Source organism: Rhamphochromis sp. 'chilingali', assembly GCF_963969265.1.
Source record: "Rhamphochromis sp. 'chilingali' genome assembly, chromosome: 8".
Classification (NCBI taxonomy): Eukaryota; Metazoa; Chordata; class Actinopteri; order Cichliformes; family Cichlidae; genus Rhamphochromis; species Rhamphochromis sp. 'chilingali'.
In genome coordinates, this window is record NC_137935.1 from 24,213,810 (window position 1) to 24,502,167 (window position 288,358).

At 41.7% G+C, this 288,358-nt stretch overlaps 1 protein-coding gene across 13 annotated transcripts; it reads left to right on the plus strand.

The window, feature by feature from the left end:
* The first annotated feature begins 4,825 nt into the window (after positions 1-4,825).
* Positions 4,826-172,316, plus strand: kirrel3b (kirre like nephrin family adhesion molecule 3b). 13 transcript variants are annotated; one of them, XM_080888182.1, is made up of 17 exons: positions 4,826-5,202; positions 5,347-5,418; positions 103,751-103,900; positions 109,405-109,554; positions 124,174-124,343; positions 130,116-130,266; positions 139,348-139,453; positions 146,257-146,405; positions 146,563-146,690; positions 147,165-147,291; positions 156,298-156,398; positions 159,127-159,337; positions 160,615-160,722; positions 161,237-161,320; positions 161,633-161,748; positions 162,508-162,594; positions 167,449-172,316. In XM_080888182.1, the coding sequence occupies exons 1-17, from the start codon at positions 4,953-4,955 to the stop codon at positions 167,908-167,910; spliced, it is 2,622 nt and encodes an 873-aa protein (XP_080744308.1). In that variant the 5' UTR covers positions 4,826-4,952; the 3' UTR covers positions 167,911-172,316. The 13 variants fall into 13 exon arrangements, with proteins under 13 accessions (XP_080744308.1, XP_080744313.1, XP_080744315.1 ...); XM_080888187.1 differs by having other exon boundaries at positions 161,633-161,742; XM_080888189.1 differs by having other exon boundaries at positions 159,127-159,325.
* The last annotated feature ends 116,042 nt before the right edge of the window (positions 172,317-288,358 follow it).

Genomic DNA, 288,358 nt, shown 5'->3' on the forward strand with positions numbered 1-288,358 from the left:
TACCACAGTTGTAAAATGGCATCTACATAGCTGCATTGATTCCTGTTTTACAGGTTATCAAAGAGACCATGACATGTAAAAGAAAAAACATCCACCCATTTTGAATATCAGAATAGTGGGAGTTGGGTAGCCTAACTCAGTATGTAAACATTTTGAAGTCCTTGAAGCTTTTAAACTGCTTTGTGGCACTGTTGACATCTGTGTAAAATCTGCTAAACTGAGACAAAGACTAAATTTGAAAGAAGAAAAGAAAAATGCAGGAGCAGTATTACAAATAAGTGAGTTTGACAGAGTTTTGTATGGTCTGCTCATCGTCTCTGCCGTACACTAAAAGCTTGAGGCATTATCTACTGCTAGAATGAGCTATATGGATTTTCATATTTTCTCTGAACTGCCTTTTGCGACTCCAAGAGTGTACCGGTAATAGAGGTGCGGAACTCCTTTAATTACAAATATTTTTAGCGCAGAGATCCAAATGCCATTAAACAGTTACTAGAGGACAAACTATCCTCCTGAATCTAAGGTTATTTGAAGTTATCGCCAATGTGTTACCCTGCTGGAGCTCAGCAGAGCAAAGTAAAAGCGGTTCAGCGTGTTTCTCCATTTGTTGTTCAGCGGGAATGACTCTGTGTGCTGAAAACAAGTGAGCGCCGGCAATTTAAAATATCAATGTGGCAGCACACCACTTGACAATCGTTTACAACAGCACGACAATGGCCTTAGTCCCCGCCCATGGGCCTGATGGGCTAATGGTAAGTCCTCCTGTGGCACTCATTGGACAGATCGTTCTCCAACGGAGAAAAGCCTGTTTGATGTCAGTCAGCTCAATCAAGTGGACACAAATGTTTGGGCCCAGACTGGATTTTTAACACGTGCAGTGACTGCTCCAGCTGAAGGAAGCAATACCCTTTAATAGATTGCCCACATGACACCCATCAGTCACACAGATTATTTCCTCATGACTACATATGACCCACACATAAACTGCATTATTACCTGAGAACAGAATGACCTTGACTGCTATGATGAAGATGACCTGAAATTAAGAATGTGGGTGATTTACAGGCAGCAACATGCGATTAATGTTATACTTTGTTTCAGCTCACTTTCAGTTCCTTTCAAGCTTGTCCTTTTGACGGGGGATTATGGTCATAGCTGATATAAAGAGACTCTTAAATCCGGAGAAAAAAAGACTTCCCTCTCTCCAGAGTCTTTTAAGATTATGCCCCCTGTGGGTGCACTGTGGGTTTAAGAGCGTAAGAGCCCTTCACTAGACATCACATCTCCGCATGCATCAGCTCTGTGCAGGGACGTCACAAAACAAAGCATGTTGATTTTTGTTTTGTTTTGTCTGTAAGAGGGTAGGGGGGCTTTTCTGGTCTGCTTTTAACTACTTGAGAATTTTGGATGTGAATGACACAAGCTGTAAGACTTGGCTAAATAAAAATTAAAGAATGGAAATGTTCCTGCCTCAAAATGAAGTCATAGTCATAATCTCATTTACAGTCTTTGTAATTTGTTTAGATATATTACGTCTGCCCTCCATCATCCTATACAAAAATAATCCAGGTTAAGTTTTGTCCTACAAAATGGAGGATTGTGAGCACTGGAAGTACAAATTTATTTGCCTGTTTACCTCCTTTACCCCCATTGCTCCATTGTTATTCTTTGCCCCTACTCATCATGTTCTTAGGCGGAATGCAAATCTGTTATCCTCTGATTCGGGCCGCAGAGGGGTTGTTTTTATGTGTAGCTGTTAGTTGCACTGATGAAAAGACCACCTGTCATCTGCTGGCCCTTTGATTAGATTAGGAGGTCAGAAGGATGGATTAAATTGATATAAAATAGACTAGGCCCTCATACAGTGCTTACTGTGTCATTACAAGAGCTCTGATCCAGATGTATTAAGCATTTCTCGTACTCATGTGGAGTCCATCCCCGTAGTACGGATTTTAATATCAGTCATTACTAATAAGAAAAAAATATAGGATATACAATTTATAAAGTGCCAACTTGATTCATATAAATTGTGTTTTCAATAAATCATCCAGGGTCCTAATAGTTAAACACAGGATTCATAAAACCTACATCACCTCAATGATAGAATCACAGGCTGAGATGATAAAGACGTGGGCTGATGGTTTTCTATTCTATTCAATTCAATTCAGTTTTATTTATATAGCACTAAATCACATTAACAGTCACCTGTCAGGTCCTTAATATTGTAAGGTAAAGACCCTATAACAATACAAAGAAAACCCTAACAATCAGATCACCCCTACATGAGCAAACACTTGGCCACTGTGGGGAGGAAAAGCTCAGTTTTAACAGGAAGAAACCTTCGGCATAGCCAACTTTATGCTTCATTTTAAGTCTAATCTTAATGGTAGAGAGGGTATCTGTGTCCCAAATCCAAACTGGGAGAGTTGGAAGTTCCATATACGAGGGACTTGAAAGCTGAAAGATCTGCCTTCTATTCTACTTTTAAATACCACTTCTTTCTACCTCAAACAGTTATCTCTAACAAACAAAGGCAGCCTGTCAGTCTCTCAATATGCAATAAAAAATTCTAAAAAGCAATATAGTTTATCCAGTATGTATGTGAATTATTTACAGATCTTGCTTACCTGCAGATGACACTGGAGAAATGGTATTTAAATCCATATCAGCTTTACAGGATTATAAGAAAGAAGGAAAGGAAGAAAAGTTTTTGTCTTTTAAAACTGATCATTTTCCTTTATTAGTTTCATGTTTCTTTTCCGGCAATTATCCATTTTTTCCTCTCTCCTCCTTTCCCACCATTATTCATTATCTGGACATATATAAAGGTTCTGTTTTAAATATCAGACACCGAGCAGTACTCAGACTTGTACAGCGTTAATTACAGTAGCTGTGGATTAACAACTTACTGTGCTGGGAATTTAAACTGAATTAAAAGCAGGAACAAGGCTGATAAATTGACTAGATGGTTCATAACTAACTAACTGCTTTGACAGGTTACTATTTTTGATAAAGACCTGACCCGGTCCCAGACAAAGGGTTTGTTTTCCTTAATTTTAGTTGGTAAGCTGACAGTCGTGCCAAGTTTATACAAATGCGGTGGTGCTCACATGGGGTTGCAATGCTGTAAACAAAAAAAGCGATTCAATAATTTGAGTCATGACTCATTTCATATATTTGTTCCTAACATTTTCTCAAGATTACCAGTGTTATGCAAGAATTAGTCACATACAAAATTGCAAACACCAGAGTCATTTGGATTGCACATGAAACAGTTTTTCATTTTTATTCTATCTTTATTGCACTAAGTCAATTTAATATCCATATGTAAGTGTTGGCTATGGTTGAGTGAAATCATTGCCAACAAGTTGGTGTCATGTATGCTGCTGTTAGTCTGTCAGCTCTCTCCCTTTAAAGAGGTCATGAGCCACGTGTGAGAAAGGCCAGCAGCCGGACAATGTCCTGAAATGACTCTCTGGCATTTTCGAGTTTCAAGAGTTCCCATGTGAAAACATCTCTGGAGTAATGGAGATGTTCATGACGCTGAAAACTATTTACCTTAAAATGTTTAAATGAAAAAATAATGTGTACACTTTCTGATGAAAATTGTAGAGCTGTACTATATACTCCATTGTCACACGAAGAGAGAACACAACCGACTAAGACATTTTATATCTATAGACACTCTTGTCCCCTGTTAACTCCATGTTAAATGTTAAATGGTAAAAGGCCTGTATTTGTATAGCACTTTACTTAGTCCCTAGGGACCCCAAAGCGCTTTACACTACATTCAGTCATCCACCCATTCACACACACTGGTGATGGCAAGCTACATGTTAAGTAAAAACATTTGCAGAAACTGGTATATCCCACCTTTCATTTCAGTTTAATTTATATAGTGCCAAATCACAACAACAGGTGCCTCAAGGTGCTTTATATTGTAAGGTAAAAACCCAACAATAATACAGAGAAAACCCAGACAATCAAACCAATGAGTAAGCACTTGGCGAGAGTGGGAAAGAAAAACTCCCTTTTAACAAGAAGAAAACTCCAACAGAACAAGGCTCAGAGCGGGCAGACATCTGATGTGACTGGCTGGGAGGGTCCCAGCTATTATAAGGTGAGAGACGGGGTACACCCTGGACTGGTTGCAGGGCTAACACAGAGACACACAACCGTTCACATCGCATTCACATCTATAGGCAATTTAGAAACACAATTTAGAAGCCAGAGTACTCGGAGGAGACCCGGTGGATATTAAAATGGTTTTTTGAACAGCAACAAAGTCAAGTACAAGATGTGGAATACTGTTACACATGAACCTTGCTTGCCCTGTATGAAAAAAATTCCCCTGTATTAAATATTTAACATGCATAACTAGGAGAACTTGTCAGTAAGCATGCAGTGCATTTGACTATTTTATGGTGCCTTGCATCATATCTCCTTGAATGAGTGACTATGAATCTAATTCCCCCTTAATAAAAACTGGATACTAATGAATCATACGGCTTTGGTGGTGAATGTTAATCTGGTCTTCATTCATTCACAGAGAAAAAGCTACAGATTCCAAAATCCACTTCTAAAGAATCCAAAAAAGGGATGTACAAAAGGACAAAGGTCTTAACGGGGAGGAGGGGCTGAAACTGCAGTTTTTGTTTGTGAATGTCTGCATAATTTGTAGCTACAGAGGTCTCCTCCTATTCTCATTCTAATTGGAGCTGCACCCTCTCCCATGGCAGCTCTGGTTCCCAGAGTGAAGACCCAAGCCTCCCAGACTCTCACTCAGGCACACAGCCACCCAGACAGCCAGGCTGAGAGAGAGCGATGGAGGGAGGAGTCTAGTAGTGGAGCTCTATCCCCTGACAGGGTCTGCTGTGGTAAAGCAACAGAGAGAGAGCGAGAGAGAGAGAGAGAGAGAGCGGGCAAGTGAGGGCTGAAGGCACTCAGAATGGATGGGCAAAGAGAAACCGTGCGAGCGACAGAGGCAGAGTGAGCGAGTGTGTATTCTCAGAGTCAGCGGCGAAGACACAGAAAGTCTACAAGCTCACACCACAAAGAGAGCGCGCAAAGGCAGAGCTGACAACCGGCTACACTCAAGAGTGACACACAGAGGGAAAAGACACAGAGAGACAGGAGAGGGAGAGAGAAGAAGAAGGACCAGAAGAAGAGGAGGACAGAAGACAGACAACCAGCTTTCCTCTGGTAAAACAAGACTCCACTGAGGGACTGTAGCATCCCCCCCACACCACCACCACCCCCCAGCAGCACAGAGGAGCACTGTCTCATCTCGTGCATGTGTTTCTGCCTGCCAACTTCAATTTCACACTCGCCTACTGTTTTTCGTAGGTTTTGCCCCTCTCCACTCCGCAGTCATGATCCTCTGGGTCCTTCTGCTGCTCCCGTGGATCTACGGACATGGTAAGTTTTTTTTTTTCACGTTAAAGTTGCTAATTCATCACATCTCTCGTTCTCATGATTGCTATGTGTGTGTCTGTGTGTGACTGGCTGGCTGAGAACTGTTTCTTTATACCCATGTCTTGCTGCTGCGACGTCTTTCTTGCGCTTGTTGCTGTGCCATCTGCGTGCTTTTCTTTCTTCCTTTTTAAAAAACAAAAAACTGTTTCTGATATAGCGCTCCCGTGTGCGCTGTGATGTCTGATGCAGAATGAGAAAGGAGAGAATTAAGAGCGAGAGAGAGAAAAAAGAAGAAGGGGAAAAAAAACAAAGTCTGTATGACTGTAGTGGAGGTTAAATAGTGCAGTTTGCACTTTTCTCCGTCAGTTGCTCATAGCTGTTCAGGCAAGACAAGTTAAATACTTCCTATGTGGGCTTGTTATTCCTGTCACACACGCAGACACACACAAACAAAGCCCCCTAAACCCAGTCCAGTTCAGTCGAGCGTTCACTCCTGAGTCACATTGTTTTGAACTGACAGCCCTTTCCACATTGACTTCAGCTAAAGGGAGGAGGGGGTCTTGGTGAAAAGAATGTAGAGAGAGAGAGGAAAGTTAACGGTAAAGTGCTTCAGAAGGCAGACCCATGTGGATAGCTTGGCAACCCCAGCCCTTTGGACAGTATCTGCTGTTGTTATTTTTATTCCTAGACAGTCTGTTTGTGGACAGAATGAGGATGGATTAGTTGTTTCCCCTGCTTGCCACCAGGTGGTTGTCTTTGGAAAACAATAGAAGTGAGTAAAGTAGTGCACAAGTCTGACTCTGTGTAACACCTCTGTGGCGCTGGGAGACGCAGAGACACACAGAGCTGAATCAGACTGTCAGAGTTCCTGCTGGAAGGTTTGCAGCATCATGCCCCCCCCGTTAATGAGTGTGCTGGTTTATACTACAGGGAGCAAGAGCCAATAACTCACCACCTCTTTACAGCGGTTTGACCCCCGTCACATTGGGCTGTATTCTAAAGAGGCAGTGGCTGAACAAATGCCTGTCTGTGTGCCTTTAGTTGTTTCCCACGGGGAGTTGTAATTGTGACCTTTTTATTTTTTTATTTTATTTTCTGTTTTAAACCACAGCTCAGAAACTGCAAAAAACCCCAATACAAAAAAAAAAACCAAAAAAACCCCTGAGATCTCAGTTTGTTGACACATTGTTCGGAAACTGACAGCTCAAAGTTGGTAACATGCTGATAAAACAGCAGCTGTAAATGAAACTTGGTAAACAACATCATTTTCTTCTGCACTGAATTCAGCTGTTTCACATTATGATTTATAGTCTATAGCATAGGGGGGCAAAAAAAATGCACTGCTCGTCAAACGCAGCAATTTGCTGTGATTATATTTCTTTTCAGCTGACTTATTTTTCATGTAGAGGCAAATAGAAAATAATGATATCATAACAGACCTATTTGAAACTGACTGATGGAGCAATTAAGCCCCCTCTCGGCTTCTCTCATGCTTTAACAGGGGGTAGAGCTTTTGCAGATGAAGCGTCTTTATGGTTTGTGCTCTTCACGACAGCATATGTCTCGGGATACGGTAGCGCTAGTTGTGTAAATTGAAACAACGGGCAGTTGGAGCAGTGGAAGCGCTCTCTCTCTCTGTCTTTCTCTCTCTTGGCTTTGGGAATGGAAAGTTGTGGTCCATCAAACACCGTAGACGATGCTATTCCTGATTGTGCTGCTTTGCTGTATTCTTTTCCCCTGATTCCATAAGTGTTTCTGTGCCATCTGTGCTTATTGTGATGCAGAAATACATGATCGTTCATTAGTATCTCCCACTTTGTTATGCATCTGCTAAGTATTTTATCTGCAGTTGACTTAAGCAGTATATTCTGACTGTACTTGATTTCCATGTCTGGTGTAGATAAAACTAAAGCTGTGGAAGACATTCAACACTGAACATTAGAAGATCTCATTTTGTTTTGTTCCTAAATCTCAACATTTTCATTCCCATCATCGCAGGTTTAGCCCCAGTTGTGGGGAACAACTAGCACCAAATCTCATATATACCAATTGGAATGAGACGATTGCTACAACTGGAATGAGATGGGATTGTGCATTTCAGCACAGTTGGTTATTACCATAATATAAAATACCACTTTCCCTGCCAGGTAAACGGGGGATAACAGCCTACCTTCTCTATTCATGCCTCTTGGGAGAAAAAAGTGCTTCCCTGAAGCTTACTGTTGTTGTACAAATTACGGCTCTGTTTATGTGTCGAGCCGGTGTCAGCAGAAAGCTGCGAAAAACAATCTTGTTTTTATGAACATGGGGGACAGTGGGGAGTTGTGGCCATTGCAGGCATACACTTTGACGCAGCTATCCTGTGAGACAGCGAGAAAGAGAGCAAGAGAGAGAGAGGAGTCAGTCCAAAACGAGTGGCGCTGAGCAGTTTTTCCTTTTCTCTCTCTCGCTCTCTCTCTCTCTCTCTGTCTCTCTCTCTCTCTCAACTTTGAGAAGTAAATGGTCCAAAGCGAACAAGACGGAGAGGGGGAGAATAAGGAGAGAGGGAAAGCTGTTGTGAGCTGCTCTCATTCCTGACTGCACTGTTATCGCATCTAGGGCACCTTTTCTTTCGCTGTCACCTCTTCAGCCAGTGACAGATGACACAGCTCCAGTCAGAAATCTGGGAGACAGTCTCCAGGAACACATTCACCTCAGGCCAAACTCTTCCAGGCCCTAGTCCATCCCTTCATACCACCTCCCCGCTCCTCATTTCTCCTGCCGTCTAATCCACCGTATAGCAACTCTCATATTCTTCAGCCTGTTTGCGATTTCACTCCTCACCTTGCAGTGGCACATTTCCCTGTCATGTACTCACTGAGTGTCCTTCTTTGACTCTTTGTGTTTATTTGAATTTTTTCCCTCTTACTTTGGGTGATTGATTGTCTGTGTAGGGCAAAAGCTGAATATGTTGGAAAGGGGCAGTTCCTCCTATTGAATGTGCTAGACTCCGAAGAAAATGACCAAAAGAAAAACTAAACATTGCTAAGTGTACAGCCTTTTTTATATCCCTCTCATTGCCTGTATTTCCCTGCCCTTTTTCATGTAATTTCCTTTCTCTTCACAATGTGACATCAACATACAAAGTGTCTAATCTTTTGTCTTCTGTTAGGGTATCTTTAATGTGGGTTTTAGCCACTAGGGGTGTTGCTGCTGCACAGGAATGAAAATCCCAATCTTAAAATCTCCTTAAATCTGCTGCCCACCCCCGTCACCTTCATTATCTCCCACCACTTAAATATATCTGGTGTCGGAACTCCTGATTTTGCCACCAAGCCAGACTAAGCTGTTTCTTAGTCCTGGAAAGCACGTCTTAGTACCCCCCCAACAGCCCCCTTTTTCATTTACTACTGTCTATTAACTGCTGTCTGACGACTCTAAATCCGCTTTTCATGGGCGGCAGGCTTTGATACATATTTCTCCACCAAAGTATAATTAAATGTCTTTTCTATGTCATGTTTGGATATGTGGATTTTTTATAGATGGGAAATCACTCTTGCTTCTTCAGAGAGGGGAGGGAAAGAGGGGAAGAAATACAGCTCATGACTCTGCACAACACTACTCAAACAGAAATACCAATTTTCAGCCTCATTATTATGAATAGTTATTTGTAAGCAACACACTCTGCTGTCTAATGCATGGATTATGACTATAATAACTCAGAGGTAATTAATTATTTTACCCCAGTTCTATTGGAATGCTAAAAACGGTGTAAATTTTCCAACATGCTGTTCTAGAAGTCATATGTTCAAGAGCCTCCTGTACTGGTCGTGAGCATTGTCTGTATTTTGAAACGGTACAGGATTACTAAAATGCATGGTATGAGTCGCAAGCACGTCCTTGCCTTGTCCAGGTCATATGACTTTTCCACTAACCGTGACAGTCATGTAGTGAGTGACGGATGATGTCACCAGTTCATGATGGAGCCCAGTGGCATGCAGTCTGTTGCCTTGTTTGTGTTGCATGTCCCATTAAGGCTAGCCAGCTTAAGTCACCTCATCCACTGTGACTCCTGCTCATTTCTATGCCACGATAGATTAAGCCCACTGTAATCCCTCTGAGCCGAATGCCCTGTTGGATATTTATGGTAATAAGTAAACATATGAATAAATAATCTAAGAGGCTGCTGCTGGACAGCTGGAACTTGTAATGCTTCAATGTTAGGAATTACTTTTGGCATTAAAGAGAGATGCTATTTCTAAGAAAGAAAGAAGGAAAAAAGATTAAAAACAGAGTTTTGTTGATTGTTGTTCGAATAGAGAAATGAAGAAAAATATATTAAGATAATATTATATTGACATACATGTTTACAAATATTAAAATGTGAAACCTAAGTGTCGTTTATCCAGTGACTATGGTCTGGATGAAAACCTCATTTCGAGTCTGCCAGGATTCAGGTCAGCCAGGGAAGGGAAAATGATTAGTTCAGAGCCTTCTTGGAAAACCAGGCAATGATCTGCTCCTCTCATGCCGTCAGTCAGTCTGTCAACAAAATCAAGCTGTTTACTGTTGGGCCTCATTATCTATCTAGACGCTCTTCCCAGTTTTCTTTAGTACCAACCAATCAAAACCCCAAGGCCCTCATCTCCTCTCTTTCCGAGTCTCCGCTGCTGGATCCCATTCCTCTGGGATGAATTTATCCAGATTGGAGCACTCAGCAAAAGGGCATTATCCCGGATTACATGTCTGTTGGGTGGCAGTGTTAAGTAATTCAACCAGATGCTGTTGTGATCGCTGGGTCACCTGTGAAGTCAGGGTTAGCAGCTGCACTTCTTCACTCTGCTCTTTCTTGTCATGTCTCCGTCCCTCTGAGACTTTATCCTCGGAGAACAGAGAAGTTTTTTAAATAGACCAGCGCAATAATACCACAATATCGATACTTCACTAATGCTGAAGAAGCATGTGGAAGCCCTCTCTAACCCCAGTCAGGATTTTATTTGGTGACAGATTATGGGTAGGATTACCGGCTTCTAAATTGCAGTTTAATGCACAGGAAACAACAAGGCAGCTCTACAGGACTGTGTGTTCAGATGTGGGGGTGCTGTATATAGAGCACTGCTGGATCATACTGTGTTATCTTTCCTTGGAGAGGGTAAACATTGGCATAACTGGGCCTCAAGAAATATATTGATGGGTTTAACGTGACTGTATCCTTCCTCCTTTAATCCGGGTCTTTCCCAGCTGTGGTTTTGATATATTTTTAACTTGCTGCTAGCATCTGTAATTGCTTGCGGAACATAGCTGTTGATAGCTAGACGGGTTCAGACAATGTAGGGATTAGCAGTTTGTTCCTAACTTGTCAGCATACTGCTTTGCAGACCTGAGGCATGAATAAGTCTTTTGTTTAAAACATTCCCACAGAGCGACTGCCTGTGATTAGTGTTTATTTTGGCCTACATTTAACCTTAATATATAATTCACAGTCAATTATGTTTTCTTCCCATCATGGTTCTGCAGATTTACTCTACAAATTTCATTTGAGAAAAAAAATCGATCATCTCACTCATAATGTGAGCACAAAGAATATATGTATGCATGGATTTTAAAATTCTCAACATTAGCATGCCTGGGATTAAACCACTGAGCATGACTTAATAGATAAGAAAAGACCACAAGGCTTTGAGATTATTGTTTAGTCATTTTCCAGATCATCCCTTTGTTCTCACAGACATTTGATCGAATAACACATTGAGTTAAACCTGCGTCCAGTACATTAGTAATAGGAAATTATTAGCTCAATCTTGTCATTTTGTTACTGGCAACTGAGCAGTTTAGTTAGTTCACAGTTAGTTTGCAACATCAACAAAGTGCATGCATGTTGTCTCTGTTGCAGTTTGAATCTGAAGAAAATGACAGATTGCTGCTTTGATATTATGATCAGGTGGGCACAGGATTGGATTTTGCTAAAAATCCAAGCATTCCTCATTTTGAGTGTTAGTCACACAAGATTATTTTTTATTTTAAATAGTTGACTGTCTTTGCCTAACATTTCTGGCCCATTTTTCCTTAGGGTGGTGCTATCTCTGCAAATCTTCACCTCCAAGTTTAATTAAATTGCATGCAAGCATGATGCAGCACCGTACCTGTGTTGTTTTACTGCTCAGGGAATTTGTTAGCAAACCAGCCTAGCAATACATCGATTTTATGGTGAAAGGCTGTGCTTGGAAGGGGCCCCTAAGATGCATGTGACGCTTCAGCACAGCAGTCACTTGAGGAATTGGGTTGCTGATCCGATAACAACTTCCTAGTGTTTGGCTGGAAGTTTCTGGGACAGCCCAATATTACACTCTGGTGAACTCGCTCTCCTCCCCTCTCTCCCGTTTGTTCCCTATCTCTTTCTCCTTGTAGTCGTTCCGACATTCTCATGCCAAAGATTCATAACAATGGACGCAAGGAAAAGGTTTTCATACCGGACACTTCACATGCATTCTGTGTCCGCCTGTGTATACATGTGAGTACATCAGCGCACTTTTACTGTGCTCCTGCAATTACAGCTGCAAGCCCTGAATGGCAATATAAATGCAAATCAGCCTTTTAACGTGTAAAGGCTCTATCTAAGGAAGAAAGAAGCTTCTCACCTGTGGGTGAATGTTGATGTTGATGTGTCTGCCTGGCATTACAACTGCTGCGCATGTTTTAAAAACTGGCAATGGATAGTAATGTATAGTACTTTAATTTGTAAGTAAACCTTGAGGCTGTTGTAGGTGTCTGGACCCCAATATAATAAAGAACACTCACGGGAACTGCTGTAAAGCATCATTGTGTGGGACAGCCTCCGTAGTGAGATGCCTCCTCTGCTTGTGTGCTTCCATTTTCGTAGATACATCTAAATTGTGCTTAACGTTGCTAAATGGATGAGCACAGTGGCTTCTATTTATTAAACGGGGTTGGAAAACAGTTCTCTCTGTGGTACCAGGCACCAGTGGTGAGAGGCATGGCTTTTTGAAAAGCTATTTGATCTGCCACTGATACCAAAAGATGTTTTATTCAGCAAAGCACATCTCACACAATAGCAGCACAAACTTGCTCTTGAGCCAAGCCAAACTTTTGAAATCTACTAGTGGGTGTTGGGGCCTAGGAGTGGGGTGGGGTGGGTGCATGTTTAATGCTGGCACCCACCCCAATACTTTCATACATGATGTAGATGAGCTTTTTTTCCCTTTTCTTTTCTTTTTTTTTTTTTACCAGATGCCAAATGGGGCTTTGAGCCACCTGCCTGTCCCACTAAAACTATTAAGCAATTGGGAAGAAAGGACTGTTCGGTAGTGGGGATCTCAGTGTTAGCATACCCTCCCTTTTCCCAAACTCTTTTAGAACCCCTCGGTGTTGGCACTGTGCCATCTTCTTTCATTTCTATTTATCTTTTGGTTTCTGTGAAAGCAAGAGCAGTTGACGACAGCCTGTGTGTGTGTGAGAGAGTTTTTGAGATGGTAAAACACCATCCCTCTATTGGCATTTATAAAGCAAATATGTCAAATTTAAATATAGCCCCCATCCATTTGGGGGCTATATTTGACCCTGTGACCCTATGCAGCAATACGTTGCTTCAGGTTCTCCTCCCATGCTAATACATGGGAAAGGTTTGCGTGTAAAGGCACCGTGCAACGCTGTGTTACGGTGGTGACCCTTAAACTTGAATTTGTATTTGAGATCATGGGGTTCAGTGTAGTGCTACTCCTCTGTAATGAAAATCACAAATGTGCTGAAGTGGTCAAAAAAAAATATGCAACATTATGTGGAATCCCAATGAGACCTTTTGATTGCACCTTAAACAGTGGTTTACACAGCAAAGCTTCATCTGTCATAATACTCATATGCAAACACACTAAAGCATATATTTCATTACCTCATTTGCATTATCTGGCTGGCTGAGCACAATAATAGTTAAGAAAACCTTGAGTGTTAAGGAATGACCAGTATTTGTAGATTTCATTACATGCTACTTTATAAATAAAGGTTTGTATTGATCCTTAAATATTAATATATCCTAATATAAAGAAAACTAGCAAAAAACGCCTCTATTGATTTTAGCCTGTGCTTTTGTTGTTTTCTTTTTACATGGCACTGCTAGGATTCACTCTGCCCACTTTAATACTAGTCCTATTTTTATACGCGGCAATAATTTGGTGTTACAGACAGGATCAGCTAAAGGCAATCCTTATATATTTTCCACTGCTGTGGGTCTCTGCGACCGCACACCTCTTAAGGCCGTTGCTCCTCTTTTGTCTTAAGTCCTTTCTCTTTCTGCTGGGTTCTTTGAGTGGATGACAGAAACCTGATAGAGTAAACAAAGTGAATTAAAGTATAATTAATTTTTAGTGGCCACTCCAATATTCACTTTGCTGATTTGGAGGTTGAAGAGCTCTTGTCGCACTCTCTGATTTTTATTTTATTTTATCAAGTGCAATTTAATATTGTGGAGGCTGGCCTGGGCAATGAAAAAAAAATGCTAATGCACATTGGGGAGTTTAAATGATTTGCTATCCTTTCAAATCTGTTGGCAGGGGTTTCAATCTGGCTGGCGTCCTGGGGGAATTCACAGTGGTCATTGCTCAATCCCTGGGGGACATTAGCGCAAATCACAAAGGAGCACAGAAGTCATTTCAGTTTTCCACTTTCCTTTGGCCAATGCCCAACGCTAAATGGCAGAGGACTGGCTCACAGTACTGGGAACGGCAAATGCTTTCCCTCTCTCTATATCTAACCTTTTAAACCTGATTTAATCAAATCAAAATACCACAGTGCAGATCCATTTAAGACAACCTGAAGACAAACAGTTGAAAAGGTACCATAAGGCCTTGGCGTGAACCAAGGGCAAGGCCATCCATTATTTCTTGTGCAACCAAGAGCACAGGGACACGGGAAATGCCTTGCGGTGCATGATGATGGACAGACTCCACATCATAGATTGGATTAGAGTGGCAAGAGAGAGAGCCCTAAAAGCTGTGGCAGTTTATTGAAGCCTTATCTAAAGCGATAATGTTACTACAGAAAGGCCCATGTAATGACGGATGAGTGGACAGCACCCTGTAAAGAACTGACATCAGGCAAGATAGTTATGGCGAATAGGCAAGTCCACTATGGTCAACTCATCTTCCTTTAAGAGCAGGAAATAGGACTAGCGGATAGTCACTATAAAATGGACTGTCAGTTGCTGGCACCCTGGTTACCCTACAGTGTCATCATCACAGGTGTATCCAGTTTAGAGAGGTACAGTGCTCAGTGCAATTTAGATCCCATTACATCACTGATAACCACGAGGCATCTGGGGGGAAAAGTGTTATTGCAGAGATTTGTAGAATCCCTGAAGGCAGTGTTTGGTTTCATGATATATGAAATCTACATTTCAAAATTCCTTGTCTTTACCCGTAACAGTACTTTTCGAACATGCTGTGGAGTGTTGGTGAAGTGGTAAAGTTGTACTTAGGTGAAATTCCTGTTCTTCTTCGTAGCAGTATTGTTCTGGGATGACTAGAGGACATTCTCTCTGCTTTAAGGCAACATTATCCATCTAATAGCAGCCAGATGATAGTAATGACAACACAATGCCTTCCAAGGTAAACAGAGATATCTAGTTCTTAGGAAAGGAAACGAGAGGAGACGACAGAACAACAAAGCCATAAAAAATGGAAATAAAACCATCTCTAAAGGAATGGCCTTCTTGTCAGAAATTAAAACATATCTGTGTCTTGCAGCCCTAATCCCTAATGCCAGCGCATTTGTTGTCTAAGTAGAGTATTTGTGCATATGTGCGAACAAGCACAAATGTGATTATTTTTCACTTTGGCTGTATGCTAATTCTATTACTTTGCATTGTTTGCCTATCTTAGTCTCAACAGCTTTGGTTCAGACTACTTCCAAATGTTTGTTTTCAAAGGATACCGTACTGTTTGCGCTGTGCAAAGTAGCACAGTCATTTAAGTGATTATTCTTTTTCTGAATACCCTTATGTGACTTTTTAGCTCATGTCCCACTATGATCTGGTTGAGAGGAGTCATTGCCCCTGTCCCAAGCCTGTGTGACAGTGGCACAGCAGGACATTAAAAATGCAGCAGGGCAACTAAGGATGATCGTGGCAGCACACAGTTGGATGTTCAGAGTTCTCAACCAAACCCCCCTCCCCATCACCTCCAGTGCGTGGCCCCAAAACTTTCCCCAGGTTACTAGTATGCATTATTAATGCAGCTTTCATTTAAAAAGATGCAATTTGCTCAGACCAGCTGCACAACTGCAACACAGCCTCATTTGAAACATGGAGAAGCCTTCTCATAAATATATGTTGGATCTCCTGCAGCCCAAAGACTCTCTTCCAGATGGGTGTGCTCCACACTGAGGGAAGAGTTAATGGTTTGGATTTGCTGTCAGTCTTCATGAGCAGACTCCTAATGATTTTACATTCCTCCACTAAATGAGATGAGATGTTTAGTATCGGTGCGGCAGGCTGCTTAATAAACGCATTTATTTATTTCAAAACAATCAGTTCCTCTCACTCTTGTTCCTTATTAAATCTTTTTTTTCCCATAACAGGTTTCTTTCAAATACAGAAATAGTAATACTTGTGTCTGGCATTAGCTAAAGGACAGTACTTAAACCAGAGCCCCATGTGGGTCTGGGGATTGATATGGCTGTTGTTTACTCCAAAGCAGACATCTTTTAGCTTCTCCCTCAGCTCAGATCCTTTTGATCATCACCTCCATATTGGATATAAAAAGGAGAATGAACAGCGCTGCTGCACAAGTGACTTTTAGAGTTCTGTGACTCTTTGAAGACTGCCAAACAGTCTTTCATCTCAAAAAACAGCAGCTGCCTCGTACAAAAGAAGTACAGGACGAAATAAGAGAGAAAGGCAGTATCCCGGGCTTGAAAATGAAACAGTAAAGATTGTGGGGTCTCGTTGTGATCGCATTTCCTCTAAGGCCTCCTGTGAGGAAAATGACATGTACTTCACGCAGCATTGATAGCCGGGCATCTGTCAAACAACCGGGGCTTAAGGAAGTGTGTGTGTGGGTATATGTGTGTATGGGGTGGTGGTAGGGGTGGTTGTAAATAAATAAATAAATGAAACAATCTTGACTCAATTTAAAAGGCACAGCAAATGACTGCTTTTGTGAAAGGATCATTTCTTTCGGCTTAAACTGGGCTCAATAGGTAATGCAGAATTTTCAGGCCAAGAGGTCCTGAAGTTTTCCTTCGCGAGAATTTGCAAGTGACTTTCAGTATTATGTTATCGAGCCGATTTGAAGAATGCCAGCAACATAAAAAGAAAAGAAAACAGAGACTACAACTTAAATGAGTTATTCTTGAATTAATGAAGGAACAGGATCTGTAGAGTTCCCCCACTGAGACATGAACCAGATTTCAACCCAGAGCTCCCTCGAGGTGACGGCCAGCATTTCTCTGACAGGACATCTGGTCCCAGAGCATGGTCACCAGTGGGTCGATGTCACCATCTTAATTGTAATGTTTCTCTCTTCCTCTATGAAAGAAAAAAAAAAACAAGGAAAAAAGGGGAAAAACTAGGGCGGCTTTCCATAAAAGGAGAAAAGGAAAGGGGGAGCCACTATTTGCTGGGCCGTGTCGGCATGCCACATCATTTAAGCTGACAGCTCTAATAAATTACAGCAACAGATCGCTGTGAACAAACAAAGCTTAATGGAAATAAAGTGAGAATTATCAGCCAAGAAATAAAAGGAAAAAAGAATAAAATTAGTGCAAAGAGAGAGGATTAAGGGATGTCAGGCCTACATAGCACAGGCATTAAATGGGCAAATTGCCACTTTGAAAGATAGGAAATGTTTTGTTCTCATTATTGCTTCCTTTCAAAATGGAGAATAATGAGAGAATCCTGAGCAGACCTAAAATGTCCCTTATCAGACTCCTCAAAATCTGCCTCTCTGCATTGCATTTCTCGTCCCTTTTGTCTTGTTTTGCTGCTGATTTTTCTGCTCTGTAGGACCCTTGCTCCACCAATTCAGCCAAGCCGGAGAAAGCCTGGAAGCCTTTGTCATTAAAAAGCTTAGGCATGTGGAAGAGAACGACAAGAGATGGGAGGTATGTCAGGGGAAACGTTTGTCAGGTACCATCAGTATGAAAGCTGTTGCACATAGAGACCTTTGAAAGAAAGGCAGGTCAGAGAGGGTCCACTTTCAAGACCACTCCATTCTGTCTGAAAAAAATAAATAAAGAGGCAAATTGCACAAATAAGTAAAATGAACCAAACTAAAAATTGCTAAAGGGCTCCAAAATTTTCAGTAACCCCATGAGGATATGATCTGTCAGGTGCACAATTAGTGTTATTACACTTATTTTGACAGGATGAAAGCTCCTGCTTTGGCAAGATGGAGATGTTAACTGGAACAAAGCACAGGAATTAGAGTCAGATAAGCTTGATAGAATAAAGGTAATTGAAGCAGACCTTAATAATTTGCCCCATGAAGAGTTTAGGTCAATCACACAGGTTTGACTCAAGCCTTTGCAAATACCTGTTTTGTTCTTTCATTGTAATTGAGTGGTTTATATTCCCCTGCAGCACTAGATTAAATCCTCTTAAAGACACCCTTTATTTTTTGTATTATTTTCATTTGCTATGACAAAGGTGTGTATAGGGATGGGTATCGTTTAGGTTTTATCCGATACTGGTGCCAAATCGGTACTTTTGAAACGGTGCCGGTGCTCAAACGGTGCTCAAACCGGTGCTTAAAGAATGGAGAACACAACATTGGTCCAAAAACCTCTCATGTTCAGCTGGTTTTTTGTAAAAAGATAACAATGTTAGCCTTTTCTGCAGCTATGGGGCATATATGGTATCACTCTTGGCTGGAAGCAGTGCTTAAACAATGGAAAAAACACAAGCTTTGTCCAAAAACCTCTCATGTTTAGCTGTTTCCCTCTTTTTCTTTGGTCATTTTAGCCTTTTTGGCCAGGGTGAAGAGAGTATCTGCCATCAAACAAGAAGACAGCCGCATGTAGCTATGATGATGTTTGCTAGTTTACCTTACATGCATTAATGTAATAACGTGGTTAGCCTACTCAACGTAAATTACACTCGAACAACATGAAGCTACTCACGCAGAGAAGAACGGCTGCTGCTGCCATCATCATCATCCGTCATCATTTCTGCTACACTGGCAGGGCTAGGGGCCAGGACTCTACTCTTCGGGTTTTTGGGGGATGTTGCTAAATCCGGGTCCAATAACAGGCACCACACCCGCAGTAGATGTGTGAGGTCTTGCAGCAAGCTATCAAATACGGCGCATTTCTCGGCTTTTAAAAAAAAAAAGCTATGCGTCGCCTGGTGTTTCATCGGATTCGAGGTGTTACCTCCTTTGACAGTATCACAGTATCAGCTTAAAGCACTTGTTGCAGGCTGCTGAGTTTGCATATTTTGCTGTGAAGTACAGCCAGACTTTTGACCGCTTCGCCTTGGGCATTTTTGATCTGTAGCTCTGCTCTAAAAGAACGCACGTACCTGGACCCGCCTACTATCCTCGGAAACGTAAAATGATTGGCTAGAAGTGTATCACAGCTCAGGAAAAAAAAGCACCGAAATGTGCGCTGCTTTTCGGTCTGGTTACTACCGTTTATGTCAGAACCGGTGCCATCATGGCACCGGACACCGGTACCCATCCCTAGGTGTGTATACATTTTTCTTTCTTTCAGGTGCTCACCTTCAGCAGTCACCTGCCACCATCTCATCCTATCCCTAATATCCTGTTCTGTCACTCCGACAGAATGCACGTCCTCCTTCGTTACATCCATGTATCTTCTCTGTCATCTTCCTCTTTTCCTCCTGCCTGGAAACTCCATCTTTAACATCTTATGTCCTATATCCACTATCCCTCCTCTGCCCATGTCCATACCATCTCAACCTTGCCTCCCTAACTTAATCTCCAAACAGCACAGCCTGAGCTGTCCATCTGATACACTTGTTTCAAATCCTGTCCATCCTGGTCGCTCCCAAAGAAAATCCTAGCATGTTCAGCTCTGGCACCACCAGCTCGGGCTCCTGTCTCTTTGTCAGCACCACTGTCTCCAAACCATATATCATAGCAGGTCTCACTATCATCATGTAAATCTTCCCTTTCACTCTTGCTACTATCGTTCTGTCACAAATCCCCCCTGACACTTGTCTCCAGCCGCTCCACCCTGCCTGCACCCTCTTCTTTACTTTCATAGCTTAGGTTATGATTTTTGAAAAGCCATCGCAAGCTTTGTCAACAGTGGTTTTTGTAGAAGTAGAGAAAATACGTGCTGTCAAAGTTTAAAGAGGTCCCAAAAGATAAGAGGTGGAGGAAGATCATTTAGCGTTTCCCGAAAATAATAATTTTTTTTCTTCTTTTCTCTTTTCTTCTTCTTCTTCGAGTAGAGCGTTGATGCTATGGGGTGTTGTTATGATGCTGAATTAAACAGTAAAGCATTCGAGCCCTGCAGGGACATCCTTAACCACGAGCTAAGGTTTTTGTATTTTGTTTTTTTTCCCCTACTCCACTTTGTTAGCCAGCCAGGCTGGACTTCAGCCAAGGTTTGCCTACATGGTGGACATAGAATCCCATTGCTTTTAAAAAAATACATGAGAGGTCAAACACCATGAGACTCTCATTAAAACTAATTAAGAATGTCATTCAATAACAGTAAAACAGTAATAGGAACTGCTACCTCTCTATGCAAGCTAGCGGCTTTCAGAAGCACTTACGTAGGAATGAGGAGGGCTTTTATGGGAGAGGGGTGTGAGACGTAATATGAGTGCCTTGGGAATAATGTACGTCCCACTTCTTAGCTACATTCTTTGTGTATTTATGTGTTTGTACGGCCTTGTGTTTGTGTGTTCCCCCTTGTACCTGTGTGCATCTATGAATGCTTTGTGTATGGCGTGTACTCTAGAGGTTTTGCACTTAGGCTTAGTGTGTGTGTGTGTGTGTGTGTGTGTGTGTGTGTGTGTGTGTGTGTGTGTGTGTGTGTGTGTGTGTGTGAAGAGACCATGGAGGGCCATCCAACAGAGAGCACTGCATTTCGAAAGGTGCCAGAATGAGTTTGTCACAGAGCGCGTAAACTTGAGGAGAAAGGGGACTGCAGAGAGAGAGAGACTTTCCCCAGGCACCCAGAGTCTGTCAGACTGATTAAGTCACACGGTTGGAGTGAGAGTTGGGAAACTGAACCAGAGCATGCTAGGGAAGCACAGGATGACAACAGAGAAATAAAGAAATAAATAGAAACATGCAAGTATTAACATGACTGCATATCACGTGTGCACTTACTTATACCTGGCCCCAGAGACTCATGCTGGGACACTGCACACCAGCCCACATCCCATCATGCCATCCTGCAGCTTCCTCACCCCGCGGCGACATAAAGCAGGTCAGGTCCATCTTAAAGTTCACAAAATGCAACATGACAGGACAACTCTAACATATGCCTGTGTGACAGTGAAGCAAATAGATGACTGATGGCAGAGTACTATGTCTTAAGGGGGAAGTGAGAACAGTATAAGGAAAACTGACTTTACATTTGTCTCCCTCTCTGCATTCGGTTTGCTTTCAGACAAGCAGTAGAAAACTGGGGCATGAGCTGCAAGTTTCAGCTTCGAATGCATGGATCTATGGGAACTTTTTGTAACATGAACATAACATACATCAGCCCATGTGCAGGCTCGGCTTGTTTGTTACTGCTGCAGAAATGCCAAGGACTTTTGAACCATCTAAAAGAACGGGCAGAGTACCATACCACATCACCCTGTCATCCACCAGACTAAAAGATGAACTTGTTTTTTTGTTCAGAGGACCCTGGCTGCTCTGAGGTGGCCTATATTTTCTTTCTATCTCATTCAATCAGTCTCTTTCTCCCACACTAACCACAGACCTGTCGGTATTTCGCAGAAGGGCAGCATCCGCAACAATACCAAAGGCTTAAAGTGAAATATTTTCTATTGGACTTTTATTTCTATAAGGTGAAAATGAGTTATGGCATAGAGTATTCTTCTACTATAACTAGATATGTGATAGACACCTAGCTATAGAGGTATTCTACCTCTATAACTAGTTATGTGGTAGGTACTTCTCACTAAATGCTATGCATCTCAACTTCATCCTCCCACGATTCGCCACCCCTGTACTGAAATTAATATTAATCGTCCTTTCTTCCAGAAGCTCTACAGTCTACAGTGCTATACCAAAGCACAATCTATGGCACCTCTAGCATTGAATGCTAATTGCTCGGTATTCAAAGCGAGAAAAAGGCCTCTCTGAATTAAGAGTCATTTAGTGAGAAACTGAGTTCAGCCTAGCACTGCGATGCCTACAAGCTAATTTCTCTGCTATTTTGCATAGAACTCTGGAAGTGTAGTTCTGAGTGCGCTTTTGCTACATTGTAATGCAAATTTAAACCCGGGCTTAGCTTTGCGAGTAATTACAAAGGTAGAGCAAAACAACACAGTTAATAGGTTCAAAGTATTCCATCAAACAAGAAACAAGAAAACTACCTTTGTGAGAAAATATGGCTTTTGACTGTGGACCCCATAATCAATGAGCACAAAGCAACACTTTGGTCTGTGCACAGATTTTAATTTGTCAGACAAGAACTTGATTCAGCTGTGTTTCTTTCAAAGGGAATTGAAACAAATAGATTTCTCTGTATTCAGGAGCACTGCAGGAAGTATTTTTCTTCCTCCTGCATCTGCGGTTCAAACAATGGGGGCAGTGTGTGTCTTTGATCAAGGAGCATGTCGATGTTTATGACAATAAGAAATCTGCAGTCTGTCCCAAAAGTGTTGTAACCCTACCTTCAAAGTGCACTTGCTTTTTTTTCCCTTTTTTTTTTTTTTTTACAGCATCTTCTTCTCTGCAACTTTCTTTACTGTCTTGACATTTTTTAAAGGTTATCAACAACACATCGCTGTGGAATCGAAACTCTGGCATAAAAATAGAAGAAATATACACGTCTTTCATTCATTCATTTTCATCTTTATTTCTATCTATGGATATTTGACTTATTAATTAAGTATGGCTTCATTTGTAAAATGTAGCAACCTGATGAAAACGGTGTCACAGTGAATGTGTGGGTGTGTTTCTGATGGCTGTGTGAGAGGCCAGTTCATCTCTGTTGATTTGTCCCCAGTTTTCTTGGGGCCATGCACTGACACTTCATTGTACCGTCTGTCTGTGCGCTGTATCAGCAAGACAGGCATAAAGAGCAATCCTCTATGACTGGAGCTGACCCCAGTGCTGTGGCCGGGTCAAGGTCTGAGCTAGTAGTAGTAGTACCAGCTGAGGTCCTCTGCCACTTGCAATACATATTTGGATAGGATCATACAAGCGCAGACAGGATTTCAGGGTCACTGTGACAAAAACTTGAACTTCGTTTCTAAGATGAGGATTATGCCTAATCTTGGATCAAAAACTTTTTTTCTGGTGGAGATATTTTAACTCTTCTTCCATTCAAAGACTAAGGGAGGGTTGCCAAACGCAAGGCCTGGGAGCCAGAATCAGCCTAGCAAAGACTTCAATCCGGCCCTATGAAGGAGGGCATACGTTTTTGGATTAACTGCATTTTTTATAAGTTTTACAGCTTTTCCTGCTAATAATGGCCTCCTCCATAGCCGTGCTTCTTTAATTTATGCTGTTAAACGTCTTTACACTGACAGAAAGCGAGTTTCACTTGTCCAGCACGCTTAAGATCAAAGTGGATATTTTGAGTGGGTTTGACATCCCTGGACAAGGGTTTAATTTAAGTCCAGGAAGCTGGATGGTAAGGACCCCTGTTTATTTGTTTTTGACTTTGTGTTTATCGTGACGTAACCTCGATCTAATCGACAAAGGTTGATTACTTCAGTCAAGCAGATAATGTGTATGTGTATTTGCCCATATGGAAAAGATATATATAAATCTTATAAAGTTTGTATCTGTCTTGTGTGAAACTTGTATGAAAAGCATATAAGAGTGAAAACGGATACAAGATCCCTTGAAAAATTATATAATGAAACATGTATGTTTTGGATACTTACTAAAACAATGTATGAAAGTAATGAGAAAATGGCCACTTTCATGAGTAATCACATATAAGTTTTTACTATTTCTTTTCCATATGGGTGTCTCACAACTGTGACTTGTTTTATACAAACTTAATTAGGAGCCTTTCAATGTGCTGGCCTTAAAAAGGCTTTAATTAAGACTTTCATTACACTTCAAGAGCGTTCAAATTAGTAGCTCTTTAAATAGGTTTTTGTTTGTTTGTTTGTTTGCTTGTTTGTATTTTTCTTGATTTTTGCAGGCTTCACTTATTTGTTAGTTAGTCATTGTGTTAAATGTATATATAATGTGTATGGTTGCCTTATAAAGAAACTAATAAAATAAAATAAAAATGTAGTAATAAAACATATTTAACGGTATCTGCAGAAATGAAAAGAAGTGACCATTTAAACAGTGTGTTTTGCTTTTTAGAAATTGTAATTTTGGCCTGTAGAGACTTTAATATCTAGAGGTGGGAAGTTTGTTACTGTACTTAAGTGCCATTTTCAGGAATCTTTACCTTCCTTTTTTCGTGAATACTGAATACTTTTACCCCCTACATTTAAACAAATATCCTTACTTTGTACTTCTTAATTTTCAAAACAGGCTTGTTACTTTAGCTTTAAAGTACGATCACTGCGAGCCTCCAAACACCAAACATCAAAATTTGAGCCTAAACCGAAACACATGAAAGGCGGTGGTGTTCCGTTTAATATTCACCGGGGGATGTCGCATAAAAAGAAATGATGTGTGCAAAAGCCAGGGGTTAAAAGTGGAAACTGCGTTTGTTTGTTTTTGCCTTTTTGACACAACGACGGAACAACTGCAGGTGTCTAAAAGTATTTCAGCATCTAGCCATCTAGCTAGCCCTACTGAAGAGGAGCTAGCATAGACGGATTAACATTTTTTTAAGTGTCTCACAGCATGTTGCTAGCTAAAAGTCCAGCTGCTGTACTTCACAGGGAGAGAAAAAAAAGAGCTAACTTCACTCACAGATGGAGAAAGATAAGAAAGGGGTCAGGAGAGGAATATGAGAGGTTGTATTTAAAGGTAATGACTGCTCATTTAAAACTTACATGTAAGCCGTCATGTTTGGAAGTTAGATCATGGGTCTGTACATGTGACATTATGTTTTTTCATATTTTGAAACATGCAAGTCAAACTGAGGTAGACTAATTGTGTTATTTAAAGGCTGCAGGAAAATGGTCTGCAGGTTAGTGCAGGATAAACGGGTTAGCTGGTGTGATGGATTTACAGTAAAGAACAGTGTGTGACTGGTGCACAGTGGCTGTGGTTTCATGGTCAGACTAAGGATACAAAAAGGGTTGCAGAGATTCACATGACTTTTAGTTGATGATTCTGAGATCCATCGACTGTCAGTGCAGAGGATGGAAATCAGCCAGGACGACTAATGAAACATCTGCTGACATCATGTTGAGTTCAGCTGTGTCCATCCCAAAGAGCAGCAGGTCAGCTGATCACAGCCTGTACACTAAGAAAATCTACTGGAGCTCTCACTATAAATTATTGTGAGTTGTGTTTCCCCACACTGAGCTATTACAACCAGTTTTAGGGCTCCTCCACCTCCAATGCAACTTTAACCCCTGACTGTACTGATTTTCCTGTTTAGATGTAAAGTTGTCCTCAACAATGGCAACACAAAATTTTTATTTTCTTTTTCTTCAGATTCAAGCTGAGTAGAATTATAATAAAACAGTAGAGTTAAAGTTTATATTCCAATCTACTGATATTATTTTGTCATTATTTTAATAAAACACAAGGTTCAGTTAGCTTTGCACAAAAACAGAAACATCCTCCAAAGAGCTGCGTTCTTACTTTGAGTACATTTCAGAACCTGCACTTTTTTACTTATTTGAGTAATGAAGTTGAATCAACTTTTCAACTTTTATTTTGTAATGGTAGTATTTGTACAGAATGTCTGTACTTTTGCCAACTCTGGTAATATCACACAGTATAGTATGGACCACAGAGTATGTAGACCCCCATATCAATGTTCTGATCATATCTGATTCTTTTTCACTGTTGGATTATGCCGTCTGTTGTCTTTCTGTGTTACACTTTTGGCCTGAGGTTGAAAAAGTATCCAGGGGACACCAAAAACACAAGTTTTGCCAGTGGCTGTTGATCTTCACAGTGTTCTTTCGATTGAAGACACAGGACTCTGCAGAAAAATCACACTGTTGTTTCATCTGAGGCAAAAAGGTGTTAATATCCATCTGTATAGCAGGGCTGCGGCATATCATATTGTCCGTGATAATACCGGTATCATTTTTTATGTGATATAAAAATTTCACGGCAGGATGATATTGCTATTTATTTTCTCTAGTACATGGAACAATAAGGCTACGATGAAGGAGATGCTAGCAGCTGGTGATGTGCAAACTAAACCAGTGGAGCACTTGCTAGCTGCACTCCAATTAATTGGAAATGACTAAAATGAAATAGTGGGGAAACAAGAGTTTTAAGCAGTAAGCTCCACCCAAGATAAAGCGTCCCAGGTATCAAATATTTTTTTTAAATTTTTGTTAGTTGACAGTATTGTGCAGGCTGCTGAAGAGCCAGTTTGTTTTTTGTTGAGCTACAGTGTTAAGCTGTGATTTTGTGCTCGTACATTTCCAAGGAGAACACTACCTTTGCTACTTTTGTGCTTACATTTAAATTACACTGTGTTACTGGATATACTGCCATGTCACTACTATTGCACTATAATACTGGCACTGCTGCTGGCAGCTTTTGAGTCCCTGTTCAAATTAGGCAGTCTGTCATTAATGACAGCCTGCAAGCTGCAAGCATCAATAAAATGTTCAATATTTTTTATTCTGTATAGCCAGAAATATCATTATTGCAAATTTTCTTAAAATGCTGTGATAGAATTCAAACTGTTCACTATATAGACAGTAGAACATTTTTGCTGGTCCATTTACCACATTAGACTGATCGCTGCCTGCGTCCTCCATAATAACAAAAGAGGTCGAAACTAACTTACTTACTTACATTTTTGCATATTTATAATAAATTCACAGTTATGCTAATGTGACAAGCCAAAATGCGTTTTTTAAAAGACCTTTGCCAAGCACTTTAATGTATATTCACATGTTCAGTCTCACTGTCAGCCGGTCAATAAAACAATAAAACATAACGGTGCAATGAAAAGAGTATACCCACTGAGCCAGACACAGAGCCACGGAGCCAGCTCAGACTCTTTAATCCAGGCACCACTTTTTCTTTTGCTTCTTCTTGCAGAGTGCTCTGAACCTGCTGCGAAATTGAATTTTCCACCCCTGTGTGTACATGAACCAGCCAAGCACTGCATTGTCAGAGTACTCAATTAGCTCCCAAGGCGGAAGCCAAAATGTTTTCCAACAGCAAATGTATTCTTCACAGGGCAAGCTCTCATTAGCATAATGCTTCTATTCCTATAGCACGGAGTTAGAAACCTTCCCAAGGTTGAAAACAAAAACAGTCTAAAGCTTTAATATCAGTGTCCCTCCATGCCATTCCCCATCATACTTAGGAGTAGAGTAGCCTTCAGTGAAAAGGAATGTTAACCTCTGCTTAAAATGTCTCATTAGCATTAGTAAACACTCTTCTAGTGTGTGGCGCACATAGCAAAGGCAGTCTGTTCTTCTTTCCTTTTTTTTCTTCTTATGCCCAGGTTTTTAAAAAAATCTGAATTTCAATAATACAAGAGAAGTCTCTGACTTTCTTATAACTCATTAAAACAGATGCTTCAGTACTCTTGTTCTATTTTCTCACCAGAAAATCTAAACATACACTATGTGGGTCCACTTAATCTAAAGAACAAAAAAGATTTGAGATTTAAGACCTTATAATGCTTTCTGAAAATTGTATATTTGCAGAAAATGATTCATGTTGTTTACTGAATGTGCTGACATTGAAACAGTTGGCTGAAGCATTAGAGATAATCTGCGGCGACAAGTAGCTAAACAATTCTCTGACAAAGTGACATTGAAGTCAACACAACTATACAAACTTTTTTCTTTTTCCCCCAGCTGAATGGCTGAAAGGAGGCAATAGAAAAGAGAAAAAAAAAAACACGAAGACAAAAGCAAGCTTCAACAACTGGAGACAGTTGGTAGCAATGGCACAACTCTTACTCTGAACCCACGCACTCAATTTTTGTGTGACTGAAGTGACAAAGTGGCAGTAATGCACTGAATGGAGAGAAGAAGAAGAGGTCAGGGGGTTGTTGTCTTGCCCCATAGTGTCTCCTCACTCTCCTTACTGATGGTGCCGCAGACTCCAGATTTAGTGCTCCTATGTTTGTTATACGCCCTGGGTCTTGTATGTCGGCCCCAACACCCACACATACACATACATGACAGCTTCCATCACACAGGAAAAGCACGGATATCAACGTGAGGATTCGTTAATAGGTTGTTGTAGTGGGATTCACACTCACACCCTGTTCTGGTGTAAATTATGCCACCAGTCTTATTCGCAGAGCGCCCTACCACAAAAAATTGGGAAAGAATCAAAAGTCAGATGAGGTGTCACAAACAAAGGTGGCATGGTTTATTATTGTGTCTGTATTTTATTTTGATATATATTTGTTGGTTGACAAAGTTACCTTTGATCCCTACCATTACAAAAACAAAAAAGATTAGCATGAATGGAAGCGGCTGTTTTCTTTTTGCCCTGTGGAAGTTTGACTTGCAATAACACTCAATGCCTTTGAGATGTTGACCGTAAAGAATGAAAGTCAAAAGTCAACAATGTTTGTTTCCCGGAAGGCTGAAACATTGACAGGTTATAAGCACAGGTGTAAGCAGGAGGGGCTTGAGTGTATGGTTGAGCGCATGTTTAGAAAAAAGCGTTATTCTCAATCATCGGGCTTCAAAGCCAACGTTCCTGGGGCTTTTTAATGGAGCGCACAGATTAGTGCACCCTCAATAAGGCAGAGACAGCACCAGGATTAACCTTGTTTTAAATATGCCATGTGAGAAAGATTGGTTGACCTTAGTGCGGCCTATGCTTTGGACATACCATCACACTTGATAGAAACTGGCTGTTAATGGACTTCGCAGTGCCAAGAAACACCCTGATGACATATGCTCATGTTTGAGATTAATATTGTTTGCCTTCCAGCACTCACTACTTGCTATAGCTTCAAATTAATTTCCTTCTTTGGCAAGCCGCTTTGGCCTCTGTTCCATTCTCTGAAGCAGAATGCCTTTTTCTCTGAATGCCTATGATCTAATTCTGTGATCTGCTCTGGTTTCACCTACCTCAGTGAGTCAAAATCTTTACAGCTTCAGCGGTTTCACTGCAACACATGTGTCAATGCCTCTATTTTGAAGGAGGTATTAAAAATATATATATCTTACTTTAATCCAATTCAGAAACTTGCAGATCAGATGTTACATAATGTTTGTACAAGCGGTGATCGTGAGCCAAGGTTAGACTTCATCAGGTCGGGAGAGGAAACAGAGGCATTGCAAATAGCGAGGTACCTTTAATCCTCCCCATTAACAGAGTCCATTGACTGGGATTGGGGCAGTTGGAATCTCTGTTTGAGATGAGCTGTATTTCACGAGAAAATGAAACGGGATGATGGAGATCAGTGACAATATCGGTTGGATAATCATGCCCAAATCACAGCCATCTGCTCTCAATCTCCATCCCGATCTACATGCACTACCATCAATCCCTCCCCAGCAAATCCCTAAATCCTGACAATCTGTAGCACTCAGCTTAGGACCTATTTTAATCCACCTAGCAAGCCCACATTACTGGACAGGAAGGTACAACATCTCTTGGACCCTGTGTCCATCTAGAAACCAAATTTCTTCCTTCATATCCTAATATGTACTCTTTTTTTAATATATTCACGTCACTGTTTTCTTGTAAGCTTTTGTCTCTTAGATGAAAGAGGTGTAAACTCATTTTTATGTGGTCAAATCTAAACTTAACTGCTGTAAGTCAAGGCAAGTGCGGTTTCATGTTGTCTTCATCATCTGCTTATTTAACAACAACAGGAATAATAATTTGAATATCAGCAATGCAGGGGAAAATGCAAAACGAGAAGTCTTACCGATTACAAGGAGATGCCTCGACAGCAAGCCTGTGGAATATGTTATGTCTTTTTGCATATGTGTGTGTGTGTGGTTAGGGGGTGGGTGTACGTGTGTGTGTGTGTGTGTGTGTGTGTGTGTGTGTGTGTGTGTGTGTGTGTGTGTGCGGTTAGGGGGTGGGTGTACGTGTGTGTGTGTGTGTGTGTGTGTGTGTGTGTGTGTGTGTGTGTGTGTGTGCGGTTAGGGGGTGGGTGTATGTGTTTGTGTGTGTGGGTGAGTGGGGGTGGGGGTTCAAATACATACGAAACTGATGGAAAGTGGATGTCAAGAAATATTACAACACAATTTAGTTTTCCTTTATTAACAGTAAGAGAGGATAAAAAGTGCATCCACCAATACCGCACCAAAGAGAGTATGTGTTACTCTGTCTGCACCATTGGAAAGAAAGGGTCCTGGCCTTGTGGCTAAAGGCCAATTTCAGGGACCTGAAATACCAATTGGCTAGCTGTTGAGTTTGATAGGATGAAGAATCCTGATAAATGAAATGCACCTTGACTTTTACTGATGAATCCACTTGGCTGCAAACCTCTACCCCACTACCTATTATTATCTGGAATCTGTGTGTGATTGGTGTGACCGCCATAGAGGTCAGCAACTAATATTTCACCTATAGAGAAAATGTAAGAATGCAAATAATGGACTTTATACTCAATGAAATAACGTAAGTATATATATATATATATATATATATATATATATATATATATATATATATATATATATATATATATATATATATATATATATATATATGTATGTATGTATATGTGTGTGTGTGTGTGTGTGTGTGTGTGTGTGTGTGTGTGTGTGTGTGTAGCGCTATTCTTTTTATAATTGAAATCTCCTGGAGGCTTATTGCAGCTGTATATTTCCTGTCAGTATATGTCTATTCAAAGGACATGGCACAGGACCTCTTCCCACATATTTTATCCTCCTACTTTCAGAATGAAAGAACTAATCAATACTAGCAAACTTTTTCTGCTTTGTTTACAGTTAGTTTAACTTTTTGGATTTTGAAAAAGCAATTGCTGATTTCAAAGCCTTACTTTGAAATGCTTATTTCTTTGAAAACTAAATAGTTCTGACATTGGGAGTTTTTTGATCAGCATCTACATCTTCTTCATCTTTATGTCTATTGTCATGGAGCATCCCAGTGTGCTAAAGTTGTAGTACATAGCTCGTGTCCTTGCTTAACAAAATAAGTGACTGTCTCATTTAGAGGAGCTTAGATTCTTCACATCTTGTTTTGAGACAATGTAGTCTCAAAGAAACTGGCAAGTACCTATGGCTACCTTTCCAACAATAATACTCCATGAGCAATTGAACTTAAGTAGGATTAGACTGCTGAGAGCAGTCACATTTGTTTATGTAATTCCCGTTAATGGAAGTGTGCTTTCTCAATATGAGTCAGGAGCTGTTGTCATACATGAACAGCAGCTGTGAACTTTTACAGACAATCCTTTCCAGAGAATGCAAATGTCCAAATCAGTGAGACATTAAAAAGCCTTTTTTCCTGCCCTCAATTTAACAGTTTGTGATGGCCTGTTGAGCTCATATGATGAAAGACTATGTTATTGTATAGTGACATTAAATAATTTAGCTAGTAAGGACGTGTCCAGTACATTGTGCATGACTTGAGAAAGGTGTGACTGACAAAATAGTGAGCTGTACATTATAGAACTGAACTGATTGAGGTACAGGCGCTGACTTATGCTATGTTTAAAACAGCCTTTGATTAAGTAACAGATTACATATTGAAAAGCCAATCTGCTACTTATGGTTTGCATAATTGCCTAACAAGCGAAAGCCCCCAAGGTTGATCCCATGACTCAAAATCCCTTGGGGTGGCATCAGGAAGGGCATCTGATGTTAAAAAATATGTCAAATCAAATATGTGACACTGATATGTGTATCAATAAAAATACTTTTAAAATGTCATGTTTATCCTGAATCTTTACTTTTGAGACACCAGCTCTTCACTGTGAGTTGGGAGTAGTTAGAGTAATTTGCTATGGCAATAAGTGAAGTAGCAATGTTGTTGGGAGAATTCATTGTGCAGCTCAATATGGATGACTAACGTGCTTTGCTCAACTAGCTATATAGATGCAGTGATCATATCTTTATGCAAGATTGCGGCTTCCTTCATTTAGCATGAGCAGGATTAGATGGAAACGCATACAGAGCCCTCCCCATTTCATGGTACTTGTGGGATGTTGTGGTGAACACATGGAAACAGAGGCTGACGGCATAAATATCTCATTTCTGTCTCAGTATAAATGAGTTCTTTCACAAACTCTCGTAAGCACGATTGAAATTTTAAGTCGACGTCCCTAGGCTGATGCATGCAGCATTTCTTTATTGTCATGCCAAAAGTGTAATCCTCACACACAGTCACACTGAAGTAAGTAAACTGTTACATCATAGGGTCATGGTATGTGTCTTGAATTGTTTATAGGCGTACCGACTGTCATTATGGCTTTTTAGTGGATTTTTACAGGAAACATTCCTGGCATTTTAAAGACAGCAGAATGGTTAAAGCTTTGAACATGTATCTGAAAATGGGTATGAAGACAAAAATGCAGTATAAATGCACCTGAGTTTAGTAAGTAAAGTAAATTTGTATTGCAATGCTACCTACTGACTTACAGGGATTTTGAACATTATCATGTTGGCTGGTTATCAATGTAACAGTTTTATTGCCATCAAGAAATGATTAGTTCTGAATCATAATTTAAAAAGAATAACATCATAGAGCTGCAGCTTTGGCAAAAGATGGATTTTATCATGTTTTCATTAAGAACTTGTCTTCAGGAGACAAGTGTTGGTGTACAGAAATTGTTGCTTAACAAATTGACTGTTTTGCCCATCATACATTACAGCATGGCTACACAGTCATAGGTGAGCATTTGCAACAACAACTGTTCTTCAGAGAAGATTATCTACAGTTAGCCAAAGAGCCATCCATTTAAGTGACTTTATCGTAACGATGCACACAGTACGGATCTTCAGAGCGAAATGGGAAGAGCTGGGAAATTAATAGCACTCGACAGATACAGGTGTTAGATAGAATCCTAATCTTTGTATTATGTGAAGAGAAGGCATTTTCCCAGATCATAATGTGTGGTGGTATGTGCGGGTAGTTGTGGTAGGCGTTATGGTGGGGGAGGTAGGAATAGAGGGTGGTTGGGAGAAAGATATACCAAAGTGGAACAACCCACTTTGTCACTTTCAAACCAGTAATTTGTAATGGTCGGTTAAATGTTACTTGCTGTTCACTCTGAAGCTTCTCTTCTGAGAACAAAAATAGCAGAAAAATTACAATAAACCATTTATACTCTATGCCTGTTTTACTTGAAAGCAATCAATCCTCAGCTACAGTATGTGTGTGTTTATCTCTCTCTATCTCTCTCTCTTTCTATATATATCTATATCTATATATATCTATATATGTATATATCTATATCTATATATAAATAGTACAAACCACAGGAGAATGTGAGACTCCCTTACAACTATGGTTCCAACTCTAAATGTTAATTAGAGTTAGTTATAATTAAATTACACAAGGTAAACGACTAAATCAATCTAAAAGTCATACTCTGTCTCAAGCTACTGACTGAGGCATAGACCTGTAATTATATTATTTAATCTATCTGTCTATCTATCTATCTATCTGGAGAGACAGAGAGAGAGAGAGCAAAGGAGTCTTTCAACATCGTTCAACATCACCTTGTGAGGTAGCTGCTTTGCCATGAATGATGGACCAGAGGAGGAGGAGGGGGGTGTGCCTTCTTTTTTTTCTCTTTCCGATCTGAGACTTGAGTGAGCAGCACCGGAGATTGCATTACCTCCCCATTGGCTGTTTACAAAGCCTAAGTGATAAGAGAAATGAGTTAGTAAATAACTAAGACGTCCCTTTAAGCTCTCTTCCACTGTGCTGGTGTGTGTGTTTGTATGCGTTTGATACACTCATCCACTAAACAGTTCTCAATTAACTGAGTGATTGTTTTCACCAGATTGGCCCCAGTGATTAGCAAGTGCATCCCGAGCCCAAATGTATTTGTGTGTATGCATGCTGTGCTCTTAACAGTTTGATGTCAGAGCACTGATCAAGGTCACATCAGAGGACAGCCTCATTAGAAGTGTATTGTACATCGTACGTTGCATACCGGTATATTTTACGTCTAATGCTTTCAGTGTTGCCTACCGAGCAGTATCTGTTCATTTTGATTCAATAAACCGTTCACTGGGGCTTACTGATCTGACTTGGATATTGCTGATTATACACTAAAAAAGATCATACATCTTGTATCAGCCTATGAGATTAGGTCACTTAACTGAATAGCTGAAGATACTGTGAAACATCCCCATGGAAAAGCATTTTCAGGCTTTCAATGTCTCCATGCATCATGCAGTTTTCCACTGCTACTGCAACCACATATTATTGGCTCTCTAATTTAAAGCTACCAAGACTGATGGTGGGTTCCAGAAAACATTTTTTTAATTTAGCCTGACAGAGTGCTTTTATATCATCTGCAGTAATTGGCATCCATTAGTGGTCTCCTTGCTATCATTGCAATGGTTTTCAGTATCATAACTCTTTCAGCCATATGGTTGGTCTTTTGCGTGCCCTTGAATGGCACAGAGAAATCCCACCCATCATTATCCACTTCCACGTGCTTTGTTTCTTTTTGCATTGAAAAAGCGGTGTAACACAGCTGAAAATCAAAGCGCACCCTTTTCTCCTTGCTGCACAGATAAATCTGAGGCACTCAGCATGAAATTAAGAATTGATTATTGTAAGATGATTCTGCTTGGTTAACTCGATTCAGTGGCATTCGCTCTTACAGACTGACACGTCATCCTGTCCCCCGGGCCGTGGCATTAATTCTTTTAAATCTGTGCAGGTGACCTCACTGTTTAAAGATTTACACTGGCGAGATTTTGCTCCTAATGTCCTTGCCAATAAGAGCCTGGAGCTCACTAGTGGCAGCCACAGCTCTTATTGCCTTAACAGATGAAGAAGAAAGGAATCGGCCAGGCAGGCTCTCATACATCTCTTCTACAATTATGGGTTGCTCCCCCATCGTAAACTCTGTTTTTTGTCCTTCTTCATTTTGTTAAAGCTTTGCTTGAGGCATGGGTAATATGAGGAGAATAAACAACTTGTTTTCTGAGATGCACTGCATTGTGGTGGCAGACAGTCTGTGACAGGTATGACAGCAATGTTCTCATGAGTAAAATTTTAAGGACAAAGCTATTGTATCTTTGATGAGTTGTTGTTCCACCCTCACTGTTATGGACTGAGCTTGGAATTTCTTAACAAAGAAGATGCCTCTGTTGTGATGAATGACTGCAATCAATGTAAAGCCCCCCCCCCCCCCCCCCCCAAAAAAAAAAAAAAAAAAAAAAAAAAATTAAAATTAACAATCAAAGTTTGTGGTACGAGCATCCAATGCCATGAGCGTTTTAACATTTTCTGACACAGCGGACTAAAAAACGTCCTCACAAAATTATTTCTAAATACATGCACAGTAAACTCACTCAACTATTTCATATGTGTCAGGCTGTGCATGTTTGTTGTCTGCCTGACTCTTAATTTCATATGTCTTCTGGAAACAGATCAGCTCACACCTTGGTCATAATCCTCCACAATGTGTGGTCCAGACAGGAGCTAAAATCTTGAGATAAGGCTCTTGGGGTTACGGACACACACACACACACAGAGGCAATCGTGGAGCCTAACTGGTATCCCACCTCTGCCTCTGTCCCCGTTTCCTTCTTCGACATATCCCCTCGTTAAAGAACCATCTTTAAACTAATCTGAAGAAAATCAGATAATCAGGTTCCACTCTTTAATAAGGCAAAGCAGATAAAAGCTGCCATGCTGACAAGCAATGGGGGATCGGGTAAAGGGGGGACAAAAAGAGCTGCATTGATTAAGATTGTTATTATTTTACCTAGCAGTGATGGCTAGAAACAATTTCCATTTAAGAGAACTGGGATGTGTATAACTCGATGACAATGACGATTTAACCTCATGCATTGTTTTCCCCAGGTGCACTCATTTTTCACATTTCCCAGGCCTACGTGCTTTCAACAAAGATCCAGCAGAAATAAAAGAAAGGGAGACTGTCACTCGAGGACTAAAACGGATTCAGTCTTCGATTTTCTTTTGTTCCTTATATGTTTTTTTTCTTTCTTTTTAAGTTAAATACTGGGTGGAGTTTAGGGGGTCTCCCACAGAGGCCACAGACAATCAATAGGAGCTGGCTACAAGTGGGTACTTAATTTATTTTCTGCTTTTTTACTGTCTTCTCTTCCCCATAGTGGATATACTTTGAATCACCGTTCTGATTTGTACTGTATTCATTCTTGTGTTTGCGATGTCTGTTGTCCACTACGTCACCTCCCCTGCCTTCTTTCTGTATATTATCGTTTTCCTTTCCTGCAGCTCCACACCTCAGTGCTCCCCAAATTCAGGTTCTGGTTCGCCTGTGGCCAAATGACCACCCATTCGCTATGCTCCCTGATACAACAATTCCACCCCATGCATTGCCCTGATATTTGTCTGCTCAAGGGCTATGGAGGGGCTCTGTCTGTCATTTAGTTTGACAGCAGTGCATACTTATTTGCCATTCTATTTTGAGGCTTGATTGACGGGCCGACAGCCTTGACATTCTTGCAGGCGTTGCGGAGCCTGTTATTATGCATACATTAACATTCTGATAAACACATGGTCGGCCATTGAGGAAATAATTACATGCCATCACTCTACTGTCTGGGAAGAGTATGCTTTGTTGTGTGTGTATGCACTCACACACGTTCATCTGCGTGTTTCATCTCGTAAATATGATCTCTGTTCCTCTTGTTCCTCCCCATCCATTAATGAGTTCGACAGCAGGCCCTCTGATCTGGAAAGCTCATTGCGTGCTGCAACACACACATATATACAATAAGGAGATGAGTGAGTTTAACCACCAAATTTTAATGGTTTGGTTAAAGTCTAATCTATTGAAACAACAGTGACTACTGCTAGTAATCCCATGATAGTAATATGAAAAACTAGATATTTATAAATTCATTAACATTTAACATTCAGAAACACAGCAGTGCTAAAGCTGACAGTTGACTCACAATGTTACCTTACCTCACCACAAAGGAGCCACTGGATAATCATAGATTGGCAAGGGACATACTGTTCAACTTCCCAAAGGCTCCAAGTAGCCACCTAAATCAAATTCACAGCTCAGTGACACAAAGTATCAATCAAGCAGCTTGTATCTGCTGACACCTCTGATCTGACTGATGGGTTGTGGCAGTGAATGATCATCGGAGTCTTAGTGGGTTGTCCTAATCTGCAGAGCTCTGACATTAACTTTGGATATGTTGTTTATGTTTTGGAAAATATAAGCAACTCACCTTTTAGAAAGAAGAGAAACAAGGTAATATTTTGCTGTGCATTTAGTGTTAATGCTAACACCATGTGTCACAGTCATTAGAGCCCCCTAGGCCACCCTGGTAGTGTCACGGTCCGCTGTGACGGACCGAGTGGAGAGTGCGTGGAGGACTCAGGTGCAGACACGAGTGATAAGGAAGTGAACTTAAACAAAAGCGAGCCTTTTATTGTGGCTGATGACCAGGAATACAAACACAGCAGGGATAGCGTGGCTAAACTTATAACTAAACTGGGAAAACTAATACTGTGACAAACTAAGAGAACTCTGAGACGAAGATGATCACAAAAGACTGATCGTGAAAACATGGGGGTGAGAACACAGACGACGCGACACAGACTACATGAAACACAGAGACTAAATACACAAGAGGGATGATCAGGGGAAGTGGCCACACATGGGAACACAGCTGACACAGATAAACATAAGACATGGCAGGAGTAAACAACACTGACGGGAGACTGTCAAAGTAAAACAGGAAGTACACAGAGGTGCAAACAGGAGGAGAGAGAGAGCACGGGCATAGTGGGCTGGGGAAACATGGAAATGAAACACGAGGGGAGATGAGGGCTCACAGATACATAGAGGGGCACACAGGGGATAAGAGTCACAAGGGGAAGTCAAATAAGGAACAACATAACAGGACAACTTAGGAAACATGACCTAAATAAGGAACGAAATACAAAAATACAAGGAACTGAGAATACTGGGCCCACATGGCCCAGGACCATGACAGGTAGTTGCTTGAATCTTGACACTTTTTGAAACAATCATGTCAGCAAATGCAGCATATCCAGCAATTGTAGCCCTCTCAACACACCTTTACAAAACTGTGAAGTAAACAATAAAAAAAGGCGAAGAGTGCAACTCTGGCAGTTGGTGTCAGATTTTGCTCAAGTCAGCTAAGCTAATTTAGCGATAACTCTTGAATTTTTTTTAATGTACTTGCACCTGCTACCACGTATGTGTGTGTGCGAGTCTTTGCACATCGATTCATTTATGTGTGTGGTTTGCTGTGCTCGAGAGATTAGGATTTGGCTAGTTGGATTCAGATGAACCGTTCACATGAACCACCGCTTCTATAAGAGACCTGCGACTGCCATGAATTTTGATTTTATTGTCGTGCTGAATATTTCTAAGAAGAAAGTCTTCCATAGTCCCCATAGGGAGGCAAAACCTCCTTGGTAAAAGTGCAAATGGCAATACGTAGCATGTCAAGCTGACAAGTAGGACTCACAGGTCCTAAGGGAGCCTTGTTGGTTAACTGCTGTCTACTAAGCACAGTATTTGGAGCAGTTTGACTCCCAAGCTCCTTTTATCTTATGGGCCCCCCATCAGTAAATCAAAGACTGCAAACACTATCTCCCCTTTGTACCCTGAATAAAGCTCAAGCACTCGTGGGAGAAACAGAGCTTACGTGAAAGAATACCTAATGCCCGTGTGCCGACAGGAGCTGCCCAGCACTAGAGCAGAAAGAAAATGAAAAAGCGAAAGCAACGCGATGTGATCGTCAGGCTCTTTTAACACATAGTTCTAGTGAGAGTGGGGCTTTCAATTATTCAACCCTTTTCTTTGCCCTTGAAGTGTACATTCGTCTTGTTTCATTCTCCGTGTGTTAACAAGCAGTGTCTGGCTTGCTCCGGCAAGGATGTGGCTGTCACCACCATTGCACTTCAGTGCTTTTTTTTGGGGTGTGGTGGATAAAAGGCCAAAGTAGAGTGTTGTCGCCAGCTAAAAGCAGCTATGGTGACAAATAAATGGATCTGTTGTTTTTAAAAAATAGTCCTCCAAAACATAATAACAGACCTGAGTATCCAGGCTCTTGAGGTTTGAGACAATGGCTGTGTGTTGTGATAATGGATCTAGCGGGTGGAGTGGGTACACAGATGTAAATCTCAGCGAATGCACGCAAATCGGGCTGTTGAGGTTGGGTAAACATGTGTATTTTATATTTGTTGTGACCATTATTGCTTCATTCTCAAAAAAAAAATGTAGATTTCACGTTTTGTAACAAAGGTGAACAACAGGTACTGTTGCTAGGTCAGTGAGTACTATTTCAGTGACTTACCAGGAACATAATCTGAGGAATTCTGCATATAGCCAAACCTCCGTCTGTGTTTTCAAGTATTAAATCTGACCGTTTTTAGCTAGTATCTCTATATAGTAAATTTTAACGTAAATGTCAATCACACTAAAGCAGTCAGTGTTAACTACTGTGTATAGCAGAGTATAGAACAGCTTATAGCTTAAAGCAAAGCTTTTTTTTTCTCTTCTGACCTGGTTTTCAACATTGTCTCAAGGCTGGGTCTTGAACATGTGCCAGCCAGCACAGCTTGAGAGCTTATATTTAGACAAGACTGCCGTCTGCCCCAAAATTACTCATGCTGTGGCTCCCCTGGGATTCCTGTTAGCTCATCCAAGGCTCCTTTCTTCAAAAAGGCAAAGGGGCTGTGACCTTTCCTCACTGCCTGTGGTGTTTGTCCTTTGCATGGTGCCATACCTTGACCTTTTCAGTCTTTTTAGATTTCAGCAGGTAATCAATTAGCTGCTACTTAGATTAACAGTCAAAGGTGAATAAGACTGTGTTGTTATGCCTTTTATGAAATATTGTTTTTAATGATTTCTGTGTCTCTCCTCCCTTGGGTATATGAAATGAACTGAGGTATGACGTCTCTGTCTAGAACTTTCTCCTTGTTTACGAAGAGAATGAAGTATGTTGCGATTGGGTTTGTCCTTGAAACATTAGAAAGATGAGAAAATGCCTAGAGTAATCTTTAGATTCTTAGCAGACAGAGCGAATTGTGTTTTTCTGCACAGCTGAAAGAATTGGGTGAAAATAAGTAAAAGCAGTCTAAGAAAATGATGGGGATTTCTTCAACTCTGCTGCATTAATTAACCAACTACACTAAGAAAGTTGGAGAAGTCAATGTGGCAAGACTTCTCTAATGAGATTTTCTTTTCAACCTTTCGTACAAACACTCAGGGTTTTGAGATTTTTGTAAACACTCAATTAGGTTGTCAGCTTTTCTGCAGGATTAAAACATGCCCTCTGGTTCAGGAAGTGGACCTCCCTGATGACCAAAAAGCCTGTTTGATGGAGCGTCGACCTTCAGCCTGTAAAGGAGTCTAGCACTGTGTTGGGATGATGAAGCATGATGCTTAAGGCTGCCTCCTCTTGGGTGGCTAGGGCGGCTTGAGCGTTTGCCAGTGATAGTCAAGAATGAAAGTTATTTAGCATGAATAATAGTATGTGGAGGAGGAGGAAGCTCTGGGTGAGTCATAAAGATTCAGGTTTGGCAGGAGGTAAAACAAAGGCACTGCTAGAGTTGATGGGAGATGACAGGTAGGGGGAGACATTAAGGAGGAACCAGCCTGTTGCTGTCAGAAATCACAGGGATAAAATGGAAGCTTCTTCAGTTGAAGCCTGTTAAGAGCTGTGACAAGAGCAAGTGGAGAATAATGGCTTGGACCATCATGTCTTGTTTTCCTAATCAATATATGATGTTGATTGAAATTGATGAAATGTACATCTTCACTAGAGTTAATAGTGAACATCTAAACTTGGCATGTGTATATATATATATATATATATATATATATATATATATATATATATATATATATATATATATATATATATATATGTTATTGTTTTCATGTTTGTCCATTTTTTGTGCCACTGAGGACAAAATCTGGTGATAAGTCTGCTATATTAGTTTTTATTCATAATCATTTATTTCAACAGGAACTAGAAAAACAATCAAAATAATGGAATAGCCATCCACCTGAATTGTATTTTGTTTTTTATATTAATAAGCAAGTAGGAATGCACCGACTGAATGGCCAGTTATCGCAATCAGTCCATTTCCAGTCTTCCCAGATATCTCACATATGTCAATTACAAGCTGGTCTGTTTTATGCATATGCCACAGGCACGGGCAACTAACCGTGATCACACTTATAGCCACATGCTAACGTGTAGTTAGCATGGCAGCTCTTCACTATGAGTGAAAACACAAAAGTTTGTCATAGTAAATTGAGAGGGGAACACCATGCAAAAACTCGTAACAACAGCCCTAATCACACACTTAAATCACTTCCACCACTGGACATTTTAAGGAAGCTAACAAAGGCTGAAGCTAAAGCTAATCAGTAGTCAGAGCCAACCACAAGCCAGCAACCTTGAAATAATCATTAAAACAGGTACAGGGAAAAGTATGGAAATGATTGAAGAAAAGAAAAAAGGTCCAACTAAAAGTTAATAGCAGCCTCTTTCTCATGCTCCATTCATGCTGGTTGCTGCATTATCTGATAAGATTATCTTACATAAAACTGCTAATATATAACGTTGCAAATCATATCTATATCTATATATAAATATATATGTAGTGAGATGAGCCCCCTTCCTCACTAACTGATAGTTAAGTTTTCTTTTACCACTCTCAGTGCTTCTGTATCTGTCCCTCCTCCCAGTTTCCCAAGGCTTCCTCTAAGGAGTGCACACATCACTTTATCACACTGATGAATCTGGTGGGCTTTTCAAGGAGAGATTGTCTGCCTATAATGCAAAGACAAATGCCCCCTGTCCTTCCTAAGCTGCTTCTTATGTTTAAGGTGATGCAGAGAGACAGGTTGATTAAAAGAAGGTTAAGAGATGCGCTGGGGCCGTCACTCAGCTGTCATGATGGATTGGTGACAAGCAGGTCAAGGGTGTTGCAGCCCAGAGATGGCGGTAGAAGAATGGAAATAGTCCCCCAAGAACACCCACTCACCTACAAACACACATATACACACACACACTGACACACACACACACACACGCATATATTGCACACCAACCTTCCTCTCCCACTTTCCTCTCACTCTGACAGCGTCTCCACAGTTCAGCTGAATTTACGATCGTACAGGTGTTCACAGAGAGACATCTCAGCCATATTTTAATTAAGGCAGGCATTTACTCAGGAACAGTGGCAAAGTCACATAGAGGGGAGCGGGACCTGAAGGGATAAGGATGTTGACCTTTTCTCAGATTGTCTTGTCGGATGATTCCAATTCGCTGTGTTCAGTCAGGTTGAGGTTCACTGTACATGTGTGAGGAGAAAGAAAGCTATGCTTTTGTTTCATATGAGGTTGGGCTTTCAGTAAACTGAAAACAGAAAAAAAACCATTTATTTAAAAAAATGATATGCTAGCAAACAGATGTCTCGTTATCATACAGAAGAGCACAGTGAAGAATTTTTTGCACATATTTTGTTTGACCTTGAACATAGCAGTCATAAAAATAGCCCCAGTAAGCAAGAAAGGGAGATCAAGCACTTTCCCCTGTAGCCATTTAACCATGTCTTGACCAGAGATACACACTGTGTGATCACAGTAAAAATTGCAGGTATGCTGAGAACTGCATATGCTGAAAATTTGTTGAAATGCTAGTAAGCATTCTGACAGATTGATTAAATATTAATTTTCATGTAAGTAAAAATACATGCCAAGTGGAATTATTTGATTAACCTAATTAAAAGCAAATAATGTAAAGAAATGATGATACTTTTTGAGTAGTGTCGAGATGAAATATTATTTTACATTCATAATCTATGTTACTATTCATAATCCTTATTATTACTGTTTCATCATTTATGATTTATCATTGTTGTCATTTCATTGACACATTTATTGAAACTGGTGAGGTTATATTAAAGTCTGTATTTCAGGTGTTAGCATAAGCACATAATCTTTCATTGCAGGTGCAACTGTAATCATGTTATACACATATTGCATAATTAAAGGGTTGAAGCTCGGTCAAGTTAATTAATGGTTTGAAGCTACGGGCAGCGCGATGTCTGGCCGATCAATGGAGCAAAGTTCAGCTATTGAAAGGTTGCCTACATGTTTACAGTATAATTTATTACATGTTGCCTGTGTGCATTTAGCAGCCTGCTGCACTGGAGTTTGCCTGGTAACAGATGACGTAGAGGGGGGTCATGTACTGAGGTTAACAACACAGACACATAGCCTGTCTGGGTAAACTGATTGCAACTGTTGTGTAAGTCTAGAAAAGTGTAATAACAGGAAGCATCTGGAGGAACAGAGGAAGTAGCGGTTCCTTTTTAGAATATGTCCTCGCTGGAGTTACTGGTCATCATAAGTATAAATATTACACCCATCTATTGTCAGGCGGGAGATGGAGCCTGATGTTTTGCAGAGCCCATTTTCACCACATATATGTGCTTTAATAAAATAATTTGTGCTGACCCACTATGGACTTTCAGTCATATGTCTCTTCCTCAAAAATTCGAACCGCGACAGTAGTCAAGCAAAGGGTAACTTTAGCAAGATGTTGTTGTTAGGAAGCTCATAACCATAGTCAGCATTGGAGAGCCAAACTGTTTGGACTAGAAAACCTGGATGGCACATTGGTGGCCTATGGTCGATCCATTCAGTTCAGTTGTATGTTGTTTTCATCAATTATGAAAGAGCTGAAGTAGCAGTGAGAAAGCTGACAGCAAAGCCATGGTTGCTTGGAGGTCTTTTACTTGATCTACATCAACAGATTTTATTTTCATGCAGTAGTTTTTAATTGAACTTCAACCTCACATTAATAATTTTAGAAATTATTTATTTTGATTCTGTTTTTATTTATGACTTTACGTATGAATAGCAGTTTAAGACGTTAGTTTTTTGTATGTATTAGTCACATTGTTTTTATATGAGAGAATGATCCCCAGTGTTTTCCCTACAGTGAGCACAACACCATATAAAGTTAACACTGGTATCGGCTCTGTGCTCAATATCAACACATACCTTAAGCCAAGCATCCCTTTTCTTTTTCGTAGTACTCTATCACATAGACATGTACTCAGCTGGACTGGTGCTTGCTGGCTGTGAGTTTCAAAGAAGAAAAGTGGAAAATCTTTAGCATGCTAAGTTAAACACTAAGCCAAGGCTACTGTCACTGAGTTGTTTTTCTTTCCAGAGCTAATGTTATTATTGTTGCTGATGTTCTGCAGTTCTGCTGTTTCCTTCCTGTCTTCATAATGCATGAGACTGACTGTGTGCCTGTTATTATTTTGAAAGTGTTGGCCTTGCAACATCAAACACAGTGACTTAAGGGAGAAAGCAGGCAGCACATCCAGCTAGTATAATCTCAGCAGCCATCTGTCTGTCACAGGGCCTCGGGAGGAAAGAGTCAAACCAGACAAAGATGGATTCTTACTTTTTCTCGATTCTAATTCAGATATGTGAGAGTATGCACTGTCAAATCCTTGATTAGCACCTGAGAATTACACAGCAAAGTCAGTCTATTGACTGGTGAGAGTTTATCTAAGATTTCCATCTTTTCTTTGTCTAATAGTATTTACTATACAGAATTTTTCTCGGCTAGGTTAAATTCAAAGGGAACCTGTGACTGTGTTTAAGAGCTAAGTTTTACATGCGTGAGGGCATAAGAACCGGTCCCCCTCTGTTCACAGCATCTCAAGCGGCCACAACAATGTCACATTGGCCTGGCTATAACACTAGCAACATGAGGCTGAACATCTGTGAATTTCCATGTTTTACTGTGGGCAAAGTTCTATTTCCATTTCATTCTGAAATAGGAAAGGTGAGAAAAAAGATTCATCTTTCCATTTCTTTTTTTCGCCTCTCCCAGTGGCATCTTAGGTATGCTTATCTGAAGCAGCAGATGCACAGAGCTCATGGGACCTCATCAGAAACATTCTGTGAAGGCATACCCACTGCCAGTGAACTGTTGCCTCCTTTCCTGCTCTATTCTTTCGAGCCCTCTAACCTCTAGCCTTCTGGGCCAAGAGACAGGAACACCAATATCCTAAACTCAGGATGAAGCTAATGTCACATGTAGTGAAGTGACAACTTTCCTCATGTGGGAAAGTTCCCATCTCCACTCAATATCCCCCCCCCCCCGCCCCCTCAAGAGTAAATGCATAGCAATTGGTACCTCAAGAGATCTTGTCTTTTTCAATGTGTGAGCCTTGCAACATAACATATTGGCAAGCTTAAAAAGTCACAGCAGTGTGTATCATGAGTTGGAGGGGTAGTAGAGTTTTAACTCTCATAACTTCCATTCAAAAGACTGGAGTTTACATCCCCTGTAGAAGCTCTATTTACTTTGTATACGGCTTGGTTAGGTTTACATAACCAAATTACAGGAAAATTTTCTTAAGCATGGGTTTGTAGGGAGTTTTATCGCATTTGCAACATGCTTGCTCTCCACTTTATTCGTTATGACAGTGATAACTCCTGATACTGTGACATCAGCAGAGAACATCTGGTTTATGTTTTATCTTTTTCAGATGCTATAGGACTTCTTTAAAACTCTTCCAGACTACCCTGCTTATTGAAAAATGACACTAAAAATGGCATGCTAAGATCATATGCACAAGGGTGTGTTTTAATACATTACACTACAGTTGCTTGACAAATGTGTCTTCAAAGAAAAAACTGTATATATATTCCATCGTACTGCATTAGGTTTAAACTAAACCCACAAAATGTGTTAAATAGGGTTTGGAGTAGGCTTGTTGCCGCATGCTGCTGATTTTTCGTGCCAGGAAGGTCGAAGCTAAATTAGAGCACCAATCTGCTCAGCTACAGCCTTTATTTTTTTTTTACACTATGAGATATCTTATCTTATTTTATCCTATCGTGGCAGCCTCTGGAAACTATCTTTAGAGTGCTTTGCTCCTAAAACTCATATTAATAATATTATTTTGTTTATTTAATATGTTTGGGCACTGCTATAGCGATAGGACAGATCTTGTGTGTAAACTCTGTAGTCACCAGTGGCCATAAAGAATAAAAGGGAACAAGCAAGTTTAATTCTGGTCTGCCTGGATACAGGATAAGGTATATGCAAATCCACCAACATCTTCTAAAACTTCCCATACAACTAAACAAGTGAAGTCTGATAAAGGAGACAAGTTAGATAGACTTTCACTGACTCTTCTGTAGAATATTTTCACTTCTTTCTATTCTTATACCTGCTCTCATATCTTCACTAGGTTTTATATTTTGGGCATTGCACTGAAATTTTGTTTACATTTGTTGTTCTCCCTGATTCTTTTGTGAGGTTCTGGCACAAAGGGTTAGGTGTTTTTTTCAACACCTGACACTACTTGATTTGGTTCAGGGCAAACACTTGTGTTTTTGGTATAAAAGGAAAAAAAAATAGACTCTTTACTAACAAAGAATCTGCTCTTCCATTGTCTGGTTAGCCTTGGCGCAAACGTTGCCTCGCCTAATATATAATTGACTGCCTGAAAGGGAGAGACATTAAGAAAGCAAGAAGGTAAATGTAGAAGACAGAAAGTGATTTCGGTCACAAATGCTAAAAGTGTCATTAAAGACAGTTTAGTTATATGGAAACATACAATTTAGGATGTTTTACCCCCAAATTTAGCTCATTGGCTTGGGAGAAATGGTTTTTGTGTTTAACTGACTATGTATTCATGTATATGTTTGCTTTATGTTTAATAAATTTATTCTGTCTCATCTACAGCATTAAGGATGAACTTAAAAAAAGAACTCCAAATGAACTCGCCAAATGTTTCCAACAGATGAAAATGCATTGCCAGATTTCAGATGAGTTCAACTGCTGCTTATTATCTGCGCTTCCTCTTTGGATTTGCATTTTTAATTATCAAATCAAACAAGATCTCCAGATTATGAAACTGCACATATTATTCCAAAAGCTTTAGTTGTGATAGGGAAACATTTTTTATCTCACTGTGAGCCATTGTGTTCAGTAAATCTCTGAACTCTCTCTTCCCTTTATCAGAAAACTGCAGGTATACAGTTCATACTGTATGTCAGTGCAGGCCAGAGAGTATTTAAATGCTCAGGGGTGAGAACATTGTTTGCCGCAATTACGCAGCGCTTCAGCGGGACTTGTCCGATCTCAGCCTACCGGCACAGCGTGGCGGTAATTGTTTAATCGAAAGGCCATTTACTTTTCCATTTCCTTTAACAATGTTGTCTTAAATAAAAAAGAAAGAACCGTGACAACAACCTGAAAACATTTTCACGATCAGGTGCAGAACATAACCACTGGAATAATTTTACCAACGAAGCAAATATTCAGTCAAAAATTCATCACGAACATTATCAAGGTCATCTGAGCATCCACTTTTTTTCTGCAAAATGTCACAGTCATACCTGATTTAAGTGTTTTGCTCTTCTTTTTCTGAATATGTTTGTGTTTCCAGTGACCTTAATGATCTAAACTCACCCTTTAGCCTTTAAGGAGAGAACTGAACCAAAAATTAAGATTTGTACCTGTGATGTGTGTGTTTGCGGTTTAATAAGAAAAACAAAGAAAACTACAAAACCTTGGAATTGGAACCAGGGGGAAAACAAAAGGATGCCAAGGCTGATTTCCAACCTTTAGACACTTGATTACAATTGATCCCAGTGAGGTCTACAGTTGAAACATCTGCAACAGTAATTGTTTACCCACTGTGCGTGTGTGTGCGTGTGTGTGCGTGTGTGTGTATCTGCAAAAGCGTTCCCTAAAGAGCCTTTCCCACTTAGAACAAGCAAGAGTCTTAATTGCTGAAAATGTTGTGCCGCGCTGCACAGGACTTGTTTAGACATTCTGCTTCTCTGGCAGGTGCTAATTGATCCACCTCTGAAAGGTTTCTGACTTAATAAAAAGGAGGAAAGAAAGAAAGCAAAAACTTGTTACTGTTGGAGGCACAAACTTCTTTTAATTAAAATGTGACTTTTCTGGAGTTCTGCCATTACTAAAAACAAATGGTGTTAAATTCTAAGTACTAAATGATGACATTCAGCTCCTTTGATGTTTTTCACCCCTCTGAAACAGGCAGCTCTACTTGCATGCTTTTAAAGCTTTTCCAATACGCACAGGTGGATGTAAAGGCTATAGAAAACAGACCTATTTAATGCAGTTCCACACAATTATCACCTCAGGACTCTTCTGTGTTAAATACATCAAGTTGTCACTCAGGGACATTGTGCAAAACCGAATGTTTAATCTACATGGTATTTGTTGTTTTTTGCAGTTTAACAAGCTCCATTTATATCCCATTCCACTTTCCAATAAGCTTAGAAATTTGTCATTGTGGGTTTTCCATATAATATGTTCCTTTGTATTTCTTATAATTAGATTATTTCTAAATTGCAGATTACATGACTCAACAATCCATTCATCCCAAACTTAACCCTGTTAGACTGCCCGGCGACTTCCACATCCACTGCTTAATCCAGTATCAAGTTCATATTTTCAGAAACAACTGGAGGATCAACAAATCCAGTCCACACAAAGCCCTTGGAAGGTGGGCAGCTGTAGAGCTTGTATTTGCAGAAGGTGAAGCTTAATGGAAGCTGGGGAAGGGGAAGTAGGAAAGCTGTACTTGAGATAGGGCCAAGGAGGAGTTGTCAGCTTTGATTTATTAAGTGCAGCTCCTGCTCTGACTGCTGGTAACTTGTCAGTCCCCACATAATGGATGGGGCTCACAGCTCACTGCTCCATGATTGGCTTTTTTTTCCCTTTTTTTCCCTCCTTTCCCTGGACCCTGTCCGTCGGGCCTCTCATCCATCGCTATCTTGCTCCCATTTCTAATTAATTTGTTATTCACAATCTCCGCTACTTTTCCCGTTTGCTCGGGTGCAGAGGACCCAGCAGGCCACTCTTTTTCTCACTGTCTCACTCCACTCTGCATCGCTCATTCAGTATTCTCATTCGTGTTTGACAATGCCTCCCTGCAGTGTCAGAGTTGGCAAATGACTACTTTCCTTCCAATACCATTCTTCTAACACGGTGTCGGTCCACAGCAATACAACTGTGCTCATCATTCACTCACCGGAGATGCCTGGAAGTTTTTGTCTCCATCCTTCAAAAGCCAGTCAGTAAAAGAGCTTTACAGAGCCTGCTCGCTAAACTTATCCCGCGTGGGTTCGGTAGTCTGCAAATACGTGACGGGCCTCTTTAGCTCTTTTGTGTGCTAAATGTACCTAGAGTGAATCATTTTTGGTCATTATGCTAAGAGCTCTCTATAATTTCATACATGGATCTGAGGAATAAAGAACATATTGATGCTGAAGTAGAAAAAAAACACAGTGACAGAAAAAGTGCTTTTGAAATAGATTTTTTTTTTCAGTTCTACAACCCTACAATTCAAGAGAACACACTCTTGGGGAAGCTTAAGTTTAGCCTATCATGCAAAATGCAGCGCGCAGCGTTGGCATGCTCGGCCTCACAATTCTTGTCAACTCACGTACCGGATGCGCGTAAACAAATACGAGACATATAAAAATAGATGAGACAATGTAGTCCACTTTATTTGGAATAACATTAAACCAAAGCGATAGCAGCAACTGTCGAGGATGACTAATGTTGTTTGTCTTGTAAACAGTCAGCCACAAAAAATAGGAAGAAAGTATCTTTTTTATGCTCTGCGAAGCAATCACAGCTTGGGGTGGTCTTAGTTTTTAAGACAAAGCTTTCAAATGCATGTGCATAACGCATCCGCGACAAACAAAAGAAGGATGGGGGGGAAAAAGCCACATGCACAAGATGTAGAGTTTGAGGTAAACCTCTGTGATGTTTATGCTATGACCCTTGCATTGAGCTCATGATCAACGTGGCACACACACACGTTGTGCACACACAAACATCACACCCAGCATGAGCCGTGCTGCCCTGCGGTGGACCCGTCCACCGCAATCCCTCACATCGCCGTCTTGTGCGATTAGCTTTGTCTTTGGCCAGATGCAGTGCAGCGGGCCTGGAGGATCTAACACTGTGTGGAGCTATTACTCAAAAACAATCAGTCACAACCCACTCTGATTTCATGTTTTCTCTCTCGTTTGTACTTCAACCGCTTCGCTAGATCTGAGCACAGCGGGATGGCTTCTTCTGAATTTACAAGTGTTTTTTTAAGGATTTTTTTTACGTAATATATATTATATTATACACACAAAGACAAATTCATTACTCTGAATGCTAAATGTCATGCTATGCTTTCGCCCATTTATCAATCTGCCTCCAAGAGTGTGACAGAATTTATTTAAGAAAGTAAGCCTCTTGCAGTGGTAAGCATCTTGGCCTCTCGTGCCTGTTTCCTCTGTGTTTTGGGTTCAGATCACCATTCTGCTCTACCAGTGTAGTGACTGCTTTGCCTGGCTCAGTTCTTTTATTGCGTTGCCATGAGCGACAAAGTAAGACAGACAAACATGTCTTACTTTGTGATTGATAGAAGTCATCTCATATTTCAAACTTTAATTTTAACATTTAATTTTAAGCCAGCCTCTTATCAGTCAACTTAAAATCAAGGGTCCTGGATTTATGTTAAAAATAAATAAATAAAAATAACTGGAGCCAAACAGCTGAGCCAATAAATAAATAAATAATAATGTGATGCTCCATTTAAGTCACTATACTCTGAGGGACTCTTGAGGGACAGTGGGTACAGAACAGCATGAAATGCTTTCATTAAAGTGGTGTGCTACCATTTGAAAAGTTGCGTTTTATGCTCTTTATGCTAAGATTAAATGTTGCACTGGTGTGTCAGCTGAGCTCTCTCCTGGAGTGGGGGGAACAAAATGCTTGGAAAGAACTTAGTTTTGTAGAAGGAAAAATTAAGTTGGGAAAATCCAAGAAATTCGCTTGTTTACGCTTAATGTCTAAGAGTGAAGGATAGAGGTGTAGGGGCATAAACAACAAACAGTGAAAAGCAGCCTCAAAAGACTGCTTGATGGGTCACAGCATAATATGTTGTGCAGGGTTTATTGCAGAAATGTAAAGTGTGTGTGCGGGCGTGCGCGTGTGAGGGGCGGGACAATGTGACGGCGTAAACAAATAGAGGTGTCATTATCTGACAGGTCTGGACCTCAAAGGAAGCGGGTGATTTTATTTATTTCTTTTTTTTTTGTAACAAGACAGAGGTATTGATTTAAATAGCTCTACCCTGCACCTAATGGCTTGTGTCATTTGATGCCACCTCTGCTGCATCCTCAATCTGTCTATTACCTGTCAAGCATGGCGTGAGGGTGCATGCCGTTATTTGTGTGATTTATAAAGAATTTCATTAAAAGGACAGTTTGTCATTCACGAGCACCCGGGAACTACGCTGATGTGTTAAGTTAAAAAAGAAGAGAATGGCGAGGAGGAAATGGAGGAGGGGGAAACGAAACAAGTGATGGGATGGAAATGGTCTAGCATTTATATAGCACTTTTCTGTTCTTACCGACCACTTAAAGTGCTTCAGACTACAAGCCACATTTAACCATACATTCATAGGGTACTTTATTCTGTACACTTTAAGTACTTTATCTACATCTGATCTGAATGTAAAATAACTGACTAACCTAAAATTCGTGCATTCGGGCTGTGGGAGGAATCCAGTGTACCTGGATTCACCTCCACTGACACAGGGAGAGCATGCAAACTCCACAGAGAAAGGTCCTAGCTGGGATTTAAAACAGGAGGTGATCTTCAAACCACTGTGCCACCATGATGCACACAGAGAAGTTCATTGATGAAACAAGGAACAAGGAATTAGGAATGTTTTTTTTTATGTTACTGAAGATGAAGGGTTTAAAAAAAAAAAAGTCAGGTATCAGGTACTCATCCCATTCATGTTACTATTAGAACACTCATAGTTCACACAGTATCAACATCCTCTCTCTACAATAACAAAAACTATTATTTCCTCCTCTCACTCTGAATAGACTGCATTTGTTAGTGTATGTTTAATAGTCAATGGCAGCTCCAACCTTAAAACACACACACACAAGACCACACATTCTCACAACCACACACTGACACAAACACAAAGTATGAGCGGTGCAATGCCATTCCCTCTGATGTAGGCCTTTTCTGACTTGTGAAGGTCAGTGTACGAATTGCAAAACACATATTGCTTAGTAGCTTTTTGAGGGCTGCCAGTAACTTATTTGTTTGCTTTCTTTTATCCTCTACAAAAAAAAATAATAATCAGTGTGAATACGCACATCCACACAAACTCACTTTCCGCACCAGATGTGGCAAAAACACTGCCGGTGTGGGTAGGTGTTAGAAATAAGCCGGTTGAACCAAATTGCACCACTTGAAACATTCACCTTAGCTGACACACACGGCCTCTGGGGCTTTTTGTTCAATTAGCACCAGTTGCCAATTTGGGAAGACTTTGTTGACTTCCATAATCTTCTTTATTCATTAAATGCAGATGCAGATCTTCCACTGGCTTCTGAAAGATGACTTTTTTAGCCATTATGCTGACTTTTCTAGAGACAGACAGAATTTACCCAGCTCTCTACCTCAAAGTATGTGATATCTGATTGAGCCAATCTGGGAATAACACAAGTAATTGCCCAGAGAAGCAGTAGTGAGCGGTACCCTCCACCCATGCCACACAACATGCACAAACAAACCAACCAGAATAATTTCAAATAGTGAGAATGAGCCTGATGCTTACTATCACCTGCTGTGTGCCACGTCTTAGAAATGGCAGCTTTAGGCAATAAATCTCACAAAACTGTCAAGATTTCATCTACGTATTTAGAGTTTTACTGAACTCCTTTGGACAGTATGCATTCCACATATGCATCATACTGCTAACAGCTGCACATCATGCCAGCCTACGCTAGACCATCATCACTGCTTGTAGCCCATTTCCCCAGTCAACCTGTTAGCCAGAACGGCAGCAGCAGTTACAGCCCATGTGGTTTGAACATCCAATATGTTAGAGCCTCAGCTGATAAAAGGGAAATGCAGCGGGGACATCTGCAGAAAAGAGGCAAAGCTGGATTACTTTCAAGATCTGAGCAAAACTCCAACTTGATTAAGTGGGAGAGGTAGGTGCATGCGGAATGGCAGGATGTCTCTTCAAAATCACTGAGATTGGTCAAGTAAAAAAAAAAAAGAACAGAAAAAAGTCAATATATACTTGACGTATAGCCTGCATGGCAAACACTTCCCAGAATATAATATAGTTTCTTTGCGCATTGTGCGCTTTCCTTTGCTTGAGATACATATTAAACATATTACAGTGTGAGGTCACAGATCATTTATCATCAGCGGGATGGCCAGATGAAATTGGTGGGCTAAACCTTTGCTTTTCATAAGTCATTGTAAGTTTTACTGGCTTACTGCCAAAAACGGCTCATACAGCATGCTAACTGATGATGCGCCATGCCTTAATGCATTTTAGAGAGACAGTTCCAAAAAACGGAAGCAACAATTTCTTCAGTAAAACTCCAGTGTGCTGCCATCTATCTCATTAAGTTATCGTCCGACCAGTAACTGGTCTAATAAAAAAAAAAATGAGCCAGAGTTCCAGGTAATTTCTTTTGCTTTCAGTTGCCTCTTCATGCGTTCAGGGGCCTTATATTTTGATCAGCACTTTCTACTCAAATGATTTCACAGCATATGACATATTTACTTTCTGTTAGTAAGATCTACTGATTGACCTTTTTAAAATAAACTAAAACAGTTCCTTTTCTTAGGATACTGTTTTTTTATAGCTTTTGTTGTATTTCTCCTCCTGCTGCTAGCTTATAGCATATGCAATATCTGTAGCAGGATGTTGGATGACAGCAAACAAATGCCTTTCATGGCCAAGAGGTTAATCTTGGTACACTAACAGCTCTCTATGGGCTAGATTCCTGCAGCCCTGGTGAAACTTCCAATAACATAGAGGTTGCTGATGACACTGTATTCAGTTTACAATACAGAGGTACTGGAATTAATCAGAGGGGGATAAAAGATGTCCCATGTCCTATTGCTCGCCGCTTGTCCTTGACTAGACTTTCTGTTCTCCGTGATTGCCTAGTGTTTTCATCAGGCCACTTTCTATTTATCACAATAATTCGGTGGCATTTTCCTTGTACGGTCACCAACTATCAGCACCTTGGTGTTGCAAAGCAAATTATCTCCAAGTCCTCTGGAGTTGGGATTTTGCTGCTTTGGTGTTATCTCCAGCATTCAATCTTACGTATTTATGAGGAAATTTATGGGAAAGGGCATTCTGTTGTGTGCTTATTAAACAGTAATGTAGGAGTGGGAAAGTAGAGTTACTTTCTTTTGTTTCTTCATTATTTTATATTAGTATTATATCAGATTTGTTTGTAGTTGTTAGTCAGAAGGCTACATGTGAATCGGATTGATTTCACCATGGTACATCTTAAAAGAAACATCGATTATACTTTCATTTCCTTTTTTATTTCTTTATTATAATTATTTCTTTTTGTCATGACCAAACTCAATGAGTCACACTGACTACCAGCATTTCTATGCTTTTCCCCTCTGTATGCTTTCTGTCTTGGATCCCTTCTCATCTTTCTTCTTCTCTTGCTCACTTGTTTGCCAGCCCTCGTTTATCTCGACAATCCAATAATTTATACTTAGAAGCGACTGGGCCAAGGGAAGCAGCAGAGGGTGAGCCAAAAGAGCTAGCGATAGTGGCTAATTAGCTACAGCTGCTGATGGGACTGCTCCTCGCCACCTGCCAGAGGAGCCTTGATAAAATTGTTATCAAATGCAATCAGAAAAGTCGAAGCCATTTTTCACCACTGCATTAGGATCTCGGGCAAATTGGAGACAGTGGGTGGTGAGAAGGATGGGATATGAAAGGGAAGTTCTATATGAATGTTTTCTGTATAGGTATGTGGGAGGGTGGGTGTACCAGGAAAGCAGGTATGCTTCATCACAATGTGCAGCATGTAGGGAGAGGGAGACACATGGGACCCGTGTGTGTGTGTGGTGTGAGAGCGCTTATATATATGTTCCTAGTTTCACTGCACAGGTGAACCATTTCTAACTAAATGAGGCGACAGAGTAGGGCAGCGACAAGCACCCAGGAGAACACTTTTCATCTTACCATCTCTGCACTGAGCTTGCTTTTACATTCACCATTGTGTACCTCATCACTGTGTCTAAGTGTTACTACAGCAGATGGAGCATCACTCTATCTGCAGCATGTGTGGGTCGAGTGTATGCTGCACATTATGTCTGTAATGTGTTATTTTATTGTAATCTTTAAACCTATACAGTTAATGTCCATAAAGCTGCAATTCTCTAATAGTTAGGAAAAGTTAGTTGTATATATCGCAGCAGGGCTTCTTTCTCTTCAGACACAGCTATAAATAGAGTCACTGCACAGGGAGACACAGGCAGTGAGTGTTGTATCATAGATAGCAGCACGAACAGCATGTTGTTGGTGTATGTTGTGCTCTGAGGTATAACAAGGCAACGCTGCATGTGACAAACTGTATCAGGTAATTTATGCACCTACAGTCGGTAGGCGTGCGCCACTCGTTTGTGGCTTTTGTGCTTTCATTTTGTGTTAACTCTGGTCAAATGGATTCGCTTTGCCGCCGCCTCCGCATTAATGTCTGCATCCTCACTTGTTTTGAAATCAGACTCTGGCTTTTTGGTATAGTTGCAGATTGTTCCAATTCTTGAAGAATATGCGCATGTTTGTATCTATATGCCTGAAAGTGTGTGTATGTCTGTAGGATCTTTCCCAGGTGTTTACCCTGGCTTTAGGTCTTGGTCTAGGGAGGGTTGCAAAGGCCAGCTTGCTGGCAGCAGCTGGAGAGTGTCAGCAGATGTGAATTGTCAAGCGTTCTGTTTGGTTCATTAGCTGCTCTTCCACTTGCACCAAACACAGCTGTTGCCTGGCCCACAGAGCAAAGGGGAATGTTTCTGTGTGTGTGTGTGTGTGTTTGTGTGTGCATAGATATGTGGGGCTGTGAGTAAAAAAGGGTGGATTAAAAAAAAGGAGACGTAATCAGGTTGAATTTATTTGTATGTAGATGTACATGTGCATTTCGAATCAGTATTGATAGAAAAAGTTTGTTTTTCCATCTCTCAGTCACCTCGGTATATTACAGCATGTCATATTTCCCTCTCTATATTGCTTCAATGTTTTCTCTGCCAACTGTTCCGTCAGCTAACGAGCCAAACTATAGTTTTATAGTTTATCCCCCCACCCCATCTGTCAAGGAAAAAGTTTTGCAGCACAGCAGTATGTTGCTGTGTGTGATCTCTTTCAGTATGATTTGTAATGCAGGAAATTCAATGCACATTATTATTATCTGCAAATGAGAATCTATAGTTTTTTATACAGTAAATTCAGAAAAAATATGGAGTTGATGAGTACTAGAGGGTTATATCCACATTGATTCTTCATATTCTTGTCTGCTCAAGGTATATGAGTGTAAACCCATTAAAGGTGGATTACAAAGAGATGTATATATGTCTGGATTTGGCCATAGGCACTGCAATTTTATGTGTTTTTCTTGATTGGTTTTGCAAAGCTTGCATCTGACAGATAAATTAGTACAAACTGTCCCGTAATTCTTCTGTACCTCTGAGATCAGAAAGAAGCCCTAGCATATTAGCAATTAAAAAAAAGCCTTGATCTGTTCGAGGTTTCTTCCTGTTAAAAGGGACTTTTTCCTTCCCACTTCCACCAGGTGCTTTCTCATAGGGGGTCGTCTTTTCTCTTTATTATTGGAGAGTCTTTATCTTACAATGTAAAACACCAACTGTTGTTGGTGACTTTTTTTTCAATAAAGTCTGTACCTATTACAGATTTAGTCTAACATTTTTCTCGAAAAGGTATTTACATGCTCATAATAACAGCAATAATAAATGTTGGTGCATCTATTTTAACCTTTTTTTTCTTGGTGGTAATTAAAAACAGCATAATGCTAGACCCACACGTCTCTACTTATACAACTATTATTACTCTCATCATTTATTTCTGATATTGTTTAGCTGCAGCACCATTGTCCTGCCTGGCCCAAGCCTGGTCGTGTACAATATGCATGCAGCTTGCTGTATGCTCTGAATAAATATTTATTCAGAGCCAAGGTCTGCTGTAATTAACAGGAAGGCAGCTGGAGAAATTCTATTATGCTTTTCCCTGGAGTCACCAGCAGCTCTGTAAGTCTCAGGTCAGCTGGTCTGGTTATGGAGATGTCTCATTCACACATTTCAACACTGCGTGTGTGATACACGGCCATGAATATGTATGCATCTGAATGCATGTGTGTGCAAATGTTGGCAGAAATCTGATACAGTGCAAGCGGGTTAACAAATGTTATAACTGCATTAGACGGGTATTGTCTCTGCTGCAGTCTAATTGGGAACAGTGCCGTGTTTAGTAGACAATGCTTGAGATATAAAATCAATTATAAACTTAAAGTCTGCCAAAAATATGTAAATAAGAGAGAAAAAAGGTGTGCATGGCACTGGTGAAATAAAACAGGAAGAAATTAGAGCTGAAAATAAAGCAATGATTGTTTTTAAAGAAACATATTTTTAGCACTGTCGACCTTTAAAAATGAAAGGAAAAAAAAGATGTGGCAGTGTTAAGTTGAAAAAGTACAGAGCAGGGGAGGATGGATGAAGTAAGAGCACTAGGTTAGTATCCGGAAAGAGGTACACAGAGGGTCTTCAGTACTGGCGATGCAAAGCTCCCACCTACCCGCCCCACCTTGCCCCTGTTTTAATGAAATCCCTCCAGCTTAATTAGGTGAAAAAGCACAAGATGTTTATGAAGCATTCTAGGCAGCCAGTGACAGCCACTAAGGAGCCATTGACTGCAAAAGCGGTGACAGGGTGGATCGACATGCTCACAGAAGAATACGCCATGAGGGTATTTATCCTGAACCTGCAGAGCTTGCATAGATGACATCTTAATAAGCTGAGCACTATGATACATTTTTAACAGAGCCAGTCAGGCTCTCTGGAGGACTGTGCACCAGTGCCCACATCTAATTGGGTTTTCACCTCCTCCAGCATCATTGTAGCGTTACGTTATTGTTGTATGAAGTTATATGCATATCCCCAACCACTTTACTGAGGATTGTCCAGCCATGAAACCTTACTTTGTTTTTGTTTTTTGCTCTTTACGTCATGCACTTCATTTGACTTGCTTTCACTCAAGTTTCAATGACATCACCTACCAAGAGAAAACTCGAAAAAGGAAAAAATGAAAACTTGCAAGAGCTTCTTTTTGGTGTTTTGTGAAAGTGCATTATAAGAATCTGAAATGAACACTAAATGAAATGAAATCTAATTAAATTGTTTATCTGTTAATTGCTTTGGTGTAGTATGAATGGCAGTTGCGGCAGTCTGTGAAAAAGCTAGAAAACTAATGAAAATACAGTTAAAGTCGATGTAAGCCTTCATATTTTCTGAAGCTGTTTAGTGGAGTCTTTGCCGGGCCGATCCCAGCCCTCAGTACTTATGTTTGACATCCCTGATTTCGATTGTGATTTTCTTTTAGAAGCAAGCGCTATCCAACTGCAGGTAAAGAAGCAATATATCATGAATCTGAATATATGGTTTGAACTTTAAACTTTATACATTTTCTCACCACCTTTACTCTTTCAAAACAAGAAGTGGTTCTGAAAACGACGTATTGGTGCGGCTCAGCGGCATTCTCAAATGTGCCGGACTTGTGCCAGAGCTGGCACTGCTGTCAGTGTCTCTCCCCCCAGCGAGCCACAATGACGAGGAGCACAGCTTTGATGTTTTCATTCACACAGCTTTTGTTTACATGTTTACTATTTCTGGCCGTGCACATCACGTCAAGAGACACTGCTGCGGCAGTGTGCATAAAAACAACAACAACAAAAACCCAGGACAGTGGAACAGAGTCAAGCAAAATAAATAAATAAATAAAAATCAAATAAATAGCTATCATTATTTTATATATTTATCTCCTTCGGGGCTAAACAGCACAATTGTGCTCTCCGTGCTTCCCCAAATTGTACCGTCCTTATGAGAGAGGAGTGTGGGAGTTGGATCTCTGGAGACCTGGTGGTTGAGGCACGAGGGGGAACTATGTTCAGCCTGCATGAGCTGCCAGTGAATCTGTTAATTAAGCATGCTAATGGTTGTAATTGTAGCTGGTGGTGAACCCAGCTGTTGAGGTAAATGCTAGGTTTAGCCCACTGGTTGTCAAGATTCAACTTTATGTGTGCGCGTGCGCGTGTGCGTGCATTAAGTACAGGCACACATATATTTTATGCATGAGCGAAGGAAGGGATAAGGTAGAGAGCGAGAGTAAAAGCAAGAAGGACTGAGCCAGAGGGAGAATGGCCTGGCCGCAGAGCGGGGAGGAGGTGAGAAGTGAGCGAGAGGCACAAAGTCTGTGACGTGATAGAAAGTCAAAGGAGAAAGAAGGGCTTTCTAACCTCTTGGCTTCTCGTGTTCCACTCGGCACTGGATGTCGTTTTTGCAGCTGCTCCCTGCAAAATATCCAATAGGTGCTTGCTCTCTGCCCGTGGTTTAGGGTGCCGAGGTTGTGGCTAATGTCAGGCTAATGCTGATCTAACCCCAGCTGGCAGCAGGTGTGCACTGGCAGCTCAGACAGGTGTAGAGCCAGTCTTTACCCCCGCTCATCTTGTCAAATGTTCATTCCAAGTGCCTGTCTGTGTCCATTTTTTTCTTCTACTTTTTTTGGGGGGGCACATATTGGTGCATCAATTAGGTCGAACATTAAGAAAGCACTTAATGTAATTCATTAGCGATGTGTGCTCAGCTTTCTCTTTGAAATTGCGTAGAATATCAGGAGATTTTTTGGTCTCTGTTGAAAAAACGTGTATACAAAAAAGAAAGATGATAATGGCGCCAAATGCAGAGACATCTCTTGACAGAAGAGTCCTCTCAAGGGTAAAAAAAAAAGGGCCATTTAGCAGGGTGACAGAGCTGAAGTATATAATACTCAAAGTACAAATTAGAGTGAAAACAGCAAAAAACAAAAAAACAGTTCCAATTCGAGATATTCCTTATGTTATTAGTGGACTGGATCTAATCAAGGTGCTGTTGTGGAAAACCTAGTTAAGACTTTGTAATCATTGCATGTCAGCTGATCATGTTTTGTTCAATATTATGACCACAGTGGTATTGTCAACCCATAACTCGGGACGTCTTGAAGGTTTCGTCTGACCAAGTGTCGTCCTTGCAGATAGTCATTCAAATCCATCAACTATTCAGGCTCTTGTGTATTCTTTGTATTCTGTGTATATTTTATCATCAGGACCATTAAGAACGTCTGATGAGGCAGTTATGTAATCTGTATAGGCATTTAGCTACATCGGTAATCCGGGCAACAGTAGGTGAACTCTTTGGTGCTCAGAGGATTTACACATATGGCATTTGACATTTTTCAGCTCTCAGTCCTTAACAGAATAGCCAGAAATCTTTCATCCTGAAGCCAAAAGTGAAGAAAAATAGCCGTTTGTGTTGAACTTTAATTAATCATTAATTGGAAGGCACATTCTCGCCCTTTTTGAACATTGGTCTAAAAGTGAACCTGCCCCACGCTGCATAAAGAAGCATGTTTCATTTATACCCAGTGGTGAGAGGGGTAATCAGTGTGAGCCCAGCTGTCTGGGCTCCAATGTTCACGCTTTGATCGACGAGTTAGTAGATCTATGATAATTTGCCATGGTTATATCAAATGAATGCCGAGTGCGTGGGGTTCGTGGGGACATGCAACTTTTTTTGCAAGCCTGTGATCGCAGTAAGGAGCCGAGTTTAATAGTGTCTGTCAGAAATGTTTCTCGTCATTAATCAGAACTGCAAAGCATTTGCAAGCAGTTCACAAGCAAAGTTCAAGGACAATAATGTTCCTTTAACTTCCTTATAACATCTTGGCAAATGAAGCGTACAGAAGGTGTTTTGCTTTCGGGCAATAAATTTCGGATCAGACGCGAACGACATCAGATTTATCGCTGTTGTGTTTACCCTTGCACTGGTCTCATCTAGAAACTGCATTACTGAGGCATTTTCAGATCCTTAGCTTCTTGCACTTGGATTCTTAAAATTGAAATGGCTTGCACCTTGTTGCATTCAATTCCACAAAAGATGCTCGCTTCTATTGCTGCGCCACTGTGTGCATGCATGCTGTGCATATGCAAAACAGGACGTAATGAAACCTGGCATGTGGTAGCCGATGTTTTTGTTGAAAAACCCCATCCATTGGCTGAAGCATAAAGCTGCCACTCTGCCGTTTCATGTGGAGACCCAAGGAGAGCTAGACAATGATATTAGAAATAACCTTTGTTCAAGTCAATAAGCAATTTTGCATTACTCGTTAATCACAACGCGCTGGCCATAGCAGAGATGTGGGTTTCACATGGGTAGGTGGAACTGTGTGTTCAGGTTTGTGTACGCAAGGTAAGAGAGACAGACATAATCTAGCGTGCAGAGAACGAGAGAGGGCTTTGGTTGAGTTATACATGCACACACATAACACACGCACACAGCATGTCCTTCCGTCGTCCTGTTGTCTGCTGGCCTGTTAGACCCTAATCCTTTTTATCTGTCTGCGCTGTGTCTGTGGGTCTCTGTATTTGTTCGGGCACGTTCGTGTGTGTCTGTTGGTGTGCAGCTGAGCAGCAGTGTGTGCTGGTCGTGATGAAGATGTCAGAGGGAGCTGATTAGCTGCCTGTTACCTTCTCTCTCAGGAGATGGGGTCTTGCCATGGGCAGAAGGTGACAGATGTGGACCCATGTCATTACTGTAGGAAAGAACACTGAGTGAAATTCCTTTTTTCTGAAGTTTTGTTTTTTAGAGATATGAGATTTGTTTAAATTGCTGTTCTTGTTATTGTGTTTGGCTTTTTACTTAGGTACTTCTCTGATGTGGATGCACGCAAGGATTGTTATTTTAGAAGAAAAACATTGAAAACACTGGGCAAGTGTGTAGAAAGAGAAGCGGGCAATCACCAAATGAACTCCTGACCTTCGTGGTGCTATAAACCGAAGGTGGTTTATGAGTCTCAAAGGTACTTAGACGGCTACAGAGAGCCAGAGGACACAGCAACAGTATGAGATCAGAATCTGTTTTCTTGGCTTCAGGATAGCTTCTGATATTGAGCTTGGAATTACTTTCATGTAATCCATTCATTCTCATAGCTGATTCCTGGAGGAACCGCATTCTGATGATTACTCCGGTAATCTCTTCCAAAGGCTTTGGTTTATGGAACAGCAAGCAGCGTGCGGCGATGTGGACGTTCCTCTGCGCTGCAAGGAAACAGATGACGTCAGCGCTCGAAGAAAGTCAACGTTTGTCTCACCGTTATACCCACCTGCATGTTTTTACTATCTCTCTCCAGAAATTCTGCCTTTGTTCAAAATTGCTGGGAAAGAGCATCGTTTACTTCCAGTGTTTATCTGAAATCAGCAATTAAAACAATTTCACATCAAAGGTACTTTCTCTGACAGCAGAGAAATACGTATGCATTTTATCCCCCAGTTTAAAATCACACTAAATAAGATTCTGTCGACAGGCTGTGACTGCAAATCGTCAAAACCTAGCTGCCGCCCAAACTGCCCATTTTTTTATTTATTATAAATATGTTCTGGCTGCAGGCGTGTGAGACAGGCACATAAAGACAAAGAAAAAAAATGTTTGCGTGTTGCCCTTCTGACCCCACAGCACACAAACATATGCAAAATCCCCTCACAGCTCCCCAGCTGTGTGTTTTAAATCAGTGTGGAGGACAAAATGCAGGGGAAAGGATGCTTCCCCATCGCTAGAGCATCCTTTGACATCGATTTGTGCTATTACTCCTTTTGACACCTGGTTCCATGTGACTAGATGGCCTACAGGCTGGACAACAAAGACAAGGAACAGGGGCAGCAGATACAAATGACCCCCCTCAGGCCAGTCCTTTCATCCTGTAGGAATGTGTGTGCATGCATCAGTGTGGGGTGCTGCGGAGGGGAGTGGGTGGACGGGCAGAGCGGTCAGTTAGAGGGAGGTGCAGTAGAATTATACTTTTGCACCTACACACCATATAAAGCCAATCCGGCAGAGGTGGGCACTGAGTGTCAATAATGACACTAAGATGCTGCTCTCTACATGATAATGATAGATCTGGGGTGGTTAGGGAATGGTGGTTAAACTAAGGGCTCTACCCACACAGGAATCCAATGATTATAGGAATGCATCCAGCTGTTGGTCCTTTGTCGGGACTTCTTAGCAGCCTGTTCGCCTCTCTCGGTTTAGTAGCTCAATAATAGGACTATCACATACACAGTATGCAGCACAGTGATAATATAAAACGGTTGCTTATTGTCTTGCTGTCATCCTTTTGACTCGGGCTACCATTTGGAAGAAAACTGTGAGATACCAGGTTGAGTGAAGGACATTAATGGAAGAAACTTTGCCACAGGGAAGATTTTTTTCTCATTTCTTTCCTTCTTAAGGTTATTTGCAGTGACATTCTATAGTGGGTAAGAGGCATTATTGATTAGGTTAAGATACAAAGAGTCTTTCATGGAGATCTGGGTTTTCTCACTGCAAGTCTAGCAAACATCATTAGCAAGCTGCAGAGAAAGTAACCAGCCCTGAAAGCCTGAGTGCAGACAAGCCTGTGCAACAAACACAGGTGGCAGCAATAAGAGTAGCGGGCTTTCAAGTGCCAGCGATGGCTGGGCTATCACCATGTCACCTCTGTCCCTAAAAAAAGGAATGGATGGCCAATTTGCTTCTTCTCTCCACCCATGAAAGGTCATTTGTGGAGAGGCAATGCTTTTAAACAAAACGCGACAGGCTTTTTAGTGGCCTTGGTGGAAGTGCACACAGACTTCTGCATAGGTAAAATATTTATGCTGCAATTTAAATTCTCGAGTTATTTTCCATTTTCATTAGACAAAAAACAAAGCAAAAAAAAATCCCTTGCCAGCTTGTATAACTTTTTTTTTTTTAATAACAACGTTTGAAATATGTGTTTGTATCGCAGGTGTTCTTGTGCTGAAAACACTCCATCTAGCTCTACAGTGCAGCGAGGGAGGATGAGGACACTGTGCGAGTGGGAGTGAGGAGAACTTGTGTTTTTGCTCTGTGCAATCATGAATGTGGCGACTGGGGCAGGGTACCCTTTAAATGAATAAACAAAACAAAAAAATTAAGGTTATGCAGTGCAAAAGGAGCCAAAATTTCCCTCTGTGCAGTTGCAGTCACACAAAATTATCTCTTTATTCATGCGCTAGAAAGCCCGTGCAGTCCATTATATAAAGATGTTCTGTTAACCCAAAGTTTACAGGCATTATGTTGACACAAAAGCTTTTCATTGAATGGAGTCGTTAGTTTGCTTTATGATGTATACGATGACAATTAGTTGATAAACCAATTAAGCATTTATTAAAGGGTTCTGATCCCTTTCGAGTCTGCTTATACGTGACAAACCTGATGGTAATGTTCTCCTACTGTCTGCTTATGGGTATTCTAATGCCGCATTCAAGTGCCACAGAGAGTCACAAACAGATGCACTGCGGTGGGATGACTAATTACTAATCAACTCATTATGTTGACCTTTGTGTGAGCAACGTACATTTTTTGCTAGTCGTTCCTTCATCTGGTGTTATTCTGCCGAGTGCTCGCTAGTCAAGCAGCTGTAGGAAAATGAAGGAACGTCAGCACGTGTTTTGGTAGCAAAGCAAAGCATAGGCCACTTTACACTTTACACGAGGCCCAAATGTCTTAAAAAATACAAGAGGATGATGAGAGAAGAGGATTTTCGTGGATAGCAAGGATGAGTGATTCAGAGAAAGACGGGGGTGTTTTTAATCCGGTATGTCGCCACTTAAATCCCAGTCACTTAATTTAACCTCCTTTTGTTTAATTAACCTCAGATTTCAGAGCTAATTAGGTTCAGGTATTAAAGACAGATTATTTTTTTCCCAGTCTAGCTGCTGGCAAAAGTACGGATGTGTTCTCGCGCCGCATCAGATGAGATCTCATCCGGGGTAACGCTGAACCTTCGGGGGTGACAGAATCCGGTAACGAGAAGCGAGCTCGCCTGAGAGCGATGCCGAAGGTTCAGCCGTCATGAAAATTCCGTATCGCCATTGTTTTTCCAGTGGACATCCAAAACATTTGTTACACCTTGAGATCTGCTACACAAAGAAGGCTATCAAAGGCTTATTTTCTACGTACGGGGGAAAAAAAAAAACTAATTAAGAACACCAAAAAAGGATCAAGGATTTTTATTCCGTTTTCTTTTCTTCCCCATGTTCTTTCTTTGTCAAAATGAATTGAAAACTGTCTTTTCAAGCATGTGCCTCCACTAAGTGTATTTTCTTTCATGTGACCACACACACAAACCCCCTCAGTCTCCTCAGATTCTCTACCGAAACAGTCCCGCTTTCTTGCGAGTGTACAAATAATATACCATGCCGGTGGCAATCTGTGATTTTAACTAGAACGTCAAAATGCGCCTTAAGAACTGCTGAACATATTGACCCCTCTGTTTTTAATAAGTCCCTATAGTAGAACGACAGCACTGTACTGAAGGGGACTGGCATCAGTATGTACTGCTCAGTGACAGAACACGCCGCGAGCAGCGTCCTCCGTTCACCCAATCACCAAAGCTGTCACGCCGTGCCTCATTAGCCTGATGGGAGATCCGTGGCAAGTGGCCCCACAGTAACCTTCCGTGGCCCACAAATCAATGTGATCACAACAGGATGTGTGAGGGAGGGACAACAAGAGCATCTGTCCTGTCTGTCGGACAACAATACTTGGGGTTAATTATTGAGGCGGCGATCGCAAATGGCGGAGCCACTTGTGCGAATGAAGCGTAAACAAAGCAAATTGGAACAGGTATTACGCGGTGTCCATATTAGGCTTCCCTGAGGCCTTTGTCTGATTACAGCAATCACCACATGCCTCTGGGCTACATAAGTGAGGCACATGAAGTGGTTTTAAAGCACAGGCTCGCACATCTATCTTTCCATCCATCTACCCATCCATCGCTCCTGCTTGATCCTCTACCGCCTCTTAGCCATATTTGAAATTACAAAAGCCTCTCTTATGGGTGGCTTATCACCCATGTAATGACAAAGTTCAAATGTGAATCCATCTGCACATCTCAAAAAGCCATTGAAATCCTCTCCCAAAGGTGCTGATGGCCACAGCAACTACTGTCAATTTAGAAAGTATCTGGAGTCTATAAAAAGGATTAAAAATTATGTGGCTCTAGACTAAAAACAAGTTTAGCACTCTTGTGGGCACAGGATCTAAATCCGCTTCAGAACAAGCCTTGTTGAGAGGAGGGATTGATATTTATTTTTCGAGTTTCTGAGAATTTTTAAGCACATTCAGCGGGGTGTTGCCACGTTTCAGCAGCATTAATCTATAGTCCAGACATTTGAACATTTAAAAGAACAGACAAGCTTTCAAAAGATGCACGGTCTGAACGCTACACTTCTTTGGTTCCAGCTCAAAATGGTAAGCATGATACATTTATGAGTCCTCCGAGCTTAGGGAAAATGCCAAAGCATGTGAATCATTTAGCATGCAGCCGGATTCAGGTGACTTTTTATATAAAAGAGTCTTTTGATTTCTCTCGCTTTGCCTTCGCTCATCACAGCAGCACTGTCATTTCCCACGTGCACACAGGGGTCCCAAAAGCTCCTGCAAGCGTGCACGCAGAAAGGTGCTGGAGAATAATTGTGATCGAAGGCTTTTATTTTTTCATGTAGTTTACTTTCATACCAAAGGAAGAAAAGCTTCCGCGCACGCAAACGCACATCTTCCCTTAGAGCTCGGATAAATCACTGGAATTGTAAAAGTGTTGCACTTATCTTACCTATACTGGAGAATATTTAGTATTATGTGAGTCTCGGTGTAGGATAGCGATGTGATATTGATGTTTCCTTTTAGCCAGACTTTATTTTTTCTCAGTAAAAACCACCAAGGCAAACAGGCACACATGCACAACCAACAAACTTAACACAGCACAACAACAACGGGAACACAATGAAGGGCCTCTCATCCAGGGCCTCGGTATAATTAACTGGAGCAGCTGAGTTTAGGGATTACTCCAGGAGGGGCGGTGAATTAAAGCTCTGCTAATGAGTTGAAGTTTCTTAATTTGTTCTCCCCCGTAATTCCAGAATGGATTAGCAGTAGCTTTAGTCACCTCTTTCCACCGATTAGCATGGCTCGCCCGGTTTCAGCATTTAACTGCAGCGTGGAGCGAGGCGATGGAAGCAGCAGGGATGGTTACACAGCTTATGAGTCAACTTGTTCAGCGGTAAATGCTCGGCCGTGTTTAGCAGATAAAGGTATTCACCTACTCGGGAGTAAGAGACAATGAAATAGGAGGCATTGTCTCAATTAAATGATAAGAGCCGAGAGAATTTTTTCATTATTTAACCAAAACGACTAAATAAAAAAATAGAAAACATGGAATCATACATTGTGTGTTTGGTTTAATATGCTGATTTGTTGCAAAACACAAAAAAAGCTGTCGCACGTTAGTCCTGTGAAGGTGAAGTATCTTAATTTGATTTGGTTTCACAGAAAATATTTCAGAGTTTCTTCTGCTGTTTTGTTTTTTGAATCTCTGTTTTTCCACTCGCTCATCCTACCTCTCTCCCTTCCCGTGTGTCTGACTCCTCAGCAGCACCAGGATAGTGGACTTAAGACTGTCAATTAGGGTTAAAAGGCTCTGAGGATGGTGGAGAGCAGTCAAGCATGATGACTGGACCTGGCAAAACACCTGATGCCTAATAATGAAAATTGGCAGGGCTTGTTTTTAATTCTCCTGCTACTTGGGGCCATGTTGCTCAGGAGCACAATAATGCCGGAGGGTGGAAAGCCACACCTTCAGGCAGGTTTTTCCATTAGCCCTATGCTCTCTGGCATGCATGCTGGAGTGCAAGTGTGTCGATAATACACACGTTCCGACTACCAGTCAAAGCCCGCGGATGGAAACCCCCCATGCTTTGGACTAAATATGAGCAACAGCAGTGTAGCGTTGTGCTGATTTGTCTTCTTTTTAAATTGAAAAAGAAAAAACAAATGGAAAAAAAAATACATACGAGAATTCAATAAGACAGTGCAGTCATCTTTTATGTGCTTCTCCCTTTCAAATTATGCAGTATCCCCTTTCTGAAACACCTAATCAAAGCTTTATGAGATCAACAATGGTTATGCGGGAAAGCCAAGGAGTATGGCTTTCATATTGCATTTGATGTGTGCAATTCACTTTGCATTGACAACGGCATCCGAGAGACCAACAACAAAAGCTGGAAGAGACAAAATGTGTATACTGAATGATACGGGGGGGTTTAATCGAAGGAATGTCATCAAAAATGATGCATTCAAATGTGCTTTTTTCCTCTCTTAAAGGGCAGTGACCACCACAATCAATGAGAGCTAATATTATCTAATTTTTCTATTACATGGCTTTTATATTATTGATATTAGAGGACGGTCAAAAACTTCCTCCTATAGAATGACAAGGTCATCAAACAAAACATCTGACTGATTACACAGTTAAAATGCGTAAGCTATGTCTCGTACCGTTTGTGACCAAAAGGTGAAATAGTGATAAAAAGAAGAAAAAGAAAACACTTTGCAAGGCTGCTGGCAGTATTTGGGCTCTTACACTGTCAAAACATCCAATAAAGTAGGTGAGAAGGTCCTGTAGCCAATTAGGGAGCAGTAAAAGACTGAGGCTCAGGAGAGGTTTTATTGTGAAACTGCATCACTACAACATCCTCAGATTATTTTTAGATTCAAGCCCCAGAGCAGAGGCTTGCGAAAGGTGTGTGAATATGCCCTTGCCTGGGAAATGTCACACCCGCACAGCAACATCAAGTGTTGAATTCAGTCCTAGCTTAAGGTATAAAGTCAGAACCACTCTCAGTCTAGAGCCAAACACGTGCGCTCTCATTAGGCTCTCTTGTAAGTATAGAAGGCGGGGAAGAAAGGAAATATGCAGTTTCTAAAGCCTACGGCTGACAAATTAGTGGGAAGATTTATTGCTGTAAGCAGGATCAGGCTGCCTGACCGATTAGAGTGACGTATGCATCTCATTGGTGGACAGCTTTCATCAGGCAACTGAATTGCCATGGCGACAGCCAAGTGACTCAGGATGGGAACAGTGGGTGGGCTTGTTACATACTGTGCCATATTTGCAGGCACTTAAATTACTTATGCAGCCACTTAAACTGATATTGCTTTTGTTTATGATAGCTTGATGTTGTTTCATCATGGATGTCTGAGTGAACAGTAGTGAAGTGGAGGGTGGTCATTCAGTAAAATTTGTGAGGCTTTTAGGCATCAGTGCTTCATTAATGGACAATTTCGGACTTTTATCATGTACGTGTTGCCAGACTTTAGAGTCCAGCAAATCTACTTCACTCTTGGTGTGTGTGTGAGAGTATTATGAGTTTGTCCATGCATCTATTAAAGATAGAGGTGGAAAAATTAGTGTAAACCATTGTACGCATCTAAGTCAGCACGGTCGGGATCGTTATTCAGAAGGGAGGATGGAAAGTGAGAGTGATACAGAGACCTTTAATTGAGGAGAACCCATTCCTTAGCCAGAGGGTTCAAGCACTGCTGACCTCTGCTGTGACCACAGTCATGTTGACAGCAGCTGCACTTCACACATACTCCCCCAGGCATGATGTGTCCACTATCCTTAAGTGATGAGACCAGGTTATAGGAAGATTTATAGGGATCAAGCTGGGCTCTAAAATCATGCCATGGAGTGATGTATCACTCACTAACAAACAGCCGAAGTGGCACAGCCTGCTTTTGACATAAACTTACTCATCCCTGCTGGTTAACTCATGTGAGTGAAGGTTAAAAGCATTTCTGTTGATTCTAACAGGTTTATGTTTGTTGTTGGTTTGTGGGCTTTGGTAGTAAAACAGGTTAGGTAAATGTACATGGAGACTCGTGATGATTTAGTTATATATATAGTGTTATTTTCTACCGAAATGATAAATGTAAAGTAACAAAGAGTTGATTTCCCCATAGTCGGCTTGCCTTTTTCGCCGCATTTCATGAGCAGTTTTGTCATAATTGATCTTTTTTCTGCATGTGTTGCCTAGGTTTTTAGTATTTGACTAGTTTTAGTTCCCATGCATGTATTCCTTATGGTCCAGAGTGAAGTACTACACATTTTACCCACAACGTGTTATTAAGCATTCTGTAAGGCAGTAGATTTTATGGTAATCAAAGCCCCATTTTCCCAAGGTTGCTGTGAAAGTCATGCCTTTGTACTTTTTTTTGGGCTTTACACTGAGTTGAAGTTGTTATCAGGGATATTTCAGGTAATTGCCATAATTCAGTACAGTAAAACTGGCCACAGGTGGGCTGCTAATAGGAACAAAAGGCTGTGTTCATTATGTCCTCAAGTCAGCTCTTTTATGGAGTGAGTGAGGATATCGCGCGGCACATTTGACCACGGGCCTCTATTAGAAGAAAGGTCTTCCACAACTTCCATTATACTGTTCCATAATTCATCAAACATGCTGAATTTTTCAAGAGGGATTCGTCATCAGCTCAGATTTTTATCAACAATGGGCTTCCTTGTAGTTCACTGATTGGTTTCAGACAGGCTGAGCAGCAGATGAGAAATGAACATAAAAAGCTGCGTTAGGATACCTGTCAAATCTGTCAGTTCCCCAAACCTTGTGTTCATGGCCCCTTATAATGAATTAATGATTAATCAGGATTTTGTGAAAAGTCTCGGTGAATGATGGAAGAATAATGAGATTGTCTTTGATCACTTTATGTTAGCTCATGTCAGTAATTTGCGGTAAGTCATCTGAATTCAGCTATTGAACTTCTCTGTACGCCGCGAGCCCATTAAACCAAGTTGTTCCTAGAAATCTTCCACATCAACAAAACCAACAGTGAATCCTGATATCCAGGAAGATTTGAGTTACAGCACTCCCGATTCTGCAGCGGTCTCTCAGGCCGGCTCAGGCTTCCGATCCTCGCTGTGGACAAACCATTATTATGTTCATGATTGGACTCCCTGTGTGGAAATACCGAGTGCTCTCCTCTCTGACTGTATGAGCTTAATACTGTGTGGCAGGTCCGGCACTCCACTGCCTAAACACATCTGTCATGTTTTGTCATTGTGATACAGCAACCAGCTGACTCCCACCTCTGCGGCAGGGCGCGCTCTGTCACCGTGCAGATAGATATGTATATAAGAAAACAGACAAAAGAGAGAGGTTAAGTGTCTGTGGTAATGAGGCTTACCAGTACTTACATTACATAAATAGCAGAGGTTGCGCAAAGGAACAGAAAAGTGAGAAACTGAGCTGAAAAAAAAACTTTACACACAAACTCACGGTTTGCATACCTATATCCACACATTACATCATTACATTTCAGACCCAGCCGTCTGATTCATACCAACTTGCTGTACAAGTTTCTAGATTGGAGTCTGAGCAGGATGCTTTATTTGCTCTTAGTTTCTCAGGCCCTCTGCACTATGTTGTCTTATGATCATAAAAAAAAAATACCCAAAACAAGTCTGGCTTGACCTTAATCTCCAATTTGCACCCGCATGACTGCATTACCAAGACTCCAGAGACAGATACTGTACATTGAACCATCTCACCTAGAGCTGCTCTTATACAATACTCTGTGCAAAACTATTCTCTTTGATTCACTTTTCTCTCAAGTTTGCTCAACCAAGTATTGATTGTCAACATGAATTGATTAGATCTAACCTAGAAAAAGTGAAGTGAATCTCTAAGATGTCTGCTGGCTAGCACAGTGTGGTGTGTTCATCTGGGCTTCTGTTTACTCTTTAGCATCCAAGTCTGAAATTGACTTATGGCATTAAGCGATAAACAAGCGCCTAAGGAAAAGTTTAAAGTTTTATGTGTGGGTTCTTTTTCTGAGATCGGTTCCCTTTTTTGTTTTTTCTAGTGCCTTGGAACGATGTATATTACACAACACTCATAATAATATTTGAAATGCAATGGAAATGCGCAATCGATAACTTATGAGAAGCAAATAAACTGGAAAATAACACAAATACAGACAAACTCAGACTGTTAGTGAAATATGGCTCACTTTAATGAATGCAGCTTGACATACAGGGCTACTTTATCACGGTTAACTGGGGGGCTTGGGATTTTGGCTGATAGTATTCTCATGGATTATCTAAGGAGCGGTACTATTAGTGCTGTATCATCTGCAAAGTAAAAAACATTATTAGTGACATGACCAACTCACATACACACATACACAGTGTCAGAAAACACTGCATATGTGTCCACATGCTCTAATTAATCCATCATAATGTAGAGAACAGAGATTCTAATGAGCCAGGATGTAGGATTGGACAGCACAGATGCAGTGCACAGGGGTTCACACTGAAAAACCGAGGGCTAAAATCTGAATACGTTCTTAAATTAAGTTGTTTGTGTCCGCGTGGTGCGGTGTCATTTTCAGTTTTGGTTATGTAGTAATTGTCTTTGTTTTGTTTTGTTTAATGAAAATATTTGTTATTTGGTTTTCTCTTATGTCCTTGGACTTTTCATGTTTTGATTGATTGAAATGCCATTTTCTAATAAAACTATTCTAGAAAATATCTTTTGGAAAAAACGTATCAAGAACTAAAATATATAGTAAACAAGACTGACCCCTGAAACTGTTGCCACGAGTAGCATTTCGGAGAGATTGAGCTCTTGTTGGCACAGTGTGGCAGTAAGAAAACACATCAAAGTGCCACAGGTGCTGTGGCCTCTGTGTTTTGATCGAGGACTTAAAATAACACATTTCAGAGGAGAACAGTAGTCATTTCAGTGGCACTGTTTGGACCACGGGACTTTGCCCTGAAGCTGAAAGAAAACCTGCTGGAAAAAACAAGAACAATCTTTTGTGATCATTGTGTCGTGCGTGAGATTGTTTACTTACTGCTACAGCGGTTTGCAGACTTTTTCCCTTTAATCTCAACATCAGCCAACGGGTCTCTGAGAAATGCACATGAGAAGACATAATTTCTTACTGTCAGTGCCCTGCATTTACAGTACAGACACAACAAGCAAGGTTGAAACTTGTTCCCAGTGGCCAGAATGAGTGACGGGGATGAAGAAATGAAAGCCGCTGTCACTCAAGAATTTCTTGCCTGTCATTAGATATGTGGTGCCTGTCATCACAGTGAGCTGGCGACGAAGCGCAGGTGGAACTAAAAGTGGGAACGGCTATGAAGAGAGTTAACTGTGACTGACAGGAAGAACAGAGCAATTACAGTGCCTGCCAAGGGCTTTGAGTTCACTAGAGGTGAGGATAATTGAGGAGGCAATATGTAACTTATGTTAGATATTGTTCCTTCAAATCTTTTTAATCGCCACTTTTTTGTCAGACATGATTTTTTAATGGCTCTTAGCCCTGATGTTAAGGGTTTTATTTACCTGGAAATTTCAGAATCTTTTTTTAGTTGGAGCACCGCCCATCTAAAGCGTATATTGCTTTCCAGGCAGAATAGGTGAGCAATGTTTAATAGTACAGCGTCTAATACCTCATGTTGGTCCCTATATGTATATAATATTGCCCATACTTCCTACTTTGCTACTCATTTGACAAAAAAAAAAAAAACAGTTGAGTTGAGAGCAACGGCATCTCCAAGTATAAAAGCTCTCTAACCAGCCAGAGACAAACATGGCCTCTCTCCAGAATCACAAGATGGCAGGGGCAGATGGCCAATTACATCCCATAATGTCTAATTGTAAATGATGAGGCAGGTGTCAAATTAGGCCTACCTACAAATGGAGGGGAATTCATAACACATCACCTGAGACACATACAGTCTGTAGTTTGAAAGAGAAACATTAGATATAAGGGGTTACTCTGGAAATGTATAGACAGTGTTTTACGTGACCTGTTATATAGAAAGATTTGACATTTCAAATACTAGATGTGAGAATCACCAGGCACCCCACGATATTATCCTAATACTTTATGCACGATAAAATGTTATTAAAATTTTGAACATTTTGCAATATGTTGAGTATTTTAATAACGTATATTGCCATTTATTGCCTTTTCAACTGCAGATTATGTCCTTTAAGTCAAACTTTGCCAGTATTGGTTTTAGCTAATAAGGTAAAGTTATCTCACTGCAGTCATTTTATTTTATTTTTTTTGCTGCAAAATTAGGTTTTTAACCATAACAGCACTGTCACTAAAACCTGCTGTAAATGTTGCCATAAGATGAGTCAGTCTGCTGTCAGTCTGTGATGGAATAGGGTCAAGTTGTTGATTACATGCAATCTGTTTCTGATAATACAGCAATTAACTGTAAAAGATTGTCAAAAGTTGCATATCTGTTGTTATTTACATAGGCAGAAATAAACATTTAACAGAATTTTATGTTTAATATTACATCTGTGTTCAGCAGCCTTTGTGTTTTATAGGAAAATAATCACAGTACAACCAGCTGGCGACCAAGTTGGGTCGAGTCCCCTCCAGTTGAGTTCATTGATAAAGGCTCATTCAGACTGATGGCAACATGTTGGCAATCTGTCTGCATTTATAAATTAGACAGCAGTTATTTACAAACCTTTAATGATCTCTCTGAGAGTGACTGCAGTCGATCCAAGTCAGACTGCAACCGTTTGCAGAAAGGATGCTTCCTATCTGGCAACCTGTGCAACCACCTTGCGATTAAAAGTCACTACAATATGCAATTGGTTGCAAAATGTAAAGAAAAAAAAATAGTAGAATCACCAGGTAGCTACTGATTTTTTAAAAATAGGACATGCTATCTTATTTTTCTTCATATGACTGAGCCATTAACTTAATATTAACTCTGAATTAGGAGGCGGCTTTGATAAGCTAAGTGTGTCCAGTATTTCATTTTTTCACTTGAGCTGTATTGATCTAAGTTTTCTCAGCTAATGATATCTTAGGATGGTGGTGAATGAGATGGGCCCTCTTGTTCTTAGTATTCCTAGAATATTTGATCAACATTTTGTCTCTCAGCATCTCCATGCAAAATATAATACTACCCTGTATTGATTTCCCCTCACTCCAATAAAAAAAGATTAGCATTTCCCGATTAATCCAACTATGTGTGCAAATAGTGCAGACCTCTGAACGAAGACAGACGAGGTTATAGCAGAACTGTAACTAACCCGCAATGAGATCTTCTATGAAGTCATCAGAAAGTAAGTGATCTCTGTCACAAACAAACCACGGAATGCTTTCACTGGAAACTTAACCAGCTCAATTTGACAATACGTCTCGTATCGCATTACTAAAAAGTGAGTGGGCTTGGTTGAAAATCAATACATTTCTAACATACTTACAAAATGAATTTACTTCTATATATTTCAATGCTTTATATTATGTATTATGTTCGATGTTCAACAGAAGCGTTTGCCTTGTTTACAGTGCCTGACATTCACCCGTTTTCTCTTTTTATATTTCCACATTGTAAATGATTTGAGTGATTTATCACCGAGTCTCTTAAATTCTCGGACCACCAATGCAAAGTTAAATTTAGTCATCCAGAAAGCGCCTTATTTGGCTGGGTGAGCTTTCTAAAGTTTGAGTAAACAAATGAAAATGTCATCAGCGTCAGTATATGCTCAGGGACGTAACAGAAGACCTGAGCTACAAAGCAAAGAGCATGAAAAATTACATTGGGGAAATGCAATGCAATACCTTTTAAGTTTTCAATATTTAAAGTCTGACAACAAGTTAGGATATCTCACACACTGTTGGCTTGGGTTTGATCGTTTTTAAAAAATGTTTTTTATCATGCAGCCCCCACGCTTTTTGGATTTGTGCAAGTGAGATTGCTTACATACTATGTTAAATGCTTCTCTTTGTAGAAACAGTACATAACTGTGTTTCGAATGAGGTGCAGTGCTGTTACTGTGCAACTATCTCAGACATCCATTTCACTCTCTGAGTAAACAGACCTGTGTGGCTCTGCACTCAAGGTGTTTAGACACCAGAGAGTCACTACAAGGACGTACATTTCTGCAGCCAGTTAACCAAGCCTGCACTGCTCTCTCCTCGTCGCTCTGTTTGCTCATCTCTCCCCCCCCTTAAGAGGTCACTGCGTCCCCATTCTCCTTCTCGTCTTTCCAAACCTGATTATTGGCTCTCCATCCAGACACAGTCACTTCTGTTAATTAGAACAAACCTTTTAGTCATTGAACATACATCTTCTCTTCTAAGACCGGCCAAGACCGGAGCGGGCTTGCCACGGACCATCATTCATGTGAAGTGTCTGTCCTCTCTGTCTTTTCCCAGCCCCTGCCTCCTCTCTGTGGTGGCAGCACAGCTCCCGTCCAGAAGCCCTGAGCTGCTAAATAGCCACAACCAACCGTCCGGAACGACCCAGCAATGAATATTAAAAATCCATCAGGCTGCAAATCAACAAGCCAGTACATGGCAAACACCATTCTTTTCATTTGGTGTTACTGTCACCCTTGCCCCCCCCCCCCCCCCCCCCCCATTAACGCCGAGCGGTTATAAAGAAAGTGAATCAGCGCTATTATGGCATGTAAGAACCAACAACCTATTAGAGACTTTTGACCTTCTGCTTCAACATTTTGTCACGGCCATGTGACAGGAAAATTCAACAAACTTCAGAGGGACACCGAGAGCGAAGCAAAAATAAAGTACAAATAAGAAAAAAAAAAAGGAATTCTTGAGAGCCTAGGACAAAGAAAAGATGCTGATTGTTGATTGCTTGCACTTGTAGCCAAAGGTTGTCCCTGTAAAAGCTTGCCCTTTCCTGAGCAGCCTGGCCTCTCTCTCTTATGAGTATGCTCATATGCTTTTAACGATGCTCTCTAGCATCTCTGCGCTCAGCCATCGCCTCAGGAAGATGCTATTCCATTACCCTCACCCTCAGAGGAAAGCACAAACACATTTGGCGAATCATGTACAGCACGTGGAGATCTGCCGGAGGTTCCTTGCTCAGGCAGGCCTTAGGTGCTGGGTGGGGTCAGTCAGGTGGAGTTCTGGAAATTTAAGTAGCGCAGCGCACAGAAAGAGGATGAAAAAAGTGAAACTGAAATAGAAGCAAAGCTGACCGTTTGAGGACCTCAGTGTCAGAATACACTATGAAGCTGCAGAGAGGGAAAGAATGATAGGGATGGATCAAAATGATATCTAAACACATGTTATTGTAGGTTTCTGCTGTGTAACACTACATGCTTGCTGACCGAGTGGGAGAGGTGAGAAGCAAAGTTAGGCTGATTTCAATCTCCAGTGTGACATTGTGTCCGCTCTAACTGATTCCTATGGAGGGGGATGATTCGATTTTTACTAGAGATCAGTGTAATTGCCTGAATCTTACATCACTTTTTGTCAACACCCTGTTATCATGGCAGTTTGTTGTTTTTTGTTTTATCCCTGCATAATAGTGGCACAAGCAAAGCAGAAACAGTTTAGCATCTTTCTGTATTTGTAGCTTGGCAGCCATCCCTTGTGGATGCTGAAAAAAGTAATGGGATCCATCCTTATTCATTTCCTGTGAGCTAATTTGATCAATAAGTGTTTAACTAAAGTGATAAAACAGCTCCTATTTGAGCCACATAAAGAGATTCATATTCATTTGCTTGTACGTATCGCTGGTGTCACTGAACATTTGTTGCATGGCAAGGTCGTCTTCTGTGGGAACTTATTGAATCATAGCAGCAGCTCTAAAAATAAAATAAAAGGAAATGTAAAAGAAGAGGGACTAATATGATGTGTGAATTTCAAAATAGAAGCTTTATTTTATACCCGTGTGGGATATTTTCACATTAGGGTCTAGTCGGGCAACTCTAGCCGCCACATTAGTGATGATTTGTGTCTTTCTAGTATCTCTGTCCACTGTTTGACTAACGTGAGCTCCCATGTTATCAGCATCATCCCAGACCCACGCAGAACAAACACACAAAGACACAGCAAATCCCTAGACAGCCTTGGGCAAAGGACCCTGTCCCCCTGACCCACTCCGCATGGCCAGCTGAGTGTCCCACATTGCCTGCCCACTTCACAGCATATGGAAGCAAAGTGCTGCCAATGCTGCAAATGGTGGTTTAGATCCATCTGAGCCCAACTGTCACACGGTGGCACCTGGGGCGTGAGTCTTCTCGAACTAAACTCTGCTACAATCAGGCCACGGGCGCTTTGAAGAAAAACTGCTGCAATATAAGATGTCTTCTCCCTCCAGCCAGCTTGATAAGTATTTCATCTCTTCCAATCTCTAAAACCATTTGAGCAGACATCTATAAAATGAAAAAAAAAAAACTTGAAATGATAACACTGAATTGCGTGTAAATTCTGGTGTATTGTTGATATATACTTCCAAGTCTCATAAAGGGGCTAAATTGGATTTTGAAATTATTACTGCATATGTGTTTTGACAAAGCGCTCTTTTTTTCTCTCCCTCATGCAAATAAATGAACAGCGGCCGCTGCCTCTAATGCCCCTTCTCTTCCTGCCACAGGGCAGACATTAGTGTCACACTCTCTTCAATAGAGGTCTGTCATAAAAGACACATCAATAACCAGAGACGTCTCAATGTTCTCCATTATTATTATTCTTTAATGCTACCACAGAAACGATTTAATGCCTTGCACATTTTTCTCCTTCCTGCCATTGCTGATCTGCAGAGTTTCATTAGCATACAAAGCCCTGTTTTAGTTGTGGGGGGTTTGTGGTAGATAGCAGCCAGCCAGTTAGCTCATCTTTACTAACCCCCTTTGTGTGTGTTTCTTGCTGCCAGAGCTAAAGATGATGGTTTTGTGGCACATTGGGGAGGCTCTGTCACATTAATCCTTCCCACACACCGCTGTAAACCCAGCAGTGCATAATTCTACTGCAGGGTTGCTCAGATGGCCCCAGATACCATAAGCATGAGGTTTGAAGACAAACAGCATCTGGCAAGAGGAATAAAAAAAAAAAAAGAAGTTGGGCAAAGGTAAAAAGTCGTTCAGGCATCTGTGCTTACTCAGCTGAGTTTGTGCGTATGTGAGCGGAGATGTAGCAAGAATATAAACTCTGCTTAGATGGACGGTTTTATTTTTGGGGGGAAAAAATCATTCCATGGCTTTCATAACAGGACTCACATGGCATGTTCTTGTATTCCATCTGGGAAATGGTTCTTGCTTTTTTTTATGTCACGTCTGTCATGCATTTTGGGGGGGGGGGGGTCTGCAGTGCAAACTTGCTGCCAGGCTTGGCCTGAAAAATGCATCTCTGTGCAGAGAGCTTTTGCCTTCAGCAGCATGATTGCTGTCTGCCCCGTCTTTCCAAGTATCTTCAGCATCTTTAAACCCCTCCAGCTTTCTGCTACTTATAAAGCATCTGGAATTTTAGCGGGAGACAGGTGCTGCAGACAGACAGTCAACAAGTTTTTCACTTTCCCCTCATAACTTCTTTTACGTTGTTGTAACAGAAGCTAGACTTCATGTACGCACACAGATTATGAGGTATCACACAGTACGCCCTGTAAAATGCTAACACACATTGAATTAATCACAAATTAGTGTGCATCATTATCTTACACTTTCTGTCTACTCAATAAGCCTCATGCTCATCCCTCTTGGGATGTTACTTTTTTACGTAACTAATGTTTTAACTTAACACTTTTTCTCCCCAGACAAACGCATGGTGACCTAGGGTTACAGGAGCAAATTGGTGTCACTTTAATTTGCCCGTATAGCGCCTCTGGTATCACACTACTCTGAACCTAAAATGTCAGTGTGGACCAGGTGCTAGTATGGCAAGAGGAGTGTGTGTGTGCGTTGTGTCGTGAAGGTGGACATTGTAGATAATGGTTGAATGGGAATAAAAAATGTTATTCATTATAATGTGTTACATAGCTCAGAGGAAGAAGCTACTGTATATGAGGTGTATAATGACATTTAGCGCTCGTGCAGAACACTGGGAATATATCTAATTACCAAGCAAATCACCAAGGAGGCTATTGGGGGGAGGGGTTAAAAAGCTTAGGTAAATGCAGCAAAACACAGAGGTCAGTGAAACTCAGAATGCTCGGTTGTGTGCAGTGCAAATGCTGAATGTTTATGTCACCGCTGTACTTCTCGGATACGAAGAATACGGAGAGCATCAACTCACACAAAAGGTTCCCTTTGGCTAATGTAGATGTTTGCTTTAATAACTTGGAGTAAGCAGATTCCCAGAGGGTACTGCATCTGCAAGATGAGCGCTCCCATCACCCTGCCGTTCACACTGGCAAACAAACACCCAGACATGGAATAATCTACTGTCCCGCATCTTTATGGCCGATCTTATCGCAACAGCGTAAATGTCTTTGACTTTGAAGGCGTGAGGTGAGGGTGCAGGGCCAGAATGCACGTGCGTCTGTGCTGTGTGCAGGCGTGCGTGCACGGAGTAGGGATGGGGTTAGTGGTGGAGGGAGATGGGGGATGGTGGAGTGGTATTTGGTATTTGCAGGATATCTGATAGGCCAGCGTGCCTTTGGATTAGAGATGGCTCCGTTATGGTAGCTGCATAATTAGAACAACCGTGTTGAAGGTGCTGCAAAATGGTCTGATTTCACAATATTGCACCCCCACCCCCCTTCAGAAATTATAAAAATGTGATGAAAGAAAGGATAATAACAATAATAAACACCTCCATGAACAGAGAGCCTTAGCTTCTGCAAATTAATGAGCCCTTATCGCTGTGTAATTTTCATGTACAGTATGTTTAGTTTTCGTTCACTATTCTAATAATGAAGGAAATCACCACTGCCTCTCTGGCTCGCTAAACATTTTACTTGACTGAGATTTGTAGTTCTGCAGAAATGAGAAAACATTTTGTCTCTTCCAGAGTGAACGGTTGTCATTCTTACCATAAAATAAAACAAGTTGTCTAATTGAGCCACATAGCTCAGTGTCATCCCGATGCCAGAACCAGTCAGGAATTGCTCAGCTAAACAGTGAGTGGCAGCCCACGTGGGTGCGTGTGCACGTGGGACACGCTTGGAGAATGTGTGTGTGTGTGTGTGTGTGTGCACATACCTCTGTGGGTGGTTGACTGGCTGTAAGACAAGGGATCCTGGCTGTGCTGGAATGCACCATGGCAAGGTCTGCTGGCCTGTTGTGCTCCAGGTAATTGCTGACATTTCTTCATTTGTGCACCTAATTGCTGATTTACACTGCTTCTAATAGCATGTGAAGTCAGATCCAGACGGCGTAATGGGCGAGGGGGAGTCTAGCCAGAGGTGTCCAAATGGTTCACTATCCCTCCCTGTCTTTTTCCCCCCATTCTCTTTCCCTTTCTGTCTATTCCACTCTTCTGTGCCTGCCTGACATCTTTGCTGCATCCTTTATTTATGCACTCTTTCATCAGTACGGCGTTCTCCTGGCAAAATGCCTAGTCAAATTGTCACTTAAGATCAGAGATGAGTTTATCTCTCCCTCACTCACTTGTTTTTCTTCCTTGCTGTCTTCCCATCTTCCCAATCCCTTCATGGGATGACTTGTGCAGTCCCTGCATGGAGAGGCTAACAAACGGTTTAGAGATCAGTTGACTGGAAAGAATGGAAAGCAGGCTGGCAGAAAGCGAGACAGTGGCTCAGCTTAAACTGACACTGAGCAAAATCACATTGTACACCATCGCTGCGTTTTCCCAATGCATTTAGCGAAGATTATGATTTTTTTGCGCCAAGATGTTTTGTTTATCATTAGGGGAAACAAAACAAAAGGAAGTGATTATTTCCCAACATGATAAAGTTGCAGCAAGACCGCCTGCTACCGTCTTCCCATATTTTTCATATTTATGAGGTGGAGAAAAGGAGATGGAGGAAGTGTTCAACCATTTATTACAGCATAGGGGCCGAGTCATTTCCTAGAAATGAACACACACTGGGGTGTGATATATGGGATCCCCTCTTGCATGTAACGGCAATTTAAGTGTCCTTTATGATTTCATCAAAATCCCCTGTCCTTGTGTGGTGCAACTAAACACATTAAGGCAGAATGACGGATGGCCTCTGTGCGTTTAAGAAACACGGGTGGAGGATACAATATGTATCGGGGATGGAAGGTTTTCTAATTAATTATAATGAAAGAAATTTGCCCCGCTGCATATTGTTCAGGTCCACTGGATGAGAACTGCCATGACTGCATCCATGTGCATGTGTGTCTGTGTGTGTGATGGCTCAAGTGCCCCACTGTGGCATGCCAGTGTTGGACTACATGATGCTGACTTTAATGGCTGCCTTAATGAAAAGCCCAGACCCTAATTAAGCCCTCTCCACATTGGTGGGGACATGCTAGATTTAGTTTTCCTCTCTCTCTCTCTAAGTTCCCTTGAGACCTGTTCTATCACTTCCTGTAGGACATGTTGCCTTGACATCTAAAAGCTTCCTTCTAATGGGTAAATTGTGTCTGGCAACTATGTTTGTCTGTGCCAACATATGCTCGAGCAGTGGAACTTTGATAACATAAAAATCTACTGTCAGCTCCTTTATTTTTCTTGAGGCACATAAGCTCTGAACCAGTACACATCTCAGAATTTCTGATCATCGGGGACCTTTACTAATGGAGACTTTCATTGACAAGAAAAATCTTTGGGTTGGTATTTTCTAATTATCTGGTGTAACTGGCTCAGATATGCCTTCTTTGTAAAAAGAAAAAAATGTCCCCAGTAGGCTGGGGGATCTTGTTTTTTGCGACTCTTTAGAAGGTGTGCGTCGCTGATTCATGGGTGCCACTGTTTGATAAGGGTAATGACTTTCCTAAACACTCATCATCGCCAGTATGGAACGCGTGTCGAGTGAGCTGACCGGAATGTTCTTGAGCAAAGTGACACAGAGCGGTGACGGACAAAGTGACTTCTTGGAGACGTTAGAGGTGTGGGAGATGTGCGAACCCAGCAGTGATGGATAGAGCCGCAGACCCAGCTTAGTCATCCTTCCAGTCGTCCTCAGAGACCCACTGGAAAATATTTGTTGCCCGTGTGCTCGTATACACAGCACACCTATAGCGTCAAAGCAAGAACACCTTAATTAAAGTTTTCCAGTACCCAGCTTGTGTAAATCTTCAGCACATATAAAATAGTGTAATAAACAGCTTTTTCTTTGTGAGCAATTGGCAGCTGTGACCTTTAGCTGTGTTCCACCGCCAAGCAAATGCTTGATAAAAATCGGTTCACATATCTAAATGGTCCCGTTTCTTCCTTTCTACCCTCTTTTTCATTTGACTTGCTTTAATCATGTTTCCCTGCTAGCTGCCACAAGTAAATAATGAGTAGACTGAAGATGTCTTTGATTTGCAAGGCCTTAGCTGGGTCACAGCTCAATTGGCACAGACAAGGAAAAAATCAGCCCGTTTGCTGAGGGCTCATTAGGAGCCTTGCCGCGTGAAGCCAGGGTCACTGGATGATATAGAGTCTTTTTATTGAAAACCCCTTGATCCTCAAGATCACGGAAATATGCTCCGCCATGATGGCAAGAGAGAGGGGAACAATTTCTCCAGATGACAAATTATATGCTTTGGGCTCGGAGGAAAAAAGAGAGAGAAAGCGTGAATACAGACAGACAGAAGAAAGAGAAAGAGAAAGAGGGAGAGGACCTGATCTATACCTATGTGACTCCGAAGCCTGCAGATGAAAAGTTGCATCATGTCAGACCCGGTTTTGATGCATGCTGCCCGGAGATGAGACAGCTGGCAGATATACTGCGGGTAAGAAGGCTATTCGATCAACATTTCTGCAGGGTTATCAGCATCAATTTTTAATAGTCTTCCATTAGAAAAAAATGGAAATAAATCATTTCTATTTCTTTGAGCCAACTGTGAGAATAAATGTAAACAGCCATTAGCATCTGTCCTTCGCTCTAGATAAAATTGGTAAAACAACCATCTGCTTGAGCTCAGTTTTAGACTGTAGATGCTATTCTGTGCTATATTTGATATTTCATAGTAAATACATTGATTAAGTTTGGGTGTTTGCTTCCATAATCAATAGCTTCCATCAGTAACTTTAACATTATTTTGGAACTTTTCAATCTGTTGTAGTCCACATGACAACTCAAATAGTTTCTGCTTGAAGAAAAGAAGGGTTTTTTGTGTGTGTGCGTGCATGCATGCGCAACTAAAGCGCAAACTAACAGGATTAATACTTATCAATTAGTACATCTGCAACAGGCTTAATGGTGGTAACATTTGGTATATCATTAGGCATATCATCCAACAGCTGGGTAATAAATCCTGCTGTGCTGACCCAAAACACGCACATATTCACAGAAAAAGTTGCCGTTTTTCCTTTTTTCTCAGTTGCTTTTAGTATTCCACATTACTACTGCGTGTGCTTCGATAGTCAAGAGTATGGGGTTTCTTTTTTCTAAAACATTTTCTGAGATTAGGAGGTATTTTTCAGTTGGAGTGGAACTTAGTTGGCGTTGACTTCTATAACTAATTCTTCCTTTAAGGAGGTTTTCAGTGGCCTCAGCCCCCATTATTCTTGCACATCTCATTCCTCTGATACTTCTCCCTGCTTGTTCTCCCACGTGACGATATCATTACTGCGGAGATGCCGTGATACCAGCAATAATTATTCATAAAAAATACGAACCTGCAAATTAATGGGGAGACATTATGCATACTGGTCTCGCGTGGTAATGCATTTGAGGGTATTTTTAACACAGGGTAACGCCGGCGCACAGGTTATCACCTGCAGCCCGTTATTCATATTCAGCACTATTTGAGCCAAGGTTAAACGTGGGTATTAAAGAACGGCAGCCGTAATGGTGTCACTACAGGGATGCATGTTAATGCACTCTGCTTATGTCCTTTATTTCCATCAGAACAGTCGATATTTGGTTTATTATTCCCTTCTGTTACTTATGAGAACATTGGCAGAAACCTTTTTGCTATTTAGTGTCAAACTGTCCCATGCTAAAGCTAAAACTAAACATTAATGGTTTGGGCAACTATGTATGTGAACAGCCATTAATCTTTAGTAATGGATATGAATTTTTTTCTATTGTATTATACTACATATTTATGGTTTTACAGTCCAAGGTTGTCCACGGGTCTGTTCTTTTAATTGGGAACAGTTATGGCACTTGTTATCAACCTCTGCAGAATTAGCCGTGGTTATTCAGTCCCCTCTGGGGCTGCATACAGTATGGCAGCAGCGGTAAGAAACTGTGAAAACTAAGGTCCAGATAGAGAGAAGGATAGAAATGGACACCCAGGGAGCTAGACAGAGCCAGAGGAAGCTCGGGACAGAAGGCTCAGGTTGTGACATGTTAATTGCTCCTCTGCAGCCAGGTGCAGCAGAGAGTTGGCATCTTGTAAGGTCTAAAACTGCCTGGGAGTAGTTGTTTCTCTATTTTTCATTCACACCTGACAGGTAGCACTGACACTCACTGTGCGCACACGCTTACTGCCTGCAAAAGCATAACAGAATCAGATGTTTATCATCCCAAAGGGCATCACGTCACACTGCCAGTCCAACTCACTCCAGCTGATTGCAAACAAACTCACTGACATGTGCTTCTACAGTACTTGGATCCAAACCTCTCCATGCAACTGTCCGTTTATAGCTCCTTTTGAATTGCAGGGAAGGTATTTTCGGTGGTGTGTGTAGGATTAATACAAGCAGATTTTTCCCTCTCAAAAAGAAGGTTTTGCTCCCACACGATGATATTGTTTTTTCACTGTTTCATAAATTTAAGTGTGGGGGAATTCTTATATGTTTGCTGATTTTTTTTTTTAAAGCTTCATGTTTCAAATGATTATGGCACAGTACAAGCCTCTGTAAGTAAGGCATTGACACACAGTTCTGCAGGGCAACAGGAGAGAAGTCACACAGAGAGGACTAGCTTACTAAAGGTCAGACTGTCACTATGTGGCAGCCATTCTAATCTCGCTTAACCCGAACTTTAATAGTGCAACATGATCTCCATTAGTGACTACAGAAAGCGACACTCCATTTGTATAGGCGGTCATCTCTGTGTTTTTCTGAGATCATATATGATTGGGTGCACATCTCATACTGCATCTATGCCTTGTAGAATTTTTCTAGCTTGCGACTGGCTTCTTGCCTAACAGTGGCACAAAAGCTCCGACTACCTAGGCAACGGGAGCCAAGGGGTAAGAGCCGAGGGTAGCTCCTCTTGTGCTGGAGTCATAGAGGCAGTTTGGTGACCGGGCAAAAAGCAAGAGCAGAAGAGCCTATAAGTGGCCCGGTAAAACCTGCAGAAGACCGTGACCACCGCTTGTTAAGAGGGTATCTAATTGGTTTACAACCCATGTCATCACCACTTACAGTAGTTTAAGATACGCCTCCATAACCCAGTAGTCGTGGGCACTAAATGGAGAGATGGAGAGGACCTTACCCTGAATCATGAACAGGTTTAAATGGGAGCTCGTTTGATATAATGACTTATAGCTGGTCTCTGGAGAGAACTCTATGGTAGATGGCCCAGTTTTTATGACTGCTTTTAATGCTTGGCATTCTGGCTGTAACAGTCTACATTCCCAATGAGCTCTCATTAAGTGGAGGCAGTTCAGCATGTTTCCCCACTCTAAAACCCATTCTGGTCATCCAGTTTTGTTTTGTTTTTTTCTCCCACTCTTTCTACCAGCTTATGAGTAACTCTTCCATTTGGAACAGCATAATTATAAACTATTTATCTGTAAATATTTGGTAAATTATAGTGCATTGTTGGCTATATCACACTTATAATAAGTAGATAATAAGTAGGTAACAGCTAGAATAATTTCCACAGTGACCCATCAGCTCAACTAAGTATCGTGTAGTTGCGACTGTTTTAGGTAATGAGATAATAACTCAGATTTAATTACATAGTTGCTAGGAAATTTGGCAGCCTCATAGGAACACCTCCTCTGTAACTCACTGATTCATGTTATGATAGTAGTTATCCAAAGTTTATATTGGTAATCAACACTGTACAATGGAAGCCAAAACTTTTTTAATTCTATATCATCCACAAATTAAGAAACAGCAAATATGTCACGGTCTGGCTGGGGCAGACCGTATGTGTTGCAGAGGAGGACTCAAACGCAGACCAAAACGTGGTGTGGATTAACAAAACAAGCCGTTTATTGAGGTTAGCAACGAGGGTACAAAATAATAGGGCATCGGTGAAAACTAAACAATAACCTAAACTGGGTGAACTAATAACAAAACATGAAAAACCTTAACCATAGTGAACTGACATGGGTACCTGGAGATGAGCAGACGACCTGACAATGGCATGAAGAAAACAAAAGGCTTAAATACAGACATGAGGTGATCAGGGGAAGTGGCGACACATGGGGGAAAACAGCTGACAGACATAAACCTAATGACAGGACCAGGAGAGGAAAGCTAAATACAATAAACAAAGAACACATGACATTGTCAGAATAAAACAGGAAATACTAAAACATGACAACACAACTTAACAGACCTAATATGTGATGAATAAATACAAAACCCCAAAACATAGAAAACCCAGGAACAATAACTGCCTAAACTAAAGGCAGATAGGAAATAACACAAACTAAATCACATAACAAAATGAGACAAATACAAACATGAACTCAGAGCGCTGGGTCAGAGACCCAGCCTGTGACAAAATATACCATAGTGTAAGGGTGTTTCTCTGTGCTTACAGTGTGGTAGATCTTCTCCCTGAGCTATAATTTCACTACATACCACTGCAGTTTGGATTTATGGGTAATAGAGGAGGATTTTTTAAGAGACTGGCTACCTACCTCTTCTGTGCAGAATTTATTTAGGCCCATCTGAGTTCTTATAAACCTAAACCAGTCAGGTAATACTGAGGTTTTGCATGTTATTTTAGCTGTGCTTTACTACTGTTGTATAGCTTATTAAAACTTAAAATACATTGATCTGGTAAATCCTTTGTAAATACTTGACTGTTTGAGAGAAACAGTCTGAGTGCTGCATCTTTTCCTACTAGAGCTAAATGTGAGTAAGAGTCACTGGCAGTAACCTGCCTCTTTCCTCTGGTGTTAATGAGACATAAAGTGTGAAAGGAACTATTCAGTCACTCACTTCATCATTGATTGTGGAGCCAGTCTGACTAATTTGGTGAAGTGACACATACAAAAAAAGGGACTTAATCATTTCTGGCCTACACTAAACAGATTGACTACCTCTGTAAAGTCCTTGTCGCACACAGAATCATTAGTCAAATCAAATCAACACCCAGCTAAAAGTTAAAAGTGTGGAAGAGGCAGTGTTTATTCTTTTTTTAAAAAGCTACACTTCTTAACGCCTTTAACTGCGCAGAAGGATGAAAACTGGCAAGTGTTAAAGCGGGCATCAAATTAGAAGAACGAGAAAGAGCAAAAGACAGACACAATGCTGGGTGGGGGGGTTGCAGGTAGTGATGAGAGGATCGTGGGGGTTCAAAGCTGTCCTACCACTGGGAGCAGAATTATGCCTCCAGGCAATGCTGTTGGCAAGAAAGTTCAAGAGGTGTGGAAAAAAAATGGGGGGTGGGGGGGTGTAGTTTTAAAAAAAAAAAAAGCTTTCTTGAGACTTCACAGTCTAGTAACCAGGATGCTGAGTTGGATGTGGCAAAGTGCCCCAGGGGAGGCCAGGAGCGCTAAGAGACAGTAACCCGAGATGAGAGGTACCGAGCTTCAGTATCAAACCATTCCTGTGATACAGTGGAGACTACGCTTTCTGGTCACTTGATTTCTCTGTAACAGTGCGAAGGAGCAGTTCTCTTGGCCGGGCTTGCTGTTTGTGGTTAAAATGAGGAGAGAGAGTTTAAAGTTTTTCGGTGTTGTTTTGTACTTCTTCAGTAGAAATGCTTTTTCAGTTGCTGCCCTTGGTAACCATGGTTTGGTTTATGTATTAGAGAACATTTATAGCATGTGTTAAAGCCAGATGGTTTATATATATATATAATATTTAGAGGTGCTAAGTAGAGGTACATAATTTGTTCAGCTGAGTGGTTCTTGCTCTATTGTCTGCAATATTCAGTAACCAGAGTGTTTTGTGAAATCTGGGAACTGGGAATCTATAGTCTAATATAAAGTGGTGCTTGAACATTTGTGAGCCAGTTCGATTTTTATGACCTCAAATGTTTTCAGATTGTCACACAAGCAGTAAAAGTAGATAGAGTGAACCCAATTAAACCAATAGGGAAAAAATAATAAACTTGCTCACTTATTTAAAAGTAACAGCAATAACTACAACAGCCAGAGTTATTTTGGTCCATATGGAAACTTTCAAATATCTGAAAGAAAACCCCTTCAGAAAATCCAGTAAAGGTTAGAGTCTGTTGCTATGACGAAGGGTCTGTTGAAATAAATGGGAGTACAGAGTTTTAACTTCCGTTTAAGTGTTTTCATCATCAGCCCTTTAAAGACGTTGAATTGCTTATAATGTTACAATAAAAGTGAAAGTAAAAGAAACTGTTTCCGATGTTTTTTTTCCGCCACAGTTTCCGGTAAACCTCTTTTTCTCTCATCGCCATCACATTTATATTGCTGCCTTAAGTCTCCTAAATTGTTGGACTACTGCATTCTGCACAGCTGTGCAATTTTATGGCATTTGCTAATGTACTGTAAATGACATGAAATACGACTAACTTAGTTTTCTGCCAGCTCTGGCTTTTATATCATTTTTTATACCATTTTGAATTCCCATTTATTTATTTGAAGGCAGATGTGATTTTATGTCCTCACCATAGCTGTAAAGTGCTACTTTGAAATGCAAATTAAGCTTTGATTGAGGGATTTTCATGAAAATGGCGTTGTGTACAAAGTGGCAGTGTGAAAGCAAGTCCAAAGGGAGACGTTTTGTGGTCCCATTTGGGGCTTTGTGACGAAACGGTTGGTTAGGGGACGCTGTAGGACACGAAGTTGAGGCCCCAGTGTGATGAAAGACCTTGCGAACGGTCTTCGTCTTGTCTTCTCACTGCAAATCACCCCTCCTGTAAAAGTGAAATTCCAGTTCAAAACACCCAACAGCTTTCCAGCCACTTTAAAAATGATGCGTCCAGCATGCTGGAAATGAGATTTTTTGTCCATTTAAGGGCAGATTTCAAAGAAAGGCTTTGGGAATCCAAATGAAATTACAGGATAGAGTGTCTGCTTAATGCCTTATATGCACTTAAAGGTAGAGTGTATACTTGAAAGGTAATGGCTTTCTGCAGTTAAGTATTATGGTGGCTCCCACACTGAAATGGATCTCTTTACTCGTGTCTTGACAGAGTTCTCTTAGTGAAGGTGTGGCATAATGTAGTTCCTACTCAGGTCTCTTATCTCGTGTCAGTGTTATCCTGCACACCTTGATAAAGCTTCCTTTCCTCCCTTGTCTTGTAACAACATTCCACTCTGTCTGACAGGTACTGTAGCTAGCTGGATCCTGCCTCTCATCTCTCTGTCTCTCACTACACACAACACACACAAAAGGCAAGGCTTTTTTCACTTTTCCCCAATTTTTTATTTTTTGCTTTTCCTTCCCATTAACGTAGCACACAGTGCTGCAGTATCAGAAATACGTTTGGTTTAACTGATCCCACTCATCCCAATCGCCCTCTTTAATGGTTAGAGCTGCTGACACCATACATTCTGCTAACAAGATCGGAATTAAGTTGTACACTGTGCAATGGAAAAACTGAGTACGCCAAACAAGCCGGCAGTAGTTGTCCATTCGAAAATCAAACCCACCGAGTTGTTTTCAAATTTGCACAAGGTAGGCACGATGGATAAGAGGGAATATGGATGTTACGAAACATCGGATCCCTCCTTTTCAAACACCTCCTCCTGAAAGTGACACAACAGATCAGCATTCCTCACTTGAACTCTTACCTCACTAAGCTTTGTTACGTGGCGTTGGGGCATTAATGACATGCAGCCTGCTTTGTTAAATAAGTGTCTAAATGTGGTATATCTGTTTTTTAAGCCATAGCCTTTCACTGCCTGCAGTATAAAGACAGACATCCTGCAACTCAGCATTTACCTAAATTAAGATAAAAAAAGATATTGAAAACGTACGACAACCTAATGATAATTAGCATTTATGGGGAAATCATAAACACACAAATTCTGCTATAATAGAATCTCATTTCCATGTACTATAATAATATGATTACAGCTCACTTTAGAACAGACAAGGCAGGGATCATTATTGTAACATTTCCAAGCATTTATGGTAAAGGTAGAATGCCTGTGCTGCCTGTAATGGCCATGGCTGAGCCACTGACGCTGTGATTTAACCTGGCACTTTGGCGGCGGCGAGCCGCTCCTCCAAATCAAGGCTAAGTGGTGGATTCATCAGTGCCCTGTCGAGATGAAACACTCGCCCGGCGGTGACACAGAGATGAGGCCCTGATTGGGACAAATACGTCTCCCTCTGGTGTCAGCTCTCATTCACCGGTCTGAGCGCAGGCTGAAAGAAAGACAAATGTTTTGATTAGGAGTCTCTTTCAATGTCACAGCAGCCAGGGAAGAAGAATGAGATGAGGCTGTCTCCAAGGGAAGCAAATAGTTGAAGACGATGAGAGGAAAATGGATGTCTCCACTGTCTAGAGGGTGTCGAATGGGGATTCTGAGTCAGAGAAAGCTCAGTAAAATTGCCTCTTTTAATGTGACTGCATATTTTTTTCAGAATACCCTTTCAATTCCAGATTGGTGATTGTTAAAATTCAAGTGAAAATAAATACAATCTTTCAGAAAAGTAACAGTGACATCGGCAGTTGTTTATGGCTCTGTCTGCATTCCCTTTAAAAGAGTTTTTCAAAGCCAAGACAACAAAGTTTGTGAAAATCAGTTACCACTAAGCACTGTGACTTACTGCTGCTTATTCCCTCATCCTCAGAGTATTTCTATTATCATCACAGAATTGGGTTGTGGGAGTAGCCACATCTGCCCGCCTGTCTTTACAGGCATCTTTTGTAGATGAAAGATGCGGTTAAAGCACACTTGCTGATCCCATGTTTCCCCATGTTCTTCACATATCACACTCAACCTTTTGCTAATCCTGCGAGCTACCTAACACAGCACCTCGTGTAGCCCGACGTTTCCTCACAAAAAGAACAAAATGTTGGTGCCTGTGTTCCAAAGTTGAGAGGGAACAGTGTGAGTGAAAATATACAACGCAGCATTGCGAGACTTACCTTGACAGATATGGCGTGCATTTCAGTGGGATGCTGAAATGAGTAAACAGCTCAAAGTGCCCTCGCTGTTGTTCTGTGAGAGCTTTATCATGGATGGGAAAAAAAACCCAGAGTATGGTTTATTTATGGTGCATCTTACCATTTGAAACTCCTCTTCTCAATGCACCTGTTCTGTAAAGATGTCTTTTTTGCTTTGTTTTTTTTTTTCTAAACTAGAATAGATGTAAACTAAAAGAAAAAAAAATACATATATATATATATATATAGAGAGAGAGCATCATCTACCAATCTGAGGGTCTGTGGATCCATTCCCTGTCTACTGCAGTCTGCATGTCAAAGTACCCTTGGGCAAGATAATCAAACCCCAACTTTCCCCTGATGCATCCTTCAGAGATGCTAGCTAAGGCGCTTAGGTATGCAAAAAGGTGCTTGTATGAATGTGTGTGAATGAGTGTTGTTGTAAAACGTGCTTTGAGTGCTCATTTAGAGTAGCAGTGCATATTTATTTGTTACTGAAGTTGTGCAATTAAAGGTTCTAGCCCTAAATCCTAACGCCTAATCCTTGTTACTAGGGGTTAGGGCCTTGAAGTGGAATGTGTTAACCAACTATAATTTTACAGTTGCTGTTATAAAGTTAAATCTATTTCCCAATTGGCAAGAAATCTGAACTGAATAAATACCATTTTAGGTTTTTGTTTTCATGGATAACATAAATTAAATTAATTGGAAACCTTTCCTATACACCTCCGAGACACACTGTTCCATGCACTTTGGTTATATTTTGAAAGCAATTTGATCCTATCTCTTTATTTAATCACACTCAAAGAAATAAAAATACTAAAATAAGTCTTGAAAGTCTAGGTACACTTTTATCTTGTCAGCCCGACAAAATATGAGTTATGGCTGGACAAAAGACAACTTAATGCAGCTTTCTGTTCCTTTGACATATCGTATAATAGAAAAATGTGGCTCTGCCTCAAAATATAGTGTATGCCCTATTGGACTAAGACCTTCTCTACACCGCATCCATCAAATCAGCCACCTGAGTCTGTTTCAAATACTCATCATTCCTTAATGAATGTGATCAATCCCAATGTACACCTGCTCTGAACACCCTCCACGGTCCCTTCTCTGGAGTATCCTTTATGAATCATCAAGTGTGTCGATATCCATATTCCGACATCTTTATGTCAGCAACAAGACAATAACAGGGCTGGCCCTGAGCTCTTAAAGCAAACATTTTAACAAAGACTCTAGTAACAGGAGGGTAGTGAAGAGGCTGGAAGCCATGAAGTGAGGAAAGTGGACACAGAAAGGATATAATGGAGCAGAGAAACAGAAGGGACCCTTCCTGTTCAATCAGGCCCCATCTGAACTCACAAACTCCCTCTCTTCTCCATCTTCCTCACTAATTTGCATCTCTTTTATGTCCCTGCTTTCTATTATGCAAAAGTGCACGCTAAAAAAAGTAGTCCAGTTCACAAAGTGAGTCGCTCCATTTCCCCACACTTTTTAATCAATACCAGTCAGGGTAGGGAGGGTTCAGTTGCATTTATGCTAACTGGAATATTTGAACTGTTCTCTTTGAACTGTAGTTACCTTGGAAACTAGCCCACAGGACTTGTTTTATAACAGTAATTACAATTAGTGGTCAGACGAGGTCTTGAGTTTACAGAACATATAAATACAGAATCTCATATACATCTTACAGGTATAGCACCCTGCTTTGTGAGCTATGCGGCATTTCAGAATGCTCACTGGCTGCTTGGAAGCAGCCTTGACGACCTTTACGACCCCCGGCTTGCTTTACATGGATGACTTTTCTAGCTTATTGTATGCAGACTGCCAGGAAAGATGAAGCCTTGAGAAATTTAACAAGCGGTTTGTCGGCTCTGATACTCCACTTTCTGATGCCCATGAAATCTTACTTCTTCTGGCCATGTAGCTGATGATAAAGCGGGCTCCTGCAAGGCCTTCCCGCTGTTGCCATTTGTAATTTTTAGAAGTCATCACTGGGGGCGATACATCTTGATTGTGCCTTGGCAACTGTCATGCTCCACTAATGCACAGTGTGAGAGGGGGCATAAATGCAGAGTCTTCCGGCAGCACTGATGTTTATCTTCCCTGCTTCATGAATTTGCATTCCCATAGACACAATTTACTCATAATGGCAGGCATCACAGTGTAGATAGGCCCAGTGTATTATCAGTCTGTATACAGTGTTTGTTTTACAAGTGGACAGGCAGGAAAGGGGGATTTGAACATTTTGATGAGGAAGACAGATTGATAGTAATATATGCCTCCTCTAATGGGCTTGATAGAGCTTTATGAAATATTCATCATTGGCTACTATTGTTGTAACGTTGCCAGCTGCGTCTGAGGGATCGCATTTTTATATTAGTAAAGTAGCCCGTGTAGGACAAGCCTAATGACTCTGAGAAATACTGCGTTATTTCATATCATAGTTCGTATAAAAAGGGGGGTTTTCAAAGTTTTCACTACGACACGCCAGTTTACGAGCAGGGGTATGATTGATGGCATTCCACGAACACGTTTAGCTCGTGTTTGTGAAACGTGTGGTTGGAGAATGGTGGTTTGCACTGGCTTTTTTTTTTTCACTAGAGTTGTTCGTTAATGGTGGCATCCTATTACAGTACTACACTTTAATTCAGCCAGCTTTTTAAATTGACCCATTTTTCACTCGAGACGGATCGATCAAGCAAGGTTCTTGATTTTAGTCACTTGTGGCGGTGAATTCAAAGATTATGAAGTTTGGCGCAATGCTGTTGTCCATATAGTGGACATAAGGCATAGCATGAAGTGTGGATGCTTCATCTTTCCTTCTTGTGCTTGTGAGTCACACAGAATGTCGCGAAGGCTAACCACTGGCCTACAGGTTGCATTTTGTGTAAACCCTGGGTGTAAAACCTTGAAAGAAAGTTGAATTTCAGTTTTCATCTAACAGGGATGAAAAAAAAATCCCATTATTACAGTGAATATCATGTCCCACCCAGAGCAGGCTTATGATAGATACTCAGGCAAATATTTGAGGCCTTGTCATTCCTGCTGCTCCCCTCCTCTCTGAAAGTAGATGTTTGTTCACAGTGTCCTTTCTGCCTTTCAGAACGCAAGGAATGCAATTTCTTTTAGAATGCAGCGAGTTTTAAAAAATTATTGGTGTTGCACTTCTCTTGTTCATTGACTGTAGATGTGACCCTTTTCATTGTATCTGCATACTGTACCTTTCTCGCTACTTTCACAGATTTATTTGGAGGGAACTAAAACTATGCATTCTCAGTAACTTTCATCTGCAGAATTAGCACTAAAATTAACGCTAATGTTATACAATGTGGTTTGAGGTAGTTTGCACAGGGTGCATTCTGACTGCCAAAATCTATAATGACTTCGTAATTGCCTAATTAAACTCCTACAAAGCCACTGATCATTTGCAACAAATCAAAAATCACTGGGCAACTTCAGGAATTGTATTGTGAATAAATTTGATTAGAAGCGATTGAACAGTTGATTGACGTGCAACTTTGGTTGGTTATGTTTGATAATTAGCTGGCACTTTCCTGCCAAGTTTCTGTCACACATTTGCAGCGACATTGCTTTAACACCTCCAAAATTGGGGTGTGTTTTTCTTTTCACAAATGTCAGAATGCTTTCTCAGCCATCATACGGGACTCACTTTTCACCAATCGAACAGTGATTTTCACAAACGTGGAATGGACTCTTGTAGATGCGGGCAAGACGGATGTCATACTACATCAGAATCAGAATCAGAATGGGGTTTATTGCCAAATGTTGAGCAGGTTTACAACATTAGGAAATTGCTGCGGTGCTTCAGTGCAAACATGCTGTCATAAATAGCACTTAAATAGACATGGAAAAAAATAAAAGTAGGGATAAGAATTAAAAGTGCTACGTGGAAAGATATGTGCATGAGATATACATGAGATATATACATGAGAATAAGAATTAAGAGTGCTACGTTGAAAGATATATACATGAGTGCAGGTGGTGATCAGTGCCAAACATAGAATGATGCAGTGACACAGCGTAGGGTCATGTGTTAGTGGCGGGTACAGTCATATGGTTATTGTTCATGTGTCCAACAGCAGAGGGGAAGAAACTGTTCTTATGGCGAGAGGTTCTGGTGCGAATGGACCGGAGCCTCCTGCCTGAGGGGAGCAGGTCAAACAGACTGTGTCCAGGGTGAGAAGGGTCAGCTGAGATCCGAGCTGCACGCCGCAATGTCCTGGAGGTGTACAGGTCCTGCAAAGATGGGAGTCTGCAGCCAATCACCTTCTCAGCAGAGCGCACAACAGTGTAGAACTGCATCATCGTCCGTGTTGGCAGGTTGAATTTCTTCAGCTGCCTCAGGAAGTACATCCTCTGCTGGGCTTTCTTGATGACGGAGGTGATGGTGGGCTCCCACTTCAGGTCCTGGGTGATGGTGGTACCCAGGAAGCGGAATGAGTCCACAGAGGTGATGGGGGTGTCAGTCAGGATGATGGGGGGGAGTGGGGCTGTGTGCTTCCTGAAGTCCACAATAATCTCCACTGTCTTCTGGGCATTCAGCACCAGGTTGTTGTGGCTGCACCAGGACACCAGACGTTCAACCTCCCTCCTGTAGGCAGACTCGTCCCCGTCAGAGATGAGTCCAATAACGGTGGTGTCATCTGCAAACTTGATTAGCTTGACAGACTGGTGGGTGGAGGTGCAGCAGTTGGTGTACAGGGAGAAGAGCAGAGGAGAAAGAACACAGCCCTGAGGGGAGCCGGTGCTGATGGTCCGGGAGTCCGAGACATTCTTTCCCAGCCTCACATGCTGCTTCCTGTCCGTCAGGAAGTCAGTGATCCACCGGCAGATGGGATCAGGCACATTCATCTGGGAAAGCTTGTCTCGGAGATGGTCTGGAAGGATGGTGTTGAAGGCAGAGCTGAAGTCCACAAACAGGATCCTGGCGTAGGTTCCTGGGGAGTCCAGATGCTGCAGGATGAAGTGTAGGGCCATGTTGATGGCGTCGTCTACAGACCTGTTGGCTCTATATGCAAACTGCAGGGGGTCCAGGAGGGGGGCCGTGAGGGTCCTGAGATGGGAGAGAACTAGGCGCTCAAAAGACTTCATGACCACAGATGTCAGAGCCACGGGTCTGTAGTCATTTAGTCCAGTGATCCTAGGTTTCTTGGGGACAGGGATTATGGTGGAGGACTTGAAGCAGGCAGGCACATGACATGCCTGCAGTGAGGAGTTGAAAATGCCAGAAAACACTGGGGCCAGCTCGTTTGCACAGTGTCTGAGGGTGGCAGGAGACACGCCGTCTGGGCCGGGAGCTTTCCGAGCATTCAGGTTCTTAAACTGCTTCCTCACATCTGCTTCATGAATATGAAGATTTGTGGTGGGAGGAGGTGGTGTGAAATCCTCTTTTGTGTGGGGTGAGGAGGGGGGTGTTGTAGGTGAACGGTTTGAAGGTGGTGATGGCTCTATGTAGGGGGGAGAGGTGGGGGAATTAGTGTCCAAAGTGTCTCTATTGTTGGGGCCGTTGGAGGTGTGAAGGCTGCCTGATGGCTCATCAAAACGACAGTAGAAGTCGTTAAGGGTGTTGGCTAAGAGCAAGTCATCAGTGGAGTGGGGGGTTTTAGGCTTGTAGTTTGTGATATTCCTAAAACCTTTCCACACAGAGGCCGAGTCATTCTCTGAGATCTGCTGCTGCATTTTCTCAGAGTGCTGATGTTTAGCAATGTCCACTTCTTTAGTCAACCTGTACTTGGCCTCTCTGTAGCAGTCCCTGTCTCCGCTTCTGAACGCCTTTCTCTTTTCCAGCCACAGCTTTTTGATCAGCACATATCAGCACTGTTGAAATAATATTCAAGCTGTAGATAATTATAGTGCAGATACCACTGCCATTAGATTTATGTGGAAAGTGAGAGGAATGGAGCCCAGTTGTGGGTTTATGACTAATCAGTGTCTGATGAAGGAGGACATGGAAGTACATTGTATTTGAATATTTAGGTTTGTTTTTTAAATTCAGTTGCTAGAGCTAAAGATTTCGATAATCAGCATTAATACTGCAGTGGATTTGTGACTCACAACTGCAGCTACAAAGTCTTTTGAAGTGTTCAGCAATAATTCACAGAGCTTTGCGAAAACAGCAAAATGGAAATCCAGTCATGTGCTTAGAAAATGTACTTCTTTTTTGTGGTCACGGGAATACACTCGATAAGAATCGTTTAATTTAGTCCCGTTTTCGTCACCCTTCTAACAAACAACCTGACTGTAATGGCAGCTACAGCACATGAGAAGAAGATAAAACATATCCTTCAGATGCTCACTCAAACCTTTTCCTCCTTCCAGTGCTCTTCCACTTCCATGCCACCAGAAACTACCAGCAGAATCTGTGGTCAGTGGCGACCAAATAACAACACATATGAGTAACTCACACACTCCCCCATATTCTGAATCTCTCCTGTGCTTCTAAATTGCTAGTATAAAATGCCCAGGCCAGAGGGGTAATAGTTTTTGATAATGATCCTGGGCTAAGCTTTGGTGCTGTGTGGCCACATGCCGCACAGACAGCATGCTGATTATTTCTCTGAAGTGTGTGTGTGTGTGTGTGTGTTTGTGTGCGTGCGTGTGTACACGGATGTGTGTCCGTAATGGTAATTTCCAGGCCTGATTGGCAAAGAGCGATAAAATTGGGGGCAGTTAGCACTGAGGGGAAAATAGTGCTGGAGTGTGTGGAAATGCAGCAGCCGTCCAATGGTAAACAAATTATCTGAAGTGAAATGACAACATTAGGCGATGCAAAGTGCCGGTCCACATTATGAATATGGCTCCATGCTATGTTTTTGACTACCTGTGTTTTTTTTACACCATTTGAAGCAACTGAGCAGTCCTTATAAAAGATCTCTGGCCGCCTCACATTCTTAGGCAAGGTATTCAATCACAAGCATGAATCATAATCATTTCATGCGAGTAAACATACACTGTAATTTACTTTGCATCGAATGTATAAAAGATGAATAACAATATGAGGATATGAAAATGCTGAAAACGTCTTTATGTTTCGCCACATGCGTTAAATGCGGATAAATATTGATGAGCTGAGAGGGAATGCTTTGCTTTCTCTGAAACAATCTCAGTTTTTGTTGACAGAGCTGGCTTAGCGAAAGGCGGATGTGAGATAATAGGCGGATAGCTCATGTGAATGATTTGAGCAAACTGCTCAATTTGCCAAAACTAAAGAGCTGTAAAACACTTCTTTATGTGACTTATTGTTTCAGACATTATATGAAAACCAAATAAGTACTTGACTTTTTTTATTCATTTTCTTAAGCTCTATTCATAGTACAGGCTCACCGTTGCTGAGTGAGAAAAACCCATAGGGCCGTCTGTTGTCTCTAGCGACAGACAAAAGGTGTCTGTGTCTGCTCTATGTGCCCACACATTTACAGAACCTAACCCCTGAAGTCAAGACCCATTTGACTCACAGCAAATTGGCATGTCTAGACTCTTTTCCATTTGATTGTATTTAGTTATTTATTTATTCGAGCAAGCTCTCGACTAAACTGTTTTTTTTTTCTTCTATTAATGTGGATCTCTGGCTCTGTGGGCACCCGAGCCCGGTCCCCCTCCTCCTTTTTTTTCCTGTCAGGAATGAAGAGTTAAGTGAGGGGATTAATTACTAATTGCACTTTTTAGCTATGAAAGCATTCTTCATGAACAAGTGAGGAGAGAAGTTGTTGCTCTGACACGCACATGCCAGGCAAATAAAGACAAAGTAGATTTTGGTGGCTCGGTTTTTTGCCACCACTGTGATTCCCCGGTGATGGATACCTCTGGGAAATGTGACAAAGAGTGTTTTTGGTGCAAAGTGGATGGATGAATGATAAGATGCAGCCACATCAGCCTACCCACACACATCATCCCATGTCACTATTGCTGCTGCTCCCTTATGAAGACACATTAGCTGCAAAACCCAGCCAGGCTTTAAATTGAATGAAGGAGGTCACTTTTTTTTAACTGCTTAAGTGATAGGTACAGGCTGGTGCTGGTTAAGTCCTACGTTCTCTTGATCGCTGGCTTGATGGTCCTCTGAGGACACTAGTTTTGCAGTGGCAGCATTTAAAAGAAAATGTTTTGAAAGAATACCTTCTGAATAAAGACGGATGAAGTCTCGAGTGTCAAGTCCTAATTTAAAATGAGCAAAGCTGAAATTGCATTCAAGTTCCCACGGGTTTGTGGGTTGTTGTTTTTTTTTTTTTAGAATAAAACCATCTGTTCTTCAGTCTTTGCTGGAGAACAGTTTTGTTGTTTAAGGTGTGCTCAAGCTAAAGCCAAGAATAATCACATTCAGGTTAAGGGTTATTTTAGCAATTTAGTATTCCAATGTCAAAGTGTTGTAGATTCATTTTAAGTTAAGACCAAGATCCAAAAGTGGTGCATGTGCTACGTCATGTGTTAGGCCCAGACTGCTAGATAGTATGCATGTTTGCAGCATTGTCCTTTTGAACGGTCTTTACATTGTCATGCAACACATGACACTTCCAGCTTAACTCGACACAGATGAGCCCTGGTTGACACTTTTTAATGTACTGGGTATGCACAGTGATGTTATCCTAGTGCTCCAATTTGTTTTATGTCAGACATTTGCTTTTGAAATGAACTTAAGTTTTTAACTTAAGTTACATTAAATGAAATTCAAATGAACTTTCTGTCACTCTTGGGTCAGGTTATGTCATGGCTATGGTTCAGAAGGCTACTAAACAGAAGGTTGGTGTTTCGTTCCCTGGCTGCTCCAGTCTGCATGTCAAAGTATCCTCGGACAAGATACTGAACCTTCATCAGGGTGTGAATGTGTCCGAATGTTAGATAGAACTAATGTGTGTGCAGTAGAGACATGTTGTACTTTGAGTGCTCAAGGTGAGTACACAAGAACTCATCCAATCACAGTGACCGAAGGTGCTCAGTGCTCGATAGTTTAAGAAACAGTTTTAATCAACTGATAAAGTCTCACAGCGTGCATGCTTTTTATAAAGGGCCTCGTGATCCAGAGAGAAAATGTTGAGTTGAAAGATGATGAAGAACCTATTCTGTTTTTTAAGAAAGAACTCATTAATTATTATTTTTAATCAATCTTCAAATACACAGAGGCAAACAGACAAATATTAAATGCAGAAACACACTGTGAATGTGTCCCCTGGGAAAGTTTCTGGATATTCTAAGTTTCTAAATGTCCCTTTGTAATGTTTTAGGGAATGTCTGGACTTAGAACTCATTTTTCAACACCACTGATGAGTGGTTAGCAACTTCAAAAGTCACCGGCTGGGCCATAACTTATTTGTGTCACCTGGAAACATTTCTGTTAGAAGACAAATTTGTTGCCTAACTGAGAAGTTAGAATTCAACTATGGAGATTTCTCCAATATGCAAGATGATTTTCAGTTTTCTGGGTTATGACTTCTACAACACCGGCAGAGACATTTGATTACAGACTCATGGTGGGAGTCCTCCTGAAGTCTATCTGCATAGATCTTTGACATACCCACATATTCTAAATGAATGGATTACACAGTGTGTTAAAATGTGATGCCGGGAGGCAGACTCTATCAAACAGCCACAGGAGCACATTTAACAACGCATTCTGTTTGTGGAAATTTTCCCAATTAAGCAACACACTAGTACAGTGAGCATATTTTCCGCTACAGCTGATGTTAACACTCAAAATGTGTGGTGTGCTTCAGTGAAGACACAACTTCAAGTAAGTCTACCGGTAATGGGTGGCATATCATACATACCTCATGTGTGGGAGAGAGGTGCGCAGTCACACCTTTGATGACACCTTTAAAGAGACTGTTTTCAGATACAGATGTTTGCATGTAGCAGTTCTAGGAAAACTAGTCCTTAGATTTAAATTCTTTGTACAAAACAAACTGACATGGCTAATCTTTAATCCACATTCTTACATCCACAGATGTGAGACACGAGTGATTATACGGGACGTGTAGAAAGAGTGACTTTATGTGTGCTTCCAGCCTTCCAAAGGTAAATTGATTGACTTGAGTTTGTCGGTTTAACAGTAATGCCATAGCTCATCAGATTCAGTGATGTCCTTTGTTAACAATGGTTTTTCTGAACAAGACAGTAGATCTGTTCAGTTGTGGTCTATATGTTAGAGTCCTTCATCTGTGTGTTCAATGGGTAGCAAAATAACACTAAGATAAGTTCCACACATGGAAACACAGCAAAGGCTGAATGAAGATGTCTTGATCTGAAGGGCAATGCATATGGCTCACATGGCTCACATGGCTTACATGCTTTTTTCAAAGGGCCTCATGATCCAGAGAGAAAATGTTGAGTCGAAAGATGATGAAAAACCCATTCCGTGTTTTGAGAAAGAATACATTAATTATTATTTTCATTTCTTTTCCGGTTATGGCGCTAGTGATAGATGGATATCGAAAGGCAACCCTGTACTGCATTGTGTATTCCTTGACAGGGTACATAGGCGAGAGCAAGAATGAATATGAAAAAGTACAATTTCAACGAGTTATCCATCATAGAAATTCAGCTCTAAAGTGAAAAGAAAGATTGCAGGATTCCTCAGTTGAATTCAAAATCTGTTTCTTGTACGACAGCAGTCCTCCCTTTGTTTGTGGTTTGAAATCTTGAAGGATAAATAATTCTTTTTGAATATAAAAGCGAGCATAAGAAAGCAGCGCGATGCAGAGATGCGAGATGAAAACGCTCTTTAACGTCCCACACAGTCTTTGCTCTGTTTATCATCGTAATTGACTACATGCTACTCTTCTGTCAGCTTTTTTTATTTGTATGTGACTAACATGTCCATGTGTGAGTGTGCGTGAGCCCCTTTCGGCGTTAAAACCCCCCAAAAAGCAGCAGTCTGTAAAATATGCCGGCTTTTTGCCAGCACATTCGAAAACCAGGACACTAATGGAGAAAAGGGCTAGAAAAATCAAATCCAAACAATTGAACTCAGAAGTCTGAAAATAAGACAGCGCTGTGAACAAAACTGAGTAAAGCGAGAGAGCAAGTAACACTTTTCAAACCTTTGCTGCGGTTTGTGCTCCCAAAACAGTCTGAGGGCGTCTGTATGAATGTGTGTCAGTGTGTGTAGGCTTAAGTTGATCGGCAGCCTGCCAGTGTTTTGAACTACACATCAGTACCACTTTGTACCCTCCATTCTGACCCCCCCTTTCTACCCCCGTGCGACATACACACACACACACAACAGCCTCCCCATTAACACACTCTGCCTCTAATGGAGTTCACTACTCACTACTTTCCGCTTGAACGTGCAGTAGAGGAGTGCATCTAATAGTAGTCGCACACAGTTGGACTACATGGGTGTGAGCTTCAGTTAATATATGCCACTAGAGCCTGTGTTGGCAGACAAGATTGTGTTATCTGCTGTGGTGTGTACGGGCCCAGCCCATCTGTACGGTGACATCCTTCATAAATGAACCAAGCCGAACTGTGACGGCTGTCTCTTAGCCTGTGCTTCAGTCCTGTTGCTGCACTGACACCTCTGATGCATGCGCGGTATCTTGCCTCAGTATCATGAATACTGAAAGGATGTGCCACATTTGTATATCACCCTTTAGGCTTCTTTCAACGTGATTCCGCACGCCTTCCTCTCTCTTCACTCGGTATTTTGCGCGCTGAAAGCAGGTGCTTATAAAAACATCTCTCTTTCCTTCTTTTTTTTGATGTAAACATTTTCTTGCCCTCTTCACTTTACTAGCTTACATTAAAAATAGCGCAGTGATTTAATCTGCTTACGGTTAAACCATCCCCCTTCTTTTTTGCCTTTCTTTCTTTTGCTTTTTAAGGGACAGTGGCCATGTTTTCCCAGCAGCCACAGGACCTGGTGGTGGTGGCAGGCCAACCTGTGACATTACCGTGCAGTATCCCCGGCTATCACGGCGTCGTCCTGTGGATCAAAAACGGCTTGGCGCTGGGTGTGGGCAGAGACCTCTCTGGTAAGCATCTACCTCCCTTGAGCATGTTACCCTGGATTTCTGTGTTGCCCTCTGTTTCATCTATTAATTATACCCTCTAATATAACTGTCATATTCAAATGGCTGCTTTTTGTCATCTCAAGTCCACACGTGTCAACAAGTTACCCTTTGCCAAATACATGAATCCACAGAGAGATAAAGCAGGGCCCCTAATAGTGTGTTTCATCAATCAAGAATTGCAAGTGCACTAATTGTATCACTCAACATGAATGAGCAAAAAGAACTCATTTATGTCACTCTGTTACATGCAAAGTTGAATCTTTCATAGTTTCAAACCAACTGCAGCACGAAATGAGTTGTTGCCCTGGTCTTTGTTGGTGCTTCAGGCTTCTAAATGGCTTTTTGAAGAGTACCTGGTGTCCTCTAATTACACTGCACCTCGTGCATAATTGTCTTAATTGTTTAATTTAGTGCAAAAGTGACTACTGCACTGTCACTTAGTAGCCTGTTGTCAAACCAATCAAAGCTTTGTGTGCTGGCGACCTTGATGAATTTCAAGGAAACGCATCGCTCCTTTCAATAAACCTGAACAACCTTTTGAAGCACAAAAGCTGCTGGATAAGAAAACCCTGCAACACCATGTCGCTGTTGCATTATTTATTGAAAGGTTCATAAAATTCTCACGAAACATTCATTTGAATGTTTACGCAGGGCTCCGTACGCAGCGGGATGCATTACTCTTTAAATCAAATCAAATCAAATCAAATCAAATCGCTTTTTATTGTCACATCACATGTGCAGGCACACTGGCACAGCACATGCGAGTGAAATTCTTGTGTGCGAGCCCCACAAGCAACAGAGATGTGCAAACACAACAACACAAACGAGCAAAATACAAGAATGGCCAACCTGAAACTAATAAATATATGTACAATATATAATAGTGTATTCATTTCTGGATGTGTATACTAAATATTTTCCTACGTGTGTGTGTGTGTGTGTGTGTGTATACACATTTTTACAAATTAAATAGTAAAAAAATAAAATAAAATAATAATAATAATAATAATAATAATAATAATAATAATAATAAAATATATAAAATATACAGAGTTGAATATGTGCAAAACAAGTGGCATTTATATACAGTGTGGAGTGCATAATGTTGAAGTTCCAGTAGTGAAGCTGAGGTGTCTATGACGTGTTCAGCAGTCTGATGGCCTGATGGAAAAAGCTGTCTCTCAGTCTGCTGGTTCGGGACCGGATGCTGCAGAACCTCCTTCCTGATGGAAGCAGTCTGAACAGTTTATGGCTGGGGTGACTGGAGTCCTTGATGATCCTCCCCGCTTTCCTCAGGCACCGCTTCCTGTAGATGTCTTGGAGGGAGGGAAGCTCACCTCCAATTATCCGTTCAGAGGGCACATTCTTTATTTTAGAGCTGTCTAATTTACCTCGTGCACGTCTGCTCTGTGACCACTGAGAAATCGGAGTTAATTGCGATTCGCGGCACAGTGTCACAATATCCAACTGTGGCCATTTTCAAAACACAAATGTCTCTCGTGATCACCGGCGATTAAATATGTATTGCTCTACAGATTTGAGGTCCTCTACCCTCTGACCTTTAGCAAATGCTCTTTAAAGGCCTTTTCCTGTCACCAGCGCGGTTTGTAATTAAACCTCAGTGGCTGACAGAGCCCCAGTAAAGCCATCTTATTCTCTCTTCAGGTCCTTATCAGGCACAGGGGAGGCTGAGAGGTAGCTGTAAACAATAGTCCCACAGTCTTCTTTGGAGGAAAAGGAGGCAGACAGGGAAAGTACTTATGATTGCTGGAGATAGAATGGAAGAGAGAGGGAGTAAGAGGGAGCACAATTTTATTTAGGGTCAGAGTGGAGCAGAGATGTTTATCCTCTTCTATTTTATTGATTTAACAAGACAAGACGATCAAGATGAAATCTCATTTCAAGAATGGGCAAAGTCGGAGTAAGGTGGAGAAAAGAGGAAAGAGAGAACGTCGGGTCGTCACACCGAGGAGAACTGCAGCAGATCACTCTTTAACAACGCATCTGTAAATAATTTCCCAGCCACGGGCAGGATGTAGAAACTCTGACCTTCTCCATCAGCTCTCTTCTTCCTGTTGTTTGGGTGAATGATCAGGCCCGATGTGTGGAGTTTGAGAGTTTAAAAATGTGCACAGTTTCATATAAAGGAGGAATAGATTCCTGTCGGGGGAGGAAAGGTTGCTGAAATCAACCCAGCGATACGGACAGGAGCTGAGTGCCTCCTATTGAAGCAGATGACACTTTTTCAAAATAAAGTACTCCACAGCTGTCCCTTTTTTATTCTTTTTCTCTTTTTTTTGCTGCTCCTGCCTACCTAAACAAGTAACGCATGCAGACGTAAACGAGTGATGGTACATCATTGCAAGATGTACACAAAGAAAGGAAATTGGCAGCTGTATACATAAAAAGTGCGACGAATCAAATGTTGCATGGAGCATTTCAATAATATAGGTCTGCTTGGGTATTCATAGAAAGAAGCTGCGTTGGCAGCGTGCTCCGCCTGGGACCTGTTTCCATTCACAGAAGCAGTGATTAAACTGAGAGAACTCTTTCACCATTCAGTGCGAGAAATCATAGCACAAAAGCCAATGATTCCTATCTGTCCCTGAATTTCCTCTTCATTCCCTTTTGTGCCATGCTTTTCCACTCTAATTAAAGAAAAGTGAAGTAGCCCCACAGCAGCTCCACACGCCAGTCAATGCCATGAATATGTAACTGCTGCACAATTTGACGGCGACAATGGGCAGAGCGGCTATAAGTGAATTCTCCCGGTGTGCACGCAGAGCGAGATGGACGGGGAAGTGTTTATATACGTTTTGCCATGCACTTGTGGATATACTCCAGGAGGACGCTTTCTTGAGAAGAGACTGATGGCAGACCTTTAGATGCGAGCAGGTGCTACTCCTGCCTCTCATGAGATCAAATTGAACACTCCGGTCATCTGTTCACAGATGCAGCAAAACCTTTCTCTATCCCCCAGTGCTTACACTGTGTGAAATGTGCTCTAGGTAAACGCCATAAATCACTAGGCCACGCCTCAAGTCTCTGTATAGTTACACGCACACACGCACGCGCATGGTCACCATTGATTCGGCCCGAAGACAAATCCATTCTCCTCTGATGGATTCATTACTCCTTAATGGGCCTATTTTACATTGTTTGCTTTGGGTAACGCGCGGTGTCTTTGAAATTCCCCGAGATCTAAGATCAATGACCCGCGTCACATGTGCCGAGGTGATCAGTCTTCATGTGTGTCAGTATAACTTCAGTCACATTGGCAAAATACATGATCAAGGTGCTTATGAGATGACAAAAACACATTTCAGCATGTTTATACTGTTTGGAAATTAGACACATTCTTGTCATTTACTATCCACGGCAAATGCAAATTGTATTCCTTTCGGATTCGGCTGATGCATGGAGATGAAACTGGAACGGAGCCATGTCCTCACATAGCGAAATTATTCTTAGTTTGCCAGAGGCACAGATGAGGTAATTGGCAAGATCATCTGTTTGCGTAACAGAAATTTGCATGCCTCGTACCTTGCCACAATTAAGACCAGCAAAGCGAAGTTGTGAAGTGCATCTTGTTTCCCGGGTGCAGTTAAGGCTCGGCTGTGTAGTCTGCAGTCAACTCAAGGTCACATAATTCAGATTTGCGCAATGATCATTACCCTTGTGATCCAAAATGGCACTATTGCTTTGAATCTCATCAGTGAACATAAAACTGAAGCAAAATGGGTCTCTGGGTGACCTTGTGAACATAATGGTGCATCCTTTCATTTAAGCTTCTGTTTTTTTTACAATTTTTTTCCTGAGTGTGGAAAAGTAGAAAGCGCCTTTTCAGGCAGTGGTTATTAATACTATTCACGGGAGCTTTTACTTGTGATTGGGCCTGTGTTAACTGTATGTACAGCATTTTTTTTTACTGCCATTCCTCCATATGAAACTGAAAGAAAAAAGACATTTATCAACTGCATTCTAAGTATTCCCTCAGAACAGTAGCTGGTGGCATTTTGGTCATCTTGGTTAGCGTGCCACGTCTTTAAACTTCTCCTGTGTCCTCTGCCTGGTTGTACTGCTTATACTTAGGCATTTTTTTGTCCTTTGTTCTTCCCAGTGTATAGGCCCACAAGATTAAAAGCTACATGTTGGAAGATGAAATGCAGAGAGTAGTTTAATCGGCTGTAACTCACCCCACCAGCATATAATGAGGCCCACTTCATGCTCTATTAAAGGCTACTGGATTCAATGAAGCAACCATCAGTAATTGGACTTTGAGCATACGATGGGCTTTTGCACTAGACAAATTCAAGGACTTAAAAGCTGTTATAAGGCTGCCCAGTCTGTTATGTTCCCTGTGGTTAGTAAAACATATAATCAGAGAGCAAACCCTTTATAGTGATTCTGAGGGATCGCTGAAGTGAACTTAACTTATAAGGTGGTTGTTATCGGAAAATCCATATTTTGTTCCCAAAAATCTTTTGGTAAGAAACCAAAACTTATTTTTTTTGGAACAAAAATTCTGAGTATGTGAGCAGAAAGTGTGAAGTTTCCTGTTGCAATACACAATGTTTGGAGTGCCGTTGTTCCCCTGTAAAACTCTCCAATTCACTCCTCAAGGTTCATCAATGATATTTCTATAAGCGCTACTGGAGGAAAAAGCAGTTCTCAGCTGGAAGTTACTCGCATTTGTGGGAGTTTAATTTGTATAAACACACATTCCCCGTGTTTTCCAAGCACTGTATCCACAGTAATTAAAAATATGGAGCATGAAAAATAAAGAGAATCTATCTTGGGAAACGAGCAAATCCAAAAGCATGCGGAATACCCCACAGAGCCGCCCAGTTAAACTCATTATTCTTCTTGCTCATCTAACCCCATCGAGGGACGCGTGCCGCTAAAAACTCGCAGTGCACATTTCGATAATAGTTGAGGGCGATTTCTTTGAAACCATCTCTCTTGACTTGTGCAAAATGTCCATGTCTCTTGGATGTTGTTCTCCATTCTTCCCTTATTAAGCTGTAAATCATTTCAGAAAGCTTTGCTGGAACAAGTCAAACTAATTCCTGTTTATAGCTGAAGTAAAAAAAAAAGAAAAATCATTATCCTGAATGCTACAGCTACTCCTTAAAATTGGCAGGAGTGCTGTAAAAACATGGACATGTATGAAAATGCATTGTGAGTAAAGTAACAAATTAATATTCAAGCTAAGTTCACCTATAAAGTCATTGTAAAATCAGTTTCTCTGTTATCTAAATTACATGCTTTTGCAGCTCAGTTAAAGTTAATATGTAAATGGCTGAACTGTGAAAGGTAACGAAGCAGCATTTTCTTTTTTCTTCCTTTTTTTTACAAAATGATTTTGTTATTAAAAGCTTTAAAAAATAATCATTTTATCATCTTGCTTTTGGCGAGTGCACAGTATTTTCATTTTCAAATGGACAAATGTGTTTGCACTGCAGGCTACCCTCGTTACACAGTGATTGGCGACCATGGTTCAGGGGAGCATCATTTGCGAATCCAGCGTATTGAACTGACGGATGATGCAGTGTTTGAGTGCCAGGCAGTTCAGGCTGCCATGAGGTCCCGTCCTGCCCGCCTCACTGTTCTGGGTAAGTCAACACTGAGCACACGGCAACTCCAAACAAACCCACTGTACCAGTGCCAGCAGGCTCCAATCACCGGATTGCAAATGGCTTGTGGAAAAAAAGCAAAAAAAAGCACTGGCTTCTCTCTTTTTAATCTGTCAACTATCAGTTCTTAACTTAGGGAAATGTGTAGAACAAAGTAAACACCTTTGTTCCAATTATTTGATACAATAGTGTAATAACAGTATACATGTATTAAATCCCAGTATTCTTGAGCACTGGATAGAAACACCACCAGAGCTCAAAGCAACACTAACAAATTCAATGCTTAAAAAGGTTTTAGGGTTGTTTTTTTTCTTCCCACTTTCCAGCAACAACTCAAAACTGATATTTCATGTGATGTTTTCCAAAACATGATAAAAAATGATGTTGCAAATCTTGAACAGAAAAGATCCTTTATTTAAGCTTTTGAAAGGGAATCAGGAATCCGTGATAACTTTTTCCCATTTGGCAGACGGTGTCAATATGACGAAACTTTTACAGAACCTTATTTCCACTTTAATTTCCTTCCTCAGCATGCAGCCTTCATTTCCATTATTACCATAAGCTTGAGAGGTGACAGGCTCTTAATTAAACTTTATTGGGTTATCATTCAGTGTTTTCATTTCTGCCTTATTGGGTAGCTCTAGTCCAACCTCTGGCTCACGTCTCTTACCTGGGTCTTTCAAGCGTTCTTCCCTTAACCTTCCTCAGTAGGTGAGTGCTGAATAGATAACTCAAGTCGGTGGCAGAGCAAGAGAGCGAAGGAAGGAATGAGTGAAAAGAGTGGGGAATTTGTGGGATGTCTGATGCCCGCTCCTCACCACTAGCAACTCATCCGCCATATTGATCCAGCCTAATGAAAAGTGAAACTAACGATTTTGTAGGGGAGAAAACAGAAAGAGAAAATGAGAGAGGGGGAGACAAATTGCAGCATAATGTTTCTCTGGCAGCACAAGCCCCCTCCCTGCAAATGGATATAAGTGAATAATTATGGATACTTCTTCAGAGTTTAAAATGTCTGGTGTGACTGCACTTTTCCCATCATCTACTGCTTTCCTTTTTAGGGTGCATGCTTACATCTTTGAAAGTTCAGATGCTCTAACATCGAGACTTTCTTAGAAACTTTGCAATCAGACCTCACACTCAGGGGACATTAGGGGAAAAAGAAAAAAAGCCCGACAGGCAATTCAAGATGTTATTGCTGGACGCAAAACCCATTTTAATGCATGATTCTCCTACATTAAACTTCCACTTTGGCTTTTCAAGCAACTTTATTGAATCATAACACTGGCCTCCCACTGAAAGGTTCTACAGTCTAGAGCAGGAATCTCAAACTCGTGGCCCGGGGGCCACTTGCGGCCCACATCACAACTAGTGCGGGCCGTATATTGACGTGAAGAAATATAATGCGATTTGGCCCTTGAAGTTACTTTTTTGTTAGGGTAGACGTGTTTGTTGTCGAGTGCAGTGTTAAAATAAGTTCTTTAAAAAGCAACAAATGATTTAATATGAGCAGAGAGTGCAAACATGTTGAGGGATTGGTTGTGTTAGTTAGCTAATGTGTACACTTATGTCTGCATTTTTATTTTGTTAAATACGAACAAAATGATAGCAGAGGTGCTGCCACGTGTCCGGCCAGAAAGAGAGTAACAACTTGTTTATTTGGTAGTTCAATGAAAGGCTTCAGTTAAGAGTGAGAAAAAAAATTGCGTTCACGTTTGTAGTTTTGTGTTGTTAAACAATAATTGAAATGTAAAAACACAAACAAAACACTACATTTTCAGATATATTTGTGGTTGTTTGTTTGTTTGTTTGTTTGTTTGTTTGTTTGTTTTTTTGGTACTACTTGAACACTAAAGAGGGCCTCCAATGAGATGACAGTGCCAGCAGTGGCCCACAGCTCATTTAAGTTTGAGACCCCTGGTCTAGAGTATGGAGAAAAAGGTCTATATTAACTCAGTCACAGTTTTAATCACTCACTCATTAATATATAATAACAATTGGTAATGTTTTGATGCATGCTCAATCATCTAGGTAAGAAAATCCCCAAAAGGTTGATTCAACTTTTTGGAACAATTAGTAATCCACGGCTCTTTTCAACACATTACTGGAACACAGTATTCGGTTGAGGCATAAATTAGTCCAAAAACTAATAAATCCCTATTTGTAAAAATGGCACCACTGAAGACCATGCTGGGTAATGCTAGCTAGCTGGCTTGTTAACATCTGGCATGGGCTCTGCTGCACTCAACAACTGGAAAGAAGTAAAAATGCTCCAAAATAACTTGTGACCAATAGAGGAGCTCCATCTGCTGTTTGGCAATTTTTCAGTTGTTTAAATAAAACAAAACAAAAAGAAAAAAAAAACAGATTTTGCTGTGTTTTATGGTTGTGCTGTTTTGGGCAGTATTTTCACTGTGTGCATGGTTCAGGCAGACGTTCAGCGACGGAGAACCAAGTGAGCCAGGGATAGCATGCTACTCAAGGCTAAAAGTTTTTTTCCCCTCATCATTTTTTCCACAAGCAGGCTTTTAAGGACCGACTCTCTAGCTCTGTGGATTTGTGTTTACAGAGACAAAGTAAAGATGTTTTGGGTGTTTTGGTTTTTCTTGGATTTTTTTGTTTTTTTTTGGGAAGTTGTGTTTTATATTTTATTTCTTTTTTTAGTGGCACCTGTGGAGCAGGGAAATTATTTTACTGCTATTGTTAAATAATTGTCATCATTACCATTGCATTAATAATATAATCTGGAGTTTATATTGCATTCAGGGGTTAAACAGTGTCTCTTTCAGAAAGACTGAGTTGCAGGCTGACAGGAAGTTGTATGCAGAAGTGAAAGCAGGAAGTTATTTTGAGCAGCAGGCTAAGACGAGGCTTTAACAATGTAACAGATAGCTTTAAGAAGGCTTTAAGGTTTTATGCATACAGGTATTAAATTAACTTTGTATTCCAGGTGCAGTTATAACTATTTTATACATATTGCATATCTGTGCTTATTTGAGTTGATGTTCAGGTTCTTTAAAGGTCTTAAGCTTCATCTAGTGAGAGTGTCTAGATGATCCATGCTGAGGGAAAACTAGAACATAGAAGGAATTGCAATACATGCTTACAAAACACTTATATATCAGATCATTTTATATTAAGGTTTTAGTAGAGGTTCTTGGTTAAAACATTTATTTAGTAGAAGACATACACATAGTCTCAGTGAGCCTCCGTTCTGGTGAAAGGTCAGAAGTGCAACAGGTGACACAGAGAGCATGTGAGGTCAACACACACACACACACACACACACACACACACACACACACACACACACACACACACACATTAGTTAGAGAAGAGGTTACTCATGTCTGGTTGTAACTACAAAAGTGTCTCGGTAAAAGAGGAACCGTTCCTTGTTGTCTCGGCAAGAAAGAGGAACAAGACAAGAACTGAAAGGTAGACAGGAAGGGCCAGCCATGAAAATAGAAGATGATCTTCTGGGGTAAAAGCCAGAAGATCATCTTGTATAAATCTATGTATAAAATGTATCTGTGACGCATGAAGGGGCGTCAGTAAATCAAACCCTGATGCTATAAAATATCTGTTCATGCTTTGATTAAGTCGAGGACTACTGGCTGTCTGCGTACAGAGTGTCTTCCCACACGTGTGTTCATTAAAATCATTGTTTGACCAAAGAGCTTCTGGACCAAGAGTGGTTTGTACTCTCCCTCCTCAATTGTGAATCTTAACACACCATATGTTAAAATGATCACTGACTTATTCAAAAATAATAATGATAATATCTTAATTACTAATAATTATTAATTATATAAATACAATGCTATAAGTTGAATGTATAAAAAATAATCTCTGACAAATTTCAGCCAAATCACTTTATGTTCACACAAGGCTGGGACCCATGTCTAAACTTCCCTTTCTTCCCTGTGTTTGAAAAAGGTTGTTGCTCTACAATCAAATTGTAACCAAATGAAATCTAGAGGCAGTTATACATGCTAATATTACAATTAAACTATAATACATTTTTATACATGTCTGAATCAACATTGTCAAGCTTGTCCATGTGCAGCAGTCAGACACAAAACTAAAATAAATAAATAAATAGTTTTATTGGTTACCTATTAATATTAACTGATCTTAAGATTTTAATAATGTTTTTCAAGGCCAGCTCTGGGCTCACACCAAAGTATGTCTCAGATCTTCTGACGCTGTGTGCGCCCGGTCGTAACCTGAGGTTCTCAGCCAAGGCTGCGCTGGCCATCCCACAATCTCGGCTGAGGACCAAGGGTGACTGAGCCTTTTCTATCAGGGCATCCACTCTTTGGAACAACCTCAGTGAGGAGATCAGATTGGCGAGCTCTTTATCGCCTTTTAAATCCCTCTAAAGACATATTTTTATACGCTGGCTTTCTCTTTGCTTCCACTTTGAGTTATTTGTTTGGTGTCTTTTATAGTGTTTTATCATTTCTTCCTTCTCTTCCTTTATAATCTTTATTAATTTGTATTTGTTTTTAATTTACCATTTTTTTCTCTTTTTTCTTTTAAAAAAAATGCATTACTTTTAATATTCTTGTGCTGCCAGCTTTTCTTTATGATTATGTCTTATTTCTTTAATATGATTCTAAACACCACTTTGTTTAGCCTTAGTGGCCTTGGAAATTTTCTAGGTAAAAGCTGCCTTCAGTGAAAGGATGCTCATATGGGAGCACACAATTGCCATAAGCAGTGGATGCAAATATTTTTCTACTTTCAGTTTTATTTCACCCCCCACTGTACTCCATGTGGTCAAATCTTGGCATATTCCAAGTAAATTAAAGCAATAAAGCACTATTTACTAACCCTGAAATTTCAACCGTAAGCATCACACGGCAACAAGGAAGTGCAGCATTTGGGTGAACTGTATTATCTTAGCTAATAAGCTACGAGAAAGGGAACACCTTTATTCGTATTTGATTTATTGAGAGCGAGAGAGTTTATCATACCTCCCCATGAGCCTGAATGGTAGGTGTTTGTTTAATCCCCTGCCAAGCTCAATGACTCCACAATGCGCTGCCAGGGAGAACTCCAGGCTGATCTACACACAAGGTAATGGAGGAAATATATGCAAGGCCTGTGTCACTGCAAACTCCTAGCTGTCAATTACTTGCCAGCGGTGACAGAGTGTGTCTATCAACTTGGAAAGCAGCTACGGCCACACACATGCCTATATGCGCGCACACAGACACAAATACGGCACATAGGCATATATGCATTATGCTTAAATGCATCCTCACACCCACCAGTGCACACACACACACACGCACACACAAAGTCTTCCATTTCCAAATTGACAGCAGAATAAATCTAAAGCTCTCCTCTCCATCTTTTATAATTCAGTTTCAGCCCATATACATCCATGTGCCATGTCAGAGTAACTTCTCAACACTTAACTTTGATATCTTTGGAAACACAGAACACGAATATTCATGCTGCTAAAGAATAAAGTTGCATGTTTCAAATTTTCTGTCTTTTTTTCTCTTTTCTTTTCACTGAGTTTGGCCTTGTAAAAAATACACGTGTAAACAACCCACCCATTCACTAGAAAACGGAGCGAAAGCCTTTACTTCACTCTTATTCATTTCAGCCAATAATTAAATGGGGAAGAGTAAGGAAGAGTTAGGAAGTTAAAAAAGACTGACTACATCAACATTTATAAACGGTAATGAAGTCCCTTCATCGAAAAGCTTTGGCAACTAAATGGATAAGAGTTTGCATGGCTTGCAGGCTTACTCTCAGATGCCAAAGGAGAATCAAGGTCTTGTGAATTAGTCATGAAGGAAGAGAATGGAGGGTTTCAGGTCCAAAAAAGACCCCTGAGGCTAATTATATCCCTTGCAGCTAGTTGGCACCTCTCCAGACCTTTGCTCTAATCTTTCTACCTTTGGTTGGAGACCGGTGGAATGAAAGGAAGTGGGATCACTGTTGTTTGATTAAGGTCTTTGGCTGAAAAACTTATCTAAGGTGTTTGGTTGATTTTAAATTAACTGGATTGTGGTAATTCTTTACACAAAAGAAATATGCTTTTAATGAATTGTAGTGCCATTTATTGACAGACATTTTAGTCTTTATTTTAAGTGGGATTTTTTGTCACCATCTGCATTTACTCACTCCTTTTTTCCCCAGTCACTTAATGAATCCTTCCTACTTAATGGACAGCCTTGAATTCCTTTAATTAGTTAGTTCTCTTAATTTTGAATCCTGTCTTAAAAGGACACAGTTAATTTGTAAACTCAAACAGAGAGCTTTTGGTACACTGTTCACTGTTGGCTGTTAATTAAAATTTACTAAAGATAAACTCAAAAGATTTAAAAAAAAAAATGCCTGGCCATTAGGCCCAATATTTTTCATTTATCATCACCGGCTATTCTCAAGTATTTTTTTTGATCATCCATTAACCTTGATGAGATTATTTTTTGGCTTGAAGCATGAATATAAAAACAGGAGATTTTTTTAAGATGTCGACGTTATCTGGAGGAAATAAAAAAGAGTTACAAAGCTTTTTGTGTAGTAGACAATAATCCCCCCCATTCAGAAATGTTGCATCACTTGTTGTGTAACACCGGTGTCTCTGGATATCACAGTTCTTAACTTTTGTTTATTATGTATCATATGTACCGAATAATGTCAAAAAATTGGTACTCAGATGCTAAACGGATACTGAAAAGAACTATGGGATCACATACTCATTTGTAACCGTATTGATACCAGTGCTGCTGCCGTCGCCTCCTCCAGCTGACACACAGCTTCACACAGCAGTGGTGCAGACAGGCAGGCACAGAGCCCCTCCTCTCACTATCAGCTGAGCACTCAAACAGTAGCGCAACAGACTCAGCGAAGCAGCTTCAAGACTGGCACCCCGACCTTTATGAAGAAAGACTGGGGTGCTGTGTTTCTTTTAATGTAACAGATTGAAGCAGAGAATAGTCTACCAGCAGCTAGACAGAAAATGCAACAGCCTACCTTAACAGCTCTATTTGATCGGCAACAAAAACATGGTGGCAAGCCACCAAAAGCACAGGAAATTAACATGGCTATAGAGCCGTGCAAGGATTGGTATTCTTCACATCTGTTTTGCCTTTTCTGTTTTTTGCATGTGTTGATAATAGTACTGAATATCTTTCCAAGTGCTGGTATCAAGTTTGAAATGTGAGTATTGTGGCAACCCTTTATTGTACGGTTTATCTAGTTACACTTAAATAGTTGTCTGATTGTGCAATAAGATACATTTTTGACCTTTTTTCTCCTAATATAAGCTCTGTTATTAATCTTGCATATTTGCGCATCAGCATTTCAACATTTACATTTACAATTAAACCATATGTGGTTGATTGACTTCTGGAAGAACCAATGTGCAGTTGGTGCAGCGGTTGAAATTCAAAGCCCCCGCAGAAGATCTTTGGAAATGAAAAGCATTCATAAATACAATATTACGCTGGTCGTCTGACAAACATAATTGATAGCACGCCATTTGAATGAACCATTGTGTGCAAGATATTTGTTTTCCCTTTCCTGCATTGTTAATGTTTTGGGCGCATGCTTCAGCAACAATATTCATGTACACAAAAGCCCAAGGGTATCTTTTGTTATTGTTGTTTTCAACTGCCAAAGCTGAATCAGCCATTTCTGTGGATAAGTCTGAATTCATTATTTCTCAAGGATCACACTGCCATCTTTTTAGTAATGGAAATGAACTTTGAGGGCAGGGCTAAAAAAAAAGAAAAGAAAAGACAAGAAAGCTACTATAGAATTAGAAGTTTTCGTCCTAAAAAAACACAAATTATCACAAATAGTTTATTAATGTGCATTTTAGCTTCAAGTGCTGCCTTTGAAGTATGTTTCAGTAAGTCCAAGGGCAAGTGAAAGCTTATATAGAAGACCTGTATTTTCTGTATTAGTTGCACGTGATCTTTCTTTTATTAAGATTTTGATTCTTCGTTTTTTCATTAAAGGTTAAAGTTACAGTCACCGAAGTCAGCCATATCAGTATCCTTTTTACCGGATACTGCTGTTTGAGCCACATTTTGAGGAACCCTTATTAAATTCTTTGCAGATTTCCTTGTAAGTAACCAATTTGTCTTTTACAAAAGGTAATTTAAGCCTAGCCAAGCATCTCAGTAGTATAATGAGAGATAAGGTGTCCTAAACGGCAGTCATTCTGGGAGAAAACTTGACTGTAACATTCACATTACACTGCCTTTTCTGCAACATGAGATGGGACAATAACTACATCTATGGTATCAGAGGCAGTGAGCAGGTGTGCGATTATGGCAGACAGGCTGCATGTAGGATGTTTGGTTTTTTTGTTGGGTTTTTTTTTTTCCTTCTCAGCATTTGAACAGAAGGAGAAGAAATGACATGAATTCGTGTGCCGCGAAACAACAGCACCGACTGTGTACAGGTGCTGAGCTAATTTGAATGCACCGCACTACTCAGTGAGTCAGTTTTCTTCAGTTGACTGTAATTCTTGTCAGCAAACTAATGATTGGCTTAAGAAAATATAACAACAAGGGCTGATAACTGCCAGAAATTTTGAATGAAAAGTTTTTACTTTTAACTGTGAGTTGGAACTTGGATTTTGACCTTGCCTAAACCCCCCCCCCCCCCCCCCCCCACACACACACACACACACACCACACTCCTTAAATTCAAACATACATGCATAATACACACGTAATTATAGAGCACAACTCAGCTGGGTGGTGAGAAGCAATGTCAGCACCCTCCCAATCTGTGGAGAGCAGCTTAGGGCTGCACATGGCTGCGCTGTGACGGAGCAAGCAGTGCACATCTCTGACAGCTCTGGCATCTACCCATTCCTCATCTCATCTTCATCCTTCCTTCCCTCCATTTTATTTGGCAGTGTTCGCAGAGATCATGATGCCGACTCGTGCTGTGTTTCTACACTGTACATATTAAAATTTAGCAAAAATTTTGCACCTTTTGATCATCTCCCCTTACTGTCCCATTGGCGTCCAGCTGCTTTCTTCCTCTACCTCTCTCTTTACTCTCTTTACTCTTCTTTTTCTTTTCTAGCAACTTATTATTTCATATTTCCACCATGGCGCCACGGATTTTCTACAAATCAGTGCTGTGCTGTTGTTTTTGCAACTGCAATCTGCCATTTTGTTTGTTTCTCTTATTTTCCTTTCCATTTCATTTTTATTCACTCTTACTTGTTCTCCTGTCTCATGCATGTGCACAGTCATGGCTGAAGATCTTCTGCTTCCAAACAGATGTACTATGACAGCACTTGAAGAGGGCCGGTGATTTGGGCCAGTGAGCCACACATGTCTCTTGTATCCACCCTGCGCTGGGTATTCCTCCCTTCTACTCTTCTGTTTTTCCTGATCTTTCTTTCACAAACTCTGCAAGCTGTCGCAGCAGGGTGACAGGCAGCCTGTGCAAGTATTCTTCTGGAATAGACAGGAAAGTCAGGAATCACATTGATGTTCAGGACACGTCCGCCGAAGCACAGCTGACACGTTGCCAGCCTTCCCCTCCCCTACATCGTCCAGCCACCTTATGTGGAGCTCTCTCATTCATTTGCCTCCAAATTGCTTTTCCTCCTTGCTCGCACTCCTGGAAAGCTGGGGTGCTCACAAGATTTCATTGGCTGCTTTGGAGGACTTCTCCCAGTGCTGGTTTCCTAAAAACTCAGCAGGATCATCACGAGCTAACTCTAGTGCATGCTATCACATAAATTCAAGCTTTATGTCCAGTGTTTGGATAATTCATATGTTTCATGAGACAAAAGGCAGCTTTATGATCCCCTGGGTTTATTCAAGCCCCTGTTGGAGCTGACAGACTTACTGCTTTTCACTGTTAATTACACATCAATATGCTGTGGTCTAATTGATTATACACTACCAGTAAATGATCTCACTGAATTCTATGTTTTTCTGACATCGTTGTCTGTTTTCACTCACTCTGATAGAAGGTAGGGCATGTAGTCAGACATTTATAGCGACGCGAAGCACATAAATGAATCCTGAGACTTATGAAGCATCAGATGAGGTAAATGAATGTGAGTTTTGACAGAGCAATTTGGATTTATCCCAGAAATAAATAAAAGGCTCCTTAGAACCCACTATGACATTTATGATCTGAAGCCACCGGATCAAAACACACACTCAAATCAGGCCCAAAGAAAGCTTTCAAATGATGAAAGTAATGAACTGGCTATATCTTACAGTTAGTCTTTACCTAAATCTTGAGCTGCAGCCACTGCCAATGCTGCATGTTTGATTAATACATGAGTAAGACAAACCGCTTCGTGGCAATTCAGCAATCAGTCGTCTGCTTATTTGTATTAAACGTGTAATCACCGAAATACCTGCAAAAGTTGATGTCCATGTGAATTCACGCCAGCAAATTTGCACAGACGAATGCAAATTTGAGAAAGCCTTGAAAGGGATTAAATTATTATCCGAGAGAAGAAAAAAGCGGACAGAGTGGAGCAGAGTTTGCAATGAGTCAGCCCTGTAATTAAAGAGGAGTGATCAATCTGTACCACTGACCACACTTATGCCAAGTCCATCGAATGGCTGCAGTAAAGAGCTAATTTAGAACCATTAGGGACTGCCGAGTTTGCAAACAGCCCAGTAATGATGATGGCTGATTCAAGTTCAAGGTTTGGCCTCTGTATAACTGTCAGACCTGGCAGTCATAAGGCGATATCAGTGAAAGATCTTAGATGAAGAGAAAGATCTATTTTAATCCTATTTTTTGGTCATTTATATATTCAATGAATGCTAGGTTATTGGTCAGATGTTCCCAATTCCTCTGCGCCAAGTTTAACTGCATTTCTGTTTTGAATAGAACATTCTTCGTGCTCCTTTAGTGGCGATGATCACAAGTTGTGGCTTTTTTTCATTAACACAACCAACAATTTCAGCCCAGGCTGTCACAAACTGTCTTCATATTGACACACTCTGCATAAGACCTCAAACACTGTGAAGGATAGAAAGATACAAAGGTATGCTGGATGGAGGCAGCCAGGCATGTCCTTCATCTCCTTGTTATATTCCCCATTTACCCTTTGTGTTTTCCTGGCAAGCATCCCTCCAGAGAGACATGACCTGAAACCGTACCCAGAGTGCCGTTTTCGCTGCGACTCCCTCTTCCATGTAACGGCACTATGCATGAAATCATAAACTCCTCTTGCACGGTCCACTTTGCACCTCTCAGAGGAATACGTAAAGCTGAATAATAAACAACTGGGACTATAAAAAGGTCAAAAGGGTCCATACAGTTACTTACTAAAACAACCTGGGAGAGTATAACAACACTCATTACTAGAATCACCCTACGACCCTAGCTGAGCACCTATTTACAGAAAACTGATTTGTTAGAACGTATGCAAGAGAGGAAAGTTTCCTTGAACATTCCTTGAACAAGACTTTTTATGTGAGATTTCAGTCAGTTTAAGCTTTATATCACCTTACATGAATGTGTGGTATTCAAGCCCGAGTCCATGACTTGCAAGAAAGTCCAGATAATGACTTGATCACAGCTTTATGCGAAAACGTAGAGATGTACATCCCCGGGAAAAAAGAACTACATAAATATTTCTAAAGGACCCAAGAGTAATGGAACAGCACATGTTCACAACAAGGAAAACTCTGAATAGGTGTACTAAGAGAAACACACCACAACTTCAACTAGGCCTTGGTAGCATGTTTTAAACAAACAGCAAAGTCTCTCTGATCGAACTGAAGGAAAGAGGGGCTTTCCTTCATGGGCTCGCTGAAAAAAATGTTTTGACCTGAAGTTTAGGAAAGGTTTGAATGGTGCAACGGTACAATGGCCGAAAACACAAAAATAAGCCAGCAACAGAATGATTGAATGAGAAGAGAGCCCATTACCAAGTGAGCAGTTTGAACTCAATATAGCCGATTGTTGTGCCATGATTCAAAACATTAAAAAAAAAAAAAAAAGTCAAGGTATCCCTGATATAATCTTGAACTGGGACTATTTTGTATGGGAGAGCGGACCAAAATTTTCCCTCTCATTTTTAAATCAGCTAACATCCTGTCCTGATCGAGGTTGTTACTGCTGCTGTTGTGATGATTAGCGAAAGAATCTTGGCAATTCCTAATAGCTCTTATATCCCCCCTCCATATAAAACCTTCTTGCCTGTCATTTAATTAATGTTTCAGTCATATGTGCAAAGGAACGCTGCCAGCAAACCAGTAGGTTTGTATTTTTGCAATCAACAGTCAAAGTGTCATTACTGAGCCTCACTTTTTTTTTTTTATTGACAGATGGCAGAGCTTTCTGGACTAGTCCAGGCTCATAATGCTGCCTTTTTTTCAGTCTCTTACTCTCTCTCGCATTTGCATGCCATGCTGAATTTCTATTCTTAGCAAAAGAATAACATGAAGTGATCTTTTTGACCTTGCTCCAATTGCTGATAAAGAACCAGGTGGTGACCACATTCTCACAAAGATTCTTTCTTACTTGCCTAGATCAGCACACTGTCTTGTCTTATCTGCTTGTGCTGACCTGAGATTCCTCTACCTCTCCCGATCCTCCGCATATTAACGAAGTACAGATGAAAGGGAGCCAGCCAGAATTAACACTGCCTTTCACACTCAAGTACATAATAGGAATCAGTGAGTCTGAACTGTCTGTGAAATAGCAGTTTTCCTGGTCTGATTGGTCAGAGTTAGGTCTAGCCAGAGTACAGACTTCATTGTTCCCACGCTGGTCTGAATAAGCCTTTATTTACTCAAAAAAAGTGGTAGTGATGGTGATGCTTGCAGATTATTTGATTAATAAAGATTTTTCCCATTTCCACATTTTAATCAATAATGTTATGTAATACAATGATATTAGTCACAGTAGCATAAATCTACCCTTACACTAATCAACCACAGCATGAAGACCAAGATCTGCACGTCTTTGTCACAGGAGTGCTGTGTTACCCTTATGACCAGGCTCTATATGTGTATTCAAACTACAAAGATAGGTGACCATTTTACCAATACAACATCTTAAAATGCAGCAAACACAGCTTGAAGAACTTTTTGTCAACATAGGAATTGGTCTTTGTTTAGTGCAATTTAAAACTCTAAAACTGCATCTGCTCAGTGAATACATGTTTCCAAGCCACAGTACAAGACGAGCGCCGCCTCTTCTTGTTCGATTATTTCCTGCTGTATCTAAAAGGGATCTGCAGACAAAAATCCCAAAATAGTCACCTTATTATTGTGCGCAGTACATTTCTGATAAACAGTATTTACCACTAACCTCAATGAGAACCTGTTTCCTGTAACTGCTTCAAAATGAACAACTGAATACTGAATGTAGTAAGCTCAGTCGGAAGGGTTTGTTTTGCATTATGTCTAATTTAATAGAGTGTTGAGTGGGAAACAAAAGTGAGTCTAAAATGTGGCGCTGGAAATAAACAGAAATATATGCAGGGAATACAATGTTCTTCTCACTGTAAATGCAGCTCTCTGGGTCTGAGATTTAACTAGCGGTGTTGTTAAAAACACATTTAGCAACGTTGAACTAAAACTAAGTTAAGTTATAACATTTTTTTCAGTTATTTAAAGAGTGAGCAACAGAGCAGCATAGCTGAGTGCATGCCATCCAGCCCTAATGTTGCCATTAAAGAGTGCTTTTATACATATTGTCATTCAATGTCCAGAAAGAACCCAAATTGCATTTTCTCTGGTTTCATTCTTCTCACATCTGTTTGACAGCATAAATCTAACCCATAACAACCTTTCTTCCAATCATGATGCTATTGCACGGGAATATGGCAGCTGCCTGCAGCCTTTGATTTCATCTTGCCCCAGATCTGCATTGTAATGAGCACTCAGGTCAATCAATAATTCACTGCAGTTTCACTTATTTAAAAAAAGAGTGAGAAAACAGATCAGCTCATGGGTAAAATGGGAATATGACTTTGATCAGTGCCATTAGAGACACATACAACACTGTAGCACTGCTTTTGTCCTTCTGCTGTATTTGTCAACACAATAAGAAATAAAGAGAGGAAATGTACATCTGTGTGTCTGAATTATGTTTAATGCTGACACATATGTGCTGAGTCTGCAATGAGTGATGATAGAGTTTATTGTTGTTTAGAGAGTCATGCTGGGACTTCAGTCTGCAAAGCTTTCCTTGCTTTGAAACCACACCATTCACTGAGTTTTCCATTAGGTATGTGGTAAATACATTTTTCTCTGCAGTCATTACCTTTAATGAACACCTAACACTAGTTGCAGGTTTTGTTTTCTGAAGAAACCTAATTTGATACAATGAACTAGCATTTTGTCCCCTGTTGGCATCATAAGTGCACCCATTAAAATGAAACTAACTCTGATATATAGTTAGGGTTTTGCTGTGAATTCGTAGCAGGCATTACTTTTCGGCAGTTTTGTGTTATTTGGGTCATCTGAACTTTTTGGATCATAATGCTATACGGGTGTCAATATGCCCGACTTTGCTATCAACATAAATATATCACACATTAAACAATAGCTTGATCTCACGTCTACACATTTTACTAACGGCCTGTCTTTCTTTGCCTCTGTCTCTGATCAATAGTTCCTCCAGAAGACCCAGTCATCAGCGGAGGGCCAGTTGTAAGCCTAAGGGCCGGTGACCCACTCAATCTGACCTGCCATGCTGACAATGCCAAACCTGCGGCCTCAATTATCTGGATCCGCAATGGAGAGGTCCTTAATGGGGCCATGTACTCCAAGGTAAGCATAGAGGTGTGTGTCATTCCAGGTATGCAGACCAGCTGGAAAAGGGCTGTTGATGACGTGATGACGCAAGAGTGGAATTTTTTTTTATATTACTTGATTTGCTATTATTTTTTACAATTATTAACATTTTCTTTCCCTAAATTATACTCTACTCCAATTTTACCCTTCCGCCGAGTGACCGATGGATGGATTGCTTTTAAAAATGCAGTCCCTTGAAAATTCAGATTGCATTTGAATTACTAAAATACGGCTTTTTTTCCTTTCTTTTTTTCCCCTCCAGTATCCGAAGCAACTCAAATAGTGGTGAGATCACAGAGCTATCCATGGCTTTGAGTTTGTCTTCGGTGTTTAGATATTTTCCTTCAGTGGCATTTATCCCACCACCCTAAAAAACTTGACGATGTCCCTTTCGCTGCTGGAATCTGTCTGAACCTTTTCATGCCACAGTATGAGTCTCAATGACAGATCACGCTTTTGATGCTGCGGTACACAACAGTGCCCATTCACACCAGCCCAATGTTTGGATCACCTGATCCCCATAGACTCTTGACTGACATTAGCCCTTAAGGCTAATCGTCCATTCAGCACTGTCATGTTCTAGTTCTATTTAAACAAAGGACATAGAGAGACTCGGCACTTTAGAGCACTAACACCTCCCCCGCCTTCCCTCGCTCCCTGTACTGCCTCATCCCATTATCGGCTTTTTTCAAAGAGCATATAAATGCCATTGATTGGACTGTGGTACAGCACCAGGCCGTTTTGAATAAAGTGATTGCTGGAGGTGCTGTTTGCTAATACTGGGCGGGGAGTGCGCTTCCTGCCTTCACTTCCTCTCAGAGCGAAGGCAGATATGGGGACATTCTGTGCTGGTAGCTGATGGATGCTCACATGTCTGTGTTGAGGCGAATGATGTGTGTCTCTCCTCTTTTATCTCTATTGCCTAACATTGTGAAGTGAGCTTGGGGGGGTCAATTAAAAGAACATGACTCCTTTGTGGATCCAAAGAGCAGTGTGGGAGACTACATCATCGTCATCCGATCTGATGGTCTTCTCATTTCCCACAGATGTAGAGGACTAATGTGAGCAGATGTGGTGGAGGATTCACAGAAATAGCTTTCCTGATGATGTCAAAAGTAATGATGGTTCTGACCCGAAGATAATTTTCCACTAAAGGCCTCAAAACCTCATTTCCACAAGCTCTTAGCAAACTATTTACTGGACCAGTGGTTAAAGAGAAAATGTATGATTAACGCCATTGCTTGGCAAAAAATGCGCGTCAGTTCTCACATGGAAGAGAGCAACTTAAATGATGCATTGCTTATCATTAGTGAGGGTAGCTTTCAGTAAATATAAACTGTGGTGTATTACGGAGGAGGCACCCCAAATAATTAGAGAGAAAAGTAAGGTGAGTGGTTCAAATGTCAAGACTTGCTTGGGCTTGAGTAAATTATTGAACAATGCTCAATTCTCAGCTCCCATCTGCTCCAGTGGAGCTGCTCAGCAGAAAACTGCAAAGGGCTGTTTGTAACACGCAGCCTCATCATGTTCTTTTGAAGAACATGATGCACTTCCTTACCATAAAGTCATTCTTCACTATGTGCTTTGGTAGCAACCTGAGAGTGGGAGATAGAGGATTATCTCAGTGGTAGAAGGGTGAAAAAGAACAAAAAAGGAAGGAATTATATTTTTATGAGCCATTCTTGTTCAGCATTTTGTATACAGTCTCTGCTTTGTCACCTTTTAATGCCAGGTAAAGGTGCTAAAGGTCATATGAAGTTGATAATATCAGTGTTAGCAGGAAACATTTTTTTTTTAGTTTTTGTCTGTTTTTTTTTTCAACCCTCAGAAATATTTAACACAGCTGCTTTTTTTACTGTCCCTTTATTCCATTATGAGTTTTTTTCTCATAAAGCCATGGGAGGTTTGTGTAATTAGAGCACTTTATTGTATTTTAATCATCACACTCACTGCATAGTGGGAAGGGAAATACTTACAAATAAAGTAACTAATTAAAATTCGGTCGAGCATTATTGTGTCGCATTTGTTTTTGTTTTGAGACAGGTGAAATGATGTAAGTCAAAGGGCTCCTTAGTTTCAACTGTACACGTAATCACTGGTTCCATTTTAAAAAGATCTCAAAAGATTTTGACAATCCAATTAACCTCATTTATTAAATATTAAAAGTAAAGGTGAAATATAGATCACTTCGATTAATTGCATTCAACAACTTTTGAAAACCATGAGTTGAGTTAAGTAAAAGAAACCTGTTTAACCTCAGTTACCATGTGAAAAAACAAAAGAAATAAAAGTATATATTTCATGTATATATATCGTGCCAAGTTGTGTGCAATTAACTCCAGAGAAGAGGAACATTTTGTGGTGTAGATTAAAAATGGAAAACTGTTTGAATGTAAATAATTTGATCAGGTCAAAGTAATTTTGGAAGAATTATTAGAAAAATAACAATTATATATATTTTTTTTTACACGGTACATTTACTATTTAAAATTGGTTCTTTGCTAAGTTTCATATCTAGACACAACACTGGTTCATTCCTTGAGTACAGAAGAAGAAAAAACAATTTATGCTTGAATGATTCATTCATTATTAACAACCAAACAAAGGTCTGAAAAAGGTCAGGCACAAGAACTGGACTGAAAATGAGTGGAAAAAGTATCCAATGTCCAAAGAGAAACTGTGAAAGACCGTCAGAATGTCTGGAGAACTATTGCTCATAACTTCATTAAAAAAATTAGAGGTGGCTATAAACCTTTGCACTTAAATTAACTGTATATTAAATGACATTAAATGACAAAAACATTTTGCTTTTGGCTACATGTATTACAATTTGAGAAAAATACAAATAGAAGAGAGCTTCAGAGTAATCACAGTATTTCGGACTAACAGTAGATGAACTTTTCTGGTATGTATGTCAAGTTTTATTTAACAAATTATTAATTAGGTTCATGTATTTTAATGACTAGTTAACTAAATGGATATTCTTTTTGAAACCACTCACTAAAGAAAAGCTCATAGTTCATTCTTTCTCTTTCTCTCCATTACCCATTTCTTTTTTACATGCAGCCACTTAGGGGAAGATTAGCTTCCAGAATTTTTTATGCTTTATGCTGAGGTGATCTGTCTTCAGTATGGACTGTTACTTTCTTTCCTAGATACATTTGGCTGCTCAGAGTTATGTTTCACTTGGGATATGCATTACTTATAACACTCGTGATTTTGACATGTGTCTGAATTCATTCTAAGTCAGGGTTCTCCCTTGTTATTAATACTGTTTCTGAATAATTTGGTCGACGCACTTTATCCAGACCTTAAAACCTGGTCTCAGTACTGGGGTTGTGCTATTCTATGTTAATGAAGCACCGTAAACCACTGGCATATGATTTTCTTTTATTTGTTTGTTAGTTTGGGTTTTTTACTTCTCCATCAAACAAACATGCTCAGAGCTGTAATCATCAACTTAACACCTCTAGATGAGCCATTATTGGACATCGTTCAGTTCTCAGGCAACCTACTTTAGTAGATTTCTTTTGTTTGCTTGCATGCTTGTTTTCCAAGTCACCTTCATGTTAAGTTAAAGCTTTGATTGGCAGTCACAGCTTTACATTTAGCTTTATGTAGGTATTGCTATATTAGCTGGCCAGGGGCCTATCTAGCTGTGATGCTGTTTTTCTGTGAAAGAAGGCTGTCTGTCTCTTAAATGAAAGCCACAGAAAGCACGGTATACCCCTACTTAAGCCAGACCAAATTAGTCTACAAAGCAAGGAAATATTAGACCCCAGTAAAATGAGAGAAAAAAAGACATACTGAGATGCCCATCTTGAAACTCCAGCTAACATTTATTAATAACCAATTTTTACCTTTTTTGTAACCCTTTGGAGGTCAGAAATTACCTAGTACCTAGTAACTATGGCTTTAAAAAAGCCGACTCATTCCCTCTCAGTCCAGTTATTTTGTCATTCATCTCCTGCCATGGTAAAAATATTCTTCACATGGCTTTAGGAGATGAATATAAAAATTTATCAAATTATAATGTGGCATGGTGTTGAATTCAATGCTGCAGCCAGCTAACCCCTTTTCTAAGATTAATGACTTCAGACAGGTCCAAAGCGACGAGGGAAACAATCCTGATTGTGTCAGAAAGGATATTACATTGACATATCCCGCGTCTGACAGCCAATGTGTTCTGCTTTAGAAGTGACTCATGCACAGTTATGAATTTCATCACATGGTTCTTCACATACAAATGGGCTTCCCACAAGTATGCAAGGGATCTAATATCCCATTACAAGAGAATACTTTTTTTTCTCCGCATCAGTAATACAGAGTTTCTAATCTCAAACACGTTTAGTAGATACTCTTCCCTGACGTATTTTAATTTGATCAGAGTCTTTTCCTGGAAATGCCTAGCCATGAGGTTTTACAACTTCCATGACATTTTAATCATGCTATTTACAATATAGTATGCTTAAGTGAGAAAGACAGCATAAATGTGGATAATTAAAATGTTCACATTAAGTGCAGAAATGAATGGATAATTACCACTGGTTTGTACTTTGGCAATGAATCTCAGTTTGACTCAGGAAAATGATTAATGGGTACTGGTAATGGTAGATGGAATCTATATGTTGCATTTTAGTACAGAGTACTAAAAACTTGCAAAGTTTTAGTTATGTCATTTAAACAGCATACGTTATAAATCTAAATATACTCAACAGCCTGCAGTAGTTAACTAACGGCTGAGTAGATGTAGGATCTGATCATCAGTATTTTTCTTATTGAATGGTTGGCTACAAAATTATACAAAGTTAAGGGCAAGTACTGGATGTATTTTTGGGAGGTAAAACCAAAGTTACCAGTGCAGTAAAGCAAGTCAACTGAGCTTCTTCTGGTCAACGTAGGAGTAAAATCTTTTGGTGTTCTTCAATAGGAAGGTCTTTTTTGTGTCTTCAAGAAATGCAGAGCAACAGTGAGCCTGCTTTAAAAAGATGGCAGGGAAATGCATCCTGACTTTGTGGTTGACCACACTGTGCCCTGTTGCCCAAGCAATTTGTTCTAGTCAGTGACTTTGTTTTGTCCCGCACTGGTTAACATAGACTCCCAGAGCCCTCCCCTGAGTGTTTGAGGGAGCGTGAGAGCTACTGAGCGCTACCAACTGATTCCAGATGGCTTCCACAATGTAGGGCTCAGAGGATGAACGCTGAAAAGAAGATTGATTTCCTTTGTGGAGTATGACAAGCCATGCACTAGAGCGCAGCTCTCCAGACACACAAAAGCAAACTCAAGAAATATATTTCTACTTTTTTTTTTATATCAATCTGCTTTGCAGTAAAACTACAGGCTAGAGTGTTCTGAGGGTTTGTCTCTGGATCCCCAAGGGAGTAGATTTGTGTATACATAAATTTTCTGCCTTTTTGCAACAATTTTATACCTTTTCCATCAAAGCTTATCCAGCAAAGCGTTTCTTCCGCCTCTTTTCTCTGTTTGTGCGTCACTTAAACAATTTATAATCCCAGGTTGAATTGGGACTATTGAAGATACAATCCAATATCCCTCGGATTCTGCAGCATTTGGAGTTCAGTACTCTGCTCAGCATAAAAATAGCTCAGGTTCTATTTATTGATTATGATAAAGCCAATCCAAGGTCCCACTATGGTAATCCATTAGAACAACAAAACAAACTTGGCATAGATTTAGAGGCTTAAGCATTCATCCACAGAACTGTCTTAACTTTGCTCTGTATTTCTTCCCTCTTTTCAGACCTTGCTCCGGGATGGCAAGAGGGAAAGCACCGTAAGCACACTCTACCTATCGCCTTCCAACATTGAGACAGGTCAGCAGATCATCTGTAAGGCCTCCAACAAGGCAGTCCCCTTCGGCAAGGAGACCAGTGTCACAATTGACATTCAGCGTAAGCATACCACTTCTTCTTCTCTCTGTTATTCTCATCTGTGAAGAATATCAGTGGGCAAAGGGTCAGCTTAAAACATGCATTTCTAAATACTGTATATGAGGTATTTCTCACATGTAGAGTCAAGACACTGTCAAATACCTACGTGGCTAACAGTGTGAAAATCAAGCATTCATTTTCGGCTCTGGTGAATATTTATAATTGGTTTCCATTTTTACTTACATATAGTAATCCAGCGTATGGATTGGTGCTGTATTACTGTTTTTCTTTTTTTTCCATTTGTTTGTTCTGATGCAATATCAAAGGCGCCGTCTATCTAAAATGAATGGAGCCTCCTTTTTTTGGTCCATCTACCTACCTGCTGTGGCACTGCCTGTTATGGTACTGTGCAAACTGTATCCACCTCTTTTATTTCCATGCTCATGCCATCAATCTTTTTGATGAGAACATCTACAGTTCCCCTCTAAAATAGGCAAAGTAAGCCCAGCGTGTAAAACACATTGAGCCTCAATTGTCAGGGAATCTTTTTTCGATCAAGAAGCATTCACAGTAAGAGAAGGGCTCTGAACAAAGGGATTTTGCATCACTCACAACCCCTTCAACACCATTAAGTATGACTAATAAAGCAGAAAATGCTATTTAGAGAGCCATTATGACTGACGGCTCCATTCTTTTCATTATGCACACCACAAGAGGCAAGCATGGCAAGAGCGGGCACGACACGATCAGGCCAACTCAGGCGTGGGGGTAAAAAATGATTAACAATTGTTAGTGTTTGCAACTCTTTCAGTTTGCCCTCTTCATTTTTGTCATGCAGTCAGAGAGGGAAGTCATCCCACATGTAAACTGATTTGTCACCATGTATAATGATGCGTCTGTGATAAATGCTTGCCATCATAGCATCATCCTCGCTTCTGAATGTATGATTTAACCCTGAAAAATGAGTGGAGCAGGTTTCTAATTAGCATTCCAAAATGTGCTCTTTACACAATTAAAGCTCCTGAAAACATTTTTCACAGTGTGAGATCAAACCAAGCGACAGCAGAGACTAATTGTCAAGATTCAAATTGTCTCCCACAAGGCTCTTGTCTCCCTCGTTCTCACCTCCCCCGCCCTCTCCCAGATTTGACAGGTAATGTTCAGCACAGTTCAGCAGAACCTACAGTTTGTGCTGAGATCCGCTTCTAAATTAAGTTGCCACTGAAATAAAACTTGCTTCAGTTGAACTTTGATTCATTTGTGCTCGATATCAATCTGTTTAATTTCAGTGCAGCCTTATTTGGTTGCAAGGGTTCTGGCTTAGCAACAACATCTGTAACACAAGTGCAAAAAGATTATGCTTTAAAGACCTGACTATTCACCAAACATGCTGTAAATATAACGTCTTCAGAAAAGTGTTAAAGACAGGAATGGAACATTATAAGGTGGTGCCGTCACACTAAAGTTCTTTCCTTATACAAGAGGAAATAAACACAAGCTGTGCTCTAATTCAAGAGCTTGATCTTCCTCAAAGCCTAGTCCATAAAGGACAAGTTAATTACCAAGACACTGTCCTCACATGACAAAGTTTCAACAGCAGGAACTGCCAGAATGATAAACATTAATTAGCATCATACAAGTACAGTTGTTGTTTTTATCAGTAACTCATAACCACCTTAGCTGGGTCGATGACTTCACTGTATGATAATTCCTCTATTCCTTTTAATTGTCTCTCGACCTCATGAGTTTCTACTCAGAAACTGCACACATTTGCTCTCTCTCTCTTGCACAGACACACAAATACACCTTCAGCAGTGTATGTGCAGACACGGTAGCGCTATCTTTTGTTACTTTGTTTCTTGAGGGCAAAAAGTCTGCTGGAATGTCATAATGCAGAAAATTGCAGAAGACTTCACTAGTTATGTTCTCCATATGGGTTTCTCGGACACATTTTGCGGGGATTTTAAAATGGATCTGGGATTTGTGTGTTTGTTATTGCTTTGCTGTTTTGTGTAGAAGTACATACTTTGCATGGAGTCCACACCACAAATGAGCAAATAGCAGTTTGTAGTGGGAAGAAAGGTACAGTCGGGCGATGGGTTACAAAGGAAAGACTGAAACGTCTGCCTTCAGTAAGTGTACAGGACTGCTGTACATCGCATCGCATGAAACAAAGCGCAGTGTAGTGGCAGCAAATAAGGAAAAAGTGACAAACAAGAGAGCTAACACCCAATCCTGAACAAATCTTATGTTTCAGATGTAACCAAATATCCCATGCCCGTGATACCTGAACACAGCAGCCATACAGATATACGATGATCCTTTTGTATTTGCGTGCATGCTTTTTATTTTTATTTTGTTATACTAACAATAGTAACTTGGTTTAATGAATCATAATGATGATATGTTCAAACAAGAGAGCATGTTACATCTTATTCAGAGCAAGAGTGATATTAGAAGGCGAACCTATTTCTTTATTCCACGGTAATATTTTTTTAGTGAGACTTTTCTCAGAGAAGCTGAAAGCCATCACCCTACCTATCAAGGCAAGGGTTCCTTCAGGAGCTTCCTGTCACCTTATGAGTTATATGTAACTCTCTGCAGTTTCTGCTTTACAGTTGTTCTTGGGTGTTCTATTTTAGAGGAAAAACCAGGCAAGCGTAAGAATGTAACAATACATGTTCATAATTGTTTCAGAGTTAAGTGTTTGTAGAAAAAATGCAAGGCAGACACTGATGATTCAGAACTGCACCTCTTTAAGCTGAGTATGATCAAGTGTTGCTGCATTTCCTTTGACTTCCATAACTTTGAACTGTATCTGGATTCTACTTTTAAACCAGGGTCATTTGAATGTCACTCAAAATGTAAACAATTAAGCCTATGTGATGTTCTTAAATAATATAAAATTACAATTATTTTTTTGAACTCTGATTACATTGTTACCATTATGCTTTTTTGTACTGATATGCTGTCACTGTTGCTGTATTTTTTTAGGTCCTTTGTGAAATTTGTGTCCAGCATTCGCCCTCTTGAAATTGCTGTGGTTGGGCCGTGTGGAGAGTTAAAGAAGCAGAATAGCAAATTAAGCTACCAATGTGAAGCTCATAACATTTTATTTTCACATAGCATAGTAAGCATTAAGCCTTTGAGTATTAGCACATAAGCTGCTGTTTGTTAAGATGGCCATGACTGCAATGCTAATGTTCTTAGAAAGACAATACAAGTTTTCATTAGCTGGTAACAACCATCTAATGGACTAATATTTGCTGCATATTATGAGAACTTACATTGAGGGGGGGTTGCATGTAAACTCCAGAGCCCCCCTAGTTCATGCCCAGGACCCTGTTGGTGTAAGGCAACAGCACTATCACTGAGCTTCTGTGTTCAAAATAAATAAACAGCCTCAACCTGGAAGCCTGGCTCTCATAGAGAGACCTGTTTACCCAGCTGCCAAGCCAAATAATAGTTCTGCAAGTCCACAAAGAAAACTGTCCCACTGCCTATTGCCTTTAATAAGGTATTTAAAAGTCATTTAAAAATGTAGCAACACTTAATGACATTTTAATGACTTGTCCAAATTGGACCAATTTACTCTCAGGTCAGGGAAACTGTGATTAATAATAGTTTCATAACAGCTTCATGACAGCCAACGTTAGAAGCAACCACATAAGACAAAGTTATGCCAGGTTATGTTGTCTTGGTTGATATCATGTTTCTATAACTGATATGTGAAACAATGCCAGCTTTGCAATGCAAATGAGGTAACTGAATGATATTAATGACAAACCTAATGACAAATATTCATATTTGCTTTACTGTAACTTTATTTTTCTGATCGAAAATAAAAAAAAATAGGAGTGGAATTAAAATAGTCTGGTCTGAAAAAATCTATGATGGGTAAAAAACCCAAAACAAACAGAGGATGGAGTCCAGTTCCCTCTAACTGGAACTGCTGAAAGGTTATTATGGATCTTTTTGTCAAGCGATGCCAAAAAGCCAGAGATATAATGTTTTTCAATTATTTATCTGACACTTCATGCGATCGCTGTTTATTGAAAGCAGTGAGATAAAACTGATATTGATGCTCTCGACTCGTTGTCAGTAAGACAGCGAATTAACAAATATCCTCAATTAGCAGTGTATTCACCAAAAATGTAGATGTCTCTGTATATACGCTGGTAACCCCTGTTGGATGTCTAGTTGTGAGTAAATACCACAATTAATTAATGAACAGTCTCACTTCTTTTCCCTAATCTAATTGGCCACATTAGTGAGATGATACGAATGACAACAAAAGTAATTAAAGCGTTCTCATTCCCTCTGCCACTCTCAACATTTGCCATTCTGCCGGCTTCTACGCTCAGGTACCCTTTTTCACTAATAGCGTAATCGAAACACGACCCAGCGCACTGCTCTACAGCCTAAACCCGTCTAAAACCCAATGCATTTACCAACCTTTCTTTTCTTTTATCATTACTGAAATGATTTACACCCACTTCAGCATTTTTTTTTTATTCCCTTCAACGTCCATGTGTTATCTGACCCAGGTTTGGACAAATTTGCATCTAAATACAGTGCGCGCTGGTGATGTTGCCAAAATGAGAGGGATTTAGAGCCAACAGAGGCGATTCACAATCCTGGATAGACTGCTGACTACAGTTGTCCATATGAGTCCATTAGCTGACTTTAATTATTTGATAGCAGAAGGGTGGCTACCCCCTGATGCTGTTTTCTACAGCAGCATGACTGAACTTGCAATACAGTCTTTGGACTTAGATCAGTAAACTCCCCTACCCTTCAATCATATCACTGCAGTGAAATACGATTCTGGTGCCACAGTTTCATGTCCCGCTGGTTCCCACTCATCAAACTATTTAAAATATTCCTCAAACATTTTCTAGTCCAGTTGCATACTTTGCAAAGCAGTGCCCCACATAGAAATATGCTTTGAAACACATAGGCTAGTGGGAAATTAATGCACAAGGGACGGGTAAAACCAAGGTTTTCCATGTGTTTGCATTGCAAACAAGCTGAGCCATGTGGGGGAAAAATGAATGCCATTTGTTGAGACTAATTAATAAAGAACATGCAGATGTGCAATTGGGGAGGATTTGTTTTGGTAGCTTGCTCTGCTACATGCTCTCCGTGCTTAATTAAGCAGGTAATGGCAAATTTATCTGAGTTAGAATTTGTAAGTGAGAAGGACTGAGTAAAAAGGTAAAGGGGCACAAAAATCTCTGAATTATGATGCATCCGCACAGAATTATCTTCCTTATATGTTAAGCTGTGTGAAGATATCGTTTCTAAATGTTACATTTTCATTACCCCAAACACATCACAGATGCTATAAAGGATCTCTGGCTCGTACCCTTGCATCAGCAACAAAACTGAGATGGTCAGGAATGTAATTGGCTACAGATGTGCTAGAGGAAGCACACATTTAAGCGCCTGTATGAATTGAATAATAACATCTGCCTTCATTAAACTCACTAAATTCTCAATGAATTTACTCATGTGAACAGCAGATGATCAATGTTAGACCTCAGGTTGTCAGTCAGTCTGTTCCTCTCTGCAGTATGCCACTCAGCCAGCCACATGACAGTGTGCCCATATCGTTAAGGCTAGAAGCCACGAGCGGGCGGCCCACAAACAGCTTTCCCAGCCTTCATAGGCATCTGACGCTACTGGAGTTTGAGGCCGGTCCTACTGGAGAACAGCTGTCTGCAATGACCCAGAGAGACTGGAAATTGAGCTTTAAGAAAGGGAAAAAAAGCATTTATTTGCTGGCACGATCTCCAGGAAACAGAGAAGTTGGAAGATTGTTCCAAAAACACCATCTGGTCTCCACTTTGAACTAACCGATCAAAAGCTGTCGGCCAACTATAACACCACCCTCCCCAATTCATCCTGTTGTTTTCACAGAAGCTCCGATCAGTCCTACGATTCCCCTTTTCCTCTTTTCATCCGTTCCTCCCCCTTTCTCTCTCTCTCTGTCTCTCTCTCTCCCTTGCTACTACTCTCTTGACAAATGTTGGGAATTAACAGTCTTGCATATTGATGTGCTGTCGCATCATGCCTCAAATGCCCTCGCTCAGCAACTCATGCATTTATACATCATGGACTTTATTAAGTAGATGTCTGTCATATCTAAAAGGTCAGTGGTTAGACAAGCTACAGTCCCTTATCCACACCCAGGGCACTGCTGATAGACTTTTGACGGCTGTTGCTCCCATGACTGTCTTTGCTTCCGGCTTGGGGGATATGGAGCTATCCAGGAAGTTACTGGTGTAACTTATAGATGTAAAATCCTCATGACATTACCACTTGCTGAGAGAAAGTGGGGGGATTTTTTAAGGGAGGGTCAGTTCAATCATTTGAAAAGAACATTAATTTGTAGCCGGGGAGACAGTAATGAGCATTTGTGTCCTTAGAAGTCTCTTGGCGGCCAGAAAGAGGTTGGCATAGTTAAAAAGGACAGTTCAGGAATATTTTTAGTGAAAACGGTTTCTGAATTAGCTTCTACATTACTGTGTCTATCAGCATAGACACATCCGTCAGATCTCTCTTGCTTTCTTTTTATGTATGCCTCTCTCTGTACTCTTGCACATTCTTGCTGAATTTTATTACCATCTCCACCACTGCCACGTCTGTCATTTTACCCCTGAGGTCCCCTCTGCCCACAGTTAAGTCCACGCAATTAACAGCTTGCAACGTTAAGAAAAAAAATGTACTGGGCAGCTAACACTATTGCTCGAGGCATGGATGGCTTTCCTGTTTTATTAGGACATACACCCATGTGCACTTTCATATGCACACAAAACCCCTTGAATGTCTGCCTTCGCTCACAAACACGTGGATGCACACAGTTCGCCGCTCGGTGCCTGGTTGACTGTGGCCTTCGGTTGTTCCATCCGCAGTATTGTTGTTTTCTCTATTGGCCCAGGGAGAGCTGGCACAGGTGGAGCTCGTGGATTTGAAGAGCTCATGGTAGAGTAGTTGGTGGGAGGTGGTTGGAGGTGGGGTAGGGGTGGGAGGGGGGGAGGACTGTTCTGGAGGGAAATGAGTCTGCTGATGGGGAATATGGTGTGCGAGTAGGAAGGAATATGACACCTGGACCACCCCCCTCTCTGGGTTTTTGTGGCAGCTGAGCCAGCCTAGAGCATCTGCACAGCCACAGGGTAAAAAGCAGTTTTCCTGCACTTCATACCCACACACACACACACACACACACACACACACACACACACACACACACACACACACACACACACACACACACAGTCGTACAGAATCACACTTCATAACTATACACAAAGTTGTTTGGCTTCATTTCAGTGGCGTTTGGGTGTTTCTTTAATTCTATGTGGAATCTCTTTGCCGACCACACTGCTCTTCATCCACATCCAAACACAGTTCCTTCTTCTTTTTTTTTTACTGAACATAGAGCAGCTATACCTTTGAAACAGATGGCTACACCAGCAACAAACTCAGATCCAGCGCTTTCCCCTGGTGGCTGCTGCCTTACCAGTATTCCACTAGTATCCCAGAAAAAAGTGCTTCCACATAACACCATGTCTTAGATTACATTTGGTTTTACTAACTTACAGTCAAGGGATAAAAATAGTTGTAATTCAAAACACTTTGTTCACCTGATTTTCCAATAATAATACTAATACACTTGAACAACTACTGGTTATTTATATATTAAATGATAATTTTCTCAACACTGAACAAAATGTGCCCAGCATAATTACAGAAACCCTGCTGAATGAATCTCCGTCTGTGAAACGGTGAGGTAAATAGCTGCTTGTTTCACACGGGACGGGTTTGATATGGAAATGAATGCACATCTTCAAAAAGAATCCCACCTTTGTCAATTAGGACAAATTAAGTTGTTTATTAATTTTGCATAATGTGAATATTTTTAATTGTAACACCCGTTTTAATTGTACCTTATAACATTATTTTAATTGCAGCGTATTGCACTGTGGACTATTCACTGTGTGCAAATTGCCGTTAGCCGAAACTCATTATCAAGTCAAGTTTTCCTTTGATTTGCTCCTTAGAAATAATATTTGAGAATAAAAATAGCATGTTATCCTCCACACCTGTGAAGCACACTACAGCGTTACTTAACAACAGCGCCCAGTCTTCTCATGAGCGGTATGAATATTTCTGAATATTATGTCTTTGGGGACAACACCAACCCCAGCATTAACCCTGCTAATTCTGCACAATGAGAATATGTCATTTGTGTTTTTAACACACTCTTCTGCAAGTCTTGGCAGCGAGGTAATTAAAAATCATTCTATTTGACACACATCAAAGTCTATTTACTTTTTTCCCTAAAAATACAGGGTTAGGGTAAAGTTGGGGTTAGTGTTAGCACTTGTGATGAACTACACCTCACAGGGTTACAATATGGCTTGAAAAACTTAGGAGAACAAACTATGCTAACTTGTCACAACTGCTCTAACTACCACTGTAATCTATTTTAACCTTCCTGCCTTCTTGGGACCTTTTTGTGCCACTGCTATGTGTTAAATGGCTGCCATTTCCACTGTGTTCAGTGGAATATAACCAAACTTGCCACAGGATAGTTTTTACCTGTCAATGTTAATTGACAGGTGAAATGGTGTATGCAGTGTATGCAGTGATGAAATGGTGTATGCAGTGTTGCATGCTAGTGCAAGAAAGCAAACCATAATCCAAAACGGTGCCTTGGGGAGCCACATAGCAGCTACACTCTAAGGATATCTGCAGAGCACCGGTCCAGTGAGACCAGGTATTGCCAGCCTTGATGATTGGAAAACAAGCCACACCCCCTCTCCAGCACCTGCCACACCAACAAGCTTAAAGGAAAGCAGGGTGGAGCGGGTCGTCTTGTATTTTGAGGCTGCATGTTTCCCCCCACTATTTATAAGGGTATTTTGTCTCCTTTGCAAAATTAGACATAATTTTCACTTTTCTTGCTGAGTCTTTTTCAGCCACAAACAGTGTTGACAACAAAGTGTTTGTCTCAGGTTTACAGTTCACTGCAGCATGTTTGAGGAGGCTGCCAGTTCGGTAATTGGTTGTCTTTGTGTCTCTATGTTTTTATAGATCTCCCACTTGTAAATCTCTCGGTGGAGCCTCAGCCTGTTCTGGAGGGCAACCTCGTAAAATTCCACTGCTCCGCAAAGGCCAACCCTCCTGTCACACACTACAGGTGAGATCATTAAAGAGTATGAAAACAAGTCATGAATGCTCAAACCATGATAATATAGTGTACAAGAACAACGCACCACGGTAAACTTTAAATGACGTCTTTTCTAATTGACGTTGCCAGCGGATGATACATTTTCACACAGAGTCAGAATTAACGCTTCATTATTGATCACATTCATCATTGTCAGCCAGCTCCTTATGATGTCATGACACCATTATATATGCCCACACTTTAAAATGAAGAGACGAAAAGGGACGTTTCGCCAAAAAATACACCTTAGAAACCTTCATGTTTTACTGAGCTGCAATAAACCAGTGCAGGGCTTTGTTGTAGAGCTGTTCACCTCCCTTGAACTTGAAATGTCCCGTAGTGTTTTCGTGCAGGGCTCGTACATAATTTTTATTTTCGTTGTATTTTTAAATGAGTCACATGTTTGAAAGATTGGATATTATTATCGCGCTTGGATTCAGTGTTTTATTGTGAGGGTCACAGCAAGATGTGTCACAAGATGTAGCAATTTTACTGACTCACTCGGTTAAATCATCACATTAGAACAGAATAAAGAGCGAAGTTAACAGATCAGAATGAGCAAACTCTTCATCACGAGGCAGACATTAGTCTAATTAAAAAAGAAACGCAAGTTCTTGTAGACAGATCCCAGCTTATCTTATGTTGTCACCACTGTGAAGCATTGTGACGGGTGCTTCTGAGTGGTGCGGGGCAGAGACATATTTGTGTATTTGGATGCCTTTAAAAGGGACAAAGACTGCAGATTGGGGAAATCTGTGTGTCTGTGCAAGAATGCAAAGGTTCTTCAGCAGCCCGGTGCAGCAAAAGGGACAGATTAGGGTGCCACTGAAAACCACTTGAATGGCTTGAAGACTGATAACATCGCCGGGGCCCGTATATGCTTTCTTTCATCTTCGGGAAGTTTCCTGACAGTTTTCAGAACATGTTTTCAGTTTCAGCTGTTATGTCAAGGTTGTTGACAAAAATCCCTTTCAGTTCATTTTATCTAAAGTACCAAGAGCCAAAAAATGCCCAAAATGTCATGGGATTTCACCGTTTTTGAAGCCGCTGTTCAAATAAGAAGCGTTTGGAGGTTTTTATTTTCCCCTCCCGTTTTTTTTTATTGTACTGCAACTATACAAGCTTAGAAGGCTGTATACTGTGTGTTTACTTCAAATCTGTTCTGTGTATTTGTCAGACATACACATCTCGTGCTTCAGCTAAACAAACAAATCTTTTCTTTTTTCTGTTTTTTAAGTAGACTGCCAGACAGAGTATTGATAAAATATCATCAAGCCGCTAGATTACATTAGAGTGCATTAAAATAATGGTAAAGTTCATTCAAGTATCTATTTTAACCGATATGTTGGTGGACACACAACCACTCAACTAACCTGGCAGGTTTAATATCAAAGTAAAAACAGAAACAATTAATTTCTAATGCACTGCTTTTCCTCAGCAGTTGCCCTCTTTGTCTGTTAAATCTTGGCTCGTTCTCAGTTGTACATGTTAGCCTGTGTTTATTTTTTTTTTCTTACATCAGTAATTGTAATGGCACAAGGAAGTGGACATTAATTATTCTCATAAAGCCTTCGCACAGCCTTCCAGAAGTGTAATACTGAAGTGATTTGTCAAGAGATGGTTTTCTGTGTGGGAGGTTTTTAAAACCCGGCAAAAAATAAATGGAGTGAAATCGATAGCAAAGGGAATTGGCTGGCTCAGAATCTTGTAATGGTACTGGGAAATGAAATGGATGTACAACATACTCACAGGTGGCAAAACAGAGATGTTGCCTTTTGATGGATCCTGCCCTTTTGAAAAAGAAAAGGGGAGGAAGGGCAGTGATATTGTGGAAAACAAGGTTTGTATTTGATTGTCTAGGTGCACAGCAGAGACAGAACGTCTATCTTACCTGCAAAAGGGATTTCACCTCTATTGTTATAAGACTGGATCAATGCGAGAGCCAGACTTCTCCCCGGGGTATCGAGAGCTAAAATTCAATGGCAGTTGAGATAACTTTTTCTTCTAGTTTGACAAACTAAAAAAGGAAAAATGGTTCGGAAGCTATGCTTAAAGCTTGAGAGAAAAGAGACTAAAAGTGCCATATCCCCTCTTTTAAATCTTATTATTTCTTTTCCTTTCTCTCTCCTCGCCCCACTGTTATTGGCACAATCCACAGTGGGATTTAGAAACCATAATCAGACTAATAATTGCCATTATTTAAAATTTTACTCTTTTTGACAGTTACACAGTTTCATAGTCCCTCATTCAGATTTATCTGCAATTTGTACAAGCACTTTAGGACTTCCATGGACCGTTGCCGTTCAGGTCACGGTAGACTGAGAAAATTTGGGAATCATATCGCTTTCCTGATAGGCTTTGACTAGGGAGAGACCCTCACAAATTTCCCCTCTAGAGAACAATATCACAGAGGAGAGCAGGAAGCTGGTCAAGCAGTGTGGGGCCATTATTCAGTACTAATACACTCTGTCTACCCCAGATCAGATATAGTACAAGGACACAAGAGTTCTTAGACGGATGGTTTCTTTTCCATTCCCGGGAGTGCCATCCATTCCCAGTGTGCACTGCACCACTTTGCCATCCTCCAGTTCAATAGACTCCTGAGACACAGACCCAAGATAGTGGGGGCACTAGTCAAAGGAATGGTGCCTTCTGCTGTTCATAACCTCTCGTGCTTAAACATAGCAACGGTAATAAGACATATTTCCATACCTGAAATGCATGAACTTGTGCCAGATCACAGTTCAAGAGCAAAGAGGAAAGAAGGAGACTGTTGGAAGTGAAGATAAATGCAATGCTCAAAAGAGTGAAATAAGAGTAACTGGCATGTGTTTCCGCTGGCAGTCAGGGAATCAACATACTCCAGGAGGGGAAGACGAGTGGGTTGGAACATCTTCATTACTGTTTATAATGGTTGGGAGAGATAACTGGCAAACATCAGAATCACGCAGCTAGCACACAAGGTTTTCTCGGATCCAAACAAGAAGCCACCAGAGAGAAGAGAAAGAATAACAAACAAAGCAAATCAGGTCCCTCATCTGCCGATACAGCATAGCTGTGCACAGAGCAACTGCAAAACCCATTCCTTTGCATGACACTGTAACAAATAACATCCCAGTCCTCCCAACACTTAAGCGCTGTTGTTGTTGCTACTGCTGGATGGATCGCTTGCATGGCTTACGCTGCTGTGACCATACCCAAAATCAATACAAGCTTGGGACATGGCTAATTTTTACATTCATCATAATCCTCATTGAAATAAGAGAAAAGAAAAAATGTTATGTACAAAAATGCCAAAAAGAATTGTCTCTGTAATTCAGAGCATATTTGCAAACGCACCATCGTGCACCATTTCTGCAAATATACAAGTCAAGGTGAGGGAAGTAAAAAAGCTCAGACTAAACTAAACTGTTTTAATAGTCCCCACCTAAAGCTTGGCATAAATCTAAATGAGTAAACTGCTAGACAAATAAAGATTGTGTGGGGAAAAAAGTCCCTGACTGCACCTTGGAAAGGTTGGTTGGTCTAAAATATTCCTAACTTTTTTGAGGTTATCCTAAACTTTTAAGGACCCACAAAACACTTTTATTATTTGTCAAATCGATATCTGTAGAACCTGCTTCGGTTTCTCCGTAGATCAAAAAATAGCTCTATAATTTATGTCCATGTCAAAATGGCTCTACGCTATTACTAAACCTGCATATTTATTTTACGTTCTTCTGAGAGTAGTCATCACTTTCAATATGCATGGAAGGCAGAATAGAACGGCGCTGTGCCGTGCTTAACCATGCTGATAATAACTGTAGGGCCTGATTTACTGTGAGTCTCAATGCTGATGGCACAGATACCTGCCTAATTTAATTGTTATTGTTTTATTGCCTTAATCACATTCAGCAAATACACCCCCCTCCCCCAACTCCACGTCACTTTCACCCTCAGCTTCCATTAACGGCAGACCTTTTATCTGTATAACACTATTAACTTACACACCCATGAACATTACAAACACACGCACACATTGTACAAACCTGCGCGTTCACACGTAGACACATGCCCATGCACAGAGACACTCAGGCACACAGGATTCACACCCTTTGTCTGAATCAAATCCCTGACTAGAACACAGCAGTGTAAAGTGAGTCAGCTACTGAGTAAGCTCGCACTGGCCCTTCTAACCTCCCAAAGGGAATGCAGGTGTTTGTGTTAGCCTGCTCCAGCTATGTTTAGACATGAGCCTTGGACAAGGCCCAGCACACCAACAGAGCTTCCATGCTCCCCGCGGACGACGGCGTTCTGTCTCTGCTCCCTCTAACACTGTCAAAGGCTCCCAAACCTGGCAGCCGCAGCCTCCACTCGGGAGCAGCCGGCTGCCTGAACATCTGTGCTTACCCCATTACGACTCCTACAGTATGCCCTGGTAAAGTGAAACGGTGGCATAGTGTTATGTAAATGCAGATGTCATAGCATCACTGTTTGTGTTGTTTTTGCTCTTTATCTTCAGTCATGAACCATCTACTGAGTCACTTTACTTGTTTCAAAGCTTTCGGATCAAATAATCTTCGTGGTTTATAACTTGTGAAATTTACTTAAACTGTTGCACTTTATCCTCTTATGCTCTTTTTTGCTCTTGAATTTCATGCTTTCTTCTGAATTTCAAGAACACATTAAAGAAAATTAGTTTTATTAATTTATTTAATGACCTCAACCCTTGAAAATTTGGCGACTATGTTGAAAAGCAGGGTGTGTGCCAAATAACCAACTAAGTTAAATGAACTCGACCAATTCTGCCAAGAGGGGCGATGAAATATCCAGCCAGAATTATGCCAGAAGCTTGCTGATGGCTACTAAAAGCTTCTGGTCGAGGTGCAACTTGCTAACGGACATTAACCAAGGGTCAAACCATACTTTTTACCCTGTGTGGATTAGAGAAAATAAATCATTTAATAAATGAAATAAATAATGCACCCAATCCTAGCTTTGAAAATCTTTAAAGGTATATGCTGTTAATATTATTATTACAACCTGATAAGAGAAAAGTTTAAAGCAATCATTAAAAGGCCAAAGTTACCATGAAATTCATCCACATGATGAGTGTAGGCAAACTGTTTTTAGAAAGCCTGGCTTACCGCCTTAGTTACTTATTTCTTTCTGCTGTTTAAAATGAAGTTCTATGGGGATTTACTCAATCGTGGAGCAAACATCAAGTGGCCAGCCACTTGACCCACTTTAGTTTCATTTTTCTTCAGTGCTGGAAGTTGCTGCTTGGTTTTGTCAGTAGCTGCTTCCAAGAGCAAGAGTAAACTGGGAACCGTTTGCCAGTCTAATTCCTGTACTTCATCCTCCTTCATCGTGCTCTTTGTTCAGTAATCAGTGTCATCATCGACATCATCATTGTCATCATCCTAATCATCATTATTATTGTCTTCATCCTGATTACCAGAACATCGCAAGTGTAATTAATAACGTCTTCGCCATCAACATCTGTATCATCCAAGTCATCTAAACAGCAGCTGAAAAAATAATAATCATATTCAGAATGATGGGAACATCAGCAGTCATCATCATTAACATAATGGTTTTCACATTATTTTTATCTGGAAATGTATAGAATCTACATCCTAAGTATCATTGTGGGTAATGCTCTGCTACTCGAATGATTGGACTTTGCAGATTTACAGCCATACTGTGTTATATTCAGTTTGTGTGTTGTAATCCTCCCACGAGCTGACCAGTTCGCAAACATCAATACTACTTGATTAGACAGGCCTAAAACACCTGTCTGCCCTAATTTCATTATTTTTGGAAGCGCAGGTGTTGCAGTGCTCTCAGCTGTATTGTTGTCACACAAAAACACGGCTCGGAAAAGATCTACTGCCTAAAATAAGCGAGCATGGGAAAGAAAAAAAAATCCCATGAAGCCCAATTAGAATTCTGCTTCAATTCACTTACTGATTGAATGAGGTAATCTGTTCTCATTTAAATGATTTTTAGTCAAGCATGGGGCCAGCTTAGCCATGGAAAACAAATGAGTTCCCTATCCCATGAAAACTCTTCTCGGTACTGGCAGGAATATAAAATGGAGACAAGCACTGGCGCCGCTGTCATTGTTTTCATTTGCCACATCAGCATGCAGCCACATATTTACTGTGGAAGATATCAGCGTGCATGATGCATTGCATGCCCCACAGCACTGTCTAAATTTTTCCAGAGCGATCCGGCACATCCACATGCGCCTTTGCTTCATTTTTATAAATGGACCTTGTCTGTCGCGGCAGCAGTGAGCCATCCGCGCCACGCCGAGTGAGACGCCACTGCCCGTGACATCATAAAAGTCTCACCTGAACATGTCGGGGGAGGGGGGTCTGTGTCATCGTCACACCGGCTATCATTCACAAACACAAACAGATGCTTTTTAATGCGATCCCATGCCAATTTATTAACGTCAGCTGTTGTGTTTAATACAGTACGTGTCAAGCAATGTCTTCAAAGGTGGAGGAGCTAACCATTTGTCATTCTGTAGTGCTCCGGCACTCTCTGTCTGGCGTAATGAGGAACGTGCTGTCTGCTCCGAGTTGCCAGGGAGCTTGTCACTGCATGGAGGGCTGCCACAAAAATATGCTGAAGCCAGCACAGAAAACCAGCCCCAGAATGATGATTTATTTACACAAAAGGAACACCACCGACACAAGAAGGTGTGAGAAACCTGTCTTAATGTGTTTTCTCCTTTTCCTTAATTTTCCTCACACCCGTCCCGACATCTATCCTAACACCAGGTGGGCCAAAGGGGGAAGTATAATTAAGGAGGTCTCCGGGGACACATACGAGGTCATCGTGGATCACTCCTTCTTTACGGAGCCTGTGTCATGCGAGGTTACCAACCCTCTCGGCAGCACCAACATCAGTCGCAATGTTGATGTCTACTGTGAGTTTCTCCTTCAGTAATCCTACATGCATTCCTTTAATGCCAGCAGCGGAATAATGCATTGCTGCGTTACATGTTGTGACACTGAGCTCAAAGAACTCGGGTCTTTATTTATGGATCTATGGATGTTTTTCTTGTTTTGTTTTTTTCCCAATAGTTGGCCCTCGCATGGCTGCAGAGCCTCAGTCCTTGCAGGTTGACCTTGGATCTGATGCTGTGTTCAACTGTGCCTGGACAGGAAATCCCTCTCTTACCATCGTGTGGATGAAAAGAGGCTCTGGGGTGGTGAGTATTTCAGTTTGCATTGATAAAGGCTAACTTAAACCTTATATAATCACATAATACAGCCGAGAGCAAACTTTTTTGTAATTATTCCTGAACTTGTTTCTGCAAAGTACTTTGGGTTATTTTTTTCTATCATAGCTCAGTGGTTTGTAAAGTTCCATTAGACCTAATTTTTTTTGTCCCAGCCTCCTGGTGACCTGCTCTCAAGTGAGATCCATTGATTTGATCCTCAAATTCAGTCTCATTCCACCTTTTCTTTTGTCAACATTAAAGGCCAAAGCTTTACTCGCCTGAGCTCAGACCCTAAATTGGATTTTAATAATTGAGAAGAGGTGACCTTTAAGGTATTAAATGGTTCGTGTGCTGCCTTGTTTTTTTTTTTTTTCTTCTGTTAGCGCTGCTTTGCTGCCATCACAAATGCAAAGGTGACTTTGGAGTCGCTACATTTGATGATCTTTGACTTCTTTGCCGCAGGTTCTTAGCAACGAGAACCTCCTGACACTGAAATCCGTGAGACAGGAGGACGCTGGGAAATACGTTTGCCGTGCCGTCGTGCCACGTGTTGGAGCAGGGGAGAAGGAGGTTTCTCTTACCGTCAATGGTAAGCTGCAATATTTGCATGTCTTACACAAAAACGGGTATTGATACACCTCCACGAAGCTGTGAAGTGCATGCAAATAGAAGTGTGAGTGTTCAGGTCTGAGGTCAATGGCAGCAGGAAGACAGCAACTTGTCACAAGATTCTGTATCCAGCTTCCTTTGTAGTTTATATAAATCTTCCTCTGTGCAGCTTCCAACAGAATATATAACTGCATTTCTCTTCTCGAGTCTTTTTCATTGAATGTATCTGTTTCTTAGAGACAGCTAATTTTATCAGGCAAGCATAGTAACAAAACACAAACCAGCATACACGGCAAAGGAGCGTTCCATAAAATGATGCTCATGCAAATGAATTTTGCTAACAAAGGTAACGTGATAAAAACCCAGTTCGTTTCGTTAGCTATCATTACTGTGGCAGCTGATGAAACAGGAAAAAAAAAAAAAACAGACTTTGTGTTGTCACGATCTGGCGCACGTTTCATAAACAGGTGAAATGTACTTAAATGCTAATTATATTCTGCGTGAGTCACAGGGAAGCTGTGTTTTCTGAGGCACTGACTGACTAATGAATACCAGCCTTGGTGGGAGACCTGGCAACTCTCAAACAAATGACTTCATTACCAGTGCTTGATATTCATGGCGCATGCTTCGGTGTGGCAGAGGTTCTTAGTTGTGGGATTTACATGTTTCTTATTTTCCCTCTTGTCCATCTGAAAGAAACCTGTGCAAAACCAAAGGGGGAAAAAAGAAACAAGAAAAAACCCCAAACAAAACAATCCAGCTTTACAATGCCGGCAACGAGATGATGTTGAGTTAATTCTCACAGTGTGTCAATGCACATTTTGAAAGCTAACAAAAGAGTTTGCCTGTAAGCAACACTGGTGCTCATTTGGGGATGAAGATACATCAAGTAGCAAACAGTGTGTTTTAAGATTTTCTTTTCAAAATCCAGACGCTAGTTTTGCATATCAGAAAGAATGGGATACCAGTATTCCCTCCAGCACAAGATCAGAACCATGACTTTCTATGAACTGCAATGAACCCCCCTCATTTTCAGCCAGGAATTCAGCTGGAATCAAGGCAGAGAAGAGGAAAATTCATGTGTAATTCTTTTCTCTCCCATCCTTTTGAACATATACTGGCATCTTTTCTGCAGCCTTAATATGTAAACAGAATCCACCATATCCAGTGTGCTGGCGTATCTTGATGCATCTCGTTTCTGCTCATGCATCTGTGGAGATTGTGTTCTTTGTGAAAATGCTGCCACGAGAGAAAGAAGACGGATTGTTTTAATAAAGATTACAACACAACTCAGAGCACACTGGGAAACATGGAACAAAGCTGAAATAGCATGTTTATTCAGTCCCTGCAGACTTAATTCAAGTAAGTTTCCAATGTCTTCTAGTCTTTTATTTGTTCATATTCTTCATCTCTCTTCCTCTCTCTCACACTCTCTCTCTTGTTTTTTTTGTTGTTGTTGTTTTTCTTACCCACCACCTCTTTGCCCGAATTGTTATTTGACATTCAAAGCCTCCTTCCTTTTTACCCTTCTGAATAATTGAAATTCATCTCTTTTTCAAAACCACACGAGAAATCCCGAGTCATTTCTTACCCAGACCTTGAGGCGAATCAGATTGTCAAACTCGCGAAAGCGCAAACACTGTGGTTGAAGAGGTGGCGTGTGCCAAGTTGTCTCCCGAGGTTCCTTGATTGTCCCACGACAACGACTCGACTGCTGATACATAAGGTCTCCTTCCCTCTTATCATCCTGCCATCGAACAGCAATGAAAGCGCACGGCCGGTTCTCACGATGAATAAACGAACGAATTAGCACTATTTTTGTACAACTTTTTTTTCTGTTTGTTTAGTTTGTTTGTCTTGCACAGACGGCCACAATATATATATACAAATAAACCCCCCAAAAAAGGAGCAATGCTGTGAATGTTTACAGTATTCATGATGCGACAGTGTCTGCTGCACATTCGAATGTTTCTCTGCAGTTTGTTTTCCCTGCAGTTATCTCCTGATTCCTTAACGGCATCGTTTAAATTACATGTGTTTATAATTTGTCATTCCCTCTGTCTCTCCCTCTGTCGCTTTGTGTCACCGGCTCCCACTGTGGCATACCACATAGACATGAGGATTTTGCTTTCCCTGGGGAAGAATGTAATTTAATTATAATCAAACAGCTAGCAGGGGAGGCAGTTTCTGTTTAAGTCACTAATGGATACATATTGCTTACTCTAGACAAACGTTTTTAGAATACATAAGTCCTCAGCTTTTCATACATGGTCGTCAGGTAGATGGGAATACGAGGAAGAGTAGAAGACACGTCCATGTGTGTAGTTACAGTATTTGCATGATATTTTTGACCATTCTGCAGAAACTGGAAGGAGGTGACTTATCTGACATGCTTGAAAGGATTTAGCTTAACTTTTAAGTGCTATATACTCAGGCAGTACATATTAATTAATATATATCCACGTATATGTGTGGTCTGTGTTTGTGTTTGTGGGCATGTGTGCGCCTTTGGGCTATTAATATGTATAACAACACACATACAGTACTTGGGCAGCCCAGGGAGAGAAAACCCATTACCACAGTGAGGGAGAGAGAGAGGGACGGAGAATCCCTCAATATCCCACAGAGCAATGGGTTGTTATAGATCTTTTTTTTCTGCCGTTTCTCTTCCTAGACAGTCTTTATGTGCCAAGTTAATTAGCATTCCTACCTTCTTTAAACTAGCTGTGACACCACATAAGAAAGAAAAGTGCAAGTTAACGAAGAGGAAAACATTTAAGATGCGGCATATTTTATCTGACCGGCTACATTTAAGCTTGGCGAGATATGATCTGCAAGTCTTCCTGCAAGACTTTGAACTCATTTTTTTCCCATTATGTGTACCCCTGATGTGCACTCACTCTGCTCAGCTCAGACATTATTTTTCATATGTAGGGGGAAAAAAACTTTTATACCCTCACTGTGAGGTTTACTGTACAAGCAGGAATGTTCATTCAAAAGTTCAAGCTAGTTCTTGCGGGCTTTTATGATTTTTAGAGCATAACAGTTTTGAAGTCACTAGCTCAAATGTGTCAATTATGTGCAGGGAGGGGACAATTGTTAAGACATCTTGCTCTGAAGATTCAGTAAAGTGAGAAGCAAGGATAGGAGTAGAGTAACAAATGGAAGGAAGTGTGGTTATATTGTGTGGTTATTGACTGCTTGTGGCCATCTTGCAATGCTTTTAGTAACTATGTGACCTGTTTTAGAATATAATGTGCAGCAATATCTATTTTCTATAGTAGTTAACTTTTTATATGGAGAGCACTAATTTGGTCAGGTCTTCTGCTGGTCACTAGGATCAGTTTGTTGTTTCTGGTACTGAGTAAAAAACTGGGACACTTATCTGCGTTATCCTACTTGTATTGCAAAAACATAGCTTAGCTTGCATGTTTGCATGGGTTTCCTCCATTTCTATGGTCTCTTTTCAGAGTCCAAACACATGCGTGTGTGTAATTAGTGTTGATTCATGTGAGTGGGAATGGTTGTATGTGTCTCTGTGTCAGTATTGTGACAAACTTGTGACCTTTTCAAGGTACAGTACTGTCTAAAAGTCTTGACCGACCCCTCAAGATTCCTCAAGACCCCGCGTGCAAATGACTGCCAATAGAACCTACAGTCCAAAAACTGAGTTTGTACAATGCCAGTAATCTTGAAAGTCAATTTTTGGTATCTTTATTCTTCAGCGCAGCCTGAACTCTCTTAGGAAAGCTTTCTTGTCATTTCTTAAGTAATCTTTAGGAATAGTTCTCCAGGCTCCTTAATGGACATTCAAGGCTCTTCTGCTGCCTTTTCTTATGTTCTCTGTCAAAATAATCCCTCTCTGCTTTAATAACGTTGAGGTCCGGACTTTGGGGAGGCCAATCCACAACTGAGAGTGTTTTAATGAATTGGCAGTTTGTTTGTCATTCTAAAAATGAAGAATAAAACCAATTTTAACAAGATCCCCAATTTCACTGTTTGACATGCAGCCCCATACCCTGACAGAGGCTCAGCTGTGTTTAACAGATTCGTGTAGAGACCTTTCTTTCGATGTCTTCTGTACATATTGTTGATGATTCGAACCAAAAGTTCATCAAACCATAAAACATGCTGTCACTTGTGTAATTTGGCTTACTTCAGCCTTTTCTCCCCGTTTCATTTCCTTAAGAATGGCTTCTTGACAGCCACTGAGACCATTTTTGATGAGGCTTCAGTGAACAGTTGATGGATTAAATGAAGGAGCAGGTGCATTTCCCAGGTTCTGTGGCAGGTCTTTGCTTTATTTTCTTTCCTATTTCTTAAGGATACGTCTTTCAGATACTGTTCATCTGCTTTTTAGACTTGCCACTTCTTCTGTTGTTCTCTACTTTTCTGGTTTTCACAGCTCTTTTTAAGGACACCTTGCATTCAGTACAGAAACATACAAAATGTGGAGCTATACCAGGCTTTCAGCTGGAGCACAATAATCTTGTTGGTCCAAAAATACTATTTTATCTTTGGCATTTTTAATGGATTTAATTAAAGAAATGAGAACATATGATGTGTATTTGCAACCGGCTCTTAATAACAGTTTACCTAAAGATACCATTTAAAATCGGTTCTTGGCTAAGTTATCTGTTATGTGAACCACATAACTGGTTCATCCCTTGAGTTAGGTACATTTAGGTACATTTCTTATGCTTGAATGATTCAATTTGATGATGACGATAGGTGGCTTCATCATCAAACAAAATAACATTGCTCTTAAAATGGTCAGGTACAAGGACTGGACTGAAAATGAGTGAAAAAGCAGCCAGTGTAGAAGGAAGAGAAAAACTTGTTCACCACCTCTGTGAATCTTCCCTGTAGTCTTTCTCTTGTCCTTCTTCTTCTCAGCTCCATAGGATGGGTGGATGGAAAGTGGAACTTGCATAGGCAAGTTGAAAGTTGAATTTTAATTCACATTAAAGCTGTTTCAGGTTAAGTGATCATTTGTTCAAATAATGTTATAAACCTATTAAAAACAGCTGCGGTTAGATAAATTAAGTGTCAGAACTCTTTGAAACACTTTTCAATTAAACGATCAGCGCAGTACTCACGTCCTGCTGCAACTCACAGTTTGCTGAAATTGTTAGCAGTGTATGTACTGAAAGTGTGTGTGTGCCCATGTGATAGCTGGAGCTGATGTGGTTGTGCCAGATTATAAACTTATTAGGACGATGACTTTTAAAATTACTTCAACAAAGCCATCGACGGTAACTTTAGGTTAAAACCGTAAAGAAAAACTAGGTCTTTGTCAGCGTCGTGGAGTGCTCGTTTCCTTCACTGTGTGTCCATTCAGTACAAATAAGATGCATCGTCAAACAATCCCATCCTCATTCTTGACGTGTTTTTTCACTCTTCAAAAGTGTTTTCCATAAGAACAGTAAGTGTTACTGTTGACTGATCGTTTCAAGATTGTTGTTTTCATTCAAAATAAATGCTTATGTGCACAAGGCAAGCAAGATGCTCTCAAGTGTAGAATTGTAATCTGTTTTGGGGGTGTTTTTTTAGGCTGAACCAGATTTTTTATGTTGATGTTTAAAGATTCTCTTAGCGCATACTGATTGTAGTTGCAGTTGTCGTTAATGCACTGTTTGTAGCCAGAAAATAAAACAAGCGCCCGTGGCCTGTGGTGGTGATGCTGAGTTATTACTGTAAATGTGTGTTCACAGCAGAGTGTGGAGACAGTATAGATCATGCTGCATGCAGGAATAGAAAGGAGAATATACAGTCTGGTCCCTGTCGTAAAGATGTATTCAAGCAGGGCAGGCTAATGTGGTGAAGCTGTCAGATGATTCAGGCCAGGAAAATTTGTATTTCAGCAGAAGTTACATATGATGGTTACCTCAGCCAATCAGGGATGAAGATGAAATCATTTGTGACCTATCTTTCCTACACTGCACTACACTATGATATAGTGCAGTTGGAGGTGGAACAGCAGAAGGATTATTCTAAGCACAGTCACTCCCGGTAATAACCAGCTTAATAACAATATTTAGTCAATATATAACAATATAGTCACTTTCTCTTCACAACCGTGTCTGATTACTGTCTTCTGTGTTGTCACACTGCAGTGTGTGACGCAGCTCTTACAAGTATGACTTCTTCGCATAATGTCTATAAGAGCTGACTTCGCGACAGCTGGAAAATATAGACAGGCTCCCTCCAGTGGGGAATCATCAGCCATCAGTGACCATATCAGATAGTTTTCCTCTGTTTCACTTGCCCTGCAGCTGTTTGTGCTCTCTTTCATCACAAAAGAAAACAGAGAAATCAGAAGAGCTGCGCTGAGGTAGAGAGGAAATGTCAAGCTGTTGTTCAAAGCGGATGCCTCAGTTTTGGAAGGAAATGGAAGCCCTGGCATTTTGACACCCACACCGACATTGTGTAATCAGATTGCAATGTCCACTCTAGAGTTAACACCTCCTCAAATGAATGAGTGAAACATTGTGCCCAACATTTTGATTACCTCCCCTGCTGCTACCATTGATGTTGTAGTGCCACCCACCTCTCAGCTACTAGCGTGTTTTTGCTCTGATCACATAGTGCAAGCAGCAAACACGTTTTTTTACGCACACGCTCTGGCATACACACACACACACACACACACCCACATACTTTCAGCCCCGGCTGAGCCAGTGAGATAAAGCTATCTAATTATAATTCTCATTTGCAGCTCTGATCCATAGAATAGATCCTCCCCAGTCACTACCACCACCCTTTTGCAGCCTGCAAGCAATTGATCTTGCTGTGCGTTGACAGTTGGAGTCCATGCTAACCACATACTTATTTCCATCTTGTAATAACAGGTTAGTACATATAGATCATGCATATAAACCCCCTTATTATGACTGTGAAACACACATCCCGCATTCATACTATCATTCCATGTTGGCAAAGCAGTGAAAGAAGAGGAGCAGCTCTCAATCCATTTTTCTTAAAGTGTCTGCATCATTCAGCGTGCAGCAGTAGCAGCCTTCCAGCATCCTCCAGTAGCATACCAAGACACCATCTGGCAAAGTCTCATTAAAATGCTAATTCATTTTAATAAGAGACAGGTAATAAACTGCAATTATGTATCGTCAGAGAGATGGCTGAGAGCGGGAGTTTGAGGGAAGTCGGCGGGGATGTGAGTTGTCTCACTAATCAAGAAGCTACCTCACTTGCCACACCCTCAAACTCAAACCCATGTTTTTAACCTTAGCCATCACAAGAGAGTCACAAAACGCTTGATTTTAACAGCTTTTTAAAAGCTTTTTTTTTTTTTAAATCAAATATAAAGGACCCGATGGAAGCCTTTACCAGTGCTATTTATGCAGGAGCATCTCTGTAATAACCCAGCTTTTAAAAGCAAGGAAGCAGAGGTGGATGTAAGCAATTATGCAGTTTGTAATGATGTGATCATGTTTATTTTTTGCTGTTTTGTTTTGGGGCGTTTTAAGTGAATTATGTCCACTCTATGAAAAGAAAATTCACTATAAAAATAAATAAAGTACTATAGAGGACTATAAAGTGAAATTAATTCAAAGAATTTCAGGGATGTTGGGAATTTTTTCCCCCAGTAACATGATTAAAGTCAAGGATGATGATTTTAGTGAATGTGATTTTTTTTTCTCAGACATGCCCCGTTATTTCAGTCAGGTTGGATTTCTGTCTTTTGAAGATATTCAAATTTGAAATATCAGACTGAAGGTGGGAGCAGCTAATTAAGAGGAGAGAAAAGTGTTATCAGCACCTCACATTCAAACAGCATTATGAAGGTTTGAATTTGTGAAAGAAGCTATTACCAGCTGCCATCATACTACTCTTAGTTTACTGTAAAAGAATTTATGTGGAAATTAATGTGTATGGCGTGCTTGAAACAAACATATATTCCCTCCACAGGTTGATTTAGTCTTTAAATATCACACTGTAAGTGTAAAACATAGGCTCGGTACCTTGCCTTTCTACCAATTTTACTCACTGTGAGTTCAGGGCAAAAGGAGGGGGAAATATCACATGAGTGATGGAATTGGGTTATGTGTGACAGCTTGTCTTCATATTAGTGCTGTCACCTGGTGTGAGCAGCCTCAAGACCAGATGGCAAGCAGACCAGTCGTTTAGGCTGAGCTGCCCTTGTCAGGCAAGATTTTGTAGCCTGACCAAGGTTTAGCATATGCTGGCTTGAAGTCCAGTAGCCCCAGCACTTGTTGAATGAACTTGCCTTGCCTGGGTAGTTTGTAATGCTAATAAAGCCATTCCATTTGATCAGGCTCAATTTGAGAAAATCAGATTATACAGAATGTCAGCTGATGGTTATAAAATTGACTGCAATAATAAGGCCGTAATACAGTTCGATATAATAAAATGTTGGATATTGTTTTACAATATCTTGATCGATACTGTGATTAGTTCAGTTATAGAGGTCATTCTGGGCAACTATAGCGAGCTTTGGCTTTAAATGTTTATTTGATGACTTATTGGTTCAGGGGTCAACTCTGCTGCAAGCACATTGATTGAGGTGAAACACTGTGACAAGGGGTGTTATCTCCCCACAATGGCATTTTCTCTTTCCATCTGTGCAGTCCTGATTACACTCGAAGAACAACGTTTATCTCAGCGGGAGAAATCAAGCCAGCCATAAATCAACAGTTTCTCTATCCAGAATGAAGTCTAAGCTGCCACTTATGCCCTTTGTTCAGTCCTGGTGTGCCCTTGGCTAGATTGTACTAAGGGATGAGGCAAGTTCATATCTCACAGCAATATAATCTTCCTCAGGAGTCCCAAATTACAGAACACTTCAGGTGTTACCGCTTATAATAGGAGACATTTAGAATATAATCTTCCACCAAGAATTCAGTTGAGAGGATTTGTCACATGACCTGAAACTAAATTTAATTATTCATGTTTCAATTTCTGTGGCTCATCTTCTAACTTTTTTTTTTTAATGGTTGTTCTTTTTCAGGGCCGCCTACTATCTCAAGCACACAGACTCAGCAAGCTTTACATGGAGAGAAAGGACAAATCAAATGTTTCATCCGAAGTACACCTCCGCCGGACCGCATTGTAAGTGCATCCGGACTGTCTAGCTCACATACTTGAGATTCTGAGTATTTTGCCATAAAAGAGGATCCTAAAAATATACTCTTGATCCTACGGTTCTCATTTAATGCACGCATGTGAGCAGTGTTGCGCTGATCATGTTAAGATTTATGGCGCTCATACAATGTAAACACACTTAATAAGCGCGCTTTGCATGAGTATCCATATTGTGCATGCATGTATGAGCGTGGTTAATTGCCGTACTTTGTCATCTGATGTGTATTTTGTTATACTAATGCTCAACATTAACCAGCAGTGTTATTAATACCGCGTTTATTTCAGGTGGGCCTATTAAAAACTGTGAGATAACTCAATAACGTCACTGTTGATTTAGTTATATTAGTGATTTTGTTTTCATTTAAACAAAAATTCAGTACAGTTTTATTTCATAACCATCAATCAGTTCACGGCTTGCAAGGTAAAGAAGGTAAAATCAGACAACCTCTTATGAGCAAGCAATTGGCGACAGTGGGAAGAAAAAAAACCTTTTTGTCAGGAAGAAACCTCAAATAGAACCAGGCAAGGAGATGTCCATATTGTATACCGTGCAAAACTGCTGGTTTTACACTGTGCAGTCATTCAAACACATTGATTTGAGTCTTTTTAGAATAAAGTCTTGAAGCTTAAACCTCAAAGTTTGAATACTGTGATGGTGGACTTTGACTTTCACACCTGTTTCCCCCATTGTATGTTTCTCAAGGCTCCGAGTTAAAGGTGTTGCTTTTGTTAAAATAGAAATCTCTCTTCCCTACTCTGCATCCAGCATAAATAAATATGCTTTATACTTCAAAATAAACATCTAAATATTACCTCAAAAACCAATACACTCTGTATTAAGACCCCCTGAAAAAATATTGATTATTTTGTATATGTATGTTAAATTTTCATAGAAATAAATGCATTAAATCAACATGAGAACCTCTATAATGATTTTAAATATCATGTCGGAGCTGTTTAAAACTGTTTCTTAATGCCATCGTTTTTTATTGAGAGCATATTGATATATAGGGAATGATATAGGGTGATTCTAAATATCATGTTACTTTGGACCTACGACCTCTTCTTCAAGATCAAATAGGGTCAAACGTACTTAAAATGTCTTTTATCTTTAAAATTATACTTAAAATTCTGCTGCCTTTGTGTGCAATCGCAACATTCAGGAAATGATATATATTGTATATGGGGATTCGAGTATCCCATTATAATTTTCATCCAAATATCATGTCACATTTGACCTCTGACCTCATGTATACATTTAACGCCTGCCTTTCTTTCAAGTTGACCCCAACATATGTTATATCTTCAAAGAAAGTATTGGCGCTACAAACTTCTTGAAAAACAAAGAAAGCAAAATGAATATATAGAAATATACAAAAATATTCCTTGAAAAGAATGAAAAAACCGAGTGAACACTCTCGGAGGAGGTTTGAGTTCTCCGAGTGCTTCTCGCTTAAAAATGTATTTTTCATCAGTTCACATATTATCGGCTCAAAATATGTTTCAATGTGTATTTTATTTTATGTTTTCACGAGGCTACAGTTACAATTAAAATAATCAAGGTCTAAAGAGTAAACTCGACTTAACCACATCTTACATGATGCAGGTTTTGCATTTCTATCCACAGAACAGACTCAGAATTGGACTTTTTTTCTCCATTGAATAAAAAAGAAAGTTATTTCAATACTGGCTTTTCACAGAACCAAGACAAGGAATTCACTTATATTTCAAATATTTTTGTTTTGCATGCAAAATGTGCTAAAGGACGCAAGAATTCCAGCATTTTTGCACTCCATCTTCTATAAAGAAAAAAATATGTTATTTTTCAGACCTGATCCAAGTTTTTTTTAATGGAGAATTCTTCAGACTGTTTTGTTGTTCTTTGTACTCGGATTTATTTACTGTACTGAAAATATCCACAGTACCTCTTTGCAGATTCTTCTGTTTCACAGCACGCACCTCTGTGTAAGTGGCTGCATGCTGTCTCCCAATAGTCAAATGCAAAAAGGACTGTGATTCAAACACTGCGATGAAAAGAAAACTGCTTAGACATTAGCTCGGTCTACAGATCCAGGAGAAATTTCACTGAGCACTCAACAGCAACAAATGGGCAGTTAACAGGCACAATTTTGATCCCACCATTTTTAACCTTAACACAGCATTCAGAAGAGTTTTAACCAGCCACAGAAGCATTGAATATCCTGAATGGATTCCTATTTATTCATGCCTCTTCTAGACTTCTGTGGATCACTGAGCTATTCACCAGACAAAATGAGCTAACATTCTACGCTGATATCAGTAATTCATACCACCTTGTAACAGAACAAAACATCCCAAACGCTCCCCGTATCATCGTAGAGCACTAGGTTGGTCTTTTCATGGTCATTATGTTTCTCTATTGAGAAGCGTGCTGACATAGCATAAAGAGCTTGCCGTGAACATACGGGTGGAATGACAAAACGACTAGGCCCACATTGCAATACCTTCCTGTGAATCCAGGCATCGACCAGCAGGATTCAAATCAACTGTGTGAAGTGTTCTGTGGTTGATTGGTCACCTTTAATAATTGGACTGTGTACCAGACCAAAGATCCACACACCTGGAGTAAAATTACCTGCTCCACAGTAAATAATAATAATAATAATAATCATGAGTAACATTGTACATACACCTTTTTTATTTTTCTGTTTTACAGGCCTGGTCTTGGAAGGAAACGGTGTTAGAGTCTGGAACGTCCGGCCGCTACACCGTAGAAACTGTGAACACAGAGGAGGGCGTCATCTCCACGCTGACCATGAGCAACATTGTCCCAGCAGACTTTCAGACTATCTACAACTGCACCGCGTGGAACAGCTTTGGCTCTGACACCGAGATCATACGCCTTAAGGAACAAGGTGGGAGCCAAGGTTCGACAGGTTCCACCTTCCTCTTATTCAAATCACGTGGCTGTGGTTTTTTAGAGAGTGACCAAGTGGCGTTTTATGTACATTGTTGCAGGTGACCAAATCCAGTGTCGTCGACTGTGTTGCGTGTGAGGTTGCGCATGCGTGTTTTAGTGCAAATGCATTTTTGCATACATGTTAAATTGAGCACGAATCCCGATTTTTATCATTCTTAGGTCATAGTGAGCATCCTAAACAATAGCACTGTAAATTCCTGCAATTAAATCCCTGTAAAAGTCATGATTACATAAATTCCAGAAAAACTGGTATTAAGTGAATGTCTTCTAATTCTTGTCTCTTAGCATAGACCCCAATATAAAATTTAATATGGAACTTGGTTTCCTTCAGTTAAAAAACAGCGAACAAACAAAAAAAAAGACACTCTTTCCTTTCTTTAAATATGAATACTTTGTATCTGTGACCTTTCCACCTCTACCGTCGGGGAAGCTGTGTTTTCTATCCACTTATCGCAAATGATAAATTATAAGCTGCTTATGTGAAAGTGACATTGATCAATGAAGACATTAAATGGGCTTTAATGGTGTAGGAAGAGCACTTGGTTGTTTGCGTTTGTTTAAAATACGGCAAGGTCAGAAATGTGGGCTGGAAACTTGGGTTCTCATTAAAGTGTATTTTAATGAGGAGCTTTTCTACTGGAAGAGCATATAGATATATGCCCGCTGGTTTAGTCTCTTCCTACTTGCAAACAAGGAACACACGGGGACGATTACGCTTCACAAATGCACACACACTCCTGTGTTCGACAATGGAAATAAAAGCCCTCAGTTAAATGCGTCTATTAGTCTAAATGAGTGTAAATTAAAAGTTATCAAACAGTGTGATAATGAGACAATATTACTGTGTGTATAATGTTTACCTCCACATATAGTAAAAGGGTTTGGTAATTAGTTTTTGTTTGAATTATTGTTTCGACATAGAGGGTTTTTTTCTTTTCCTGTACCGCTGTACTTATTTAAATTATCTGGTTTTGTGCCCAGTGAATAATGTCTAGGTAGTAAAAAATCCGACTTAAAGAGGACGACGGGAGGAGAAGAGAGTGTGAATGTGTGTGTGTTTGAAAAAGAAAGGTGGCTTTTACATTATAACTGTATGTTGTTGTGTCCTCACCTGTAACATGTCATACATTGAATTCACTGAATACACTGAAGTGCATATAAAATGTTGTTGTTAAGTCATTGTAGAAGAACATGTTTGTTTTTTGTTGTTGTTGCTCTATACAGAATCTCTCCCAGTGGCGGTGATCATCGGCATTGCCGTGGGAGCTTTCGTGGCCGTCATTGTCCTCATGGGCACCATCGGAGCGTTCTGCTGCACCCGCTCCCAGAGAAGTACGTCTCCTTTCCAGTGTTGCCTCTGAAGCATGCATGCTAAAGCACTGCATTTTTTTCCCACAAGCACATAAAAAAATGTCCATCTATGTAGTTTTAATTTTAATGTTTTACAAATTGGATCATTCGCAAATTGTGACTTGAGGTGTCTTAAAAATGGGCCATCTACATAAAAATAAAACACACGGAGGCATCGCCAGCCAGAAATTACCGATGCAAGTTATCTTCAGGAACGTAGTGTCACATTTAATAGGAGATGAAATCAGTGGTTGTGATGGACATCTTTTTTTTTTTTTGGTGCCGAGATAGACAGATTGTGATAAGGGCTCATTTCATGCACTCTCAGTCTGGCTGCATTCATTTAAAGCTATTTACATCATGCGCCGTGTTCATTGCCACCCACCCATATACAGTACCAAGTGACTCAGGTTAGAGGCACTCAGCCACTATCTCTATCCAAGAACCACACTGTGCTACTGGTCCCTTCAGCATGTCTATTGTCTGTACACTACAGAGGAAGCGCACCTGGTTATGCCCTCACTGCCCGTCTCCATCTGTGCTCACCAGAGAGAACTTGCAAGCAAAATTAAGACAGAAAGTAAGACTTTGTTATATGACAGTATAACACCAGCTTTGTCCCAAACAGAATGAGCCACCGAGGAAAGCTATGTGAGATTGCATATATATGCAGAAAAAAAACAAACATAATCCTGTGTTGGCAGGAAACAAGTGATTAATAACGCTTTGTGTTGTCTTCGGGAAGTGGGAGAGCTCTAACAAAACAAACCCAGGGATCTCTGTTAAATTCTGTAACACTGCAAACTGCACTGGGGGGAAATTATAATGTCAACAAATACAGAATAGTGTTTATCCGTCTTATTAAGATATATGTGGCGTCTGCTTATGCTAGATCTGAAAGGAGTCGTGTCGGCAAAAAATGACATCCGGGTGGAGATTGTGCACAAGGACCACAATGCAGCCCGAGAAAATGAAGAGCACACCTCCATGAAACAACTGATGGTGAGTGTGAGTGTCACAAAATACTACTTTCCACTTTACTTCTTCTCATGTTCTTTTGCAAATATTGAATCTCGGCCCTGTTGTTGCATGTTCTCTTTGGCGGACAGGTAATGAATGCGGTCTGCAATTAGTATGGGGATTTTCTGTGGAATACTTCACTTCATGAGTAATGGAAGAACAGAAAGGCATGCGGGTTGTATATGTGCTGTCAAGGCGTAGGGTGTATATATATCATCATGATAACAACGACGCTGTGAGGAGAACAGACCCCGATACATTTTAACTATGGGGATGCTGATGTATACTGGGTAATCCTACAGTGGGTGTACTCTCTGCATCCACATGCCTGCTAGACACAAAAAAGAACAGCTTCCTCTTTTGAGCTCTACCAGTGTTTTGGATTTAATGCAGTTTGCTCCAGGGCTGGTCTATTTCTAGTTAAAGCTCTTAGATTAAATTTTTCCTTCAAAATAATGACTTCTTTTCAAATTCCAAAATACGGTCGACACTTGATGTTAGAGCGAGAAAATGAGCGTATCTACTTCACAAATCTGCATTTTGTAAAGATAAATAAAAGATATTCATGGATAAATTATTAATGGTGCCTGCAAGCCCAGAGTTAAGGTGAAGCATGTCTGAGTGATTTTTTTTTTTTAAAGAACAAGTGATAAAAGTTGAACCCATCCATCTCAAAATGTCTCTTTTTGTGGGAGAGCTTGGGAAGCTACACAGATTCTTAGATGCTTTTGCTTGATTTCTACGTAGGTTGAACGAGAAGAGTTCCAGCAGGAATCTGTTCTGAAGCAGCTGGAGGTGTTGCAAGAGGAAGAGAAGGAGTATCAGCACATAAAGGTACGGCTTGTGAATGATGACAGCGTGAAGGCGCGAACGTAGGAGAACAAAAGTGGAAAGACAAAAAAAAAAAAAAAGAAGTGGTGAGAGGAAGAGAGAGAATGCCTTTGGGGCAGATGGTGGTCTTCAACTCTGGAACTAAAATAGCTGAAAAGCATTAATCCCTCTTCTGCTACACATGAGTTTTCCAAAGTAAGTCCAGAGGCAAATTATTCCTGTTATGGGTTTGATTTTAATAATTAGCTTCTCAGCCAAAGTGGCTCATGAAATCAGAGAGCGGTTGAACTTAGAGACACTAGTGGATGGGGGTCGTGTTGTTTCAAAGAAATCTATCAGAAAATCACAAAAACACTTAACAGGTGGTGACACCATGAGCAGGTGAGTCTTACTCCATGTTCACAGTGGCAAAGAACAGGAGACAAATGCTCTATTTAGAAAATATGAGCCTCTTAACCTCGGGGAGATGTTTCTTCTTCATTTAATTTTCATAATTATTTGGAGCTCTACAGCAGACTCGTTGGCAAATATGTCATTGCAATTGCGTCTAATGAAATGTTTGTTATTCAATATGTCAGTGGACGTAATAAAGTTTTGGAATGATGCACCTTTGGACCAGGTGTCCTTTGAAGAAGAGATTTTAATCTTAAGGGATTTTCTGGTTAAAATGCACTTAAAACAATTCCACCTTCCCATTTACATGGCAGTAAAACAGATGTGAGGCACTTTACCTAGGGTCACTTTAGTTCTCCTATCGCACGTAAAGAGACTTAACCGCTTGTAATAAATGATTCATGCTGAGTTTTGCAGCTCTCGAAACCCTTTTAAGCACCATCAAGTGAAGGATGGCCACCATCTATTCTACATGTTTCAGTTTTTCTAGTATTGGTCAATATTAATACTGCAGTTTAAAACCATTGGATTTTCACTTGGTCACCAATTCAATATAAACTATCACAGGTTATGTACGGTAAACACACATTGTATGAATATTTAAATTTTATTTATACTGCGCCAAATCACAACAGCAGTCGCCTCAAGGCGCTTTATATTGTAAGGTAGACCCTACAATAAAACATATGGAGAAAAACCCGACAATCATATGACCTCTTATGAGAAGCACTTTGGGAAGGAAAAACTCCCTGCCATCTGCTGTGATCAGTTGGGGAGAGAGAAGGAATACAGGATAGAATATAGGTGTAGTCCTCTAGTTGTTGGTATTAGGTGTATCCCTCCACTTAAGCAAAATTTTCAAGAAGAAATTTTCTGCTTCACAAAAGGATTTCTTAGGTCTCTTCTGTTCAAAACAACTGCATGAACCGAGATCTGCTACCAATAAGTCAACTTTTTCTTTATCACAAAGAAGCAACACAGGCCAAGTCAGTGGGACCTGCATCTTATAGCGCTATGCCAATATTGACAGAGCATCTCCCAGAGTCTCTCGTTAAATAATAAGATAAAAACATAGCTGGTTGTAGCCAATGCCCCACTGCTGACAGCAATGTCTACACACAGCAAAAGGACATGAGATTGCAGCTGTGTGTGAAGTGCGTTAAAGCGTTCTGGTGTTCTTCATTTACCATGGATCTCTGTGTGGAAAACACTCCCTTAAAAAACAATGATGGGATTAGTGGAACACCTCATGGCACGTGCATGAAAAGGCTAGATCTGACAACGCGTCATCAACTGTCTAGCATGCTTAAAAGGGATTGAGTCTGTCAGGACTCAGATACAGTGTGCAGATAGAAACGCATGAAGGGGCATGGAAAGATGCACATGGTCTTGTGCAGATGTGCGACACTTCCATCCCTCGGAGAAAGACTGTGGATGAGGATAAAGTTCTTGCAGCGTGCACACGGAAGCCATATGTGTGCCAGAAGGTCTGCTCCTGCTGCTGCATGTATGTAGACTTGCGTGGCAGCATCATACAGACTGTGAGAAAACCAGCGCTAAACAGTAAGTGTCCTCTGTGGTGGACAAGCAGCTGTTGTGTCTGTCTACTAGCCATGGGCAAAACATAATGAGACCGAGTGTGCACCAGGCAGAGCCATTGAAACACCTCTTCTACATTACTGTGGAGAAAAAAGGCCTGTAGTAAGATAGCCTCTGACCTAAAAAAGTAGTTCTTGCTCTTAGGTGTAAAAGAGGGATTTGGCTGTAAAGTAGCCCTGCCCTAGACATCCCTATTAGAGAACAAAGATAGTGAGACTGATAACCTGCGTGAGGTCACTAATTCTCTCAGTGAAAGTAAGGATAAAGCAGAGGAAGACCGCATTTCCTGACAGATTTCACCTGGCTTGAACTGGGGTTTTCCAGCAGGTGAGGCACTGGGGTAAATGCCAGCTAGTTGACAAGGGAACACAATCTCTGATCCTTTCAGATAGCACTTAAACAAGGGATCTCTTGCTGAATCCTGTGTGACAAGATGTGATGGCAGTAGCATAAAATAGATCGGGCTAGCACCTTATCGAAAAAACATCTGCAGATAGGTCAGTAAAACAGACAGCGACAATGTGCTGTCTGATCCTCTCTTTATGCACCAGCACTGAAATAGTACCATTTACCTTCTTTCCCTTTCCACTGTCTCAGCAGCCTTGTGCATATGAGCAGCAGCGCTCCGGTTGAATGATCCTAATAGTCCATTGGGGATACGGGACCACCTTACAGCTCTGGACTGATTCAAGAGTGAGGCTTCATTATGTTGCCCTGTAAAACAGGATGGAAGCTAGGCTATGCCATAACAGCGGTGGCTGTTGGTCATCAATGTACCTGTCATCAGCATCTAAGATCTGACACATTTTTAATGATGGCCAGCAGGTCCTGAAAGAGTGTTTTAGCTGTGGACATATTGCTAGCAGGGAGTGAGATGGCCACCGCTGTGGGGCACAGTGGGCACAGACCTGCCAGATGGCCTGTGGAGTGAGCACCACTCCAGCCTGTTTAGGCAAGCCTCACAGCAGGGATGAAGGTCTGATGGGAGAATGTAGGCGGTCTGGCAGCCAGTGTGCAAGTAGATGCCTCTATACTACTTTTTTTTCTCTTTAGTAGAGCTGACTACTTGATTAGCAAAAAAAACCATGGAAGCACATCGCAGGTCAAGCAGGTGCAGAGGTCATGTGCAGAGCATAAGCGCTAAAATATTCTTCAGGACTGAGCATTCATGAAGGGATAATGCCAGTAGTGACAGATTTTAGAGGGCATCGCCTGTTTGAAATGCAGTAATTATTTTTTTGTGTTATTCCATACAGATTGATACAGATTAATTATAAAAAGCTAAATGATGTTTCTTCACCCACCCGATAATGTATAATATTATACCCTATCAATACTTTGATAGGTTAAAGCATTCAGGGGCCCAAAGTATGCCAAGAAAATATCAGCCCACACCATTAAATCAAGAAAAACCAGCCTAAACACTTGACACAGATTGGGTTGGATCCATTCTTTATGCCAAATTCTAACCCTGCCATCTGAATGGTGCAGCCAATTGGCTATAGAAAATTGTTCTTTCCAATTGTCTATAGCCCGTAGGAATTGTAGCCTCAGTCTCTTGTTCTTAGCTGACAGGAGTGACAATCGGTGTGCTCTTCTGCTGCTGTAGCCTGTCTGCTCTAGAGATGCTCCTCTGCAGATCTTATTTCTAATGAGTGTTACTGTGGCCTTCCTAACAACTCGAAGCAACGTGGCCATTCTCCTCCGACCTCTGACATCAACAAAGCATTTTTTCCAAGAGTACTGCTACTCACTGGCTATTTTCTTTTTTGGGGGTGATTCTTTGTAAAACTCATGCAAGTGCCATATTCAGACCAGCCTGTCTATCACATTCATAGTCATTTAAATCATCTTTCTTCGCCGTTCTGATACTTGGTTTGAACTTAAGCAGGTCATCTTGTGAAGATCTTGCCTCTTCACGCTCAACTTGCTGGAGACAACAAGCCTCACACAAACGTTTTTGTTTAGTCCAAATTACGGCTGACATTATCGTTCGCGAGTGCACTTCTTTTTTTTTCGCCTTCTTACCTGCTCTCTCTGTCATGCTTGATTTTTTTTTTTTTGATCCCGGCTAATGACACCTTGCATGAGGCAAGAGCAAAAGGGGACTGAACAAGTGATAAAGGGCAGGCGCAAACAATCTCCCTGTCTGCTTTCTGGTAATGACAAGCATAACGAGCATCCTCTCAGGTCGTCTCTCTCATTTCCCCATTATGAGCATTCTTCTTTTGGGATTTGCCACCATGCTCACTATGCTTGACATTTACATCCGTTCACACAAGGACATGAAAAAAAGAGAAGAAGAAAAAAAACCTGACACATACCCTAACTGGACCCTTAGCAACAGCACAGTGCCTACAGCCAAGCAGACAAACAAGTGGCACAGCTCTGGTCTCAGAAGCCATTTAGGTGCATACATGAAATTATAAACACTACAATCCATTTAGGTCCAATTAAAGCCAGTATGAGAGTGAACTTTGCTATGACACATTGGATGCCAAACTATGAATCATCAAGGCCTGCCTAATTAGCAAGAGACATGATTTTAAGGTCTGTGTGGGGGCTAACTAAATCCTACCCCTAAGCCTCACCAGTGTTGTTTTTTCTTGTCTTTCTTTCTTAAAGTTATTTAATTTTTTTCCTACACAGACCGCAGACTCTTTCCTTATTTATTTCAGCAGTTTGAATGTTAATTATTGTCAGTTTGACCTTGACTTCTGTTGCGCTTTGAGGATAGAGGTACATTCACATATAAACAAATAAGATTTGTTTGTTTTTCTTCCCTTTCTTCTTTTTCCTTTGTGTGCATATGTGATATATAGATGTATAGCTCTAAAGAATCTTTCCTTCGTGTGTTTTCAATAGGACCCTACAAATGGCTACTACAGTGTAAATACCTTCAAAGAGCATCACACACCTACCATGACAGGGAACCCTACCACTGAGGTGAGGAACCCCACCAACACAGGTACCCTGGGAAAGCAGCGGGTACCGACGGGCATGTCCTTCACCAACATCTATTCCACTCTTGGAGCTGGTCCCAACCGACTGTATGACTACAGCCAACGCTTCGTGCTGGGCATGGGCAGCAGCTCCATTGAGCTTTGCGAGCGGGAGTTCCAGCGCGGCTCGCTCAGCGACTCCAGCTCTTTTATCGACACGCAGTGTGACAGCAGCGTCAGCAGCTACAGTAAGCCAGACGGCTATGTGCAGTTCGACAAAGACAGCAAGGCCTCCGCCTCCTCCTCATCCCACTATTCCCAATCCTCCTCACAGAACTCAGACCTCACCCGACCCCTCCAGAAGCGCATGCAGACCCATGTCTGACCTCTTGGGAGGGAAGGGCTTGTGGAAAGGGGTGAAACAAACCAGCTAGGATTGTAAAACTGAAAGAACCAGCTCCGAGGAGCGCCTAAAAAGAACAATGTCAGTAGGTGTTTTCTGTGGATGCCTGAAGACACTGGGGCTTTAATGCACCATGTGACTTGTTTAGACTTCCCAGTGTCCCCAAAAAAAGAAAAAAAAAAAAAAAAGGATCAAGAAGCCTTATATTTCGCTCATGCTCAACTCATCAATTCCCTGCTTTGTGCCACAGAGAGGTTATTTGCCAACACAAACACTGCACGAGTACAGCGTTTAAACTTTTGGGTTTTGCAGTGACACTGTTGACCGATCAGAGGGCAGGAAAACAAGGCTTCTGTGACAATCAGCACCCTTGGGATGGACCACTTTCGCTTTTTTGAAGACGAAAAACTGGAAGTGTTGTCATGAGTGTTTTGGCACTCAGCACAAACTGTCTGCTAATGAGCGCAAGCCAGTGTCCTGCTGCTCTCTTGTAGTTTGAAGCACAAAATTCAATGTGCATGTGGTTTTAAGTTGTTAAAACAACACCTTTTTTTCTCTCCTCCACTCCCACTTTCCCTTTAAACACTGTACGTTAAGCTCGGCTTGTTCAAACTCGTCTCCTGTGTAGGTGTAAGAAAACTTCCTCCATATGCCCACAGACGTTTCAAGCGCTGAAAACAGCGGTTGTTTTTCCTCTCCGCAGCTGTATCTGGGCCACAGAGCTGAGCAGATAAAGAAGGGCCGAGATCTCATTTTAAATCCCTGAGTCATTATTTTACTTTGAGACTCTGCGATAAAAGAATATCAGTGTACATACGTGACTGTAATTTCTTTTCTAGCGTCTAATTTCTGACTCTGATTTCCCTCATGGATGACTATAAATGAGACATGGGCGCCTCTTCTTGTCCACATCTACTTGCCTTGAGGGTCTGTTTGAACTGCTTGAACTGGGTCAATACAAACTTTGACGAAGCCAGATTGATGTACCCCATCAGTTCTTCAGGTGGGGGAGCTGCATCCACCGTGGTGTCACTGCGCCAAAATCCAGCTCCGAAACTGCAGCAGGAAAGCCAAAATGAGTTGTACTTGTGAATTTCTCCTTGTAACACCACAGACCATCAACCATGTACTTGAGGTTCCCTGCTAAAGGAAATGTAAACATGATATTTTAGCTTCTTATTGTGTGGTTATCCTATTGCTTTTGTCGATATCACTGTTGACGCTGGAGCTTAGTGCATCCTGACTGTATACCCATGTGTGATTGTGCTGCTCATCAAGGGACATAACAAGCAAATTTAGAGAAAAAAATGGTTTTATTTTGATGTCTGCTATTCAATCAGAGCTGCTGTGGGGGCTGATGGTGGCTTGTTGGGTGCATTCTTAGTTTTTGTTATCCACGCTCGTGTGACATGTATGGATCGGCTTTATTTTTCAATCACTGGCACTGTAATTGTTTTAGTTGAGAGTATAATCAGAGTAGTGATTTAACTTGCACCAGAAACACTCGTACTTTGTGTAAAATGCTTAAGGTGAACCTGTCATAGTTCACCTGTTGTCATAGTCCAACACTGCACATGCTTTGATCAAAAAGGGTTTGCAAGGAACACTGCAGATGCCGTGTAGCTAAAGAGCCAACGTATTTTAGTCTCAATGCTACAACACGTGGATGCTACCGTAGATTGCTGTTGACCTTAAGCTGTGTTAACAGGCTTTGATAAGAGCATCGCTTCACAGTAAACACAGATCCTTTTTTTTGCAATAGCTGCAGTTACGTATTGCACCCACATCACATTTAATTATAGCATTCAGTAGCCTCATATGTCTGTGCACTTTCAAGGTCTTACTTTCAAGCCATACTGTTTGTTATTTTATCAGATCTGTAAAATATAGCGGACTTCCTGAAAAATTACTGTAAAAAAAGAAAAAAAAACGACTTAAAAAGGGTGGCTCACAATGTCATTGTCATCTTTGTTTTGTCAAATCAAACACAAACATCACACAAAACATTTATAGTTTTGTGTGATGAAAACCTAATAAGGTAGTTGTTCCATATGTAGTGCAGCAGTCAATTGGAACGAACCTGTGTGAACCTGAAACTACAAAATCTGCCTCTCAACCCATGAAAAAACAAGCACCGTGTTTCCAACAAAAGCAAGTTGTTGTTGTAACCACTTTACATATGATTATATTCAAGGCATTTGAACGGGGTTTTCCACTTGAGTGGCGGCGGTTTGGACTCTAATTTTACAAATGGATTGGTGCCCATTGTACAGCTTAAGACAAAAAGCTCTGTTTCAACGCTGATAATCCAGCTTGGCACTTAGCAGACTGTATATAAATCTCTAATGCTGTCTTTCTCTGTATATAATTTTTTTCCGGGCTTTCTTTCTCATTCAGATTCCACTATTCCAGAGCTCAACAAACACCACATGGCATCAGAACTGTAAAGACAGACGATGTTTCCTTTCTTTGTTTCCTGTCCTGAACAAAACAAAAAATCATCAACCTCGCCGTTTCACACAAACTACATGAAAGGCTCGTGCGAGCAGTTTTCTCCTCCCCCAGATCTCACAGGGAAAACTTACTCACACCGAGCACACACGAGGCTATAGGATGAGAAGCTAAGCATAGCCAGGACAGCTTTGAAGTGAAATACAGTAAGAGGCGATTATTCTTGCAGCCCCTCTGAGAGATGCCCAGATGTCCAGCAATATATTGCATTTGGCACCACCATGACTGTCAAGTACGGGTGTCGCAGGTTTTCATTCATTTCCGCATTTATGAGGGTAGAATTAAATTATTTCACTGATATCATCAACATTCAATTACAGTGCAATCTACTTTGGGGGATTAAAAAAAATACAGAATAAAGTGTCCATATGTTATGCATTACTTTACATTCATATGATCGGAATTCTAAAAATGTGCCAGTTTGAAACTTGCCATACAGACTTTTAGCAACTCTCTTCATGAAAACAAAACAAATTTGCTGTCCTTCTAAAAATGGATCGTTTCCTCTATCTGATGCAGCTTTTGCACTGATCCAAACATAATGCATTTTCCCAGTCCAGAGAATCTGCACACTGCACAGCAAACAGATAAATATTTGATAGGCCAGCCTTCTGTCCCACCTCCCCCCACCCTCCAGAATGGCAACAGCTACAGTGGGCATGAGAGTACTAGAGGATGTGAGTGCCATGTCAGTCTTTGGGAATCAAAGCCCATGTGGGGACGGAGTCTGCCCTGCTCACCTGTGGACGCCTCGCCGGCTGGTGCTGGCGGTGCCTGTTTGTCTGGCTACAAGCACTGCACAGATGCCAGGGCATAACAGATGAATAAACACAAAGACCCGGAACAATTACAAGGGGTTGCTGCCCTTTCCTGATAAAACAGAGCAACCGCTTTCAGAGCAGAGCATGGAGCGTAGACTGTTTTTCAGAGATGCTAAAGACTAGCCTGTAAAACACTGGATAAGAATGTTTCTAAGGTGAGAGACAGAGCTTAGGAGCAGTGTGAAGGAAAGACACTGGCTGGAATTTATAATGGCTTTTTCTGTTCATTGCCAATGTTATGTTTGTTTATTGCAAAAAGTATGTTGCTTGGTTTGAAATAACTTGGAAAAAATAGATAAAGAAATACTCAGCATTAGTACTTTCAAGGTTTTGTCATGCTTGCAAAGGGACTTTGCAAGTGTGGGTTATTTGAAATCTACATCAGTGTATGATAGGAGTCACTGTGCATGACGGAGCACATTAGCGAAGGTGCCATTTGAACCTCTGAACTGATCATAATAAGCCTTTTTTTTCAACCGTGTAAATGCTTTCTGTCACTGAGTTTCTCTCTTTTTCTCTCACTTTCTTTTTTCTTTCCTACCAAATCAATACCTTGTTAGTAATTTAATAAAGTCCAAGTGTAAGACCTGTACAAAATAGCATCTGGAAACGACTCTCAGAGTTTCCTTTGTCTCGCAGGGTGCATTGGTAATCAGTGCGGGTTGGTTTGCAGCAGACAGTTTGCAGCAAGTCACATAAGCAAATGGGAAGTATAATAGGAATGCCTTTGGAAGTCAAATGAGTACCCTTCAACGTCATTGGTTGATTCGCTCTGTACTCCAAATAACGCAAACTACTTGCAAATGCTACACGAGGCTCAGAAGGTACTTTAAATGGTCATTGCAAGAATTTGTATAAATAGTGAACCATAACCATACAGTAATTGTAATAAAAAGGCAACGTGTAAATGCTCTTTTGGGTGAACCACTATTTTCAGGAGGTGGCCCTCTGTATCTAAGAAAAAAATGAAAAAGATGTATTTTAACTGTACCGGTCTGTGAATCTATGATGCTTTTGCTCTGTATATTTGGAGAATAAAACTGATGTTTGAGTTGGTGTTTATGTTTACACTGGTCTGTCAGTGAGAATGAGATTCGTGAGTTACTGCTTTGTCTGCACAGAAATCTTCACCATTAGTTTTGTTCTCGCAGATTTCAAAAGTTCTTTCATTCCTATTAATGCTAGACAGTGAGCAGCTTTTATGAAAACTCTTATGCTACGGTGCCCACTGGGAAATATTAATCATTAATGGCCCAAGTCAGGCCTTCCGATGTAGACGAGAAGAGTGCAGGAAATGTGCAGTCACTTCACAAACATGCACACAGTATATACATTTTGACTAATGTAAGATCCAGTTGCTGTATGCAGGCAAACTCGAGTATAATGAACACCCTTGTGATGTTTCAATAGTTTGTCAATGAGGTCCAGATTCAAGCAGACGCTACGTGCAGCTTCAGGCTGGGCAGCAATTTGTGTTTTGCTTATATCACAAAATGAGAAACGAGAAAAGGGTTGTAGAAATAACACCAACGCAATCCTGTTTAAAGCAACGTTTTGCAGGTGTGGCAGCACAAGAACAGAGACAATCACATTCGTGTCCCTAATCGACCTGCACAGTGGCTCTTGTTGGACAGTCAGCCAGCAATAAGCTATCGAGAGTGTTTTGTGGCTGGCTTAAGTGTACTTTGACGGCATTTGTTAAAAGCAGGCACGCTACTGTTTATTCGCTTTGTCCTCTGTTTTCCTAGGCAGTCAGCAGATTCACACCATTACATTTACATGCAGCCCTTTAATCCATTAATAGGACCATTGCAGTCTTACTCCAAATTAAATGAACTCACATAAACACCTTAACTTGCCTGAAGTACTGGCTCCAATCCTACAGAACTGAAACTTAAAAGTGATTTGAATTCCTTCATGCACAGAGTCAATACAATGCAAGGGCAATTACTCTTTAGCTGGATTAATCCGCTTGCAGCCAAGGCGGGAATGTAGTATTCTTGAAGTCGGAATCAGAAACAATTCTCTTATTTGAGAAGCCTAGAAGAGAAAAAGTAAGCATTTCTTTGCTGCACACCAAGCCCAGACAGAGAAAGGACTCGCTGCTGTGTGTATAAGCTTACCTCTGAGCGAGTGCTATAACCAGTCTGGTCTTAATATTGAGAATTCATCTGCCAACAACATTATTTCCCTTGAAAAGTTTCCCGTGGTGAATAAAAATGGCCATGTTTTTCCAAACATTATACAAATTGTGCCATTTGTGATGGATTTGTCTAATCATAGAGCTCCAACTCATTACTGAACAGATCTAGGCCAGACATTTGCTTGCATTATGGCTTTAAACACTCTCCTTGGAACTAGGGATTGGAAGGAGCTAATCATTCATTCTTTCCTTCCCGCAAAATGTAGAAAGCTTGTCGAGTTCCCCATGGGCCTCACCTATTCGGAGAGATACAGTATTGTTACAAAATGACTCATAAATGACTCTGCATCCCTTCAAATGAGCCGTTGTGACGGGCTACTGTGTCATGAATTACCTTGGCAGATAATTGCATTTGGAATCCAATTTAACAAAGGCACAAATTTAGAGCAAATGGCAGAGTAAGCGTTTGCAATGTCAACGCACTCCATTAGAAAATTATCTACAGACAGGTACAGTATTTACATGGTGTGGAAGGGGAGAAAAAGTCGGGGTGGTGAAGAAGCTGAACTATACATGGCTAAATCTCCCCCGCCGCCGTCACCGCCACGATAAAACTAGCATGTTCTTGATATCATTATTGTGCTGTGTGTTAGCCGCCGTTTAAATTGTGAAAATTGTCAGGTTTTTTTTCTAAGCAGACAGCCTGATTAGATTGTCAGTCAAACTCATTTGTAGTCTCCTAACTGTAAACCATATGGTCTTACAAGCGAGCTAAAAAGAAGAGATAAGTGACACATTGAAGCAAATCTCCATACTGCTGCTTCCTTGATGCAATTGCCTATGAAATGCTTTCTTTATAGTCATTTGTTTGCCAAGGACAGCTGGTTGAGCGCACACACACACACACACACACACACACACACACACACACACACACACACACACACACACACCAAAAAACTCAACCAACATCTGTCTCTTGGAGAAACATTAAATGACGAGAGCATCCTAAAAGTCACTGTTTAATATTTTAACCACTTACTGCGCATTAGGTAGGAGGTGTTGAATATGCAAACAAACAAGTCTGTTTAAAGTAAATTTCCTATTAACATAATTGTATTTTTCTTTGCAAGAACACCCAATATTGTGGAAAATTATCCACTTGTGGTCACGACAACACCGTCGCGCTTTTTGTGGTCATGTTAAAGCACTGGAAGCTTTTAGTTAAGGTCAGAGAAAGACCATGGTCACAATACATTTATCTGCAGTCTGATCCAACCTTAACCTTTAAGATGCCACCTCTGATTCCCTCATGCATTTTATATGCTTAAACTGCTGATTAATATATAGTAGTCTATAAAAGTGGCCCTTCATTTATTCAGGAAACAAAACTGCACCTGATATAATACAGCCTCATCTGGAAAGCAACATTGTTACCTGTTGTTGAGAAATTCGAGGTACTGCATTTTGCAAAATCCTGTTTCTTCACCCCACCTGGACATGGGCTTTGAGAGTCGACTCAGTAAATCTTTTATAACCAGGCAGGTTTGTAGCGTTTGAGCCAACATAGCCTCTCGTATCCCCCCGCGAGTCAGCAGAGCTGCATTATTTAAATCAGAGGAGGTGTCTTTCTCTGTGAATCCCAAATCTAGTCCCGCGAAGCTGCATGTGTAAAATAGCCTGCTTATTAGATAATATTTAAAAACACTGCAAAATACATTCTTTTCCAGGCACATTTAGTTATAATAAACCATGACTCGGGTGTTATTTAATATTATCACTCCTTTATCCTATCCAGTAGACGCATAATACTGCGTAGCTCAAAATAGATTAAGCACAATTTCCCATTCATTATTGTTGCATGCTGTTACTGTACAACTCTACAACTACAAGGTGATTCCCTGCATTCGAATCCTTGGATTTGTCCTTATCCTTGACTTTTCTCTGTTGCCCTTTCTTCCCCTAAACTTTCTTTAACAGATGCTTAGTCCACAGCTGAAGTACTATTAAAGAGCTCAACCTTGCCAGGTGGTGGGTGGTAAATAAAACAGAAAAACCGGTGGCCTTGCGAGGGCAGTGAAAATCGACCGACTTGGCACAATGTTTTTCCACCTTAGGAATGCGCATTTAATGCTGGTTAAGATAAATAAATCTCCTCTCCTGATTACAAGCTGACTGAGAGTCAATCCCAAGGAGCTTCTTAAATGAATTATTGATCCTATGACCTTTCCCTGTTTTAAAGGCTCGCTTTTGTTTGTTCCAGCTTTGTTGACTGGAGCCACACTATGGGCAATTTGGATTGATCAAACATCATCTTTCCATATTAGACTGTTAATTATTCCGGATGTATTTGCACTGTATTATAACAGGTGAAGCGTGAGGCTGTGGGCACACATTATTAAGCATGCCTCAGCACACACAGATATGTGTGCGCAGCTTCTGACCTGCGGTCAACCTGACAGAAAGGACATTTTCGACAATATGATCCCACCGCTTCCTTGACGTACGAGCGCAAACAAAACACGTAAAAACTTAAAGAGTTCTTTGGGGAAGAAAAAAAGAACAGATATTTGACTTAATTATATTCTCCATCATGCACTTTGTGTGTTTGACAGGGCTCGTTGATAGAGAATCTTCTGGATAAGGTCCCATAGTGCCGGTTTAGTGGAGACAAATGTCAACCAGTTAATCTTGTGTCAGGATTGATATGATAGATGTGTCTTCTTTACAGAGACCTGCTTTAATTTAATCTTTGGCATGTTGACATTTTGCAAATGTAGACAGGCTGAAGTATATAAATTGTCAGAGGGTGGTATAAGGAAAGGGGCTGGCTAATTGTAAAGCAAAATGAGCGCACGCACTGAACAATCATCATTTTCCTAATTAAGGTTTAGTTTGCACTTCAATGGTGAGGGCTCTTTTTAATGGTTGGAGCTCTTAAATTGCTTTTCATTTGGAGTGCATTCAAAACAAATGGAACAGCATGCAGACGTGACATTTGGAGTGCAAGCCTTCAATTGCAAGTCCATTTGTTAGACTCAGCCCTTTGAGTTGGAAGCATTCAAGAAACTGTTAGCGTGAATGAATATTAATGATGCATGGACAGTGGACACAGGGAGAGAATAACACGAGCAGTTGTTTTGGCAGCTTGAGACTTGGCTGTTTGAAACCCAAGCTTATCTACTTAATTCCTGTAAATGACGATGAAACATTATTTACCGCAGTCTGATGAAAGGCAGCGATGACCTTTATTTCAGTTAATCCACTGGAAAAAATCTTTCCCAAAAATAAAATGCTGGAAAAAACCACACACAAAAAAAACAAGACCTTGGTCTCTGATGTTATCAAGAGAGGGGGACTGGAGTTGCTTCAGTGATAAAGAATAAAGGGATGTGGTTTTGTTCAGCAGTTGATCAGCTTGCGGGGGAATAAATTGCACAAATATTGACTCAGGTCCCATGGTTTATCGCATAGATAAACCAGCTTAGAGTACATAAAATTTTTGAGCTAACAAGTCGTGCTCTCACAACTTTTAGATTTGATACAGAGTACAACAAATGCCACGGCCAGAGAAGGGCCAGACATCAGAAGTAGGAAATTTCTAACAAACAGCATCCCCACCTGTATGACACAGCAGCACGTTGAGGCGGTGAAGACTGGAGGTGCAAAGCCATAAAACAGCTGAAATTGAAAATAAGAGATACGGGGGAAAGTGGAGAAGTCAAAGATGGTCAGCATGGTTTCATCTTGTGTGTAAGGAAAGAAGTGGGTGGGTGACAGACAAGCTCAAAGTGCAAAGTGTCACAGACTCTCTCGCAGCCATAGATGACTGGCAGCAGGCAGATGGCTTCCTTCATGCAGAGGCATGAAATGGGAAGAGTAAAAAAGAAAGAGACAGAGGGAAGGTGGCACCCTTCAACTCCTAACGATGCTCACACCGCCCCCCATCTCACTGCTTGGCCGGACGAGTGCCCCACATGGCGCCCGTTGCACAGCTGCTGGCTTTGGTGTGACTCGTGATGCCATGCTTCTGCCTGCTGGGTGGAGACAACTGAGAGGGGGGGGGGGGGGGGGGGGGGGGTAAATATGTGTGTGCGTAGGAGAGCCGTGAAGGACTGTTTGTGTGCCGTGTAAAAGCGGGGCACATGGGGAGTGTAAAATGGGTCAGTGATAAGAGTAGCCAAGGCTTCACAGTGGGGCTAGGACTGACGGAATAGGGGTCAGGAATGGCCCCCACAATTCACCCCGGAGCATGAGGTCCAGTGAAGGGTGTAATAATGCCTTAATTGTGCCATGGATGGGAGTTATTGAGTTATTCACACAAGCGTGGAAGAAGGGGGTTAGGCCCAGGGGTTGTGACCAAACTTGTAGTCAAGGAAGGACAGAAAACAGTGAGTCATTTCTCTAATGAGCTGAACATTCCCTCTAAGTGTCTCTTGGTAAGTCAGATGTAAACCATTCAAATGACACAACAACCCCTTTGATGAGATTATGTGAACCGAAAGTTACTAATTAGGCACACAAAGCAAAAAAAACCCCACAAGGATAATGTGTCATGCCACTGGGCATCAATACAAGCTGGATTTTTTAAATTATTATTTAATTTTATTCTTTATTTATTTTCCTCCTTCCTTTCTTCCTTTCCTTCTTTCTTCGTCTTTTTCATTTTTTCATTCTGTCGAGAAGTTAGAAAAGTCTAAACATCTGAAGAGAACACCAGGTAGGAGTGAAAATGGCAAATTGGAGAATATAGCAGAGATCAAACATTTTGGATCAGATATCAAACATACACGACTTGCAGATACGCTCGTTTGTGAGAGCTTTTCACTCGGGGATTCTGATTCCATACTGCCCCCTTGTGTTCACAAGTTAAACAGCATGTTTTTTTCACTTTATGCCATCTACAGCCTGTCAATACCATCCATATTGTGTGCATCGGTTAAAGCAGAGAAGAATTGTTGCTCACTCACTGTAACTCACAAGAAACACGGTTACTCTGACTCTTCATCCACACACATTTGTATTATTAATCTTTGTACCCTTCTAATCATTAATTATTATACATGTTGTTGAATCAAATGAGTCATAGGCTCTGAATGTTTATCCCAGAGTTTCCGAAATGTTACCAACCTCATCTGCATAATGAAGAATTTCTGAACTCATTTACACATATGGAGAACAGTTTTGACACTTGGCATTAAAATGTCAAACGTAATCAGGGAGCAGAATTAGGTGAGTGAAGAGCACCTCCCACTGTGACAATAATTAGAAGTCTATGGATAGAAGAAAACTGATGAGGAAGTCAACCTAAAACCTTTCAGGTGCCCTGAAAGTGCTCCATCCACAAGGAGAAATTTTCATCTAAGGAGCCACTTATTTAATTATCTCTCGTTTAATTAACCTTTTATGCCCTAAGTCAAGTGTATTATTTATCCTGCATAATCTTTTTTTTTAAGTCTTTTTCACATTCAAGGGCATCTTTTTAAATAATAAAAAACAAAAAGAGTCATGCGAAATATGTTTTTGGTGGTGTACAATCAACCTGATGTTATTGTTAACCTTAGGATGAGCCCTTCAGATCTACACAGGAGGTTTTGTTGCGAGTCGGTCATCCTACAGTAGCCCAGAACAGATACGTATAATACTTTATTATTGTTACTTTCAAACATAGAAAATGCAAATTTCTTTGCTTCAAAGGGGAGATCTGAGTTGGGTTCACTATGGAACGTTACCAGTACATTGTGCTAAATGCTACAAAGGCTTGCACACAGTGATCCTTTAGCATTTATGCAAAAACTTTTATTTATGTACAAAAGCCATGCGGAGGAGCATTGGAATGCCATTTTTAATAGCCAAGAATAAAGAATAAGAGGAATGTGAACGCATGTCAAATGGAACCAAAACCACTTTACCTTCATACACTAAAACCTGTCAGAGTTACATGGTGGGTTGAAATTTGGTGTTTTTTTTAGTTTTTTTCCAGCATTTTTTATTCTGTGCAACCAAATCAATTTTACAGAAACTCCAAATGTCACAATATAAAACATCTTTGTCTGAAAAACCTTTTTTTTCTATTACCAACTTTGCACATCAGTATCCTTGGATACATCACTGCTACAGTCTCTTTATTTAATGTGTATGACATTAAGGAACAACATCAAATGTTGTTACTAGTTATCTGTTAAATCTCTTTTCATTGGACAAAACTTGAAACATATAAGATACAAAAAAAAGTTTCCTTTTACCTATATTTTGATAGCACTTTCATCTGCTATCAATGATTCTTTTTGGTCAAAAATATTTTTATTATATTCATTTCTTCAGACTCACTGACTATTAGAACAGATTCTGTTTACTGGTAGGATTAAAAACATGGCAATGCATTAGTGACCGCTATACAGCATGCAAAATGTGTGGTTTAGTAAGTTTAACTTCAGCCCTTTGCTGATATGTTAAAAATCATGATGTTGAGTGTGTGAAGCTCAGCTTCCATATGAGAATTACTTTATAGCACAATAAACAATGTGGCAAAACATCATAGATCTAGATACTTGCACATTTTATTCACAAACAATATGTGCCACAAGACAGTGTATTGCAAAAATCAGCCATGGGAATAGCTTATATGATGGAACAGCTGGAATAAATAAACCCCTCGCAGCCAGAACCAACCGTCACCAAACTAAAAAAAGGAAATCAAAGGAAATCTTTAAATGGTGTAAATCACATTTGTCTGGAATAAATTGGTTCTGGGTTTCAGGCAGCAAAGTAGATTTGACAGTTTTTTTATTCTGACCCTTAACTATTTAACTTAACTGCATTTTTCAAGTTTGCTTGTTTTTGTTTTTGCTGATTTATAGATCTCGTGATACTGATGCCCAATATTGACATGATAGTATCAGAACACTGCTGCAGATTTGTCAGCTGCACATTCTTTATGCAAATTTCCCATTTCACTACGTCCCAGAGGCGCTTTATTGGAGCATCAATAACTGGAGCACTGCTGGGTACAGCGAAGTCACTGTCATGTTCAAGAAAACTAGTTTGAGACTATTTGACTGCTTTATCCTGCTGGAAGCAGCCATCAGAAGATGGGTACACCATGGTCATTAAAGGGATGGAAACAGTCAGGAGCAATGCTCAGGTAGGCTGTGGCATTTAAACAATACTCAATTGGTAATACGGACCCTACAAAAACATCCCCCAAGCCATTACAATACCACCACAAAGTAACACTCAGTACAATCTTGTGCTGCTCTAGTCTTAGTTCTGCTGCAAACCCTGGAAATGGTTGTGTGGGAAAATCCTAGTGTATCAGCAGTTTCTGAAAGCAGCCCAGCCCATCTGTTACTGACAACCATGACACGTTGGAAGTTCCTTAAATCACCTTTCGTCCCTGTGAACTTCGGCAGGTCATCTTGACCATGTCTACATGCCTACAGGTATTGATTTTCTGCCATGTGACTGGCTGAATAGATGTTTGATTTAAAAGCCAGTTGAGCAGCTGTACCTAAGGAAGTGGTGAGTATATGGCATTCTTGTGGATTTCTCCACACTGTGGCCAGTAGGTAATTTTCAGACTTCAAGCTTTCCGATGCATTGATGCCGTCTTCAATCACGGATTGCTTTTGCCAAGCTACTTTCTGAAAATGTCTTACTTCTCTGACCTTTCAGAAATGAATTTGTTTTGTGGCCTTGTTGACAAGCATTTCAATAGGCCTGCAAAAAAGAATGGAAGAGTTATGTCACTAGAAGCAACGCTGCATTCCTTATTTAACCCACACAAACAACAAGTGAAGCAAGAGCCAGTAAACTCAAAAGCTGTCGAATTTACTGTTAGGTAAGTGCAGCAGGCAAATTGGACCATGATCAAATACAGCATTATTGATTGGATTTGTGCGTGGGCCAAGATCCTGACTTTATTTGCACACTGACATGGTGAGCAATATCATGGTGAGCGTTCCATTACGCAAACAAACACATGTTCATACACGCACATGCACACATGGTGCCCCGAGGCAATTCTCTGTTATATTTCAGATGTAAGATGTGAAATTTGAGAGAGAAAATCCAATACCTACAGTAAAGGGGGACAGTATCAAACCTGAAGAGCATCCACTAATTTAAACCAGAGTGCAGTAGGTGCGAGGTAAAGGCAGGCCGTCTGAGAGCGATACCTGTTGAGCCCAAAGGTCTAAAACTCAATACTGCCAGAGGAGTTCTTGCCATCCTATAAAAAAGAAATAAGGGCTGCTGGAGAGCAAGAAAAAGAGGCAGAAAATGGAATCTGGCTGAATCTGAACAAAAAAAAAATCTGCAGCACAATACTTCACAGTAAACAGAAAGAAGTCAGTAGAGACTGACCGAGACCGAAGGATATTCAATAGATTTGTATCTCAGCAAGAAACTTACATGATTTAAGTTTCCCAGAGCATGTGGAAAAAATGCTGTTCTTACAGAGAAAGGGCAATTTTTTGGGAAAATTATGCCTTCTGACTTAAATGCATACATATTTAGTTTTTTGGGGCATCACATCTCTGGAGCTTCTGTCAACTTGGCTAAGAGTATCTCCTTGATATTAAAGATTATTATTAGCACCTACAGAGGTAGTGATGCTTTTCTCTATTTCTCGTTCTCACCCTTATTCTTGCATATCAAATGCTGAAAACACTGCTGCTTCCACACTTTAAAACAATCTTAAGTGCCTTATTAAGTTTTCATTTATCAATTCATTGCCTGTCTCGCTGGCTATGTTTTTTTATGTTCCTCCGTCATTTTGACAAAATGCATGTTTACTTTCATTATGAGCCTCCATGGAAAAGTTGCATATTGGTGCGATAACTAAAATCGCATCGATATTTGTTATTTTTATTAAATAATAGTCATGAGAATTAGTATCTACAGGTAGATGATGAAACCTCATCAGTTGAATCTCTTGGGACTGTTAATGGTGCAGATGTGGGATGGGTAGTTGTATTGTCCCAACTACTGAAGGATACAATATTTCTTAAGGCACCATCTGTGATCAAACTCTAAACAGCTGGGCAGTCTGGCTAAAGAAAAAAAACCTTTAAAACATGAAAGTACTGAAATGTCTTTATTTAAAACAAAATCTTCTAGATTGATAGCCAATATCTTTAATAAAAACTTTTAATTTGACTTCTGTATTCTGTTGTAATAGTTAAAATATGTAATGTGAGTAACCTACGCAAATGGTCATCAAATCTGGAATAATTTAACATTGGAAAAACCTGATCTAATGAGTCTCAACTTTGGCTGTGACATTCTGATTGTATGGTCAAAATCTGGCATAAATGTCACCCTGTCTTGTTTCTGCAGTTGAATCTGCTGCTGGTGGTTAAATTTTGTGGGGTATATTTTCTTGACACCTTTCACATCGTTTAAACACCACAACCTACCTGAATATTGTTGCTATCCCTTTATAATCACAGCGCACCCATCTTCTGATGGCTACACGGAGACATCGAAGTGGAAGGGATGTGCAGCAGGTCAAGGTGATGAAGAACAGAGACGAAAATGTGCTAAAAGATTTAAGAGAGAGTGTTGAAAAGAGGGAGACAGTACTATTCAATGACACAAAGCTCAAATCATCTCAAACTGGTTTCCTGAACATGACAATGGGATTTTAATATCCTCAAATTGCTTCCACATTCATTAAATCTCAATCCAACGGTGAAATAGGAGTTTTGCAGATAGAGATTTCATGGATGGGCAGAAACTGTAGTTCTGAAGGTAAAGATGGGGTCCAACCCAGTACCAGCAAGGTGTACCCGACAAAGTGTCCAGTGAGTTTAAGTACAAACACGTGAAACAAAACTCTTTCTTATTTTTTTCTCCCTCAAATATTCCAAGTTAGCGTGCAGTCCCTGTTCAGCACCAAAATGAAAAAGACATTATCAGTCACTATGATTATAAAACGTGACATGGCGGTGATTCTATTATCCCTAGTTTTCTTCATTTCAAAGTGGCTTAAATATAAACATTTAAGGAACATGAATTTACTTTAATTAAATCCAGGTGTTTTTCTGTAATTTAAAAGGTTAAGCAAATGAGCTAAGTCACAAAGTTTTAACATTAAACTCCATCAGCAACTGAGGAAAACCTTTCTCCAGCTTTCTGACAATCCTTTAGGAGCAACTTACACTTACAGCTCTTTCAAGTCGATCTTTGTTTGCTAGAAATATGCAACTAAACCTTTCAGGTGGTAACTTCAGTGGAGGTCATTGTGATTCAAAGGATTAGGTTCATGTGATCAAGTTCTCTTCTGTACAAGCAAACACTTCTTGATATCATCCATATTCATTTCTTCTATACGCTGCACATTTTCCATTCTTTTCCATTCCAGCTCTATCTATAGCTATATTATCACCTTCTAAAAGGTGGGGAACATTCTTCACTCAAAGCCTCCAGGTAAACCATTCCAATACTCCCAGATGGTATATTACACATCATGAACATGATGGCATGAGTTCTAATGAGCTGAATACATTACTAATACATTGGTTTTATATATTCATTCAACACAGTTTCCACTGTATAACCTATAAAGAATGTAAATTACAGTTTTTCTTTTACTGCATTAAAACACCTTTTCAGTATGTAAATGACATGAAGCAATGCTATATCACAGCAAAGCATAAGCTTTGATTCCTGCAGCCTCTGGTCAGGAGATGCCAGAAGCATGTGAGACGCAGCATCTGTAATTTGACAGATAAATATCAGTATAATTGGATAAAATTGTCAGTCAAATCTGTGGTGTGGAAAGCCACCCGTGATGTTAAAAAACTCAAAATGTGGAAAATCTACAGAGAGATTTATATATTGGTAGCGAACATACTTGTATATGCATCACTAGAGTGGTTTCTGGCATCATTCCAACATGAAGAGAATGACAAACTGATCTATTCGCGTCTTTCTTCGAAGAGGAGGGCTAGTGAAATTGAAAGTTCCAGCGCCAACTCATTCTGGGCTTCCACACATCTATGCAAAGATAACAGAAAATACTTTCTGGGAGCGAAGTGACCTCATTTTGGGTGAAAATGTCAAAAGAGGAGAATTCTGCCAGTCTGAGACTTGGCCTGACGGCCATGGTGTTAGCTGAGTGGACTGAAACATATGAAACCGAAGCTGTCTCGCGCAGACAGACTGGAGAGTGGAGTGGAAAAATAAAATGCATGCTAGGGCGAGAGAAAGTGAGCCCACTCCCTCTGTGCTTGTAATTAAATGCTAGAATGTCATGTAGACTGGCAGATATTGTCCGTATATTTGCAGGTGCTCAGTGTGGCACTGCCACTGTGTTTCTACAGCAGAGCTCCAAGGTTAATTAAAAGAGCCACTATCTGCTGGTCGACTCTGCCAGGTTCCAACAAGAGGACACATAATTAAAGTGACACCTGTTCATCCCCATTTGTGGGCCCTTCACAGCACATTGCTGGGCTGCAACACAGAGGTAAGGCCTGGCAGAGAACATGCAGCTGTAGAGCATGAGAGGGATCATTTTTATTGTTCAGTGGGATCTTCAGGATTTAGTCATTTAGCAGTGGTGATGTGGGCAGTTGCTGGGTAGACAGCACAAGTCACCTGTATTCACCCTAAAGAAACAGTCTGAGCTTAATATTTTTTGAATAAATCAAAGGAGCTGAATGTATTAACAAATTCATTTAGATAGTAAAAACAAAATTAATGCGTGGCTGTATTTTGAGAAGGAGAAAATTATGAATATATATTAAGTTAGAAACTATATTGGTGACAGACAATTCTCCACTCATGACAACGGGAAGGAAAAAGCTCTTATGAAAATAAGCATCAAACACTTGGAGAGTCTTTTAGCCTCTTCTTTGGGTTATCATAGTGTTGCCGTTGATCACAAACTGTCAGCTATAATCTCTATCGTGTCATTTAGTGTAGCAGTCTTTTTGTTGAATATAAATAGCGTGGGTATTTTCCATTCAGCATTCTGAGAACCTTTAAAATCTGTCTTTTTTCGCTGCTTTTCCTGACCCTTCCTGCAATTCTTTAACCTCTCACAGCAGATTGCTCGCTGGAAGACAACTTAATATTATGCACAAATTGTCAAGTTGCTGCTGAAAACATCCCCGATGTTAAGGCACATTATTCCTGTGTCATTTCCTACATGATAGTTCTTGCGTGCTACAAGGGATTGTCTGGTGCTGGCAAAGGAAAGCTGGGACTCACGCTGTGCTGTCATTTCTCTCCAGTCCCCAGTGTGCAATATACCACTGTACTGTGTGCCGATTCAGTGACCCAGGCTGACAAATAGAAGCCCAGTGGGAGTCTGTGCCCTACTCGCTGCACAACAGGTAATTATCACCACTATCACCCAATAAGTGGTGTATTCAAATGAGGAAAATTGATATGTATATTAGTTGCTGTGCTTCTCGCTACGTCTGCCACACGCATAACGATCAGTGGGCACGTATGAAAGTTTGTGCTCGTACACAAACCACAACACATACACGTTCCTTTGAGCTGCCACAGTTGTCAAGAAGACCCCACAGCACAGAAATGTGGAGTATCTCTCTCGCACACGCACACACACACACACACACACACACACACACACACACACACACACACACACACACACACACACACACACACACACACACACACACGAACACACTAGAATTTCATCTTCACACCAGCAGATTAGGATGCAGAAGACACCATGCAGTTCTTTTTATTAACATATGCCATCACACCAGGAGGTCAACGTTGATTCGTAAAGCATCACCAGCCCTGCAAAAATTATTTATCAAATCAACACTGCCTTTTTCAGCTCTCATTACTCTCTGCTCTGCCATTCTGCCTGCTGCAAGTTTCTACACAACACAACAGGGATACCAATTTAACAGGTTGTGTTGCTCAAGAGTAGCAACTAAAGGTTGTGTCAGGCTCAGTATAGGTCTGACAGAACAGTGAGTTGCTTCAGCTTCACATTCACAACAGCATAGCTCATTTATATGGCTCTTTTCAGATAATAATTTCTTTCTGGTCAAGCTGTAAAGCCTGATATAATATTTTGTAATCATGGCTGATTGGCCTTAAAAAGCAGTTGCTGTGGATTTAAATATATAGCATGCACTATTATAATAAGAGTATTGTCAACATCTCAGCTCATCTATATTCGTTATTATGTTCATGTTAAATAAAAAGCCGACTACAGTTGAGAGGTGAGATTGTTTTCTTTGAGCAGAAAGGTATGCTGTTAGTATAACGCAGTGGGTGAATAAAGCATGTAACACTACCGACAGTCGCCATCAGCTTTTGCTACCCAGGACTTTATAAACCACAGTAAATATAACAAAGTCATTTAGTTGCCTAAACATAACCATATAATGGTGGCAGATCACACAGGGCTCATGTGAGTCACTTTTTGAATCTCTACACATGGTTAAGGGATTTGGGGTAATCCTGTGGCCAGAGGCAAACAATGCAAATACAACGCTCTGGGACTTAGCTGTGGCAGAAACATAGACAATGCAGACAGCATCTGCTCTTTGGGCTGTTTATAATTGTCGATACCTTTAATCATTTTATCCCAGTGATTTTTAACACCTGTTTTAATCATAACTGTAATTTTTGCTTGGCTTTCACTTTTACCTCGTTGGCTTAAATGACTTTTGTGTTTTTTAATTATGTTTTTTGAGACCTGGAATGTAAATGCGTCGGCCTTGGAAGAAACCTGAGCCCAATCAACCAAATGGTGGCACTTTGTCAGATGGAGATAAAAACCTTTTAAAGAAATGAACAACATCAGTGCAAAAGAAATGGCTGGCATTAATCACAAATCTTCACAAAGAGACGGGCAGGTCTATAACTCGTGCAGTCTTAGAGTAAATAAACTCATTTAAGACGTATTATGGAGTATCTAATGTATATAGTGCACATGGGGATTTTTCCTGACTTTAAGGCAATTTCGCACAGGCTTTATGTTTCCTATGGACATGGGTCGAAACGATGGACTTGTATCAAAGTGACATTAAATTCCTACACAATTAATGTAATACTTTTGTTGAACCCCACGAATTAAAGCCAAATGTCTGAACTTCACTCACATCTCGACAGTTTCATTTAAAATACACTCTGTTGTTAAATAAGCCATTGCCGACCTTTAAGTAACACAGTTAATCTACCTCAGTTTGTTTGCAGCGCATTTCAAAATATGAAAAAGCATAATGTCACAAGTACAGTGCCAGTATTTGATTTATAAACGTGAGGGCTTACATGCAAGTTTTAAATTTCCTCTTTATCCAATCCCACTGAGCAGTCCTTATCTTTAAATCTAACCTCTCTTCTTCCTTTCCTGCTGTGTCTTTCTTATCTTTCTCCATGTCTGAGTGAAGTTAGCTCTCTTTCTTTTCTCTCCCTGTGAAATACTGCAGTTGTACTTTTAGCTAGCAACGCACTGTGCGACAAACTCCACACAAACAGTTTGTGTGTTTGCTGATGTTTGTTGAGCTGACAGAATTTTGCATTTGAAATTACCCGTGTATAGGAATTTCTTTTATTTATGTATTGTAACGATGGTTAAGTGTTATTGTACAGTGACATGTTGGTTATCTCTGCACACTGTTGTTGTTCCTTTAGGATTCATGTTTGGTTGTGCTGCAGGAAGTAGGGAGGGTGGTGTTCAGGAAGGGGAGGGGGGACCTGGTTGTTCTGTGTGTAAGTGTGTGCCAGGCTGAAGAGAGGTGTAGTACGAGGGCGCTCTCCCCTGAGTTAGCAATCCTCTTGCTTATGTGCCGAATAAACGGACAAACTGAGACCCAACCGTCTGGTTCTTGTGAATGTTACAGTATTAATCACATTATTAGGGCCCGAGCACCGAGAGTGCGAAGGCCCTATTGTATCTGCTCCGTTTCTTATTATTAGGGCCCGAGCACTGAGAGTGCGAAGGCCCTATTGTATCTGCTCCGTTTCTTATTATTATTATTAGGGCCCGAGCACTGACAGTGCGAAGGCCCTATTGTAATTGCTCTGTTTATTATTATTATTATTATTATTATTATTATTATTATTATTATTATTATTATTAGGGCCCGAGCACTGACAGTGCGAAGGCCCTATTGTAATTGCTCTGTTTATTATTATTATTAGGGCCCGAGCACTGACAGTGCGAAGGCCCTATTGTAATTGCTCTGTTTATTATTATTATTAGGGCCCGAGCACTGACAGTGCGAAGGCCCTATTGTAATTGCTCTGTTTATTATTATTATTATTATTAGGGCCCGAGCACTGATAGTGCGAAGGCCCTATTGTAATTGCTCTGTTTATTATTATTATTATTAGGGCCCGAGCACCGAGAGTGCGAAGGCCCTATTGTATCTGCTCCGTTTCTTATTATTATTATTATTATTATTCACCCCAAACAAGGGCCTTTTTGAGGGCCTAAACATGCTCAAAAACTCATGAAATTTTGCACACATGCCAGGTCTGGTGAAAAATTTTGTATTTTAATGGTTTTACATATGAGCACTGGGAAATGGCTCTACAGCGCCACCTATGCCTTGTTAAATGCAGCCCTACGACCACATCGTTTGAGCTACATGTATGAAATTTGGCACACATGTGTATCATGCCAAGACGAACAAAAAAGTCTGCGGGCCCATTGACGCAAACCCAACAGGAAGTCCGCCATTTGGAAGAGAAGGTGACATTTTGGCTCTAATTTTGCCATTTCCATGCCTCGAACTTTTGCGAACTCCTCCTTGGGGTTTAATTTCATAACCTTCAAATTTGGACAGTGTCAACTACACCCTTGTGCCATGTTAAATTGCGGAGCTTTTGAGTTTTCACAATACTATGAGGCCGTGGCGCCATGGCGAATTTCGATGACTCGCCATGAAAATCTTATTGCCTCTCATTTTGTCATACATTTTCTGACCTTGACCAAAGTGAACACATATGATAAGGCTCCACCCCTGAACATATTTCAACTGCCATATTTGACATGAAGGACAGCGCCACCTAGTGGGAACAGGAAATGTTATGTTTTACACTTTGGGGTACAGTATAGTGATGGGTGACATCTGCAGCCTCAAATTTCTCCAGGAAAGCCTTAAGGAGTTGGTCTTGGGTTACAGTGAAAACTGTGACTTTTCGCAAAAGGGTGTGACCCCAGCAGCATGGCGAACTTTGATGTCACGCCATGAAGAAAGAAATTAGTATAACTCAATGAAATCCAGTCTGATCAGTACCAGACTTTACAGGCATGATGTCAGACCCACCCTGAACAGATTGATGTGCCCATTGTCGGAAATACGGACAGCGCCACCTAGTGGCAACAGGAAATGTCATGGCTTTAATTTTGTTGTACTGATTTTCACAGGTTCATCGTGGCCACCTCAAAAGCGGTGAATATCAACATCAGTCCCTCATGATGCTTCAGTGCAAAAATTGTGACTTTAAACTGAACGGCGCACCCTGGTGGCAACGCGGTTCACCATGAAAGATGAAGTGGCTTTTGAGGGGCTTGGAAAGTTTATAGAGGCTTGAAATTTGGCACACACCTCCAAATGGATGTAGGCTTTGTTGTCATGTGATCATTTTCATTGAATAGCGCGAAATTGCTCCACAGCGCCCCCTTCAAAATTTCAAAACAACAGCCCCTGCTCTGTGTTTCATCTATGAGTCTGAAACCTGGTAAGCTTATGGAAAATATCAAGATGTACAAAAAAGTCTCTTGGAGCAATATCCCAAATCCAACAGGAAGTCAGCCATTTTAAAATTAATGTGCAATTTTGGCGACATTTTCCCCTCTTTTCAGGCTTCATACTTTGACGAACTCCTCCAAGGGATTTCATCATATTGAACCATTCTCCAGTGTGTGGAATCTAAAGACCTTTGTGATGTTAAATTGCGAAGCTTTTTACGTTCAAGGAAACGGGGTGGTCATGGCGGCACGTGCAGTTTCAATCACTGGCCAAAAAGCAGTAATATGCTGTCACTCAAAGACACAAAGTCCAATCTCTCCCAAAGGTCGCAGGCGTGATGAGACTCGAGCTCGGAAATGTTTGTTATGCCCTTTGTCTATAATGGTTAGAGCGCCACCTAGTGGGACGACTATACTCATGGTTGAACCAAATGAAATGTTAACTGGTGGTTAAATGCATGAATTCCATCAATGTGACATCAGATCGGACGTGCTGGTTTCAGGTGTTGGGCATGGCTCGACACGCCGGGGGTGCGAGGGCCCTCATAACGCTGCTTGCAGCTTTAATTATTATTATTATTATTATTATTATTTCGGCAAATGAATTGGCCGTTTGAGGGCCTAAACATGCTCGAAAACTCATGAAATTTTGCACACGCGTCAGGTCTGGTGAAAATTTACGTATTTTAATGTTCTCAGACATGGCCAGGGAAAATTAGCTCAGTAGCGCCACCTAGAAAAATGAAAAACGCGAGCCCCCGGTATGGGTATGACCTACATGTTTGAAAGTCGGTACACCTATATAATGTTCAGAGTCGAACAAAAAAGTCTATTATGGCAATGTCCTAAACCCAACAGGAAGTCCGCCATTTTGGATTGAAGGTGACATTTTGGCTCTGATTTTACCATTTCCATGCCTCGAACTTTGACGAACTCCTCCTTGGGGTTTGATTTCATAACCTTCATATTTGGTCAGTGCCAACTACACCCTTGTGCCATGTTAAATTGCGGAGCTTTTGAGTTTTCACAATACTATGAGGCCGTGGCGCCATGGCGAATTTCGATGACTCGCCATGAAAATCTTATTGCCTCTCATTTTGTCATACATGTTCCGATCTGGACCAAAGAGCACACATATGATAAGGCTCCACCCCTGAACATATTTCAACTGCCATATTTGACATCAAGGACAGCGCCACCTAGTGGGAACAGGAAATGTCATGTTTTACACTTTGGGGTACAGTATAGTGATGGGTGACATCTGCAGCCTCAAATTTCTCCAGGAAAGCCTTAAGGAGTTGGTCTTGGGTTACAGTGAAAACTGTGACTTTTCGCAAAAGGGTGTGACCCCAGCAGCATGGCGAACTTTGATGTCACGCCATGAATAAACAAATTAGTATAACTCAATGAAATCCAGTCTGATCAGTACCAGACTTTACAGGCATGATGGCAGACCCGCCCTGAACAGATTGATGTGCCCATTGTCGGAAATACGGACAGCGCCACCTAATGGCAACAGGAAATGTCATGGCTTTAATTTTGTTGTACTGATTTTCACAGGTTCATCGTGGCCACCTCAAAAGCGGTGAATATCAACATCAGTCCCTCGTGATGCTTCAGTGCAAAAATTGTGACTTTAAACTGAACGGCGCACCCTGGTGGCAACGCGGTTCACCATGAAAGATGAAGTGGCTTTTGAGGGGCTTGGAAAGTTTATAGAGGCTTGAAATTTGGCACACACCTCCAAATGGATGAAGGCATTGTTGTTATGTAACCATTTTCCTTGAATAGCGCAAAATGGCTCCACAGCGCCCCCTACAATATTTCAAAACATCAGCCCCTGCTCTGTGTTTCATCTATGAGTCTGACACTTGGTAAGCTTGTGTAAGATATCAAGATGTACAAAAAAGTCTCTTGGAGCAATATCCCAAATCCAACAGGAAGTCAGCCATTTTAAAATTAATGTGTAATTTTGATGACATTTTCCCCCCTTTTCAGGCCTCATACTTTGACGAACTCCTCCAAGGGATTTCATCATATTGAAGCATTCTTCAGTGTGTAGAATCTAAAGACCTTTGTGATGTTAAATTGCGAAGCTTTTTCCGTTCAGGGAAACGGGGTGGTCATGGCGGCACGTAGAGTTTCAATCACTCGCAAAAAGCAGTAATCTGCTGTCACTAAAAAACACAATGTCCAATCTCTCCCAAAGGTCGCAGGTGTGATGAGACTCGAGCTTGGAAATGTTTGTTATGCCATTTGTCAATAATGGTTAGAGCGCCACCTAGTGGCATGACTATAATCCTGGTTGAATAAGATGAAATGTTAGCTGGTGATTAAAAGCATGAAATCCATCAATGTGACATCACATCGGACGTGCCGGTTTGAGGTGTTGGCAGTGGCTCGACGTGCCGGGGGTGCGAGGGCCCTCATAACGCTGCTTGCAGCTTTAATTATTATTATTATTATTATTATTATTATTATTTCGGCAAATGAATTGGCCGTTTGAGGGCCTAAACATGCTCGAAAACTCATGAAATTTTGCACACGCGTCAGGTCTGGTGAAAATTTACGTATTTTAATGTTCGCAGACATGGCCAGGGAAAATTAGCTCAGTAGCGCCACCTAGAAAAATGAAAAACGCGAGCCCCCGGTATGGGTATGACCTACATGTTTGAAAGTCGGTACACCTATATAATGTTCAGAGTCGAACAAAAAAGTCTATTATGGCAATGTCCTAAACCCAACAGGAAGTCCGCCATTTTGGATTGAAGGTGACATTTTGGCTCTGATTTTACCATTTCCATGCCTCGAACTTTGACGAACTCCTCCTTGGGGTTTGATTTCATAACCTTCATATTTGGTCAGTGCCAACTACACCCTTGTGCCATGTTAAATTGCGGAGCTTTTGAGTTTTCACAATACTATGAGGCCGTGGCGCCATGGCGAATTTCGATGACTCGCCATGAAAATCTTATTGCCTCTCATTTTGTCATACATGTTCCGATCTGGACCAAAGAGCACACATATGATAAGGCTCCACCCCTGAACATATTTCAACTGCCATATTTGACATCAAGGACAGCGCCACCTAGTGGGAACAGGAAATGTCATGTTTTACACTTTGGGGTACAGTATAGTGATGGGTGACATCTGCAGCCTCAAATTTCTCCAGGAAAGCCTTAAGGAGTTGGTCTTGGGTTACAGTGAAAACTGTGACTTTTCGCAAAAGGGTGTGACCCCAGCAGCATGGCGAACTTTGATGTCACGCCATGAATAAACAAATTAGTATAACTCAATGAAATCCAGTCTGATCAGTACCAGACTTTACAGGCATGATGGCAGACCCGCCCTGAACAGATTGATGTGCCCATTGTCGGAAATACGGACAGCGCCACCTAATGGCAACAGGAAATGTCATGGCTTTAATTTTGTTGTACTGATTTTCACAGGTTGATCGTGGCCACCTCAAAAGCGGTGAATATCAACATCAGTCCCTCGTGATGCTTCAGTGCAAAAATTGTGACTTTAAACTGAACGGCGCACCCTGGTGGCAACGCGGTTCACCATGAAAGATGAAGTGGCTTTTGAGGGGCTTGGAAAGTTTATAGAGGCTTGAAATTTGGCACACACCTCCAAATGGATGAAGGCATTGTTGTTATGTAACCATTTTCCTTGAATAGCGCAAAATGGCTCCACAGCGCCCCCTACAATATTTCAAAACATCAGCCCCTGCTCTGTGTTTCATCTATGAGTCTGACACTTGGTAAGCTTGTGTAAGATATCAAGATGTACAAAAAAGTCTCTTGGAGCAATATCCCAAATCCAACAGGAAGTCAGCCATTTTAAAATTAATGTGTAATTTTGATGACATTTTCCCCCCTTTTCAGGCCTCATACTTTGACGAACTCCTCCAAGGGATTTCATCATATTGAAGCATTCTTCAGTGTGTAGAATCTAAAGACCTTTGTGATGTTAAATTGCGAAGCTTTTTCCGTTCAGGGAAACGGGGTGGTCATGGCGGCACGTAGAGTTTCAATCACTCGCAAAAAGCAGTAATCTGCTGTCACTAAAAAACACAATGTCCAATCTCTCCCAAAGGTCGCAGGTGTGATGAGACTCGAGCTTGGAAATGTTTGTTATGCTATTTGTCAATAATGGTTAGAGCGCCACCTAGTGGCATGACTATAATCCTGGTTGAATAAGATGAAATGTTAGCTGGTGATTAAAAGCATGAATTCCATCAATGTGACATCACATCGGACGTGCCGGTTTGAGGTGTTGGCAGTGGCTCGACGTGCCGGGGGTGCGAGGGCCCTCATAACGCTGCTTGCAGCTTTAATTATTATTATTATTATTATTTCGGCAAATGAATTGGCCGTTTGAGAGCCTAAACATGCTCGAAAACTCATGAAATTTTGCACACGCGTCAGGTCTGGTGAAAATTTACGTATTTTAATGTTCTCAGACATGGCCAGGGAAAATTAGCTCAGTAGCGCCACCTAGAAAAATGAAAAATACCATACCCCCGGTATGGGTATGACCTACACGTTTGAAAGTCGGTACACCTATATAACGTTCAGAGTCGAACAAAAAAGTCTATTATGGCAATGTCCTAAACCCAACAGGAAGTCCGCCATTTTGGATTGAAGGTGACATTTTGGGTCTGATTTTACCGTTTCCATGCCTTGTACTTTAACGAACTCCTCCTTGGGATTTGGTCCTATAAACTTCAAATTTGGACAGTGTCAACTACACCGTTGTGCCATGTTAAATTGCGGAGCTTTTGAGTTTTCACAATACTATGAGGCCGTGGCGCCATGGCGAATTTCGATGACTCGCCATCAAAATCTTATTGCCTCTCATTCTGTCATACATGTTCCGATCTGGACCAAAGAGCACACATATGATAAGGCTCCACCCCTGAACATATTTCAACTGCCATATTTGACATCAAGGACAGCGCCACCTAGTGGGAACAGGAAATGTCATGTTTTACACTTTGGGGTACAGTATAGTGATGGGTGACATCTGCAGCCTCAAATTTCTCCAGGAAAGCCTTAAGGAGTTGGTCTTGGGTTACAGTGAAAACTGTGACTTTTCGCAAAAGGGTGTGACCCCAGCAGCATGGCGAACTTTGATGTCACGCCATGAAGAAACAAATTAGTATAACTCAATGAAATCCAGTCTGATCAGTACCAGACTTTACAGGCATGATATCAGACCCACCCTGAACAGATTGATGTGCCCATTGTCGGAAATACGGACAGCGCCACCTAGTGGCAACAGGAAATGTCATGGCTTTAATTTTGTTGTACTGATTTTCACAGGTTCATCGTGGCCACCTCAAAAGCGGTGAATATCAACATCAGTCCCTCGTGATGCTTCAGTGCGAAAATTGTGACTTTAAACTGAACGGCGCACCCTGGTGGCAACGCGGTTCACCATGAAAGATGAAGTGGCTTTTGAGGGACTTGGAAAGTTTATAGAGGCTTGAAATTTGGCACACACCTCCAAATGGATGTAGGCTTTGTTGTCATGTGATCATTTTCATTGAATAGCTCGAAATTGCTCCACAGCGCCCCCTACAAAATTTCAAAACAACAGCCCCTGCTCTGTGTTTCATCTATGAGTCTGAAACCTGGTAAGCTTATGGAAAATATCAAGATGTACAAAAAAGTCTCTTGGAGCAATATCCCAAATCCAACAGGAAGTCAGCCATTTTAAAGTTAATGTGTAATTTTGGCGACATTTTCCCCTCTTTTCAGGCTTCATACTTTGACGAACTCCTCCAAGGGATTTCATCATATTGAACCATTCTCCAGTGTGTGGAATCTAAAGACCTTTGTGATGTTAAATTGCGAAGCTTTTTACGTCCAGGGAAACGGGGTGGTTATGGCGGCACTTAGAGTTTCAATCACTCGCCAAAAAGCAGTAATCTGCTGTCACTCAAAAACACAATGTCCAATCTCTCCCAAACGTGTCAGGTGTGATGAGACTCGAGCTTGGAAGTGTTTGTTATGCCATTTGTACATAATGGTTAGAGCGCCACCTAGTGGAACGACTAACTAATCATGAATGAATGAGTTGAAATGTTAGCTGGTGGTTAAATGCATGAATTCCATCAATGTGACATCAGATCGGACGTGCTGGTTTTAGGTGTTGGGCGTGGCTCGACGCGCCGGGGGTGCGAGGGCCCTCATAACGCTGCTTGCAGCTTTAATTAGGGCCCGAGCACTGATAGTGCGAAGGCCCTATTGTAATTGCTCTGTTTATTATTATTATTATTATTAGGGCCCGAGCACTGACAGTGCGAAGGCCCTATTGTAATTGCTCTGTTTATTATTATTATTATTATTATTATTATTATTATTATTATTTCGGCAAATGAATTGGCCGTTTGAGGGCCTAAACATGCTCGAAAACTCATGAAATTTTGCACACGCGTCAGGTCTGGTGAAAATTTACGTATTTTAATGTTCTCAGACATGGCCAGGGAAAATTAGCTCAGTAGCGCCACCTAGAAAAATGAAAAACGCGAGCCCCCGGTATGGGTATGACCTACATGTTTGAAAGTCGGTACACCTATATAATGTTCAGAGTCGAACAAAAAAGTCTATTATGGCAATGTCCTAAACCCAACAGGAAGTCCGCCATTTTGGATTGAAGGTGACATTTTGGCTCTGATTTTACCATTTCCATGCCTCGAACTTTGACGAACTCCTCCTTGGGGTTTGATTTCATAACCTTCATATTTGGTCAGTGCCAACTACACCCTTATGCCATGTTAAATTGCGGAGCTTTTGAGTTTTCACAATACTATGAGGCCGTGGCGCCATGGCGAATTTCGATGACTCGCCATGAAAATCTTATTGCCTCTCATTCTGTCATAGATTTTCTGACCTTGACCAAAGTGAACACATATGATAAGGCTCCATCCCTGAACATATTTCAACTGCCATATTTTACATCAGGGACAGCGCCACCTAGTGGGAACAGGAAATGTCATGTTTTACACTTTGGGGTACAGTATTGTGATGGGTGACATCTGCAGCCTCAAATTTCTCCAGGAAAGCCTTAAGGAGTTGGTCTTGGGTTACAGTGAAAACTGTGACTTTTTGCAAAAGGGTGTGACCCCAGCAGCATGGCGAACTTTGATGTCACGCCATGAAGAAACAAATTAGTATAACTCAATGAAATCCAGTCTGATCAGTACCAGACTTTACAGGCATGATGTCAGACCCGCCCTGAACAGATTGATGTGCCCATTGTCGGAAATACGGACAGCGCCACCTAGTGGCAACAGGAAATGTCATGGCTTTAATTTTGTTGTACTGATTTTCACAGGTTCATCTTGGCCACCTCAAAAGCGGTGAATATCACCATCAGTCCCTCGTGATGCTTCAGTGCAAAAATTGTGACTTTAAACTGAACGGCGCACCCTGGTGGCAACGCTGTTCAACATGAAAGATGAAGTGGCTTTTGAGGGTCTTGGCAAGTTTATAGAGGCTTGAAATTTGGCACACACCTCCAAATGGATGAACGCTTTGTTGGCATGTGATCATTTTCATTGAATAGTGCGAAGTGGCTCCACAGCGCCCCCTACAAAATTTCAAAACCACAGCCCCTGCTCTGTGTTCTATGTATGATTCTGAAACCTGGTAAGCTTATAGGAGATATCAAGATGTACAAAAAAGTCTCTTGGTGCAATATCCCAAATCCAACAGGAAGTCAGCCATTTTAAAATTAATGTGTAATTTTGGCAACATTTTCCCCTCTTTCCAGGCACCGTTCTTTGACGAACTCCTCCAAGGGATTTCATCATATTGAACCAATCTCCAGTGTGTGGAATCTAAAGACCTTTGTGATGTTAAATTGCGAAGCTTTTTACGTTCAGTGAAACGGGGTGGTTATGGTGGCACTTAGAGTTTGAATCACTCGCCAAAAAGCAGTAATCTGCTGTCACTCAAAAACACAATGTCCAATCTCTCCCAAACGTCAGATCGGAGGTGCTGGTTTTAGGTGTTGGGCTTGGCTCGACGCGCCGGGGGTGCGAGGGCCCTCGTAACGCTGCTTGCAGCTTTAATTAGGGCCCGAGCACTGACAGTGCGAAGGCCCTATTGTAATTGCTCTGTTTATTATTATTATTATTATTATTATTATTATTTCGGCAAATGAATTGGCCGTTTGAGAGCCTAAACATGCTCGAAAACTCATGAAATTTTGCACACGCGTCAGGTCTGGTGAAAATTTACGTATTTTAATGTTCTCAGACATGGCCAGGGAAAATTAGCTCAGTAGCGCCACCTAGAAAAATGAAAAACGCGAGCCCCCGGTATGGGTATGACCTACACGTTTGAAAGTCGGTACACCTATATAACGTTCAGAGTCGAACAAAAAAGTCTATTATGGCAATGTCCTAAACCCAACAGGAAGTCCGCCATTTTGGATTGAAGGTGACATTTTGGGTCTGATTTTACCGTTTCCATGCCTTGTACTTTAACGAACTCCTCCTTGGGATTTGGTCCTATAAACTTCAAATTTGGACAGTGTCAACTACACCGTTGTGCCATGTTAAATTGCGGAGCTTTTGAGTTTTCACAATACTATGAGGCCGTGGCGCCATGGCGAATTTCGATGACTCGCCATCAAAATCTTATTGCCTCTCATTCTGTCATACATGTTCCGATCTGGACCAAAGAGCACACATATGATAAGGCTCCACCCCTGAACATATTTCAACTGCCATATTTGACATCAAGGACAGCGCCACCTAGTGGGAACAGGAAATGTCATGTTTTACACTTTGGGGTACAGTATAGTGATGGGTGACATCTGCAGCCTCAAATTTCTCCAGGAAAGCCTTAAGGAGTTGGTCTTGGGTTACAGTGAAAACTGTGACTTTTCGCAAAAGGGTGTGACCCCAGCAGCATGGCGAACTTTGATGTCACGCCATGAAGAAACAAATTAGTATAACTCAATGAAATCCAGTCTGATCAGTACCAGACTTTACAGGCATGATATCAGACCCACCCTGAACAGATTGATGTGCCCATTGTCGGAAATACGGACAGCGCCACCTAGTGGCAACAGGAAATGTCATGGCTTTAATTTTGTTGTACTGATTTTCACAGGTTCATCGTGGCCACCTCAAAAGCGGTGAATATCAACATCAGTCCCTCGTGATGCTTCAGTGCGAAAATTGTGACTTTAAACTGAACGGCGCACCCTGGTGGCAACGCGGTTCACCATGAAAGATGAAGTGGCTTTTGAGGGACTTGGAAAGTTTATAGAGGCTTGAAATTTGGCACACACCTCCAAATGGATGTAGGCTTTGTTGTCATGTGATCATTTTCATTGAATAGCTCGAAATTGCTCCACAGCGCCCCCTACAAAATTTCAAAACAACAGCCCCTGCTCTGTGTTTCATCTATGAGTCTGAAACCTGGTAAGCTTATGGAAAATATCAAGATGTACAAAAAAGTCTCTTGGAGCAATATCCCAAATCCAACAGGAAGTCAGCCATTTTAAAGTTAATGTGTAATTTTGGCGACATTTTCCCCTCTTTTCAGGCTTCATACTTTGACGAACTCCTCCAAGGGATTTCATCATATTGAACCATTCTCCAGTGTGTGGAATCTAAAGACCTTTGTGATGTTAAATTGCGAAGCTTTTTACGTCCAGGGAAACGGGGTGGTTATGGCGGCACTTAGAGTTTCAATCACTCGCCAAAAAGCAGTAATCTGCTGTCACTCAAAAACACAATGTCCAATCTCTCCCAAACGTGTCAGGTGTGATGAGACTCGAGCTTGGAAGTGTTTGTTATGCCATTTGTACATAATGGTTAGAGCGCCACCTAGTGGAACGACTAACTAATCATGAATGAATGAGTTGAAATGTTAGCTGGTGGTTAAATGCATGAATTCCATCAATGTGACATCAGATCGGACGTGCTGGTTTTAGGTGTTGGGCGTGGCTCGACGCGCCGGGGGTGCGAGGGCCCTCATAACGCTGCTTGCAGCTTTAATTAGGGCCCGAGCACTGACAGTGCGAAGGCCCTATTGTAATTGCTCTGTTTATTATTATTATTATTATTATTTCGGCAAATGAATCGGCCTTTTGAGGGCCTAAACATGCTCGAAAACTCTGGAAATTTTGCGCACGCGTCAGGTCTGGTGAAAATTTACGTATTTTAATGGTTTTACATATGAGCACTGGGAAATGGCTCTAGAGCGCCACCTATGCCTTGTTAAATGCAGCCCTACGACCACATCGTTTCAGCTACATGTATGAAATTTGGCACACATGTGTATCATGCCAAGACGAACAAAAAAGTCTGTGGGCCCATTGACGCAAACCCAACAGGAAGTCCGCCATTTTGGATTGAAGGTGACATTTTGGCTCTGATTTTACCGTTTCCATGCCTTGTACTTTAACGAACTCCTCCTTGGGATTTGGTCGTATAAGCTTCAAATTTGGACAGTGTCAACTACACCCTTGTGCCATGTTAAATTGCGGAGCTTTTGAGTTTTCACAATACTATGAGGCCGTGGCGCCATGGCGAATTTCGATGACTCGCCATGAAAATCTTATTGCCTCTCATTCTGTCATACATGTTCCAATCTGGACCAAAGAGCACACATATGATAAGGCTCCACCCCTGAACATATTTCAACTGCCATATTTGACCTCAAGGACAGCGCCACCTAGTGGGAACAGGAAATGTCATGTTTTACACTTTGGGGTACAGTATAGTGAAGGGTGACATCTGCAGCCTCAAATTTCTCCAGGAAAGCCTTAAGGAGTTGGTCTTGGGTTACAGTGAAAACTGTGAGTTTTCGCGAAAGGGTGTGACCCCAGCAGCATGGCGAACTTTGATGTCACGCCATGAAGAAACAAATTAGTATAACTCAATGAAATCCAGTCTGATCAGTACCAGACTTTACAGGCATGATGTCAGACCCGCCCTGAACAGATTGATGTGCCCATTGTCGGAAATACGGACAGCGCCACCTAGTGGCAACAGGAAATGTCATGGCTTTAATTTTGTTGTACTGATTTTCACAGGTTCATCTTGGCCACCTCAAAAGCGGTGAATATCACCATCAGTCCCTCGTGATGCTTCAGTGCAAAAATTGTGAGTTTAAACTGAACGGCGCACCCTGGTGGCAACGCTGTTCAACATGAAAGATGAAGTGGCTTTTGAGGGTCTTGGCAAGTTTATAGAGGCTTGAAATTTGGCACACACCTCCAAATGGATGAAGGCTTTGTTGGCATGTGATCATTTTCATTGAATAGCGCGAAATTGCTCCACAGCGCCCCCTACAAAATTTCAAAACCACAGCCCCTGCTCTGTGTTTTATGTATGAATCTGAAACCTGGTAGGCTTATAGGAGATATCAAGATGTACAAAAAAGTCTCTTGGAGCAATATCCCAAATCCAACAGGAAGTCAGCCATTTTAAAATTAATGTGTAATTTTGGCAACATTTTCCCCTCTTTTCAGGCTTCATACTTTGACGAACTCCTCCAAGGGATTTCATCATATTGAACCATTCTCCAGTGTGTGGAATCTAAAGACCTTTGTGATGTTAAATTGCGAAGCTTTTTACGTTCAAGGAAACGGGGTGGTCATGGCGGCACGTGGAGTTTCAATCACTCGCCAAAAAGCAGTAATATGCTGTCACTCAAAGACACAAAGTCCAATCTCTCCCAAAGGTCACAGGCGTGATGAGACTCGAGCTCGGAAATGTTTGTTATGCCCTTTGTCTATAATGGTTAGAGAGCCACCTAGTGGGACGACTATACTCATGGTTGAACCAAATGAAATGTTAACTGGTGGTTAAATGCATGAATTCCATCAATGTGACATCAGATCGGACATGCTGGTTTCAGGTGTTGGGCATGGCTCGACACGCCGGGGGTGCGAGGGCCCTCATAACGCTGCTTGCAGCTTTAATTATTATTATTATTATTATTTCGGCAAATGAATTGGCCGTTTGAGGGCCTAAAAATGCTCGAAAACTCATGAAATTTTGCACACGCGTCAGGTCTGGTGAAAATTTACGTATTTTAATGTTCTCAGACATGGCCAGGGAAAATTAGCTCAGTAGCGCCACCTAGAAAAATGAAAAACGCGAGCCCCCGGTAAGGGTATGGCCTACAAGTTTGAAAGTCGGTACACCTATATATCCTTCAGAGTCGAACAAAAAAGTCTATTATGGCAATGTCCTAAACCCAACAGGAAGTCCGCCATTTGGACATGAAGGTGACATTTTGGCTCTGATTTTACCGTTTCCATGCCTTGTACTTTAACGAACTCCTCCTTGGGGTTTGATTTCATAACCTTCATATTTGGTCAGTGCCAACTACACCCTTGTGCCATGTTAAATTGCGGAGCTTTTGAGTTTTCACAATACCATGAGGCCGTGGCGCCATGGCGAATTTCGATGACTCGCCATGAAAATCTTATTGCCTCTCATTTTGTCATACATTTTCTGACCTTGACCAAAGTGAACACATATGATAAGGCTCCACCCCTGAACATATTTCAACTGCCATATTTGACCTCAAGGACAGCGCCACCTAGTGGGAACAGGAAATGTCATGTTTTACACTTTGGGGTACAGTATTGTGATGGGTGACATCTGCAGCCTCAAATTTCTCAAGGAAAGCCTTAAGGAGTTGGTCTTGGGTTACAGTGAAAACTGTGACTTTTCGCAAAAGGGTGTGACCCCAGCAGCATGGCGAACTTTGATGTCACGCCATGAAGAAACAAATTAGTATAACTCAATGAAATCCAGTCTGATCAGTACCAGACTTTACAGGCATGATGTCAGACCCGCCCTGAACAGATTGATGTGCCCATTGTCGGAAATACGGACAGCGCCACCTAGTGGCAACAGGAAATGTCATGGCTTTAATTTTGTTGTACTGATTTTCACAGGTTCATCGTGGCCACCTCAAAAGCGGTGAATATCACCATCAGTCCTTCATGGTGCTGCAGTGCGAAAATTGTGACTTTAAACTGAACGGCGCACCCTGGTGGCAACGTGGTTCACCATGAAAAATGAAGTGGCTTTTGAGGGGCTTGGACAGTTTAAAAAGTCTTGAAATTTGGTGCATTCCTCCAATTTGATGCGGGCTTTTTTGTTATGTGATCATTTTCATTGAATATCCCAAAATGGCTCCACAGCCTAAATTTCAAAACCACAGCCCCAGCTCTGTGTTTTATGTATGAATCTGAAACCTGGTAAGCTCATGGAAGATATTAGCATGTACAAAAAAGTCTCTTGGAGCAATATCCAAAATCCAACAGGAAGTCAGCCATTTTAAAATTTATGTGTAATTTTGGCAACATTTTGCCCTCTTTCCAGGCACCGTTCTTTGACGAACTCCTCCAAGGGATTTCATCACATTGAACCAATCTCCAGTGTGTGGAATCTAAAGACCTTTGTGATGTTAAATTGCAAAGCTTTTTACGTTCAGGGAAACGGGGTTGTCATGGCGGCACGTGGAGTTTCAATCACTCGCCAAAAAGCAGTAATCTGCTGTCACTCAAAATCAAAATGTCCAAACTCTCCCAAAGGTCGCAGGCGTGATGAGACTCGAGCTCGGAAATGTTTGTTATGCCATTTGTCAGTAATGGTTAGAGCGCCACCTAGTGGGACGACTATAATGATGATTGAATGAGATGAAATGTTAGCTGGTGGTTAAATGCATGAATTCCATCAATGTGACATCAGATCGGAGGTGCTGGTTGTAGGTGTTGGGCGTGGCTCGACGCGATGGGGTGCGAGGGCCCTCATAACGCTGCTTGCAGCTTTAATTATTATTATTATTATTATTTCGGCAAATGAATTGGCCGTTTGAGGGCCTAAACATGCTCGAAAACTCATGAAATTTTGCACACGCGTCAGGTCTGGTGAAAATTTACGTATTTTAATGTTCTCAGACATGGCCAGGGAAAATTAGCTCAGTAGCGCCACCTAGAAAAATGAAAAACGCGAGCCCCCGGTATGGGTATGGCCTACAAGTTTGAATCTCGGTACACCTATATAACGTTCAGAGTCGAACAAAAAAGTCTATTATGGCAATGTCCTAAACCCAACAGGAAGTCCGCCATTTTGCATTGAAGGTGACATTTTGGCTCTAATTTTGCCATTTCCATGCCTCGAACTTTAACGAACTCCTCCTTGGGATTTGGTCCTATAAGCTTCAAATTTGGACAGTGTCAACTACACCCTTGTGCCATGTTAAATTGCGGAGCTTTTGAGTTTTCACAATACTATGAGGCCGTGGCGCCATGGCGAATTTCGATGACTCGCCATGAAAATCTTATTGCCTCTCATTCTGTCATACATGTTCCGATCTGGACCAAAGAGCACACATATGATAAGGCTCCACCCCTGAACATATTTCAACTGCCATATTTGACATCAAGGACAGCGCCACCTAGTGGGAACAGGAAATGTCATGTTTTACACTTTGGGGTACAGTATAGTGATGGGTGACATCTGCAGCCTCAAATTTCTCCAGGAAAGCCTTAAGGAGTTGGTCTTGGGTTACAGTGAAAACTGTGAGTTTTCGCGAAAGGGTGTGACCCCAGCAGCATGGCGAACTTTGATGTCACGCCATGAAGAAACAAATTAGTATAACTCAATGAAATCCAGTCTGATCAGTACCAGACTTTACAGGCATGATGTCAGACCCGCCCTGAACAGATTGATGTGCCCATTGTCGGAAATACGGACAGCGCCACCTAGTGGCAACAGGAAATGTCATGGCTTTAATTTTGTTGTACTGATTTTCACAGGTTCATCTTGGCCACCTCAAAAGCGGTGAATATCACCATCAGTCCCTCGTGATGCTTCAGTGCAAAAATTGTGAGTTTAAACTGAACGGCGCACCCTGGTGGCAACGCTGTTCAACATGAAAGATGAAGTGGCTTTTGAGGGTCTTGGCAAGTTTATAGAGGCTTGAAATTTGGCACACACCTCCAAATGGATGAAGGCTTTGTTGGCATGTGATCATTTTCATTAAATAGCGCGAAATTGCTCCACAGCGCCCCCTACAAAATTTCAAAACCACAGCCCCTGCTCTGTGTTCTATGTATGATTCTGAAACCTGGTAAGCTTATAGGAGATATCAAGATGTACAAAAAAGTCTCTTGGAGCAATATCCCAAATCCAACAGGAAGTCAGCCATTTTAAAATTAATGTGTAATTTTGGCAACATTTTCCCCTCTTTCCAGGCACCGTTCTTTGACGAACTCCTCCAAGGGATTTCATCATATTGAACCAATCTCCAGTGTGTGGAATCTAAAGACCTTTGTGATGTTAAATTGCGAAGCTTTTTACGTTCAGTGAAACGGGGTGGTTATGGTGGCACTTAGTGTTTGAATCAATCGCCAAAAAGCAGTAATCTGCTGTCACTCAAAAACACAATGTCCAATCTCTCCCAAAGCTCATAGGCGTGATGAGACTCGAGCTCGGAAATGTTTGTTATGCCATTTGTACATAATGGTTAGAGCGCCACCTAGTGGGACGACTATACTCATGGTTGAAGCAAATGAAATGTTAACTGGTGGTTAAATGCATGAATTCCATCAATGTGACATCAGATCGGACGTGCTGGTTTCAGGTGTTGGGCATGGCTCGACACGCCGGGTGTGCGAGGGCCCTCATAACGCTGCTTGCAGCTTTAATTATTATTATTATTATTATTTCGGCAAATGAATTGGCCTTTTGAGGGCCTAAACATGCTCGAAAACTCATGAAATTTTGCACACGCGTCAGGTCTGGTGAAAATTTACGTATTTTAATGTTCTCAGACATGGCCAGGGAAAATTAGCTCAGTAGCGCCACCTAGAAAAATGAAAAACGCGAGCCCCCGGTATGGGTATGACCTACATGTTTGAAAGTCGGTACACCTATATAACGTTCAGAGTCGAACAAAAAAGTCTATTATGGCAATGTCCTAAACCCAACAGGAAGTCCGCCATTTTGGATTGAAGGTGACATTTTGGCTCTGATTTTACCGTTTCCATGCCTCGAACTTTAACGAACTCCTCCTTGGGGTTTGATTTCATAACCTTCATATTTGGTCAGTGCCAACTACACCCTTGTGCCATGTTAAATTGTGGAGCTTTTGAGTTTTCACAATACCATGAGGCCGTGGCGCCACGGCGAATTTCGATGACTCGCCATGAAAATCTTATTGCCTCTCATTTTGTCATACATTTTCTGACCTTGACCAAAGTGAACACATATGATAAGGCTCCACCCCTGAACATATTTCAACTGCCATATTTGACATCAAGGACAGCGCCACCTAGTGGGAACAGGAAATGTCATGTTTTACACTTTGGGGTACAGTATAGTGATGGGTGACATCTGCAGCCTCAAATTTCTCCAGGAAAGCCTTAAGGAGTTGGTCTTGGGGTACAGTGAAAACTGTGGCTTTTCACGAAAGGGTGTGACCTCAGCAGCATGGCGAACTTTGATATCTTGCCATGAAGAAACAAATTAGTATAACTCCATGAAATCCAGTCTGATTAGTACCAGACTTTACAGGCATGATGTCACACCCGCCCTGAACAGATTGATGTGCCCATTGTCAGGAATATGAAGAGCGCCACCTAGTGGGAACAGGAAATGTCATGTCTTACACTTTGTTGTACTGATTTTCACAGGTTCATAGTGGCCACCTCAAAAGCGGTGAATATCACCATCAGTCCTTGATGATGCTTTAGTGCAAAAATTGTGACTTTAAACTGAACGGCGCACCCTGGTGGCAACGCTGTTCACCGTGAAAAATGAAGTGGCTTTTGAGGGGCTTGGAAAGTTTATAGAGGCTTGAAATTTGGCACACACCTCCATTGTGCTTAAGGCTTTGTTGTTATGTGATCATTTTCATTGAATAGCGCAAAATGGCTCCACAGCGCCCCCTACAATATTTCAAAACATCAGCCCCAGCTCTGTGTTTTATGTATGAGTCTGAAACCTGGTAAGCTTATAGGAGATATCAAGATGTACAAAAAAGTCTCTTGGAGCAATATCCCAAATCTAACAGGAAGTCAGCCATTTTAAAATTAATGTGTAATTTTTGTGACATTTTCCCCTCTTTCCAGGCACCGTTCTTTGACGAACTCCTCCAAGGGATTTCATCATATTGAACCAATCTCCAGTGTGTGGAATCTAAAGACCTTTGTGATGTTAAATTGCGAAGCTTTTTACGTCCAGGGAAACGGGGTGGTTATGGCGGCACTTAGAGTTTGAATCACTCGCCAAAAAGCAGTAATCTGCTGTCACTCAAAAACACAATGTCCAATCTCTCCCAAACGTCTCAGGTGTGATGAGACTCGAGCTCGGAAATGTTTGTTATGCCATTTGTACATAATGGTTAGAGCGCCACCTAGTGGAACGACTAACTAATCATGAATGAATGAGTTGAAATGTTAGCTGGTGGTTAAATGCATGAATTCCATCAATGTGACATCAGATCGGACGTGCTGGTTTTAGGTGTTGGGCGTGGCTCGACGCGCCGGGGGTGCGAGGGCCCTCATAACGCTGCTTGCAGCTTTAATTAGGGCCCGAGCACTGACAGTGCGAAGGCCCTATTGTAATTGCTCTGTTTATTATTAGGGCCCGAGCACTGATAGTGCGAAGGCCCTATTGTAATTGCTCTGTTTATTATTATTATTATTATTATTATTATTATTTCGGCAAATGAATTGGCCGTTTGAGGGCCTAAACATGCTCGAAAACTCATGAAATTTTGCACACGCGTCAGGTCTGGTGAAAATTTACGTATTTTAATGTTCTCAGACATGGCCAGGGAAAATTAGCTCAGTAGCGCCACCTAGAAAAATGAAAAACGCGAGCCCCCGGTATGGGTATGGCCTACAAGTTTGAAACTCGGTACACCTATATAACGTTCAGAGTCGAACAAAAAAGTCTATTATGGCAATGTCCTAAACCCAACAGGAAGTCCGCCATTTTGCATTGAAGGTGACATTTTGGCTCTAATTTTGCCATTTCCATGCCTCGAACTTTAACGAACTCCTCCTTGGGATTTGGTCCTATAAGCTTCAAATTTGGACAGTGTCAACTACACCCTTGTGCCATGTTAAATTGCGGAGCTTTTGAGTTTTCACAATACTATGAGGCCGTGGCGCCATGGCGAATTTCGATGACTCGCCATGAAAATCTTATTGCCTCTCATTCTGTCATACATGTTCCGATCTGGACCAAAGAGCACACATATGATAAGGCTCCACCCCTGAACATATTTCAACTGCCATATTTGACATCAAGGACAGCGCCACCTAGTGGGAACAGGAAATGTCATGTTTTACACTTTGGGGTACAGTATAGTGATGGGTGACATCTGCAGCCTCAAATTTCTCCAGGAAAGCCTTAAGGAGTTGGTCTTGGGTTACAGTGAAAACTGTGAGTTTTCGTGAAAGGGTGTGACCCCAGCAGCATGGCGAACTTTGATGTCACGCCATGAAGAAACAAATTAGTATAACTCAATGAAATCCAGTCTGATCAGTACCAGACTTTACAGGCATGATGTCAGACCCGCCCTGAACAGATTGATGTGCCCATTGTCGGAAATACGGACAGCGCCACCTAGTGGCAACAGGAAATGTCATGGCTTTAATTTTGTTGTACTGATTTTCACAGGTTCATCTTGGCCACCTCAAAAGCGGTGAATATCACCATCAGTCCCTCGTGATGCTTCAGTGCAAAAATTGTGAGTTTAAACTGAACGGCGCACCCTGGTGGCAACGCTGTTCAACATGAAAGATGAAGTGGCTTTTGAGGGTCTTGGCAAGTTTATAGAGGCTTGAAATTTGGCACACACCTCCAAATGGATGAAGGCTTTGTTGGCATGTGATCATTTTCATTAAATAGCGCGAAATTGCTCCACAGCGCCCCCTACAAAATTTCAAAACCACAGCCCCTGCTCTGTGTTCTATGTATGATTCTGAAACCTGGTAAGCTTATAGGAGATATCAAGATGTACAAAAAAGTCTCTTGGAGCAATATCCCAAATCCAACAGGAAGTCAGCCATTTTAAAATTAATGTGAAATTTTTGCAACATTTTCCCCTCTTTCCAGGCACCGTTCTTTGACGAACTCCTCCAAGGGATTTCATCATATTGAACCAATCTCCAGTGTGTGGAATCTAAAGACCTTTGTGATGTTAAATTGCGAAGCTTTTTACGTTCAGTGAAACGGGGTGGTTATGGTGGCACTTAGAGTTTGAATCACTCGCCAAAAAGCAGTAATCTGCTGTCACTCAAAAACACAATGTCCAATCTCTCCCAAAGCTCATAGGCGTGATGAGACTCGAGCTCGGAAATGTTTGTTATGCCATTTGTACATAATGGTTAGAGCGCCACCTAGTGGGACGACTATACTCATGGTTGAAGCAAATGAAATGTTAACTGGTGGTTAAATGCATGAATTCCATCAATGTGACATCAGATCGGACGTGCTGGTTTCAGGTGTTGGGCATGGCTCGACACGCCGGGTGTGCGAGGGCCCTCATAACGCTGCTTGCAGCTTTAATTATTATTATTATTATTCCGGCAAATGAATCGGCCTTTTGAGGGCCTAAACATGCTCGAAAACTCTGGAAATTTTGCGCACGCGTCAGGTCTGGTGAAAATTTACGTATTTTAATGGTTTTACATATGAGCACTGGGAAATGGCTCTAGAGCGCCACCTATGCCTTGTTAAATGCAGCCCTACGACCACATCGTTTCAGCTACATGTATGAAATTTGGCACACATGTGTATCATTCCAAGACGAACAAAAAAGTCTGTGGGCCCATTGACGCAAACCCAACAGGAAGTCCGCCATTTTGGATTGAAGGTGACATTTTGGCTCTGATTTTACCGTTTCCATGCCTTGTACTTTAACGAACTCCTCCTTGGGATTTGGTCGTATAAGCTTCAAATTTGGACAGTGTCAACTACACCCTTGTGCCATGTTAAATTGCGGAGCTTTTGAGTTTTCACAATACTATGAGGCCGTGGCGCCATGGCGAATTTCGATGACTCGCCATGAAAATCTTATTGCCTCTCATTCTGTCATACATGTTCCAATCTGGACCAAAGAGCACACATATGATAAGGCTCCACCCCTGAACATATTTCAACTGCCATATTTGACCTCAAGGACAGCGCCACCTAGTGGGAACAGGAAATGTCATGTTTTACACTTTGGGGTACAGTATAGTGAAGGGTGACATCTGCAGCCTCAAATTTCTCCAGGAAAGCCTTAAGGAGTTGGTCTTGGGTTACAGTGAAAACTGTGAGTTTTCGCGAAAGGGTGTGACCCCAGCAGCATGGCGAACTTTGATGTCACGCCATGAAGAAACAAATTAGTATAACTCAATGAAATCCAGTCTGATCAGTACCAGACTTTACAGGCATGATGTCAGACCCGCCCTGAACAGATTGATGTGCCCATTGTCGGAAATACGGACAGCGCCACCTAGTGGCAACAGGAAATGTCATGGCTTTAATTTTGTTGTACTGATTTTCACAGGTTCATCTTGGCCACCTCAAAAGCGGTGAATATCACCATCAGTCCCTCGTGATGCTTCAGTGCAAAAATTGTGAGTTTAAACTGAACGGCGCACCCTGGTGGCAACGCTGTTCAACATGAAAGATGAAGTGGCTTTTGAGGGTCTTGGCAAGTTTATAGAGGCTTGAAATTTGGCACACACCTCCAAATGGATGAAGGCTTTGTTGGCATGTGATCATTTTCATTGAATAGCGCGAAATTGCTCCACAGCGCCCCCTACAAAATTTCAAAACCACAGCCCCTGCTCTGTGTTCTATGTATGATTCTGAAACCTGGTAAGCTTATAGGAGATATCAAGATGTACAAAAAAGTCTCTTGGTGCAATATCCCAAATCCAACAGGAAGTCAGCCATTTTAATATTAATGTGTAATTTTGGCAACATTTTCCCCTCTTTCCAGGCACCGTTCTTTGACGAACTCCTCCAAGGGATTTCATCATATTGAACCAATCTCCAGTGTGTGGAATCTAAAGACCTTTGTGATGTTAAATTGCGAAGCTTTTTACGTTCAGTGAAACGGGGTGGTTATGGTGGCACTTAGAGTTTGAATCACTCGCCAAAAAGCAGTAATCTGCTGTCACTCAAAAACACAATGTCCAATCTCTCCCAAACGTCTCAGGTGTGATGAGACTCGAGCTAGGAAATGTTTGTTATGCCATTTGTCAGTAATGGTTAGAGCTCCACCTAGTGGGACAACTATAATCATGATTGAATGAGATGAATTGTTAGCTGGTGGTTAAATGCATGAATTCCATCAATGTGACATCAGATCGGAGGTGCTGGTTTTAGGTGTTGGGCGTGGCTCGACGCGCCGGGGGTGCGAGGGCCCTCATAACGCTGCTTGCAGCTTTAATTATTATTATTATTATTTCGGCAAATGAATTGGCCGTTTGAGGGCCTAAACATGCTCGAAAACTCATGAAATTTTGCACACGCGTCAGGTCTGGTGAAAATTTACGTATTTTAATGTTCTCAGACATGGCCAGGGAAAATTAGCTCAGTAGCGCCACCTAGAAAAATGAAAAACGCGAGCCCCCGGTATGGGTATGACCTACATGTTTGAAAGTCGGTACACCTATATAATGTTCAGAGTCGAACAAAAAAGTCTATTATGGCAATGTCCTAAACCCAACAGGAAGTCCGCCATTTTGGATTGAAGGTGACATTTTGGCTCTGATTTTACCATTTCCATGCCTCGAACTTTGACGAACTCCTCCTTGGGGTTTGATTTCATAACCTTCATATTTGGTCAGTGCCAACTACACCCTTATGCCATGTTAAATTGCGGAGCTTTTGAGTTTTCACAATACCATGAGGCCGTGGCGCCATGGCGAATTTCGATGACTCGCCATGAAAATCTTATTGCCTCTCATTCTGTCATAGATTTTCTGACCTTGACCAAAGTGAACACATATGATAAGGCTCCATCCCTGAACATATTTCAACTGCCATATTTTACATCAGGGACAGCGCCACCTAGTGGGAACAGGAAATGTCATGTTTTACACTTTGGGGTACAGTATTGTGATGGGTGACATCTGCAGCCTCAAATTTCTCCAGGAAAGCCTTAAGGAGTTGGTCTTGGGTTACAGTGAAAACTGTGACTTTTCGCAAAAGGGTGTGACACCAGCGGCATGGCGAACTTTGATGTCACGCCATGAAGAAACAAATTAGTATAACTCAATGAAATCCAGTCTGATCAGTACCAGACTTTACAGGCATGATGTCAGACCCGCCCTGAACAGATTGATGTGCCCATTGTCGGGAATACGTACAGCGCCACCTAGTGGGAACAGGAAATGTCACGTCTTACACTTTGTTGTACTGATTTTCACAGGTTCATCGTGGCCACCTCAAAAGCGGTGAATATCAACATCAGTCCCTCGTGATGCTTCAGTGCAAAAATTGTGACTTTAAACTGAACGGCGCACCCTGGTGGCAACGCGGTTCACCATGAAAGATGAAGTGGCTTTTGAGGGGCTTGGAAAGTTTATAGAGGCTTGAAATTTGGCACACACCTCCAAATGGGTGTAGGCTTTGTTGTCATGTGATCATTTTCATTGAATAGCGCGAAATTGCTCCACAGCGCCCCCTACAAAATTTCAAAAAGTCAGCCCCAGCTCTGTGTTTCATCTATGAGTCTGAAACCTGGTAAGCTTATGGAAAATATCAAGATGTACAAAAAAGTCTCTTGGAGCAATATCCCAAATCCAACAGGAAGTCAGCCATTTTAAAATTAATGTGTAATTTTGGCGACATTTTCCCCTCTTTTCAGGCTTCATACTTTGACGAACTCCTCCAAGGGATTTCATCATATTGAACCATTCTCCAGTGTGTGGAATCTAAAGACCTTTGTGATGTTAAATTGCGAAGCTTTTTACGTTCAAGGAAACGGGGTGGTCATGGCGGAACGTGGAGTTTCAATCACTCGCCAAAAAGCAGTAATATGCTGTCACTCAAAGACACAAAGTCCAATCTCTCCCAAAGGTCGCAGGCGTGATGAGACTCGAGCTCGGAAATGTTTGTTATGCCCTTTGTCTATAATGGTTAGAGCGCCACCTAGTGGGACGACTATACTCATGGTTGAACCAAATGAAATGTTAACTGGTGGTTAAATGCATGAATTCCATCAATGTGACATCAGATCGGACGTGCTGGTTTCAGGTGTTGGGCATGGCTCGACACGCCGGGGGTGCGAGGGCCCTCATAACGCTGCTTGCAGCTTTAATTAGGGCCCGAGCACCGAGAGTGCGAAGGCCCTATTGTATCTGCTCCGTTTCTTCTTATTATTAGGGCCCGAGCACTGAGAGTGCGAAGGCCCTATTGTATCTGCTCCGTTTCTTATTATTATTATTATTATTATTCAGGCGAAACAAGGGCCTTTTTGAGGGCCTAAACATGCTCAAAAACTCTTGAAATTTTGCACACATGCCAGGTCTGGTGAAAAATTTTGTATTTTAATGGTTTTACATATGAGCACTGGGAAATGGCTCTAGAGCGCCACCTATGCCTTGTTAAATGCAGCCCTACGACCACATCGTTTGAGCTACATGTATGAAATTTGGCACACATGTGTATCATGCCAAGACGAACAAAAAAGTCTGTGGGCCCATTGACGCAAACCCAACAGGAAGTCCGCCATTTGGAAGAGAAGGTGACATTTTGGCTCTAATTTTGCCATTTCCATGCCTCGAACTTTTGCGAACTCCTCCTTGGGGTTTCATTTCATAACCTTCAAATTTGGACAGTGTCAACTACACCCTTGTGCCATGTTAAATTGCGGAGCTTTTGAGTTTTCACAATACTATGAGGCCGTGGCGCCATGGCGAATTTCGATGACTCGCCATGAAAATCTTATTGCCTCTCATTTTGTCATACATGTTCCGATCTGGACCAAAGAGCACACATATGATAAGGCTCCACCCCTGAACATATTTCAACTGCCATATTTGACCTCAAGGACAGCGCCACCTAGTGGGAACAGGAAATGTCATGTTTTACACTTTGGGGTACAGTATAGTGATGGGTGACATCTGCAGCCTCAAATTTCTCCAGGAAAGCCTTAAGGAGTTGGTCTTGGGTTTCAGTGAAAACTGTGAGTTTTCGCGAAAGGGTGTGACCCCAGCAGCATGGCGAACTTTGATGTCACGCCATGAAGAAACAAATTAGTATAACTCAATGAAATCCAGTCTGATCAGTACCAGACTTTACAGGCATGATGTCAGACCCGCCCTGAACAGATTGATGTGCCCATTGTTGGAAATACGGACAGCGCCACCTAGTGGCAACAGGAAATGTCATGGCTTTAACTTTGTTGTACTGATTTTCACAGGTTGATCGTGGCCACCTCAAAAGCGGTGAATATCACCATCAGTCCCTCGTGATGCTTCAGTGCAAAAATTGTGACTTTAAACTGAACGGCGCACCCTGGTGGCAACGCGGTTCATCATGAAAGATGAAGTGGCTTTGAGGGGCTTGGAAAGTTTATAGAGGCTTTAAATTTAGCACACCCCTCCAAATGGACGAAGGCTTTGTTGTCATGTGATCATTTTCCTTGAATAGCGCAAAATGGCTCCACAGCGCCCCCTACAATATTTCAAAACATCAGCCCCTGCTCTGTGTTTCATCTATGAGTCTGACACTTGGTAAGCTTGTGTAAGATATCAAGATGTGCAAAAAAGTCTCTTGGAGCAATATCCCAAATCCAACAGGAAGTCAGCCATTTTAAAATTAATGTGTAATTTTGATGACATTTTCCCCCCTTTTCAGGCCTCATACTTTGACGAACTCCTCCAAGGGATTTCATCATATTGAAGCATTCTTCAGTGTGTAGAATCTAAAGACCTTTGTGATGTTAAATTGCGAAGCTTTTTCCGTTCAGGGAAACGGGGTGGTCATGGCGGCATGTGGAGTTTCAGTCACTCGCCAAAAAGCAGTAATCTGCTGTCACTCAAAAACACAGTGTCCAATATGTCCCAAAGGTCGCAGGCGTGATGAGACTCCAGCTCGGAAATGTTTGTTATGCCATTTGTTAGTAATGGTTAGAGCGCCACCTAGTGGGACAACTATAATCATGATTGAATGAGATGAATTGTTAGCTGGTGGTTAAATGCATGAATTCCATCAATGTGACATCAGATCGGAGGTGCTGGTTTTAGGTGTTGGGCGTGGCTCGACGTGCCGGGGGTGCGAGGGCCCTCATAACGCTGCTTGCAGCTTTAATTATTAGGGCCCGAGCACTGAGAGTGCGAAGGCCCTATTGTATCTGCTCCGTTTCTTATTATTATTATTATTATTATTATTATTATTAGGGCCCGAGCACTGATAGTGCGAAGGCCCTATTGTAATTGCTCTGTTTATTATTATTATTATTATTATTATTTCGGCAAATGAATTGGCCGTTTGAGGGCCTAAACATGCTCGAAAACTCATGAAATTTTGCACACGCGTCAGGTCTGGTGAAAATTTACGTATTTTAATGTTCTCAGACATGGCCAGGGAAAATTAGCTCAGTAGCGCCACCTAGAAAAATGAAAAACGCGAGCCCCCGGTATGGGTATGGCCTACAAGTTTGAAAGTCGGTACACCTATATAATGTTCAGAGTCGAACAAAAAAGTCTATTATGGCAATGTCCTAAACCCAACAGGAAGTCCGCCATTTTGGATTGAAGGTGACATTTTGGCTCTGATTTTACCATTTCCATGCCTCGAACTTTGACGAACTCCTCCTTGGGGTTTGATTTCATAACCTTCATATTTGGTCAGTGCCAACTACACCCTTGTGCCATGTTAAATTGCAGAGCTTTTGAGTTTTCACAATACTATGAGGCCGTGGCGCCATGGCGAATTTCGATGACTCGCCATGAAAATCTTATTGCCTCTCATTTTGTCATACATTTTCTGACCTTGACCAAAGTGAACACATATGATAAGGCTCCACCCCTGAACATATTTCAACTGCCATATTTGACACCAGGGACAGCGCCACCTAGTGGGAACAGGAAATGTCATGTTTTACACTTTGGGGTACAGTATAGTGATGGGTGACACCTGCAGCCTCAAATTTCTCCAGGAAAGGCGTAAGGAGTTGGTCTTGGGTTACAGTGAAAACTGTGACTTTTCGCAAAAGGGTGTGACCCCAGCAGCATGGCGAACTTTGATGTCACGCCATGAAGAAACAAATTAGTATAACTCAATGAAATCCAGTCTGTTCAGTACCAGACTTTACAGGCATGATGTCAGACCCGCCCTGAACAGATTGATGTGCCCATTGTCGGGAATACGTACAGCGCCACCTAGTGGCAACAGGAAATGTCATGGCTTTAATTTTGTTGTACTGATTTTCACAGGTTCATCGTGGCCACCTCAAAAGCGGTGAATATCAACATCAGTCCCTCGTGATGCTTCAGTGCAAAAATTGTGACTTTAAACTGAACGGCGCACCCTGGTGGCAACGCTGTTCAACATGAAAGATGAAGTGGCTTTTGAGGGGCTTGCAAGTTTATAGAGGCTTGAAATTTGGCCCACACCTCCAAATGGATGAAGGCTTTGTTGTCATGTGATCATTTTCATTGAATAGCGCGAAATTGCTCCACAGCGCCCCCTACAAAATTTCAAAACAACAGCCCCTGCTCTGTGTTTCATCTATGAGTCTGAAACCTGGTAAGCTTATGGAAAATATCAAGATGTACAAAAAAGTCTCTTGGTGCAATATCCCAAATCCAACAGGAAGTCAGCCATTTTAAAATTAATGTGCAATTTTGGCGACATTTTCCCCTCTTTTCAGGCTTCATACTTTGACGAACTCCTCCAAGGGATTTCATCATATTGAACCATTCTCCAGTGTGTGGAATCTAAAGACCTTTGTGATGTTAAATTGCGAAGCTTTTTACGTTCAAGGAAACGGGGTGGTCATGGCGGCACGTGGAGTTTCAATCACTGGCCAAAAAGCAGTAATCTGCTGTCACTCAAAGACACAAAGTCCAATCTCTCCCAAAGGTCGCAGGCGTGATGAGACTCGAGCTCGGAAATGTTTGTTATGCCCTTTGTCTATAATGGTTAGAGCGCCACCTAGTGGGACGACTATACTCATGGTTGAACCAAATGAAATGTTAGCTGGTGGTTAAATGCATGAATTCCATCAATGTGACATGAGATCGGACGTGCTGGTTTTAGGTGTTGGGCGTGGCTCGACACGGCAGGGTGCGAGGGCCCTCATAACGCTGCTTGCAGCTTTAATTATTATTATTATTATTATTATTATTCACCCCAAACAAGGGACTTTTTGAGGGCCTAAACATGCTCAAAAACTCATGAAATTTTGCACACATGCCAGGTCTGGTGAAAAATTTTGTATTTTAATGGTTTTACATATGAGCACTGGGAAATGGCTCTACAGCGCCACCTATGCCTTGTTAAATGCAGCCCTACGACCATATCGTTTCAGCTACATGTATGAAATTTGGCACACATGTGTATCATGCCGAGTCGAACAAAAAAGTCTGTGGGCCCATTGATGCAAACCCAACAGGAAGTCCGCCATTTGGAAGAGAAGGTGACATTTTGGCTCTAATTTTGCCATTTCCATGCCTCGAACTTTTGCGAACTCCTCCTTGGGATTTGGTTGTATAAGCTTCATCTTTGGTCAGTGTCAACTACACACCTGGGCCATGTTAAATTGCGGAGCTTTTGAGTTTTCACAATACTATGAGGCCGTGGCGCCATGGCGAATTTCGATGACTCGCCATGAAAATCTTATTGCCTCTCATTTTGTCATACATTTTCTGACCTTGACCAAAGTGAACACATATGATAAGGCTCCACCCCTGAACATATTTCAACTGCCATATTTGACACCAGGGACAGCGCCACCTAGTGGGAACAGGAAATGTCATGTTTTACACTTTGGGGTACAGTATAGTGATGGGTGACATCTGCAGCCTCAAATTTCTCCAGGAAAGCCTTAAGGAGTTGGTCTTGGGTTACAGTGAAAACTGTGACTTTTCGCAAAAGGGTGTGACCCCAGCGGCATGGCGAACTTTGATGTCACGCCATGAAGAAACAAATTAGTATAACTCAATGAAATCCAGTCTGATCAGTACCAGACTTTACAGGCATGATGTCAGACCCGCCCTGAACAGATTGATGTGCCCATTGTCGGGAATACGGACAGCGCCACCTAGTGGGAACAGGAAATGTCATGGCTTTAATTTTGTTGTACTGATTTTCACAGGTTCATCGTGGCCACCTCAAAAGCGGTGAATATCACCATCAGTCCCTTGTGATGCTTCAGTGCAAAAATTGTGACTTTAAACTGAACGCCGCACCCTGGTGGCAACGCGGTTCACCATGAAAAATGTAGTGGTTTTTGAGGGGCTTGGAAAGTTTAAAAAGTCTTGAAATTTGGCCCACACCTCCATTGTGCTTAAGGCTTTGTTGTTATGTGATCATTTTCATTGAATATCCCAAAATGGCTCCACAGCGCCCCCTACAAAATTTCAAAACCACAGCCCCAGCTCTGTGTTTTATGTATGAGTCTGAAACCTGGTAAGCTTATAGGAGATATCAAGATGTACAAAAAAGTCTCTTGGAGCAATATCCCAAATACAACAGGAAGTCAGCCATTTTAAAATTAATGTGTAATTTTGGCGACATTTTCCCCTCTTTTCAGGCTTCATACTTTGACGAACTCCTCCAAGGGATTTCATCATATTGAACCATTCTCCAGTGTGTGGAATCTAAAGACCTTTGTGATGTTAAATTGCGAAGCTTTTTACGTTCAGTGAAACGGGGTGGTTATGGTGGCACTTAGAGTTTGAATCACTCGCCAAAAAGCAGTAATCTGCTGTCACTCAAAAACACAATGTCCAATCTCTCCTAAACGTCTCAGGTGTGATGAGACTCGAGCTTGGAAATGTTTGTTATGCCATTTGTCAGTAATGGTTAGAGCTCCACCTAGTGGTACAACTATAATCATGATTGAATGAGATGAATTGTTAGCTGGTGGTTAAATGCATGAATTCCATCAATGTGACATCAGATCGGAGGTGCTGGTGTTAGGTGTTGGGCGTGGCTCGACGCGCCGGGGGTGCGAGGGCCCTCATAACGCTGCTTGCAGCTTTAATTATTATTATTATTCACCCCAAACAAGGGCCTTTTTGAGGGCCTAAACATGCTCAAAAACTCATGAAATTTTGCACACATGCCAGGTCTGGTGAAAAATTTTGGATTTTAATGGTTTTACATATGAGCACTGGGAAATGGCTCTACAGCGCCACCTATGCCTTGTTAAATGCAGCCCTACGACCACATGGTTTGAGCTACATGTATGAAATTTGGCACACATGTGTATCATGCCAAGACGAACAAAAAAGTCTGTGGGCCCATTGACGCAAACCCAACAGGAAGTCCGCCATTTGGAAGAGAAGGTGACATTTTGGCTCTAATTTTGCCATTTCCATGCCTCGAACTTTTGCGAACTCCTCCTTGGGGTTTCATTTCATAACCTTCAAATTTGGACAGTGTCAACTACACCCTTGTGCCATGTTAAATTGCGGAGCTTTTGAGTTTTCACAATACTATGAGGCCGTGGCGCCATGGCGAATTTCGATGACTCGCCATGAAAATCTTATTGCCTCTCATTCTGTCATACATGTTCCGATCTGGACCAAAGAGCACACATATGATAAGGCTCCACCCCTGAACCTATTTCAACTGCCATATTTGACATCAAGGACAGCGCCACCTAGTGGGAACAGGAAATGTCATGTTTTACACTTTGGGGTACAGTATAGTGATGGGTGACATCTGCAGCCTCAAATTTCTCCAGGAAAGCCTTAAGGAGTTGGTCTTGGGTTACAGTGAAAACTGTGAGTTTTCGCGAAAGGGTGTGACCCCAGCAGCATGGCGAACTTTGATGTCACGCCATGAAGAAACAAATTAGTATAACTCAATGAAATCCAGTCTGATCAGTACCAGACTTTACAGGCATGATGTCAGACCCGCCCTGAACAGATTGATGTGCCCATTGTCGGAAATACGGACAGCGCCACCTAGTGGCAACAGGAAATGTCATGGCTTTAATTTTGTTGTACTGATTTTCACAGGTTCATCTTGGCCACCTCAAAAGCGGTGAATATCACCATCAGTCCCTCGTGATGCTTCAGTGCAAAAATTGTGAGTTTAAACTGAACGGCGCACCCTGGTGGCAACGCTGTTCAACATGAAAGATGAAGTGGCTTTTGAGGGTCTTGGCAAGTTTATAGAGGCTTGAAATTTGGCACACAACTCCAAATGGATGAACGCTTTGTTGTCATGTGATCATTTTCATTGAATAGCGCGAAATGGCTCCACAGCGCCCCCTACAAAATTTCAAAACCACAGCCCCAGCTCTGTGTTTTATGTATGAATCTGAAACCTGGTAAGCTTATAGGAGATATCAAGATGTACAAAAAAGTCTCTTGGAGCAATATCCCAAATCTAACAGGAAGTCAGCCATTTTAAAATTAATGTGCAATTTTGGCAACATTGTCCCCTCTTTTCAGGCACCGTGCTTTGACGTACTCCTCCAAGGGATTTCATCAGATTGATGCAATCTCCTGTGTGTGGAATCTAAAGACCTTTGTGATGTTAAATTGCGAAGCTTTTTACATTCAGGGAAATGGGGTGGTCATGGCGGCACGTGGAGTTTCAATCACTCGCCAAAAAGCAGTAATCTGCTGTCACTCAAAATCAAAATGTTCAATCTCTCCCAAAGGTCGCAGACGTGATGAGACTCGAGCTAGGAAATGTTTGTTATGCCATTTGTCAGTAATGGTTAGAGCGCCACCTAGTGGGACAACTATAATCATGATCGAATGAGATGAATTGTTAACTGGTGGTTAAATGCATGAATTCCATCAATGTGACATCAGATCGGAGGTGCTGGTTTTAGGTGTTGGGCGTGGCTCGACGCGCCGGGGGTGCGAGGGCCCTCATAACGCTGCTTGCAGCTTTAATTAGGGCCCGAGCACTGACTGTGCGAAGGCCCTATTGTATCTGCTCTGTTTCTTATTAGGGCCCGAGCACTGACAGTGCGAAGGCCCTATTGTAATTGCTCTGTTTATTATTATTATTATTATTATTATTTCGGCAAATGAATTGGCCGTTTGAGGGCCTAAACATGCTCGAAAACTCATGAAATTTTGCACACGCGTCAGGTCTGGTGAAAATTTACGTATTTTAATGTTCTCAGACATGGCCAGGGAAAATTAGCTCAGTAGCGCCACCTAGAAAAATGAAAAACGCGAGCCCCCGGTATGGGTATGACCTACATGTTTGAAAGTCGGTACACCTATATAACGTACAGAGTCGAACAAAAAAGTCTATTATGGCAATGTCCTAAACCCAACAGGAAGTCCGCCATTTTGGATTGAAGGTGACATTTTGGGTCTGATTTTACCGTTTCCATGCCTTGTACTTTAACGAACTCCTCCTTGGGATTTGGTCCTATAAACTTCAAATTTGGACAGTGTCAACTACACCCTTGTGCCATGTTAAATTGCGGAGCTTTTGAGTTTTCACAATAGTATGAGGCCGTGGCGCCATGGCGAATTTTGATGACTCGCCATGAAAATCTTATTGCCTCTCATTCTGTCATACATGTTCCGATCTGGACCAAAGAGCACACATATGATAAGGCTCCACCCCTGAACATATTTCAACTGCCATATTTGACATCAAGGACAGCGCCACCTAGTGGGAACAGGAAATGTCATGTTTTACACTTTGGGGTACAGTATAGTGATGGGTGACATCTGCAGCCTCAAATTTCTCCAGGAAAGCCTTAAGGAGTTGGTCTTGGGTTACAGTGAAAACTGTGACTTTTCGCAAAAGGGTGTGACCCCAGCGGCGTGGCGAACTTTGATGTCACGCCATGAAGAAACAAATTAGTATAACTCAATGAAATCCAGTCTGATCAGTACCAGACTTTACAGGCATGATGTCAGACCCGCCCTGAACAGATTGATGTGCCCATTGTCGGAAATACGGACAGCGCCACCTAGTGGCAACAGGAAATGTCATGGCTTTAATTTTGTTGTACTGATTTTTCCAGGTTCATCTTGGTCACCTCAAAAGCGGTGAATATCACCATCAGTCCCTCGTGATGCTTCAGTGCAAAAATTGTGAGTTTAAACTGAACGGCGCACCCTGGTGGCAACGCTGTTCAACATGAAAGATGAAGTGGCTTTTGAGGGTCTTGGCAAGTTTATAGAGGCTTGAAATTTGGCACACACCTCCAAATGGATGAAGGCTTTGTTGGCATGTGATCATTTTCATTGAATAGCGCGAAATTGCTCCACAGCGCCCCCTACAAAATTTCAAAACCACAGCCCCTGCTCTGTGTTCTATGTATGATTCTGAAACCTGGTAAGCTTATAGGAGATATCAAGATGTACAAAAAAGTCTCCTGGTGCAATATCCCAAATCCAACAGGAAGTCAGCCATTTTAATATTAATGTGTAATTTTGGCAACATTTTCCCCTCTTTCCAGGCACCGTTCTTTGACGAACTCCTCCAAGGGATTTCATCATATTGAACCAATCTCCAGTGTGTGGAATCTAAAGACCTTTGTGATGTTAAATTGCGAAGCTTTTTACGTTCAGTGAAACGGGGTGGTTATGGTGGATCTTAGAGTTTGAATCACTCGCCAAAAAGCAGTAATCTGCTGTCACTCAAAAACACAATGTCCAATCTCTCCCAAACGTCTCAGGTGTGATGAGACTCCAGCTCGGAAGTGTTTGTTATGCCATTTGTACATAATGGTTAGAGCGCCACCTAGTGGAACGACTAACTAATCATGAATGAATGAGTTGAAATGTTAGCTGGTGGTTAAATGCATGAATTCCATCAATGTGACATCAGATCGGAGGTGCTGGTTTTAGGTGTTGGGCGTGGCTCGACGCGCCGGGGGTGCGAGGGCCCTCATAACGCTGCTTGCAGCTTTAATTATTATTATTATTATTCAGGCAAAACAAGGGCCTTTTTGAGGGCCTAAACATGCTCAAAAACTCATGAAATTTTGCACACATGCCAGGTCTGGTGAAAAATTTTGTATTTTAATGGTTTTACATATGAGCACTGGGAAATGGCTCTACAGCGCCACCTATGCCTTGTTAAATGCAGCCCTACGACCACATCGTTTGAGCTACATGTATGAAATTTGGCACACATGTGTATCATGCCAAGACGAACAAAAAAGTCTGGGGGCCCATTGACGCAAACCCAACAGGAAGTCCGCCATTTGGAAGAGAAGGTGACATTTTGGCTCTAATTTTGCCATTTCCATGCCTCGAACTTTTGCGAACTCCTCCTTGGGGTTTGATTTCATAACCTTCATATTTGGTCAGTGTCAACTACACCCTTGTGCCATGTTAAATTGCGGAGCTTTTGAGTTTTCACAATACTATGAGGCCGTGGCGCCATGGCGAATTTCGATGACTCGCCATGAAAATCTTATTGCCTCTCATTCTGTCATACATGTTCCGATCTGGACCAAAGAGCACACATATGATAAGGCTCCACCCCTGAACATATTTCAACTGCCATATTTGACATCAAGGACAGCGCCACCTAGTGGGAACAGGAAATGTCATGTTTTACACTTTGGGGTACAGTATAGTGATGGGTGACATCTGCAGCCTCAAATTTCTCCAGGAAAGCCTTAAGGAGTTGGTCTTGGGTTACAGTGAAAACTGTGAGTTTTCGCGAAAGGGTGTGACCCCAGCAGCATGGCGAACTTTGATGTCACGCCATGAAGAAACAAATTAGTATAACTCAATGAAATCCAGTCTGATTAGTACCAGACTTTACAGGCATGATGTCACACCCGCCCTGAACAGATTGATGTGCCCATTGTCGGAAATACGGACAGCGCCACCTAGTGGCAACAGGAAATGTCATGGCTTTAATTTTGTTGTACTGATTTTCACAGGTTCATCGTGGCCACCTCAAAAGCGGTGAATATCAACATCAGTCCCTCGTGATGCTTCAGTGCAAAAATTGTGACTTTAAACTGAACGGCGCACCCTGGTGGCAACGCGGTTCACCATGAAAGATGAAGTGGCTTTTGAGGGGCTTGGAAAGTTTATAGAGGCTTGAAATTTGGCACACACCTCCAAATGGATGTAGGCTTTGTTGTCATGTGATCATTTTCATTGAATAGCGCGAAATTGCTCCACAGCGCCCCCTACAAAATTTCAAAAAGTCAGCCCCAGCTCTGTGTTTCATCTATGAGTCTGAAACCTGGTAAGCTTATGGAAAATATCAAGATGTACAAAAAAGTCTCTTGTAGCAATATCCCAAATCCAACAGGAAGTCAGCCATTTTAAAATTAATGTGTAATTTTGCCGACATTTTCCCCTCTTTTCAGGCTTCATACTTTGACGAACTCCTCCAAGGGATTTCATCATATTGAACCATTCTCCAGTGTGTGGAATCTAAAGACCTTTGTGATGTTAAATTGCGAAGCTTTTTACGTTCAAGGAAACGGGGTGGTCATGGCGGCACGTGGAGTTTCAATCACTGGCCACAAAGCAGTAATCTGCTGTCACTCAAAGACACAATGTCCAATCTCTCCCAAAGGTCGCAGGCGTGATGAGACTCGAGCTCGGAAATGTTTGTTATGCCCTTTGTCTATAATGGTTAGAGCGCCACCTAGTGGGACGACTATACTCATGGTTGAACCAAATGAAATGTTAACTGGTGGTTAAATGCATGAATTCCATCAATGTGACATCAGATCGGAGGTGCTGGTTTCAGGTGTTGGGCATGGCTCGACACGCCGGGGGTGCGAGGGCCCTCATAACGCTGCTTGCAGCTTTAATTAGGGCCCGAGCACTGAGAGTGCGAAGGCCCTATTGTATCTGCTCCGTTTCTTATTATTATTATTATTATTCACCCCAAACAAGGGCCTTTTTGAGGGCCTAAACATGCTCAAAAACTCGTGAAATTTTGCACACATGCCAGGTTTGGTGAAAAATTTTGTATTTTAATGGTTTTACATATGAGCACTGGGAAATGGCTCTACAGCGCCACCTATGCCTTGTTAAATGCAGCCCTACGACCACATCGTTTGAGCTACATGTATGAAATTTGGCACACATGTGTATCATGCCAAGACGAACAAAAAAGTCTGGGGGCCCATTGACGCAAACCCAACAGGAAGTCCGCCATTTGGAAGAGAAGGTGACATTTTGGCTCTAATTTTGCCATTTCCATGCCTCGAACTTTAACGAACTCCTCCTTGGGATTTGGTCCTATAAGCTTCAAATTTGGACAGTGTCAACTACACCCTTGTGCCATGTTAAATTGCGGAGCTTTTGAGTTTTCACAATAGTATGAGGCCGTGGCGCCATGGCGAATTTTGATGACTCGCCATGAAAATCTTATTGCCTCTCATTCTGTCATACATGTTCCGATCTGGACCAAAGAGCACACATATGATAAGGCTCCACCCCTGAACATATTTCAACTGCCATATTTGACATCAAGGACAGCGCCACCTAGTGGGAACAGGAAATGTCATGTTTTACACTTTGGGGTACAGTATTGTGATGGGTGACATCTGCAGCCTCAAATTTCTCCAGGAAAGCCTTAAGGAGTTGGTCTTGGGTTACATTGAAAACTGTGACTTTTCACGAAAGGGTGTGACCCCAGCAGCATGGCGAACTTTGATGTCACGCCATGAAGAAACAAATTAGTATAACTCAATGAAATCCAGTCTGATCAGTACCAGACTTTACAGGCATGATGTCAGACCCGCCCTGAACAGATTGATATGCCCATTGTCGGAAATACGGACAGCGCCACCTAGTGGCAACAGGAAATGTCATGGCTTTAACTTTGTTGTACTGATTTTCACAGGTTGATCGTGGCCACCTCAAAAGCGGTGAATATCACCATCAGTCCCTCGTGATGCTTCAGTGCAAAAATTGTGACTTTAAACTGAACGGCGCACCCTGGTGGCAACGCGGTTCATCATGAAAGATGAAGTGGCTTTTGAGGGGCTTGGAAAGTTTATAGAGGCTTGAAATTTGGCACACACCTCCAAATGTATGAAGGCATTGTTGTTATGTAACCATTTTCCTTGAATAGCGCAAAATGGCTCCACAGCGCCCCCTACAATATTTGAAAACATCAGCCCCTGCTCTGTGTTTCATCTATGAGTCTGACACTTGGTAAGCTTGTGTAAGATATCAAGATGTACAAAAAAGTCTCTTGGAGCAATATCCCAAATCCAACAGGAAGTCAGCCATTTTAAAATTAATGTGTAATTTTGATGACATTTTCCCCCCTTTTCAGGCCTCATACTTTGACGAACTCCTCCAAGGGATTTCATCATATTGAAGCATTCTTCAGTGTGTAGAATCTAAAGACCTTTGTGATGTTAAATTGCGAAGCTTTTTCCGTTCAGGGAAACGGGGTGGTCATGGCGGCACGTAGAGTTTCAATCACTCGCAAAAAGCAGTAATCTGCTGTCACTAAAAAACACAATGTCCAATCTCTCCCAAAGGTCGCAGGTGTGATGAGACTCGAGCTTGGAAATGTTTGTTATGCTATTTGTCAATAATGGTTAGAGCGCCACCTAGTGGCATGACTATAATCCTGGTTGAATAAGATGAAATGTTAGCTGGTGATTAAAAGCATGAAATCCATCAATGTGACATCACATCGGACGTGCCGGTTTGAGGTGTTGGCAGTGGCTCGACGTGCCGGGGGTGCGAGGGCCCTCATAACGCTGCTTGCAGCTTTAATTATTATTATTATTATTATTATTATTCCGGCAAATGAATTGGCCGTTTGAGGGCCTAAACATGCTCGAAAACTCATGAAATTTTGCACACGCGTCAGGTCTGGTGAAAATTTACGTATTTTAATGTTCTCAGACATGGCCAGGGAAAATTAGCTCAGTAGCGCCACCTAGAAAAATGAAAAACGCGAGCCCCCGGTATGAGTATGACCTACATGTTTGAAAGTCGGTACACCTATATAACGTTCAGAGTCGAACAAAAAAGTCTATTATGGCAATGTCCTAAACCCAACAGGAAGTCCGCCATTTTGGATTGAAGGTGACATTTTGGCTCTGATTTTACCATTTCCATGCCTCGAACTTTGACGAACTCCTCCTTGGGGTTTGATTTCATAACCTTCATATTTGGTCAGTGCCAACTACACCCTTGTGCCATGTTAAATTGCGGAGCTTTTGAGTTTTCACAATACTATGAGGCCGTGGCGCCATGGCGAATTTCGATGACTCGCCATGAAAATCTTATTGCCTCTCATTCTGTCATACATGTTCCGATCTGGACCAAAGAGCACACATATGATAAGGCTCCACCCCTGAACATATTTCAACTGCCATATTTGACATCAAGGACAGCGCCACCTAGTGGGAACAGGAAATGTCATGTTTTACACTTTGGGGTACAGTATAGTGATGGGTGACATCTGCAGCCTCAAATTTCTCCAGGAAAGCCTTAAGGAGTTGGTCTTGGGTTACAGTGAAAACTGTGACTTTTCGCAAAAGGGTGTGACCCCAGCAGCATGGCGAACTTTGATGTCACGCCATGAATAAACAAATTAGTATAACTCAATGAAATCCAGTCTGATCAGTACCAGACTTTACAGGCATGATGTCAGACCCGCCCTGAACAGATTGATGTGCCCATTGTCGGAAATACGGACAGCGCCACCTAATGGCAACAGGAAATGTCATGGCTTTAATTTTGTTGTACTGATTTTCACAGGTTCTTCGTGGCCACCTCAAAAGCGGTGAATATCAACATCAGTCCCTCGTGATGCTTCAGTGCAAAAATTGTGACTTTAAACTGAACGGCGCACCCTGGTGGCAACGCTGTTCACCATGAAAGATGAAGTGGCTTTTGAGGGGCTTGGAAAGTTTATAGAGGCTTGAAATTTGGCACACACCTCCAAATGGATGAAGGCATTGTTGTTATGTAACCATTTTCCTTGAATAGCGCAAAATGGCTCCACAGCGCCCCCTACAATATTTCAAAACATCAGCCCCTGCTCTGTGTTTCATCTATGAGTCTGACACTTGGTAAGCTTGTGTAAGATATCAAGATGTACAAAAAAGTCTCTTGGAGCAATATCCCAAATCCAACAGGAAGTCAGCCATTTTAAAATTAATGTGTAATTTTGATGACATTTTCCCCCCTTTTCAGGCCTCATACTTTGACGAACTCCTCCAAGGGATTTCATCATATTGAAGCATTCTTCAGTGTGTAGAATCTAAAGACCTTTGTGATGTTAAATTGCGAAGCTTTTTCCGTTCAGGGAAACGGGGTGGTCATGGCGGCACGTAGAGTTTCAATCACTCGCAAAAAGCAGTAATCTGCTGTCACTAAAAAACACAATGTCCAATCTCTCCCAAAGGTCGCAGGTGTGATGAGACTCGAGCTTGGAAATGTTTGTTATGCTATTTGTCAATAATGGTTAGAGCGCCACCTAGTGGCATGACTATAATCCTGGTTGAATAAGATGAAATGTTAGCTGGTGATTAAAAGCATGAATTCCATCAATGTGACATCACATCGGACGTGCCGGTTTGAGGTGTTGGCAGCGGCTCGACGTGCCGGGGGTGCGAGGGCCCTCATAACGCTGCTTGCAGCTTTAATTATTATTAGGGCCCGAGCACTGATAGTGCGAAGGCCCTATTGTAATTGCTCTGTTTATTATTATTATTATTATTATTATTATTTCGGCAAATGAATTGGCCGTTTGAGGGCCTAAACATGCTCGAAAACTCATGAAATTTTGCACACGCGTCAGGTCTGGTGAAAATTTACGTATTTTAATGTTCTCAGACATGGCCAGGGAAAATTAGCTCAGTAGCGCCACCTAGAAAAATGAAAAACGCGAGCCCCCGATATGGGTATGACCTACATGTTTGAAAGTCGGTACACCTATATAACGTTCAGAGTCGAACAAAAAAGTCTATTATGGCAATGTCCTAAACCCAACAGGAAGTCCGCCATTTTGGATTGAACGTGACATTTTGGCTCTGATTTTACCGTTTCCATGCCTCGAACTTTAACGAACTCCTCCTTGGGGTTTGATTTCATAACCTTCATATTTGGTCAGTGCCAACTACACCCTTGGGCCATGTTAAATTGCAGAGCTTTTGAGTTTTCACAATACCATGAGGCCGTGGCGCCACGGCGAATTTTGATGACTCGCCATGAAAATCTTATTGCCTCTCATTTTGTCATACATTTTCTGACCTTGACCAAAGTGAAGACATATGATAAGGCTCCAGCCCTGAACATATTTCAACTGCCATATTTGACATCAAGGACAGCGCCACCTAGTGGGAACAGGAAATGTCATGTTTTACACTTTGGGGTACAGTATAGTGATGGGTGACATCTGCAGCCTCAAATTTCTCCAGGAAAGGCGTAAGGAGTTGGTCTTGGGGTACAGTGAAAACTGTGGCTTTTCACGAAAGGGTGTGACCTCAGCAGCATGGCGAACTTTGATATCTCGCCATGAAGAAACAAATTAGTATAACTCCATGAAATCCAGTCTGATTAGTACCAGACTTTACAGGCATGATGTCACACCCGCCCTGAACAGATTGATGTGCCCATTGTCAGGAATATGAAGAGCGCCACCTAGTGGCAACAGGAAATGTCATGTCTTACACTTTGTTGTACTGATTTTCACAGGTTCATAGTGGCCACCTCAAAAGCGGTGAATATCACCATCAGTCCTTGATGATGCTTTAGTGCAAAAATTGTGACTTTAAACTGAACGGCGCACCCTGGTGGCAACGCTGTTCACCATGAAAAATGTAGTGGCTTTTGAGGGGCTTGGAAAGTTTATAGAGGCTTGAAATTTGGCCCACACCTCCATTGTGCTTAAGGCTTTGTTGTTATGTGATCATTTTCATTGAATAGCGCGAAATGGCTCCACAGCGCCCCCTACAAAATTTCAAAACATCAGCCCCAGCTCTGTGTTGTATGTATGAGTCTGAAACCTGGTAAGCTTATAGGAGATATGAAGATGTACAAAAAAGTCTCTTGGAGCAATATCCCAAATCTAACAGGAAGTCAGCCATTTTAAAATTAATGTGTAATTTTTGTGACATTTTCCCCTCTTTCCAGGCACCGTTCTTTGACGAACTCCTCCAAGGGATTTCATCATATTGAACCAATCTCCAGTGTGTGGAATCTAAAGACCTTTGTGATGTTAAATTGCGAAGGTTTTTACGTTCAGGGAAACGGGGTGGTCATGGCGGCATGTGGAGTTTCAGTCACTCGCCAAAAAGCAGTAATCTGCTGTCACTCAAAATCAAAATGTCCAAACTCTCCCAAAGGTCGCAGGCGTGATGAGACTCGAGCTCGGAAATGTTTGTTATGCCATTTGTCAGTAATGGTTAGAGCGCCACCTAGTGGGACGACTATAATCATGATTGAATGAGATGAAATGTTAGCTGGTGGTTGAATGCATGAATTTCATCAATGTGACATCAGATCGGAGGTGCTGGTTGTAGGTGTTGGGCGTAGCTCGACGCGATGGGGTGCGAGGGCCCTCATAACGCTGCTTGCAGCTTTAATTATTATTATTATTATTATTATTATTCCGGCAAATGAATTGGCCGTTTGAGGGCCTAAACATGCTCGAAAACTCATGAAATTTTGCACACGCGTCAGGTCTGGTGAAAATTTACGTATTTTAATGTTCCCAGACATGGCCAGGGAAAATTAGCTCAGTAGCGCCACCTAGAAAAATGAAAAACGCGAGCCCCCGGTATGGGTATGACCTACACGTTTGAAAGTCGGTACACCTATATAACGTTCAGAGTCGAACAAAAAAGTCTATTATGGCAATGTCCTAAACCCAACAGGAAGTCCGCCATTTTGGATTGAAGGTGACATTTTGGGTCTGATTTTACCGTTTCCATGCCTTGTACTTTAACGAACTCCTCCTTGGGATTTGGTCCTATAAACTTCAAATTTGGACAGTGTCAACTACACCCTTGTGCCATGTTAAATTGCGGAGCTTTTGAGTTTTCACAATAGTATGAGGCCGTGGCGCCATGGCGAATTTTGATGACTCGCCATGAAAATCTTATTGCCTCTCATTCTGTCATACATGTTCCGATCTGGACCAAAGAGCACACATATGATAAGGCTCCACCCCTGAACATATTTCAACTGCCATATTTGACATCAAGGACAGCGCCACCTAGTGGGAACAGGAAATGTCATGTTTTACACTTTGGGGTACAGTATAGTGATGGGTGACATCTGCAGCCTCAAATTTCTCCAGGAAAGCCTTAAGGAGTTGGTCTTGGGTTACAGTGAAAACTGTGACTTTTCGCGAAAGGGTGTGACCCCAGCGGCATGGCGAACTTTGATATCTCGCCATGAAGAAACAAATTAGTATAACTCAATGAAATCCAGTCTGATCAGTACCAGACTTTACAGGCATGATGTCAGACCCGCCCTGAACAGATTGATGTGCCCATTGTCGGAAATACGGACAGCGCCACCTAGTGGCAACAGGAAATGTCATGGCTTTAATTTTGTTGTACTGATTTTCACAGGTTCATCTTGGCCACCTCAAAAGCGGTGAATATCACCATCAGTCCCTCGTGATGCTTCAGTGCAAAAATTGTGACTTTAAACTGAACGGCGCACCCTGGTGGCAACGCTGTTCAACATGAAAGATGAAGTGGCTTTTGAGGGTCTTGGCAAGTTTATAGAGGCTTGAAATTTGGCACACACCTCCAAATGGATGAAGGCTTTGTTGGCATGTGATCATTTTCATTGAATAGCGCGAAATTGCTCCACAGCGCCCCCTACAAAATTTCAAAACCACAGCCCCTGCTCTGTGTTCTATGTATGATTCTGAAACCTGGTAAGCTTATAGGAGATATGAAGATGTACAAAAAAGTCTCTTGGTGCAATATCCCAAATCCAACAGGAAGTCAGCCATTTTAATATTAATGTGTAATTTTGGCAACATTTTCCCCTCTTTCCAGGCACCGTTCTTTGACGAACTCCTCCAAGGGATTTCATCATATTGAACCAATCTCCAGTGTGTGGAATCTAAAGACCTTTGTGATGTTAAATTGCGAAGCTTTTTACGTTCAGTGAAACGGGGTGGTTATGGTGGCACTTAGAGTTTGAATCACTCGCCAAAAAGCAGTAATCTGCTGTCACTCAAAAACACAATGTCCAATCTCTCCCAAACGTCTCAGGTGTGATGAGACTCGAGCTCGGAAGTGTTTGTTATGCCATTTGTACATAATGGTTAGAGCGCCACCTAGTGGAACGACTAACTAATCATGAATGAATGAGTTGAAATGTTAGCTGGTGGTTAAATGCATGAATTCCATCAATGTGACATCAGATCGGAGGTGCTGGTTTTAGGTGTTGGGCGTGGCTCGACGCGCCGGGGGTGCGAGGGCCCTCGTAACGCTGCTTGCAGCTTTAATTAGGGCCCGAGCACTGAGAGTGCGAAGGCCCTATTGTATCTGCTCCGTTTCTTATTAGGGCCCGAGCACTGAGAGTGCGAAGGCCCTATTGTATCTGCTCCGTTTCTTATTATTATTATTATTAGGGCCCGAGCACTGATAGTGCGAAGGCCCTATTGTAATTGCTCTGTTTATTATTATTATTATTATTATTATTATTATTATTCCGGCAAATGAATTGGCCGTTTGAGGGCCTAAACATGCTCGAAAACTCATGAAATTTTGCACACGCGTCAGGTCTGGTGAAAATTTACGTATTTTAATGTTCTCAGACATGGCCAGGGAAAATTAGCTCAGTAGCGCCACCTAGAAAAATGAAAAACGCGAGCCCCCGGTATGGGTATGACCTACATGTTTGAAAGTCGGTACACCTATATAACTTTCAGAGTCGAACAAAAAAGTCTATTATGGCAATGTCCTAAACCCAACAGGAAGTCCGCCATTTTGGATTGAAGGTGACATTTTGGCTCTGATTTTACCGTTTCCATGCCTCGAACTTTAACGAACTCCTCCTTGGGATTTGGTCCTATAAGCTTCAAATTTGGACAGTGTCAACTACACCCTTGTGCCATGTTAAATTGCGGAGCTTTTGAGTTTTCACAATACTATGAGGCCGTGGCGCCATGGCGAATTTCGATGACTCGCCATGAAAATCTTATTGCCTCTCATTTTGTCATACATTTTCTGACCTTGACCAAAGTGAACACATATGATAAGGCTCCACCCCTGAACATATTTCAACTGCCATATTTAAAATCAAGGACAGCGCCACCTAGTGGGAACAGGAAATGTCATGTTTTACACTTTGGGATACAGTATTGTGATGGGTAACATCTGCAGCCTCAAATTTCTCCAGGAAAGCCTTAAGGAGTTGGTCTTGGGGTACAGTGAAAACTGTGGCTTTTCACGAAAGGGTGTGACCTCAGCAGCATGGCGAACTTTGATATCTCGCCATGAAGAAACAAATTAGTATAACTCTATGAAATCCAGTCTGATTAGTACCAGACTTTACAGGCATGATGTCACACCCGCCCTGAACAGATTGATGTGCCCATTGTCAGGAATATGAAGAGCGCCACCTAGTGGGAACAGGAAATGTCATGTCTTACACTTTGTTGTACTGATTTTCACAGGTTCATCTTGGCCACCTCAAAAGCGGTGAATATCACCATCAGTCCCTCGTGATGCTTTAGTGCAAAAATTGTGACTTTAAACTGAACGGCGCACCCTGGTGGCAACGCTGTTCAACATGAAAGATGAAGTGGCTTTTGAGGGTCTTGGCAAGTTTATAGAGGCTTGAAATTTGGCACACACCTCCAAATGGATGAAGGCTTTGTTGGCATGTGATCATTTTCATTAAATAGCGCGAAATTGCTCCACAGCGCCCCCTACAAAATTTCAAAACCACAGCCCCTGCTCTGTGTTCTATGTATGATTCTGAAACCTGGTAAGCTTATAGGCGATATCAAGATGTACAAAAAAGTCTCTTGGTGCAATATCCCAAATCCAACAGGAAGTCAGCCATTTTAAAATTAATGTGTAATTTTGGCAACATTTTCCCCTCTTTCCAGGCACCGTTCTTTGACGAACTCCTCCAAGGGATTTCATCATATTGAACCAATCTCCAGTGTGTGGAATCTAAAGACCTTTGTGTTGTTAAATTGCGAAGCTTTTTACGTTCAGTGAAACGGGGTGGTTATGGTGGCACTTAGAGTTTGAATCACTCGCCAAAAAGCAGTAATCTGCTGTCACTCAAAAACACAATGTCCAATCTCTCCCAAAGCTCATAGGCGTGATGAGACTCGAGCTCGGAAATGTTTGTTATGCCATTTGTACATAATGGTTAGAGCGCCACCTAGTGGGACGACTATACTCATGGTTGAAGCAAATGAAATGTTAACTGGTGGTTAAATGCATGAATTCCATCAATGTGACATCAGATCGGACGTGCTGGTTTCAGGTGTTGGGCATGGCTCGACACGCCGGGTGTGCGAGGGCCCTCATAACGCTGCTTGCAGCTTTAATTAGGGCCCGAGCACTGACAGTGCGAAGGCCCTATTGTAATTGCTCTGTTTATTATTATTATTATTATTATTATTATTATTATTATTATTATTATTATTATTATTATTATTATTATTCCGGCAAATGAATTGGCCTTTTGAGGGCCTAAACATGCTCGAAAACTCATGAAATTTTGCACACGCGTCAGGTCTGGTGAAAATTTACGTATTTTAATGTTCTCAGACATGGCCAGGGAAAATTAGCTCAGTAGCGCCACCTAGAAAAATGAAAAATGCGAGCCCCCGGTATGGGTATGACCTACATATTTGAAAGTCGGTACACCTATATAACGTTGCGAGTCGAACAAAAAAGTCTATTATGGCAATGTCCTAAACCCAACAGGAAGTCCGCCATTTTGGATTGAAGGTGACATTTTGGGTCTGATTTTACCGTTTCCATGCCTTGTACTTTAACGAACTCCTCCTTGGGATTTGGTCCTATAAACTTCAAATTTGGACAGTGTCAACTACACCCTTGTGCCATGTTAAATTGCGGAGCTTTTGAGTTTTCACAATAGTATGAGGCCGTGGCGCCATGGCGAATTTTGATGACTCGTCATGAAAATCTTATTGCCTCTCATTTTGTCATACATTTTCTGACCTTGACCAAAGTGAACACATATGATAAGGCTCCACCCCTGAACATATTTCAACTGCCATATTTGACATCAAGGACAGCGCCACCTAGTGGGAACAGGAAATGTCATGTTTTACACTTTGGGGTACAGTATAGTGATGGGTGACATCTGCAGCCTCAAATTTCTCCAGGAAAGCCTTAAGGAGTTGGTCTTGGGTTACAGTGAAAACTGTGACTTTTCGCGAAAGGGTGTGACCCCAGCAGCATGGCGAACTTTGATGTCACGCCATGAAGAAACAAATTAGTATAACTCCATGAAATCCAGTCTGATTAGTACCAGACTTTACAGGCATGATGTCAGACCCGCCCTGAACAAATTGATGTGCCCATTGTCAGGAATATGAAGAGCGCCACCTAGTGGGAACAGGAAATGTCATGGCTTTAATTTTGTTGTACTGGTTTTCACAGGTTCATCGTGGCCACCTCAAAAGCGGTGAATATCACCATCAGTCCCTCGTGATGCTTCAGTGCAAAAATTGTGACTTTAAACTGAACGGCGCACCCTGGTGGCAACGCTGTTCACCATGAAAGATGAAGTGGCTTTTGAGGGTCTTGGCAAGTTTATAGAGGCTTGAAATTTGGCACACACCTCCAATGTGACGAAGGCTTTGTTGTCATGTGATCATTTTCATTGAATTGCGAGAAATGACTCCACAGCGCCCCCTACAAAATTTCAAATCATTAGCCCCAGCTCTGTGTTTTATGTATGAGTCTGAAACCTGGTAAGCTTATAGGAGATATCAAGATGTACAAAAAAGTCTCTTGGTGCAATATCCCAAATCCAACAGGAAGTCAGCCATTTTAAAATTAATGTGCAATTTTGGCAACATTTTCCCCTCTTTTCAGGCACCGTTCTTTGACGTACTCCTCCAAGGGATTTCATCAGATTGATGCGATCTCCTGTGTGTGGAATCTAAAGACCTTTGTGATGTTAAATTGCGAAGCTTTTTACATTCAGGGAAACGGGGTGGTCATGGCGGCACGTAGAGTTTCAATCAGTCGCCAAAAAGCAGTAATCTGCTGTCACTCAAAAACACAATGTCCAATCTCTCCCAAAGCTCATAGGCGTGATGAGACTCGAGCTAGGAAATGTTTGTTATGACATTTCTACATAATGGTTAGAGCGCCACCTAGTGGAACGACTAACTAATCACGAATGAATGAGTTGAAATGTTAGCTGGTGGTTAAATGCATGAATTCCATCAATGTGACATCAGATCGGAGGTGCTGGTTTTAGGTGTTGGGCGTGGCTCGACGCGCCGGGGGTGCGAGGGCCCTCATAACGCTGCTTGCAGCTTTAATTATTATTATTATTATTATTCAGGCGAAACAAGGGCCTTTTTGAGGGCCTAAACATGCTCAAAAACTCATGAAATTTTGCACACATGCCAGGTCTGGTGAAAAATTTTGTATTTTAATGGTTTTACATATGAGCACTGGGAAATGGCTCTAGAGCGCCACCTATGCCTTGTTAAATGCAGCCCTACGACCACATCGTTTGAGCTACATGTATGAAATTTGGCACACATGTGTATCATGCCAAGACGAACAAAAAAGTCTGTGGGCCCATTGACGCAAACCCAACAGGAAGTCCGCCATTTGGAAGAGAAGGTGACATTTTGGCTCTAATTTTGCCATTTCCATGCCTCGAACTTTTGCGAACTCCTCCTTGGGGTTTGATTTCATAACCTTCATATTTGGTCAGTGTCAACTACACCCTTGTGCCATGTTAAATTGCGGAGCTTTTGAGTTTTCACAATACTATGAGGCCGTGGCGCCATGGCGAATTTCGATGACTCGCCATGAAAATCTTATTGCCTCTCATTTTGTCATACATTTTCTGACCTTGACCAAAGTGAACACATATGATAAGGCTCCACCCCTGAACATATTTCAACTGCCATATTTGACATCAGGGACAGCGCCACCTAGTGGGAACAGGAAATGTCATGTTTTACACTTTGGGGTACAGTATAGTGATGGGTGACATCTGCAGCCTCAAATTTCTCCAGGAAAGCCTTAAGGAGTTGGTCTTGGGTTACAGTGAAAACTGTGAGTTTTCGCGAAAGGGTGTGACCCCAGCAGCATGGCGAACTTTGATGTCACGCCATGAAGAAACAAATTAGTATAACTCAATGAAATCCAGTCTGATCAGTACCAGACTTTACAGGCATGATGTCAGACCCGCCCTGAACAGATTGATGTGCCCATTGTCGGAAATACGGACAGCGCCACCTAGTGGCAACAGGAAATGTCATGGCTTTAATTTTGTTGTACTGATTTTCACAGGTTCATCGTGGCCACCTCAAAAGCGGTGAATATCACCATCAGTCCCTCGTGATGCTTCAGTGCAAAAAATGTGACTTTAAACTGAACAGCGCACCCTGGTGGCAACGCTGTTCAACATGAAAGATGAAGTTACTTTTGAGGGGCTTGGGAAGTTTATAGAGGCTTTAAACTTGGCCCACGCCTCCAATGTGATGAAGGCTTTGTTGTTATGTAACCATTTTCCTTGAATAGCGCAAAATGGCTCCACAGCGCCCCCTACAAAATTCCAAAATATCAGCCCCTGCTCTGTGTTTTATCTATGAGTCTGAAACTTGGTAAGGTTATGGAAGATCTTAAGATGTACAAAAAAGTCTCTTGGAGCAATATCCCAAATCCAACAGGAAGTCAGCCATTTTAAAGTTAATGTGTAATTTTGGCGACATTTTCCCATCTTTTCAGGCACCGCACTTTGACGAACTCCTCCAAGGGATTTCATCAGATTGGACCGATCTGCAGTTTGTGGAATCTAAAGACCTTCGTGATGTTAAATTGCGAAGCTTTTTACGTCCAGGGAAACGGGGTGGTTATGGCGGCACTTAGAGTTTGAATCACTCGCCAAAAAGCAGTAATCTGCTGTCACTCAAAAACACAATGTCCAATCTCTCCCAAACGTCTCAGGTGTGATGAGACTCGAGCTTGGAAATGTTTGTTATGCCATTTGTACATAATGGTTAGAGCGCCACCTAGTGGAACGACTAACTAATCATGAATGAATGAGTTGAAATGTTAGCTGGTGGTTAAATGCATGAATTCCATCAATGTGACATCAGATCGGACGTGCTGGTTTTAGGTGTTGGGCGTGGCTCGACGCGCCGGGGGTGCGAGGGCCCTCATAACGCTGCTTGCAGCTTTAATTAGGGCCCGAGCACTGACAGTGCGAAGGCCCTATTGTAATTGCTCTGTTTATTAGGGCCCGAGCACTGACAGTGCGAAGGCCCTATTGTAATTGCTCTGTTTATTATTATTATTATTATTAGGGCCCGAGCACTGACAGTGCGAAGGCCCTATTGTAATTGCTCTGTTTATTATTATTATTATTATTATTATTATTTCGGCAAATGAATTGGCCTTTTGAGGGCCTAAACATGCTCGAAAACTCATGAAATTTTGCACACGCGTCAGGTCTGGTGAAAATTTACGTATTTTAATGTTCTCAGACATGGCCAGGGAAAATTAGCTCAGTAGCGCCACCTAGAAAAATGAAAAACGCGAGCCCCCGGTATGGGTATGACCTACATGTTTGAAAGTCGGTACACCTATATAACGTTCAGAGTCGAACAAAAAAGTCTATTATGGCAATGTCCTAAACCCAACAGGAAGTCCGCCATTTTGGATTGAAGGTGACATTTTGGCTCTGATTTTACCGTTTCCATGCCTCGAACTTTAACGAACTCCTCCTTGGGGTTTGATTTCATAACCTTCATATTTGGTCAGTGCCAACTACACCCTTGTGCCATGTTAAATTGCGGAGCTTTTGAGTTTTCACAATACCATGAGGCCGTGGCGCCACGGCGAATTTCGATGACTCGCCATGAAAATCTTATTGCCTCTCATTTTGTCATACATTTTCTGACCTTGACCAAAGTGAACACATATGATAAGGCTCCACCCCTGAACATATTTCAAGTGCCATATTTGACATCAAGGACAGCGCCACCTAGTGGGAACAGGAAATGTCATGTTTTACACTTTGGGGTACAGTATAGTGATGGGTGACATCTGCAGCCTCAAATTTCTCCAGGAAAGCCTTAAGGAGTTGGTCTTGGGGTACAGTGAAAACTGTGGCTTTTCACGAAAGGGTGTGACCTCAGCAGCATGGCGAACTTTGATATCTTGCCATGAAGAAACAAATTAGTATAACTCCATGAAATCCAGTCTGATTAGTACCAGACTTTACAGGCATGATGTCACACCCGCCCTGAACAGATTGATGTGCCCATTGTCAGGAATATGAAGAGCGCCACCTAGTGGGAACAGGAAATGTCATGTCTTACACTTTGTTGTACTGATTTTCACAGGTTCATAGTGGCCACCTCAAAAGCGGTGAATATCACCATCAGTCCTTGATGATGCTTTAGTGCAAAAATTGTGACTTTAAACTGAACGGCGCACCCTGGTGGCAACGCTGTTCACCGTGAAAAATGAAGTGGCTTTTGAGGGGCTTGGAAAGTTTATAGAGGCTTGAAATTTGGCACACACCTCCATTGTGCTTAAGGCTTTGTTGTTATGTGATCATTTTCATTGAATAGCGCAAAATGGCTCCACAGCGCCCCCTACAATATTTCAAAACATCAGCCCCAGCTCTGTGTTTTATGTATGAGTCTGAAACCTGGTAAGCTTATAGGAGATATCAAGATGTACAAAAAAGTCTCTTGGAGCAATATCCCAAATCTAACAGGAAGTCAGCCATTTTAAAATTAATGTGTAATTTTTGTGACATTTTCCCCTCTTTCCAGGCACCGTTCTTTGACGAACTCCTCCAAGGGATTTCATCATATTGAACCAATCTCCAGTGTGTGGAATCTAAAGACCTTTGTGATGTTAAATTGCGAAGCTTTTTACGTCCAGGGAAACGGGGTGGTTATGGCGGAACTTAGAGTTTGAATCACTCGCCAAAAAGCAGTAATCTGCTGTCACTCAAAAACACAATGTCCAATCTCTCCCAAACGTCTCAGGTGTGATGAGACTCGAGCTCGGAAATGTTTGTTATGCCATTTGTACATAATGGTTAGAGCGCCACCTAGTGGAACGACTAACTAATCATGAATGAATGAGTTGAAATGTTAGCTGGTGGTTAAATGCATGAATTCCATCAATGTGACATCAGATCGGACGTGCTGGTTTTAGGTGTTGGGCGTGGCTCGACGCGCCGGGGGTGCGAGGGCCCTCATAACGCTGCTTGCAGCTTTAATTATTATTATTATTATTATTTCGGCAAATGAATTGGCCGTTTGAGGGCCTAAACATGCTCGAAAACTCATGAAATTTTGCACACGCGTCAGGTCTGGTGAAAATTTACGTATTTTAATGTTCTCAGACATGGCCAGGGAAAATTAGCTCAGTAGCGCCACCTAGAAAAATGAAAAACGCGAGCCCCCGGTATGGGTATGACCTACATGTTTGAAAGTCGGTACACCTATATAATGTTCAGAGTCGAACAAAAAAGTCTATTATGGCAATATCCTAAACCCAACAGGAAGTCCGCCATTTTGGATTGAAGGTGACATTTTGGCTCTGATTTTACCATTTCCATGCCTCGAACTTTGACGAACTCCTCCTTGGGGTTTGATTTCATAACCTTCATATTTGGTCAGTGTCAACTACACCCTTGTGCCATGTTAAATTGCGGAGCTTTTGAGTTTTCACAATACTATGAGGCCGTGGCGCCATGGCGAATTTCGATGACTCGCCATGAAAATCTTATTGCCTCTCATTTTGTCATACATTTTCTGACCTTGACCAAAGAGCACACATATGATAAGGCTCCACCCCTGAACATATTTCAACTGCCATATTTGACACCAGGGACAGCGCCACCTAGTGGGAACAGGAAATGTCATGTTTTACACTTTGGGGTACAGTATAGTGATGGGTGACATCTGCAGCCTCAAATTTCTCCAGGAAAGCCTTAAGGAGTTGGTCTTGGGTTACAGTGAAAACTGTGAGTTTTCGCGAAAGGGTGTGACCCCAGCAGCATGGCGAACTTTGATGTCACGCCATGAAGAAACAAATTAGTCTAACTCAATGAAATCCAGTCTGATCAGTACCAGACTTTACAGGCATGATGTCAGACCCGCCCTGAACAGATTGATGTGCCCATTGTCGGAAATACGGACAGCGCCACCTAGTGGGAACAGGAAATGTCATGGCTTTCATTTTGTTGTACTGATTTTCACAGGTTCATCGTGGCCACCTGAAAAGCGGTGAATATCAACATCAGTCCCTCGTGATGCTTCAGTGCAAAAATTGTGACTTTAAACTGAACGGCGCACCCTGGTGGCAACGCTGTTCACCATGAAAGATGAAGTGGCTTTTGAGGGTCTTGGCAAGTGTATAGAGGCTTGAAATTTGGCACACACCTCCAATGTGACGAAGGCTTTGTTGTCATGTGATAATTTTCATTGAATATCCCAAAATGGCTCCACAGCGCCCCCTACAAAATTTCAAAACCACAGCCCCAGCTCTGTGTTTTATGTATGAATCTGAAACCTGGTAGGCTTATAGGAGATATCAATATGTACAAAAAAGTCTCTTGGAGCAATATCCCAAATCCAACAGGAAGTCAGCCATTTTAAAATTAATGTGTAATTTTGGCGACATTTTCCCCTCTTTTCAGGCTTCATACTTTGACGAACTCCTCCAAGGGATTTCATCAGATTGGACCGATCTGAAGTTTGTGGAATCTAAAGACCTTTGTGATGTTAAATTGCGAAGCTTTTTACGTTCAGGGAAACGGGGTGGTCATGGCGGCACTTAGAGTTTCAATCACTCACCAAAAAGCAGTAATCTGCTGTCACTCAAAAACACAATATCCAATCTCTCCCAAACGTCGCAGGTGTGATGAGACTCGAGCTCGGAAATGTTTGTTATGCCATTTGTCAGTAATGGTTAGAGCGCCACCTAGTGGGACGACTATAATCATGGTTCAATGAGATGAAATGTTAGCTGGTGGTTGAATGCATGAATTCCATCAATGTGACATCAGATCGGAGGTGCTGGTTGTAGGTGTTGGGTGTAGCTCGACGCGATGGGGTGCGAGGGCCCTCATAACGCTGCTTGCAGCTTTAATTATTATTATTATTATTATTATTATTATTATTATTATTATTATTATTATTATTATTATTATTAGGGCCCGAGCACTGACAGTGCGAAGGCCCTATTGTAATTGCTCTGTTTATTAGGGCCCGAGCACTGACAGTGCGAAGGCCCTATTGTAATTGCTCTGTTTATTATTATTATTATTATTATTATTATTTCGGCAAATGAATTGGCCGTTTGAGGGCCTAAACATGCTCGAAAACTCATGAAATTTTGCACACGCGTCAGGTCTGGTGAAAATTTACGTATTTTAATGTTGTCAGACATGGCCAGGGAAAATTAGCTCAGTAGCGCCACCTAGAAAATTGAAAAACGCGAGCCCCCGGTATGGGTATGGCCTACAAGTTTGAAAGTCGGTACACCGTTATAACGTTCAGAGTCGAACAAAAAAGTCTATTATGGCAATATCCTAAACCCAACAGGAAGTCCGCCATTTTGGATTGAAGGTGACATTTTGGGTCTGATTTTAACGTTTCCATGCCTTGTACTTTAACGAACTCCTCCTTGGGATTTGGTCCTATAAACTTCAAATTTGGACAGTGTCAACTACACCCTTGTGCCATGTTAAATTGCGGAGCTTTTGAGTTTTCACAATACTATGAGGCCGTGGCGCCATGGCGAATTTCGATGACTCGCCATGAAAATCTTATTGCCTCTCATTTTGTCATAGATTTTCTGACCTTGACCAAAGTGAACACATATGATAAGGCTCCACCCCTGAACATATTTCAACTGCCATATTTGACACCAGGGACAGCGCCACCTAGTGGGAACAGGAAATGTCATGTTTTACACTTTGCGGTACAGTATAGTGATGGGTGACATCTGCAGCCTCAAATTTCTCCAGGAAAGCCTTAAGGAGTTGGTCTTGGGTTACAGTGAAAACTGTGACTTTTCGCCAAAGGGTGTGACCTCAGCGGCATGGCGAACTTTGATGTCACGCCATGAAGAAACAAATTAGTATAACTCAATGAAATCCAGTCTGATCAGTACCAGACTTTACAGTCATGATGTCAGACCCACCCTGAACAGATTGATGTGCCCATTGTCGGAAATACGTACAGCGCCACCTAGTGGCAACAGGAAATGTCATGGCTTTAACTTTGTTGTACTGATTTTCACAGGTTGATCGTGGCCACCTCAAAAGCGGTGAATATCACCATCAGTCCCTCGTGATGCTTCAGTGCAAAAATTGTGACTTTAAACTGAACGCCGCACCCTGGTGGCAACGCGGTTCATCATGAAAGATGAAGTGGCTTTTGAGGGGCTTGGAAAGTTTATAGAGGCTTGAAATTTGGCACACACCTCCAAATGGATGAAGGCATTGTTGTTATGTAACCATTTTCCTTGAATAGCGCAAAATGGCTCCACAGCGCCCCCTACAATATTTCAAAACATCAGCCCCTGCTCTGTGTTTCATCTATGAGTCTGAAACTTAGTAAGCTTGTGTAAGATATCAAGATGTACAAAAAAGTCTCTTGGAGCAATATCCCAAATCCAACAGGAAGTCAGCCATTTTAAAATTAATGTGTAATTTTGATGACATTTTCCCCCCTTTTCAGGCCTCATACTTTGACGAACTCCTCCAAGGGATTTCATCATATTGAAGCATTCTTCAGTGTGTAGAATCTAAAGACCTTTGTGATGTTAAATTGCGAAGCTTTTTCCGTTCAGGGAAACGGGGTGGTCATGGCGGCACGTAGAGTTTCAATCACTCGCAAAAAGCAGTAATCTGCTGTCACTAAAAAACACAATGTCCAATCTCTCCCAAAGGTCGCAGGTGTGATGAGACTCGAGCTTGGAAATGTTTGTTATGCTATTTGTCAATAATGGTTAGAGCGCCACCTAGTGGCATGACTATAATCCTGGTTGAATAAGATGAAATGTTAGCTGGTGATTAAAAGCATGAAATCCATCAATGTGACATCACATCGGACGTGCCGGTTTGAGGTGTTGGCAGTGGCTCAACGTGCCGGGGGTGCGAGGGCCCTCATAACGCTGCTTGCAGCTTTAATTATTATTATTATTATTATTATTATTTCGGCAAATGAATTGGCCGTTTGAGGGCCTAAACATGCTCGAAAACTCATGAAATTTTGCACACGCGTCAGGTCTGGTGAAAATTTACGTATTTTAATGTTCTCAGACATGGCCAGGGAAAATTAGCTCAGTAGCGCCACCTAGAAAAATGAAAAACGCGAGCCCCCGGTATGGGTATGACCTACATGTTTGAAAGTTGGTACACCTATATAACGTTCAGAGTCGAACAAAAAAGTCTATTATGGCAATGTCCTAAACCCAACAGGAAGTCAGCCATTTTGGATTGAAGGTGACATTTTGGGTCTGATTTTACCGTTTCCATGCCTTGTACTTTAACGAACTCCTCCTTGGGATTTGGTCCTATAAACTTCAAATTTGGACAGTGTCAACTACACCCTTGTGCCATGTTAAATTGCGGAGCTTTTGAGTTTTCACAATACTATGAGGCCGTGGCGCCATGGCGAATTTTGATGACTCGCCATGAAAATCTTATTGCCTCTCATTCTGTCATACATGTTCCGATCTGGACCAAAGAGCACACATATGATAAGGCTCCACCCCTGAACATATTTCAACTGCCATATTTGACATCAAGGACAGCGCCACCTAGTGGGAACAGGAAATGTCATGTTTTACACTTTGGGGTACAGTATAGTGATGGGTGACATCTGCAGCCTCAAATTTCTCCAGGAAAGCCTTAAGGAGTTGGTCTTGGGTTACAGTGAAAACTGTGACTTTTCGCAAAAGGGTGTGACCCCAGCAGCATGGCGAACTTTGATGTCACGCCATGAAGAAACAAATTAGTATAACTCAATGAAATCCAGTCTGATCAGTACCAGACTTTACAGGCATGATGTCAGACCCGCCCTGAACAGATTGATGTGCCCATTGTCGGGAATACGGACAGCGCCACCTAGTGGCAACAGGAAATGTCATGGCTTTAATTTTGTTGTACTGATTTTCACAGGTTCATCGTGGCCACCTCAAAAGCGGTGAATATCACCATCAGTCCCTCGTGATGCTTCAGTGCAAAAATTGTGACTTTAAACTGAACGGCGCACCCTGGTGGCAACGCTGTTCACCATGAAAGATGAAGTGGCTTTTGAGGGTCTTGGCAAGTTTATAGAGGCTTGAAATTTGGCACACACCTCCAAATGGATGAAGGCTTTGTTGGCATGTGATCATTTTCATTGAATAGCGCGAAATGGCTCCACAGCGCCCCCTACAAAATTTCAAAACCACAGCCCCTGCTCTGTGTTCTATGTATGATTCTGAAACCTGGTAAGCTTATAGGAGATATCAAGATGTACAAAAAAGTCTCTTGGTGCAATATCCCAAATCCAACAGGAAGTCAGCCATTTTAAAATGAATGTGCAATTTTGGCAACATCTTCCCCTCTTTCCAGGCACCGTTCTTTGACGAACTCCTCCAAGGGATTTCATTATATTGAACCAATCTCCAGTGTGTGGAATCTAAAGACCTTTGTGATGTTAAATTGCGAACGTTTTTACGTTCAGGGAAACGGGTGGTCATGGCGGCACGTGGAGTTTCAGTCACTCGCCAAAAAGCAGTAATCTGCTGTCACTCAAAATCAAAATGTCCAATATGTCCCAAAGGTCGCAGGCGTGATGAGACTCGAGCTGGGAAATGTTTGTTATGCCATTTGTCAGTAATGGTTAGAGCGCCACCTAGTGGGACGACTATAATCATGATTGAATGAGATGAAATGTTAGCTGGTGGTTGAATGCATGAATTTCATCAATGTGACATCAGATCGGACGTGCTGGTTGTAGGTGTTGGGCGTAGCTCGACGTGATGGGGTGCGAGGGCCCTCATAACGCTGCTTGCAGCTTTAATTATTAGGGCCCGAGCACTGACAGTGCGAAGGCCCTATTGTAATTGCTCTGTTTATTATTATTATTATTATTATTTCGGCAAATGAATCGGCCTTTTGAGGGCCTAAACATGCTCGAAAACTCTGGAAATTTTGCGCACGCGTCAGGTCTGGTGAAAATTTACGTATTTTAATGGTTTTACATATGAGCACTGGGAAATGGCTCTAGAGCGCCACCTATGCCTTGTTAAATGCAGCCCTACGACCACATCGTTTCAGCTACATGTATGAAATTTGGCACACATGTGTATCATGCCAAGACGAACAAAAAAGTCTGTGGGCCCATTGACGCAAACCCAACAGGAAGTCCGCCATTTTGGATTGAAGGTGACATTTTGGCTCTGATTTTACCGTTTCCATGCCTTGTACTTTAACGAACTCCTCCTTGGGATTTGGTCGTATAAGCTTCAAATTTGGACAGTGTCAACTACACCCTTGTGCCATGTTAAATTGCGGAGCTTTTGAGTTTTCACAATACTATGAGGCCGTGGCGCCATGGCGAATTTCGATGACTCGCCATGAAAATCTTATTGCCTCTCATTCTGTCATACATGTTCCAATCTGGACCAAAGAGCACACATATGATAAGGCTCCACCCCTGAACATATTTCAACTGCCATATTTGACCTCAAGGACAGCGCCACCTAGTGGGAACAGGAAATGTCATGTTTTACACTTTGGGGTACAGTATAGTGAAGGGTGACATCTGCAGCCTCAAATTTCTCCAGGAAAGCCTTAAGGAGTTGGTCTTGGGTAACAGTGAAAACTGTGAGTTTTCGCGAAAGGGTGTGACCCCAGCAGCATGGCGAACTTTGATGTCACGCCATGAAGAAACAAATTAGTATAACTCAATGAAATCCAGTCTGATCAGTACCAGACTTTACAGGCATGATGTCAGACCCGCCCTGAACAGATTGATGTGCCCATTGTCGGAAATACGGACAGCGCCACCTAGTGGCAACAGGAAATGTCATGGCTTTAATTTTGTTGTACTGATTTTCACAGGTTCATCTTGGCCACCTCAAAAGCGGTGAATATCACCATCAGTCCCTCGTGATGCTTCAGTGCAAAAATTGTGAGTTTAAACTGAACGGCGCACCCTGGTGGCAACGCTGTTCAACATGAAAGATGAAGTGGCTTTTGAGGGTCTTGGCAAGTTTATAGAGGCTTGAAATTTGGCACACACCTCCAAATGGATGAAGGCTTTGTTGGCATGTGATCATTTTCATTGAATAGCGCGAAATTGCTCCACAGCGCCCCCTACAAAATTTCAAAACCACAGCCCCTGCTCTGTGTTTTATGTATGAATCTGAAACCTGGTAGGCTTATAGGAGATATCAAGATGTACAAAAAAGTCTCTTGGAGCAATATCCCAAATCCAACAGGAAGTCAGCCATTTTAAAATTAATGTGTAATTTTGGCAACATTTTCCCCTCTTTTCAGGCTTCATACTTTGACGAACTCCTCCAAGGGATTTCATCATATTGAACCATTCTCCAGTGTGTGGAATCTAAAGACCTTTGTGATGTTAAATTGCGAAGCTTTTTACGTTCAAGGAAACGGGGTGGTCATGGCGGCACGTGGAGTTTCAATCACTCGCCAAAAAGCAGTAATATGCTGTCACTCAAAGACACAAAGTCCAATCTCTCCCAAAGGTCACAGGCGTGATGAGACTCGAGCTCGGAAATGTTTGTTATGCCCTTTGTCTATAATGGTTAGAGAGCCACCTAGTGGGACGACTATACTCATGGTTGAACCAAATGAAATGTTAACTGGTGGTTAAATGCATGAATTCCATCAATGTGACATCAGATCGGACATGCTGGTTTCAGGTGTTGGGCATGGCTCGACACGCCGGGGGTGCGAGGGCCCTCATAACGCTGCTTGCAGCTTTAATTATTATTATTATTCACCCCAAACAAGGGCCTTTTTGAGGGCCTAAACATGCTCAAAAACTCATGAAATTTTGCACACATGCCAGGTCTGGTGAAAAATTTTGTATTTTAATGGTTTTACATATGAGCACTGGGAAATGGCTCTACAGCGCCACCTATGCCTTGTAAAATGCAGCCCTACGACCACATCGTTTGGGCTACATGTATGAAATTTGGCACACATGTGTATCATGCCAAGACGAACAAAAAAGTCTGTGGGCCCATTGACGCAAACCCAACAGGAAGTCCGCCATTTGGACGTGAAGGTGACATTTTGGCTCTAATTTTGCCGTTTCCATGCCTCGAACTTTTTCGAACTCCTCCTTGGGATTTGGTCGTATAAGCTTCATCTTTGGTCAGTGTCAACTACACACCTGGGCCATGTTAAATTGCGGAGCTTTTGAGTTTTCACAATACTATGAGGCCGTGGCGCCACGGCGAATTTCGATGACTCGCCATGAAAATCTTATTGCCTCTCATTTTGTCATACATTTTCTGACCTTGACCAAAGTGAACACATATGATAAGGCTCCACCCCTGAACATATTTCAACTGCCATATTTGACACCAGGGACAGCGCCACCTAGTGGGAACAGGAAATGTCATGTTTTACACTTTGGGGTACAGTATAGTGATGGGTGACATCTGCAGCCTCAAATTTCTCCAGGAAAGCCTTAAGGAGTTGGTCTTGGGTTACAGTGAAAACTGTGAGTTTTCGCAAAAGGGTGTGACCCCAGCGGCATGACGAACTTTGATGTCACGCCATGAAGAAACAAATTAGTATAACTCAATGAAATCCAGTCTGATCAGTACCAGACTTTACAGGCATGATGTCAGACCCGCCCTGAACAGATTGATGTGCCCATTGTCGGAAATACGGACAGCGCCACCTAGTGGCAACAGGAAATGTCATGGCTTTAATTTTGTTGTACTGATTTTCACAGGTTCATCGTGGCCACCTCAAAAGCGGTGAATATCACCATCAGTCCCTCGTGATGCTTCAGTGCAAAAATTGTGACTTTAAACTGAACGGCGCACCCTGGTGGCAACGCTGTTCACGATGAAAGATGAAGTGGCTTTTGAGGGTCTTGGCAAGTTTATAGAGGCTTGAAATTTGGCACACACCTCCAATGTGACGAAGGCTTTGTTGTTATGTGATCATTTTCATTGAATATCCCAAAATGGCTCCACAGCGCCCCCTACAAATTTTCAAAACCACAGCCCCAGCTCTGTGTTTTATGTATGAATCTGAAACCTGGTAGGCTTATAGGAGATATCAAAATGTACAAAAAAGTCTCTTGGAGCAATATGCCAAATCCAACAGGAAGTCAGCCATTTTAAAATTAATGTGCAATTTTGGCAACATTTTCCCCTCTTTTCAGGCATCGTTCTTTGACGAACTCCTCCAAGGGATTTCATCATATTGCACTATTCTTCAGTTTGTGGAATCCAAAGACCTTTGTGTTGTTAAATTGCGAAGCTTTTTACGTTCAGGGAAACGGGGTGGTTATGGCGGCACGTAGACTCTCAATCACTCGCCAAAACGCAGTAATCTGCTGTTACTCAAAAACACAATGTCCAATCTCACCCAAAGGTCGCAGGCATAATGAGACTCGAGTTCGGAAATGTTTGTTATGCCATTTGTACATAATGGTTAGAGTGCCACCTAGTGGAACGACTAGCTAATCATGAATGAATGAGTTGAAATGTTAGCTGGTGGTTAAATGCATGAATTCCATCAATGTGACATCGATCGGACGTGCTGGTTTTAGGTGTTGGGCGTGGGTCGACGCGCCGGGGGTGCGAGGGCCCTCATAACGCTGCTTGCAGCTTTAATTATTATTATTATTATTCCGGCAAATGAATTGGCCGTTTGAGGGCCTAAACATGCTCGAAAACTCATGAAATTTTGCACACGCGTCAGGTCTGGTGAAAATTTACGTATTTTAATGTTCCCAGACATGGCCAGGGAAAATTAGCTCAGTAGCGCCACCTAGAAAAATGAAAAACGCGAGCCCCCGGTATGGGTATGACCTACACATTTGAAAGTCGGTACACCTATATAACGTTCAGAGTCGAACAAAAAAGTCTATTATGGCAATGTCCTAAACCCAACAGGAAGTCCGCCATTTTGGATTGAAGGTGACATTTTGGGTCTGATTTTACCGTTTCCATGCCTTGTACTTTAACGAACTCCTCCTTGGGATTTGGTCCTATAAACTTCAAATTTGGACAGTGTCAACTACACCCTTGTGCCATGTTAAATTGCGGAGCTTTTGAGTTTTCACAATACTATGAGGCCGTGGCGCCATGGCGAATTTCGATGACTCGCCATGAAAATCTTATTGCCTCTCATTCTGTCATACATGTTCCGATCTGGACCAAAGAGCACACATATGATAAGGCTCCACCCCTGAACATATTTCAACTGCCATATTTGACATCAAGGACAGCGCCACCTAGTGGGAACAGGAAATGTCATGTTTTACACTTTGGGGTACAGTATAGTGATGGGTGACATCTGCAGCCTCAAATTTCTCCAGGAAAGCCTTAAGGAGTTGGTCTTGGGTTACAGTGAAAACTGTGAGTTTTCGCAAAAGGGTGTGACCCCAGCAGCATGGCGAACTTTGATGTCACGCCATGAAGAAACAAATTAGTATAACTCAATGAAATCCAGTCTGATCAGTACCAGACTTTACAGGCATGATGTCAGACCCGCCCTGAACAGATTGATGTGCCCATTGTCGGAAATACGGACAGCGCCACCTAGTGGCAACAGGAAATGTCATGTCTTACACTTTGTTGTACTGATTTTCACAGGTTCATTGTGGACACCTCAAAAGCGGTGAATATCACCGTCAGTCCTTCATGATGCTGCAGTGCGAATATTGTGACTTTATACTGAACGGCGCACCCTGGTGGCAACGCTGTTCACCATGAAAGATGAAGTGGCTTTTGAGGGGCTTGGAAAGTTTATAGAGGCTTGAAATTTGGCACACACCTCCAATGTGATGAAGGCTTTGTTGTCATGTGATCATTTTAATTGAATAGCGCGAAATTGCTCCACAGCGCCCCCTACAATATTTCAAAACATCAGCCCTTGCTCTGTGTTTTATCTATGAGTCTGAAACCTGGTAAGCTTATGGAAAATATCAAGATGTACAAAAAAGTCTCTTGGAGCAATATCCCAAATCCAACAGGAAGTCAGCCATTTTAAAATTAATGTGTAATTTTGGCGACATTTTCCCCTCTTTTCAGGCTTCATACTTTGACGAACTCCTCCAAGGGATTTCATCAGATTGGACCGATCTGAAGTTTGTGGAATCTAAAGACCTTTGTGATGTTAAATTGCGAAGCTTTTTACGTTCAAGGAAACGGGGTGGTCATGGCGGCACGTGGAGTTTCAATCACTCGCCAAAAAGCAGTAATATGCTGTCACTCAAAGACACAAAGTCCAATCTCTCCCAAAGGTCGCAGGCGTGATGAGACTCGAGCTCGGAAATGTTTGTTATGCCCTTTGTCTATAATGGTTAGAGCGCCACCTAGTGGGATGACTATACTCACGGTTCAATGAGATGAAATGTTAGCTGGTGGTTAAATGCATGAATTCCATCAATGTGACATCAGATCGGACGTGGTGGTTTCAGGTGTTGGGCATGGCTCGACACGCCGGGGGTGCGAGGGCCCTCATAACGCTGCTTGCAGCTTTAATTATTATTATTATTATTCAGGCAAAACAAGGGCCTTTTTGAGGGCCTAAACATGCTCAAAAACTCATGAAATTTTGCACACATGCCAGGTTTGGTGAAAAATTTTGTATTTTAATGGTTTTACATATGAACACTGGGAAATGGCTCTACAGCGCCACCTATGCCTTGTTAAATGCAGCCCTACGACCACATCGTTTGAGCTACATGTATGAAATTTGGCACACATGTGTATCATGCCAAGACGAACAAAAAAGTCTGGGGGCCCATTGACGCAAACCCAACAGGAAGTCCGCCATTTGGAAGAGAAGGTGACATTTTGGCTCTAATTTTGCCATTTCCATGCCTCGAACTTTAACGAACTCCTCCTTGGGATTTGGTCCTATAAACTTCAAATTTGGACAGTGTCAACTACACCCTTGTGCCATGTTAAATTGCGGAGCTTTTGAGTTTTCACAATACTATGAGGCCGTGGCGCCATGGCGAATTTCGATGACTCGCCATGAAAATCTTATTGCCTCTCATTTTGTCATACATTTTCTGACCTTGACCAAAGTGAACACATATGATAAGGCTCCACCCCTGAACATATTTCAACTGCCATATTTGACCTCAAGGACAGCGCCACCTAGTGGGAACAGGAAATGTTATGTTTTACACTTTGGGGTACAGTATAGTGATGGGTGACATCTGCAGCCTCAAATTTCTCCAGGAAAGCCTTAAGGAGTTGGTCTTGGGTTACAGTGAAAACTGTGAGTTTTCGCGAAAGGGTGTGACCCCAGCAGCATGGCGAACTTTGATGTCACGCCATGAAGAAACAAATTAGTATAACTCAATGAAATCCAGTCTGATCAGTACCAGACTTTACAGGCATGATGTCAGACGCGCCCTGAACAGATTGATGTGCCCATTGTCGGAAATACGGACAGCGCCACCTAGTGGCAACAGGAAATGTCATGGCTTTAACTTTGTTGTACTGATTTTCACAGGTTGATCGTGGCCACCTCAAAAGCGGTGAATATCACCATCAGTCCCTCGTGATGCTTCAGTGCAAAAATTGTGACTTTAAACTGAACGGCGCACCCTGGTGGCAACGCGGTTCATCATGAAAGATGAAGTGGCTTTTGAGGGGCTTGGAAAGTATATAGAGGCTTGAAATTTGGCACACACCTCCAAATGGATGAAGGCATTGTTGTTATGTAACCATTTTCCTTGAATAGCGCAAAATGGCTCCACAGCGCCCCCTACAATATTTCAAAACATCAGCCCCTGCTCTGTGTTTCATCTATGAGTCTGACACTTGGTAAGCTTGTGTAAGATATCAAGATGTACAAAAAAGTCTCTTGGAGCAATATCCCAAATCCAACAGGAAGTCAGCCATTATAAAATTAATGTGTAATTTTGATGACATTTTCCCCCCTTTTCAGGCCTCATACTTTGACGAACTCCTCCAAGGGATTTCATCATATTGAAGCATTCTTCAGTGTGTACAATCTAAAGACCTTTGTGATGTTAAATTGCGAAGATTTTTCCGTTCAGGGAAACGGGGTGGTCATGGCGGCACGTAGAGTTTCAATCACTCGCAAAAAGCAGTAATCTGCTGTCACTAAAAAACACAATGTCCAATCTCTCCCAAAGGTCGCAGGTGTGATGAGACTCGAGCTTGGAAATGTTTGTTATGCTATTTGTCAATAATGGTTAGAGCGCCACCTAGTGGCATGACTATAATCCTGGTTGAATAAGATGAAATGTTAGCTGGTGATTAAAAGCATGAAATCCATCAATGTGACATCACATCGGACGTGCCGGTTTGAGGTGTTGGCAGTGGCTCGACGTGCCGGGGGTGCGAGGGCCCTCATAACGCTGCTTGCAGCTTTAATTATTATTATTATTATTATTAGGGCCCGAGCACCGAGAGTGCGAAGGCCCTATTGTATCTGCTCCGTTTCTTATTATTATTAGGGCCCGAGCACTGACTGTGCGAAGGCCCTATTGTATCTGCTCCGTTTCTTATTAGGGCCCGAGCACTGACAGTGCGAAGGCCCTATTGTAATTGCTCTGTTTATTATTAGGGCCCGAGCACTGACAGTGCGAAGGCCCTATTGTAATTGCTCTGTTTATTAGGGCCCGAGCACTGACAGTGCGAAGGCCCTATTGTAATTGCTCTGTTTATTATTATTATTATTATTATTATTATTTCGGCAAATGAATTGGCCTTTTGAGGGCCTAAACATGCTCGAAAACTCATGAAATTTTGCACACGCGTCAGGTCTGGTGAAAATTTACGTATTTTAATGTTCTCAGACATGGCCAGGGAAAATTAGCTCAGTAGCGCCACCTAGAAAAATGAAAAACGCGAGCCCCCGGTATGGGTATGACCTACATGTTTGAAAGTCGGTACACCTATATAACGTTCAGAGTCGAACAAAAAAGTCTATTATGGCAATGTCCTAAACCCAACAGGAAGTCCGCCATTTTGGATTGAAGGTGACATTTTGGCTCTGATTTTACCGTTTCCATGCCTCGAACTTTAACGAACTCCTCCTTGGGGTTTGATTTCATAACCTTCATATTTGGTCAGTGCCAACTACACCCTTGTGCCATGTTAAATTGCGGAGCTTTTGAGTTTTCACAATACCATGAGGCCGTGGCGCCACGGCGAATTTCGATGACTCGCCATGAAAATCTTATTGCCTCTCATTTTGTCATACATTTTCTGACCTTGACCAAAGTGAACACATATGATAAGGCTCCACCCCTGAACATATTTCAACTGCCATATTTGACATCAAGGACAGCGCCACCTAGTGGGAACAGGAAATGTCATGTTTTACACTTTGGGGTACAGTATAGTGATGGGTGACATCTGCAGCCTCAAATTTCTCCAGGAAAGCCTTAAGGAGTTGGTCTTGGGGTACAGTGAAAACTGTGGCTTTTCACGAAAGGGTGTGACCTCAGCAGCATGGCGAACTTTGATATCTTGCCATGAAGAAACAAATTAGTATAACTCCATGAAATCCAGTCTGATTAGTACCAGACTTTACAGGCATGATGTCACACCCGCCCTGAACAGATTGATGTGCCCATTGTCAGGAATATGAAGAGCGCCACCTAGTGGGAACAGGAAATGTCATGTCTTACACTTTGTTGTACTGATTTTCACAGGTTCATAGTGGCCACCTCAAAAGCGGTGAATATCACCATCAGTCCTTGATGATGCTTTAGTGCAAAAATTGTGACTTTAAACTGAACGGCGCACCCTGGTGGCAACGCTGTTCACCGTGAAAAATGAAGTGGCTTTTGAGGGGCTTGGAAAGTTTATAGAGGCTTGAAATTTGGCACACACCTCCATTGTGCTTAAGGCTTTGTTGTTATGTGATCATTTTCATTGAATAGCGCAAAATGGCTCCACAGCGCCCCCTACAAAATTTCAAAACATCAGCCCCAGCTCTGTGTTTTATGTATGAGTCTGAAACCTGGTAAGCTTATAGGAGATATCAAGATGTACAAAAAAGTCTCTTGGAGCAATATCCCAAATCTAACAGGAAGTCAGCCATTTTAAAATTAATGTGTAATTTTTGTGACATTTTCCCCTCTTTCCAGGCACCGTTCTTTGACGAACTCCTCCAAGGGATTTCATCATATTGAACCAATCTCCAGTGTGTGGAATCTAAAGACCTTTGTGATGTTAAATTGCGAAGCTTTTTACGTCCAGGGAAACGGGGTGGTTATGGCGGCACTTAGAGTTTGAATCACTCGCCAAAAAGCAGTAATCTGCTGTCACTCAAAAACACAATGTCCAATCTCTCCCAAACGTCTCAGGTGTGATGAGACTCGAGCTCGGAAATGTTTGTTATGCCATTTGTACATAATGGTTAGAGCGCCACCTAGTGGAACGACTAACTAATCATGAATGAATGAGTTGAAATGTTAGCTGGTGGTTAAATGCATGAATTCCATCAATGTGACATCAGATCGGACGTGCTGGTTTTAGGTGTTGGGCGTGGCTCGACGCGCCGGGGGTGCGAGGGCCCTCATAACGCTGCTTGCAGCTTTAATTATTATTATTATTATTATTATTCAGGCGAAACAAGGGCCTTTTTGAGGGCCTAAACATGCTCAAAAACTCATGAAATTTTGCACACATGCCAGGTCTGGTGAAAAATTTTGTATTTTAATGGTTTTACATATGAGCACTGGGAAATGGCTCTAGAGCGCCACCTATGCCTTGTTAAATGCAGCCCTACGACCACACGGTTTGAGCTACATGTATGAAATTTGGCACACATGTGTATCATTCCAAGACGAACAAAAAAGTCAGTGGGCCCATTGACGCAAACCCAACAGGAAGTCCGCCATTTGGAAGAGAAGGTGACATTTTGGCTCTAATTTTGCCATTTCCATGCCTCGAACTTTTGCGAACTCCTCCTTGGGGTTTCATTTCATAACCTTCATATTTGGTCAGTGTCAACTACACCCTTGTGCCATGTTAAATTGCGGAGCTTTTGAGTTTTCACAATACGGTGACGCCGTGGCGCCATGGCGAATTTCGATGACTCGCCATGAAAATCTTATTGCCTCTCATTTTGTCATACATTTTCTGACCTTGACCAAAGTGAACACATATGATAAGACTCCACCCCTGAACATATTTCAACTGCCATATTTGACATCAAGGACAGCGCCACCTAGTGGGAACAGGAAATGTCATGTTTTACACTTTGGGGTACAGTATTGTGATGGGTGACACCTGCAGCCTCAAATTTCTCCAGGAAAGCCTTAAGGAGTTGGTCTTGGGTTACAGTGAAAACTGTGACTTTTCGCAAAAGGGTGTGACCCCAGCAGCATGGCGAACTTTGATGTCACGCCATGAAGAAACAAATTAGTATAACTCAATGAAATCCAGTCTGTTCAGTACCAGACTTTACAGGCATGATGTCAGACCCACCCTGAACAGATTGATGTGCCCATTGTCGGGAATACGGACAGCGCCACCTAGTGGCAACAGGAAATGTCATGGCTTTAATTTTGTTGTACTGATTTTCACAGGTTCATCGTGGCCACCTCAAAAGCGGTGAATATCAACATCAGTCCCTCGTGATGCTTCAGTGCAAAAATTGTGACTTTAAACTGAACGGCGCACCCTGGTGGCAACGCGGTTCACCATGAAAGATGAAGTGGCTTTTGAGGGGCTTGGAAAGAATATAGAGGCTTGGAATTTGGCACACACCTCCAATGTGACGAAGGCTTTGTTGTTATGTGATCATTTTCATTGAATATCCCAAAATGGCGCCACAGCGCCCCCTACAAAATTTCAAAATCACAGCCCCTGCTCTGTGTTTTATGTATGAGTCTGAAACCTGGTAAGCTTATAGGAGATATCAAGATGTACAAAAAAGTCTCTTGAAGCAATATCCCAAATCCAACAGGAAGTCAGCCATTTTAAAATTAATGTGTAATTTTGGCAACATTTTCCCCTCTTTTCAGGCATCGTTCTTTGACGAACTCCTCCAAGGGATTTCATCAGATTGCACTATTCTTCAGCTTGTGGAATCTAAAGACCTTTGTGATGTTAAATTGCGAAGCTTTTTACGTTCAGGGAAACGGGATGGTTATGGCGGCACTTAGAGTTTCAATCACTCTCCAAAAAGCAATAATCTGCTGTCACTCAAAAACACAATGTCCAATCTCTCCCAAACGTCCCAGGTGTGATGAGACTCGAGCTCGGAAATGTTTGGTATGCCATTTGTCGGTAATAGTTAGAGCGCCACCTATTGGGACGACTATAATCATGGTTCAATGAGATGAAATGTTAGCTGGTGGTTAAATGCATGAATTCCATCAATGTGACATCACATCGGACGTGCTGGTTTTAGGTGTTGGGCGTGGCTCGACACGCCGGGGTGCGAGGGCCCTCATAACGCTGCTTGCAGCTTTAATTAGGGCCCGAGCACCGAGAGTGCGAAGGCCCTATTGTATCTGCTCCGTTTCTTATTATTATTATTATTATTATTATTATTATTATTATTATTATTCAGGCAAAACAAGGGCCTTTTTGAGGGCCTAAACATGCTCAAAAACTCATGAAATTTTGCACACATGCCAGGTCTGGTGAAAAATTTTGTATTTTAATGGTTTTACATATGAGCACTGGGAAATGGCTCTACAGCGCCACCTATGCCTTGTTAAATGCAGCCCTACGACCACATCGTTTGAGCTACATGTATGAAATTTGGCACACATGTGTATCATTCCAAGACGAACAAAAAAGTCTGTGGGCCCATTGACGCAAACCCAACAGGAAGTCCGCCATTTGGAAGAGAAGGTGACATTTTGGCTCTAATTTTGCCATTTCCATGCCTCGAACTTTTGCGAACTCCTCCTTGGGGTTTGATTTCATAACCTTCATATTTGGTCAGTGTCAACTACACCCTTGTGCCATGTTAAATTGCGGAGCTTTTGAGTTTTCACAATACTATGAGGCCGTGGCGCCATGGCGAATTTCGATGACTCGCCATGAAAATCTTATTGCCTCTCATTTTGTCATACATTTTCTGACCTTGACCAAAGTGAACACATATGATAAGGCTCCACCCCTGAACATATTTCAACTGCCATATTTGACATCAAGGACAGCGCCACCTAGTGGGAACAGGAAATGTCATGTTTTACACTTTGGGGTACAGTATAGTGATGGGTGACATCTGCAGCCTCAAATTTCTCCAGGAAAGCCTTAAGGAGTTGGTCTTGGGTTACAGTGAAAACTGTGACTTTTCGCGAAAGGGTGTGACCCCAGCAGCATGGCGAACTTTGATGTCACGCCATGAAGAAACAAATTAGTATAACTCAATGAAATCCAGTCTGATCAGTACCAGACTTTACAGGCATGATGTCAGACGCGCCCTGAACAGATTGATGTGCCCATTGTCGGAAATACGGATAGCGCCACCTAGTGGCAACAGGAAATGTCATGGCTTTAATTTTGTTGTACTGATTTTCACAGGTTCATCGTGGCCACCTCAAAAGCGGTGAATATCACCATCAGTCCCTCGTGATGCTTCAGTGCAAAAATTGTGACTTTAAACTGAACGGCGCACCCTGGTGGCAACGCGGTTCACCATGAAAGATGAAGTGGCTTTTGAGGGACTTGGAAAGTTTATAGAGGCTTGAAATTTGGCACACACCTCCAAATGGATGTAGGCTTTGTTGTTATGTGATCATTTTCATTGAATATCCCAAAATGGCTCCACAGCGCCCCCTACAAAATTTCAAAACCACAGCCCCAGCTCTGTGTTTTATGTATGAATCTGAAACCTGGTAGGCTTATAGGAGATATCAAGATGTACAAAAAAGTCTCTTGGAGCAATATCCCAAATCCAACAGGAAGTCAGCCATTTTAAAATTAATGTGTAATTTTGGCGACATTTTCCCCTCTTTTCAGGCTTCATACTTTGACGAACTCCTCCAAGGGATTTCATCATATTGAACCATTCTCCAGTGTGTGGAATCTAAAGACCTTTGTGATGTTAAATTGCGAAGCTTTTTACGTTCAAGGAAACGGGGTGGTCATGGCGGCACGTGGAGTTTCAATCACTCGCCAAAAAGCAGTAATATGCTGTCACTCAAAGACACAAAGTCCAATCTCTCCCAAAGGTCGCAGGCGTGATGAGACTCGAGCTCGGAAATGTTTGTTATGCCCTTTGTCTATAATGGTTAGAGCGCCACCTAGTGGGACGACTAACTAATCATGAATGAATGAGTTGAAATGTTAGCTGGTGGTTAAATGCATGAATTCCATCAATGTGACATCAGATCGGACGTGCTGGTTTCAGGTGTTGGGCATGGCTCGACACGCCGGGGGTGCGAGGGCCCTCATAACGCTGCTTGCAGCTTTAATTATTATTATTATTATTCAGGCGAAACAAGGGCCTTTTTGAGGGCCTAAACATGCTCAAAAACTCATGAAATTTTGCACACATGCCAGGTCTGGTGAAAAATTTTGTATTTTAATGGTTTTACATATGAGCACTGGGAAATGGCTCTACAGCGCCACCTATGCCTTGTTAAATGCAGCCCTACGACCATATCGTTTCAGCTACATGTATGAAATTTGGCACACATGTGTATCATGCCGAGTCGAACAAAAAAGTCTGTGGGCCCATTGATGCAAACCCAACAGGAAGTCCGCCATTTGGAAGAGAAGGTGACATTTTGGCTCTAATTTTGCCATTTCCATGCCTCGAACTTTTGCGAACTCCTCCTTGGGATTTGGTTGTATAAGCTTCATCTTTGGTCAGTGTCAACTACACACCTGGGCCATGTTAAATTGCGGAGCTTTTGAGTTTTCACAACACTATGAGGCCGTGGCGCCATGGCGAATTTCGATGACTCGCCATGAAAATCTTATTGCCTCTCATTTTGTCATACATTTTCTGACCTTGACCAAAGTGAACACATATGATAAGGCTCCACCCCTGAACATATTTCAACTGCCATATTTGACACCAGGGACAGCGCCACCTAGTGGGAACAGGAAATGTCATGTTTTACACTTTGGGGTACAGTATAGTGATGGGTGACACCTGCAGCCTCAAATTTCTCCAGGAAAGCCTTAAGGAGTTGGTCTTGGGTTACAGTGAAAACTGTGAGTTTTCGCAAAAGGGTGTGACCCCAGCAGCATGGCGAACTTTGATGTCACGCCATGAAGAAACAAATTAGTATAACTCAATGAAATCCAGTCTGTTCAGTACCAGACTTTACAGGCATGATGTCAGACCCGCCCTGAACAGATTGATGTGCCCATTGTCGGGAATACGTACAGCGCCACCTAGTGGCAACAGGAAATGTCATGGCTTTAATTTTGTTGTACTGATTTTCACAGGTTCATCGTGGCCACCTCAAAAGCGGTGAATATCACCATCAGTCCCTCGTGATGCTTCAGTGCAAAAATTGTGACTTTAAACTGAACGGCGCACCCTGGTGGCAACGCGGTCCACCATGAAAGATGAAGTGGCTTTTGAGGGGCTTGGATAGTATATAGAGGCTTTAAATTTAGCACACCCCTCCAAATGGATGAAGGCTTTGTTGTCATGTGATCATTTATATTGAATAGCGCGAAATGGCTCCACAGCGCCCCCTACAAAATTTCAAAACCACAGCCCCAGCTCTGTGTTTTATGTATGAGTCTGAAACCTGGTAAGCTTATAGGAGATATCAAGATGTACAAAAAAGTCTCTTGGAGCAATATCCAAAATCCAACAGGAAGTCAGCCATTTTAAAATTAATGTGCAATTTTGGCAACATTTTCCCCTCTTTCCAGGCACCGTTCTTTGACGAACTCCTCCAAGGGATTTCATCATATTGAACCAATCTCCAGTGTGTGGAATCTAAAGACCTTTGTGATGTTAAATTGCGAAGCTTTTTACGTTCAGTGAAACGGGGTGGTTATGGTGGCACTTAGAGTTTGAATCACTCGCCAAAAAGCAGTAATCTGCTGTCACTCAAAAACACAATGTCCAATCTCTCCCAAAGCTCATAGGCGTGATGAGACTCGAGCTCGGAAATGTTTGTTATGCCATTTGTGCATAAGGGTTAGAGCGCCACCTAGTGGAACGACTAACAAATCATGAATGAATGAGTTGAAATGTTAGCTGGTGGTTAAATGCATGAATTCCATCAATGTGACATGAGATCGGAGGTGCTGGTTTTAGGTGTTGGGCGTGGCTCGACGCGCCGGGGGTGCGAGGGCCCTCATAACGCTGCTTGCAGCTTTAATTATTAGGGCCCGAGCACTGACAGTGCGAAGGCCCTATTGTAATTGCTCTGTTTATTATTATTATTATTATTATTATTATTATTAGGGCCCGAGCACTGACAGTGCGAAGGCCCTATTGTAATTGCTCTGTTTATTATTAGGGCCCGAGCACTGATAGTGCGAAGGCCCTATTGTAATTGCTCTGTTTATTATTATTATTAGGGCCCGAGCACTGACAGTGCGAAGGCCCTATTGTAATTGCTCTGTTTATTATTATTATTATTATTATTATTATTTCGGCAAATGAATTGGCCGTTTGAGGGCCTAAACATGCTCGAAAACTCATGAAATTTTGCACACGCGTCAGGTCTGGTGAAAATTTACGTATTTTAATGTTCTCAGACATGGCCAGGGAAAATTAGCTCAGTAGCGCCACCTAGAAAAATGAAAAACGCGAGCCCCCGGTATGGGTATTGCCTACAAGTTTGAAAGTCGGTACACCTATATAACGTTCAGAGTCGAACAAAAAAGTCTATTATGGCAATGTCCTAAACCCAACAGGAAGTCCGCCATTTTGGATTGAAGGTGACATTTTGGGTCTGATTTTACCGTTTCCATGCCTTGTACTTTAACGAACTCCTCCTTGGGATTTCGGCGTATAAGCTTCAAATTTGGACAGTGTCAACTACACCCTTGTGCCATGTTAAATTGCGGAGCTTTTGAGTTTTCACAATACTATGAGGCCGTGGCGCCATGGCGAATTTCGATGACTCGCCATGAAAATCTTATTGCCTCTCATTCTGTCATACATGTTCCGATCTGGACCAAAGAGCACACATATGATAAGGCTCCACCCCTGAACCTATTTCAACTGCCATATTTGACATCAAGGACAGCGCCACCTAGTGGGAACAGGAAATGTCATGTTTTACACTTTGGGGTACAGTATTGTGATGGGTGACATCTGCAGCCTCAAATTTCTCCAGGAAAGCCGTAAGGAGTTGGTCTTGGGTTACAGTGAAAACTGTGACTTTTCGCAAAAGGGTGTGACCCCAGCAGCATGGCGAACTTTGATGTCACGCCATGAAGAAACAAATTAGTATAACTCAATGAAATCCAGTCTGATCAGTACCAGACTTTACAGGCATGATGTCAGACCCGCCCTGAACAGATTGATGTGCCCATTGTCGGAAATACGGACAGCGCCACCTAGTGGCAACAGGAAATGTCATGGCTTTAATTTTGTTGTACTGATTTTCACAGGTTCATCTTGGCCACCTCAAAAGCGGTGAATATCACCATCAGTCCCTCGTGATGCTTCAGTGCAAAAATTGTGACTTTAAACTGAACGGCGCACCCTGGTGGCAACGCTGTTCAACATGAAAGATGAAGTGGCTTTTGAGGGTCTTTGCAAGTTTATAGAGGCTTGAAATTTGGCACACACCTCCAAATGGATGAACGCTTTGTTGGCATGTGATCATTTTCATTGAATAGCGCGAAGTGGCTCCACAGCGCCCCCTACAAAATTTCAAAACCACAGCCCCTGCTCTGTGTTCTATGTATGATTCTGAAACCTGGTAAGCTTATAGGAGATATCAAGATGTACAAAAAAGTCTCTTGGTGCAATATCCCAAATCCAACAGGAAGTCAGCCATTTTAAAATTAATGTGCAATTTTGGCAACATTTTCCCCTCTTTTCAGGCACCGTTCTTTGACGAACTCCTCCAAGGGATTTCATCATATTGAACCAATCTCCAGTGTGTGGAATCTAAAGACCTTTGTGATGTTAAATTGCGAAGCTTTTTACGTTAAGTGAAACGGGGTGGTTATGGTGGCACTTAGAGTTTGAATCACTCGCCAAAAAGCAGTAATCTGCTGTCACTCAAAAACACAATGTCCAATCTCTCCCAAACGTCTCAGGTGTGATGAGACTCGAGCTCGGAAGTGATTGTTATGCCATTTGTACATAATGGTTAGAGCGCCACCTAGTGGAACGACTAACTAATCATGAATGAATGACTTGAAATGTTAGCTGGTGGTTAAATGCATGAATTCCATCAATGTGACATCAGATCGGAGGTGCTGGTTTTAGGTGTTGGGCTTGGCTCGACGCGCTGGGGGTGCGAGGGCCCTCGTAACGCTGCTTGCAGCTTTAATTATTATTATTATTATTATTTCGGCAAATGAATTGGCCGTTTGAGGGCCTAAACATGCTCGAAAACTCATGAAATTTTGCACACGCGTCAGGTCTGGTGAAAATTTACGTATTTTAATGTTCTCAGACATGGCCAGGGAAAATTAGCTCAGTAGCGCCACCTAGAAAAATGAAAAACGCGAGCCCCCGGTATGGGTATGACCTACATGTTTGAAAGTCGGTACACCTATATAATGTTCAGAGTCGAACAAGAAAGTCTATTATGGCAATGTCCTAAACCCAACAGGAAGTCCGCCATTTTGGATTGAAGGTGACATTTTGGCTCTGATTTTACCATTTCCATGCCTCGAACTTTGACGAACTCCTCCTTGGGGTTTGATTTCATAACCTTCATATTTGGTCAGTGCCAACTACACCCTTGTGCCATGTTAAATTGCGGAGCTTTTGAGTTTTCACAATACTATGAGGCCGTGGCGCCATGGCGAATTTCGATGACTCGCCATGAAAATCTTATTGCCTCTCATTCTGTCATACATGTTCCGATCTGGACCAAAGAGCACACATATGATAAGGCTCCACCCCTGAACATATTTCAACTGCCATATTTGACATCAAGGACAGCGCCACCTAGTGGGAACAGGAAATGTCATGTTTTACACTTTGGGGTACAGTATAGTGATGGGTGACATCTGCAGCCTCAAATTTCTCCAGGAAAGCCTTAAGGAGTTGGTCTTGGGTTACAGTGAAAACTGTGAGTTTTCGCGAAAGGGTGTGACCCCAGCAGCATGGCGAACTTTGATGTCACGCCATGAAGAAACAAATTAGTATAACTCAATGAAATCCAGTCTGATCAGTACCAGACTTTACAGGCATGATGTCAGACCCGCCCTGAACAGATTGATGTGCCCATTGTCGGAAATACGGACAGCGCCACCTAGTGGCAACAGGAAATGTCATGGCTTTAATTTTGTTGTACTTATTTTCACAGGTTCATCGTGGCCACCTCAAAAGTGGTGAATATCACCATCAGTCCCTCGTGATGCTTCAGTGCAAAAATTGTGAGTTTAAACTGAACGGCGCACCCTGGTGGCAACGCTGTTCAACATGAAAGATGAAGTGGCTTTTGAGGGGCTTGGAAAGTTTATAGAGGCTTGAAATTTGGCACACCCCTCCAATGTGATGAAGGCTTTGTTTTCATGTGATCATTTTCATTGAATAGCGCGAAATGGCTCCACAGCGCCCCCTACAATATTTCAAAACATCAGCCCCTGCTCTGTGTTTCATCTATGAGTCTGACACTTGCTAAGCTTGTGTAAGATATCAAGATGTACAAAAAAGTCTCTTGGAGCAATATCCCAAATCCAACAGGAAGTCAGCCATTTTAAAATTAATGTGTAATTTTGATGACATTTTCCCCCCTTTTCAGGCCTCATACTTTGACGAACTCCTCCAAGGGATTTCATCATATTGAAGCATTCTTCAGTGTGTAGAATCTAAAGACCTTTGTGATGTTAAATTGCGAAGCTTTTTCCGTTCAGGGAAACGGGGTGGTCATGGCGGCACGTAGAGTTTCAATCACTCGCAAAAAGCAGTAATCTGCTGTCACTAAAAAACACAATGTCCAATCTCTCCCAAAGGTCGCAGGTGTGATGAGACTTGAGCTTGGAAATGTTTGTTATGCTATTTGTCAATAATGGTTAGAGCGCCACCTAGTGGCATGACTATAATCCTGGTTGAATAAGATGAAATGTTAGCTGGTGATTAAAAGCATGAAATCCATCAATGTGACATCACATCGGACGTGCCGGTTTGAGGTGTTGGCAGTGGCTCGACGTGCCGGGGGTGCGAGGGCCCTCATAACGCTGCTTGCAGCTTTAATTATTATTATTATTAGGGCCCGAGCACCGAGAGTGCGAAGGCCCTATTGTATCTGCTCCGTTTCTTATTTATTAGGGCCCGAGCACTGAGAGTGCGAAGGCCCTATTGTATCTGCTCCGTTTCTTATTAGGGCCCGAGCACTGACAGTGCGAAGGCCCTATTGTAATTGCTCTGTTTATTATTATTAGGGCCCGAGCACTGACAGTGCGAAGGCCCTATTGTAATTGCTCTGTTTATTATTATTATTATTATTATTAGGGCCCGAGCACCGAGAGTGCGAAGGCCCTATTGTATCTGCTCCGTTTCTTATTATTATTATTATTATTATTATTATTCAGGCGAAACAAGGGCCTTTTTGAGGGCCTAAACATGCTCAAAAACTCATGAAATTTTGCACACATGCCAGGTCTGGTGAAAAATTTTGTATTTTAATGGTTTTACATATGAGCACTGGGAAATGGCTCTAGAGCGCCACCTATGCCTTGTTAAATGCAGCCCTACGACCACATCGTTTGAGCTACATGTATGAAATTTGGCACACATGTGTATCATGCCAAGACGAACAAAAAAGTCTGTGGGCCCATTGACGCAAACCCAACAGGAAGTCCGCCATTTGGAAGAGAATGTGACATTTTGGCTCTAATTTTGCCATTTCCATGCCTCGAACTTTTGCGAACTCCTCCTTGGGGTTTGATTTCATAACCTTCATATTTGGTCAGTGTCAACTACACCCTTGTGCCATGTTAAATTGCGGAGCTTTTGAGTTTTCACAATACTATGAGGCCGTGGCGCCATGGCGAATTTCGATGACTCGCCATGAAAATCTTATTGCCTCTCATTTTGTCATACATTTTCTGACCTTGACCAAAGTGAACACATATGATAAGGCTCCACCCCTAAACATATTTCAACTGCCATATTTGACATCAAGGACAGCGCCACCTAGTGGGAACAGGAAATGTCATGTTTTACACTTTGGGGTACAGTATTGTGATGGGTGACATCTGCAGCCTCAAATTTCTCCAGGAAAGCCTTAAGGAGTTGGTCTTGGGTTACAGTGAAAACTGTGACTTTTCGCAAAAGGGTGTGACCCCAGCAGCATGGCGAACTTTGATGTCACGCCATGAAGAAACAAATTAGTATAACTCAATGAAATCCAGTCTGATCAGTACCAGACTTTACAGGCATGATGACAGACCCGCCCTGAACAGATTGATGTGCCCATTGTCGGGAATACGGACAGCGCCACCTAGTGGGAACAGGAAATGTCATGGCTTTAATTTTGTTGTACTGATTTTCACAGGTTCATTGTGGATACCTCAAAAGCGGTGAATATCACCATCAGTCCCTTGTGATGCTTCAGTGCAAAAATTGTGACTTTAAACTGAACGGCGCACCCTGGTGGCAACGCGGTTCACCATGAAAGATGAAGTGGCTTTTGAGGGGCTTGGAAAGTTTAAAAAGTCTTGAAATTTGGCACACACCTCCAATGTGATGAAGGCTTTGTTGTCATGTGATCATTTTAATTGAATAGCGCGAAATTGCTCCACAGCGCCCCCTACAAAATTTCAAAACAACAGCCCCTGCTCTGTGTTTCATCTATGAGTCTGAAACCTGGTAAGCTTATGGAAAATATCAAGATGTACAAAAAAGTCTCTTGGAGCAATATCCCAAATCCAACAGGAAGTCAGCCATTTTAAAATTAATGTGCAATTTTGGCAACATTTTCCCCTCTTTCCAGGCACCGTTCTTTGACGAACTCCTCCAAGGGATTTCATCAGATTGAACCAATCTCCAGTGTGTGGAATCTAAAGACCTTTGTGATGTTAAATTGCGAAGCTTTTTACATTTAGGGAAACGGGGTGGTTATGGCGGCACTTAGAGTTTGAATCACTCTCCAAAAAGCAGTAATCTGCTGTCAGTCAAAAACACAATGTCCAATCTCTCCCAAACGTCTCAGGTGTGATGAGACTCGAGCTCGGAAATGTTTGGTATGCCATTTGTCGGTAATAGTTAGAGCGCCACCTATTGGGACGACTATAATCATGGTTCAATGAGATGAAATGTTAGCTGGTGGTTAAATGCATGAATTCAATCAATGTGACATCAGATCGGATGTGCTGGTTTTACGTGTTGGGCGTGGCTCGACGCACCGGGGGTGCGAGGGCCCTCATAACGCTGCTTGCAGCTTTAATTATTATTATTATTATTATTCCGGCAAATGAATTGGCCGTTTGAGGGCCTAAACATGCTCGAAAACTCATGAAATTTCGCACACGCGTCAGGTCTGGTGAAAATTTACGTATTTTAATGTTCTCAGACATGGCCAGGGAAAATTAGCTCAGTAGCGCCACCTAGAAAAATGAAAAACGCGAGCCCCCGGTATGGGTATGACCTACATGTTTGAAAGTCGGTACACCTATATAACGTTCAGAGTCGAACAAAAAAGTCTATTATGGCAATGTCCTAAACCCAACAGGAAGTCCGCCATTTTGGATTGAAGGTGACATTTTGGGTCTGATTTTACCGTTTCCATGCCTTGTACTTTAACGAACTCCTCCTTGGGATTTGGTCCTATAAACTTCAAATTTGGACAGTGTCAACTACACCCTTGTGCCATGTTAAATTGCGGAGCTTTTGAGTTTTCACAATAGTATGAGGCCGTGGCGCCATGGCGAATTTTGATGACTCGCCATGAAAATCTTATTGCCTCTCATTCTGTCATACATGTTCCGATCTGGACCAAAGAGCACACATATGATAAGGCTCCACCCCTGAACATATTTCAACTGCCATATTTGACATCAAGGACAGCGCCACCTAGTGGGAACAGGAAATGTCATGTTTTACACTTTGGGGTACAGTATAGTGATGGGTGACATCTGCAGCCTCAAATTTCTCCAGAAAAGCCTTAAGGAGTTGGTCTTGGGTTACAGTGAAAACTGTGACTTTTCGCAAAAGGGTGTGACCCCAGCGGCGTGGCGAACTTTGATGTCACGCCATGAAGAAACAAATTAGTATAACTCAATGAAATCCAGTCTGATCAGTACCAGACTTTACAGGCATGATGTCAGACCCGCCCTGAACAGATTGATGTGCCCATTGTCGGAAATACGGACAGCGCCACCTAGTGGCAACAGGAAATGTCATGGCTTTAATTTTGTTGTACTGATTTTCACAGGTTCATCTTGGCCACCTCAAAAGCGGTGAATATCACCATCAGTCCCTCGTGATGCTTCAGTGCAAAAATTGTGAGTTTAAACTGAACGGCGCACCCTGGTGGCAACGCTGTTCAACATGAAAGATGAAGTGGCTTTTGAGGGTCTTGGCAAGTTTATAGAGGCTTGAAATTTGGCACACACGTCCAAATGGATGAAGGCTTTGTTGGCATGTGATCATTTTCATTGAATAGCGCGAAATTGCTCCACAGCGCCCCCTACAAAATTTCAAAACCACAGCCCCTGCTCTGTGTTCTATGTATGATTCTGAAACCTGGTAAGCTTATAGGAGATATCAAGATGTACAAAAAAGTCTCTTGGTGCAATATCCCAAATCCAACAGGAAGTCAGCCATTTTAAAATTAATGTGCAATTTTGGCAACATTTTCCCCTCTTTTCAGGCATCGTTCTTTGACGAACTCCTCTAAGGGATTTCATCAGATTGCACTATTCTTCAGTGTGTGGAATCCAAAGACCTTTGTGTTGTTAAATTGCGAAGCTTTTTACGTTCAGGGAAACGGGGTGGTTATGGCGGCACGTAGACTCTCAATCACTCGCCAAAACGCAGTAATCTGCTGTTACTCAAAAACACAATGTCCAATCTCACCCAAAGGTCGCAGGCATAATGAGACTCGAGTTCGGAAATGTTTGTTATGCCATTTGTACATAATGGTTAGAGTGCCACCTAGTGGAACGACTAGCTAATCATGAATGAATGAGTTGAAATGTTAGCTGGTGGTTAAATGCATGAATTCCATCAATGTGACATCAGATCGGACGTGCTGGTTTTAGGTGTTGGGCGTGGCTCGACGCGCCGGGGGTGCTCGGGCCCTCATAACGCTGCTTGCAGCTTTAATTAGGGCCCGAGCACTGACAGTGCGAAGGCCCTATTGTAATTGCTCTGTTTATTATTATTATTATTATTATTATTATTATTATTAGGGCCCGAGCACTGACAGTGCGAAGGCCCTATTGTAATTGCTCTGTTTATTATTATTATTATTATTATTATTTCGGCAAATGAATCGGCCTTTTGAGGACCTAAACATGCTCGAAAACTCATGAAATTTTGCACACGCGTCAGGTCTGGTGAAAATTTACGTATTTTAATGTTCTCAGACATGGCCAGGGAAAATTAGCTCAGTAGCGCCACCTAGAAAAATGAAAAACGCGAGCCCCCGGTATGGGTATCACCTACATGTTTGAAAGTCGGTACACCTATATAACGTTCAGAGTCGAACAAAAAAGTCTATTATGGCAATGTCCTAAACCCAACAGGAAGTCCGCCATTTTGGATTGAATGTGACATTTTGGCTCTGATTTTACCGTTTCCATGCCTCGAACTTTAACGAACTCCTCCTTGGGGTTTGATTTCATAACCTTCATATTTGGTCAGTGCCAACTACACCCTTATGCCATGTTAAATTGCGGAGCTTTTGAGTTTTCACAATACCATGAGGCCGTGGCGCCACGGCGAATTTCGATGACTCGCCATGAAAATCTTATTGCCTCTCATTTTGTCATAGATTTTCTGACCTTGACCAAAGTGAACACATATGATAAGGCTCCACCCCTGAACATATTACAACTGCCATATTTTACATCAGGGACAGCGCCACCTAGTGGGAACAGGAAATGTCATGTTTTACACTTTGGGGTACAGTATAGTGATGGGTGACATCTGCAGCCTCAAATTTCTCCAGGAAAGCCTTAAGGAGTTGGTCTTGGGGTACAGTGAAAACTGTGGCTTTTCACAAAAGGGTGTGACCTCAGCAGCATGGCGAACTTTGATATCTCGCCATGAAGAAACAAATTAGTATAACTCCATGAAATCCAGTCTGATTAGTACCAGACTTTACAGGCATGATGTCACACCCGCCCTGAACAGATTGATGTGCCCATTGTCAGGAATATGAAGAGCGCCACCTAGTGGGAACAGGAAATGTCATGTCTTACACTTTGTTGTACTGATTTTCACAGGTTCATAGTGGCCACCTCAAAAGCGGTGAATATCACCATCAGTCCCTCGTGATGCTTTAGTGCAAAAATTGTGAGTTTAAACTGAACGGCGCACCCTGGTGGCAACGCTGTTCAACATGAAAGATGAAGTGGCTTTTGAGGGTCTTGGCAAGTTTATAGAGGCTTGAAATTTGGCACACACCTCCAAATGGATGAAGGCTTTGTTGGCATGTGATCATTTTCATTGAATAGCGCGAAATGGCTCCACAGCGCCCCCTACAAAATTTCAAAACCACAGCCCCTGCTCTGTGTTCTATGTATGATTCTGAAACCTGGTAAGCTTATAGGAGATATCAAGATGTACAAAAAAGTCTCTTGGTGCAATATCCCAAATCCAACAGGAAGTCAGCCATTTTAAAATTAATGTGTAATTTTGGCAACATTTTCCCCTCTTTCCAGGCACCGTTCTTTGACGAACTCCTCCAAGGGATTTCATCATATTGAACCAATCTCCAGTGTGTGGAATCTAAAGACCTTTGTGATGTTAAATTGCGAAGCTTTTTACGTTCAGTGAAACGGGGTGGTTATGGTGGCACTTAGAGTTTGAATCACTCGCCAAAAAGCAGTAATCTGCTGTCACTCAAAAACACAATGTCCAATCTCTCCCAAACGTCTAAGGTGTGATGAGACTCGAGCTCGGAAGTGTTTGTTATGCCATTTGTACATAATGGTTAGAGCGCCACCTAGTGGAACGACTAACTAATCATGAATGAATGAGTTGAAATGTTAGCTGGTGGTTAAATGCATGAATTCCATCAATGTGACATCACATCGGACGTGCTGGTTGTAGGTGTTGGGCGTGGCTCGACGCGCCGGGGGTGCGAGGGCCCTCATAACGCTGCTTGCAGCTTTAATTATTATTATTCCGGCAAATGAATTGGCCTTTTGAGGGCCTAAACATGCTCGAAAACTCATGAAATTTTGCACACGCGTCAGGTCTGGTGAAAATTTACGTATTTTAATGTTCTCAGACATGGCCAGGGAAAATTAGCTCAGTAGCGCCACCTAGAAAAATGAAAAACGCGAGCCCCCGGTATGGGTATGACCTACATGTTTGAAAGTCGGTACACCTATATAACGTTCAGAGTCGAACAAAAAAGTCTATTATGGCAATGTCCTAAACCCAACAGGAAGTCCGCCATTTTGGATTGAAGGTGACATTTTGGCTCTGATTTTACCGTTTCCATGCCTTGTACTTTAACGAACTCCTCCTTGGGATTTGGTCCTATAAACTTCAAATTTGGACAGTGTCAACTACACCCTTGTGCCATGTTAAATTGCGGAGCTTTTGAGTTTTCACAATACTATGAGGCCGTGGCGCCATGGCGAATTTCGATGACTCGCCATGAAAATCTTATTGCCTCTCATTCTGTCATACATGTTCCAATCTGGACCAACGAGCACACATATGATAAGGCTCCACCCCTGAACATATTTCAACTGCCATATTTGACCTCAAGGACAGCGCCACCTAGTGGGAACAGGAAATGTCATGTTTTACACTTTGGGGTACAGTATAGTGATGGGTGACATCTGCTGCCTCAAATTTCTCCAGGAAAACCTTAAGGAGTTGGTCTTGGGTTACAGTGAAAACTGTGAGTTTTCGCGAAAGGGTGTGACCCCAGCAGCATGGCGAACTTTGATGTCACGCCATGAAGAAACAAATTAGTATAACTCAATGAAATCCAGTCTGATCAGTACCAGACTTTACAGGCATGATGTCAGACCCGCCCTGAACAGATTGATGTGCCCATTGTCGGAAATACGGACAGCGCCACCTAGTGGCAACAGGAAATTTCATGGCTTTAATTTTGTTGTACTGATTTTCACAGGTTCATCTTGGCCACCTCAAAAGCGGTGAATATCACCATCAGTCCCTCGTGATGCTTCAGTGCAAAAATTGTGACTTTAAACTGAACGGCGCACCCTGGTGGCAACGCTGTTCAACATGAAAGATGAAGTGGCTTTTGAGGGTCTTGGCAAGTTTATAGAGGCTTGAAATTTGGCACACACCTCCAAATGGATGAAGGCTTTGTTGTTATGTGATCATTTTCATTGAATAGCGCGAAATTGCTCCACAGCGCCCCCTACAATATTTCAAAACCACAGCCCCTGCTCTGTGTTCTATGTATGATTCTGAAACCTGGTAAGCTTATAGGAGATATCAAGATGTACAAAAAAGTCTCTTGGTGCAATATCCCAAATCCAACAGGAAGTCAGCCATTTTAATATTAATGTGTAATTTTGGCAACATTTTCCCCTCTTTCCAGGCACCGTTCTTTGACGAACTCCTCCAAGGGATTTCATCATATTGAACCATTCTCCAGTGTGTGGAATCTAAAGACCTTTGTGATGTTAAATTGCGAAGCTTTTTACGTTCAGTGAAACGGGGTGGTTATGGTGGCACTTAGAGTTTGAATCACTCGCCAAAAAGCAGTAATCTGCTGTCACTCAAAAACACAATGTCCAATCTCTCCCAAACGTCTCAGGTGTGATGAGACTCGAGCTCGGAAGTGTTTGTTATGCCATTTGTACATAATGGTTAGAGCGCCACCTAGTGGAACGACTAACTAATCATGAATGAATGAGTTGAAATGTTAGCTGGTGGTTAAATGCATGAATTCCATCAATGTGACATCAGATCGGAGGTGCTGGTTTTAGGTGTTGGGCGTGGCTCGACGCGCCGGGGGTGCGAGGGCCCTCGTAACGCTGCTTGCAGCTTTAATTATTATTATTATTATTATTTCGGCAAATGAATTGGCCGTTTGAGGGCCTAAACATGCTCGAAAACTCATGAAATTTTGCACACGCGTCAGGTCTGGTGAAAATTTACGTATTTTAATGTTCTCAGACATGGCCAGGGAAAATTAGCTCAGTAGCGCCACCTAGAAAAATGAAAAACGCGAGCCCCCGGTATGGGTATGACCTACATGTTTGAAAGTCGGTACACCTATATAACTTTCAGAGTCGAACAAAAAAGTCTATTATGGCAATGTCCTAAACCCAACAGGAAGTCCGCCATTTTGGATTGAAGGTGACATTTTGGCTCTGATTTTACCGTTTCCATGCCTCGAACTTTAACGAACTCCTCCTTGGGATTTGGTCCTATAAGCTTCAAATTTGGACAGTGTCAACTACACCCTTGTGCCATGTTAAATTGCGGAGCTTTTGAGTTTTCACAATACTATGAGGCCGTGGCGCCATGGCGAATTTCGATGACTCACCATGAAAATCTTATTGCCTCTCATTTTGTCATACATTTTCTGACCTTGACCAAAGAGCACACATATGATAAGGCTCCACCCCTGAACATATTTCAACTGCCATATTTGACATAAGGGACAGCGCCACCTAGTGGGAACAGGAAATGTCATGTTTTACACTTTGGGGTACAGTATAGTGATGGGTGACATCTGCAGCCTCAAATTTCTCCAGAAAAGCCTTAAGCAGTTGGTCTTGGGTTACAGTGAAAACTGTGACTTTTCGCAAAAGGGTGTGACCCCAGCGGCGTGGCGAACTTTAATGTCACGCCATGAAGAAACAAATTAGTATAACTCAATGAAATCCAGTCTGATCAGTACCAGACTTTACAGGCATGATGTCAGACCCGCCCTGAACAGATTGATGTGCCCATTGTCGGAAATACAGATAGCGCCACCTAGTGGCAACAGGAAATGTCATGGCTTTAATTTTGTTGTACTGATTTTCACAGATTCATCTTGGCCACCTCAAAAGCGGTGAATATCACCATCAGTCCCTCGTGATGCTTCAGTGCAAAAATTGTGACTTTAAACTGAACGGCGCACCCTGGTGGCAACGCGGTTCACCATGAAAGATGAAGTGGCTTTTGAGGGGCTTGGAAAGTTTATAGAGGCTTGAAATTTGGCACACACCTCCAAATGGATGTAGGCTTTGTTGTCATGTGATCATTTTCATTGAATAGCGCGAAATTGCTCCACAGCGCCCCCTACAAAATTTCAAAACATCAGCCCCAGCTCTGTGTTTCATCTATGAGTCTGAAACCTGGTAAGCTTATGGAAAATATCAAGATGTACAAAAAAGTCTCTTGGAGCAATATCCCAAATCCAACAGGAAGTCAGCCATTTTAAAATTAATGTGTAATTTTGGCGACATTTTCCCCTCTTTTCAGGCTTCATACTTTGACGAACTCCTCCAAGGGATTTCATCATATTGAACCATTCTCCAGTGTGTGGAATCTAAAGACCTTTGTGATGTTAAATTGCGAAGCTTTTTACGTCCAGGGAAACGGGGTGGTTATGGTGGCACTTAGAGTTTGAATCACTCGCCAAAAAGCAGTAATCTGCTGTCACTCAAAAACACAATGTCCAATCTCTCCCAAACGTCTCAGGTGTGATGAGACTCGAGCTTGGAAGTGTTTGTTATGCCATTTGTACATAATGGTTAGAGCGCCACCTAGTGGAACGACTAACTAATCATGAATGAATGAGTTGAATTGTTAGCTGGTGGTTAAATGCATGAATTCCATCAATGTGACATCACATCGGACGTGCTGGTTTTAGGTGTTGGGCGTGGCTCGACACGCCGGGGTGCGAGGGCCCTCATAACGCTGCTTGCAGCTTTAATTATTATTATTATTATTATTTCGGCAAATGAATTGGCCGTTTGAGGGCCTAAACATGCTCGAAAACTCATGAAATTTTGCACACGCGTCAGGTCTGGTGAAAATTTACGTATTTTAATGTTCTCAGACATGGCCAGGGAAAATTAGCTCAGTAGCGCCACCTAGAAAAATGAAAAACGCGAGCCCCCGGTATGGGTATTGCCTACAAGTTTGAAAGTCGGTACACCTATATAACGTTCAGAGTCGAACAAAAAAGTCTATTATGGCAATGTCCTAAACCCAACAGGAAGTCCGCCATTTTGGATTGAAGGTGACATTTTGGGTCTGATTTTACCGTTTCCATGCCTTGTACTTTAACGAACTCCTCCTTGGGATTTCGGCGTATAAGCTTCAAATTTGGACAGTGTCAACTACACCCTTGTGCCATGTTAAATTGCGGAGCTTTTGAGTTTTCACAATACTATGAGGCCGTGGCGCCATGGCGAATTTCGATGACTCGCCATGAAAATCTTATTGCCTCTCATTCTGTCATACATGTTCCGATCTGGACCAAAGAGCACACATATGATAAGGCTCCACCCCTGAACCTATTTCAACTGCCATATTTGACATCAAGGACAGCGCCACCTAGTGGGAACAGGAAATGTCATGTTTTACACTTTGGGGTACAGTATTGTGATGGGTGACATCTGCAGCCTCAAATTTCTCCAGGAAAGCCGTAAGGAGTTGGTCTTGGGTTACAGTGAAAACTGTGACTTTTCGCAAAAGGGTGTGACCCCAGCAGCATGGCGAACTTTGATGTCACGCCATGAAGAAACAAATTAGTATAACTCAATGAAATCCAGTCTGATCAGTACCAGACTTTACAGGCATGATGTCAGACCCGCCCTGAACAGATTGATGTGCCCATTGTCGGAAATACGGACAGCGCCACCTAGTGGCAACAGGAAATGTCATGGCTTTAATTTTGTTGTACTGATTTTCACAGGTTCATCTTGGCCACCTCAAAAGCGGTGAATATCACCATCAGTCCCTCGTGATGCTTCAGTGCAAAAATTGTGACTTTAAACTGAACGGCGCACCCTGGTGGCAACGCTGTTCAACATGAAAGATGAAGTGGCTTTTGAGGGTCTTTGCAAGTTTATAGAGGCTTGAAATTTGGCACACACCTCCAAATGGATGAACGCTTTGTTGGCATGTGATCATTTTCATTGAATAGCGCGAAGTGGCTCCACAGCGCCCCCTACAAAATTTCAAAACCACAGCCCCTGCTCTGTGTTCTATGTATGATTCTGAAACCTGGTAAGCTTATAGGAGATATCAAGATGTACAAAAAAGTCTCTTGGTGCAATATCCCAAATCCAACAGGAAGTCAGCCATTTTAAAATTAATGTGCAATTTTGGCAACATTTTCCCCTCTTTTCAGGCACCGTTCTTTGACGAACTCCTCCAAGGGATTTCATCATATTGAACCAATCTCCAGTGTGTGGAATCTAAAGACCTTTGTGATGTTAAATTGCGAAGCTTTTTACGTTAAGTGAAACGGGGTGGTTATGGTGGCACTTAGAGTTTGAATCACTCGCCAAAAAGCAGTAATCTGCTGTCACTCAAAAACACAATGTCCAATCTCTCCCAAACGTCTCAGGTGTGATGAGACTCGAGCTCGGAAGTGATTGTTATGCCATTTGTACATAATGGTTAGAGCGCCACCTAGTGGAACGACTAACTAATCATGAATGAATGACTTGAAATGTTAGCTGGTGGTTAAATGCATGAATTCCATCAATGTGACATCAGATCGGAGGTGCTGGTTTTAGGTGTTGGGCTTGGCTCGACGCGCTGGGGGTGCGAGGGCCCTCGTAACGCTGCTTGCAGCTTTAATTAGGGCCCGAGCACTGACAGTGCGAAGGCCCTATTGTAATTGCTCTGTTTCTTATTATTATTATTATTATTTCGGCAAATGAATTGGCTTTTTGAGGGCCTAAACATGCTCAAAAACTCATGAAATTTTGCAGACATGCCAGGTCTGGTGAAAAATTTTGTATTTTAATGGTTTTACTCATGAGCACTGGGAAATGGCTCTACAGCGCCACCTATGCCTTGTTAAATGCAGCCCTACGACCACATCGTTTCAGCTACATGTATGAAATTCGGCACACATGTGTATCATGCCACGACAAACAAAAAAGTCTGTGGGCCCATTGACGCAAACCCAACAGGAAGTCCGCCATTTGGAAGAGAAGGTGACATTTTGGCTCTAATTTTGCCATTTCCATGCCTCGAACTTTTGCGAACTCCTCCTTGGGATTTGGTTGTATAAGCTTCATCTTTGGTCAGTGTCAACTACACACCTGGGCCATGTTAAATTGCGGAGCTTTTGAGTTTTCACAATACTATGAGGCCGTGGCGCCATGGCGAATTTCGATGACTCGCCATGAAAATCTTATTGCCTCTCATTCTGTCATACATGTTCCGATCTGGACCAAAGAGCACACATATGATAAGGCTCCACCCCTGAACATATTTCAACTGCCATATTTGACATCAAGGACAGCGCCACCTAGTGGGAACAGGAAATGTCATGTTTTACACTTTGGGGTACAGTATAGTGAAGGGTGACATCTGCAGCCTCAAATTTCTCCAGGAAAGCCTTAAGGAGTTGGTCTTGGGTTACAGTGAAAACTGTGAGTTTTCGCGAAAGGGTGTGACCCCAGCAGCATGGCGAACTTTGATGTCACGCCATGAAGAAAGAAATTAGTATAACTCAATGAAATCCAGTCTGATCAGTACCAGACTTTACAGGCATGATGTCAGACCCGCCCTGAACAGATTGATGTGCCCATTGTCGGAAATACGGACAGCGCCACCTAGTGGCAACAGGAAATGTCATGGCTTTAATTTTGTTGTACTGATTTTCACAGGTTCATCTTGGCCACCTCAAAAGCGGTGAATATCACCATCAGTCCCTCGTGATGCTTCAGTGCAAAAATTGTGAGTTTAAACTGAACGGCGCACCCTGGTGGCAACGCTGTTCAACATGAAAGATGAAGTGGCTTTTGAGGGTCTTGGAAAGTTTATAGAGGCTTGAAATTTGGCACACACCTCCAAATGGATGAAGGCTTTGTTGGCATGTGATCATTTTCATTGAATAGCGCGAAATTGCTCCACAGCGCCCCCTACAAAATTTCAAAACCACAGCCCCTGCTCTGTGTTCTATGTATGATTCTGAAACCTGGTAAGCTTATAGGAGATATCAAGATGTACAAAAAAGTCTCTTGGTGCAATATCCCAAATCCAACAGGAAGTCAGCCATTTTAATATTAATGTGTAATTTTGGCAACATTTTCCCCTCTTTCCAGGCACCGTTCTTTGACGAACTCCTCCAAGGGATTTCATCATATTGAACCAATCTCCAGTGTGTGGAATCTAAAGACCTTTGTGATGTTAAATTGCGAAGCTTTTTACATTCAGTGAAACGGGGTGGTTATGGTGGCACCTAGAGTTTGAATCACTCGCCAAAAAGCAGTAATCTGCTGTCACTCAAAAACACAATGTCCAATCTCTCCCAAACGTCTCAGGTGTGATGAGACTCGAGCTAGGAAATGTTTGTTATGCCATTTGTCAGTAATGGTTAGAGCTCCACCTAGTGGGACAACTATAATCATGATTGAATGAGATGAATTGTTAGCTGGTGGTTAAATGCATGAATTCCATCAATGTGACATCACATCGGACGTGCTGGTTTTAGGTGTTGGGCGTGGCTTGACGCGCCGGGGGTGCGAGGGCCCTCATAACGCTGCTTGCAGCTTTAATTAGGGCCCGAGCACTGATAGTGCGAAGGCCCTATTGTAATTGCTCTGTTTCTTATTATTATTATTATTATTATTATTATTATTATTATTATTATTATTATTATTATTATTATTATTATTATTATTATTCCGGCAAATGAATTGGCCGTTTGAGGGCCTAAACATGCTCGAAAACTCATGAAATTTTGCACACGCGTCAGGTCTGGTGAAAATTTACGTATTTTAATGTTCCCAGACATGGCCAGGGAAAATTAGCTCAGTAGCGCCACCTAGAAAAATTAAAAACGCGAGCCCCCGGTATGGGTATGACCTACACGTTTGAAAGTCGGTACACCTATATAACGTTCAGAGTCGAACAAAAAAGTCTATTATGGCAATGTCCTAAACCCAACAGGAAGTCCGCCATTTTGGATTGAAGGTGACATTTTGGGTCTGATTTTACCGTTTCCATGCCTTGTACTTTAACGAACTCCTCCTTGGGATTTGGTCCTATAAACTTCAAATTTGGACAGTGTCAACTACACCCTTGTGCCATGTTAAATTGCGGAGCTTTTGAGTTTTCACAATACTATGAGGCCGTGGCGCCATGGCGAATTTCGATGACTCGCCATGAAAATCTTATTGCCTCTCATTCTGTCATACATGTTCCGATCTGGACCAAAGAGCACACATATGATAAGGCTCCACCCCTGAACATATTTCAACTGCCATATTTGACATCAAGGACAGCGCCACCTAGTGGGAACAGGAAATGTCATGTTTTACACTTTGGGGTACAGTATAGTGATGGGTGACATCTGCAGCCTCAAATTTCTCCAGGAAAGCCTTAAGGAGTTGGTCTTGGGGTACAGTGAAAACTGTGACTTTTCGCGAAAGGGTGTGACCCCAGCGGCATGGCGAACTTTGATATCTCGCCATGAAGAAACAAATTAGTATAACTCAATGAAATCCAGTCTGATCAGTACCAGACTTTACAGGCATGATGTCAGACCCGCCCTGAACAGATTGATGTGCCCATTGTCGGAAATACGGACAGCGCCACCTAGTGGCAACAGGAAATGTCATGGCTTTAATTTTGTTGTACTGATTTTCACAGGTTCATCTTGGCCACCTCAAAAGCGGTGAATATCACCATCAGTCCCTCGTGATGCTTCAGTGCAAAAATTGTGAGTTTAAACTGAACGGCGCACCCTGGTGGCAACGCTGTTCAACATGAAAGATGAAGTGGCTTTTGAGGGTCTTGGCAAGTTTATAGAGGCTTGAAATTTGGCACACACCTCCAAATGGATGAAGGCTTTGTTGGCATGTGATCATTTTCATTGAATAGCGCGAAATTGCTCCACAGCGCCCCCTACAAAATTTCAAAACCACAGCCCCTGCTCTGTGTTCTATGTATGATTCTGAAACCTGGTAAGCTTATAGGAGATATCAAGATGTACAAAAAAGTCTCTTGGTGCAATATCCCAAATCCAACAGGAAGTCAGCCATTTTAATATTAATGTGTAATTTTGGCAACATTTTCCCCTCTTTCCAGGCACCGTTCTTTGACGAACTCCTCCAAGGGATTTCATCATATTGAACCAATCTCCAGTGTGTGGAATCTAAAGACCTTTGTGATGTTAAATTGCGAAGCTTTTTACGTTCAGTGAAACGGGGTGGTTATGGTGGCACTTAGAGTTTGAATCACTCGCCAAAAAGCAGTAATCTGCTGTCACTCAAAAACACAATGTCCAATCTCTCCCAAACGTCTCAGGTGTGATGAGACTCGAGCTCGGAAGTGTTTGTTATGCCATTTGTACATAATGGTTAGAGCGCCACCTAGTGGAACGACTAACTAATCATGAATGAATGAGTTGAAATGTTAGCTGGTGGTTAAATGCATGAATTCCATCAATGTGACATCAGATCGGAGGTGCTGGTTTTAGGTGTTGGGCGTGGCTCGACGCGCCGGGGGTGCGAGGGCCCTCGTAACGCTGCTTGCAGCTTTAATTATTATTATTATTATTATTCAGGCGAAACAAGGGCCTTTTTGAGGGCCTAAACATGCTCAAAAACTCATGAAATTTTGCACACATGCCAGGTCTGGTGAAAAATTTTGTATTTTAATGGTTTTACATATGAGCACTGGGAAATGGCTCTAGAGCGCCACCTATGCCTTGTTAAATGCAGCCCTACGACCACATCGTTTGAGCTACATGTATGAAATTTGGCACACATGTGTATCATGCCAAGACGAACAAAAAAGTCTGTGGGCCCATTGACGCAAACCCAACAGGAAGTCCGCCATTTGGAAGAGAAGGTGACATTTTGGCTCTAATTTTGCCATTTCCATGCCTCGAACTTTTGCGAACTCCTCCTTGGGGTTTCATTTCATAACCTTCAAATTTGGTCAGTGCCAACTACACCCTTGTGCCATGTTAAATTGCGGAGCTTTTGAGTTTTCACAATACTATGAGGCCGTGGCGCCATGGCGAATTTCGATGACTCGCCATGAAAATCTTATTGCCTCTCATTTTGTCATACATGTTCCGATCTGGACCAAAGAGCACACATATGATAAGGCTCCACCCCTGAACATATTTCAACTGCCATATTTGACATCAAGGACAGCGCCACCTAGTGGGAACAGGAAATGTCATGTTTTACACTTTGGGGTACAGTATAGTGATGGGTGACACCTGCAGCCTCAAATTTCTCCAGGAAAGCCTTAAGGAGTTGGTCTTGGGTTACAGTGAAAACTGTGACTTTTCACAAAAGGGTGTGACCCCAGCAGCATGGCGAACTTTGATGTCACGCCATGAAGAAACAAATTAGTATACCTCAATGAAATCCAGTCTGTTCAGTACCAGACTTTACAGGCATGATGTCAGACCCGCCCTGAACAGATTGATGTGCCCATTGTCGGGAATACGTACAGCGCCACCTAGTGGCAACAGGAAATGTCATGGCTTTAATTTTGTTGTACTGATTTTCACAGGTTCATCGTGGCCACCTCAAAAGCGGTGAATATCACCATCAGTCCCTCGTGATGCTTCAGTGCAAAAATTGTGACTTTAAACTGAACGGCGCACCCTGGTGGCAACGCGGTCCACCATGAAAGATGAAGTGGCTTTTGAGGGGCTTGGAAAGTATATAGAGGCTTGAAATTTAGCACACCCCTCCAAATGGATGAAGGCTTTGTTGTCATGTGATCATTTTTATTGAATAGCGCGAAATGGCTCCACAGCACCCCCTACAAAATTTCAAAACCACAGCCCCAGCTCTGTGTTTTATGTATGAGTCTGAAACCTGGTAAGCTTATAGGAGATATCAAGATGTACAAAAAAGTCTCTTGGTGCAATATCCCAAATCCAACAGGAAGTCAGCCATTTTAAAATTAATGTGTAATTTTGGCGACATTTTCCCCTCTTTTCAGGCTTCATACTTTGACGAACTCCTCCAAGGGATTTCATCATATTGAACCATTCTCCAGTGTGTGGAATCTAAAGACCTTTGTGATGTTAAATTGCGAAGCTTTTTACGTCCAAGGAAACGGGGTGGTCATGGCGGCACGTGGAGTTTCAATCACTCGCCAAAAAGCAGTAATCTGCTGTCACTCAAAGACACAAAGTCCAATCTCTCCCAAAGGTCGCAGGCGTGATGAGACTCGAGCTCGGAAATGTTTGTTATGCCCTTTGTCTATAATGGTTAGAGCGCCACCTAGTGGGACGACTATACTCATGGTTGAACCAAATGAAATGTTAACTGGTGGTTAAATGCATGAATTCCATCAATGTGACATCAGATCGGACGTGCTGGTTTCAGGTGTTGGGCGTGGCTCGACGCGCCGGGGGTGCGAGGGCCCTCATAACGCTGCTTGCAGCTTTAATTAGGGCCCGAGCACTGACAGTGCGAAGGCCCTATTGTAATTGCTCTGTTTATTATTATTAGGGCCCGAGCACTGACAGTGCGAAGGCCCTATTGTAATTGCTCTGTTTATTATTATTATTATTATTATTATTATTATTATTATTATTATTATTATTATTATTATTATTATTATTATTCCGGCAAATGAATTGGCCTTTTGAGGGCCTAAACATGCTCGAAAACTCATGAAATTTTGCACACGCGTCAGGTCTGGTGAAAATTTACGTATTTTAATGTTCTCAGACATGGCCAGGGAAAATTAGCTCAGTAGCGCCACCTAGAAAAATGAAAAATGCGAGCCCCCGGTATGGGTATGACCTACATATTTGAAAGTCAGTACACCTATATAACGTTGCGAGTCGAACAAAAAAGTCTATTATGGCAATGTCCTAAACCCAACAGGAAGTCCGCCATTTTGGATTGAAGGTGACATTTTGGGTCTGATTTTACCGTTTCCATGCCTTGTACTTTAACGAACTCCTCCTTGGGATTTGGTCCTATAAACTTCAAATTTGGACAGTGTCAACTACACCCTTGTGCCATGTTAAATTGCGGAGCTTTTGAGTTTTCACAATAGTATGAGGCCGTGGCGCCATGGCGAATTTTGATGACTCGCCATGAAAATCTTATTGCCTCTCATTCTGTCATACATGTTCCGATCTGGACCAAACAGCACACATATGATAAGGCTCCACCCCTGAACATATTTCAACTGCCATATTTGACATAAGGGCCAGCGCCACCTAGTGGGAACAGGAAATGTCATGTTTTACACTTTGGGGTACAGTATAGTGATGGGTGACATCTGCAGCCTCAAATTTCTCCAGGAAAGCCTTAAGGAGTTGGTCTTGGGTTACAGTGAAAACTGTGACTTTTCGCAAAAGGGTGTGACCCCAGCAGCATGGCGAATTTTGATGTCACGCCATGAAGAAACAAATTAGTATAACTCAATGAAATCCAGTCTGATCAGTACCAGACTTTACAGGCATGATGTCAGACCCGCCCTGAACAGATTGATGTGCCCATTGTCAGGAATATGAAGAGCGCCACCTAGTGGGAACAGGAAATGTCATGTCTTACACTTTGTTGTACTGATTTTCACAGGTTCATAGTGGCCACCTCAAAAGCGGTGAATATCACCATCAGTCCTTGATGATGCTTTAGTGCAAAAATTGTGACTTTAAACTGAACGGCGCACCCTGGTGGCAACGCTGTTCACCATGAAAAATGAAGTGGCTTTTGAGGGGCTTGGAAAGTTTATAGAGGCTTGAAATTTGGCACACACCTCCATTGTGCTTAAGGCTTTGTTGTTATGTGATCATTTTCATTGAATAGCGCAAAATGGCTCCACAGCGCCCCCTTCAAAATTTCAAAACCACAGCCCCTGCTCTGTGTTTTATGTATGAATCTGAAACCTGGTAAGCTTATAGGAGATATCAAGATGTACAAAAAAGTCTCTTGGAGCAATATCCCAAATCCAACAGGAAGTCAGCCATTTTAAAATTAATGTGCAATTTTGGCAACATTTTCCCCTCTTTTCAGGCACCGTGCTTTGACGTACTCCTCCAAGGGATTTCATCAGATTGATGCAATCTCCTGTGTGTGGAATCTAAAGACCTTTGTGATGTTAAATTGCGAAGCTTTTTACATTCAGGGAAACGGGGTGGTCATGGCGGCACGTAGAGTTTCAGTCACTCGCCAAAAAGCACTAATCTGCTGTCACTCAAAAACACAATGTCCAATCTCTCCCAAAGCTCATAGGCGTGATGAGACTCGAGCTCGGAAATGTTTGTTATGCCATTTGTACATAATGGTTAGAGCGCCACCTAGTGGAACGACTAACTAATCACGAATGAATGAGTTGAAATGTTAGCTGGTGGTTAAATGCATGAATTCCATCAATGTGACATCAGATCGGACGTGCTGGTTTTAGGTGTTGGGCGTGGCTCGACGCGCCGGGGGTGCGAGGGCCCTCATAACGCTGCTTGCAGCTTTAATTATTATTATTATTATTATTTCGGCAAATGAATTGGCCGTTTGAGGGCCTAAACATGCTCGAAAACTCATGAAATTTTGCACACGCGTCAGGTCTGGTGAAAATTTACGTATTTTAATGTTCCCAGACATGGCCAGGGAAAATTAGCTCAGTAGCGCCACCTAGAAAAATGAAAAACGCGAGCCCCCGATATGGGTATGACCTACATGTTTGAAAGTCGGTACACCTATATAACGTTCAGAGTCGAACAAAAAAGTCTATTATGGCAATGTCCTAAACCCAACAGGAAGTCCGCCATTTTGGATTGAAGGTGACATTTTGGCTCTGATTTTACCGTTTCCATGCCTCGAACTTTAACGAACTCCTCCTTGGGGTTTGATTTCATAACCTTCATATTTGGTCAGTGCCAACTACACCCTTGTGCCATGTTAAATTGCGGAGCTTTTGAGTTTTCACAATACCATGAGGCCGTGGCGCCACGGCGAATTTCGATGACTCGCCATGAAAATCTTATTGCCTCTCATTTTGTCATACATTTTCTGACCTTGACCAAAGTGAACACATATGATAAGGCTCCACCCCTGAACATATTTCAACTGCCATATTTGACATCAAGGACAGCGCCACCTAGTGGGAACAGGAAATGTCATGTTTTACACTTTGGGGTACAGTATAGTGATGGGTGACATCTGCAGCCTCAAATTTCTCCAGAAAAGCCTTAAGGAGTTGGTCTTGGGTTACAGTGAAAACTGTGAGTTTTCGCAAAAGGGTGTGACCCCAGCAGCATGGCGAACTTTGATGTCACGCCATGAAGAAACAAATTAGTATAACTCAATGAAATCCAGTCTGATCAGTACCAGACTTTACAGGCATGATGTCAGACCCGCCCTGAACAGATTGATGTGCCCATTGTCGGAAATACGGACAGCGCCACCTAGTGGCAACAGGAAATGTCATGGCTTTAACTTTGTTGTACTGATTTTCACAGGTTGATCGTGGCCACCTCAAAAGCGGTGAATATCACCATCAGTCCCTCGTGATGCTTCAGTGCAAAAATTGTGACTTTAAACTGAACGGCGCACCCTGGTGGCAACGCGGTTCATCATGAAAGATGAAGTGGCTTTTGAGGGGCTTGGAAAGTTTATAGAGGCTTGAAATTTGGCACACACCTCCAAATGGATGAAGGAATTGTTGTTATGTAACCATTTTCCTTGAATAGCGCAAAATGGCTCCACAGCGCCCCCTACAATATTTCAAAACATCAGCCCCTGCTCTGTGTTTCATCTATGAGTCTGAAACTTAGTAAGCTTGTGTAAGATATCAAGATGTACAAAAAAGTCTCTTGGAGCAATATCCCAAATCCAACAGGAAGTCAGCCATTTTAAAATTAATGTGTAATTTTGATGACATTTTCCCCCCTTTTCAGGCCTCATACTTTGACGAACTCCTCCAAGGGATTTCATCATATTGAAGCATTCTTCAGTGTGTAGAATCTAAAGACCTTTGTGATGTTAAATTGCGAAGCTTTTTACGTTCAAGGAAACGGGGTGGTTATGGCGGCACGTAGACTCTCAATCACTCGCCAAAACGCAATAATCTGCTGTTACTCAAAAACACAATGTCCAATCTCACCCAAAGGTCGCAGGCATAATGAGACTCGAGTTCGGAAGTGTTTGTTATGCCATTTGTACATAATGGTTAGAGTGCCACCTAGTGGAACGACTAGCTAATCATGAATGAATGAGTTGAAATGTTAGCTGGTGGTTAAATGCATGAATTTCATCAATGTGACATCAGATTGGAGGTGCTGGTTGTAGGTGTTGGGCGTGGCTCGACGCGCCGGGGGTGCGAGGGCCCTCATAACGCTGCTTGCAGCTTTAATTATTATTATTATTATTATTATTATTCACCCCAAACAAGGGCCTTTTTGAGGGCCTAAACATGCTCAAAAACTCATGAAATTTTGCACACATGCCAGGTCTGGTGAAAAATTTTGTATTTTAATGGTTTTACATATGAGCACTGGGAAATGGCTCTAGAGCGCCACCTATGCCTTGTTAAATGCAGCCCTACGACCACATGGTTTGAGCTACATGTATGAAATTTGGCACACATGTGTATCATGCCAAGACGAACAAAAAAGTCTGTGGGCCCATTGACGCAAACCCAACAGGAAGTCCGCCATTTGGAAGAGAAGGTGACATTTTGGCTCTAATTTTGCCATTTCCATGCCTCGAACTTTTGCGAACTCCTCCTTGGGGTTTCATTTCATAACCTTCAAATTTGGACAGTGTCAACTACACCCTTGTGCCATGTTAAATTGCGGAGCTTTTGAGTTTTCACAATACTATGAGGCCGTGGCGCCATGGCGAATTTCGATGACTCGCCATGAAAATCTTATTGCCTCTCATTTTGTCATACATTTTCTGACCTTGACCAAAGTGAACACATATGATAAGGCTCCACCCCTGAACATATTTCAACTGCCATATTTGACATCAAGGACAGCGCCACCTAGTGGGAACAGGAAATGTCATGTTTTACACTTTGGGGTACAGTATAGTGATGGGTGACATCTGCAGCCTCAAATTTCTCCAGGAAAGCCTTAAGGAGTTGGTCTTGGGTTACAGTGAAAACTGTGACTTTTCGCGAAAGGGTGTGACCCCAGCAGCATGGCGAACTTTGATGTCACGCCATGAAGAAACAAATTAGTATAACTCAATGAAATCCAGTCTGATCAGTACCAGACTTTACAGGCATGATGTCAGACGCGCCCTGAACAGATTGATGTGCCCATTGTCGGAAATACGGATAGCGCCACCTAGTGGCCACAGGAAATGTCATGGCTTT

Bases quoted from the DNA above. Each gene is read 5' to 3' on its own strand.
- kirrel3b (XM_080888182.1), top strand. From the start codon at position 4,953: ATGGGCAAAGAGAAACCGTGCGAGCGACAGAGGCAGAGTGAGCGAGTG. The intron at 103,901-109,404 runs GTAAGCATCTAC...TTTGCACTGCAG, and splicing joins TGTGGGCAGAGACCTCTCTG to GCTACCCTCGTTACACAGTG. The intron at 147,292-156,297 runs GTAAGCTGCAAT...GTTCTTTTTCAG, and splicing joins GGTTTCTCTTACCGTCAATG to GGCCGCCTACTATCTCAAGC.